This window comes from Salminus brasiliensis, chromosome 3 (genome assembly GCF_030463535.1).
Source record: "Salminus brasiliensis chromosome 3, fSalBra1.hap2, whole genome shotgun sequence".
NCBI classification, from domain to species: domain Eukaryota; kingdom Metazoa; phylum Chordata; class Actinopteri; order Characiformes; family Bryconidae; genus Salminus; species Salminus brasiliensis.
In genome coordinates this window covers 36,897,536-37,185,893 of record NC_132880.1, presented here as the reverse complement: position 1 = coordinate 37,185,893, position 288,358 = coordinate 36,897,536, and the positions used below count along the sequence as shown (strand labels likewise).

At 40.8% G+C, this 288,358-nt stretch overlaps 7 protein-coding genes across 10 annotated transcripts; 5 read left to right on the top strand and 2 right to left on the bottom strand.

The window, feature by feature from the left end:
- The first annotated feature begins 42,100 nt into the window (after nucleotides 1-42,100).
- Nucleotides 42,101-42,901, top strand: gjb9b (gap junction protein beta 9b). Its single transcript, XM_072674825.1, has one exon. The coding sequence runs from the start codon at nucleotides 42,101-42,103 to the stop codon at nucleotides 42,899-42,901; it is 801 nt and encodes a 266-aa protein (XP_072530926.1).
- Nucleotides 42,902-44,399: 1,498 nt separating this feature from the next.
- pef1 (penta-EF-hand domain containing 1) lies at nucleotides 44,400-48,853 on the top strand. 2 transcript variants are annotated; one of them, XM_072674824.1, is made up of 5 exons: nucleotides 44,400-44,460; nucleotides 44,985-45,311; nucleotides 46,252-46,402; nucleotides 46,575-46,718; nucleotides 47,914-48,853. In XM_072674824.1, the coding sequence occupies exons 1-5, from the start codon at nucleotides 44,443-44,445 to the stop codon at nucleotides 48,141-48,143; spliced, it is 870 nt and encodes a 289-aa protein (XP_072530925.1). In that variant the 5' UTR covers nucleotides 44,400-44,442; the 3' UTR covers nucleotides 48,144-48,853. The 2 variants fall into 2 exon arrangements, with proteins under 2 accessions (XP_072530925.1, XP_072530924.1); XM_072674823.1 differs by having other exon boundaries at nucleotides 44,401-44,460; nucleotides 44,985-45,306; nucleotides 46,247-46,402.
- A 1,158-nt stretch (nucleotides 48,854-50,011) lies between these two features.
- On the top strand, nucleotides 50,012-51,403 carry smim12 (small integral membrane protein 12). Of its 2 annotated transcripts, none has more exons than XM_072674821.1 (2): nucleotides 50,012-50,096; nucleotides 50,537-51,403. In XM_072674821.1, exon 2 carries the CDS (start codon nucleotides 50,573-50,575, stop codon nucleotides 50,846-50,848), a length of 276 nt encoding a protein of 91 aa, XP_072530922.1. In that variant the 5' UTR covers nucleotides 50,012-50,096; nucleotides 50,537-50,572; the 3' UTR covers nucleotides 50,849-51,403. The 2 variants fall into 2 exon arrangements, with proteins under 2 accessions (XP_072530922.1, XP_072530923.1); XM_072674822.1 differs by having other exon boundaries at nucleotides 50,021-50,100.
- A 9,246-nt stretch (nucleotides 51,404-60,649) lies between these two features.
- gja4 (gap junction protein alpha 4) lies at nucleotides 60,650-68,122 on the bottom strand. Of its 2 annotated transcripts, XM_072674820.1 has the most exons (3): nucleotides 68,013-68,122; nucleotides 64,047-64,553; nucleotides 60,650-60,707 (listed from the first exon to the last, which is right to left on the bottom strand). In XM_072674820.1, the coding sequence occupies exons 2-3, from the start codon at nucleotides 64,542-64,544 to the stop codon at nucleotides 60,666-60,668; spliced, it is 540 nt and encodes a 179-aa protein (XP_072530921.1). In that variant the 5' UTR covers nucleotides 64,545-64,553; nucleotides 68,013-68,122; the 3' UTR covers nucleotides 60,650-60,665. The 2 variants fall into 2 exon arrangements, with proteins under 2 accessions (XP_072530921.1, XP_072530920.1); XM_072674819.1 differs by lacking the exon at nucleotides 60,650-60,707 and having other exon boundaries at nucleotides 62,414-64,553; nucleotides 68,013-68,120.
- Nucleotides 68,123-77,866: 9,744 nt separating this feature from the next.
- dlgap3 (discs, large (Drosophila) homolog-associated protein 3) lies at nucleotides 77,867-269,580 on the top strand. The gene is made up of 13 exons (XM_072676046.1): nucleotides 77,867-78,027; nucleotides 153,966-154,067; nucleotides 195,057-195,175; nucleotides 242,849-243,984; nucleotides 250,564-250,781; nucleotides 251,626-251,728; nucleotides 253,259-253,475; nucleotides 256,339-256,844; nucleotides 258,077-258,171; nucleotides 260,051-260,529; nucleotides 263,203-263,294; nucleotides 263,452-263,598; nucleotides 264,826-269,580. Exons 4-13 carry the CDS (start codon nucleotides 242,980-242,982, stop codon nucleotides 265,123-265,125), a joined length of 3,162 nt encoding a protein of 1,053 aa, XP_072532147.1. The 5' UTR covers nucleotides 77,867-78,027; nucleotides 153,966-154,067; nucleotides 195,057-195,175; nucleotides 242,849-242,979; the 3' UTR covers nucleotides 265,126-269,580.
- ilf2 (interleukin enhancer binding factor 2) lies at nucleotides 269,399-274,256 on the bottom strand. The gene is made up of 15 exons (XM_072676047.1): nucleotides 274,145-274,256; nucleotides 273,428-273,487; nucleotides 272,954-272,996; nucleotides 272,518-272,622; nucleotides 272,225-272,302; nucleotides 272,024-272,126; nucleotides 271,853-271,918; nucleotides 271,660-271,776; nucleotides 271,488-271,566; nucleotides 271,139-271,226; nucleotides 270,827-270,888; nucleotides 270,598-270,712; nucleotides 270,077-270,167; nucleotides 269,804-269,966; nucleotides 269,399-269,672 (listed from the first exon to the last, which is right to left on the bottom strand). Exons 1-14 carry the CDS (start codon nucleotides 274,147-274,149, stop codon nucleotides 269,815-269,817), a joined length of 1,164 nt encoding a protein of 387 aa, XP_072532148.1. The 5' UTR covers nucleotides 274,150-274,256; the 3' UTR covers nucleotides 269,399-269,672; nucleotides 269,804-269,814.
- A 3,027-nt stretch (nucleotides 274,257-277,283) lies between these two features.
- Nucleotides 277,284-281,059, top strand: LOC140551092 (testis-specific serine/threonine-protein kinase 6-like). Its single transcript, XM_072674460.1, has 5 exons — nucleotides 277,284-278,104; nucleotides 278,199-278,313; nucleotides 278,489-278,571; nucleotides 278,944-279,136; nucleotides 280,889-281,059. Exons 1-5 carry the CDS (start codon nucleotides 277,284-277,286, stop codon nucleotides 281,057-281,059), a joined length of 1,383 nt encoding a protein of 460 aa, XP_072530561.1.
- The last annotated feature ends 7,299 nt before the right edge of the window (nucleotides 281,060-288,358 follow it).

Below are 288,358 nucleotides of genomic sequence, written 5' to 3'. Positions count from 1 at the left end.
GAGCACATTAAATAAAATTTAATGACTGCATGCACAGGAATTGGCGGCAAAAGCTATGTAGGGATGCTGGTGTTGTGCAGGTGTTAATATTGCTTTACGATAGTCAGCTACTGATAAATAAAAAAAGGAAATCAATAGCCAGACACCATTTTTGTCAGAACATCATTTCTAAAGTTATTGTGTGGGCAGATGGCCTTAGAGTGTCTTTTGGTTGTAAAGGCCAAAAAAAAATAATCTTAATCAATAGTAGGATAGCATTTTAGTCAGTGTGAAATTCATAAGATGAACCAGTGGAGCCAACGGCCCCACAGTGTCTTTTGAATGGTCATTACTTTGAGGCCTTTACTACATTGGAGCCTTCATTATTTTACTCAACAGGTGTTTCCAAAGCAACCATCAAGTTGTTTTCCTCAAGTTCTAGAGCTTTGTGTCAGGGATTGATTAACACACACATCACATCTCCTTTACGCAACACTGACAGCACAAGGTGAAAATATTCATACAAGAAAAAAAAGAAACATGGGTGAAAGAGGGAGAAAATACTGACAGATATGGAGTTGGTGAAGGCCAGCTGAGCTGACCAGCATACCAACACCAAAATGCCTGAGAGTGTCTGGGTCTGATCTACTACTCTCTATTCCAACACCTCCACCCCCACCGCCTCTCGTATTTGCCCTCTCTCTATATCCCAGGCAGAGTGGCATGTTAATGCTTCACAAACACATGTCAGCCATGCTAAATGCTCACTGATGAAGACCTGAGAGGACAGCAAGGCTGTGGGTGGAAAACGAGTACAAGGCTGAAACAAAGCAAGAGCTTATAACAAAGACCTTTTAACATCTCAACAGTGGTAGAAATGTGTGTGTGTAGTGGACATAGGTGCACAGTGGAAGGGTGTATGTGTCAGTGCTGGAGTCTCTATTAAACACTCAGATAAAGCTAAATGGATGACTTTCCATCATGCTAATGTAATACACATGACAAAAATCCAATATTACAGAACAGAAATTTGAGATATCATTAGACAGGCAGAAGTACCAGATGCACTGATAAAAAAATGGAACTTTATAGTGTCTAAATGCATTGATTTACACTTGTATTATATATATATATATATATATATATATATATATATATATATATATACAGTGGGGAGAACAAGTATTTGATACACTGCTGATTTTTCAGGTTTTCCCACTTGCAAAGCATGTAGAAGACTGTAATTTTTATCATAGGTACTCTTCAACTGTGAGTGATGGAATCTAAAACAAAAATCCAGAAAAATACATTGTATGATTTTTAAATAATTAATTTCCATTTTATTGTGGGAAATAAGTATTTGATACACCAGAAAAAGAAACTTAATATTTGGTACAGAAACCTTTGTTTGCAATTACAGAGATGAGACGTCTCCTGTAGTTCTTGACAAGGTTTGCACACACTGCAGCAGGGATTTTGGCCCACTCCTCCATACAGATCTCCTCCAGAGCCTTCAGGTTTCGTGGCTGTCGCTGGGCCACACGGACTTTAAGCTCCCTCCAAAGATTTTCTATTGGATTCAGGTCTGGAGACTGGCTAGGCCACTCCAGGACCTTAAGATGTTTCCTACGGAGCCACTCTTTAGTTGCCCTGGCTGTGTGTTTTGGGTCGATATCATGCTGGAAGACCCAGCCACGACCCATCTTCAGTGCTCTTACTGAGGGAAGGAGGTTGTTGGCCAAAATCTCACGATACATGGCCCCATCCATCCTTCCCACAATATGGTGCAGTCGTCCTCTCCCCTTTGCAGAAAAGCATCCCCAAAGAATGATGTTTCCACCGCCATGCTTCACGGTTGGGATGGTGTTCTTGGGGTTGTACTCATCATTCTTCTTCCTCCAAACATGACGAGTGGAGTTTAAACCAAAAAGTCCTATTTTTGTCTCATCAGACCACATGACCTTCTCCCATTCCTCCTCTGGATCATTCAGATGGTCATTTGCAAACTTCAGACGGGCTTTGACATGCGTTGGCTTGAGGAAGGGCACCTTGCGTGCACTGCAGGATTTTAATCCTTGACGGCGTAGAGTGTTACTGATTGTTTTCTTTGAGACTGTGGTCCCAGCTCTATTCAGGTCATTGACCAGGTCCTGCCGTGTAATTCTGGGCTCATTCCTCACCTTCCTCAAGATCATTGATGCTCCACGAGGTGAGATCTTGCATGGCGCCCCAGACCGAGGGAGATTATCCGTTATTTTGCATTTCTTCCATTTTCTAATAATTGCACCAACAGTTGTTGCCTTCTCACCAAGCTGCTTGCCTATTGTCCTGTAGCCCATCCCAGCCTTGTGCAGGTCTACAATTTTATCCCTGATGTCCTTACAAAGCTCTCTGGTCTTGGGCATTGTGGAGATGCTGGAGTCTGACTGATTGAGTGTGTGGACAGGTGTCTTTTATACAGGTAACGAGTTCAAACAGGTGCAGTTAATACAGGTAATGAGTGGAGAACAGGAGGGCTTCTTAAAGAAGAAGTAACATGTCTGTGAGAGCCAAAATTCTTACTGGTTGATAGATGATCAAATACTTATTTCCCACAATAAAATGGAAATTAATTATTTAAAAATCATACAATGTATTTTTCTGGATTTTTGTTTTAGATTCCATCACTCACAGTTGAAGAGTACCTATGATAAAAATTACAGTCTTCTACATGCTTTGCAAGTGGGAAAACCTGAAAAATCAGCAGTGTATCAAATACTTGTTCTCCCCACTGTATATATATATATATATATATATATATATATATATACACACAATATATATTATCATGAAACGTAACAATGTTAATAAAAGTAAAAGTAGATCCAAAAAAACACATCCTCTAGTGGTTAAGTAACATGTTCACTTCAGATACTTCTTGGTATAGCAATTGCATTTGGCCATCCAACTATGTGTCTGAGTGGCGTGATGGTGTTAACATTTGATATGTGGTGTTGTGAACTACAAAAACTAGCTTCTTTATAATTATAGAAAATAGACCTATAAACCCAAATAATTCAGCTTGTATTGCTTTGGTACTGTGAGGATAGGTAAATGTATTCATGTCCAGTAGTTCTTTGTAATAACCTCCTATTAGTTTATCAGTCACTACCTGTGTTAGACCACCAGTATTACATATAATTCTCTGAAGGAGGTTCACCCAAAGCTTTACTTTACTCCACTTTCTAAGATGTTTTCTACTTGATTTGTTATGGAAAGCCTGTCTCTGAAACATCCATGTTTCTCTAGCCATATAGACAAAAAAATCAAGGTGGAGTAATGAGGTGGTACGGGAGATTTGGGGTGCAGGGATAGGGTGTTGAACAGTGTCTTATAAAGTGATTGACAGAACATGACTGACAGAATCCAGTTTGGGGCACAGTTTAAAAAAAATTCTCAGGCATCTAATACACATGTGCTGAAGCTATTGCTAAAATATTTTTTAGTATTGTGTTCTACATGGCACTGCAGATAGTGCATGTGTCACAAAGCTCAAGGGGGCTGGGGTCGTGGGTTCAAACCTCACTCCAGTCGATGTCTGTGAGGAGTTTATTGTGCCCACGTAGGTTTCCTCCAGGTACTCCAGTTCAGCCTCTGAAAAATACACATAGTAGATGAATTGGCCATGCTAAAATGCCCCTAGGTGTGAGTGTGTGAATGACTGGTTGTGTGTGGCTCCCTGCAATGGACTAGCAGCCTGTCCAGTGGGTATTCCTGCCTGCTAATGATTCCAGGTTGGCTCCAGATCTACTACGAACCTTCTCTTGGATGAAGCGGATAAGAAGATGAATAGATGAATATTCTATATCTTTTACAGTTTTGAATGAGAAAATTTCCATCATCTAATGCTTCTTTAAGATCTTTAGAAGTAGCCTAATGTCAATCAGACTTTGGTGAGTACATACTATGTTAACATACCAGAATTATCAAAATTATAGTATATAGTGTTTACTGTAAGTATATAGAAATGAGCTTAACTCCTATTTTTTTATTAGATTATAATATTAGTTGATATCAGTCAGACCAAGGTTGAATATGCTTTCCTTTATCAAGTGGACGCACAATGCTGGGATAAACAACCCTGCATGGCTGTTAGATGGTAGATCCCAATTTGAATTTACATTCAAAACTCTGTGGAGATTAACAAACAAAATTGTCAAAAACATTGTCCCAGAGATGCCTTTGACCACATGTAGAGGAAACGCTCATACATTGATTTATCTTTATGAGCCAACTGCTCCCCACACATGTTATTTAAGTGTTGAGCAAAACTCTCAGTTTTTAGTTTGTTGTGTTTGTTTAATGTTGTTTTTGATCTTTAAGAATATCATGGCCATGAAAATACCAACAATAGGATGGTTAAAAAATAAACACTGGTTTCTTTCAACAGATCTTTGTTTATTCATTTTTTAAGAACTTGTTTAAGTAGATTTTGTGAATCAGTGTCAAAACATTGTTAAGGCTTAAAGAACCCATAATGTTCTAAACCGGCTGTGCTTCGGGATATACACCCTAAGACAGTTAAAATCTAAATCTAGCTCTAATGTTCAGTTGCTGTTATCACAGTTGAAACACAATGTACTCACAGGTAGTCCTAGTGTCCTACTGAGGATAACTAAGAACCTCCAAAATGTTGTGTTCCCACCAGTGGCATTGGCAATACTGCATGGGTGAAGGGAAGAATAAATTCCACAAATATCAGCAAATCCTGACTGCAAATGTCAAACCATCTGCCTGAATAGCTTTTGCAACAGGATAACGATCTTGAGATATACCTCAAAATCCACCATGGACTACCTGAAGAAACACAAGCTAAAGATTTTGGGATGGCCCTCACAATCCCCTGGCCTAATCATCAGTGGAAATTTGTGGCTAGACTTTATGCAAGTAGTGCATCCAACATGACCCAAGAATATCTCCAGGCTTTCTGCAAAGAAAAGCATAAAATACTTTTTCAACTACAAGAACTGAAAGACAAGAGTTTATGACAGCATATATATATATATATATATATATATATATATATATATATATATATATATATATATATATATATGCTGTCATAAACTCTTATGCCATGTTTCCCCTGTCTGTGATTTAATTTAGAAATATTTCCTTCTATATGGTTGCAATGTTCATGGTTGAGTAAACATATTTAAAGCATCCGCTGTATTATATTTCCAACCATGATTTTCTACACTACTTGGTTGGTGCTGCGGTAGTTTTCTTTATTAATTAAAGATGTAGGCATGTAAGCCTAAATGAATGGTTAATCAAGCTGTATTCAATTCATTAGAGCTGTTAATGTATGTAAACTCAGCATGCAAGCACTTAATTCTAGCGCTCCTGCTCCATTTCAATAGTTAGTTAACAGTGAAGTCTTGGGTATGGTGTGCTACGATGGCATGGAGTCATCCATTAACTAACAATTAAGTTTAAGCAGTCATGTTTTTTTTTTCATATTTTTTATGATTATTAGCATTATTATATGTTAGATGGCTATGTGACTAGTTAGTACTATTACTATATTTGATCTAAGGGTTGTCTTGATCAGGCAGTGTACCTTATTTGAAATTTCCTCAAAGAAATGCTGTGCATATGCTGTGAAAGTATCTCTTTCAGTCCGTGACATTAGAATGTGACCGGAGATTGTTCAGGCGTACGGGTATATTTCTTTGCTCGTAAATTAAGGTGACCCTGTGAATGAAATGGCTAGTAAATCCTTTAATGCTTATGATTCGACTATTAATTTATTAGGGTGACCAAATGTTGATTATTAGACCTTTTGATTGTGTCATTTCCTTGGAATGATGATTTGTACTTTCATACTACATCAGCTGCCATCTGTCTCAGCTGCTGAAACTGGACTTGTACAAGGCAATAAATAGTCCTTAATGTTCTCTGACTTTTAAAGTTGAAAGTAATGTGCATAGTCTATAGGGGGTGCTAGAGTGCAACAATGTACTGCATGCTCAACCTCATTGTTGCTTCAAAATGCATATTACCCTTCAGACATGTGATAAATGAAAGACAAAGTCTGAAGAAATTAGTTGAGAACCATAATGAGTGCATATGCTTCCAGGCAGGTGTAGTAAATTATACAATTAAGCAGAGGACATGCTTCCATGATCTGTAACAAGTAATCTGTACATCTGTATTAATATCTATAAGGAAAACATCCATAAATAGGACTGGAAATTGTGGTCAAAAATGCATGTGTGGTATAGACCAAGGGAACAATGCAGGCATGAATGCTTGACCCTTTCAGTGAGGGGGTTCAGAGACTGGCATGGTTGGGGTCTACATACTTTGGGTCCTATTAGAGGTCAGGGTCATTGTCCACTGTGCCACAAAACAATGTGAACTTATTTGGACTGATCACCTCTATCCTACGATGAGGCATTTCTGTCCTAATGGGAATGGACTCTTCCAGGACAGCAATGTCTTCCTTCACAGGGCACAGAGAGGTCACTGAATGGTTTGATGATTATGAAAATGATGTAAATTATATGCCGTGGCCTTTACAATCATTAGATCTTAATTAGGTTGAAATCTTGGGTGAGATTATGGACTTGATCTTAGATAGTGTTCTCCATCACCAACATCATTAAAACACCAATTGAGACAATATCCTCTGGCTGAATGGTGCTCTGTCCATCCAGTACATTTAAAACACTTTGTAGAATCTATGCTAAGATGCATTGAAGCTGTTATGGCAGCTTGTGGTGTCCCAATACTTTACTAAGACTAAGACTCTTTATATTGTGGACTTTTGTTCATTTATAACCTGACAGGTCCTTAGATGATGCATTCAAAAGCCAGGACAGTTCCCTCGTGCTGTTAGCTCACGAGTACCAGGTATGCTATAGTCTGTAGCTGAATCCTCCTATGCGATCATTTAAATAAGCCTGAGCTTGTCCTTTAGTGTGGAGGGCTGCGATTAAAGGGAAAATAAACAAGTAAGGTATATTAAATTCTAGCATATTTCAGAATAGTCACACCTTGTAAGATGCGACTAACTGTCAGACATGCCCCGTTACCTCCCTCCAAGCTTCCATGCTCAGCATTGCCAAACTATTAATCACCGGTTGCGCCTTCTCTCACACACCTGCACCTAATCATTTGTTTCTTGTAAAGACTCTCACTGGCAGTAAGTCTTTCGTCTTGTCTCTCTCCTGAGTCATGTAATACTGCTGCTGAACCTGTGTGCTTGGTTCTGTAACGGTTCTTGTTCCTTCTCTGATTCTGTCTCTGCCCTTCTGGATGTAGTTTGCCAAAGATCTGACCTCGGACTGTTGTTTTGTGAATGTACACTTATTTGGACTGATCACCTCTATCCTACGATAAAACATTTCTGTCCTAATGGGAATTAACTCTTTACGGACAGCAATGCCTTCATTCACAGGGCACAGAGAGGTCACTGAATGGTTTGATGAATATGAAAATTATGTAAATCATATGATGTGGCCTTCACAATCATTACATCTTAATCAGGTTGAAATCTTGGGTGAGATTATAGACAGTGTTCTCCATCACCATCATCATCAAAACACCAATTGAGACAATATCCTCTGGCTGAATGGTGCTCTATCCAACCTGTACATTTAAAACACTTTGTAGAATCTATGCTAAGATGCATTGAAGCTGTTATGACAGCTTGTGGTGTCCCAATACTTAACTAAGACTAAGACTCTTTATATTGTGGACTTTTGTTCATTTATAACCTGACAGGTCCTTAAATGATGCATTCAAAAGCCTGGACAGTTTCCTCGTGCTGTTAGCTTACAAGTACCAGGTATGGTGTAGTCTGCAGATGAATCCTCATATGTGGTCATTTAAATAAGCCTGAGCTTGTCCTTTGTGAGCCTGAGTGGAGGGCTGTGATAAAAAGGCAAAAAAAAAAAAAAAACAAGTAAGGTATATTAAATTCTTGCATATTTCAGAATACTCACTCAGTGCACACCTTGTAAGATGACTGCTTTTATTCAGATTTGCGACTAACTGTCAGACATGCCCCTTTACCTCCCTCCAAGCTCCCATGTTCGACATTGCCAAACTATTAATCACCGGTTGCGCCTTCTCTCACACACCTGCACCTAATCATTTGTTTCTTGTAAAGACTCTCACTGCCTCGTCTCTCTCCTGAGTCATGTAATACTGCTACTAAACCTGTGTGCTTGGTTCTGTAACAGTTCTTGTTCCTTCTCTGATTCTGTTTCTGCCCGGATGTAGTTTGCCAATGACTCGACCTCTGACTGTTATTCTGACTCAGATTTTTGACTCATAGCTCCTAGTAAAGCAGCCTGCATTTACATCCAATCTCCTTTCTCATTGTTACACTAACATAGCTATGACTAATGTGACTAAAACACAACACATAAATAATATTTGCGAGAATGAAGATATTTTAAATATAGAATTATGCATTATATTTTTAGTCTGCCGAAGGCAATGTAACTTTTTAAAGCAAACAAATGGGGATGATTCTGTGTCCCTTCTTGTCTAAAACTTAATCAGAAGTCACCATATAAAGTCAACTGAACATAAACCAACAACATCCCTTCCATTCATTTTTATTATTAAATGTGAAAACATAATTATAACATTTCAATCTGCCCTCAAACTAAGCCTGTCCTGTTAAGTCATCATGGAAAGGAACAATTGGACATCTTTGTGCCATCACTCAACAACTCTGCTCAATTGCTCAATTTCTCAGCACATTCCAGTGCTCCAGTCATCCTGCCATTACTACAGTATGTTAAAGTCACATTGAGACCAAAGAAAGCTATAGTGAATAATGCGTGGTTTAAAAAATATACACAGAGATTTAAACAGGCTAAAGGCAATCTAACTTTAGTATCCTGGCCTTTTTTACTTCAAAGCTTCAGAAAAGGTAGCAAGCTCAAAACAAACATGAGAAATAAGTGTCAGCTTAAAAGTGACATTTATCTGCACTTTAATCCCAACGGATTCTGCACTATGCTACATGATGCTAAACAGCATTGTACAATGCTACATGGAGTACAGTGGGTTTAATGGAGAGTTGAGTTACATTGATTTGTACACCCTTAAACGTTACTGATATTCAATAACGATAGAAAAAAAACTAAGGTTTCTAATTATTGATACTTCAGACAGATGCACTCGGCTGATCTCAACATCAATTTCTGAGTCCACCTCATCCAGGGACCAAGGCAAGGCCGAGTTCAAAAAAAGTGGAGAACAAGACAAGACCAAGCCCACTCATTTATAGTACTACAACCCTAGATCATGGTGATTTTGATGTATGTTGTGGTTTATTATTGTGTTGTAGAAGCCAGTCATGGCTTGGGCATTGGGGATTGCCCCAGTGAGCCAGTCTTGTGAGAGCTGGTAGTCTTACCCAACAGTAACATTATCTAGCTTATATTCATACAGATATTCAATAGGTCATCTAAGCTGTATCTTAGTAACACAGTTGGTGAAATCCACAACAGTAAGTAGCAGTTGCCATCACAACTGAAAGTATATAGCTCTCAGGCAGTTAGTATTTTGCCAGGAGTTGTTAAAAGTATGGACAGTCAGGTCAGGTCAAGTTCAGGTCAACAAAAGGTTTGTATGTTGTTTATCTGTGTACCAGAACAGAGTGGAGCGAAATGATGTTCCGAGAGGTGTATGGTGCAACATAGAGCAGCACAACACAATGCAAGACTTCATAAAGCAGATGTGTGAACATTCATGCTAACATAGAGCAATGGATAGGAAGGAAACTGTGTGCTAAGATAATTTATTTATTTTAACAGTCTGCAAGTGATGGTGAGGACAACACCACACACCATCCCTAATGTTTGACAGCAAATTCCCAGGCTGATTTTTGTTGTCAATACACCCTTGATAGACGCTATCCTAAGAGACACAATGAGACTCAGGACAACATTTCTGAAAGACAGTAAAGGGAGATCTGTTATAAATGTAGCACACAAGTCAACACTGCCCACCAAAATGAAGAGCCAAATTGCTTAAGGGGTGGCAGAAACAGGTGAGGTTGCATCGAAGTTTGAATTGAATAGAACAGAAGGTGTCCCAATACTTTTGTCCATTTAGTTTATATTGACATAGAGGGTCTGCAGTGATTACTTTCAGTCAGTGGAACCAGACTGAATCCCAACATCTAAGTGTGCCATGCAATGAACAGCAATACAATCAATGACTGATGTCTGACATTGATCTCCCAGAGCTCTCAGTATGATCAGGCCCCTGTCAGCAGCTGCCAGTTTGGGGAAAATCTTCTAATTACTGTGGCAAGTGGAGCAACACGCTTAGCCAGGTCATCTGATCAGAATCCTCAGCATGTCTGCAGTCTCCCAGGTCCAACTGTCAGACTAATCAGTGGCGGTCAAGTGTGTGTGTGTGTGTGTGTGTGTGTGTGTGTGTGTGTGTGTTTCATAGTTTTAGCTTTTTTCTCTCTTCTTTAGATGTTACCATGCACATCATCACTGCTAAAAATGTTGTGCGTGTGTGTGCACATAAAGATTTCTGTCCCCTGCTAGCACTGCCCTCTAACATATTGCTACTCTCACTTGTGTGTGTGTGTGTGTGTGTGTGTGTGTGTGTGTGTGTGTGTGTGTATACCAATAGTACCAATACCAATACCAGAATACCAATGGTCCCCCACCACTTACTTCCATTTCATTTGCAGGGGGCTATCACACTTTGCCCTCTCCTGGCATTACTTGCTCTCAGTGTTTTTCAAAGTATTGATACTTTCCTATAAATATACAAGATATGCTAATAGACTCTTGCAGGAAGATTCTCCTTTAGGAGGTGGTTCTATCGATCCAATCACACACTATTAATCAGATTCTTAAGTACTGCAAAGAAACACACCAAGGCGGATCCATTAAAGTGGCCGAAGTTGGTGCTGAGGGTCAAGCTCATTTATCTGGTTGTTAACCATTAGTCTGCACAAGAAACTTGGATGCCTGCATTCAATTTAGTTTAGTTTAGTTTAAAATTGTGCTTTGATTATCAGTTATGTATTCATGTGTTTGTGTGACTGAAAGGACATAAATTAAAAATTGTTGTCTATATATTGTTCCATAATTAGTTATCTTGTGCCTCTACTATCTGCCTCTAATATCTACTATCTTTACCAGGGATGTAATGGTACACTGCAGTTTGATCGTCATAGTCTGAACAAAACCAAACCCCAAAGGCATGAGGCTAATTTACAGACACAGATCACATCCCCAGCCAATGTATTGCACGGAGAGGTGTTTCGCCTGTAATGGGAGGGGTCTTGGTTGTTGAAGATGGATATCTACACTACTACAGTGTGGCTCAGACACGTCTCAGACCACCTTTCAACTTACAACCACTTTTTCTTTGTAAAAAGAAGTACCATACTCAACCCTATTCAGCATTGACAACCAAATAACAAATCAACTACAAGCTTTAGTGGGTGGGGGCATCTGTGGTGGCACATCACACTTCTGTGGAGGCTGCTTCAGCCCAGGCACATCACTGACCAGCTGTACTTTACATTGTGTGAATATCGTGACAAATGGACCAATAGAAGTGATCCGAAATGACTTCATAGCTCTTTCTAGCCGAATTTGCATTACTAAAGAGGTCACAGCCTTAGGTTCTCTGTCAGGTGATTATTAAGGCGTGAGTGAAGAGACAGAGTGTTTTGTCTCTCTACCACATTTATCCTGCCCTGCAGTCAATGTCAGGGCTAGAAACAACTGAGTTACAATCATTGTGTGTTTTCTAGAATGGCTTTGATGTGGCCTCCTCTAAAGCAGCCTTTGATGGGACAGAGGTGGGGAGGGAATTGAATTAGCCTTACTCAGTGAAGGAGAGTAGCACCTCAGAGCTTTGCTATTCAGTAAAGTGGCCTAATTTACTCCCCTCCTTATCTCTCATTCTTACACTCACCTTTTTTACTTTCTCTCTGCATGTGAGAGGGGAGAAACGAGGAAGGAGAAGTACAGATGATAGCAGATAAAAGGCCTGCCTGCATCATGGACTAGGTTAAGAATATGGTGGATTTCTGTTCATCATTATTAGATAGTAGTAATGTCATCGCTTCAATCAGCTGCCCTAAGTTCTGTTTCACTTTATTATGGAATTCCAGTCCATGTGTGCTTGCAGGGAGACTGCTGGGAAAATCATATTCTATTGCTCCTCTGGTAATACATCATGTCGTGGCTTATATCTTTAAGGCAAGGTCTTGTTGCTAGGGGTCTAGTGTGCTAAAGAAGTGCTGAAAGAAAAAAAATGAATGTAGTAATCCACACAGTCATGTACCACTAAGCAAGACGCATGAGTATGAATATATATTTTTATTATTATTTTGAAAGTCACCTTGCCAGCCCAGCATGGTAAAGGAACAATGCGTTTTGCTTGAGATGTGTTGAGGTGACAAAAATGAGACACTCGTACTCCAAAGCTCATTGTTTGCATACGTTCAGTACACATTCAGAATATTGTTATCTGTAGAATAAACAAGATTTTGAGCTTCAGTGGTTAGACTTTCTTTTGGAATGAGAGCAATGTCCACTGTTGTAATGAACACTTTGAGTGAACTCTAATATAAGATAAAAGCAGTAGCCATACCGTTGCTGGACGGTGTCTTGCCTGGCCAGGTTTAGAGATGGGCAGCCCCGGTCCTGCGAAGGTAATGAAGATCAATAGAACAGAGGATGAGAGCAGGCTGTGATCCAGGAACTGTCTCACAGTCATAGGCCAAGGCGCTATCGATCCCACCTGCACTACCACCATCTGATAAAGGGAATTTCTGGCTCCTGCCACCAGAATCAAGAGAGGATGGTAGCTAACCTGAGCCATGGATCTTTTCCCCATTTTCTCTCGATAGAAGAAATGATCATTTTGTTCAGTAGACTAAAATTTTATAGATGCTAAAAGTTTTCTTCAATATTTATTTGAGGTTTAAGAACTTACAAAATGACAAATATACCACAAGTATGTATTCATTGCTTTTAAGTTATCTGTCACAATAATTCTACATGTGAATGGTTTGGTAACTTCCTTCTCAGTGTTGTGCTGCTTTATCATTGATTACGGAATCACTTACATATTTGATCTTCATTCAAAATATATCTAGAATATATTTCTAGACTTCATACAATTAATAAACATTTAATTAAAATCATATATGTGTTCACTGCAAATGTTTAGACACCCTAACCATTGCAAAGGCTCAGATTTTCAAGGTCTCAGACCTTGATTAGCAAATCTGGCCTGAGGCATGATATCAGCTGTAATTACAAACTGTCAGCTTAATGACATTTCCAAGCTTTTTAAATGATCTGACTATTTAAACCTTGTACTAACACTCATCAAGCAGGAGCTCCTCTAACCAATTGTCTAAAGAGTTGAAAACAAAAGTCACCAATGCCCATAAGGCAAAAGGAGCCCAGGTTTTTCTGCTTGCAGTTCCTACTGTGTTGAATGCTATTAAGAAATGGCAGTTCAGGGGAACAGTGGAGATCGAGATGAGATCTGGAAGACCAACAAAACTTTTAGACAGAGCTGATAGTATGCTCATGAGATGTCAAGAATCTGTGGACTCACAAACTCTTTGCTCACAGTCAGGTCTGGCTGGGGAAGAAACAGAACTGCATTTCATGAAAATCACACCAGCTGTAAGGAATGAGTGAAATCTATCATGCTTCTAGGTTTTGTAGCTGGAAGTGGCATGGATTGCATGGATGGAGGGAAGAATAGATTCCACAAAATAGCAGCAAATCCTGGATGTAAATATATAACCATCTGTAAAAAGGCTTAAACTTAAGAAAGTGACTTCTGCAAGATGTCAATGATCCAAACACACACTGGTATTCTCACATTAACATGTGAGTTAATAATTTAATCCAACTATGGGATTAAACATTAAACACATCCTAAAACTGTATATAAAAATGTGTTTAAATGTTTCATCCCATAGTGCAATGTTAATGTGAGTTACTGTATAATACTGTTAGGCTAACTCACTGAGCCAGACGTGCAGACGAGACTAATATAGTGTTACATGCACTTAGTTCAATACTATCTTCTGACATTCATATCAATAAATGAGAGAAGCCAGAGTAAAAAAGGCTGAGTAGGCTGTTGTGGATGGCTGTGTGGATAAATTGGCTTGGATAGGAGCCTGTGGTTTGCCTGGTTAGACATCTTCTCCATGGCTGGAGGGATGAAGAAGCAGATGAGTGGAAGTGGCACATCCTCAAAGCTGCTGGGTTTAGGGAGAATGCGTGAGGGTGTTTTGGTAGAGATTGTTCTTTTAGAAGGGGCTAGCAGCCCTAAACAACAAGCCAACTCTGCACTGCGCAAAGCAAGCAGACTTTACTTTAGAGTACACTTACATAAATGTGAAACCTTCTCTATGCCCTTTCCAACTGTTTGTCCTCTTAAGTCATTAGAGGGGCAAAGCTATAATGCAGAAAAATGGAAAGAAAGGTCCATCAGTCACCAAATGTCCTTCATTTCATTCAAACCACATACATGCTTCAATATTTCAGTGTTGCACTGACTCTCCCACACTTCATCCTTCTGCTCTTCCTGACCTTTCTGCATCCACAATGAGGGGTTAATGAGGCTACTGCTATGCGTAGGTTTCTGTCTGTTTGAGGAAAGAAGGCATAATGCGATCATTTAGGGCCATTCTAACTTGTGCATTGGAGTCTGCACCACTATAAGCAAAATTACAATTGAAAAGGTTTGTGTAAAAACACTGGCATAGTGACAGTGATATTTGTTTTTATATATGGGAACACACACACTAATCAATCTAAGATTTTGAAAAATGGTTAGCATCTTTTAAATTTAGGATGCTGTCAGTATTACTGGCTGTCTGTTACACATTATGCTATTTGGAATATGTATGTTAATACGTGTGTTAATTCACTTAAAGTAACTTCATGTACCAACTGTACCTTATACTAACAGCTATAAATCATTGTGGTGATCCACTGATTCGTAATTGGGAGAATTCTTTCGCTATCCTTGTATTTCCAGTGTCTAACTCCGGTAAAGTGGGTAGGACACCGCTTGTGAGAACTGCATAAAGCATATTTGTGTAAAATCCTGCAATATCACTCTACCATGTCAGTTCACATGCTTCTTTCGCGTCAGTTGACAATCTGTATCTCTCTGCTTGTCAACAAATGCACATGTAGAGTGTGCCATTCAGTGGTAGATCAAAGTACAAATTACACTTCTTGACTCTAGGGGGACATAGACAAAACTAAGGAGATGGTTGTAGACTTCAGGAGAAAGTGAGGTGATCACACCCCCACTTTTGACATCAACATGTCTCCAGTGTGGAAATTATCAGGAGGAGACTCATAAAAGCTCATCTTCCCTCTCACATCCTCACTATGTTCTATAGAGGGACTGTGGAGAGCATCCTGACCAGCTGCATCACTGTCTGGTTTGGAAATTGCAAAATCTCTGACCACAAGACCCTACAGCGATTAGTGAAGACAGTTGAGAAGATCATCCGAGTCTCTCTCCCCTTCATTATGGACACCACACACTGTGTCCACAAAGCCACCATCATTGTGGACAACCCTCACCCACCCCTCACACAGACGCTTTTCACTACTGCCATCTTGCCAAAGGTACCGGAGCATCCAAGCCATCACTCTGGCACCTTCACAGGTCTTCTGACCATATCTAAACATATCTACAAACTGGAATATAAATATGACTGAGGCAATGGCAGATAGCAATGGTTGCTTAGCAGTGATTAAAGGCCTAATAATATAAAGTGCTGCTTGACTTATTCTACCTCACACATTCAGAAAAAGTGCAAAAGATGGGACTTGAACTTATGGACTCTTATGTCTCTCAACAAGCACTTAGGCACTTAGACAGTTGTAGAAAGTTGTAGACACTCTAGATCTGTTAAGCCTTGTACATTTCTGTGCCCAAATAAAAAAAGGAAGGGTGCACTTACTCAGTAACTGTATTTTTATGTAGCATAATTTCACTGAAATTACACACAGAGTGGTACAACGCTCTGACTGACTGCTCCTCAAGTGTGAGGTGATCATAAGTTCAAATCCCAGCAAGGGCTCAGAGCTCCACTGTCAAAACTTTCCAGTTGGGTGACATTATGCAATAACTTCTAACCTGCAGATGGGAATACACAGTAAACAGATTAAGAGGGAGAAACACAGACTAAACATCTTACAAAACATTTGAGCAATTTCAGCTGCAGCTCATTTACTAATGGTTTTCAGTTTGCTTGACACAATATTTGCTGTTGATCAAACTGAGATGCAGAACTTACAAAATATGAGCTTAGAGAACCTTGAGCTAAACTAAGTTGCGTTAACTGATAAAAACTATATAAAAAGTTGGCCTGCCTATTTTGCAGGGAGCATCTGTAATTAAAATAGCTTAATTTCAAGATATTGAATTGTTTAAATAATGTAAATGACCAAAGTCTGTGTATAGTTTAAGGACTAAGTCCACCCATGCCCTCCTCTGTAACCAGACCTATGTGAATATAGTGTAGTCTGCAAAGGCTAAAAGTCACTGCTAAGTTACACTACTTTAAATCAAGTCTGAACTGGAATTAATGGCCGTTTGGTATTAGCACTACAGTAATAGAATGTGAGCTCCACCAAATGCTTGTAAGTACTGCCCATCCCTGTGATTAATTGGTGTAATTAGAGCAGTGGCAAACTCAGGACTGCTTTCAGGCAGGGGTGATGTTGCTCACTGTTGGCTTGTGTTTGTAGACAGAGAGGGTGAAGGAGGAGGAGGGGTGTCCCTGCAGGGCAGAGTTAGCACTGTTAGCTGCTGTGGTAGGGTATTAGCTGCACATGGCACATTCCTCCCACTAATTCTCTTTGAGAGGAGGAACAGACCAAGAGCTTTTGGCCACAGTCACTGTCTTTCTATTCTTTCTTTATCTCTTTCTCTCAACATCTCCTTCAGGGCTAGAGAGAGTTAGTTCAATGAGGACAGAGAAGGCATTTAACATGACAGGCTATCTGGCATCATGAGTACAATTGACTCCCACCATAACTATATGTGACTCATTTGTTCCGAAGCTCAATTTCTTAATTCTGTTCTGCAATTTAGCTAGTACGTAAGCAACCATGCAGCCTTAAAAGTGGGTGGGGGTATTTGTGAACTATACTTTTTAAAGGTGTTAAGTTAACTTTGGTGCATAAATAATAAGTATGCAACTTTGGTTGGGCTACAGAATGCTTAGACGCTATGTTCCAAGCCTATTTTCAACCCTGTTATGTTCAGAATGAATCAGACAGGACTGCCAACTCTCCCACATTGGCCAGGAGACTCCTGCAGTTCTGTCCCATCTCCCGCAAATCTATCCAAATACATTAAGTTCATTGCTGGATCCAAGTATTCAAACTTACAGTGAGCAGGGGATTGATTGGTTAGAAGGTAGTTTGTGTAGCTTATAAAAGCCTTGCTTATTGCAGTAAGCCTTGCTTAACTTAGCCAAACTGTTCACTTTGGGCTCATTGTGTTCCACTACAGATTCAGGAATCGAGGCTTATGCATGTTAACATAGTTACAGATGTCTGTACTCAATGTAAAAAAACATAGCACACATATTTCTTACTTTACAGTGAATAGTGAGTGAGTACAATACTTTACTTTCATTAATAACTAAATAAAAGTTGAATTTTAAATTTACATTAAAACATGTAAAATCAATTAGGCTAAATCTATTTGAACAGCAGTAATTCATTTTTGAAAACTGATCCATTATTCCATTGAAATGTATTTCTCTCAGGGGCTGTGAAATCAGAACACATCTTATACAAACACTGAATGGGTGCATTTCCCATTGTTTTTAACAAATATGTGAAATTGAGAAATAAACTCATTCATTCACATTCATTCTAGAGAGTGGATCACTGTCCTCCACTGCTCAGCTCTCAGTCCCATCATCCGCTTTGACTTTGCTTCAGAAGAAAAACGTTACTAACCCCTCAGAGAAGGCCAGAAAAATGTACATGCACAAAGTGTTACAGTTACATTTACACAGGCAACAGTAACCAGTAAAGTCCAGAAACACCTGATTTAAATCACCATCATGCAGGTAGTATTAAGATTCATATATTTTGTCAATATTGCTTTTTAATGACATTTCGCCTTCATATCTTGGGTCATTCTAAATTACACACATATTTTTATTTTTTTTATTTTTATTTTATTTTATTATTTATGTTCATAAATCAATTATTGTATCCCTAACATATCTTACTAGTCTTACTAATGTAATATATTTCTAGTACACAGTATATTCATCAGAAAAATATAATCTGCTTATAATATGCTCTGTCTACAGCTGTTTGGTAAACATATTATTTCCCCCTGCGAGCCAATAGAATTGTTCAGGCTTCGCTAAGACTCAACTTTAGCTAGGTTTGCCCCAATTCAAATTTTGCGGAATAGCTCCACCAGTTTATATGAAAGTCGCTGTAGCTGCTGAATAGTATGTCTTGGTGTGTAATAAGCCTTGTTCCATTAAAGGGTAAAGACTAGGTTGGTGTGGCGCAACAGATAACACCAGTACCATTGTGCTATTACACCCTGTGGGAGACTGGGGTTAACATTCAAAACATAATCATGTTTTACTGGAAGGTCTGGGAGTTACATTCAGCTTAGTTCAATTGCAATTAACAGATCTTCAGTTGAATGTCAGATGAGCATTTACGAGGCATCTACAAGTACCTATTTTTTAATTAAAGGGACTAGTGATTGACAAACTGCATTTTCCTGGGCATAGTTGAATAATGATAGTTTGGTAAATGGAAGTGACATACCATGTGCCCCAAGAAACTGATCAGTTGAATGCAAGCTGAATGTTACATGAGTATCTTTGAGGCAAAGTAATGTGATACCATATACAGTGTGTGCAGAATTATTAGGCAAGTTGTATTTGAGAGGATTCTTTTTATTATTGAACAACAACTATGTTCTCAATCAGCCCAAAAGACTCATAAATATCAAAGCTTAATATTTTTGGAAGTTGGAGTGGGTTTTTTAGATTTGGCTATCTTAGCATATCTGTTTGTGCAGGCAACTAATACTGTGCAGAATTATTAGGCAACTTAATAAAAAAACAAATATATACCCATCTCACTTGTTTATCTTCACCAGGTAAACCAATATAACAACACAAAATTTAGAAATAAACAATTCTGACATTCAAAAACAAAACCAAAAACAAATCAGTGACCAATATAGCCACCTTTCTTTACGATGACACTCAAAAGCCTTCCATCCATAGATTCTGTCAGTTGCTTGATCTGTTTACGATCAACATTGCGTGCAGCAGACACCACAGCCTCCCAGACACTGTTCAGAGAGGTGTACTGTTTTCCCTCCCTGTAGATCTCACATTTTATGAGGGACCACATGTTCTCTATGGGGTTCAGATCAGGTGAACAAGGGGGCCATGTCATCATTTTTTCTTCTTTTAGACCCTTACTGGCCAGCCACGCTGTGGAGTATTTGGATGCATGTGATGGAGCATTGTCCTGCATGAAAATCATGTTTTTCTTGATACCGACTTCTCTCTGTACCACTGCTTGAAGAAGGTGTCTTCCAGAAACTGGCAGTAGGTCTGGGAGTTGAGCTTCACTCCATCCTCAATCCAAAAAGGTCCCACAAGTTCATCTTTGATGATACCAGCCCATACCAGTACCCCACCTCCACCTTGCTGGCGTCTGAGTCGGAGTGGAGCTCTCTGCCCTTTACTGATCCAGCCTTGGGCCCATCCATCTGGCCCATCAAGAGTCACTCGCATTTCATCAGTCCATAAAACCTTAATCTTAATCTTAAGATATTTCTTGGCCCAGTCTTGACGTTTTATCTTATGTTTCTTGTTCAAAGGTGGTCGTTTTTCAGCCTTCCTTACCTTGGCCATGTCCCTGAGTATCGTACACCTTGTGCTTTTTGATACTGCAGTAATGTTGCAGCTCTGAAATATGGCAAAACTGGTGGCAACTGGCATCTTGGCAGCTTCACGCTTGATTTTTCTCAATTCATGGGCAGTTATTTTGCACCTTTTTTTTTCAACACGTTTCTTGCGACCCTGTTGGCTATTTGCCATGAAACGCTTAATTGTTAGGTGATCACGCTTCAAAAGTTTGGCAATTTCAAGACTGCAGCATCCCTCTGCAAGACATCTCAAAAGTTTTGACTTTTCAGAGTCAAATCTCTCTTCTGACCCATTTTGCCAAAGGAAAGGAAGTTGCCTAATAATTAAGCACACCTTATATAGGGTGTTGATGTCATTAGACCACACCCCTTCTCATTACAGAGATGCACATCACCTGATTTACTTGATTGGTAGTTGGCTTTCAAGCCTATAGAGCTTGAAGTAGGACAACATGTATAAAAAGGATGATGTGATCAAAATACTCATTTGCCTAATAATTCTGCACACAGTGTATGATATGATACACACGTGGACAAAATTGTTGGTACCCCTCGGTTAATGAAAAAAAAAAAAAAAACACAGTGGTCACAGAAATAACTTGAATCTGACAAAAGTAATAATAAATAAAAATGCTATGAAACGTAACCAATGAAAGTCAGACTTTGCTTTTCAACCATGCTTCAACAGAATTATTCTAAAAAATATACTCATGAAACAGGCCTGAACAGGCCTGTGTGTGCTTGTGTGTGTGTGTGTGTGTGTATATATATATATATATATATATATATATATATAATGTTATAATGTTATATAATGTTAATCAAAATTGTGTGAATCCTTCGTTCTATTCATGTGGGAATGGTGTATCAGTTTGAATCACATTAATTTAATGTGCTTTTCTCATTGTATTGAAGTGCCACAGGTTCTCACAGTTAACTCCAGGTTACCATGACTCCTATGACATAAGCCTTACTACTTCTTTTTGTCCCTCAGTAGAATACATTGAATCTTAGCAGGGCAAGGCAGTGTGCTTTTTTTTGCTCCACCTTGGCACCACTCTAAATGGGGGTGTCACGGGTGTTGGGCTCTGTAACCTTTCGCTGTATTGTTTCAGTGCCTGAAAATGGGTTTTATTCTGGGCTGAAGATGAGATAAGCCAGTGTCAAGAATGCAGAAGTTTCACCTGCTGAGATTCAGCGTGAGGGTTATTGAAATAGAAGAGATTCACATTCCCTTGCCTCCCGCCTTCTCCTCCATGCAAGACCTTCCCCATCTTTCTCATCTGCTCTGCACGCCACCTCTCCTTCTCAGCTTTACTACCTTTAACAACATATCTCTACTTTTTGCAATTTTCATGTTTCACAAAAGCTTATTGCATTTTTGCCTTTGTTTCTCTCCCCATCCCTCTTCTACTATCTCAATGGCCAAAATGTCCCTACCTCCTCTCTCTCTTTCTGTACAAGTACCTTAGTCCCATTCCAGCTTTATGAAGGCTGTTGTCGGGAGGGTGAAGGATGAGCATCTTTGTGAAGAGGTTCTTCTCCTTTCTCATTTGCTACAGGATCTGCATCATCTGCACCAGAATTGCTCAACCTGGACGTTCCAGAGCAGAATAGTTATCTTGCGAACATCCTGTGGTTTCATCCATGACCCTGAATGCTTTTAGAACCTCATACAATGTGAACGAAATAAAAAAAAGTCACAAACAACACATTTTTGAAATGCTTATCTTGTTTATTCATGGACCAAAGCTATGCAACATAAATTACCCATGTGAAAATGGAATTGGCCCAATAAAATGAATAACTTCTTCAGCAGCAATAACTGCAATCATGTGGCATTAGCCTTTCACATTGTTGTGGAGCAATTTGAACCCACTTCTTTTTGCAGGAACTGTAGCAATTTTGGTAGGATTTTAAGCAAGAACTGCTTGTTTGAAGTCATGGCATCTCTATTGGGTTGAAGTCAGGATATGGACTAGGCAATTCCAAAACATTCATTATAGTTCTTTATTTTTGCCTATATTCTTTATTTTCTATCACTTTCTGAAGATCCGTCTGCATTACATTTCAGATTTCGCTCAGAGACAGATGAAAAGTCTACCTAAGAATTTCTGGTTCCTTCAATAACTCTTATTACCTGGTTTGAATGTTGGTATGGTGTTTTTACTGCAAAATGCAGTACTTGCTTTCTACCAGATATAAAGAAATCTCTCTTGTCCGACAACTTATACTTTGGACTGCTTAAAGATTGTCTGATATTCTTTAAAATGTCAGACAAGCACTGATGTTCCTTTTGTTTAGGTGTTTTCTGCCTTACTGCCCTCCCTTGAATGCCACTTTTGTACTTTGCCTTTCTTACTGCAGAGTTATGAATGCTGACCTTCACCAGGTCTTGAGGTCTGCAGTTCTTAGGATATTCCTCTGGTGCCTTTAGGTCCTGTTTACACCTGGCATTAACATGCCTTTTTGGTGATCGGATCCTGTTCGGATTTCACCTGACCACAAGAAAAGCCAGATGTAAAGATCCCTGAGACACATTTTGATTATGATCGGATCACTCAAACGACATTTGAAATGTGAATGGATTCAGTCAGGCAAGCAGTAATACATCTGTCAAAACAATAACTGTAGACTCTCACTGCTGTTCAGTGATGCTCATATGTTTACTTAAGTTTCCAGACTGAAATAAATCAACATCCAAATTGATTTGGTTCATGAGTCAAACATTTGGTTGGGGGACAATAACATTTTTATACATAGACCTGACACATAGACAATTAACTCTATAACTCTGTTCTTAGACCCAATAAGTTGACAATTAAAATAGTTGTAAAAAATAATTTATACTGAGGGTTTTTTATATCAAATTGGGTGTAACCTGAAAACATTTTCTGTGATTAATATGCAACACGGGATGTTGACATGCTTGCAGACAGTGAAAAAACCTTTGTGCAGGTTGGATAGCCAGGCTTTTTTTGTGAATTACGTTTTATTGACTGGGAGGTGTGGTGGCTCAGCAGGTAGTGTGTATGCTGCACAGCTCCTGAGGCTATGGGGTTGCTCCTTGTTCTGCAAAAGGTTTGGTGTATTCCTCCTTTGTCAGCGTGGGCTTCCTCTGGGTATTCTGGTTCCCTCTCAAAAACACATGGTAGTTGAACTTGGCATTCCAAACTGCCCCTTAGGTGCGTGTGGTGAAATAATTCACGATAGGCTCTGGACTAGGACTGCACCTTGAAAGTTGACAAGTTGAATTATCAGTCAGAGACCCATCAGTCGACTGAGATTTTTTACGAGTTGGGCATTCAAGAACATACAAAATTATCCAAGAATTATAAATAATGGGAATGATAAATATAAAGTTAATATTTTAGCGAGCTATCTGGAGTGCTTGCTAAAAGATAATCTATATGAAAACATGCACTGGTGGTTCACTGTTAAGGCAAGCTGAAGCTGAGAGGTGGAGGGGATGTAAAGTTAGGCTAGCAATAAGGATGCTTCAGAAAAGGTCTGAAGTATGAAAGCATTTTGAACTTTTGAATGAGAATTCTAACAAACATGTGTGCAGGAATTCTCTTTTCATTCAACAACACTGAACATGGCAAACCACTTGAAACTGGTAAGTTTCTGTAGACGGCCATTGTCCAGTTATCTGGGCAGATTTAAGGAAGGCTATAAGTCTATTTACAGGCAAAATATGTTGTATGTTATATACAGCGGGTGAAATAAATATTGAGTATGTCACCAATTTTCTAAGTATATATATTGCTCACCACGCAAGGTCAAAATGGTAAAAAAAAACACCATACCTGTAGGATTTTAAGAGTGTTTGTGTGAAAGAATGGGCCAAAACCACACCTGAGCAAGCATGCGACTAGTTTCTCCATGCAGGAGGAGTCTGGAAGCTGTCACCAACAAAGGCTTTTGTACTGAGTACTCAATAAATTTCAAGCATGTTTTATCATACTTGTTTTCCTGTAATTTCTCATTATTCCACATAACTTAATTTATGAACATCTATAGTTTGATTTCTTTGCATGTGTGGATTGGATGGGTTGTTACCGGGGTAATTTCATATCAATAGCACCTTTAGAAATGTATTTACTTAGAAAATTGGTGATGTGTTCAATACTTATTTCATCCACTGTATATCTCTGCTGGGTTCATCATAACACAGAAAAACATGTGATTTATATAAGGCAGGCCTATCTTTTTATCAGGCTAATTCTTTTTATATTAGCTATTTCTTATACAGGGAAAAAGGGACAAATACTTTATAGGATTTTTATGTTTAAAGAGAAATAATAAAGGAGATCAAGACTAATCCTATTGAAAAAAGTAGTTTTGATAAAAACTGACAAAACAAAAAAGTAGGCTAAAAGAGCTTATTTAAAACTTAAATTCATGCTGTCTGTCTGAATATTCTACAGCATTCTTATCCACAATATATGTCTTTCATCATATGCATTGTCCCTGATACTGATGTTCAAATGCTCAAAATATGTTCCCATATGGAAAAACTTATGAATGAATAATCAAATCCTTGTATTGAACGGCCAAATTGGGTACAACCATACTCTGGACTTACCATGACCCTAACTAAAAAAGAATCAAATAACAAGTTTAATACTTTTACTGAGATTTAATAAACCAAAACATTGCATATTTGGTAAACAGCAACAAATAAATATTTATTTATTTGCATAATAACAACAAACAAATTTCTGAAGTTAAATATTAAAGGGGACAAAGAGAAAAAGGACAAAAAAGGAAATATTAAAACCCTTTAAATTATGATTTTTCACAAACCATACAGCAGAACAGTTATCAACAGAACTTAAAGTGTATGATATACTTTAGCAGTGGAATGTATAAGAATTACAGTATCCAAAAAGGACTGCAGTCAGGTTTTCTCCAGGTCAATATCAGGCTCAACATTTTGTTTCAGAATTCTTTTTTAGAAATGTTGCGCAATGGAATAATATGAATAATGAAAAAATACTTTATGTGGTAAAACGTAATTGAACTGGGTTTATTCAACTAAACTCAACTGTGAATTAACCAGTATTTGATGAAGTATTTACTTCAATTAAATAAACCCAATTCAAAGTTTTTAGGTTGAATGGACAAGCCCCCTTTCACAGTGTGGATATATTGGTTATTTATTACATAGTACCAAAACTGTACTACTCCAGGGCATTTCCAAAACAATTGGACATTACCATTCTTGTCATGACTACATTTCAGATTCTTTAATTACCTTCTTTAAAGGTAATTGTGTTAAGTCTAGAACTGTATATGCTTAGTGTATACAGCAAGCCAAACAGGCAAAAAATAACGTAAAAACATAAAAAAAAATGTTTATTCTATTAATTGAATGTAATGCTGTTGTATGCATTGCTGCACTGGACACTGGATAAAGCTTTTTCTTTACCTCAGTCCATATGATAGTAGTTACACAACAGCTTCTATAGTGTGTTTCATAGTTTAATACCCCACTCATACCAATGATACAATACACGTTCTGTACAATCTGCAGACTATAGGGTTATACTATTACACTGACAGGTGCTATCGGCACTATCAGACTCATTTCATTCCATGGCCTGTCTTCTTCCCTCTTCATCTCAATTCTCTGGGGTCAGAGGCCCATGGCCATAAATATTGCTTGGATAAATATGGTCACAGCTGTTAAGCAGCACTGACACTTCACCTCCAAGTGCCCCCAACACCATACCGGACTCCCATAAATTCACAGCACCCCAAGAGCAGTGGGTCGGCTTGATAAGAGGCAGGGAGCATGTAATTGCACAGCAGCAGGGCCTTATTGGGATTCCTCCCATTCCTTTCTCCTGTCTCTCTTCCATCTTAATTGGTGCTCCTCACAAATCTATAACACCCCCCCCCACACACACACACACACCCAACACTCTGGACTTGTGCTTTTCCCTGATCTTTACTTATTATCAGTCAGTCATGTTAGGGATGGTATGTCAAAGTAATGCAAGGTAATGTTGTTTAAATGTTGTCATTTCGAAAGGCTGCCAAACGTGAAACTAACCAGTGCTTCTGTGGATACCGAACACATTTGAGATGAGATTTCCTTTCTGTTATGCACCATTTCAGTCAGACTATTGTAAAGGTATCCTTCAAAGGGATGGAGGCCTTTGTTTGAATCCCATTTCACAATAAAAAGAAAGGCAGAGAACTGGAAATTCTTTTTTTCTGAAAAATTATGACTTTTGGCTCTGACTTCAAGGTAGGACTGCTCAATTACAGATATCCATGTGGTGTAAACATTCGGCAGCTATGTGAAATTAGTGTAAGATCATAATAAAAGCTCCTCTGTTTCATTCTTCAACCAACATCTAAGTGAAATCCCTAGAAGTGCACCGGGGCAAAAGTGTCATTGTTTTAATTAGCTTCACAGCGTTCCCCAAAACGAATTAATCATCTACCCTTTTAAGAACAGCCCTGTTAATTATGTGGCAGGGAAATGGTTTCTATTATGATATAAATGATGTCCCATTTTATAATTCACTCCAAGAGACATGATTCAACTTTAAGAGTAGCACAGGGTGTACGAAACTGTAGTTGTAGTAGAATTAAATGTTGATATAGAATTCCTGCCTGGATACCTTGATTACACATGTTGTGTAAAACATCAGCATCCTTTTTCCCACTCTTTTCAGGGAGAGTTCATTTTTTCTGAGTTTTAATACTGAATGTTCAGTGGGCTGGCAGGGCAATTCAGGGCTTTACTCTTACAGATTCACACCTCTTCCCCACATCATAATTCCATCAGCACTGCTCCAGAAAAAGAAAACAGTCTCTGACCAGTACTATAACAGAGCCAGGCTCAAATACATGAGTATGTTTATGCTTTAAATGTGCACTAGAATGGAAAACTGTAATTTCTTTGGCATAACTGACTAATGAGAGTTTGGTACATTGAAATGTGTACCAAACTCTCAAACACTCTTCGTTGAACAGAAAATCCGGCATAAGCAAAACACAGCTGTTAAACGGGAATTCCGTTGATAGTTTTTTACACCTCAAAAATGTACATACACCCAGTCCAATACAGAAAGCCCTCTAGCCCTCCTAGGAAACTAGGCTAGCCACTTCAGGAGAGTATGGTGTCTTTGTCACATGCTTGTGCCAGTGCAAGCAAAAAAGTAGCCCAATTCAGTGAGCCAAGCAGCTAAACCTGAATAAGCTAGAGGTTCCTAGACCAGAAGCTAACCTTAGCTTGAGAAGACACCATTCAAAAAAGCCTAGCTGATAGCTGGGAAGGGTAACATTCAGTGATGCACAGCCAACAGCCCTGGAAGGAGGCTCATCAGAGAAGGGCCACAGGTATCGGCTAAAAGCTAAACCCTGGCTGAGCAGGTCATCTCTCACAATACAGAGAGGACCAAACCCAATCGGGTAAAAACTAAATATTTGCAATCTGCCTCGTTCACAGATATCTTCCTACAAATTCTCTTAAATATGTTCTTGAGAAAAATCCCAACAAAAATTCTTCATCAGCCTCATGATGTATTTTCCTTTTTTTATTTGTTTGTCAATTTTTTTCCTCAAATTGGTACTGCCAATTAACCAACCCCTTTGTAACTCACCCAGCATTTGCACTGCTCCAGACACTAGGAGAGTAAGGACCTAACACATGTCTCCTCTGGTACATAAGAAGCCAACCACCACCTTCAAACTTTCAAACTGCCGTCGATGAAACATCGCTAAACAGCGCACAAAGGAAAGCACTGGGTCCCCAGTCACCGGCCACACCAACTAACAAACAGCTGTGTTGGCTAACCTTGCTTAAGAGTGATGAGGAGAGAGAGCGGCATCTACCTACCTGCAGAGAGCATGGCCAGTTGTGCTCTCTCGGAATCCAGAGCACCCTGGCTTGGGATTCGATCTTAAAACCCCCAGGCCATAGTGGTAATGCATTAGACCACTGATTTTTTAAACTGAAGGAATTGTTTACATGCTCTTATAATGGTGTTCTAATGGCCCCATTATCCATGTGAATCGGACAAATCCCAAGTAAGAAAACGTCTTAGGAAAGGTGGATAAATGAGGTCCAATGTACTTGTTAGAAATCTGAATACAATGCTAGGCTAGGCTACGGCAAAATATCAGGGTTGTAAATAGGCTTCTAAATCCAGATCTGAGCACCTGATTAAAGGTCACATGCTTACTATGTCTACATCAAAGTATAACTTAAAATATTCAATAAATGCATGTCTCGTACTACACAAATAAAAAAACAACCAGAAATATGAAACACAAAAGAAAATACCAGTAAAATACACAAGACCAGTAAAAGCACTGAGCTTCAGCTCAGCTTTAAAGATTAAAGAAAGCATGGTCTTTTTCTGGCCAGTGGAAACATGTCTACATCTCTCAATGTCCATTGTCCAATACTGATTTCATGCTGTGAAAGGCCATTGCTGGCCAACAGAGAAGAGCCTTGGGTGCACTCTTGGGAAGCTGCTGGGGTGTTTAGGCCATGCTCTTAAAAGGAGATGCCAGGGTGTCATCTTGAATCTGTGTCCTGCCTGTGAATCTTCTCATCAGAGCGACTGGGGCAAATGCACTGCTAATGGACTGAGTTCTGGGAAACAATGTGCTGCTGAGAGGAGAGCAACTCTAACAGCATGTGTCCATCAGGCAGCTGTGACCAGAGCTTTCTGAGCTAAGATGAATTAGGTGTTGCAGTTTGTGGACACACAGCCGCACATCACTTGGGCGGACGCAATTTGAGGTTACCTTGCTTTAACACTGATATGAAAATGTGATTACAAGATTTCAAATAAAATCTCACGCTGTTTTCAACAGGGATGTAGAAAGTGTGGCCTTTCCTTGACACCTAACAGCTTCCCTCTCTTCTCCATCTGCCTCTGTTGCCATGATACAATGCCTCCTGAATAGAGCTCACCCTTGCTCCAGGAACATTCAGCACCTCAGCTTTTTATTTTTTTTCCTATCTTTACTTTTTATTTCTATTCATATTTCATATTCATTAGCGGCTCTTCCTCTAGTAATACTGAATGTGAATTTTTACTGTTCTTAACTGTTTGTATGAATTTGAAGTAAACAATGTTATTCTGATGTCATGAAATTTGAGAAACTACATTTGAACAAACAAATAATATCTGAAATTGCAGATGTTTTATAAAAGCTATAACTTCTAGGTTATGCAGAATATCTGAAGGAGGTGGTTACTGCCAGTCAGAGAGAACATTTAAAGAATCATTAGTCTGGATTCAAGAAGCATGACCTCTAGTTCGTAAGAGAAAGTGAACACAAAAACACTAGGCCATTTTTCTGCCTTTCTACCCCTAAACACACTCTTGTCCAGAGATACTTATTGTCTAATCATGCTCTACACATATACTACAGATTCGTACAGATCTTCACTATAGTGTTTGGCCAGAGCGGACATCAAACTCCCGTTTCTGGGGGGCATGCTGGTTTGGGGCATTTTACCTTGATATGTTGTGTTGCCCACTACAATTCTTGGTAGTGGGATTATAAACCTATAAAACCTTGCAATTCGGCTCTTAACAATTTGCTACTGTGAGGAATGTCAAATGTGTTCACTCTCTGATAGTTCTCTATAATGAGTTCCCATGAGTTTATCGGTCACTACTTGTGTTAGCAATTAGCAATGTTAGCTGAGACTGACCAGTATTATATACATTTCTTTAAAGGAGATGCACCCAAAGATTAACTTTTTATTATTTATCTACTTTTGCTATATACTTATATTTGCTATATAAAATCTGCATTGTGCATTGTACAGATTTCAGAGTGTACATACCTATAAAGTTGCTAATCCTGCATCCAACAACACCCCCTTCACTTGTAATAATTCTCTCCATTTTGGAAAAGCACTTTTAATGTCTTCAAACTGTTTAGCATGTTTCTTGTTGTGAGCTTCACCACAGCATTATTTTTTGCCCACAGCAATAAAGGGCACTGAACAACTTTCTCCATGTTTGTATTAGCCAAAAAGATGGTGATGGGGGTGGAGCACTGGATTGCTGAGCAGTGTTTAATACAGACTGACAGGAGATCAGTGTAAACTAAATTAAGGAGCCTATTTGGGGCCCTGTTTTTTTAAACCAGTTGTCTCAGCCACCTAATACACATGTAATAATGCCATTTAGTTATTAACAGTTATTCTAAATAGTTACTTTTTTATATTCTATATATTTCACAGTTCTGGGAGAGCAAATCAACGAATGCTCCTCTAAGGTGTAAATAGTAAATACAGTAAGTAAATGTGTCTGCTTTCACAAAGCTATTCCACAAGAACATAAACATCAGGGCAATATTCACATTAAAGTTAATTCAAAGTAGGAATCTGAGTGTGTGTGTTTGTGTGTGTGTGTGTGTGTGTGTGTGTTAATGTCTTGCAGTGTGCTGATGTGCAAACTTGCCCATTAAGCGACTGAAAGGCTACTGCTGCTATCAGTGGGTGGGTAGAGGAGGCCATTCCCCTCTGTAAGTCACACAAGCCCTGCAATAACAAGTGGAGGTTGCTCAACATGGCGTGAAATGACTTTATTGCATTTTCACATTAAAAGCATTGATAGAGTACGTTTCTAATAAAGGTCTGTGGTGCCGGAGGGAGAATGGTTCAGAGGCTGCTAGTCAAGCACAAGGGAAACAACACTGTATGCTATCAAAAAAGGCAGAAGGATCAGTGAGTGGAACAGGGTGCCCTCACCTGCCTTATTTAGAAAGGCACATTTGGTCAACGTCATGGCATCAGGCGTAATAGATTGGCAGTAGTAGTCACCAGAAACACGCTAACTTAGCAAAGAATTGCCTGGTTTGGCTCGGAAACTAAACCAGCAAATAGAAATGAATCTCACCAACTGAATGGATGAGTCAGTACTCTCAGATGGACAGCCAATCGTTAGTCTGGTCTGTCTTCAAAGGTCTGTCTTATGCAGGCCAATAATAGCTGGCTATTGCCTGTTCAGCAGGGAACTGTCAAAATCATCTGTACAGCTTATTGTATTTTGATACTTGTTGTTTTGGAACAAAAGACACGTGTTCACAGTTGAATAAATAATTGAACTGAGTAGTCCTCTGAAAATATGAAATGTTCCTGGTGTTTGGTGTTTCTACATCTCTGGAGGCTAAACAGTGCAGAAAAATCATAACCATAGCTGACAGTTAATGACAGATGACAGCATGGGTATTTAAACATTCGAAACTACTGAAAACCCAGACACAGGTGGGCAGAAGCTCCAATGTCATCTTTTGTCAGCAGATTTACTTGCATACACAGTGACAGTACAAAGTCATTCTCCATTAACCATCTACAGAGCTTTCTCCCAGCCCTTATAGCAGATCACATGCATAATTAAAATTGTTCAGTTCAAGTCTCCTGCCACAGATTTCGCTCTATGCAGTTGTTCAACTACATAATAGAAATGGTCTCACTGCAGAGATGCAAAAATCCCCACCAATGTCTGGAAAATGTAGTTCATCTGCAGATATGATTTGCTAATGGAGAGCAGCTGCAAACCAGCAGAGTCCTCATAGAGCTCTAATCAGATGTGTTTTGGTTAAATGTGGAATCAAGCCTGATGGTCTGGGCCATTGGTTCTCAGTCCTGAGCCTAATTTACCACTTCTCATAATTCACTGTAAAAAGTGGTTTATAAAACCTTTATTACTTCATGTGGGAACAAGGAGCTGAATGAGGTTTATTCCACTCAAATAAATACTTTCAATAAAATAATGTCTCATTCAAAGTATTTTTGAGTTGAATAATCTCAGTTCAGTTGCTTGTTAAAACATGAAGTAATTTTCTAGGTTAATGGACAAATCCCTTTTTGCAGTTTCTTATTTTTTTGTACTCTTAACAGTTCCCCACAGGACGGTCTTGTCTATTTTCTAATGAACGGAATCAGGTTTGAATGTAGGGAACATGAGCGGAGACGTGGGTAGTAAATAATAATACTATGTTTCATGAAATACTATTTTGATATTAATCTTTGTAAAAGTAAAATAAATACTTATAATTTGTTCAGTGGCATTTAATTATAATTTCCTTTAAAGTGTGTGATTTTATTTCATGTGCCACAGGTGACAGCGTCTGCTTTGCGACTGGTCACACAAGTTTTGAGGGCTACTGTTTTCTTTCAGATTAAAAATGCATCAAAAAGTGAAACATCAGTTCCTATGCTGATAGATGCTGGCTGTACTTAGAAGCTCAGTTCACTTCAGTTCAGTAGGTAGTATATATATATATATTTATTTTTTAGCTGAGATGTTAGTTCTTTAGTCCAAAGAAAAAGTACTTCTGCACTCTTAAAAAAAGTTTTTAGGCTAAAATTTTAGGCTATTTAGAAATTCAACCATGACAAGTCAAATAACATTTGAATGCTGTATTTGTTCTTTGTTCTTTATCAAAATAATAAATGGTTCTACAAAAGAATGCTTTTCCAGTACTATATAGTGTTCTTATTGATTTTACTGTCCCTGAGCAGTTATTTCCCAGGATTAAGAACAAATAGTCTAAATGATTCAACTGTATATGAGCTGTGCATTCTGTCAAAAAGTGGGTGAGGCTGTCGATAGTTGCTGAATTACAATGTGGCAAACATCCTGAGGACAGACATCCTAAACAACATTAGCTCAAATATTGAATCAAATATAGCCATGCCTTCTTTCTCATCTTAGTCTAATGGCAAAGAATGAGAGGCATTCACCTCCTCAGACCTAGGCAAATGTGTCCAAAGGTCACTGCTTTCGACATGCTATCACAAGCTTCCTTAGGCCACAATACCCCGGCTCTACTTCCCTCCACCCCTACTGTCCCTAATTAGGAGAATACAGAATGTGGGGGTTAGAGGAGAGAGAATAAGGATTCTGGATTCTTCTGTCTTTTATTTCATTAAGTGTGTCACTGCCACCTTTCTTAGACTACCCTACCCAGGATCATTAGATGGTATTTTCTTCCCAGAAAGGTAGACCTAAGGCAGAGCTAATTTAATGTGTGCAAGAGGTCTAGCCGTGAATTAGATTTGCTGCTAATTGGCACTGGACAGCTTCCATCCCTGAAGAACTCACCAGAGTGGAGATGTAGGATTTCATTGTGTTTATAATGCAACTGACTGCCCTTATTTCACATTTCTTAGGTGAACTGAGACCTGGTGCAATGATAAACTGATGACCTCCCAGAGCTGCATTTGAGTCTCAAAAGGTCTCCACTGCTTCAAACCTGACACTGTGCACACAGTAGTAGTCATATAAAATATGACATGTATTTGTTCAAAAACCAGTTGAAACTTATTCAAGCTTTTCCACCATTTTCTCCTTCCTCCACTTGCTTTTCAGGGCACACTGTGGGGCTGCCCCCTAGTGGACTACATTAAATCTACACGTGGGAGTTGAGCATTTGGTTGTAGTGTTCATTTGCATACATACGTTCATGTGGCTGTGCAGGTTTGCAAAATGACAAAACCCACTTTACCAGCATACCTGGTTAAGACTCTCGACCCTGAAGCCGATGAATACAAGATCCCTGTCTAAAGCAACAAAGGCACAGTTGCCTGGCAACCTACCGAGTCTAGTTATTCCCTAAATGCTAGTAATGTATTGACTGGTGAGCATCAGGTCTTGTGTAAGGACTGGATAAAAGCACCATCATGTGATGTGATTGCAGACAATGCAGGTTATACTTTTAAAAATAATAAAGATTCCTGAATGGCTCTTGGCCTGGATTGTAGGGTAAAAGAAACACCAGCTACAATATGTGGAGGTCCTTGAAACTTTAAGATGGTTCTTCAGATGTTCCTCAAAGAGCAATCCACTGAAAGATAGTTCAGCATTGCTTCTAAGAGTGTTCTGCATTGTAATATACAAGTAAGAAATTTCAAGAAATGATTCACAAGACACTGTTTAAAAGATGTGTCGACGCATCACTTTACACAACCCAATTAGGCTTTGGAAAGGGGGAGAGGCTTTAGAATTGGCCCTTGTTATTGTCTTAATGCAGCTAATCATAAACATCTGCACTGCTCTCTGATGGATGAGATTGACTGCATAGCTTAATTATCGAGGGTTAATGGACCTCTGTGTTGTATGTGTGTGTGTTTGTGTGTGTGTGTGTGTGTGTGTGTGTGCGTGCAAGTGCGTGAGTGTGCATGCATTGCACTTTCCAAATCACAAGCCTGATGCTTTACGGGTTATTATGTTGCCACTTACAGCATCTTATCCAATCAGCCCCCCGTAATTCAGTTAAAACAATCAAGACTCTTTGTGAAACCCTACAACTGGCTGCTGTAATAGAATAATGCAATGTAAAAGCAGAACACTAAATAATAAATCACATACACAATATGTCCAAATGTTTGTGGACACTCCTTTTAATATATTCATTCAGCTACGTTGCACCTATTGGTGGTACAGATGTGCAAATGCACAAACATACAGCCTGTCTAGTCTCTGTAGAAAAGTATTGCCAATAGAATAACAGCATTCTGGAGCAGATTGACATGAGCCTATTGGCAGCATATCTAACGGCAGGCGTAGGCTAGAGGGGTAAAAGCCCACCAGCATTAAGCTGTGGAGCGGTGGAACTGTGTTCTCTGTAATGATGGTGCTCCGTTCAGTACTTTTGGGACAGTTTGGGAGTTGGTGATGAGGTGGAGTGGTGATCATCCAACATCCAGACCTCACCAATGCTCTTTTTATTGAATATAATCAAATTCTTACAGCAGTGCTCCAGAATCTTGCAGAAAGCCTTTTCTGGACAGTAGAGAAAGGTACTCCAACAAAAGCAGGATTAGCTCTTTTTAATGCCCTTGATTTCTGAATGAAACAATGAATGTGCCTTTGCCCCAATACTTTTGTCTGTATAGTGTATATGCTACTGTGGACCTCCAGATAACATATTCAGTGTCTTTTAGTAATTATAGTAATCTATTCTATCTGCACACTTGTCCTGTACGTCTTCATAACTTGCCTTTAACTTGAAAAGATATGGTCTCTACAAGACCTTTGGTTCTCTGACTGTGCAGTTGATCTTACAGTCCCCATGAATTTAACACAGTCCCTCTTGGAAGGCATACTCGACCATCCATTAGAAATGTTATGTTTTTTTTTTTGTTGTTGTTGTTTTTTGCAGAACTTTGCAAAACATTCTTGATCAGGCTTCATCCATATAGACGAATTGATGTTATCAAATGATTACTTATTGTGAACAACTTTATTGTGAGGGTGCTTCCTCTGTCAGAGTTACACCCAAAATCAGCATTTGTGTTGAATAGATGGAGGAACAATCTAAAATCCTAGCAAATGAAGTCATGATGTGACATCACATTTAATCTGTGAATCCTACAGTATGTAAGAGAATGAATCATTGTACTGGGAATTTGCTAGTTTTTTATCCCTAATTGTTTATTCACACAGAAGACACACTGGGAGTGAAACACTGGGAGAGAATCTGGCGTCTCGGTGCAGGGTGAGCCTCCATGTAGAACCCCTGGAGCAATCTGGGGTTCAAACAAAACGCAACAGCAGGAAAACAACTCAGCAATGCCAGTAGCCCTCCGGCTTCTGGCTCACACACCTTGGATGGTTCCCACACCAGTCATATGATTAGAAGATTTAAGGAGGAGGAAATGTCATTTACAAGCAGGAGAAATAAGAACAGACCAATTGAGGATTGTTATGAATCATGCAAACTAGATTATATCTAGTATATATAGGTTCATGCAAACGATCTGCTCCTAGTCAATGATCCAGCGATGCCTTTGGATATTTTATGAACTTAGAATGCTGCCAACTCGAGATTTGTATTTCAAGCCTTCCTCCTCACTGTGTGTGAGCGCAAAATACACAGTTCTTTTGTCAGACTGTAGATGTTTTAAAGTTCTAAATTATTGCAATAACTCAGGTTCGAAGCTCTTTTCATTGCCATTGCTTGATTTATGAAGGTCAACAACATTTCCTTTGGGTATTCTCTGATCTTTTCTGTGCTGATGAATATCTCTGAGTGTTTGGCATTTGAATCACCTTATGTTTATACCCCAGTGAAACAGAGCACTTATGAACAACCATTTAAAAGCCCCCGAACACACTGTGTGCATACAGTATGTTAATTAGATTGTTCATAATGTTTAGGAGAGCAATCCTTTTCAAAAGGTTTTGAAAAAATTGAAGAATGTTATCAGGTGAATGGTTAGACTAAGGTTATACTGTAAGATCAACCTGAACAAGAAATCCATTTTTCATTTCTACAATAAGTGCCAGGAATCCTGGAGGGCTTTAAACTATACTATAAATGAACTATATGTGGTTATCAACCATCAAGGAATGTGACTTGTTAGAATACTTAGACAAAGAGTCAGAATTGAGCTCTGAACAACTTTATTGGAGGTCATCCACACAGCAGATCCAACATCCAACAACAGCAATAGAGTCCCACCTATTGTTCACTGTTCCTGTACTCAATGCCAGTATGCAATCATATTGCAACACACACACACACACACAGACTCAGACACTCAAACACTCAAACACACAAGCAATTTATTCTGATGGAGGAGACAGAACCTCCCACAAAAGAAAGGTAGAGACTTTGTCAGAAGAATTTGGGACCCTCACCGTTGCTGACATTCGGTTGCCAGGTCTGACATCTGGAACTCAACTCTGGCTTCTGACTCATCTGCCAGGCAGGACACATTTGCACTCCCAAGCAGCCAGGCAGATACACTAGCTGACAACTCTCCTTTTCTTTCTCCCTTGATACAGCCCCGAATCTTCCCCTGGCATTGAAGGAGCACAAGCCTTGACTGCTAAGTCTTTCCCTCAACCTTTTGGTTAGACTCCCCAGGCCAGAGCAAGTTTTCTGGAGACGTTAAATCCCCATCACTCACTCTTGCACACTATTCTAAGAACAGCCATCTCGAATCCGCTTCTTAGATCTGCCTGGTGCAGCCTCTGGTTCATTCATTTTGCATGAGGTGTGTTGGGTCTTTTTTTTTTTTCCTTCCCTTCCTCACTTGTCTCAGGTGCTGCAAGTTGGTAATGCTGACCTCAGGGAATGATGTCTTTCAAGGGAGAATCGATTGTGCCTTATAAAAGGAAGCATTACAGAATGCGCTACCTCATCACAGCTTGCTTATACGGTAATGGTTCGAGTTATTCAGCAGAGGAGTTTTACCCCCTGGAGAAGATTCCAGATTGGCGTTACGCTGCAGTTTCCATCGGCCACAGCTGCAGCAGTGGCCAGTTCTCTTCGGAAACGAGACCAAAGGGAACTGAATGGAGCTCCAGCCCACTCTAGTGGAGCCCTAGTGCCATGAACCAAGATGCGTGACTGGATTTTTCTTAGTTTCTCGGTGCAGACGCTATCATCCCTCATAATGACACAGCTGAAGGCATGTTTAATAGCGATATGCCCTTCAGAATCTTAATTCTAATTGCACTTCTGTGTGAAACTTTTGAGGCCAAAAGAATAAGAGTCAGAGACTACGAGGACAGACAAAAGACACTGAGCCACTGAGCTGCTGCGTCATTTATTATCAATAAAGAAAAGTAAAAATGTATGGGATGTAAATTTCCGTAGCTGGAATGTGTATTTACATATTGTTACTGTCTGTGAAAAAAACTACTATCTCCATGGTGTGTGTATGTTTAATTTCCAGAAGTTTAAAGCACGTCCGTCAGTTCCAGTGCTACACTGCTTGACGGCACTGGTTCACAGTGTTAATGCTACTATAAGTCGTGATATATTGTTGGGACTTATTTTATTAGCTACATTTTAATAATTTAGTTCGTTATAGGGGTTTATAGGATGTCTAGGTCGTTTCCTAAAGGGTTTATTTGACTTAAGTCATGAGTATTGGAAGGAACTAACAATGCAAGGCGATGTGGTACTGTACTAACTAATCCAACAGAAAGAAGGCCAGCTCAGCATCCATCTTACATCCTCTTACTCTTACATCCTTTTTACATCTATTTTACCTCTCACTAACGAGTAAAGGTGTGTGTTATTTACTCTTGTCTGCTCTCTGTCTCTGTCACGCTCTCTTTTTTTCTTCCTCTCTTCCTTCGACATCTTCAGTCTCTTCACAGCCTCTGCCATGATGGCCATACTGTGAATACCGAGCTAGCTTCTTCTAATAGCTAGCTGAAAACCCATAGTTATTGGTGTGTGATGTGTGCTGTAAAGCATTGCACAGTTCTTGAGAGAGCTAAAATTGCAATGTAATGTTCCTTAAAGTGCAATGAGAGGATATATGTATCTACAAGCATCATCTCTATATAAACATGTATTGTGACACAGATTGGTAGCAAGTAGAAGAAGTTGACAGAGTGGAGCGGTAAACTTTAAAGGAGCAGCTCCTTGTGACAGCGAGGTGAGAATGCACCCAATTATTCCCCAAAAGGCTCTCTGGAACAGTCTGACAATAATCCCATACATATCCACCCACAGCACACTGCGCTGTAGCCATGGCACCACCAGCCTCAGTTAGAAAGAAGTGATGCAGCGTAAACACAAATCACACTGTCCTCTCACCTGCTATGTCCTTACCCTCATGGCCTGCAGTGATATTGTGCTTAGTACTCTTTGAAGTCTGACTCATGTCTCTGGGCCGCCCTCTCTCTCTCTCTCTCTCTCTCTCTCTCTCTCTCTCTCTCTCTCTCTCTTTCTCTCTCTCTGTATTCTTTCTCTGTCTTATTCCTGCTGTGGGCAAGCAGGGATGTTTACGGGAAGCAAATCTCAATGGTTCAGGTTTCACCTCTAGACTCAATCTTTGACCTTTTGTGTTCCTTATTTGGAAATGAAATGATAGTGAAGTTCTCTTTCATTCTCTCTTTCATTCAGTGCAAACACTGTACCAAGTAAGACACACCCACTCGTGCACACACACATGCGCACACACACACATTTACAATCAAATTTAATAATTTGCATCTCTTTCAGTGTGACTAATACTATGTAACCCAACTACCTGCATCTTATAGCAATATTGGAGTATTGAAAATTGTGTTTAAACAAAATGTGAAAAAACACACACATATAAAGGCATTCATATTTTATTATTATTATTATTATTATTATTATTATTATGGATGTGGCTGACTATTTTACAAAAAAAGGCTGAGAGTCTAGAGCCTAACAGTCTATTATAAACCTATAAGATATAGGCAGTGACCGAAATGGCTAACTATTTACGCTTCACTAATTAGTATCGCAGACATTTTGTCCCATAGCAATTTGAGCGTGATTTTGAGGTGCTACAATCTCCCACAATGCACTTGTAATAGACAACACTACATAAGCTGAATCTGGACCAAAATGCATTCCGAGTCACGTTACTGAACAGTGGACGAACAGTGAACGTTCGTTCACTGTTCGTCCAAACAACGTTTGCTCATATAAGCTAGTGATAGTTTCAAGCCATGCTGAACGCCATGAATTTCAGACATTTTCCCATGTAGTTCAATAACGGGGGCTGATATTCCAGTTTAAACACAGCTCAACCCCTCACGTGCTAACGCATGTTGATGATGAGCAAGTGTTCTAATTCATTGTGTTTCTAGCACTACTCAGTGAACTAAATAGTCTCTCCCTATATAGTACAGTACTAACGCGGGAGTAAGGATCCACTGAGGTTACAGCCATGGCCTTTTCTGTGAAATGATCTGACAGGCACAAACAGTTTCAGTACCTTAAAGAAAACAAATGCATACCTATGATTAGAAGACACATCTGTGAGACAGATAACAAACAATGAAAACATTAGGTGCTTTTACTTTTACTTTTGCAAAGGCACACAACAAACAATGAATGAGCAGGTGTCCAAATACTTTTTGTTTTCTATATATAGCATATATGTATGAGCCCAGTTCCAACATGAATATGTTTTTTTTTTAACTTTCTATTTACACACAATTTGGGCTTGGTTTCATTTTGACTCCAAATCCGATCTTGCCGTTGACAAGTTTTTTTTTTTTTTTTTACCAGGTTGTCAAACAGGCTGTGGGAGCGTCCACCCACCTGTCCCGTTCAGGAAGCTTTGATAGATCTAGTTAGCCTGCGTCAAGAACAAAAGCAAGAGATTTGTGGATGTGTCCTCATCATGTTCTCTTTCAGAAAGTAATGAAGGTAAGATTTTCATATTTCAAGATTTGTAAAATGAGTAGAATTTCAAATGCCTTGTTTTTAGGTGTGCTAGGTGATATAGTGTTAACCTGTTGGACTTGCTGCTGTAGTGTGATACGTTGAGCGTGAGAGGAGAAGACTGTTAACAGCCCCCTAGCCTCTGAAGGACTCATGTTGAGATGCTATTGAGAAGAAGGAGCAGTTAAAGGACAAAAAGTACATTTTTTTAAATGTTGTTTTTTAGTAATGTGACTGAGAACACCACTCAGAACCGAATAGGTGGAGTCTCGACTTGAGATGAGCAATAGAGATTAAATGACAAGATCATTAAGAAAACATTTTCTTTGTCTGAAGCAGCGTCAAAACAAGGCCTCTCAGCTTGCAAGTCCAGACTGGCATTTGCGCTTCGCACAGAATGCCACACTCGTCTCCGCCGGCATTCTAAGAAGGTGTTTTTCTCCCCCTGCTTTCAGACACTGTGAGGTAAATACCACTTTAAATAGTTACCCAAAGTTACTTCACTGGAAATTGCTGAGCACATAATGTCCTGCCGCACGCTAATAGACGCTCAAATGGAGACAGAGTCACCCTTGTGAATACTGAGCGTAGACCTGTTGTCAGGCACAAACAAGGCACAAACAAGGAGAAACCGATCCTCCCTTCCATCCATCCTTTCTGGTAAAGCAGAGCCAGCTCCATCCCAGCCTCTGGGAAATCATCTGACAATGCGAGGCAGAGACAGCGAAACAGAAATCTAGAAGATTCGGAACTTGAGATGCAGCCCACTTCGACTTTGAGAAACATTTTAATTGGATCCAGTATCCTTGATGTGTGTCATGAAAAATAAATAAATAAAAACAAAATAAAAGGAAGAAATGCTAGTGTCCTTAAAAAACAGAAAGGCAGAGGAGTAACACTTTTATTTTTATTTTACCTGAACCAGTTTTTAGCATGGCTTTTTAGCATTGTTGACATACAATCATAAGACATTAAGTCAACAACAACATATTATAACATTATAAATATATATTTCACTCTATTTCTCTACATGGACTACATAATAAATAAATAAATAAATAAATAAATAAATACATTAGTTACAAATTAACTAATGAGCTAATGAGATTCAGCTGATTGAACAAAATCAGGATTGAATGCAGCCTTGTTTAATGTCCTCACTCACTCATATTACCTGTTTACTCATTTTACTCAGTTTACCATTAAAGCGATGTCGTTTTTAGACCTACATTATGCCATGATCAAAAGAAAAGGCTGAGAAAAGCAGTTGAAAGGGTTAAAAAAAAAAATTTTATGCTTAAGGAGCTTCAGCAAACTGTAGAACCATGTACAACATGAGAACCCACAGCATTGCAGCTAGTTAGCTAGATAGATGAACATTATGTCCTAATATTTGTGAACATTCATTCAGCTACCTTAAGTTGCAGACACAGCTGTGCAAATGCACACAAACAGCTTGTCTAGTTCCTGTAGAGAAGTACAGCCAAAAGAATAGGACTCTCTGAATCAGATAAGCATGAACTACTGGCATGAACATACTTAATGCCAGGCATGGGCTACAGGGGGTATGAAGTCCTCAGGATTTCTCAGGAATAATGGTGCTCCATCCAATAACACAGAATGAGCAGGTGTACCTATACTTTTAACCATATATTGTAGCTAGATAGATAGGTAGGTTTTGTTAAGTAAATATACACAAATGCTGTGTGTGGACAGAAGAGAAAGACATAAAAAATAAATGCAGAGGAAAATGACTTATTTTTTTCTTTTTTAAATAATGAGAAAAAGGTCATAGGATATCTAAAAATTACTGTGGTTAACTTTCAACTCCCCAGGATTAAAACAAATGATTCATAGTTTTAGTGTCATTCACAGAATTGTCAGACAAGTTTATCATGAAATAATTATCATAATAACATTGTGTAATGCAATTACATTTAGGCTAACTGTGATCTTGCCTTCTGTAGGAGCTGCCAAAATGAATTGGACAAGCCTGGAGGTCCTGCTCGGGGGAGTGAGCCAATACTCTACCGTTTTTGGCCGCGTCTGGCTCTCTGTGGTCTTCGTCTTCCGTTTTCTGGTGTTTGTGGTGGCTGCGCAGCCAGTGTGGGGGGACGAGGCAAAAGACTTTCTGTGCAACACGGCCCAACCAGGCTGCACAACCGTGTGCTACGATAAAATTTTCCCCATCTCCCATGTCCGACTTTGGGCCCTGCAGCTTATCTTGGTAACCTGCCCGTCTCTCCTGGTGGTGGCCCATGTGAAGTTTAGAGAACAGAAGAATGAAAAGTACCTTGCCTTACATAAAGAGGGCAAGTCCCTGTATGCCCACCCTGGCAGGAAGCGTGGGGGTCTTTGGTACACCTACGTGATCAGTCTGATATTTAAGGCAGCATTTGACAGTGCCTTCCTCTATATACTCTACTACATTTACGGATATGACATGCCCAGGCTGTCAAAGTGCAGTCTAGCTCCTTGTCCCAATACGGTGGACTGCTACATCTCCCGTCCGACTGAAAAGAAGATCTTCACTATCTTTATGGTGGTGACCTCTTCTTTGTGCATTCTCATGTGTTTGTTTGAGATGATCTACTTGGTGTGCAAGCGTGGACACAAGATCTACCGTCAGCACACGGAGCGAGAGCGCATTTATTCTGCTGGGCAGCATGAGATGAATGTTATTCCTCCTTCTAGATATATTAGAGTGGACCCCACTGCTTCATCCACTCAGAACCTCAACAACTTCAAGAAAGAGGAGGCCGCTACTGAAATAAAGTAGTGTCACTGATGACATCTGAATCTTCTGATCCTTTTTACCATGACAGACAATTAAGAATTAAGAATTATGAAGTGAATTAAAGACAATGCTTTCCAGGTGTATGAAGTAGTACACATATAATGCAAAGAAGGCCTCATTACAGGTTTGTGTGACTGTCTCTCAAGGGATTTCTCTGATTAAGGAATCACCGCATGTTGGCTAGAACCCCTGTAGTAGTCTCTGCTGTGCTGTTATGTAAATGTATTCTATACATAAAAAAGAGCTTCATCATTTTTTTTGTTACATAAAATCTTCCATGTAGCCGACCTCAGAATGTGAGCTAATGGAGCCTGCCTTGTGCTAAAGGTAGCTACTGCCCCCTGGTGCACACACTTTTTTTTTTTTTTTCAGAAGCTTGGAATACCCTTGGATCTGGGCTGGGTTTTTACAAAGTCAGATTTCCCTGCTTAGCCAGGTAACCTAAGTCTGAAGTTCGGTCTGTGCAATAGGAACGGACACGGTCAGACCAATCAAAGTCCCTTAAAGATGCATAAAACAAAACTTCTGTGACATTTTTTATGATCATGTTTTATGTCCTCATCCAGACTATGATCGATGGCTGTATATAGAGTTTTATACCGCTGCTGTCCAATCAAAAGAATCTTCATTTTTATTTTTTTTCTATTGTTTGAACCCTGTAGCTGCACGTTGCGTAAATAACTCTGGATGAATAGACCAATATAAATGCTCAAAATTACTTGAAATAAACATTTTTGCCTACTCCTGTAAAATTACCATTTTTTATTTATATAATAGATATATATTTCAGAACTGTATTTCTGTGCATGTATATTAAAAATGTTTTTGCTCATTATTTTTGTGTGATGTCACCTTATTGAGAATGCCTACCCTATACTTAGTCTTATGCTACAGTAATACTCCAGTAATCTTTCAGTAAATTGGAATAATTTGGCTGTTATACTTTTTACAGTAGGTTACTCCAGGAATGCAGTATGGAGGTGTAGATTTTTAGAGAAGTGTTTATTTTATATTATATCACTGTTCTTAATCACATTTATTTTAAATCCCTGTAATTATTTATATTATATTATAAAAAGGAATAAACAAACATATATGTCCAAATACGAACATCACATTTACTATCTTCTAAACCTTTATTCCCTACTCAATTTTACACAATTTTAGTGTTTACCCTGCTTCCAACACATCTGAGCCAGCTAAGCAGCTAATTAACAAGCCAATCCTGAGTTGACGGTGGGTTTTTTTAATTGCAGGAAATCCTAACGTTTGCAGGACAGGGGTGGTCTTCCTGGAGCAGGGTTGGGAACCCCTGCGCTAAACTGATGAATACAGTCTCTGCTTGTCTAGTGAGCATGACTCACGGTGTAGAACGTCAGCAACTTTCCATTATTTTAACCAATCAGAGGAGAGAAGTGCGGTGCAGTGCTTGACAAACAGTGAAACCGACCAATCCGGAGGGAGAGAGGGACGGGCTGAAGCCACTCAGTCGAAGGCACGCTGGCCGAAGTTCTCCCAACGATATGAGTTTCTACGGACAGGTAGATGGGTTCCGGGTTGTTTATATGGTTGTTTATGATTTCTTTAGTAGTTTTACGGCCTGTTTACGTTTACTTTTCATTCCACCAGAGACAGATAAACGCATGTATAACGAGAACGTTGTGCGGAGACCTAAACTAAACTTAAGCCAGGCAGTTTAGACAGTTAGCACTAGCTAGCTAGCGTGTGCTAATGTAGCAAGACATGCCCTGAAATGTAAGGAAACGATAGACTGTGTTATTTATGCCACTCTGATGATGTCGTGTTTAAAAACCAGTGTATAATGATGTTCATTTTTCTTCAAACATTAGTCTGCTTGATTATTGCTGCTTTTTCCCCCTTACATCAGTTTATATAGCAGCAACTAACGTAGCTCACCCTGCCCATAACCCTGTTTACATTTGAGAGGGAAAGCCAGCTTAAGACTTCCTGCTGCTTAGACCACGCATTTCTGTCTAATTGGTGATGGTGTTTTGTAAGCCACATGTACACGACACTACATGATTTTCTCTCTTCGTATTGCCAGAGATATCCAGGACCAGGGAGTAACCCTCCCCATCAACATCCAGGAGCCCCATATGGAGGTGGTGTACCTCCAGGTGGTCCTGCTGGAGGGCCCTATGGAGGTCCACCTGCAGGGTCCCGGTATGGTGGGGGCCCAGGTGGACAGTATGGCGGTGCCCCAGGAGCACCCTATGGAGCATATGGCCCACCTGGTTCGGGTGGACATTTTGGGCCAGGAGCCGGTGGTGCGCCTGGAGCACCTTATGGAGGGGGGCAGGCCCCAGGTGGTCCCTACGGAGGTTATGGACAGCCTCATGGAGGACCATATGGCCAGCAGATTCCAGGCAAGCTTTTTAGCTGTTGAGAGAAATCGCAATTGTGTTGAAGCTTAGTTCCCATGTAACAGAAATTCACCCGAGTCATAAATCGGGTATTCAGGGTTGTGTATTGGCATGTCATGTTTTATTTTTCTGAACATAAAGTCACATTTTCTCACTCTGCCGTTATGATCACACCGTTCTGGTCCTTGATCTGTCTTCCAATTTTTTCCCCACTTGTTAACCGCCATGGCAGACAGCAGATCCAGTCTGATCTGGCTGATGATGTCTGTGTGCGCGTCAAGGTTATGGGCACAAAATAACGCTCGCTGCCGCAGCCTCTCCATCATGTTTGCAGTGGCCGAGGGATGCGCACAAAACGCGGAAAACAGGAATTTATGAAGGTGCTGCAGACAAGGTCCTTCATCCCCCTTTACTGCAGCTGTGTCATCTGCCCCTCACTGAATGACTGATGACTGACTGCAGTCCAGAATCCTGGCAGCTGCAGCGTATAAAGATCTGGTTCAGGTTGTGCCTGTAGCGGAATTAGAGTGATGGGCATGATAATGCTGTGTGACTGCGTGCGAGAGAGTGTTTTTTTTTTTTTGTACAGTGCGGAGTGTGTAATATTGTGTCCTATGGGGCTTGAGTCACAGGATGGCTCTTAAACACAATCATTATCCTTTCCCAGGGGGACACAGCCCATCTGGGTTCGTCCAAAACTGACACGTCTGAGTCCCTCTTGGGGCCAGAATATGACATGGGCACAGACCATCACTTCACTGACAACTGAGTGTTTCATTTTGTTTAGCACCGCCACACACTCTTATTAGTCTAACCAGGTGTTGCTCTCAGAGTGTCTGCAATGTTTTAGAATATAAAGAAAATATATAAGGAATCTGCTGTGGTACTGTTAGAGTTTTTAGAGCTGTATGAAATTTCATCCAGAATGATTTCGGCTTTCCAGGTAACATCCCACCAGGAGTTAACCCGGAGGCCTTTCAGTGGTTTCAGACCGTTGACTCAGACCACAGTGGCTACATCAACCTTAAGGAACTGAAGCAGGCCCTTCTCAACTCCAACAACTCTGCCTTCAATGATGAGACCTGCCTGATGATGCTCAGTCAGTAGTTCGCCTATTATTTGTCCACAGTCAAATTCTCATTCTCGCTCTCTGACAGAGCATTTCCATTACTGAATTGATGCATTTATAGGCAGATAAGCGACTCATGTCTATTTTGAATGTAAAATTCTGGGTGTGGGAAAGTCATTAATTCTAAATCATTTTTCTACAGATATGTTTGACAAGACCAAGTCTGGCCGCATGGATGTATTTGGCTTCTCGGCTCTCTGGATGTTCTTGCAGCAGTGGCGAGCACTATTCAACCAGTTTGACAGAGACCGTTCAGGTTCCATCAACAGCAATGAGATGCACCAAGGTGAAGATTTTCCTAATTTTTCTCAAAATTTAATCATTGATAATTCCCACCCACCATCAAAAGGTTGCATGGTAGATTTAAGATGTCTTAAGATTTAAGACCATTTTTAATATACATAATTTCTTCTCTTGTGCATCCCCTTGGTTTAGTAACAGTGTCAATCATGCCAAGTAAGGTTTACACCAGTTACTTGAGATGTTATTGACCATGTAAGCCCACTTTTCTATGACCTGGGTGTACATTTCTGCTGAGGACAGTGTTTCAGATATGCACAGTAGCCCAGAACTATTACCCAGAAAAGCTTTGTTTGAACACAGATGTACTTGACTTTATTCTTCTACCCCCTAGTACAGAGTCTAGGTAATGCCTGTGTAAGCCTATGTCTGAAAAGAGCAGGTAATTTTCCGGAGAATTCACAGTGGATCATGCCGTGCTATTGCACGTGCTGCAGAGGTGTCGCCCCTTGCCTAAAACGCATGGAACATGAAAAATCTCAGACTGCACGCTGCATGTGTGAAAGGGCAACTCTGGATAATGTCTGGACCTGATTCTCTGGAGTTCATATGTGAAAAACAGCATAAATCAGCACTTTACTTGTTTTCTAAGTGTCCAAATGTTTCATCTCGTCAGTTGAACCAGTTCCACACAAATTTGGATATGTGCATCCTACAGTTGTCATTTCAGAATAGTTAATAGTGTTCTTTATCGATATGCAGCACAAAATTAGGGAAAGACTGGACTAAAAAGGACAGGAATTTGTTACTTCTGACTAATTCTGGTGCAGTCGTTAAGTCAAGGGGACACAGAACCGTGCATTATAAAAGAAATGATGCATGTGATGAAATTTGTCCAGGGAGTTTATGTTGTCTGGGAATATAGGCCCTCTTTCAACCCAGATCTACACTCTCTTTTTGCTGCTGTTTAAAGCCCTAATAAGGCAAGGGTAATGAGAGCAATAGCTCTTATCGAATACATCAGGGGTGCTCTGATTGTTTTCCTGGAGAGTTTAGATCAAAAGAGATCGGCTGTAATATAATATCATCTTGGATTCCCTCCTGCATTATCTGGATCATAAACTTTGTTGGGTGGTAGCACCCCATGGCTATGTTTCTGATTTTATTTTACTTTATTCAGCATTTATTGTTCAGCTACTATGGCCATTATCCCATAATCTGTCAATCTCTCTTTTTTATAGCACTCTCTCAGTTGGGTTATAACCTGAGCCCTCAGTTCATTCAGAGCCTGTTGAGTCGCTTCTGTGTCCGTGGCATGAATAATGCCCTCCAGCTCGATCGCTTCATCCAGGTGTGCACCCAGCTGCAAAGCATGACCCAAGCATTCCGTGAGAAGGACACCGCCATGACTGGCAACATACGCATGAACTACGAGGACTTCCTGTCCAGTGCAGTCACACGGCTCATGTAAAGATTTGCATTAGAATCTCATTTGCATGAGAATCTCTGAGATCAGTGGAAGAGGACCACTGACTGTTGATGCCAAAGGCCCAATTGGCACTGCAGTTGCCACTGTCTAACCCTGTTAACAGTGCCTTCCACTGTTACTTACCTCACTTACCGCACGTGTCTTGTATATTTGCACTGGCCTTAGGTCTAGACAGGTCCGCAGTTATTCGCTTTAAACTGTCTGATTGAACTAATGTAAAGCGCAAGCTACAGAAACAGGCTAACAAATTGCATTTAGCTGTGTAATTAAACTGGGGATGTGCCATAGGTTTATTCTATTAGAATGGTACATGTGGTACCATTTCTTTGGGGTGAAATTGCATTATTTAGTCTCTTGCCATAGTAGAACACCTTTTTATTAACCGCATTATTTTAACTGCACTGGGAAATTACTCTGCTTATAAACTGCTTATATGTAAAACACTTGTGCTAAATTAACCCAGTAATTGTTTGTGGGCAGGGTGCTTATGCATGACCCTGGGCTATTGCAACATTTGCTGATGTCTAAGCAATTTGATGATGGTGTTATTTCTTTTCTATTATTCTTTCATGTCATTGTGAAACCTTTCATCTGTAATGTACGGACCAATATTTTTTTTCTGCTTTGTGCCAAAATATTTATGAAAATGAAGTTTACTTTTTGTCAAATAAAGTTGAGTGCTGATTGGTTTACAGGAGAGGTGGTTCATTTTTTCTGGGTTAATATAATGTATAATATATGTACTCTGGCATTTCTTATGCTGGTTCTTAAACATGGATCCTAATGCAAAATCTGTGAGGATTTTGCTACAGAAGATTATTACGGAGTTGTTCATGTTTTAACTGCAAATTCATTTGTAAGTGTAAGACCTTTTAGACCAGGACTCTTAGTTCTGGTTCTGGAGCACTTCTGCCCTGCACAAACCCAGAGTCAGTATTAATGACATTGTGCTCTGAACATTGTTAAGTATTAGTATTAGTAAATGAGTTGATTTGGGAGTTCTAGATAAGAGAAAGCACAAATGTGTATAGTAGGTTGGGGCCCCCCAGCACTGGGATCTGTTGTTTTTTTTGTTTTGTTTTTTTAAGTTATTGCACCCAACCAAATGTTATGATTAAGATTAAGCACAAAATGAAGAGTTACCACCATTGCAGAATGCAACCTCTGCATTTAACCTGTGACGGTGAACACACACACACAGTGATTAGAGCAGTGAGGACATGCTGGGGAACAGCTAGGGTCTTGTTTAAGGGTGCCTCAGCTGTGGATGCCAGTCCTGGACATCAAACCAGCAACGTTCTGGTCCCAAGCCTTCTTATCTGCGTTTTGGCACAGTGGCCCCCATTTTATTATTATTATTATTATTATTATTATTATGTTAGGAACACACCTGATTCAATAAATAAACTAATTAACAGGCCCTTTCTGAGATAAACTGGGTCTATTGGGATAGGACGTTGGGAATTGGGATTGAGCCAGTGACCTTCTAGTCTCAAGCCTGCTTCTGTGACCTTGAGGCCATGGTTGCATGTATTTATTTATTTATTTATTTATTTATTTTTGTTTTTTGGATAAACTCATACCTGATCTAATAAACAAACTAATCAACAGGCTCTTCCTGAAGTAACCTAGATCTCTTGCACAGTAGAGCTCCACTTCAAGTCTCTACACACCTTTGAACTTCAGTGGGCGCTGTGGTGTTACTGTGGCCTGCTGTACATGCGAAGGACGGGTGTCGTCAGTGCCAACGTCATCGGTGCTGTGGACTGACAGTTGTTTGGACGAATGAGAGAGCGAGACGTTGGAGCGTCACGGGGTTGCGCCAATCAGCGTGGAGAAGGCGGGGCGTGTGAGGAGGAAGGGATTTGAGTGTATGTAATGTAATGTTGCCTGAATGCGGCGTGATGAGAGAGTTATAAACTCCAGCGGCTCCCAGTAGGTAAAAGAGGCAGAGTCCAGTAGAGTAGTGCTTAAAGATATATGGGAAAGCACACGGGCTTAATAATGGCGTTATAGGGTTGTGTTTTTAATGCGTGTGTTTATTGACACTGCTGTCCTTACTGATACAGCGGAGCGAGCAGGTTAGCAACGTGCTATCGTCTCAGTCTACTGAGGCTCGTTTCACATGTTTGCTTACAGACAGGGTCATTTTTAAAGCGAACGAAGGGACGGTGTGTACATGTATAATAAGTCATAATAAATCATGTAACATTTATAATAACGTGCTACTTAAATGCATATAGACAATACTACCTATCTATCTAGCTAACTTGTGAATGCGACCACCTGACTTGTGTATGTCATATTAAAGGAACAGGGGACAGTTAGCTAACTGTTGGCCATAATAATGAATTCTCACCTTTTTCTTTTTTTAGGGCATATTTGAGTTTTTTGGGGTTCAGTGTGCAGCCATGTGGCCGGTGTTGTGGACTGCCATGCGCACCTATGCGCCCTACGTGACCTTCCCTGTGGCCTTCGTGGTGGGTGCAGTGGGATATCACCTGGAGTGGTTCATCCGAGGAACCCCCAAAGCCCCCGGAGAAGAGAGAGGCATCGCAGAGCTGCGAGAGGACAGAAAATTGGAGGAACTGGTTGGCCGGGACAGCACACAAGTGCTTAGTCTTAAGGACAAACTGGAGTTCACCCCCAGGGCAGCATTGGAAAGGAACAGACCAGAAAAAAGCTAGCCGAACCACTCCCACCATGTCACATCCTCCTGGCTAATGGTAGGAATGTATGACATCTAAGGGCAAATCCTTGGACATAAACTAGAATGCCCCTGGTTCTACATCACATTTCCACCCACTAGATGGAGACACCCTGTGCTGTAATATTCTTCCCCTTCAGCTGCGGGCACTTGAGTCTTGTGAAAGTGTTTGAAACCTTTTAATTCTTTGTGGTTTAATGTTCAGCCCTATTCCTCAGGCACACGAGCACATGACTCTTTAGCCCAGTTTGAAGAAAACCATCAATGGCTTCTGTATCTACTCTTCCATATATTCTCACAAGACTTGAGTCCAGAAGAAAGGCCTCTTTTGTTTAATCTGTGACATGGGTGAATGTACGAGTGCCCATGGAAGAGAAACGGACCGTGAACAGGATTAGAAAATGGTTGAGGTGACTGGGGTGGGTAAAGAGGTCCAGGAAACTTGAAAAGTGTCTTCATTGTGAACACGCAATGAAAATAGTTATTGAATAAAATTCTATGTCATTGTTCATCACTTCTGCCCAAACTGGGACAAGTCTCACCGGCTCGTTGTTTTGACTTCACATGCATCATTTATCTGTGTATTCTGATGTGTTCACACTGCAGAGACTACGTTCTTGCTGGTTTCATTACTTCCAAAGTGTCTTTTTAAAGCCTAAATGTATTCGTATAGAATATGGATCATATTTGCACAATGTCGTTTTGACAAGAATGCTTGACATATTGTTGTCTTCAGCTGTAGTGGTCCAGGTCATTTATTTTAAATGGATCTAGATTGGGAATGTTAATGTGAACACATTCATCACATCTCTAGCACTGCTCTGGAATATTCTGAGAATTAATGAAGTGACTTTAGAACTATGTACTGTTGGTATTGTTTCCAGGAATTACACTATGCTCAAGGCCAAGAAAAGAAGGGAATAACACAGATGTTAGTAATAAATTCCTAGATTTTTGTTCTACTAATCAGTCATGTTCCACTGTTCAGCATCTTGTCCAAAAATCAGTGCCCCTCCAACAATTGTGTTTTTATTCAGATAAAAATACACACTTCACACATGTGTGCAGCTTTTTATTTACACATGTACACTGAAATATTCATAATCAGAAACTTGAACTGTTTTAGTCTCTTATTGCAAGTTAGGTTTATTGGCAAAATGTACACACTTTCAGCTGTTTTCAGCAATAAACCCATTAACCTAGATCAATTTAAATAGCCCAACACAGCTACTGTAACAAGTGCTTTCTCCAAATTTGACATGCAATATCACTTTTAATGACGACTGCAGTCCCAGAATTATTCATCATGTTCAGGACAAGCTTTTTTGGCACTTAATAGAGCATTTATTTGCTGTTATGACCTGCTGCAAACATGATGCGTAGCCAGACACCAGCTTTGGCCGCATTCCTGAGGAATTGTAGCCTATTCCTGATGGGCCTCCAGTTCACTAATATTTGGCAACCGCTTTCTTGTTGAGAAAGATTTTCTACAGGCAACTGTGGTGGGCACTCCAGAGCTTCTGAAACCAAGCCTTGGTGGAATTTGAGGCATTTTTGGGAGCACCAATAATGCCCAAGCTTCATCTTCCTCACAGAAGGAATGATGTTTTCTCTTACGATTTTCTGATACTTGACTGAATCCATCTTGCCCTATATACGCTGCCGGTTTCCAGTGCCGGAGGAAGCAAATCAGCCCCAGAGTATAACAGAGCCACCGTCATGCTTTACTTTATGCATTCTTCCTTTTCTAGACATACTTTTTATCCATAGACCCAAAAGTTCCAATGTTGTTCCTGAACCATCTGTGGAACGATGAAACAAAACTGAAACCTTTCGTGCCTATGAGTCACCTATGACTCCTATGGTTGAATAATGCTGAAACTGCAGACATCGTTAGTGGTGTTTAGTGTTGATTGTGGAGAAAGCACCTGTACTGCTACTGTATATGAGAACATTTGACTGCTTGCTTTTACTAATTTATCCAAGGTTGTCTATACATCTGTCCTCTGTGTTTCACTTGTAGAGATTCTCAATTCAACTGAAAGCCTCTTGAGCTGGAGTTCAGCATGTTAAGAGGCATGCTTGGTCTTAGTCATTAATAGTAGTGGCCAAATAGAACTTATTTTATGCTTTGTTTATGATGGAGAAAATCCATGTTTTTTATTACTGTAATAACATTCTGAATTAACATTCCGTGTGTTGTCAGTATGTATTTATTGCTGTAGCACTTAGTCTAATGAACAGGACGTAGAAAAGCTATTTCTTTCTAGCCCCAAGTGGAGAAATAATGGAGGAAACATTTGCCTTTCGCCAATGTTTTGCTCCACTGCTGCTGAGAGGTCAGTTTTTAAATGTGTGAGGCCTTGTTTTATGTTGGTGCATAAATGTAGGTATCCATCACCATCTGGTTTTCTCCTCAGTGCCGTCCAACAAGGAACTTATTGAAAAATTTGGTAAGTGTTTCAAGCTTTTATTGGTTTGTTAGTTTTTTTTTGTTTTGTTAATGGTAATCACTCACTATAAGTTCATGAGGTAAGCAATATATGTACCAAACTGTATAAATTTTTCTCCCACTCAGGGTGGTTATTAACCCCTTAATACAGCAAGGCTCATTACACGCTAAGGCGTATTATTCAGTAACTACAGGGACATCTGTACAAACTGGTGGGGCTGTTCTCTGGTAATAGAATAGTTTGTAATAACACTTTAAGCCCGGCAGTGGTCCATAGGCTTTGTAAGGGGTTAAGCAAAGTAATGTTTTTCAGCCTGCTCTAGCTATATATGGCCATCCATGGAAAGGAAAAAAGAGCTCACAATCAGGCCCTGGATAGAGGTGGACCCTGTTCCGAAACTTGTCCAGATAAAAGATGCAATGATGTCCGCTGTCCATTCATTAGGAGAAATGTAAAAAGCCCGAAATAGAAAAGACTCTCAAAACATCCTGATTACGGCTTTAAAAACAACATTCTCATCATTTCCGCCTTGTGGTTCAGAACGATTTTAAAGGCTCTCAGTAATCAATTAGAACTTACGCATACTTTTAGTTAGTTCCAGTTAGCCAGACTCTGGAGTAACCGCACTTTCACTTGAGGTGGCTCTTACAGTGTGCTCTTCACTGCACTTGTGCAACAAGAAGAGTGAAGTGCGGAAAGGACTGAGCGAGCAGGAACAACCTCTGCTCGAGTCTTGTGATGTTGCGGCCTGGTCTTCTGGCTAGTAGTTGCTGTACATGTGTGTGCGCTGTGCCGCAGCTGCACATGAATGGATGGGGAGGGAATGGGAAGGGTGTGTGTATGTGTTTGAGTAAGAGAGAACAGGTATTAATGTACACCGGGAGCTTGGCACTGGAAAGCATGAGTACGGCTCTATTGTTCCTGCACAACGGGAAGAGGGAGCGACGCCACCGGCCGCCGCTGACTTCTTCAGCCAGGATGTGTACAGGCCTGCTGCACAATGCCGGCATGATTATTCACTAGCAAATTCCCATCGACCGCAGAAACAATGGGACGGCGCTCAAAATCCTCCTCTTTCCCAGGAGCCACGCAGTTCAGTTCCCACAACTTGCAGCCACTGTCCTGCTTTGAACTCTGTGACTTCCATTTCTCTTAGGACAACCCACCTTTGACCCACTTGAGTGAGGGATTGGGAATTCTAGGCAGAAATAAGAGTTCACGGGGGTCTGGAGGAATATTTCCATAGTCAATGGTGTCTAAAGGTGGGCGATATGGCAAAAATGTCAACATGACATCAGGATATATTAATCAGTAGTGGCACATTTATGATAATCAAAATACTATCAAAAATGTGCAATGTAGTGATTAAATGAAACGGAACATTAAACAGGAAATCGGACTAATTATACTGTTTGTAATTAAATATAGTTGATGTGTGATATCCACAATATGTTCAGAAAAGCATATTGTGGTATAATTTATGACCATAACAATAATATATGATCATATTGCCGACCCCTCATGGTGTCTATAGATTTTAGGTTTCTTAAATGGGTTTGGATTTTTTGAGTGTCTTTGGCAACTGATAATGGGGTGGGATTTTACACTGGAGTTTTAGTGTTGAGCCAGTAACTACTGAATCTTTTTTGCATGTCATGTGAAAGTGTAGCTTGTAGGGATGTCTGATCCAGGCATATGATCCTGGATCGGGTATCGGCTATTTTAATCCCAATCCAGTTCTGAGTCCTTGTTTTAACCTCAGTGTTCAGAGTGCCATCTGGTGTCCTTAAGGTGCCATTAACAGACATTATTGCCAAACCGGCAGCCCTGTAGAGCGAAGGTATGGAAAAGATTTGGAGCAAGTAAACTGTGAAAAAAATGTGATTGTACTGCAGGAGCTCAATGGTCAGGGGGGTAAATCAAACTGGATTAGAATTTCATTATTTTATTATATTTTATTTTATATTATGTTAATTAATATAAAATAGTTTCAGAAAGATCTCTTAGTCCAGAATGTCTCATCACAGAAACTGCTACTAAAAAAGAAAGTGATTTTAGTTCAGTATTTATCTGCAGCTTATCTTATCTTTACTGTGTGGCTGTATTATTTATGCAAACACAAATATCTGATCAAATCGGGATCCGCTCATACTCAGCATTAGGAGACGGATCGGACTGCAACATAACCTGATTGGGACATCCTTAGTAGATTGTATTATGTTTAAAGAATGGCACATCCCTCTGCTCCTTATACTGTAAGACCTGAGAAATGACATGAATATGACTTTTGTTACTCCACAAAATGCAGAACAATGTGCTTATTGGATAGTATCATGCAGATCTTCTTGCGAAAAGTCAGAGTATCAAAACCAGAAAGCTAAATTATCATATTTCTTTATCATAACTTATTTGCATTTTGCTTTTTATCCTCTTTTCTCACAGCCTCATTCATCAAAGCCCTTTGATGAAGTGGCCATGACATTTGGCCAGCACTGCGCTATGGTGGACTTCACCATAAACAATGCAACAATGCCCACCGCTAATCCATTGTCAGGGTGAACAATCCTCCAGGCCAATCCCTGGAGAGAGCAGCAGTGGAATCAGGAAGCAGATACAAACCCTTTTCCTACTGGCTGTCTAAATTAAGGACTCAGCCAAGTACTTCTGTCAATCACAGACAAATGGGAATGGCCCATGAACTGAGAGCTCATGTATTTGATATAGATGCTGTCGTTATTGTACTGTGGCCATCTTCAGCAAACAATGAGAGGATTGTGTTCTGCCTAACTCACTCATGACCTGCTTTGCTTGTCAGGAAACCTTTCTCTAGGAACAATATCTTGATGATCTTCTCGGCCTAACATGAGTATTTCGTTTTGGGATCATCTGGGGGTTAAGATAGCAAAAAGGCTTGTTTATGTCTCCTAAAGCCTCCCTAGGAGCTAATAAAACATTCTGAAATGTATTTAAGTCACACCTAAAGTGAAAGAGGAGGTCATAGTCCAGACTCTATTTAGATCACTTTTAAGAGAATGCAATAGGATCACACTGAAATTAACATGGAGCCAATGTGCTGGCAGGTTTTATTTAATCTCTCATTCCCGCTCACAAAGTGAGTAGGACTGCAAAATAACAAATTAACAGGTAATAATGGGAATTCATGGGAATTAAATGGGAATATTTTAACCTAAAGGTGAGAAACTAACATATAGTTAGTAAAAAATATACTGAAGCATAATCTTGGCTAAAATAATTTGATATGATACCAAAGCAGTTCACATGTACAGCATATGTCCAGATGATTTCTAGAAACCTGGCACTCACCACTACTGACTGCACACATTTGGACTAAAGGACTACCTAAAGTCAGCTTATATTTTGACAAGCTTCATATTTGTATTAATAGTAATAACATTGAAACAGTTAAACAACTTTTGAATTAAAGTGTAATCTCACAGTTGCTCACTATCTGGTAAATCAGTAAAGCTCTATGAGCAATTTAATTTCAGACTAGTTTACCAAGGCTAGGAGGCTAGCAAGAGGTTAGCTCTCCAAGGCCAGCGTAGGCTTGCTACCTATAGTTTATTTAATGTAACCGAGTATGAATACTTATTAATATATTTATTTTTAGATTTTGTATATTTTTGATTGTTCAATGAAATAATTAAGCATTTATAAAATTCTGCTGGCAACTATGTGGCATAGTTATTACTTGTATTGTTACCTTCATGTCTGCTGTTGTCAATATAGCTCCTTTAAATTGTCAATTAATTTCCTATTAATTCCAATAAATTCCCATACTTCCCAAAATCTCCATGTAAAGTTTACATTTTGGAATATTTCGAAAGATCCCAAGCTAATGTTCCCATGAAAAGATACCTGTAATCAACTGGAAATTTATCAAAAAATGTCCACCCCTTTGCAACTCTGAAAGTGAGAAAAAATAGAGGTTTTGAGATCTAGGATATTGATCAGTAGCATCGGGATGTGTCGTCATTTCTCAGGGGGTTTAAAGTAACTGTGTGGAAAGCTCTAAATCTCCATTTGGTGTTAAAACCTGCCCTGTTTTCTCTACGGAAACATAGAAAAGCTTGGATTTTGCTTTCCCATATTCAGTAAATATTGACTGGATGCTGGCATGATTGGGGAACATCTGATCAGATAAAATCGGCTCACTGATTAAACATCACAGCATGTGCACGTTCATTTAAAAGGACAAACTTTCACATTATTTTTAGGTCTCGGCCTAAAATGTGCGCATGCCATGGTGGCATTGTGTGTTATCTTCCTTGTTATGGCTATAGCTGGGGAAAGAGATGTTTTCATCTCATCAGCTGGCAGGAAGTGTGAGCTTTCTGCCCTGTACACATCGTACCTCTGCCACAAATGGCCGTCTCATTCTTAAAAATAAAGGTGCCCAGAGTCATGAAGAGCTCCACGTATGAGTCATATCAGCGGCCCGACATATGAGTCATGTAGAAATCTTTGTTTTTAAGAATGCTCTAGAGCTCTGGTGACCAGAGGGTTGGTGTTTCCACCAAAATCACCCAAAGGGATTAGGATCATCATCCGATCAGATCCAAGATACAGTCCAGAACACAACCCAGCAATTTCTTTAATAAAACATTCAATGAACATAGTTCATTGGTTTTAATCTCCTAACTGGATGTCTATATGATTGTGCATTCGCTGGCAGAAAGGAAATGCATCAGCATTCAGTAGAAGAAAGTCAGGATACAGGAAATGACATGACACAGAGGCAGCTCACTCTCTCTCTCTCTCTTTGCTGTGATTGTATGAACCTGCACATACAAAGAACCACCCATGCTTTCCTTTAAAGTTTCATAATTTCTGAACTGGACGGCCTCTAGCCCAGCTGCCACCAATGTTCACAGACGTTGTTATCTGGTTTAACGTAGGTCGTGTCATCGGGAGACCAAAATTCAATATCAGGACAATGTCTAACAGCGACAGTGTAATGCTGTATAGTGACAACAGCTGACATATTTCGTTGGTTTTAAGTTGCGATGTTACCAAAACCTAATGTCTCCCAAACATGAGTTTTGGGGACCACAAACCAACATCTATTGATCTGTAGATCTGTACTGCATCATTCCAGTGAAGGATGAATTCCACAGTAAAAATATTTGATCCTGTAAATCACAATACTTCATTTTGTCAATACTTCATTTTGAGCAGGACTTGTTTTCAGCAGTATGAACAATAATATGTCTTTGTTAATGGTACATTTCCTGTCATTTGCAGTTTAGATACTTGTTTTATTGTTACGCCGACAGAAGGACAGCTTCATGTTCTCTATAGCTGTTTATAAACATAGTAATCTACAGTGAGTTGCATGGCATGTAGCTGAAATGTACACAGAGAAAGGTAGCCAGTCATTTAGATAAACAGACATTTGCTAGTGGTCTGTTACCTCAGCTTGCTAACGTCGCTAGCCAAGCCTTCAGCATCTTTCAGCTGGTAAACAGTCAGTCTGTGAAGATGTAGTAAACTGATACCAAGTGTGAAAAGTGGCGCTGAAAGCTTGATTTCCTTCAATTTATACCAGTAGAGAGTAACAAGGAACTTGAACTCCACACTCCCTGCAGCCATTCTATGGTACATAACGCTAGCTACACTGCACTGAGAGAAAGAGATCCTGTCTAATGTTGTATCAACAATGAATCAATCGATGTTGTTTTTGTTTCGTTTTTTGTTTTTTTACAGATACTTTGATTTTCAGGCAAAATTCAACATCAACCAGATTTTCATTTTCAACTAAACCTTCCAACGTACAACCCAAAAGTTATGAAATTGTAAAAATGAAATCTTTAAGGTAAGGTGCTCTGGTCAGATGAAACCAAAAACGAACTTTTTGGCCACAATGGAAAACATTATGTTTGGCGTAAAAGCAACACAGCTCATCACCCTGAACATACCATCATGGTTTGGGCCTGCTTTTCTTCAGTAGGGACAGGGAAGATGGTTAAAATTGATGGGAAGATGGATGGAGCCAAATACAGGACCATTCTGGAAGAAAACCTGTTGGAGTCTGCAAAAGACCTGCGACTGGGACGAAGATTTATCTTCCAACAAGACAATGATCCAAAACATAAAGCAAAATCTACAATGGAATGGTTCACAAATAAACGTATCCAGGTGTTAGAATGGCCAAGTCAAAGTCCAGACCTGAATCCAATCGAGAATCTGTGGAAAGAGCTGAAAACTGCTGTTCACAAACGCTCTCCATCCAACTTCACTGAGTTTGAGCTGTTTTGCAAAGAAGAATGGGCAAAAATTTCAGTCTCTCGATGTGCAAAACTGATAGAGACATATCCCAAGCGACTTGCAGCTGTTATCGCAGCAAAAGGTGGCGCTACAAAGTATTAACGCAAGGGGGCTGAATAATATTGCACGCCCCACTTTTCAGGTTTAAAAAAAAAAAAAACGTTTAAAGTATCCAATAAATTTCATTCCACTTCACGATTGTGTCCCACTTGTTGTTGATTCTTCACAAAAAATTACAATTTCATTTCTTTATGTTTGAAGCCAGAAATGTGGCAAAAGGTGTGAAAAGTTCAAGAGGGCCGAATACTTTTGCAGGGCACTGTATTTCTGACGTCTAATTGATGTCCAGTGCTTTCTAGGTAAAGTATTCCGAACTGACTTGACTCTTTCATGCATTTCTGAAATCCCCTTGTCGTTTAATACAATCTTCTATGGACTTCATACTGAGGAAGGGTAATGGCTTGTTTTGTGAAAACAAAAAGGAAGAGCTTCAGATTGTGATGCCTTTTCTGAAACAGAGCGCAGGACATTGGGAGAGCAGGCAGCTCTCTGAGGCACTGTCCATCTCTTTGTTTGGCAGCCGGGGGAAGCTAAAAGGGTCGACTCTCACCAGCTGCTCGCTGACCTGCACATCTTGTGGGCCACCTCTGAGGCTCTGCTTTTGGCCCGAGATGACAGGCTGAACTCAGCACCAGGCCGACTGCTGCAGAGTGCCGCACGCGCTGGGCAAAGACTCCAGGTTATGCTTGGCAGCATCACAGCGCTCAGCTCATTAATCTCTCAAAGAGGGGAACCCAGCAGTGCTGGTTACTCCCCCTAATAAAACACATGTTCTGCTTGCCAGCTAAATACATACCTTTCAAGAGAAAAAAGAAGCCTTTTGTCGAAGGCACCCTGCTGAAAGACGTCAATGTCCTGTTCTCTTCGCCGTTTAGTGTTTTGATCTGATTCTGTTGGTCAGAATCTAAAAAATACAAGGAACTGTAAGTTCAGAAGAAGCTGTCCCACCTAGTAGATAACACACCATTTCCATTTCCTGCCACAGATAACAGCTTATCACTGGAGAGACAGTTCAGTAAATTGCTGGAAATGACGACACTGAAAACACAGAGAACAGAGATTAAGGGATATGGTAAGTTCTAGGGTTTGTTGGAATAAGGGGGCATATATTAGTCCCACAATGAGTTTGTGCAGAGTATTTTGTACATTTTAGCACGTTTGCAGCCTCCCTCACCATACTTTCCCCATTTCAACTTATCTGATTCATGTGTTTAGACGCTATTAGCATGTCTTTTACTGAAATGGCTGGTTGGCCAGATTTCCACTGTATATGTCTGGGTGGAGAAGGTTAAATAAGCTAAGTAAGCTTTTTATTTTTAGTTTATCTGATTTGCATGTTTGGATTTTTGCTTCTGAGACCTAAAGTCTGAGATATAATCTTTTTTTTTTTTTTCTCAGTTTAGACTGGGCAAATTTGGTTAAAATATAGGGACACTGTGTGTGTTTGGGGGGGGGGGGGTGGATAGGAGTTGTGGGACCAGTGTAATTCCCAAATTCCCTGGCAGTACCCCTGGTTGGTGGTATTGGATATGGGTGATATTTTGGTATGGTTGTAGCAATGTTTTTGCACCAAAATAATAAAGCAATGCATTCATTTATGTAATACCTCTTTTTACTTGAGCAGACTACTTCTGTTCTATTTTAAATAGCTATTTATGGAAAGGCATTTATTTCTAAATCATGATCTGCTGATGAAAATTATTGTATGCAAGAAGGAGACATGTTTTCTATTAGCTGGCTACTTGCAATCATCAGTAAAACGCATTACAGTCTGATTGAAAACAATCTCTCTGTAAAATTAAACAGTAAGGTAATTATGTACGCTTCTTGAGCATATGAGGAGAAGGCTTTTGTAAGAACCACAGCCAGCCACAGCATTTTCCACTTACAATATCACAGAATATCAATTTCTAGCAATTACAGAAAAATGTGAAGCAGTGTGATGTTCAAGAACAACAGGAAATCTCTGTATTTTGGTTGTCTTTAACATCTATTATTAACCATTATTAACAGCTTCAAACAAAAAGCATGCGATCAACAGGTATCAGCTGTAAACCACTCTCTATGAACTGAAGCAACTTTTTAAACACCTCAGTGTCACTGCTGGACTGAGGATAGTCCCCCAACCAGAAATATCCAGCCAACAGCGTCCTGTGAAGGACTAGAGGATGACAAACACAAACTGTGCAGCAACAGACAAGCTTCTGTCTCTGACTTTGCATCTACTAGGTGGACAAAGAGGTCAGAGTGTCTAAAAGAAAATTGACAAAAGTGTTTAAAAACTCCAGCAGCACTGCTGTCTCTGATCCACTCAGACCAGCGCAACACAAACTACTAACACACCACCACCATGTCAGGGCCACTGCAGTGCCGAGAACGACCCACCACCCAAATGATATCTGCTCTGTGGTGGTCCTGTGGTTTCCTGACCATTGAAGAACAGGGTGAAAAGAGGGTTAGCAACGTATGTAGAGAAACAGATGGATACAGCCTGGCATTATAGAACTACAGAATGCTTGTATATGTTAAGGGAAGCTGATATTGGGGTGGTAATAGTATTCTGATATGACTGTGTATGTTTACAGCTGGGTAATCAAACCCTAGTTTGTCATTAGCCACTTTGCAACACCAGGACCCTGCACACTGTAGTTAGTATTTGTGTGTGAACATACATTAAAGACTACAGTGAGAAGGTGTGTGAGAAATAAGGACTCTGAACATAACAAAACATGTAACAACAGACATGAAACTAAATAAAAGTTTATTAGAGCAGAATAAATATGAAATTCAGTATAAAATTAAAAAATATTAATTGTTAAATACATCTTTGCATTCACATATTTGGATGGTACATACACTATATGGACAAAAGTATCAGGACACCTGCTCATTCACGTTTCTTACAAAATCAAGAATATTTAAACAGAGATTATCCTGCTTTTGTTGGAGTAACTGGCTCTTCTGTGCAGGGAAGACTTTCTACTACATTTTGGAGCACTGCTGTGAAGATTTGATTGCATTCAGCAACCAGAAAGTTTAGAGGATGTTGGATTATCACCCCCCCCCCCCCCAACTTATCCCAAACTCCCCACCATCATTCCAGACAACACAGTTCCACTGCTCTGGCACTGGAACGCAATGCTAGCCCACAGCTTCAGAGAGCCCTATTGTTTTGACAGTTCATCTCTACAAGCTGTATGTGTGCATTTCCACATCTGTGTCAGCAATTGGTGCAATTTAAAGAAGCTGAATGCATTCATTAGAAGGGGTGTCCACACACATTTGGACATACAGTATAGTTTAAAATAATTCACTCTAAAGAAATGAAACAGTGTGAAAAAACTGTGAATTGTTTAGGTTCCTGAGACAACTAATAAACAGATCTGAAGTACTGATCATTGAATAGACTGTATAGACAGAGGCGTGCACTCTGATGGACATTCATTGAATTACTACTATTTGCTGTACCTTAATATCAGATCTCAGACTGCATGTTGGCTTTGTTTTTTCTAGAACCACATAAAGTTCCTTTATCTCTTTTGGTTGATTATCAGCATTGCTGAAGTAGAGTCCTTAATGATGTTTGGCTGGCTACCACCGAACGCCCTACCACCTTTAAATGCCTTTGGAGGAGGACAGTTCTGCCTGGAGTACAGTTAATTCCAAACAAGGGAAACAGTGTCTGCCTCACAGTTATGTGCTGAGACCAAAGCAGGAGAGTTTCATCCCTCGCTCTGATGTTCCAAAACAGGATCCATTAAACTGGACCAAGCTAATGTTTTTAATTTGTCCATTCCGGTCTCATACATAATGTTTGTCTGTCGAGTGCTTCCCTTTATGGACAGTTTTACTGGGTTTTTTGGAGTGTGTGGGTTTTTTGGAGTGATGTCTGTAATTGTTGTTTCTAATACAGTTCGAGTAGGTTGGAAGCATATCTGCTGTTAGGTAGGGCTCACTCTCAGTCCAGTTGCGGCCAGACTGCCCATAACTGTCATTTCCCACAGGAAGAAAAAGATTGCCCTTCTCCTCATATGATGGAGCCTGGACTTCTGTGAGCTCCAGTTCAGTGGGAGTCCGTTCAATCTTTCTATGTGACCCTAGCTCCTGGTACCGGTATCTCTTCTCCAACCAGTGTGTGATGGCCAACTGAAGGAGGTGGAACAACTCCAGAATGTTCAGGAGAACAGAAATGAAAGCAATGACTTGAGTGTAGATAGTGAAAATGGTCTTCTCAGTTGGCCGAGAGACAAAACAGTCCACAGTGTGGGGGCAGGGAGCTCGCTGGCACTCATATTTAGCTGGAATTACAAATCCATAGAGCAACCAAAGACCAACGATGAAGCCAACCTCAAGCACAACCTTCAGGGCTATACTTACAGCATATGCACCAAGCATTCTGCCTTTCAGCTTAGGAGGCTCTTCCTGCTTCTTCTTCTTTGTTCCCACTTGTTTCTCCTCTTCCTCATCCTCTTCTTTTATCACTTCAAGCTTACTCTGCTTGGATTTTCCATCACTTTGTCTTCTGCGCTGCTCTTCCACATTCTCCTCTGCTGGCTTCTGGTCCTTGCCCGCCTTCAGAGCCACATAGCCAAAATAAAAAATGGTAGGTGTGGAGACGAAGATGACCTGGAGAACGAAGTAGCGGAAGTGCGAGACAGGAAAAGCCTTGTCATAGCAGACAGCCTCGCAGCCAGGCTGTTCGGTGTTGCAGACGAAGTCGGACTGCTCGTCATCCCAGGCAGACTCGGCTGCCGTGCCCAAGACGAGCATACGGAAGAGAAAGAGCACAGTGAGCCACACCCGTCCCACGTTTGTCGAGTACTCCTGACCTTCCACTAGCAGGCGCTCCAGAAAACCCCAGTCACCTCTGCTCATCCTCTGCACCTGCAAATGCACATACAAGTACATTAAGGCCTGCATGGTTTTGACAAAATACCATATTTGGATTACACTGGTACTTAGGTATGTAACAGTACAGTGTATTGAATCATTACAACGAACACATGACGTTTAACAACACAGACTTAACATGGTTGATTAAGAGGTACTGTACCATTTCTGGACTTCAAGGCTGGCAAATTAGTTCTATATGTATAAGTCTCTGTAGAAAGTAAACCTTATTTGCAGCCTCCAAAATGTACACATTCACTTATACCAGTATTGTACAATTCCAACATAGAAGTCGAGGTGATTTTCTTTACTGTGACAGAGTCTTCTGCTAATCTAACTAATCTAATTTACTAGATTAGTTTACTAAGTATTAATATTATGAGCTGATATGGTGGCATGGTGGTGGCTTGTTAGTGTGTGTTGTGCTGAGAATCAGTGTCAGATCAGTGCTGAGAATGACCCACCACCCAAGTAATACCAGTTCTGTGGTGGTCCTGTGGGGTCTTGACCATTAAACAGGGTGAAAGGAGGTTAACAAAGTACGCAAAGAGACAGATGGACTACAGTCTGTAATTATAGAACCACAAAGTGCTCCTATATGATAAGTGGATCTATAATGGACATTGAGTATAGAAACTATTAAGGTTATGGCTGATCTGTGTATATATGGCGTCTATACCATCTGCAACAATATATCAACAATATACAGTATATAGTAATACTAGAGTTATTTATTACTAGAGTTAATAATAGAGTTAATATCTAGAGCGAATGCTTTCAGGCACTCTTCATGTTCAGCTTATCAAATCTGATTACACATTTTGTAAATCGCTAAACCCCTGATTCCCCATGTGATACTTCTTACACTGTATTAAAACCACATTGATGTAACAAAGTTAAAAATCAGTCTTAGATCAAGATTACTTAACATTTTTGGATCATTTGAGTCCCTTGACTAATTCAAACACCCACAAAGGCACATCTGAAACATCTGACATTGTTCAGCATGCCCACAGCAGCACACAATAATCATTTGTTTGGCAGTCTCATTTGCATATCGTATTCTTTTGCAAAAATCTCAAATTGAGATAATCATAAACAGATAATATTTTGTGCAACTCTGGGGTACAGAGACACATTCTGGTTATTTTTATAGTGAGAGCTTTGAAGACTCAAAGAGTCTGATAAGTCTTAAAATGTACATGGTGATTCTTCTTCCCAGTCTAAAACACAGGTTCTCAATCATGGTCCTGCACTTTTTGAAGATTTATCTGCTCCTAACTCATGTGATCTAACTAATGAACTAAATGCAAGCCTTTTCTCAGGTGATCTAAGTGTGTTAGAGCAAGAGACACACTACAGTATGCTAGGTCGTGGTGGGGCAGGACCAGAACTGAAACACACTATTCAGGAAATCCATTTTTGAGGGCAAAACTAATCTTGGACTAATTCTTATCATCAGTGGAGATTCCTCTCCAAGCCAAATGTAATCTTTGATAGGAAATCTAGCTTTGATATTTCACACTTTCATGTTTTTAACCTATGGAACAAGCATGTGGCAACTTCAGAGCCACAAACTGAAATTACGGCGAGCCCTTTACACACACATACACACACACACACACACACACAGGAAATGAGAATCTACAATCTCGTCAGCACAAACAAACAGCTGGCAAATGTCAAGCCTGTGACATTATGACATTTTGGTGAAAGGCTTAAATAAATAGTGTACTCTCCTCTCATTTGTATGGCCCCCCACAATATGTGTAGAACAGCTGTGGCTGACTCACAAAGACACTTGCTATGTTGAATTATCAAGAGAAAGGGTCTTTAGGACCTTTACTCATTTGCAGTAAATCCCTGAAGCCTCAGATTCCCCAGATGTCTCAGTAAGATTCCCACACTTCTTTAATAGTTTGTTTGTTTGTTTGTTTTTCTCTGATGCCGCTTTATGAGCCTTCTCCCCATTTCTTCAGCCACATTAACCTTCAGGTTGAGATTTTCCACAACTTGGAGCCTGTGTGAGGCCTGGATTTGTTTAACTGTCTAATCGCCACAGACTAGAAGTTTTATTTACTGACACTCTGTGACTGTGTGGATTTGCTAAGTTTGAGATGACCAAATTAGGCAGATATTGTACGACTGCTACTGCCCTTTGGAAAAATAATGATGACTCTAATTGCTATGGTTTACAAACATGCATGGCCGTTTTGAGCTTGTCGCAGAATTTCCGGCACTGTCACTGCTTTTCTTTCAGCTCGGTCCCCAGATGACAAACTGCTCGACATGTGGGTAAACATCCTCTGCTCTGAGTTCTTACCCCTCTGCCCTCCTCTGGATAGATAGGGCTCTTTTTTCCTCTGTGTGGCCAGAGGGACTTTGTTGTTTACGCAAAACCGCACGCAACTCTAAAGCCAACTACATCAGACACCAGTGTGTGACCACCCCAAAAAACAAATATATACATAATCTCTCTCTCTCTCTATCTCTCTCTCTCTCTCTCTCTCTCTCTCCTCACACACACACTTTATACATTATATGTATGCCAAAAAACAGATAGATATTAGTGTACATATTAGTGTATTAACAATTAACAATAAAGAAGTTAAGTACACACACACACATATAAATAAAATAAAATAAATATAAAAAACATGTTCATCATCCTTCAGAAATACATATCTTCCGACCTCAGGCATAACATCCTTATTCATTTCATAGATTTTTTTTCTAATATTTGGACCATTTTAACACCCCGTCGTAGGTATTATGTGCTCAATTTGAGTGACATGAAAATAATTTTAAAATCTAATGTTTTCCTTCTAGTAAACTGTTTTTTAGAAGCATTATTTTCCTTTTTAGATTCTTATTATTTAAGTGTCAAATCGTCGACATCTCAGCGGCCTCATTGTTTTTACAAAAATACATGTTATATTTATATGATTAGTATTTACTCCTAAAACTTTTTAAAAAGGTATATATATATATATATATATATATATATATATATATATATATATATATATATATACACATAACATAAATAAATAAATAAACCAAAAAAATACCATATATATATATATATATATATATATATATATATATATATATATATATATATATATATATATATAATTTTATACGTGTGTAACAACATATTTGCACATAAATATATGGTATATTTTTTGTTTATTTATTCAAAGTCCAACTAGGGCCATGATAAATCCTAAAAAAATCAGTTAATAATGTCGGTTACAACAGTTTGCCTCTTTCTGTTTAACCTCACTCTAGAAATATAAAAAATAAAGACTCATAAGATTTGCTGAGAGTCTGACTGAAATGCTGTGTCTCGCTCTACTTCACTAGTGTTCAAACAGCACAGTCTGCTAACACCACTGCCTCAGCACTGTCCACTACAGTCCACTAAACACCGGGTGACATGACTCTTACCTGTCTCTAAATAGGTGTGTCTTCTAGTGCCTGTCTGAAGAGTTTCTCCTGCCGAGGTTCTCCTCTGTCTGTCCTGTCTGAGCGGCGAGCTGTTATGGAGAAAAGTCATCGGGAGGAGAGGAACTTTCCCATGCTGTTCCAGTGACCCTCCCACAGGAACCTGGTCCAGGAAAAGGGCCGGACACACTCAAAAATAGTTTTTCCAAGTTCTGCCTTTGGATAGGCTCGTTTCGTCATGGAGAGTTTTAACCCAAATGTATCAGTCTTGCTCTGGGATCCACTCAGCCCTATGTAGCTCACTGGACTCTCGTCTGATCCAGCTTAAATGCACTGAAGGGAAAGTGTAATCAGCGATGCAATGAGATGTGTGTATATATATATATATATATATATATATATATATATATATATATATATATATATATATATATATATACCCAAAATAATATCATTAATAACTGAATCACTGAATCGTCACCGAGAAAAAGGTGTGTTTCCGCCCTCCACCACCAGGTGTCAGTCGCGGGTTGCAGAGATCTCCCAGTCCGCACACAGTACACAGAGAGGTTGGCTTACTGCTCATGTGTTTATTATAGACAACGATCATATTATAATATATTAATAATGAGAGAATGTGTATTTCAGTAACTCAGAGCTATAAGCCAAACCAATGTTTGGGTACAAGACTGGATCCTTCAAGAGAGGAATCAATTCATATTGTAGACATACTGTAGTGCTCTAGTCTACAAACTAGGCTGCAGTTCTTCTGTCAATAAAAGGACATTTGCAGGCTGATTTAAGACCTAAGTACAAATATAAAACCTAATAACAGGATTGGCCTACTGCAAATTAAATACCTAACTTTTAGAAATTGTCCTGCGTTTAATAATGTACACAGGCTATGACCTAGATTTCAGAAAGAGGCAGAATGTTCAATCCAAACAGACATTTCTAAAAGCAAACCATTCAAGTGTGATTTCTTATATAGATAACTTATATTTAGTACATGTCATAGATTATCACTGGTCAACATGTCTATAACTGAAAATCAGTTCAATCATGCATTAAAAGTGCACAGTAGCAGTGAGTTCAACAGCTATGCAGTACAAAACGTTTTTAGTCTACTCTTACTTTAACACTGAGATAAATAACTGATCAGCACTGTGATTTATCAGTCTACTCAGGCTTTAGTAGAGCTCAGTAACACTGAGATAAATAATTGATCAGCACAGGGATTTATCAGTCTACTCAGGCTTTAGCAGAGTTCAGTAATGCTGAGATAATTAACTGATCAGAAAAGGGATTTATCAGTCTACTCAGGCTTTAGTAGAGCTCAGTAACACTGATATACTAAATAACTGATCAGTACCGTGATTTATCAGTCTACTCAGGCTTTAGCAGAACTCAGTAACACTGAGATAAATAACTGATCAGCATAGTGATTTATCAGTCTACTCAGGCTTTAATAGAGTTCAGTAACACTGAGATAAATAACTGATCAGCACAGGGATTTATCAGTCTACTCATGTTTTAGCAGTGTCGGGGAGTGTAGTTAGGGAGGCAGCTGCTGAAAAAAAGCAGTCAGTTCAATTGACAGTGAATCACTTTGATAAATAGGTCCCTGTCTCTAAATTCTAATCATTAAACTGCATTAAATGAAGGGAGTTAAGGACTGAACAGAGTGGTATTCCGTGGAAATTAAAATTCCTTGTTGACTTGATGCCACTGTCAATTCACCTGCATAAATTATTGCCAAATCTGAGTGTACATTTTGGGGTGGAGTAGAACAGATGTGTTGTAATGCTAGGGCTCCCTGTTTTATTTTTTCTTCAGTTACCATTAAAATCCTCTTGTGGTCTCCCAGCCACAAGGCTGCTCTTGGGAGAGACAGGCCATGATCGTGCACTAAATTCAGTCCTGACCTTTAACTGTGATTGAACAAAACCCTCCAAGGGGTGTCATTTTTTTCATTTTCAGTTATGAAACTGAGAAAATGGTCTCTACTGTTGATTTTTCAGCCATATGGTCTTCTGGTGGTGAATGGACTGTGTGTAGAAATAGGGCAGTTAGAGGTTCAACCTAACACTTTTGGTTCTTGCTTATGAATTTTGAAAGTACGCTATATGTCCAAATGTTTGTGGACACACAGCTTGTCTAGTCCCTATAGAGTTTTGCCAATAGAATACAACTCTCTGGAGCAGAACAACATGAACCTAGTTGCACCATTCCTAATGCCAGGCATGGGTTAGAGGGGCATAAAGCCCCTCAGCATTGAGCTTCATCCAATACTTTTGGGATGAGTTGGGGAGTTGAGGATGAGGTGGGGTGGGGATCGTCCAACATCCTGACTTCCCTAACGCTCTTGTCCCTGAATGCAGTCAGATCCTCACAACAATAGCCAGAATCTAGTAGAGAGCCTTCCCTGGACAATAGAGACAGTTACTCCAACAATAGAAGGGTAAACTTTTAACTTTTATTATCCTTGATGTTCTGAAGAAACAGTGAATGAGCAGGTATCCTAGTACTTCCATCTCCATATAGTGTATTTGTGCAAGATGCAAGCTTAGTTGTAGCACTGCTTTCAGACATGACCTTGTGAAGGCAGTACATTAGCTTGGCTAGCTCTCACTCTGTGCTATTTATATGCTTTAAATGGTGTTATGCTACAGCAACCAAGAAGGTTATTCTATAATATATGAGTGAATTCTGGGCCTTTTAGACATAACCCAGTAATGAGAAATGCTTATGAGTGAATCTGGCTCTTCCTGCAGTGATCATCATATTTTATTATCTTTTCTCAATAAGCTTGTCATCATTCAACTGCCACTAAAGAATTTCCATTAACACTGGCCGACTCTATTGGCCATGGGGCATCTGTCCAGGAAAACATTTCTCTTGTCACTGACCTTAAACTTCAGTTCTGAAAAGAGTGTTCCTTTCCACAGTGCTTCTGGCCAAAGGTGAGCGTTTTAGAAGACACAGGGTGCTGCTTCTAGTGCTGTTCTGTCTATACACCTTTCATGTACTCTCAGCCAGGTTTAATCATATACCCAAGAAAGGCATTCTTTAAATGCTTGTCTATTAAATGACTATGTTGGAGGAACATCTACTGTATCAGAAGAGTGCACACCATACACACTGGAGTATCTGAACTGGAGATATGGTTAGCACTGCTGACTTGGTTATCATGGCTTCATGCACTTCTACACTGTGGCACAAGCAGGTTGTAGGCCAGGAGTGGTTGGATACATGTGAAGAAAACCTTTGGATGAGATATTGAACAAGGAGCAGGTGATAATTAGCAGGTGGTTTTAGGATGGAGCTACAAGCTTGTATGGACCAACAAGGTGAAGAAGAGTGAGTGTGTGGTCTCCGATAGGATGGACACTTACAGTATATTTGTAGTCATCTTGAATGATCTTTCATGTTGCTGCTGTTGCTGATCCATTGTATTCAACTGTATTTTATTTAAAATAAAAAAAAAAATATTCAGCCAGTTCAACTTCATCATACTATAAGAACATATTGAAGGCTACAAGGAATCATTGCAGGAAGGGACATCATGGAAATACTCAAATGGTGGATGTATTATGAAAAGTCTAATAAGGAATGACACACTGTGAGAGCATTTACCATCAGTAATTCCTCCAGATTGCAATGATTACTCACTGTACTGTACACAGCTCAGACTTGCTAATCTAGATTTTAATTATTGTCCATATTGTCCAGCTTTGACAGAATGCTCCCTGACAAAATCACAGGAAAGACAGTACTAAGCAACGTAATGCAAATCAGCAGCAGCAAAAAGGTCACAGAAGGACATTTTGTTTTCATTACAGACAAAACATTTGTAAATAAATACATTTGTATGCCTACCCAATTTATCTTCAAAGTCATGCAGTCAGAAAATAAATCATATGAAATATCCTTTTATTATTTCTTGTTTTTGTTTTTTTTACTTATACTGTACGTCAGCTGTTTCTTCCATTTTAGTGCAAAGCTGTTGTGTATATAACTGTAAATAATGACCACATAAATAGCATACATTATTTATAACAAATGAACCAATAAATTGCATTTCAGCACAAATACTCTACTGTCTCAAAGTTACAAATAAATGCTTTGAATTTGAAAAACAAATTGTATTTGTTTTCATATTATTGTAGCACTCTTCAATTACACTTTACTAAGTCATGCTATGCTATGTTAGCATGACCACTTTTTTTCCAGGCATGTCCTCTTTTTGAGATGTGAAAAATACATCCTTCCACAATTTCTACATTGTGTAAAGAGTCTAGGATTTCGCATTGACGTCACACCAGTGTTTGTTTCTACAATTGCAATTCTACAATTTTAAACGCATAACAAACCGAAGTTAAAAGGTTGACCTGATTCGGTAACAGCACAGGTAACTGTAAAGAGTCTTAGGCCGTAAGGCCATAAGACTGTTCTCTTGGCTTTAGCTTTACTCCTTTCTTCCTCAGCTTCCTCACAGTCTGAGGTGAGCATCTGCGAGTCCCTCTTCTAAACTATTCCCTATCTCTCATAAGGTTAGCCCCACCCCTGCATCACTAGATTAAAACAAGCATAAATAAAATCATAATCATAAGACCTTAATCTATAATATTACTGGTATAATGTTTTGAATAGCCCTCTCATTAGCTAGCCTTTAGCCCTCTGGCATGCTCATCAGTGAGCTCTGTTTGCTCTGCCTCCCTTTTGCTAAACCTACTAGGACACAGACAAAAGGTGAGCATTACAGGTAAGTATCCAGATAAGGATTGCAAACACACACATACATAGTCCTCAGGTGATGGGCAACAGATTTGCCTCATCACAAGGTCGCCATTAGGGTTAAGCTCGCACATTTCATTCTAAGGCCAAAGCAATGTCTGTATATTTTTTGTAAAACCACATCTGGGCATGTCCACCCCACCCAAAGCCATATAGCTTCTAATTAGACATCAAAGACTTTAAGTTAAAAACTAAATGAACATGCTCTATAGTCTTCACACACATCTAATAGTCAGATACAAAAGATGTGTAGCCTTATAATATCCCTGATCAGTTTCACCTCTAGGAAAGACATTTCCTGAATCTCAGTTTTAAGAACCTTGCTGACAGATTGAATTGAGCTTGAGAGAAAAAGATCAGGTTCAAAACCCTGGCAGTGCACTGATTAGCATTTAAACAGTAAGTTGTCAAAATCCTGCAATCTATAGATTTCATTCAACATGTCACCGAGTCAGCCTGCAAGTAGCTATTATCTGCCTTCTGTCACTTCATGGTGGTTGAAAATAGATGCGGATCGTATGTGATTACCATTACTTTGTGTCTTTGTCACAGAAATGAAAGCTTAATCTCCCAGTAAAGTGTTATTTTAATGTGTCCTCTGCTGATGTGTTTACTAATTTCTTACATAATGAACTTATTTGCAGTGGATCATCAATAATACATGACAAGGTTAATAGCTTTAACTCCAAGCGATGAGCTTCCATTAGTTTGAATAAAAACAGCTCTGAAATTCTGGGCCAAACTAAAGCTCAGGAAAAAATGAGAGAACACATTTCTTCAAAAGAGATTCTTGTAAAATTGAACAGATTACAGGAAAGGCCTGCCTGTTGAGGTACATTGACAGCTTTAACAAAACAAAACGATGAGTGACAACAGCATTCGTCTAAAAGCAATGGAAACAACCTCAAGCACAGACTGACTCAGACAGACACAGACAGTCTGTTTTGATAAAAAAAATCAACATTGTTTGTTCTGCTATAGCTAGAGAACTTCCTGGCACTGAATCAGATCCTGTAGTTGCCGGCTCATGGAATACCACAAAGCCCATTTTGCAAAATAAATGGGCTGTAACTTCTCAAAACAGCATCCCACTTAAAATCCTCCACCTGCTCCCTGGCTTCAGTCCCTGGGTTTTTGACGGCTTTATTTTGAATGTGAACCTTTCACAGTTTACATAAGCCTTATGTGGGTTTAACCCCTACTGAAACAATCTATACACATCTCTGTTTTGAGCATCTCCTGACCCCAGTTTAAAAAACATAACTATATAAATAAGTATTTATATGAATAAGTATTTAACTTCATTGCAGTTTAAGATTATCATCCTAGAGGATAGTAATCAATTGCACTGCAGTTGGTAGCATTTTTATAATTACTAATGCTTAGAAGTATGGAAAGCCATTTTAGCTTTTTACTCACATTTCAGATATTAGCTATGAAATGTTTACTAATACCAATACCAGATCTAGACATCTATAATGACAATCCGACTAGTTACCTAACTAGGACAACATGTCCTTAATGTTCACTAGTTACAGATATTTACAATGATTTTTCACTAGTAAAACGTGTAATTCCAGAACCCTACTGTAATTCTGATAATAGTCCAGGACATGTCAGTAAATTAATTCTGACTAATACAAATACTAAATCAAAATATCTCTAATTTACTTCTGATGATATGCATTCAAGATATGTGCAGTTTTACATCTCTGAAATATAATCAGTTTTTCAGTTACGAAACCTGGAATTAAACTTTCCACTAGTTAAAAACACATTGTAGATATCTGTAACCAGAGTTTTCATTTGTAAAAATGCAAATATAGATAAGAAAGAATAAAATTAAATAAATTAAAATACATTCAATGTAAATCAATATAACAGTCTAAATTACATACATATCTCATCCTGAAAGTTTGACGAGTCAGAGTGACTTTAAATATCTGGAGATCTGGTATTATTACTAGTCAACATTTTATAGTGTATATAAAATGAGAGTTTCTACTAGGAAAAACTACATTACAGGGATCTTGAATTTGAGTTTTACTAGTAATGGCGCTGATGTCATTTATGGCTTAAACAGCTTGCCATACTGAAGAACATTTCAGCTGTTGTATTTGCTAATATGGCTTTCTTTAACTTCTGTGGCACATTGTTTACATTATGAAAACAATTCTTACACATTTCATCTTATCCAAATTAGAGCATCAAGAGTTGTTGGAAGCATGTTGTTTCAGGTTGTTAACACTAGTCATTAGATCAATGAGATCAAGCTCTGGTAATGCTTTTTTCTGGATGTGAGCTCCTCATTTAAAGAAATGCAGATAAAATGAATTGTTTTGTTAGTATATTTAATGTTGTTTGGTTTTAAAATGCAGAAGTGGCTGTAACTGTGATCTATTTTAATGCAGAACACAGCCACCAGCTGCTGTTTGATCCGTCACGTTGTATTTGGTCGCTGACCGAGGTGCTGAATCTAACACCAGGATTTTTTCTGCGTATCAGATTCTTTTGGAAACTTGCTTTTGTATGCCATGTGACCCTGAACTGCAGTGAAAAGAAACATGTTTTCCACCTCAGTCAGTTTTCTCATGCCGATGTGTGTGCAAAGTTTGCTAACTTGCAGTGCATTAATTTGCACAAGATCTGAGAAATTGGCACCGGAGGTGGTGAAATGGTGCCTGTGAAAATCGGCTTACAGCTTGGTGGAAAAAAAAAGGAACTACTTTAGCCGTTATTTTTGTTTCAGTTGTGCTTGATATGTTTTCCAGTCTACAATCAGCAGTAAAGTGGTCTTCCATTGTGTTGCTTTAGCACTGCTAGTCATTCAAGAATCTTTGACTGATTTTGACTGAAGTATACTTTTTAAAATAATGGTCTCTGCTAGAGATAAACCACTGTTGGAGCCCCCCCATAAGACATTTCAGAGGATGGTTCTACATAGAAACACTATTAAAATAGTATATATATTAAATGGCATACACAATGGCATAGACACAGCACTGATGTTTATATATATATACACATAAACATCAGTGCTGTGTCTATGCCATTGTGTCTTTATACCAATGTTTTCCAAATCCTAGTCATACAACCTCTATATTCTGCATATTTTTGAATGTTCTGTATAGAATTGTGACTTGCTCTAACAAGATTCTTGAATTCTTTTAAAGATGCCATAGGACAGAACACTGTTTTTACCTTGGCATAGTTGAGTTTGGAAAAAGAAACTGTCTGAGACTTTTTCATACCAATGAAAGTCACATGCTAACTATTTATTCATCAAATAACATCTTAAAAACTCATTAAATTCATTCTGTGGAGTCTTTAATAAGGTAGTCTATTGGGTCTTCAGGACAGGGGTAGGAAGCCATGGCTCTGAGCCTCGTTTGCAGTTGCAGTCCAAGACTAGGCTTTAGTGGTCTTGTAATCTTGGATGGAGTCTTTTGACTCATTTGAGTGAAAACTGTGCCGTGAACCTTATCACTTATTGAATTCCAGCGGTTAATTTAATAGCTGAGAATATGCCCGGGAAGTAGATCGCCCATTGTGTGAGAAGATACTGGGGGGCTGGCGGGATGTCTCAGGAGGAAGTCGTCAAACCCAAATTAGGTTACAGCCTGCAGGAAGAACAGAGTACAGAGCACAAAAAAATCATATTCGTCTGACAAGCCTCGTTTTACTGTGCCATGCATGTGCTGAAGTGAGTATGGATAGTGGTCATATGAAACTGTGGGTTGATGGTGAGGAATTGAACCCTCTTCACGCTGTGAGCATCGTTACCACGTTCGATAGGAGGACATGATGGCGAAGCTTATTGGTTAGTTGGCGGGGGTGCATACAGTTGCTCGCCGTGCCCTGAACTGTTATTACACAACCCCTCATGTGAAATGAAAACGGCAGGCTGACTGGAGTCCAACTCGGAGACTCTTCTCGTACCGATGAGCCTGAATATAACTCGCCAGATGCTCCTTTATCCAATGTCTCTCACACCACACTGCCTAACCATCCAGAGGGAGAGAGAGAGAGAGAGAGAGAGGGACAAGATTTTCATGACTTAGACCATATTTGGCCCTTTTAGTCTTATTTCTAATTTATTTTTAACCGTATAATTCATGTGAATGTGTTTCGGATGATCTGTACATTGAAAAAAACTGCGTTACATGACTCTATTTAATCTATGAAAAAACTATAATATATATATATATATATATATATATATATATATATATATATATATATAGGGTTATTATTACAAAAAAGATGTAAACTGAAAGACAGCAAATCCGTTGATGTGAATGTACCATTTTACTTACATTTTACTATCTATCTATCTATCTATCTATCTATCTATCTATCCATCTATCTATCTATATGTCTATCTGTCTATCTATCTATCTATATGCCTATCTATCTGTATATATGTCTATCTATCTATATGTCTATATGTCTGTCTGTCTGTCTATCTGTCTGTCTATCTATCTATCTATCTATCTATCTATCTATCTATCTATCTATCTATATGTCTATCTGTCTATCTATCTATCTATATGCCTATCTGTCTATCTATCTGTCTATCTATCTATCTATCTATCTATCTATCTATCTATCTATCTATCTGTATATATGTCTATCTGTCTATCTATACGTCTATCTATCTATCTATCTATCTATCTATCTGTCTATCTGTATATATGTCTATCTGTCTATCTATACGTCTATCTATCTATCTATCTATCTATCTATCTATCTATCTATCTATACGTCTATCTATCTATCTATCTATCTATCTATCTATATGTCTATATGTCTGTCTGTCTGTCTATCTGTCTGTCTATCTGTCTATCTGTCTATCTATATGTCTATCTGTCTGTCTGTCTATCTGATTCTCTGTCCCCTCAGTTTGAAAGGTACACTTAAACAGGCATATAAACCAACGCACAGACACTGAAACTCACATGAGCTAAACGATAAAAATAACGGGAGTGTGTGTAACACACTCTTCACTGTGGGGTTGTGTGTGATGCTCTGCTGGCCCCTCCCGTTCAGCTCCCGGCTGGAGGGGAATCCTGAGCTCAGACTCTGAGCAGCGGGAGCAGCAGCACCGTCCGCGCCAAATGCCGGAGCCTCCGCGAACCGGACCGGACTGTCCAGAGGAATTACTGCCCACTTCCAGCGAGGTGATGAGCCTGTGAGTGAGGATCTGCTGCTTCTCGGTCAGGTAAGCCAGATCTTGCGCTGTGTGTGTACACAAGGATCGTCTTCCTTATGATAGTTCTAATCAGGGCTCATTACTGAGGAGTTCTGATGGGATCCAGAGTTCAGAACTGTCCGCTTGATGGGTCTTGTCATGTTTATGCATATATCCGAGAATCCGGCCGGTTTCATTCGCTGAGCGCTCAGATTTCGTCGCCGGCGCTGCAAACCTGGGGAAGTTTGGTCCGGGCCAGCCGTGCACGGGACCCTCAGTGCTGGAGCAGCATCTCGGATCGGGCTGCTTGAACCGGGCTCAGCAAGCCGGACAGACATACGGGGCTTTTCCTTCACTTGGAGACAGGGGCTCAGAACACGTTTAAGAGCCTCGAAATGAAGACAAGAGAGACACGAAGAGACACGAAAGAGGGAAATGAAGCACACATCTGTCCTCGCAGTGGCCATCCCTGGGGGGCAACGATGCGCTCCAGCCCCTCTGCGCGGAGCAGTTTCACCAAATATGAGGGAATACATGCTGCTTATCAAAAACGTTACAGTTCATCACATTACAGTAATACGTCATCTTCAGGATATAGGGGAGCACAGTGGCGCAGCGTGGACTCGTAAAGAGGCTTGGAGTGTTATAAAGGTCTTGACATCACAGTAAACACTAGAGCACTGTAGACGTGACAACATTTCCCATGCCTTTTAAGATCAATTGTTTCTGTACACACACACACACACACACACACACACACACACACATATATATATATATATATATATATATATATATATATATATATATATTTATATATATATATATATATGGGATACGCACAAAAAATGAGCTACTTCTGGTTCTATGAAGAAGCTCACACGAGGCTCTTTGTGTGACCAGGAGTGGTTCTTCAATGGCATCTGTCAACGAACCATTTTAAGCACCTTTATTTTTAAGAGTAGGTAGTGTGGGAGAGTCATAGGCCATGAATGATTCCATTTCCAATGACTTCTTAGCACCAACTGGAACTATATATATATATATATATATATATATATATATATATATATATATATATATATATATATAGCCACTCACCCACCACTACTATTAGTCCAAGCCCCGCCTTCTTGGCTGACAGGCATTCTTCTCCTGTGCCTTCCATCACCTGCGCTAGGATTGGCTAGTACCATGACAACTAACTGTGTAGTATTTGTTCCAAGCATAATTACACACACAATAATATCTTGCACTAGGGGGGATGTAACAAATATAAAGTGATTACTAGCAATTCTGAGGGTTCAAGCACATTTTGCCTCAGAGTCACTGTTTTAGTGTCCTCTATTTTCTATTTATTGTTTGGTGTAGACTAGTCTTTTTCAGGATGTTGCAGTGGACAACAGTTTTACATTTGGCGATGGCCAAACCCTCCCTTACTGAGTTTATGCTGCTGTGGTGGTCAGTCAGTCAGTAAATCAAAATGTCAGATTAAAAAAAATATATATTGTAAAATCTATTGGGAATCGTTGCCATAATTTGATTCATCAGGGATATCAGTATTCTTTTATAGTGTCTTTATTTTTAACATTTAGAGTTATTATAATTAGAACATTATAACATGCCCTACAAATAGCAGCTTATTTGAAGGTACAATGACTGCAAATGACAGGATAAAGTAGGCTCACTTACTGTCTTTCTGATCCACAGCTTCCATTGAGTAAAAGAAGCATTTCATTGCTGTGCTGGCACTGAGATATATGTTTGGTGGCTGAGAGAAAAGCAGATATGCCTATAAGTGCTGAGAAAAGGATTAGAGTTAATTGCTAGAGACTCATCTGCTTGGTTCTTTATGCCCCTGCAAATCCGTTTTAATTCTTTTCATTGCCGCATAAAGACAAAAATAACGGGGGAGCACTGATGTGTGCATGATTGAAGCAGCTGGGTTTGTGTTTAAGTTCAGCTGTCCACCCGAATACAGAGCAGGAAACAACAAATAACATCACGAGGGTGTTGTTTGTCCACCTGTATTCGGACAAATCCCTATGCTGTAGTAGGAGATGAGATGCTAATAGCTAATCCTAGCACTGCTGGCCAAGAAGCAGAATATCTCCTCATCCAGAAGCCACAGGATCTTATCAATGTAAGGCAGATATGAAGAGGCCTGAAGTACTAAGTGTGTTGTCTCTTGAGTTCCTCAAAGACAAATTTACAGTGGAAGTGAGTGGAGTTGAGGTGAGTGGAGCTAAATTTGCTTTTCCAATCAAACCCGCTTGACTGACAGGACTAAAATCAAGCAAAGTGTCAGTTAGGTTGCTGCTACTCCTCTACAGAGATGATTGTGACCAAACTCTGAGAAGTACTTTTGAAAGCCAATTTCTGTAGAATTGCTCAAAAGAACCTATTTTGCTGCCTTTTATGTTTAAGAGTCTGGAGGTGCTGGACACCTTAAAACTTACCCGTGTTGAAATGCCTGTATGCTCCTATATCTGCTCCTCTCCACCGCTTTCACTCGCTGACTGTCTATTATGTGGTGTTCATATTCATAGCCGAGCTATTACTAAGATTAACTCCCCACATGGGCTTAACGCACTGCAGTCTCAGGCCTGATTCTGTCCCAGCAGTCAGAATGGGGCTGTCTCATCCTGACAGGGAAGATCAGTGAGCCTCCCTCAGACGATACTATGGATTTACACGCTGCGTTTGAGAGGAATCACCCATCCTTACCACGCCACATAAAGCTGCTCTCCCACCGACACTCGATAAACCACACTGAGCATCCAGCCATAAAAGGCCCATTTTGCATATTGCATATCAATAAAGGCGGTCTGTTGAGTGCTGTGTTTTACCAGGCTTGAGGAGGGGTGGGGATTTTCTATACTATATTGAGTCAGTGTGTTTTCCATGGCTTATGGATAGGGTGTTAACATTCATGCTTGATAGGATTGCATATTAGCTGGAACGATGCCACCGCAAGCCTGGTGCTACACTTTCATTTGTTATATGATGGGGGCATATCATTAAGCACTGGTTGGAATGGGTTTGCCAAAGGCTAAGTGCATCTTGTTGAAACATCAGCAGTTGGCAGGCTTATTTTGAGTAGCAAGTGCTAATGATAATCACTTTTGGTGGCCTGTTGTGTGTTGTGAGAGAGAACACAATTGGCCTAAAAGGCAAAAATTCTTCTTAACTTTTAATGGAAGTCAATGTAAAAAGATTTTATTTTGGAGCATTTCTCTTGCTCCAAAATAAATGAATGAATGAATGAATGAATAAATGAATATTTATTGGTACTATACCTATGCTAGACGTGGGCTAGAGGTGTATATAAAGCTGTGGAACTGTGCTCTCTGGAATGATGATGATGCTTCATCCAGTACTTTTGGGATGAGTTGGAGAGTTGGGTGATGAGGTGGGGTGGTGGTCATTCATCATCCTGTCCTCACTAACACTCTTGTCACTAAATGCAATCAAATCCTCATTGCGGTGCTCCAAAATCTAGTAGAAAGCCTTCCCTGGACAGTAGAGACAGATACTCCAAAAACAGGATATATTCTTTTTTAATACCCTTGCTTTTTGAAGAAACAATGAATGAGCAGGTGTCCCAATATTTTTGTCCATACAGTGTAGTAACCAATAACTACTGTTGCTGTACAGTGGTGGAATTGCTTAAAATGGTGTATTCTGATGAAATCTCTTGTATTGATAGATGACATCTTTAGCAACAAAAAAAAACTTTTTTTTTTTTTTTTTTTTTTAAATGGGAGGGGGGTAAAAGACCCTGGAAACATGAGCCTAATATAAAGACATAGGGGAGAGAATGATGTAATTCACTGAAAGATCTAAGTAACGTCCCAGAATTTCTGAACATCTCTCAACTTAGTCAACATTTCCCTTACATTGTCTCAAAAGACCGAAGGTCTAACTGACAGACCTGGAATGAAGCTTTGTGTGATTGATTGGATTGGGAGCCTTAAGTGACGGGGTTGTAATTGACTGAATGGGCAGAGAATAATCCCCTTCAACTCTCCCTACCCTTGCCACGTGCAGAGACTTGGTTGATAACAGCGGAGAGCTGCAGTGTTTCAGCAGCAGGCACTTCAGGGAGGGGTTGGTGGTGGTGGTGGTAGGGAGGGGGGGTACATGAGAGCAAAGTGAATAGAGAAAGAGTGCAGTGTGGAGTGAGGCTAACAAGCTCATCACTGTGGCTGTGCGGAGATGAATTAGGAGAAAATATGGCATGATGAAAGACAAAGAGTGGAAAGAGGGAGAGAGGGCATGAATGTGGCAGTAGCAGTCGAGGCACAAGTGTTGGTTGCACTAAACAGATTAGCATACGTTAATTTACTTATTAATGAAGTGGCGCAGTGTGCATGTGTGTGTGTGTGTGTGTGTGTGTGTGCGTCTGTGTGCACTCACATACCTTTTATCTTCTGCCTTTGTAAAGTGCTCTGACACATCTCATGCATTAAATCACACACGGCTAGGCTTACTTGCTGCTACATTCGGCAGCTTAATTTCATTACGATAATGAACACCCATATTAAGATCCACATCAAACCTCAAGTGATAAATATGTTTATCTTATCCTCAAGACACGACTATCCTCCAATCCACCCCACTTGCTCTTGTAGCTTGCAGTGTGAACAAACCCCTGCAGGCGTGTTTGTCATGGAGCATTGTTTCCAATCCCTCTGATGTGTTGAAGTATGGTAGCCAGAGTGGACATCTTCATCTGTGCAGCTTTTCCCCAGCTGTTGCCAAGGATGAGGATGACTGGTGAAAAGAGATGAGTGAGAGAACAATGGGGAAAGGGAGAAAGAGAGAAGGGGGGTTAGGGTTGGCAAGAGATGGAGATGGAAAGGAAGAGCGATTGCATCAGGGACTCAGAATGAAGGGATGACATGCTGGGGCTGATGAACGTCTGATTGAGGAGAACAGGTGAGGAGGGCATGGAGGACAGATGGAAAAAGTGATAAAAAGGATCGGACACAAACTGGCCTTGCAACAATCTCTCTGTACATTTAATTTCCTGCTTTTTTCCCCCCCCTGGCCTGCCGGCCTGCCTGCTCGTCTGCTTAACCAGGCCACGACAGTACCACATGCAGGTTTTGGGATGGGTTTCTGTGGATTTAAATAGATAATAGCAGGCCTACGGTTGTTGGATGCTGAATTATTCAACAAAACCTCAAGGCAGAGTTGCAAGGCATCAATAGTGACATTTGCCAAGTTTTGCATTTGCAATATTGATATCTAGCAAGATTCTTGCCTTTTGGTGCATGCAGCAGCACTCCAGCATTGTGCAGCAGTACCAGTTTTGAGAGTAGCCTATCGTAGCCTACTGTAGTCCACAGTATGGGAATGTAACTGATGCTGCAGGAAAGATCTTGTGATTTTAAGTGATCCAGAGGTGGTGATTTTTGCAGTGTTTCTGTAAGCAGTTAGCACAAATGGACTGAAAACAACTACTGGATGAAGAATCAGTAGGCACCAAAGGTACTAAATCGCACAGCTATGGACCTACATCTAGGACATTAAAACCTAAAGACCTAAAGAAAGAAAATGTTATGGCTTTTTCCATTCATTACCATAGAACCAAAATGGATTTTCCAGCATTACTTCATAAATCATCATCAGAAATTCTGTCCTGTAGTCTTAATGAGAAATACAGATCACGGCCTCATTGACACCTGGTGCTAGATGGTCCAATCATAAGTGGCCAGCACAAGGGGGCAGATGTGAACAGGACACAATGTGTCTTGAGGACGCATTCTTATCCAATCACTCAAACCACATTCGGAGGTGGACAGAGACGCATATGACCACATAATTTAACAAAACAAAAAAAAAATTGTCCAAAGCGTCTTGGTGCTCCACCGACAGCAAAGCGAGACATCTATGTCCACTGTCCATTTGAGTTAGCTGAGCATGCTACAATAACAAACGAACTAATGGACAAAAGCGATACTCATGGCTTTTGCACAAGCGAAAGTGGGTGCCTCATCTTGATGAATTAATTATTAATTTGCCCCTCCTTCACCAGAAATGATGTAAGAAATGCGATCACCACTGGTCATAGGAGACTAATATAAAATGCCAGCTGTGAACGGCAATGCACTTTAGTAGTAATTTTTTATTGAATCATTTGAGATGCATATTTATACCAGGTGTGAACTGGGCCTATGATGCTTAAGACTGGACTATTCTTCATATCATGCTTTATATTAATGACTGTTTAAACAGGAAAAGCCTTATGACCCTATTAACATCCATTCACTTCATATCTGGATAAGGGTATGTCACATAAAAATGTAAGTGTAAACGCACTCAAGACGCATTTAAACCCAATACAAATTTGATCACTTAATCCACTTCAGGAGCTGGTCTGATACGCATTTGCCATACGCCACATTTTATTGCATTTGACAAAGTACAGCTCCTAGTACAGCTGAAATACCAGTAATAATTGCTGTGCAACAAGCACATTTGCATATTTCGTCCCACACAGCAATCGGATATCCAGATACTAGTCATATGAAATGACCAGGTTTTTCCCAAGCTGGAAAATTTCAGTTCTCACCCCAAACAGCTCAGAATGATCCTGAAGAGCTGGCTGATTCCAGTGTATGTTTGTGGTTTTCCAAAAATGCCTGTAACTGAGATCTTTCAGGGCAGTAAAGGGTGATAAGACCAAGGATGATTTTCTGTAGGATCCCTGACCTGACTGGTTCAAGCCTTTTCATACTTTTCTCTACCCATAACACATAGCATGGCAAAATAGGAGTAGACCGTTTCCCCTGTTTGTTTCATTTTTATGGATATTGAGGGTGTATCAAACAATGTCTTGCTGCATTGTAATGTAGGCCAAGATGACAAGATGACATAGCCGCTAAAAGTTACATGTTGAACTACCTACTTTAACCCAGGTGTCTGTTTGTGTCCCTTTACCCCATTGCAGTGTAAGAGATTTGGCTGGAGCGTCTTGTTTGCTGGGTAGTGTGTACAGTCCCTGAACAGCTGCTAGACGGTGAGGTAAAATAGCCTGATCTCATACCTTTTGCTTCAGCTGCAACTGTAATGGGAATGCAGAAGTTACAATAAGAGGCAGCACTGCCCGCACATGCCCTCATAAGGCTTCCAAGGCCACATTGGAAACACAACAACTAAAAGCCAACTTGACCTCAGTGCCCTGGGCAAAGGGCCTGTCACTCTCAATATGGGCTACCATAGCCCTGTATGTCAGCCAGCAGAGTGGAGCTGTGTGCCCACAAGAGGAGCTAGTAAGGGCCTTATTGGAGCCTTGTTTTTCAGTAAAGCAAGAAAACCAAGCCATCTTCTCTGGCGAGAGAGGGAGAAGAGAGAGATGGAGATGTTTATGTATGTTTTATTCAAGAGAGTAAAAATTAACCTTCTTGGATCTTTGCTTTGTCCAGTTAAAAAACAGGATTCCTGGAACTGATCCAATCACTCCTGCTTAAGGGGTTTGGGAAACAGGTATTTTGCTTTGTGATGCTATCACGCCTCTCCTTTACTCCTTTGCTTGTTACTTTTCTCCTTCAGACTTTTTTTTTTAAAAAGGCTCTTGGGGCCACTTTTCCTTGTTTGTGTGCTGCTGGGCTTTTCTGTCAGGCAGATTGCAGTGAGTGATGAGAAGCGGTCCTTTGTGTGTGTGTGCTTAGATTAAAAGGATGCTGAGTTACAGTGGAAGAACAGTCGTGGGATGTTCATTCACTACTGAACACAACGAGTTATATATGTATTTCGAGGTATGCTGTGTTTCTTCATACAGTCAATGCCAGTCATTCAGTTACATACATATATATATAGAAATTTCACATCCCACATTTCCACAATAGTAACAATGATACTGCAAATTAAATAAAAAGTGAAAGGAACTGAAAAGTAAAAAAATAAATCACTAACAATAAATAAAACAAATCAAGCAGGAATGAAGATCAAGACATCATCAGGAAAAAATAAGAATTAGAGCAGAATGTATCCATACCCATAGACAGCAAAAGATCCAGACACATCCAGCAATTTAATTGGGCAATTGGCTAGGTACTTTTTAAAATATTCTTAAATATTTTAATTATCCACACTCCTAGGCAACACATAGCTGAGCATCTAAATATGCAACATATTTGCAACTTCTGTGAGCCACATTGAGCTCCACTGTGGGCGTAGTGTCCATAACCTTAAAATGATCTTCTTGGCAATTATCTCAAAATATTTTGGCTGAATGGCTAAACATATGGACATATGTTGCTCATTTTTAACACTTTTAAAAAAGGTAGTATAAGCAGGGGCACTGTAGGGAGGGACGATTTAAGGGCCAGTGACTAAAGATGTGTTAGATTAGTATTTTGGCAAAATTATGAGCGTCTATGGCCCAGTGTAATGTCTTTTCATGGGACCCAAAGTCCTTGGCAGCACCCCTGAATATAACTAAAACTGAAGAAATGTCTTTTTTTGTAAAATGTAATAAATATAAATTCAATATACTTATACTCATATTACTTATTAGAACATTTGAATGAGGTGCAGCACATCAGCTGCAATAAGTAATGTGTTTTTAACTGACATAACTGACATAAGTGACCAGTTTAAAACACAGTTTTACTGCTTGATTTAGGTGTTGATAAAAACAACACTTAAGCAACATTCATTTGATAAAACTTGCACTTAGCAACTGCCGGATGAAGCCAGTGCAACGCACTCCTCAGCAGCTGCACCGTTTTGACAGTGCCCCCATTGTCAGTTGTACCAGCAACAAGCTTCTTTTCATCTAGCATCTTGCAGGGCTTCAGGTATGTACCCCCCAGTATTTTTCCTATTTTTTTCAGAGAAATAGCTTGTTTTAATATCCAAATCTTCAATTAAATGACCAGTCTCAAATATAAACCCAATTTGGTCATAGTCTAAAGATCTGCGAAATCACAGCCATGGTTTAAAGTAAAAAGCTAAAAAAATGCAACATCTCTGTCTCAAGGCTGTGTACATTGACATAGCAAAGAAATGTTGTTTAGAGGGCTGTCTGATCTCAGAGTCTGATCTCAGAGAAATTTCACATAACACCTAAGTTTAGTATTATCCAAAAAATTCAATATGTCAGAATGTATTCCCAGGGGCTTTAAATCTGAAGCTTCCAGTGTACTGAAAGTATGCTCTTTGTCAGTCAGTGATCTCCATGAGAATCAGACTCATGCTAGCATGATGATCTGCTGGTTAAACTACAGGCAAAATTTCATTTTAGTAACTTTAGTTATGATGAACTTAAAAAAAAAAGAAACCTTCATAGTCACACACAGTTTCTCCGCCTGGGAAAATCCTTCACAAAGACTGAGTGTTCTCTGCAGACTGTCATTGTCTTGCACAATTCAAGGGTAGTCTGTTCTGCCAAACTGCTTCTTAGTGCTCTATTCTGAGGGCAGGTTATACCTCTATTTTCTATCATTGCTTTTCAATCCTCAGGCGACTATGATCACAGGGTATCACAGTCTGTCTGCTACACATTAGTTCATGATCTAAGGATTTTGTTCCTTGTTAGCAAGCAATGATCTCTTTTTGAAGACAAACTTGGAATCTGGAATCAATAAGCTGGAGATATTTATGTTCTTTGCAAGGCCTTCATTTTTTTGCTGTTGTGAACTGCAGTTATTCTAGAATGAGGATCAAAGAGTCACCATTAATCAACCGTTAAGCAGTTAAGTCTCATCTTTAAAGATAAACATGGTTGAGAAATCTTCGACCTTCACACATATAACGTCAGGCATCATAAATGCAACATTTGATGTAAAACACATGATGTAAAAAGGGGTCCTAAACACCTAAACTCTTGCTGCGTATCAGCTACTAATATATCAAGGATATGGAATTTGAAATATTTTCAAGGAGTGGTATAGGCAAGCAGGGGTGCTGCCAGGCAATTTGGGCCCCATGAAAAGATATTACACTGGGCCCCACAACACATAACACATTTTTAGAGCCCCTGTTAGTCACAGGCCCTTAAAATCATCCTAACTTTACCCCACATACGGCACCATTGGAGGCAAGTGTAAGTTGCTGGGTGCACTAGTTTTCTCAAAGAATGAAATAGTTTGTGTGTCAAGCTGGATAACGTAAAAACTGCTCTCCATTCACCACCACCAACTGTCATCCTGATATAGACACACACACCTGACCTCTCTGCTCTAGTGCTGCTCTCTTCCTTGCCCTTATTCATGGCTGTTTGAAAGAACACTGTTTTGCTGAGATTTGGAGGTGAGGGAGCTGTAGCATTAGATAATAAAAATAAATGCACACAGTTGGCAAACTACAGTAGGTGGGCCACCAGTAAAAATGTATTGTGCTAGTTAGTTACATTTTACCTGTAAAATTCATTCATACTGAACTGTTCAACTCAGTGTTGATGTACTATTGTACCACTCTCCTTACAAATCCTACAGGATCTGTTTACCCATATGGAAATCTGATATATGGCAATGTATATTTCAAATATTTGACATACAGGTTATTAGAATACACAGAATTCCTTTACATACAACATATGAAATATATGTGACATGAACCAATCAGCAATAACAATAACACCACCTGCCTAATATTAAGTAAGTCCCCCTTGTGAGCCATGGACTCAAGATTCTGGCATCAAGACACTAGCAGCAGAACGCATCGATGAGCCTTAAGGTGCCCATGACCCTGCCTGAGATCTACCTGATGTTTTGGAGATGCTCTGACCCAGTCGTCTAGCCATCACTCTGGCTCAGATTCTTATGCTTGCCCATTTTTCCTGCTTTTAATACATGACCTTCAATTATTGTCTGTTCACTTGCTGCCTAATATATTCAACCCTTGACAGATGCATTAATGTCAAGGCTGAGCATTGTATATGTATTATTCAAAGTGGGCCATTTTCAAATATGAGACATATATTTCTGCCATACTTCAACATATATATTTATCAATAAATAACACGTGACCTCACAATAGCAACTTTTCAGATGAAGGAAAACCCATCAGATTTAAGTTTATATATACACAGTGGGGAAAAAAAGTATTTAGTCAGTCACCAATTGTGAAAGTTCGCCCACTTAAAAAAATGAGAGAGGCCTGTAATTGACATTATAGGTAGACCTCAACTTGAAATACAAAATAAGAAAAGAAATTATGAAAATCACATTGTCTGATTTTTTTATAATTTATTTGCAAATAATGGTGGAAAATAAGTATTTGGTCACCTACAAACAAGCAAGATTTCTGGCTGTCACAGACCTGTAACTTCTTCTTTAAGAGGCTTCTCTGTCCTCCACTCATTACCTGTATTAATGGCACCTGTTTGAACTCGTTAAGAGTATAAAAGACACCTGCCCTCAACCTCAAACAGTCACACTCCAAACTCCACTATGGTGAAGACCAAACAGCTGTCGAAGGACACCAGAAACAAAATTGTAAACCTGCACCAGGCTGGGAAGACTGAATCTGCAATAGGCAAGCAGCTTGGTGTGAAGAAATCTACTGTGGGAGCAATAATCAGAAAATGGGAGACTTACAAGACCACTGCTAATCTCCCTCGATCAGGGGCTCCACGCAAGATCTCAGCCCGTGGGGTCAAAATGATCACAAGAACGGTGAGCAAAAATCCCAGAACCACTCGGGGGGACCTAGTGAATGACCTGCAGAAAGCTGGGACCAACGTTACAAAGGCTACCGTCAGTAACACACTACGTCGCCAGGGACTCAGATCTTGCAGTGCCAGACATGTTCCCCTGCTTAAGCCAGTACATATCCGGGCGAGTCTGAAGTTTACTAGAGAGCATTTGGATGTTCCGGAAGAGTATTGGGAGAATGTCTTATGGTCAGATGAAACCAAAGTAGAACTGTTTGGTACAAACACAACTCGTTGTGTTTGGAGGCGAGTGAATGCTGAGTTGCATCCAAAGAACACCATACCAACTGTGAAGCATGGGGGTGGCAACATCATGCTTTGGGGTTGTTTCTCTGCAAAGGCACTAGGACGACTGGTCCGTGTACATGAAAGAATAAATGGGGCCATGCATTGTGAGATGTTGAGTGCAAACCTCCTTCCATCAGCAAGGGAATTGAAGATGAAATGTGGCTGGGTCTTTCAGCATGACAATGACCCCAAGCACACTACCAGGGCCACAAAGGAGTGGCTTCGTAAGAAGCATTTCAAGGTCCTGGAGTGGCCTTGCCAGTCTACCCCATAGAAAACTTTTGGAGGGAGTTGAAAGTCTGTGTTGCCCGCTGACAGCCCCAAAACATCACTGCTCTAGAGGAGATCTGCATGGAGGAATGGGCCAACATACCAGCAACGGTGTGTGCCAACTTTGTGAAGACTCACAGAAAATGTTTGACCTCTGTCATTGCCTACAAAGGATGTATAACAAAGTATTGAGATGAACTTTTGTTATTGACCAAATACTTATTTTCCACCATTATTTGCAAATAAATTCTTTAAAAATCAGACAATATGATTTTCTGAAATTTGTCTCTCATAGTTGAGGTCTACCTATGATGACAATTACAGGCCTCTCTCATCTTTTTAAGTGGGAGAACTTGCACAATTGGTGACTGACTAATCTCCATTCATGAGATTTCTGGATGGATATGTAGCTTATCTGGGACTCTGCCTGCACCTCAGATAGCCCATGCCCTGTGTTAGCAATTTAATGTTTGGTGTTTATTTCTGAAGACGGCAGGGGCAGCTAAGGTTAACTGATGCATATTAGGGCCCAGCAGTCTCTTCACACCTGCAACATCAAGTCAGCATTTTCTCACTGACACCAGTACATTTCTATCTCAGAGAAATGTTTTTCACTTTGCATTCAGACCAAAGGACATGCATAAATCTTGGATCTCACAACGATTTGAGGAGGACGTAAACGTCAGAGAGTGGAATATAGGTAATAAAATGCACACAAGCTTCAATAGCTTCAAGATTTATCAGGCTGTTATAGTCAATTACAAACAATTCCAAGAATCCACAATAAATGCAATTGAACTGTCACCTCATGTCAATGCATTTAGTCACCCTAACATTCATGGTGTTTTTGTGCTGAGCAATATTTGTTTGTCATGCCATGATGCTGAATGTTTTAAGCAGATAAAAGCCCCCTTCTTGCTACTTTAGTGCACAGTGGGTTAAACAGCAGCACAGTCTGGGCACGTGTTCCGCCCGCAGTGGTGCATGGTAGCTTAGCTCTGCTGCTGAGGGGGGAAGCGGCTTGAGGCCGGATCAGCAGCTCGGAGCATTTCTGAGGCCTGGCAAGGAGCGGGGAGAGGAGAAGCCAGGCAGGCTTGTAGGGAGGCACCAGGCTCCAAGCAGGCTCCTTTCCCCAGCCTCCACCGTGACAGCGAATTACATTGACTGGCCATATCACCCCAGGCTCCAGTGCTCAGTGCATTAGCAGCAGCGCTCAGGCAGTAGCCTTGCCCCTCTGACTCGGCCTAATGGAATGTTTTCAGAGTCGTGCACGCAGAGACTGGCGTTGGCTTTGACTGAGTGTGTGACTGTGCTGTTGCTGTGTGTGACCACACACTTAAAGGTGCCAAAGAATGTGTTTACTGAGTGTTTTAAGGAGTTCTTTGACATATAAATAGTAAGTATGTGACTTTGATTGGGGCAGAAAGTGCTCAGATGTTGTTGACGACCCTATTTACCACCCTGTTATTTTGCTCAAGAATGCTGATTTTCCTGTTAAGGTGGGCTTGTGAAAAATAAATGATAAGCTTTGGTTTTATTGACTTATCAAAAACACTGTAGTTCATGTAAGTCATCACGGAAATGACTCACAGAAGCCGCATAGTATAGCAGTCTGTACACTGTATCGAAAATACTGTAATTATTCCAGAGTCTTACTGAATTGTGTTGCTGTCCTCTCTTCCTCAGTGTGCTGTTAGCAAGCAGAAGAGATTGTAGCCGGTTAGCTTTTAGCCTTGCCCTCACTCACTTCCCCTTGTCAGACCTTACCTTCTGAAAAGTAGATAGCTCCAGTTTGGTTGTCGAAGGAGCAGATGATGGAAAGAAAAGATGGTAAAAGTATTTTTAGCTTAGGACTGATCTCCATTTGCTCCCTCTGGCTTTCGCTTTGTCGCATGAGGAGTTTGAGCTTCTCTTGCAAAGGAAAGGCTGCTGTCACAAGGCCTGGTTCACATAGCAAACAGCATTCCCATAACTAGCAGAGTATGAAGATGGTGTGCTGCTCTCCAGTCTAAGCAAACATACAACCATATTCTCACAAAGTCGCCATCATGTTTTACATTTTTGACCAGATTTGGCCCGGGCCTTCACTAGGGGGCAAGCTTAATGTACATTTTGAGGGTGTAAATATAACAAATTAAGACTGTGATGTTTAAGGGATTTTGGAATTGTCCTGTTATCAGCTCTGTTTTGATCATGCTGGATTTTCTTTTGAAGGAGGGCACAGCAGTGAGATTCATGGTAAGTCACCCACATGTATCGTACTCTCATTATTCAACTAAGCCAGTTTGACATTTCAGAGGCCCTTTAAACACTTGTACACCCCCCTCATACACGCACATGGTGAAGCATGAAGACTCTGCATGCATGCCCTCGCAGATACAGTATCCATCCAGTCAGTCTTACTTACAGAGGCTTACAGACATAAATAATAAACAATGCCATTTATAGATAGATGAGTCCTCTCATGCATGGGGAAAGTGCATTTTACATTTATTTATGATATGCACTGACGTTGTAAAAGAATTTCCGCCCTGGTTTCCACACTCTGTGTGTCTGCATAATTGAAGTAGCCATCAAGTCCAAGCTCACATTAACTTTGTATCAGCCCACACACACACACACATACACACACACACTGACCCCTTGACCTGCACATATGTATAAATATGAGACCCTCAGTGTAAAACACAGGGAATAAAGCATAATCTGTTGAGCAGAAATGACCTAATTTGTGGGAAGCATTTAATTGGTTGCTCATTAATACTGCCCTTTCAGCCTCCCACTTCATCTCCGTTAACACAGACACCTCCCACTCTGTTCTCAGCTCTGACACAGGCTTGTTGAATCCAGCTTTGTGGTGTACAGCATTAGATGAAAGATGAAAGATGGAGATAAAATCAGTGTTGTCAAAAATGTCAAATGAATTAATAAATAAATAAATGTATAAAATCACAGTTTAATTTCCTTTTCGGCTGTTCTTTACATTCATCCACATGTTTAAAATAATTAACCTATTAAAAAAGCTGGGAGGGTGAAGGCTGTAATAAACAGTTATGGTTAAACATTTTAGGGTGACCAGACGTCCTCTTTTTCCTGGACACGACCTCTCTAAAAATGCATGTAGCTGTGCATAGTGTAAAATGTAAAAGGGAATTTACTTCTAATAATGAACATTTATTCGATGTATGGATAACACTTTAACTCTCCACCAGCTATATAAAATAACTGCTCTATATAAAATAACTGGTCTATATAAAATAACTGCTCTATATAAAATAACTGGTCTATACATGTACCTGCATCTACACAACCAACTCAAACTGCTTGAGAGAGAAAGAGACTGACTACAGCCTAAACAAAATGCCTAAGCATCTACGTAAATCATCACTGTTATGCAAAAACATCGTTCCTTTAAAGTGAAAATCAATACAACATGATTTCATTGGAGCATTTCTACTGGCACATTCATTCTGAACATCTACCACAACATAAAGAACAAATGCTAGATCCAAATGATGTCAAAAAGTTTTAGGACAGTGACAACATACACAAATCAGTCCTAGAAGCAAGTCGGCCAAATATCCTGAAACATCCCGATCACTAATCAGATCAAGGTAACACACAGATAAAGCCTACTGCAAAGACCAGGGGGACTGAAAAGTGTGTGGGTCTTTCTGCCTTCAGTTTTGTCTTTAGGTGAAAAGCATGCTCAAATGGGTTCACCATTCAATGTATTTGCCTTCACTGTATGATTGGATCACTTTCACTGTATGATTTGGGTCATAATCCATCTGTACTGTAAAGCACCATCCTATCAGTTTTGCAGCATTGTACTGAAACTCCATTCTACTGGCACTCACGCATGCTCATGTCAAGTAGTGAAGTAGTGAAGTAATCCTCTGTATTTAAATTGATGAAGGTGTCTCTTGACTGTGATAGGTTTACCTCCTTTAGAGCGTTCTTGACTTGACTAGATGTTGTGATGGGTTTTTCAGTCTAATGATGGCTTTCTTCACCTGCATCAAAACTGTGTATTGGACCACATATTGATCGTTGTTCCCATAAATGACAACCAAATACACGTCCAACACTTGGAATCAACTCCAGACCCATTTATGTTCTTTAAATTAAAACAACTAGGAAATGGTCCATATCTTGCCTTTTATTTGCTGTCAAAATTGGAGACTGACAAATAGTACTTATTCCTAAAAGGTTACTGGTTAAACCTTTTAAACTGGTTAAAGTCTGAAATGCAAAAATGGTGTGACTGTCCAAATACTTTCTTTATAAATCCATATAAAATATCCGTAATATGGCCAGCAATTCCAAACACTGGCACAGGCGTGTAGGTGTGCGAGTAGCTGAGCTGTGCTGAGGCTCCAGGTACTGCAGGCTAGCCTGCTGAGCTGTGGCTGTGCTGACTGACAGGGCAGGGTAATGGAGGACACGCTCTGAGCCGTGACCGTGCTGGTATCAAGCCAACTCAACCTCCTCTCCGACGTCCCAAACCACTCCCCCTCACCTCCTTCACACACCTACATTATCTGCCTTCCTCTGACGCTGTCACAGGTGACACATGACCAATTTATCTGTGTGCCTGTGGCTTTGATTGTGTGGACCCTGCCGTGCGTGAGCAGACAGCATGAGAGTGCTGAGTTAAACTCAGCCGCCCAAACAGCTGTGAAGCATCCATCACCATATCACAGGTGGAAATACACAGGGTTTCATTACTTGGATAGCGGTGCTGTTAAAAAAAAAAAAAAAAACGTATTTGTTTTGTTGTTTGAAAAATGATCAAACGAACTGGGATTGCTTTTACTGCATAAATGTGGCTCCATTAGCAAATGCGTTAAAATGTTCGGAATGCTTTTCTTTACTTTACTTTGACATTTTAATTAATTTAACAGGGAAAATTCACACTAATCAACATTATTGATTTATCATGTAAGTATACCAGATTTCGCCAAACGGCTGATTTTCCTTTACTGCCCCTGAGAAGGTTCATTTTGAACTAGAAAAGTACATTTCCTGAAGGAAACAGAATGCTTGCATGTCTTAAGTGGCTCCCACTTCCAGGCAGTTGCTAGGATGTTGCTATGTGATTGCTATAGTGTTGCTAGGTGGTTGCTATGGTGTTGCTAGGAGCTAGGTGGTTGTTATGGTGTTACATTTACATTTACATTTGTGGCATTTAGCTGACGCTCTTATCCAGAGCGACTTACAAGGTTACCTGTATTACAGAGGTGGGTCAGTGTAGTGTTAGGAGTCTTGCCCAAGGACTCTTATTGGTGTAGCGCAGCATTGTCACCCAGACTGGGAATAGAACCCCAGTCTCCCACATGGTGTGGTAGCTCAGTGACAGGTAGTGTGTTATCTGTTGTGCCACACCATGGTGTTGTTAAGTGTTTGATAGATGGTTACTATGGTATATCAAAGTGATTGCTATAGTGTTGCTACTATTTCAGGCAGTTGATATGGTGTTGTTTAGTGGTTGTTAGGGTGTTGCTAGACATTTGCTGTAGTATCCCAAGTTGTTGCTATGGTGTCTCATGTGGCTGCTCAAGTGTGGCCAAGTGGTTGCTCTATTTGACCAACCCTAAGTGTTTGATTGGGTGTTCATAGTGTATTACTGGCACCTAAGAAGGGTGCACAAACTTTGCACCCAATTTATTACAATCATAAAATATAAATTCCACAAATTGCACATGAAAATGTCTATGTCCAATTAAAAAGCTGAATACAATCAGACCAAACAATTTTTAATGGTGTTGATATCTCGGAAACTGTGAGACAACTTACACAGCAAAAATCCAGGAAAAAAAGAAGAAGAAAGAGTAACAATATTGTGTTTCAGCACTATAAACATATGAAATATTAATACTTTGTATAAAAGCCATTCAGCCTGGACTGTTGCCACATAGCAAGTTGGGTCAATGAATTCTGCTAAATTGGTCAAATTCTGACCCTGCCATCTGTGCATCAGCAGAAATTGAGATTTATCAGACCAGGCTACATTCTTCCAGTCTTCAACTGTCCAGTTATGATCAGCCTGTGCCCACTGCAGCCTCAGTTTTCAGTTCTTGTCTGACAGAAGTGGAACCCAATGTGCTGACCCCAGTTGAGGGATTATCTGAGTTACAGAAGCCTCTCTGTCAGCTGCTGTACAGCAGCCTTTTACCACACCATTCTGAAGAAACTGTAGAGATTGTTGTGGTGAGAATCCCAGAATGCTCAAAAACAGTGAGATCACATTTCCCCCCATTGTTTAATGTGAACATTACTTGAAGCTCCCACAAAGTTACTGGTCCTACCTCTGTGTTCGGTAGGTCCCCCCTCCCAGGGCACCTGGCTCTACCTAACACTACATCTTTGCTTCATCTTCCTTCGCCAATAAAAATAGCTTAACCTATAGATCACATAATGAACGGCATGTAGCTGTGTGCTCCACATCCCCCCATTTACAGTTCCTATTTACGCTACCATGACAACAACTCGTCCCTCTGTTGAGCTTAGTTGCTAGACAGAGGAGCACACATAAATCTCGATGATGTCATTTCTGTAGCGTAGATGTTATTGGTGTAAGTGTGCGGCTGGTATGGAATTGAGAACATGACATGATTCTCTCTGTCTCACTGATTTTTCTCCCATCCTGCCACTTCAGTGCTCAGGCCTCATCCATCATAAGCACAGTCCAGTGAGGCGTAGGCCAGAGAGGGGAGAGTAGAACAGTTTGTCTTCAGCTGCCCACGCAGATGCTGAGGTCATAGCACTGCTAGCCACACAGACAGGTGTCCAGCTGCAATTCATTTTTGTCCAGTTAAAAGTGATGAGGGGTATAAAAAAAAAGAAAAGATAATAACTGGGATATTATATCCGAAAGCCATGTTAGGATCATCGCCACGCCCGTAATGATTGTCATTGAGCTTGACGGAGGTCACTTTTATTAAGTCCCCTCAAGTTGTGCGCTCTCCTTGATCAATTCGATTGTGATTCTGAATTCAGTCTCATGGAAAAGGAGTCACTTTTAATTACTGCGGCTGAATTGGAATTGGCGTTTCAATTTTGACGTGGCACTGCTGAAAATCAGGTTCGCCCACACAAGGCGACACAGCTTGGCCCGGCACTACCGATTGAGCTTATTATGGCTAAAGTGTTTACCTCAGTGCTCCAGAGCTAGAGATGGTGGCCATGGCTCAGTATGTGAGAGATGAAGGAGCTTCGGCTCTGTCTCCATGCAAATAAACTGCAGAAGATTAAAGAGCATGCGCTGCCTTTGAGGTTAGATTGTATAGATGTTATTGCGTCTTGATACAGATTGCCTTAGAACACGAGAGCATATTAATTGTTGTAGAGCGCCTGAATGGAACTGCCGTGCATGACGAGTTGTGATATTATTTAACACTGAATGAGGAGGGGGGGGGGTCCATTTTCTCATGTATATGAGCTCAGAAGGGGAAGGGAAAGCAAAATTGATTATCTCACCACTTCTACAGTATTTCCTCTGCTCTGTTCGCAAGAATACTAACATGAAGGTCCATAATATATTCAGCACCTGGGATGTAGTTGTTTAAAATGGCTAGGGTTGAGAAAGAGAAATAGGGGCCATAAACAACTTCTCAAGAGAGCTGGAACTCCTACCAATATCTCTGGGATAAGTTTCAGTGACATTTTTTATCTATAACTAATTATCCATTGTCAGTACTGGACCCCACTAATGCTGTAATGCCCAAATTTTCCAAAATCTAGTGTAAGGCCTTTGCAGAAAAGTAAATAATGTTGAAACTGCAGCAAAGGGAAAACAACTCACTATTATTACTCTTGATTTCAACTGCAACTCTGGGGAAGCTGATCTATAAAGCTTTGGACATAAAGTAAATCAGCTGCACTGACTAAAATAAGTGAGGATAATCAAGAGCTTCTAATGTCAATGTTGAGTGATAATTACTAAATTAGGTGTCAGTGTGGTAAAATGGTCGCCTGCACCTGTCCCAATGGCAGCTCAGATACGCCAGCTTTGCTGCCCTGATCATCATATTCCATTGTTGGAATTGTTCTGATATAACCCACCCAAATAAGCCATTATGAATCTGTAAACACTTCTAAATTAAAGAGGATGACTGAGGCGTGTAAAACTGTTGACACTCAATTATGCATGTTCCATAGGGCACTGCAGAAGAGCGCGAGCAGCAGCTAAGATAGGCAGTTCATCTCTCTATCTGAAAATAGCACTGCACTGGCAGACACAAAACCAGGCAATGGAAATAAATTGCTATTTAATGTCCCTGCCATGTTAGATAGCTGCTCACCTGCCTGTGCTCTGGCACTGCAATAGATTCCCAGCTCTCTCTGACATTGTGTCAGGCACTTGACCTTGGATCAGACAGAAGAGTAAAAGTAAGATTATCCTCTTTTATACTACATCTCTCTCTCTCTCGCTCTCTCTTTCTCTCTCTCTCTTTATTTCTCTCTCTTTCTCTTTCTCTCTCTCTAGCTCACTGTCGGCCCTCTCTCAGTTCACTTTTTGGGTTGTATCATTTCTCCATAATGTTGAGTGTCTTCCAGTCAAGCCAACTAAAGTACCTAAGTACTTTAGCAATTGGGGGATTTTCTTACCACCTCAGACAGTTTTATATCAGATGCTTAATTATTTTGTTACAAATAATTCAAATAAAATCACCTCTCAGTCCCATAGAACAACATTCAAGGGCAAAATACAGACTACACACATTGTACGCACACTCCTCGGCTGACTCAGACACAAATGTTCCCCATAATGACTCTGTCAGCACCCTTGATTATTAAAGACATTCCAGTAGCCAAAAGTGTCTATGTCATAACTATCTCTTTATGCTAAAATCATACACATGTATTTATCCGCTGTGTTGGAAGTAGTCATATTGCAACAAGATCTTAAACAGTTCCTACAGATACCTCTAAAGTACACCCCAAGAACTTCCAAACATTTGCACAAAGACATGCATACCGATGTTACGCTTTACAAGGAGCTTTCGTTCACTGGTGGTGCTGTTTTACACACTGACTGTCATGAACCCAAAGACGAACAGAGGGGTGGCGTTCTGCTTTCCTCCATTATGGAGCTTCTAAGACTGGAATAAATAGACAGAAGCTTCTGCAGAAACAGGGAGGACTTTACATTGTACTAATAAGTAAGGTAGGAGTTAGGGTAAGAGTTAGGGTTTCCATTCTCTGTTCAAACTGTTTGATTTCTGCTTCTCTGGGTTGCGTAAGTAATGTGTTTATATCATCACTGTCCAATAAAAAAATATGTATCTCCAAAATGGTGACTTTACAGGAGAAGCCAAAACTGGTCTTAACATTGAATGTAAGTTAATGTAAAATAAGAGTTTATTTCAGGTTGTTTAAAACATTTCTATTGGTCTATTCATTCAGAATTTGTACACAGTGTACAGAGCAGCTACAGGGTTCAAACGAAAAAATCTAGATACATGATTTTCCATTGGACAGCAGCGATTAACACAAGGGTCAAACTATATTTAGTGCACATTGTACGAAACAGACCCTGAAATGGTATTTTAGTCACATCTGTATGATTTCCTCTTGATATCAGACTGCATTTATTTCTGGATTTGAGCTTAGCTTGCAAAAAACACAAATTCTGAGCTCAGTCAACATTCTAAATGGTAGCAAACTGAAATAAGGCTAATTTAGATAAAGATTACTTCATTACTCAATGAGTATAATGATAATAACAACAAAACAGCATGCTCTGGGTGCTGCATTGCCTTTAGCCGCAATTCGCACAAATCTCCTGGGTGACTGTGTATTTCCAAAGTCAATACCTGATTTTCAATTGCTCTTGTCTGTACTTGTGTTCTTGTGGACCTCTGAAATGTCATCAGTCTCAGCCCAAATACTTTTTCATTCAAAAGTCCTCATCTAGCCAAGTGTAGTCCAAATGGCCAGATGTGCTTAGGCTTGGGAGTCCATACTGCAAAGTATGCTAGTCAGAATTTAAAGTACTTTGTATTGAGAATCTCTCTGTAACAGCTCATCTCATATTGCTAACAAGCTAACCACCTACAGCTGTACTAAAGCTTTTCTTAAACCATTTAAAAAACCTAAAGCATACTGGCTCTCTTCAGCACCACAAACTATGAACCTAGAAGATGAGTCTGAACCGATTAATGCTGGGATCAAATAGACCTTTTTGTTTTTTACTTATGTTATGAAAAGTTATGTTTTTTAGTGACTCAGTTAACATACATAAAGAAATAAATCCACTATTATACAGAGTATTATATCCTTCGCAAAACAATCACTTATGAAGACAAAATACCCCTTAAATATTTTAATAGCATAAATTTACAAATAAACTAGATGTGGTGCATCTAGAAACTGCCCATAATATATTATCACTGGAGATCAGGCATGATTTTTAACATCCCCTTTAAACTCTATATAGCTAATATAACTGATATGTATATACCTTCTGACTTTTTGACATTCTTTTTAAATCTGTTAGCTGTTCTTTACGTTGAGTCAGAATTTAATGATGAATGGACCAATCGAAATGTTCCACAGTGACTTGGAATAAACTCTTCTCATTTACATTTACATTTACATTTACATTTAAGCCATTTAGCAGACGCTCTTTTCCAGAGCGACTTACAAAAGTGCTTTGCTATTTACCCAAGAAAAACCTCAGCTAGTTTGAATAGGCTAAAAATTCAAAGATACCTCTAAGTTTAGACACTACTAAAGTCAGTAAGGAGAATCTGATAAATCTGATGCGGGCAGCAGCTACAGGAAGCCAGTGAAGAGAACGCAGCAGTGGAGTGACATGGCTGAATTTAGGAACATTGAAGACGATCCGTGCCGCTGCGTTCTGGATAAGTTGCAGGGAGCTGATGGTGCGCAGAGGGAAACCAGCCAGAAGAGAGTTGCAGTAGTCATGTCTCGAAGTGACAAGAGACTGAACAAGCACCTGGGCGGCCTCTCTAGAGAGGATGGTTTGAATTCTCCGGATGTTGTACGTTTTGATCGTCCATGACTACACCAAGGCTTCGAGCTTCTGTAGAAGGAGTGACCAGTGAGTTCTCAAAGGAAATGGCAAGATCGTTTTTAGGTCCAGCAGTTCCTGGTTCCTTATATTGATATCCATTAAAAGTTACAGTGTTTTGTCTGCTGTCTGAGATTTTTTGAGGTTTCTGCGTAACGACTGTATTTACATTCGTAATTTTTTTTTTTTTTTTTTGAGACACAAGGGATCATCCTGTTCTGCTGCTTCAACACTTTTGTTCGCATGACAGGGAACAGTTCTTACATGATGAATGTTTACATCTGTGCTTCATATTACTTAACTGATGGTGAAGGGAAGGCACAGAAGACAGCAGAGCAGCTGAGGCTGAGCCAGCTGCACCCTGCAGGCTCTTGCAAACAATCATAACCAACAGATCAGTCTGCTCAACTGAGTGAAATCCCCATATTCAACAATTCTCCCAACATTCTAGCAGCCCACAACTCTGCAATGCTTACACTGTACAGTTTCAAAGAGTAAAGTCAATTACCACGTCAGGTTTGCACAGCAGTAAAGGAAATCTAACGGAGTGCCCTGCTGTGGCTGGCTGCCCATGCACGTCCCTGCTATGAACAAACGAACGGACAAACGTGTTACACCCAGTAATTCCCCTGTGATTAGCCTCGACTCTGGGCTGTGGTGTACATGAGGGTTCAGCTGTAAGTGAAGTGAGTGGGTGTTGAATTATTGAAGACCCATAGAGAAAGAAAACATGTTTAACTAACTATGAGGTTATGAAGTTGGAGTAGAGAGCATTCGGCGATGGCGTCATCCTGGTCTAATCCTATGGGTTATTTACTTATTGATATGGAGAGCGAGACATCAAAGCCGTGGAGCAGCCTCTCAGAGCTTATTTAGCTAGCTGTGTAGGAGCACATCATGCTCATGGAAATTATTACTTAAGAAAAAAAAACACAAACGTACCTCATGCTAATGAGGAATAAGCGAGAGAGGGCAGATGATTCAACATGCAGAATGTGTGTATTGGTTCTAAAACGAGGGAAGTGTTACGGGTCTGTTAAGCTTTGATATTTCTGGCTGTTGTTTCAGTGTTGGCTAGCGTTGGCTCTGTGTGAGTGGGCCTGCTTGCTTGTGATTGAGGAACTTATCTTGCAGCTGTGCTTTGCGGCTGTCCATGTCGATGACTTGGCGGCTGAAATGCTGAAACCTCTGTGCCAGTGTTCACAGTGGCAACAGCTGGTCCTGGAAAATAGGAAGTGGTCCCTCTTGGAGAAGCTACTTTTATATTTGATGGTGAGAAAACGTCTAATCACACCCCACGGCAAAGTCTGTCATTAGTGTCAGTAAATCAGTAACGAATCATGTTGAGGACACTGGCTTTAAAATTGTAACCACATCTGGATTTGTATGAAATATTATTTTAGTATGTTTAGAATGTTTAGTAACAATGCTAATCTCGAAATGTGTTTCCTTAAGTGGTTTCCACTTTCAGACAGTTGCTAGGTTCCTACGTGGTCAATAGGGTGAAACTGTGGTTACTATTGTATTCCAGGTGGTTTCTATGGTGTTTCTCACTGGTTGCTGCAGTGTTGCTTAGTTGTTGATTGGGTGTTGCTAGACATTTGCTATGGTATCCTAGATGGTTGCTATGGTGTTGCTAATTAGTTGCCACATGATTGCTGTAGTGTTGCAAGTAGGTGTGGTCGATATATAAATAATAATATATCACAATATATTATTAAATAGAAGAAACATTTTCTTGTATTAAATATAAGAAAAATGATTATACATATAAGTAAATAATATATCACAATATTTTACGAAAGACATTTTCATGACATACAAAATGTATTGTGATACATGTGATTGCAGACAAAATGCATCAGTAGCAGATTCTTAGATTCTTAGTGATTTTTATTCAAAAACCTCCAGTTAAACCAGACGATATTCTCAATATGCTTAGAACGATAGCAAAATTAATTACGACACGATAAAATATTGCCATATTACCCACAATCTAGTTGCTATAGTATTTCATGTGGTTGCAATAGTATTGCTTAGTTGTTACTATGGCGTTGCTAGGCAGTTGCTTTGCAATGCGCAACCATAATTAAAGACTACCATTTCCACTGGAGGATGGCTGTAATAAATCTTTTACATATCTCCTTCATAATAAAACTCACGCAGGACAAGTGAGATTCCAGTGGCTTGTATGTTTGTATCACAGGTGATCATACAGTGACAGAAAATGACCTTTTGATTATACTGTAAATATAAAGTAAGTCTTTGTGTTTGTAGTTGACATTATAATTGCCTCATCAATTCACTGCTTCCTGGCCCTGGTCCTGAAGGACTACCTGCTCTGCACATTTTAGTGGTTTCCTGCTCTAACACACCAGCTTCATCTCAGGAAGGGCTTGTTAATTAGATGATTAGCCAGATCAGGTGTGTTGGGAGCAAGGTAAACACTGAAATGTGCAAGGCAGCATTTCCTCCATGATCAGGTTTGGGAACTGGTGCCTCAACCAATCTGTGCAACCTCGCTTTTCTGATTTCTCTGCTTCGGATAATGCAAAGTAAGGAGTTGGTTAGTCTGTGGTTTGAAATGCAAGTACAGTTGCATAATAGCTGATCACATTATACACAATACTCTAGGCTGTGAGGTTAAAGGAATGAGATTTGTATATCTGTAGCACATTTCACATTGATTTTACTTCATTTCTTCTTCTGCTAAGCAGAGTTCTATACACCACACAAAGCCAATGCATTTATGACTTTTCTTATACGTCCATTATTTCTCAACTTAGGACGTGTTCAATATAACTAGGGGACTAAATACAGCGGGTTCTACCTGTAATGTACTCTGAGTGAGAAATACATCAGCATGGCCATGTTTTATCTCCTGCCCCTTATTATCATCTCCACCTGTGTTTTACTTAAAACCCCTCATAAGCGTTGCCTGAGGTTGTGTTTCTTCAGGGTTCTGAGTATATATAAGCCAGTGCCTCAAAGTCAAATATGCAGCTAAAGATAACACCATTTCTTGGCCTTTAAGTTTCATATGATTCAAATGTAATGTCTGAATCAAGCAAGAAAGTGATGCATTATTACATTTTAGTCCTGTGTTGCTTTGCATTCATTCTGACATGTTTAGCAGTCAAACCAAAAGGGGCAAAAAGATGATGTATTACACATGTATGACGATAGGCTACAAGTAGAGGACTGCACAAGGTGGATATGTCCATGGGTCCTGCATGATCCATGCAATAACTAAAGGGAAAAAAAATCTAACCTCAGAATCAATTAACCTGTCGAATTAAATCACATTGTCTTGATATTAGTGTTAAAGCACATTTTTAAAAATATATGTGTGTTCATTTGTTTATGGACCGGCATATGTTAAAGCTGCAAAATTCACAGTTACAGAGACATTAATGAATGCAGTTCTAATGGTGAGTGGTTTTGAAACAGTGTGTTGTGTGGTAATGTGTGGTTTGGGACACAGCCCCGCTAAACTGAAGTGTCAAACAAATGAAGTGAAAGCACAGAAATGTGAGTAGATTCACCCATGATGAAGCAGGGAGATGAGGATGGCATGACATTGGTGGAGCGAGCGGGCAGGGTTGATAGTAGATTTTGCACAACTCTGAGTTCTCTCTAGTTCAATTAGATGCCTTTAAATTGCATTGTGTTGAGTTCGTTTAGAAACGGACCGAAACCCACCTGCTTAGGTGGTCTCTGTCTGCTTGTTCGAAGCACACCAAAGTTCAAAAGGCCTCATTCTCATACTCTAACAAACTGAACTAACAGAGCAAACGCACCAGGATTCATTTTAGTCAAATCAACGCTGAGAAGTATAAACACACCCTAAGATGCAGCCTGGACCGCATCCTAGGTAAAACCAAAAGAGACCAAAACCACGTAGTAAATGGCATGTCAAAAACACTGCACCACCATTAGTAGTGCATTCATTAGTACAGTATTTGTAGGATAGAGGTTTGTGGCTTTGGGCGCAGCCCTTGTTCCCTGTGTGGTATTGTTGTTAACGTCCACAGTTTGTTCCTGGTTTTTGTTTTGCTCTGTTATTCTTCCTTTTTTCTCAGGGTTTGCATCCTATGTCAAGACTTCACAGTTTTGCTTTCCGTTTGTTTGTTTTCCCATGGATACTGTCCTCATATCTTCTTGCTCATTTTCTCCCACTGCTGAATTGTACAAAAAGTCCAGTTCACTTCCGTCCACCCTCTACCGCAAATCAAAGCCAGGGAAACCATTTAGGAACTCTAGTTGTGCAGCAGTGTATGGGTGTCTCTGTTATGAGAGAAATCCTTCAACTACCTAGAAAATGAATGGAGAGAGAGAGCGAGAGAGAGAGAGAGAGAGAGAGAGAGAGAGAGAGAGAGAGAGAGAGAGTGAAAGAGATGCATGGAGGTATAGGCTAGCGCTAGAAGCCCAAAGCTTGAGCATAGCTGAGGATGGCTCGGGCAGTCACCATGGCAACCCCATAAAGACCAGTCCCAGATGCAATTAGAGGCGCTTTGGGTCTGTGGTTTAATGGCCGAGGTTGAGAAATAATGAGAGGAAGGAGCAGAATAAAAAAGATATAAAGAAAAACAAAAGGAGGCTGAATAAGCACCAGCGTTAACCTGCACCTTTAATAACTGGGATGAAACAGGATGTCAGACAATTATGAGAGTTTAGGAGGGGGTGGGTTAAGAAAGGCATGGATTGGCCAAGGGGGCTGCAGGGGTCTAATGGGAAATGGCTGAGCAATGCAAACAGTCTATGTAAGCAGTAGTCAACATCCCACTGCAGTGTGGCACAGCTCGGGACGGCAGAGGAGATCAATATTGAAAAGCAGGTCATTACATTTGATTCGGACCAGTGCCGAGGGATGAAGGCTAAGCCAAGGAGCAATTAGAATTGCAATTAGAACATGCCGGGAGACGCAGGTTAACACAACAGCAGAGTTCAGGCTTGACAGCCATTTCAGAAGGGAAGGAGGGAGAGAGAGGGAGGAGGGCATGCAGCTGGCTATGCCGGAGGCATGAGTGGTCCAAGCTCTGGTTTCTACATTCCGTTCCATTGATTTTTCAGTTTTTAATAGTACAAAGTGGTGGTAAGTACTACCAAAACCACTTCATTAAATACCTGCACACTTGATAGAGAAGAGGAGGCAAGTACAGATTACAAAGGGTCCAATTATCGTTGGGCATCTACCACTGAATATGTCCTTTTCCAGTAAAGTAATTACTGTTTAATAAAGTGTATTGTTGAACATAGTGATTCATTAGTAACTATCTGTTCTCTTGCCCTTGTGGTACACAGAATGTGACCACACATAGTGCTTACAACCATACTTAGTATTATGACCTGTTTTAAGTTGGTATTTTTAATAGGTGTGGAGAGATGATCAAAAATTGTGCATTACAGTGTTTTTTATGGTATTATAATGGTCTTTTAATTTATTTATATATGCATTGCAAAGACTGGGGCATTATATATGTTCATAGCTTATTCTATTTACAAACATTTTCAATTCCATCACTTGTATGTATTTGACGCAGTCTGTAAAGGAATCCGTGTGAGTAAGCACAGTTTTAACAGTGTTTATTTGTTATATTTACTGATTTACTGACCATAATCAAGAGTTTACTGAGTAGCGAGCGGGTTTATTATGTTTAAAAAGGCAGATGCGAAAACCGGCAGCAATACATGGTGCTGTTTGTGCTGTTTGTAATGCGGCTTTTTGTTGTATAACAGGATTACAGTATGTAAAAACACTGTAAAAACACATTGTTTTTATTGTATACCAAATGACTAAAATATAATATAAGCTTTATTACAAAGCCTAGGCTCCAGCCTCGGTAGAGGGGGTCCTCGGTAGGACTGCCCTATAAACAAACCCTTCTTAGTCACTTACAGGCTGTGCGGTGACATCACCAGAAAGATCTCGCCTCTTGCAATTATGGCACAAAGCTTTTGAAAAAGAATTAAAATGACAAAAACTAACATTTAAAACAAACTCTGCTCTGCTTCTTTTCCACCGTTTTTATGGTCATGTTTTTTCCTGTTTTTCCAACGTTGCAATTGGAACTGTGGGTAACCGAGGGCCGCAAAGGTTGCATCCTCCAAATCGCTCCAAACGCATTTCTAGGCTGTATACTACAGGTCCTTTCCTGCATTCTATGATGTAGTGCCAAGAATTGTAGCCTACGTTAGCTTTGGAACGCAGCTATAGATGCTGAAACACAAAAACAGAACCCGGTAGTATAAATTAAAATAATATTTTATTGTACAACAAATGTACAACAAGTGAAAGAACACTTGGAGAATACTTTCTTAAATACACAGTAGTTTGACTAAGGATCCAAAAACCTAGTTTTGTTAAAGCTGTGCAGTAGGAGGACTGTCTGTTGAGGATACTGCTTAAGCTTGCGTTACCCAAAATGAATACCTTTTCAGTTTACACTAAAATGAGAGAGATATAGTTCAATACATTAGTCATTGTTGGTTATTGGAATGTTATGGGGTCATAATCAGCCTAATTAGAAACAATAGTGCATTCTGGTTTTGGTGTGGCTTTAGGGACTTTGCTCCAAGATGCCTGTATGTCTCTAGCTTTAGCAGATGTTAAGCATTCAGTGCCCCTAAACTAAGTGTCATTCCAGGCCATTCATGCTCTTTTCTGAGTCACCCTTCTGTAGGCATATCATGAGCTTCACTTACTCTTGCCCGTGGTGCAATAATCGGGCACAGTTTAGACCAGCTTGAACAGGGCCTTGATCTCTTACTGAGGACAGTGCCTCACCCTCCTTCACTTCTCCCTGTGCAATCATAATGCTGTGTGACGTCTTTTGCCTGGATAGCCTCCGCTGGCATATCTCACATTTCTACTGTTGTCCTATCACCTCCACTCACACCTCTTCTTTCTCTCTCACACACACGTTTGAGAGCTGTAAATCCAGGAGATCTCTCAGTTTTAAGCTTATCCTTCAGCTTTTCGGTACCTTAGCCCTGAGAAACCCATATCATATCCAATCCTAAGCTGATTGCAGTGGCTCTCTTTGCCTCTCTCTCTTTTTCTCTCTACCTCTCATTTTATTTCTTTGCACATTCTACATTTAATTTGATTTCAGAGTTATTGGATTACTTTAAATAATTTTCGCGGACAGATGACTCCTCTTCCCTCAGCAATTAAAATGTCCCATTCATGAGCAATTACATTCATTGCTTTGCTTTTGAAATGTACAGCAGCTAATAACAACTTTTGCCCTAAACCTAATGGAATCACTTGAATGCTTTTAGCCATATTTGTATTTCATTTTATTTTATTGTATTGCACTGTATCTATAACACTGCTGGCACCACTGCACTGAATAATGATGCCACAACAACCTCAAGAAATGGTCTCTGAACTTCAGGCAGGGTCTATCGCACACAGCAACTTGTTAAGCCCTATCTAGTCCTTCAGTAACACATCATTAGCTTTGAAAAATATCAAATGGAACAGCAGCAGTAGCCTGTAGGTAAAGGGATCAGAGGGTTTCATGGTGTCCTGTGCCCTCAGTCCAGGGTTCTCTGTTGTGAAACCTGGGGTGACCCATGGCTGAGGAACTGCCTGCGTCTGCCCAGCGTGTGTTTGGATTAGGCATGTTATGGAGGGATTGCAGCTGGAGAAGGAAAACTGTGTAAAAAAGCCACTCACTAAAGTTATCTTAAATACCAGAGACAACTGCAATGAAAAGAACAAGCTGAAATATTCAGTTTCACCATTTGAGCAGAAGTTGTAAGTTAGTTGTAGGTAACTCACTATAATCTGGAGTCAAAAAACTACACTACGCTAAGGACAGAAATATTGGGACACCTGCTTCCAAAATCAAGGGTATTAAAAAAAAGAATGTTTCACGCTTTTGTTGGAGTAACTGCTTATACTGTGCATGGAAGGCTTTCTAACAGATCTCGTAGCATTGCTGTAAGGATTTGATTGTGTTCAGCCGCAAGAGCTTTATTGAGGTCAGGATGTTGGATGATCACCACTCCAACTCATCCCAAAAAAGTATTAGATGGAGCCCCATCATTATAGAGAACACAGTTCCACTTCTCAACAGATTAATGCTGTTTTTTTTTTTATCCCTCTAGCCCACTCCTGGAATAAGGCATGGTGACAATAATTGTTTATCTGTTGCTTTGGAGAGTCCTATTCTATTGACAATATGTATCTACATAAACTAGACAAGCTGTATATATATACATATGTGTGTGTGTGTGTGTGTGTGTGTGTGTGTGTGTGTGTGCATTTGAACATCTGTGTCAGCAATGGGTGGAACTTAAAGTCGCTGAATGCATCCATTCAAACATTTGGACATACTGGGCCAATTGCCCAGACAGGTATTAAGCCTAGTCATGGACTACAGAGCTTGAACTACTGAATGGTGATTCTTCATTGGAAGGAAAATGTAGTCTAGAACTAAGTCTAATCCCTTTCTGGGAAACGTGCCCATAGTGTATGTCAGAGGCCTATTCATGTATAACATAAATTAACATAAACTACAGGTTTGTTTGTTAGGATAAATGGTTGTTTCATTGTCATTACAGAGTCAGTAATCCAACAGAAATTGCTTGAATTACTTGAATCAGATTAAGAAGACAGAGCATAATTGGATTAAACTAGACTTTCAGATGACTGTCTTTTTATCCTTGCTCCATCTTTAGCTCTAACCCATAACAATCCCAACCTCTGTCCTCAGGGGTGCTATTCACTACATGATGAATCCCAAGGCTCCACTTCCGCAATATGTGAACTGTAGGTTGTTAAGCAAGCGTTATAATGGCAGCATCAGTGGCTGACCTTAATGGCAAGTATGTGGTGTTCCAGCTCCTTACTGGAACAAATTGGTCATTATAGGCATTTGCATTTGCATGCTTGATGAGGAGGGCGTCTTGTTAATTACTAATGCTGTAACCCAGGCTGCCAAACTCTAGGCCAAATTTATTCTCTTATGTTGACAGAGAAATCTTCAGAGAAACTTGCTATGGTTAGCATTCTGCTGAGCCGTTCGTTTTTTGGACTTCTTTAAAAATGTACGAGTTTGTTGTCTGCGTGGAATGTGGCATTTTTCATAGTCCCTCTCTGTTTTGCCTTTTTTATTTCTTTTTTTTTTTTTGCACTCACTTTTAGATCAAAACGATGCAACTTTAATGGAACGTAAAAGAAAAGAGAACGACCGTAGGCATTTTTCTGAACTCACAGTCTTCATGAGGAACAGCAAGCTTCTTTTTTTAAGCCTTACTTACATCACTGAACCATAGAGCTCCATGTGCACCCTACTGACCCAGCCACAATAGGTGGTATAGCTGTGACACTGCAATAATGACTGCTTTAAATAGCCATCATTAGAGGATCATAGCAATGTGGTCATGTCGACAATAAACTGGACTGCATTCGACTCCAGCGAGCGACCCAGCGAGAGTTCAGAGACTGCTGTGCTCTAGTCTTTGTGGAATCGTGGCTCAGCGACAGTATTCCAGACAGCGCCATTCAGCTAGACGGGCTAGCCTCGTTCAGAGCGGACAGGAGCGCGGCTCTGTCCGGGAAGACCCGCAGTGGAGGCGTGTGTGTTTACATCAACACGGAATGGTGTAACAACGCTGTGACTGTCGCCAAGCACTGCTCTCCGCTGGTGGAGTTCATCATAGTCAAGTGCAGACCTTTTTATTTAGTACGGGAATTCTCCGCCGTGCTGATAGCCGCCGTGTACATACCGCCTAGCGCTAGCGCTAATGCTAATGCTAAGGAGGCACTGTGGGAACTGCACGGGGGCATCAGCGATCTGCAGACCAAACATCCAGACGGACTGTTCATTGTCGCCGGAGATTTCAACCATGCAAATCTCCAGTCAGTCCTCCCTAAATTCCATCAGCATGTGGACTTTGCCACGAGAGGAGCGAACGCGCTGGACCTGGTTTACACAAACATCCCCAGCGCGTACCGGGCGGAGCCCCGCCCCCACCTTGCGTTCTCGGACCACATGTCTGTGTATCTGACTCCAGCTTACACACCCCTCATCAGACGCTCCAGACCAGTTCAGAAGCAGGTGAAAACCTGGCCGGCAGGAGCCATCTCTGCCCTTCAGGACTGTTTTGAGTGCACTGCATGGGACATGTTTAGGGAGGCTGCGACTGAAGGCGACTCTGTTAACTTGGAGGAGTACACAGCATCAGTCACTGGCTACATCAGCAAGTGTATTGATGATGTCACTGTCTCCAAGACCATCACCACACGCCCAAATCAGAAGCCGTGGATGACTCCTGAGGTGCGTGCGCTACTGAGGACCCGCGACTCGGCCTTCAGAGTGGGTGACAAGGCGGCCCTAAGGAAAGCAAGAGCCAAATTGTCACGAGCCATCCGAGAGGCAAAGCGCGCACACGCCCAGAGAATCCACAACCACTTTAAGGACACCGGTGACACACGGCGCATGTGGCAGGGCATCCAGGAAATCACAAACTACAGGACAATGCCACCATCCTGTGACAGTGATGCCTTCCTCCCTGATGCCCTGAACGACTTTTATGCACGGTTTGAGGCACAGAACAACACGTTGGTGAGAAAGACCACACCCAAGCCGGACGAGCAGGTGTTGTGCCTGACTGCAGTGGATGTGAGGAAAACTCTGCGCAGAGTCAACCCACGGAAAGCTGCAGGACCAGACAACATCCCCGGCAGAGTGCTCAGAGAGTGTGCAGACCAGTTGACAGATGTTCTCACGGACATCTTCAACGTCTCCCTGCACAGCTCCACTGTCCCAACGTGCCTCAAGACCACCACCATCGTCCCCGTGCCGAAGAAGTCCACGGTGTCCTGCCTCAATGACTACCGTCCCGTAGCTCTCACGCCCATCATCATGAAGTGCTTCAAGAGGTTAGTCATGAGGAACATCAAGAACCAACTGCCCTCTTCATTGGACCCCCTGCAATTTGCATATCGTCCCAACCGCTCCACGGACGATGCCATCACCACCACCCTTCATCTCTCCCTTACCCACCTGGAGAAGAAGGACACCTATGTCAGAATGCTGTTCATAGACTTCAGTTCAGCATTCAACACCATCATCCCACAGAACCTCACCAGGAAGTTAAGCCTGCTGGGCCTCAACACCCCCCTCTGCAACTGGATCCTGGACTTCCTGACAGGAAGGCCCCAGTTAGTCTGGTTCGGGGACAGCAGCTCCAGCACCATCACCATGAACACTGGGGCACCCCAGGGCAGTGTACTGAGTCCTCTGTTGTTCAGAACTGTGCGAAACACAGTTCTAACAGCATCATAAAGTTCGCCGATGATACAACTGTGCTGAGTCTCATCAGCAAAGGCGACGAGTCAGCATACAGAGAGGAGGTGCAGCAGCTGACAGACTGGTGTACAGTCAACAACCTTCACTGGAATGTAGAGAAGACCAAGGAAATGGTTGTTGACTTCAGGAAATCAAGACCGGACCACTCTCCGCTTAACATCAACGGCTCCTCTGTGGAGATCGTTAAGAGCACCAAGTTCCTTGGTGTCCACCTAGCGGAGAACCTCACCTGGTCCCTGAACACCAGCTCTACAGCCAAGAAAGCCCAACAGCGTCTCTACTTCCTCCGGAAGCTGAGAAAGGCCCGTCTCCCTCCACCCATCCTCACCCTCTTCTATAGGGGAACCATAGAGAGCATCCTAAGCAGCTGCATCACTGCCTGGTTTGGGACCTGCACAGCCTCTGACCGCAAGTCCCTCCAACGCATTGTGAGGACAGCTGAGAAGATCTTAGGAGTCTCTCTCCCCTCCGTCATGGACATTTACACCACCCGCTGCATCCGCAAAGCAACCAGCATTGTGGATGACTCCACCCACCCTTCACACAGACTGTTCTCCCTCCTGCCATCAGGAAGAAGGTACCGCAGCATCCGGTCCAACACGACCAGACTCTGCAACAGCTTCTTCCCCCAAGCCATCAGACTCCTCAACACAACTCAACTTCTGAACTGATATCTTTCTGGTACATGTACACTCTCCCTCTCTCTCTCTCTTTCCAACCATTTACCCCAGATAACATGGGAAGCATTTTTTGCACAAGCATTTGCACTAATAACTTTACTACCTCACTGGACTCTATTTATTGCACATTGCACAACTTGCACACTACTGTCATTATTTATTATTCTCTGGTCTGTACTGTGTTGTGTTGTCTGTCCGCACTTGTTTGTTTGTGTTGCACTTGTGTTCTGTATGCACTGTCTATGTTGCACCATGGTCCTGGAGGAATGTTGTTTCGTTTCACTGTGTATTCTGTATGTAGTTAAAATGACAATAAACCCACTTGACTTGACTTGACTTGACTTGATGTCGATAAAGTTACCAAAAAGATCTTCTGAACATCAAATCTGTTCTAAATAAAGGAGTCAGATGTCCACCTAAGCCTCTAACCTGTGATGACCAAACCATGATGATGTTTGTATGCCTGCGACCAAGTAAAGCACTGCTGATTCTGTTTATGAAATCTTTCCAAAGCCTCAGGCAGCTAGCAGTGAAACCTGAAAAATGACTCTTTGCATGCTTTGTTGTCACAATATCTTCACTGTCTGATGCTGCAACATAAAAGCCTTTCCCATACTAGAGTTAATTGCCTGCATCTTGTGTTGTTTCTTATGTGGTAAACAAAAGAAGCACATTGGATCTTCAGTGAGATGGTACATTTACATTAATGGCATTTAGCAGACAGTCTTATCCATAGCAACTGACTGAAGTGCTCAGTTGTCCTCTCAGAAAATATGCCTAGCTAGTTGGAATAGGCTAGAATCCAGAGATACCTTAAAGTAGAGTCTTTACATCTAGACCTTGGATCCAGTTTCCAGTCCTGGACTTTGTGATGCTACGTGGCCAATCAGTTACATTAACTTTTCTCTTAGATTCCAGCAAAAACTAAATCCAGGACTAGACACTGGATTTAAGGTCTAGATTTACATTTACATTTACATTTACGGCATTTAGCAGACGCTCTTATCCAGAGCGACTTACAAAGTGCTTTGCTATTTACCCAAGAAGAGCCTTAGCTAGTTAGAATAGACTAATAATTCAAAAGATACCTCTAAGCTTTAGACATTGCTAAACACAATACAATAAGGCGACCATAGAACTATTCGTCCAAGTACTTTCTGAAAAGGTGGGTCTTCAGTTTGCGTTTGAAGACAGCGAGCGACTCGGCCGTTCGGACACCCAGGGGCAGCTCGTTCCACCACTTTGGTGCCAGGACAGAAAAAAGCCTGGACGCTTGTCTTCCACGGATTTTAAGGGATGGCGGGTCGAGCCAAGCCGTACTTGATGCTCGAAGGGCTCTTGGTGCAGACCGGCTTTTGACCATTGCCATCAGATACGGAGGGGCTGGTTCGTTCTTGGCTTTGTAGGCCAGCGTCAGGGTTTTCAATCTGATGCGGGCAGATTTGTAGGCCTGGGCCTTAAAGCGTAGAGACTGCCAAATACAAAAGTCTGTATAAATACATAGATGCAGAAGAGACACAATACTAATGTTCAGAAGACTTTATCCCTCAAACCCTAGGTTTATTACTCTACTACTGAATAATCGGTAACTGTTTAGTATATCTTGTGGAGTTCCACAGGGTTCTATTTTGGGGACTGTGAAACTGGTGTTGAATATGCAAGTAATATAGTTATGATAGTTAAGAACTGAAGGGTGGGCTTACATATCGGGTCTAACAGCTTAATATGTGCAAGGTTGTTGTTGGATTAAGCTTCTTGGCAAGCTAGGCAGTTTGGCTATTCAGAAATCCTGTGCAAGTTCCTCCACCTTGGTGCCAGGACAAAAAAAGTAGCCCGAAGGGAATTGGGATTGTAACCGTTGTCATTAAGTTGGGAGGATCTGGTAGTTTCAGCTTCAGATGATGAACTGCCATCCATTACAAGATGGAGAGATACGAATAAAAACCTGGATGTGAAAAGCTGGAAAGAAAAGGATGGGTTAAGCATCATCAGCAGTGTTTGGAAAACCCATGAGACGCTATTATTGCACAAAGAGAACAAGTATGGAGTAAAAAAAAAAACAGAAGAGGATCTAGCACAGAGCCTTGAGAGACACCAGTGAAGAGTCTGCCTGAAGTAGATGTAGATGTTTCCTGGTAAAAGTGTAGGACCAGCAGGTAGGAGCCATGCAGAGCAGATGAATTCAGAACTGTCAAGGACGGACAGGAGGATCTTGTGGCCGGCCATATCAAAGGCTGCCGAGAGATCAAGAAGTGTGTGGGCATATTGGATGTGTGTGTGTGTGTGTGTGTGTGTGTGTGTGTGTATGAATGTGTGTGTTTCTGTAGCTGTGTGAGGCAGAGACGCGCATCTCATTGAAAAGCCATTAGGAACTGGATCTCATTAGTGTAGGTATGGCTTATTCAGCAGAGTGGAGCGACGTGTTCCCTGCTACCTTTTACGCTTTAATTGCAGCATGTGTTAGCACTTGGAATGCTAACAAGCTGTAAGGCAAAGCTGCTGCTCTTCAGAAGTGTTTTACCTGATTCTTTTTCAACTAGTACAACTTTTCTTTAAAGCAGCCATTCACATATGCACTCTACAGTATTGCAGCTTGTGTACACCTAACCATACAATGTTTCTGCGATACATAAAGGGTATTTAAAAGGACTCACCCCTCCACTCCCCCCTCCATTCTTTCTTGTTCTGCTAGATTGTAGACATTGCTATTAAGGATTTGACAGCAGTTAGCTAGCAGGAGTATTAGTGCATTTAGATACTGGTGTGAGTTAGACAATTACCTGTGGATTATAACCGTCACTCCAACTCATCCCAAAAGTCTCCATCAGACTTTTGAGAATGCAGTTTCCACTGCTCCACATCCCAATGCTGGGGGGTTTTAATACCAACTATGGCAGATGCCCCCCTGAGCATTTGGACACCTGTGTTATCAACAGGTGCACATTAATGTAATTGGATCCACTAACAAAGAGTAGTATTCACACACTTTGGACATGCAGTGTGTCAGACCTATGGAGAGCTCTCCAGTAGAAACGTAAGCAGTATCAGTTTAAAATGGGCTGTTATTGATTTGAGAATGATTACAGTCATTGATTATACAGTCAGGTTACACTGGGCCTCCAAAAAGCCTTTTGGCCTAAATGCAATCATCTTTCTAAGTAGTAACAAGACAACATCTTTCCTTTTTTGCATAAAAAGCCTTTTGTAAATATTAGGGGTTGTAAATCATCTGCATTTGAAAGCAGTAGGGTGGTGTACATAAGGATACACACACACACATACACACACATTATCATTTTTGCTTCAGTGTTGCGCGGCCGAGTCTGCTGAGGGTATCATTTGTTGTGTCAGAGCGAAGCGGGGTGGGAATTTAGATAAATATAATCAGGTCGGCTGCTCCTAGTGCGGCATTGGTAATACCCGGGCCAAAGCATGCATGATCTGTTTGTGTGTGGAGAAAGCACTCTGCTCTTTAATCTCCATGTCATTACTGCAGGGCCTGTAGTGAGCTGTGTGTGTGTGTGTGTGTGTGAGAGAGAGAGACAGAAAAAGAGAAAAAGAGGGAGAGGCCAGGGCGCGAAGGAAGAGTTCGCATTTAACCCACACAAAAGCACGAGTGACAGGGCCATCCCGTTCACCTTCACCTGCAAAACCGTCGCCTCCCGTGGAGCAGCCCCCAAGGGGCCCCACACCCACTGACAATAGGATCTGTCATTCCTGGTTCTGATAGTAATTCAGAGTGAGTCTCCCTGTGTGAAGTGTTTTCAGGTAACATCTGACATGTGCTGCAAGTGGAGGCTGAGTGTGAGTTATTCAAAAAGCTGATTCAGGTGACACGGATCCTAACTCGGCCCAGCTCTATTATGAAAGCAGGAAAGATGGCACTTGAAAAATTGATGTTTGGGAAGCCCAAAATTTCTGTTGATTACAGAAATTCCAATAATGTTTAGGTTAGGGGACTTATGTTAGAGAACCATGCCAAAAACCTTCAGATTGCACCTTCTAAGGTAGCTAGGATTTTGATTTTTAGGATCATAAACCAGCTATAAAAAACCTTTTTTTCATCATTGCCCTTTTTCTTCCACAAAGGTCATATTTGTGCAGGGATTGCTGCACAGTAGAACAGTGCACCCAAATTGTATTAAAGGTCTAAATCATATCAAAGGTCTTTTTTTGTCAAATTGGGAGGGGGAGGGTTCTGATTTGCCTTTTTGGCAACCATATGATCAAATCCATTGGGATGTTTTTACCTTGACCTCAATATAAAAGTATAAGTATATTTTGAGCTTTTTATCAAAAGCATGCACTTGTGTTGTTTTCAGTGTAGGCGTGTCTGACAGGGCACAGTTTGTGTGATGTATGAGTGCTTACTGTCCGCGTGTGTGTGTAATCATCAGGCTCAGCGCCTCTGCTGTCCAATTAAAGTTGAGGCATTGTTGAGTTTATTTAGGGGGAGGGAGAGTGTGTGAGAGAGAAGCATGGCCCCCTCTGTGAGCATAGCTTTATTACTGTAAAGTCCTGCCTGCCCCTGGAGGCCCTCTGACTCCTAATACGTACATACACCTAACCACACACACACATACACTCATGCACATAAATACACCTTACTTTTATTAGCTCCTGTCTGCGCTGCAGTATCACAGCAATCACACTGCTGTGCATGGTTTGTGTTTTAATGGTGACTGTTTTTTAAAACTTGTGAATTAATGGAGCAAAAGTGGAGTAGAAGGCATTTTTAATGCATATCTTGTATAACACACACAGACAGATGACACATGTATGCCTCTGTCACGTCTTTACTTGTTTTGGTGCTGCATATGGATTATTGAGGAAACTCTGTGGAAAAGGATTTCAGTACAACAGAGGCACGGGATCAAATAACACTAATTTACAAAGTGGCGAATGCAGCAATGTCAATATGCCTTAGGAGAAGGATAATGAGGAGGGATAATGGCTTTGCATTTACGCTCATTATGATATTATGCTGTGTGTTTTCCAATAAGACCAGGATGAAAATAATTGGGACAGTTCTGCTTTTTTGTAGACACTTAAAACACCTTTCAATTAAACAGCAAATCAGGTCCTGTTTCATGTCGGGGAGGCCTAATGTAGCCACATATGGTCTATGTCTTTTCATCTTCCATGAGAATGTCCTCCAGGGACCTTGGGAGAAGATCTATCAGGCGTTCTCAGTGTTCTGCAAGGACGGGACGGGCTAGCTTTCATTTTCTTCCTAGCCAATGTTGCTGTGTCTCCTGAAGGCAAAGCAAAGCTCTGTTCCACACACTTACAATGACTGACAGCTGCACATCCCCAAGATATCCTTCGTTTTTGTGATTCATTTTTAATGGCGTGCCTCTTTAGCACACAGTGCCGGCTTCCACCTGATGAATCGGTGTAGCAACAAAGTGCCAGAGTTCTGCTGAGGACTTTTAAAAAGGTGTTTAGTGCCGGGGGTTCATGCTGAACATGAATATTAACAGGAGAACATCTGAACACACATGCTGTGACATCATGCTGTATTTGATGAGCTGTATTTGGTGCTGATATTAAGGTGAACACCCAAGTGTAAAATTGGGGCGCAGCAGTTATTGCCTTAATTTAGTTCCCTAAAACACAAACACACACTCTCGCTCTTTCTCATTGTTGTGGGTTTGCGGTAGAAGAGGGAAGTGCACATCTACGCACAGCCCCACACACGATAAGGCCGTAATTTACGTATCTCTGGGCATCCATGACTAATTGCTCTTATCTCATTAAGCACTTTGGGTTTAACACATCTCCCTCAAAAGAACGCTGGCCTAGGGTAATTGGTGAAATATGTCAAGCGAAGACAATTAGAGGCGCTCCTCTAGGGGAGAAAGAAGGGAACGAGAAGGGAGAAAATAAAGCAGCAAGACGTTAACAAGAAGGAGAGACGGACTGTGGAGAGACTGGGGTTGAAAAATGGAGGCTGACGAGTACGGATGCCTGCACCGTAAGGAGGACAGGAACTATAGGAATAGGAATGTGAACTGAAAGAGAGCAGGCCTTTCTTGACGGCCCACAGATAACGTTTTAAATTGGCCCTTTCTCATGGCTCATAATTCTCGTTTCTCTGAGATGAAATTGAATTCCACGTTTGGGATCGGTTAAAAATGCTGCTATCTTCCAGCATCACTTTCACATTTTGCTTTCCACAAAAAAAAAATAATAAAAAGAAGTTTAAACCCGCTTTGCTGTGTAATGGCATGCTGCCAGTGAAACATGGCCTTTCATCAAGCCCCTGGTCTTGGTGCCTCTTCATGCGTGCCGCGCTGTGAATGGATTGGAGGCTTCTCCAGAGACTGTCCTTTAAGCTATGCAGTAAAGTGAGCAGGAGGCGGCTTTCATTCAAGCTTTAGGAGGGAATTGATTTTCACTGCTCTAGCTTACCGGAATGCTTGACCCCTGTTCAGTGGCAATGCACTGAGCCCAACAGCACTAAACAATATAATACACTTCAATGTTCAGTGAATCTGTCTCGTCTCGGTGGACAGAAGCTACATAGTCAGAGCATTGTTTGAGAAGAAGCGGGAGCAGAGGGCTGTTGTTTGGGTTGTAGGATGAGGATGATGTGATTTATATGAAAAAATACAAGACAGTTAAACAGAAATGTCAGTGCCATTACTCTACCTAGGAGGTAACCTCAGCATTAGTTGTTACCAGGGTGAAAAACACTCAAAGAGGATATATTAGGCAGCAAGGAAACACTTAAACAATCAGTTAAGATGTGTTGAAAGCATGAAAATGGACAAGCTTAAAAAACTGAGCCACTTTGACAAAGGACAAACTGTGATGACCAGAAAACTGGGTCAGAACATCTTTAAAGCAGCAGGAGGTGTGTTGTGGTATGCAGTGGTCAGTACATTCAAGTGTACTAATGGTCAAAGAAAGGACTACTGAGTCCATGACCAGATGGGTCAGATCTGTTTTAAGGAACGGGGGAGACCTACACAATATTAGGCATGCGGTCAAGTCAAGTCAAGTCAAGTGGGTTTTATTGTCATTTCAACTACATACAGAGTACACAGTGAAACGAAACAACGTTCCTCCAGGACAATGGTGCAACATAGAAAGTGCATACAAGACACAAGTGCAACACAAACAAACAAGTGCGGACAGACAACACAACACAGTACAGACCAGAGAATAATAAATAATTGACGGTAGTGTGCAAATTGTGCAATGTGTAATAAATAGAGTCCAGTGAGGTAGTAAAGTTATTAGTGCAAATGCTTGTGCAAAAAATGCTTCCCATGTTATCTGGGGTAAAATGGTTGGAGAGAGAGAGAGAGGGAGAGTGTACATGTACCAGAAAGATATTAGTTCAGAAGTTGAGTTGTGTTGAGGAGTCTGATGGCTTGGGGGAAGAAGCTGTTGCAGAGTCTGGTCGTGTTGGACCGGATGCTGCGGTACCTTCTTCCTGATGGCAGGAGGGAGAACAGTCTGTGTGAAGGGTGGGTGGAGTCATCCACAATGCTGGTTGCTTTGCGGATGCAGCGGGTGGTGTAAATGTCCATGACGGAGGGGAGAGAGACTCCGATGATCCTCTCAGCTGTCCTCACAATGCGTTGGAGGGACTTGCGGTCAGAGGCTGTGCAGGTCCCAAACCAGGCAGTGATGCAGCTGCTTAGGATGCTCTCTATGGTTCCCCTATAGAAGAGGGTGAGGATGGGTGGAGAGAGACGGGCCTTTCTCAGCTTAGACGGGCCTTTCTCAGCTTTTTATGTTAATGTTATTTATGTTATTTATGTTATTTATGTTAATGTTATGGCTGATTGGTGTATGGTTTAGGGTAAATAAAGTTTCCTTCTAAATGGCTTTAGAATTGCTATATAACCTTTACCATCTACAGAATTTCTTTAACCTTTAAAGGGTTCATTTAATTTAAAGGACCATCCATTGAAAGGTTCTTCTGGAAACCTGAAGTGGTTCTTCTATGGAAGTGGTGGGGAACCGAGGGCCAGAATCCTGCAGAATCTACTGGTTTGTGATTTCCATTCTCTAAGACACCTAATAAACCTGAAAATGAATGGTTGAGTGTTTTTAGAAGGAACAGCAAAAAAAACTATGCATGAATTTGTTCCTCACCCCTATACTATGCCATTGTCCCACAAAATCCTTTAAATTACCTTTGTTTAAAAGAACATAGTAGTAGCCACCCTTGCACTGCATTTATTTATTTATTAACAGAAAGAGAGGAGTTTCTGAGGCAAGGAAGGACTGGGTTTTTTGCCCTGGAGGTAGAGGAGTGTGAAAGGTGCAAGCCCCTCAGGCAAAAGAATCACCACGGAGGAAGTGGAGAGCGGATTAGCATGGCAGAGGTTTATTCCCTCGAGGCAGAATCAAACGTCAGCTCAGATCGAGGGATTGAGAACGACAGGGAGCTGGCCCAGTCAGAGAATCGTGATCGGTGCAGACCTAGCATTTCCTCCGGCTCCCTCCCTAACGACCAACAAAGGAGTCAACAACAGTTGCCAAACTCTTGATGACGTTATGATGATATGCCACTGTTAGTTCAGACCTTGCAGTGCGATTGGCTGGCGGGAATTCCAGAATCTCTTTAAGTATGACTGTGCTTTTAATTGCCTTTAACCTGGCAATGGCCACCAGCTGTTTAAAAGTATAACAAGTCTTAAAAGGGCAAATAACAAGCCTGCCGAACAGACGGAGAATGAATAATACCTTGACTCAACAGCAAGCGATGTAAGAGTGTGAAAACAAGAAAACCAAAACAATCCTACTACAATCAGTGAAACAGTGCTCACCAGCCGGTGACAAATTTGCAAATACTTAAAGTCTTGCAGGGTCGCTATTTGCAAAACTGCAACTAGATTTCTTTGGTAATTATTTCCCATCATAATCCTGGTGGAACATTACAAAAAGAGAAACTATTGAAAACTGGAGCATAAACTGAAGCAGCTTTTGGCCACAGCTGCCCTTGTGTGTACAGTAGTTAAAAAAAAAAATAAAAAAAAAGAAGAATGTGGACAGGACCCTGGTTAAATGATCAAGGACAGGAAGGTGCTTTCACTTTGGTGCTGGAGAGCTCACCTACTGGTTATTCACAATGTCCACTTTACAATTTGCCAAGACTAAAAGCCTGTGATAGCACGGTAAAAGTTAAGACAGCTCTCCTGACAACTATACACCAAACACACAAGATGACTGGACATCATGTGCAAGACTCACATGATTTTATCTTGACACTGAATATTTGTCTATGATCGCTTGAAAAGTCATTTGCTGTAAAGCCATCATTAGCTACCTTAGCAAGTAACTCTTGATGCTTTATATGATGGGATATTATCCGATGCAATTATGTGAATTATACCCAAAAAAAAACATCTTCCCTTCAGATTTTCTTCCCAAATGTTTCCTAATTTAGTCATTTAAAATTTCCACCATTATTTCAATGCTACAAGTGCCAGGATGGTGAAGGCTAGCATGTGCTTTCTCCAAATCATATGAAGCCAAACAAGCACATGTCCTCTTCAATCTGCTGCTAATGCAACTTCATTAAACAGCAAAACACACTTGGAGGAGAACACTAACTACCAGATCTGTTCATTAGCTAACAGATGTACGCACTGGTTACCGTTGTGTCAAGTATTGGCCCAGTGCTTAAATGGCAGCATCATTCTGCAACCCCCTCTGTCAACAGTTCTGTATGAAACCAGATATTTCCATTATTATGTAACAGTGTAATGGATTCAGAGAAGAGAAGGGTAGCCGTTGTTGTTCTTCCTGACCAGTGGTCGAGTTTATTATCTTATTGTCATAACAGAGGGCACTTACCTCTGGCAATAATACATTCAAACTCAAGCTATACTGTATGGACAAACATATTGTGATACCTGTTAAAGTATTGGTGTATCTGATATGTGATGTATTTTTAAAAGAGTTAATCCTGCTTTTATTGCAGTAACTGCCTCTAATGTCCATGGAAAGATTTCTACTAGATTTTGGAGCACCGTTGTGAGAATTTGATTGCATCCAGCAACAAGAACACTGGTGATGTCAGGATGTTGGATGATCACCACCCCACCTCATCATATCATTCCAGAAAACATGGTTCTACTGCTTCACAGCTCAATGCTGGGGGCTTTATACCCCTCTAGGCCTTGCCTGGCTTCAGGCATGGTTCCAATAAGTTCATGTTTACCTGCTCCAGAGAGTCCTATTCTATTGGCAATAGGATTCTGCTGTTTTTAGCCATATAGAGTTTATTGGCATTAGTGTGGCATTCTGTTCATTTATTATTGTGTATTTCTGCATGTTATGGTATAGCACTCCCTCTCATGTAGCGGCCATTGCTTAATCATGTTATGATATGAGTATCTGAGCAAAGGTTTTGATTATATTCAATATTAGCACCACAGAAACATTATGGTAATAACACGGCATGTTGGGTGTTAAGAGCATTTAGTGAGAAATGGATGTGTTTCTCAGGGTTAAGTTGGTCTAATTAGTGAGAGTGACTGGGGGATTTAGGTGAAGTCTGGACTAGCAGACTGTCACAGTGGTGTGAAAAAGAAATACAATGGAAGAAAACTGGAAGAAAGTGATTTCAGTACCAGCATACCACATGACACTGTATGTGTGGTGGTGGGGTGGGTGCTTGGGGAGTTATTAGAAAGAAAGCAGTGGTCATGGTAAAGATTTTGGCACTTCATAAGGGGTGTAAGAAAATATCACTACACATGAGTATTGCGATATTATGTTTTGTATCGATATATATTGTATATTGTATTGATTTTTAATTAATAGCTTACATGCAAAGATTTATGGTAAATAGTGGTTCATTTTGTGTTTTAACCCCCACCCATGAGAAGGCAGTGTTGTTATTAGCCATTAGCCATCTTTTGCCATTTGACCTTCACTGTAATGTAAGGATGTCAACTCAGACAGAAAGTAACATTAGCATTCTCCAACCTAGCTGACTAGTAATGTTACAACTAATGGCTGAATCCAAGACTTGCCTCCTGTTGTACAGACGTGAAGTGTGGGCTCATTTTGGCTTCCACAAAAAATAAGGCACTTAGGAGATCAATAAGAACCATGACGTTTCTAAAAAAGTACAAAAGTAAAATACTCGAGGAACACAGAAAATATGAGAGCACACTTTTTGATGTATAGCTTAAGTTCCCACACTGACTTCAACTCATGCTACCAATATTACTCAGTCAGTGCCTCATATTTATGGCATCTATTTGTGCTAACACACATGCGCAAATGCACACACAGCTTGTCTAGACCATGTAAAGATTTGCCAACAGAATAGGACTCTGAAGTAGATAAACATGAACCTACTGGCACCATGCCTAATGGCAGGCATGGCCTAGAGGGGTATAAAGCCCCCCAGCGTTGAGCTGTGGAGCAGTGGAACTCTGTAACACTCTGTGTTCTCTGGAATGATGGTGCTCCAACAAGTTGGGGTGTTGGGGATGTGGTGGGGTGGTGATCATCCAACATCCTGACCTCATTAACACTTTTGTTGCTAAATGCAATCAAAGCTTCACAGCAATTCTCCTGCACCATAACCAAATATGCTCTTTTTAATACCCCTGATTTCAGAAGAGCTGATGTCCCAATACTTTTGTCCATGTAGTGTATGTTGAATACAATGGAGCCTTGTTATGCCATTGCCTTCCAACAAACCATCACGGACATGTTAATTGCTTCTCTCCGACACAGCCCTAGATCTACAGCATCTAGCTTAGCACAGCTCCTTTTGGCACAGTCCGCCTGAATATAGCATAGCATGCTACATCCTCATTAAGATATAATGGCTGCTGATGGCTTGTAGTGCACAGGTTTGCCCACAGCTTCATTCTTCAATCAGATCATTTCTAAATCTCCAGCCTTGCTCTTCATATTTCCCCTCACATGCTCTTCATCTTCCATTTATGTTTCTTTTATATTCAGTCCCTTCCACCACCTTCTTTTCATCTTCTCCTTGCTTCTCCTTGCTTCTCCTTGCTTCTGCCTTTGCTCCAAATGCCCCTTAGCTCTCTTTTTCTCTCACTCCTCCTTCTTTTTCTCCCTCTTAGACCCAACTCTGTCTCGCCCTTCCTCCGCTTCGACTGCATTGCTTACTAGTTGTCCCCCACATTCCCTTTCATCCTCTTCTCTAGCTCTGAACTCGCTCCTTCCCCTCCATCTTGTTCTTTTGCTGTTTTTTTTGTGGAGGGGGGTAGTAGACTGTCACCAGTGTTTGAGATTCGCAGAGGGTCCTCATTAATCTTGAAGGCAGGCATGCTGAGTAACTGAAAGGCATGTGGCTGGCAGGATTCAGGCGGCCGTGGAAATATCGGGTCCGCGCTACGGCCGGACACCAGAGCGTGCCAGTTTTCTGCACTCTTTCTGTTCTCTCTTTCTCTGTCTTCTTTACTCAGTGTCCTTTCTCTCTTTATTTCTCTCTCTTCTGCCGTCTTTGACCCTCACTATGCCTCTCTTGCTCTTGGCCTCACTTCCTCCCTCTTTTTCTCTCTCCCTCTATCTCTATTTCTGCTATATTTTATCTCTCTCTCTCTCTCTCTCTCTCTCTCTCTCTCTCTCTCGGGAGAGCAGACTAAGACTAGTAGGAAATAGAGAGAAAAGAGGAGCAGGGAAACAGCAGGAGTCACACCTTCAAACCTGTTCCTGCTTTCATGTATGGCTGGGTTTGAGGCAGTCATTGATGTTTGGGATGGAGATATGGAGAAAGAGAAAGGGGGGGGGGCAAGGCATCGAGGGAAGGTAAAGCAGTATTTGTGAAGGATTTGGTATTGTGCATTATGGTGAGTGGAAGCTTGCAGACGAATCTCAAAAGCACACCATAGGTGTGGGCTGAGATGTTCTGAAAGACTCCTGAGAAAGAAGCGAAAACAGACAAGCAGAGCGAACAAACCCCCAGCATTCAGATCATGAGTAATTCAGAAACCAACCCTTAAGCCCTATTTGGATTGGATTAGTTCATCTGGGGAATATTGGTAATAGAAAACTGACACGTTTCCGCAGAGATAAAACACATCCGGACAGCAATACAGTTACCACAGGAGCAGCGAGGGTAGTAGTGAATGTTTGCATTCGTTTGCATGGTCACATGACTGCACTCCATTCATAACATGCACTTCAAACAGCCAAGGAACACACTGGAGTGAAGAAGAGACACAGGCGCTTAGGGTAAGGGTCCACTGAAAGCAAATTCATCATCTAAAAGTTTGCCCTTGTGCTGGGCGATATGACTACAAATCAATATCATGATTAATTAAACATTTGACCTTGATTTTGATTAATGAACGATTATATAAGCAGCCTAAGTTGCTCAGTTGGATCGATGCATGTTGCTTTAGTGTTGCAGACTGTATGGGGTGGAGTCGCGGGACAACATATGCAGTAGTACTTTTGTTTGTTTTTTTGTTTTATTATTTTCTTTTTTTTATGATTTTTACCCATTTCCCCCCCAATTTACATTACAATTATACAATACAATACAATTACCCAATCCGTGCAAAGATTCAATAATTGACCTGAGCAAGATTACATCGATTGCAGCGGTTCTGGATATCAGTTTTGATTGATTTTCAAATTCATTGCCCAGCCCTATGTCACTCCCATTATTTTTAGGGGGTAGTTGCGAAAAAATGCTGGATTGTGGGATAGCAGATGGCGCAAACATGACATTGTGGTAAGAAGTCTTCTATTTTATGCAAATTATATTCTACAACTGTGCAGTGCCACGCTGACCAATCAGACAAAAGCAACATTTTGTTGTCAGTGAAAAACCAGTGTGTGCCTACTTAGTTATGTCTTCATGGACGAAAAGCTAATAACGCTGTGTCTGGGTTCCCTGTTCTGGATGATGCTAAATTGCAAGAATGCACTGACAGAGGTAAAGAAACACAGCATGGAGGAACTTCTCTGAGATGGTCAGTGTTCCTGATGAGTTACAGTCTGAGATACAGTAATGGATCATGATAATGGCAGGCTAATAGAGATCATTTTCATTCTAAAGCGGCCTTTTTTAGAACCAAGTTTACGAGAGCAGTCAAGATCATTCATCACTGACAAGTTCCTTTGCGTCCGGCATTGTAAACAGACATGCCCCTCCAGTGTTGAGGCATTGGTGAAGGCAGTGGACAGAGAATTCCACGTCGTGTGCAATGGACATGTACCATTACTTTAGTTTAGAGGGCGAAGCCACAGTTCTAACGACAATCTAGCTAAGAATCTCTAACAGATGCGCACTCAGAGAGGGCTTTATACTCTAGCCCACATTTGGATTGAGCATAGTGCCAATAGGTTCATGTTTATCTGCTCCAGAGAATCTTATTCTATTGGCAGTACTTCTCTACAGGAACACATACACACAGTACATCTGTGTCAGCAATGGGTGCATCTTAACATAGCTGAATGCATTTATTAGAAGGGGTGTCCACAGACCTTTGGACATATAGTGTCCAAAGGTCTGTGGACATATGCTCAATGCAAGCTTGGCATTGGCCAGTGGCTGTCTATGAAGTTCATCTTGAAAAAGCTAAAAACAGAACATCAAGAAGCTCATAGCCATTCCTGCTAGCGTAGCAGAGAGCCCTGCAGGGCACGTTGGTCTCTGACCGTAAAATTGAGTAAAAGGTGTTTCCTTAGTATCCAATTACAATCAGACTCTAGGCTGTTTTAAATTAGTGGCCTCTGTGAGTGCGTAGATCCTACAGTTTTGAATAAGTGGCCAAAAATGTCAGAAGTGCAGAAAAAGGCCAAACTAATATAGAAAAGAATAATTTAATGCAATACTTCTGTTTCCATGATTAAAGCATGATGCAAAACAGAGTAAATTCTGCAACACACAACTTCAAATGGATTACTGCTTTTTATAAAACAGCCATAAACTAGAATACAAATATAACAACGTTCAAAGCATAATGAAATGTCTTGTTTTTCCAACAAGCAATACAAGTGTAATACTGTTTAATAATTAATAATGCAGAATTCAACAGATGTGTGTTGAATGTATATCAAACATTATAAAATTGGGTTTAAATCTGACTGTTTAAGATTTGAATAAAGCTAATGTAAAATACACATGTCTATGGCCAACTTGCAACAGCTGGATATGCTATTACCGCACCACGTCATTGAAACTATTGTGCTGTTAATGGACTCTTATGCTGCTCACCGTTGAGTGTCTTGATAAAGTGAGACCATTAATTTGAAAGCACTAAGATGTGCTATATGAACAAAAGTATTGGGACACATGCTTATTAATAGTTTCTTCCGAAATCAAGAGTAGATCTACTGTTCAGGAAATGATTTATATTAGATTTTGGAGTATTGCTGTAAGGATTTGATTGCATTCAGTGACAAGAGTTATAGCAAGGTCAGGATGTTAGATGATCACCATCAGACCTCATCCCTGACTCCCCAACTCATCCCAAAGAAAGTATTGGATGAAGCGCCATCATTCCGGGTTAACACAGTTCCTCTGCTCCACAGCTCAATGCTAGGGTGCTTGATAGTCCTCTTGCCCAAGCTCAGCATTAGGTATGGTGTCAATATGGTCACCTTTATCTGTTCAAGAGAGTCCTATTCTGTTGCCAGCATTTCTCTACAAGGACTAGACAAGCTGTGTGTGTGTGTGTGCATTTGGACATCTGTGTCAGCAATTGGTGCAACTTAACGTAGCTAAATGCATTAATTAGAAGGAGAAACATTTGTACAAATAGTGTATGTTGTGCACTATATAGGGAGTAGGAAGCAATTAGAGATTATGATGCATTGTGAAAAAAGGAATGCATGAGACAAACACTTCTGCATATAGGCGCTAATGAATATTAGCATTATAATTGCTGAGGTCATTTTATAATTGCTGAGGTCATTTGGTGAGAAAGTGCTGATATATAAGACGAAGGTTTCTCTGTAAAACACTAATTATGATATTCTTTATAATTTTACCAAATACAAATACTGGCCTAATATCTGACTATTATTGTTTCACTGGCTACTAATATGGATTCAGGTCAGCCCTAAAAAATATTCAACTTATTATATAAATTTCTCCATTTTTGCAGTTTTTCACAAATAATTTTAATCTGGCAGTTGTTTTTTTTCCAATAGAAATGCTCCACAATGACTTGGAGTAATCTTTTTTACTTTGACTTCCATTAAAAGTTAAGTTTTTTTTTCTTTTTCCATGAAATAGCCATTTTGGAGATATAAGGTTTTTGACAGTAACAATATATGTTATGTTATTGCATCATATTTCCTAGCTGCAGTGCAGTGTCTGCACAGTATATAGTAAAGGCATCTCAGGCTAATTGAATGGTAACCTGCTCAAATGATAACTTCAAATGGGAACTCGTTCTAAAGTGAATTGTTTTCTGGTTCTTTCATTTGTGCTGTATGTGATGGTTCTGCTGCGCTCACAACCTCCTGCAGTCCTTTGCTGCCTTTCTCTCTCTGAAACCATGTGAGCTTTAAGGCTGTTCCACAGTGATAAGATGGATGCTCAGAGATGACAGAGGAGACAGCTTAGAAATGTGTGTGTATGGGGAGGGGGGGTTACTGGTTGTTGTTATCTTCCGAATGCCTCCCATCACCAAAAGAAGACAAGAAAGCAGAAGTAGAAGGGGGAGAATGAGGAAGGAGCGAACGTCCAGGGAGGGGCTGTGGTCTCGACAAAGAGAATGGTTGTCAGTGCACTGTCACTCAATTAAATGCTGCAGGCAGAGTTTACCGGTTTAATGTTGCTCGCTCTCATTTGAAGGTGACTTTATTCAACTGTCAAAGTTTTCACAGTCTAATTAATAGCCATTTGTACTTCTTTAATAATAAACTTGCTTTCCCCTTGGCTTGCTTCCATATGCTCAAATCGTGGGGAATAAATAGGAAAATCTCTTAAGTATCTTAAGGGATTGTCAACAGAAAAAAACAGCAAAGAAAGGAAAGACTTTGAGGGAATAAGGGATGGGTAAACCAGCATCTCAGTGTACAGAAAGCTCTGGATGGAGCCTTACTGTGTATCTGCCTTACACAGCTGGGGGAGTATATCCATAAAAACAGAGAAAATAAGAGTTTAGTAATGTACTTCTGACTAGGACATGTATTACCATATTGCTACAGTATGTATTAGCACTAAGAAGAACCAGGCCCATCTCAAGAACTGTTAAAGAATGACTGGAGTTTACTGAGTTGAGAACACTTAGTTGGAGGTAGTTCTTTTTAGCACTACTTGTAATAGGGAATCCATTGCATTAAACACAAACAGACTGGAAGCAATCCAGTGAAGCTACAGAGTACTCGATACACTATATGTCATGTATATGTATAGAAATTTATACTGCGTGCAAAATAGCTGTTCAAAATGTTTCTAATTGGTAAAACAAATTACAAACCAGCCATGTTACCTCATACATGCATGTATGTTTGACATTAGTTTGGAAAACAAAACTGCTGCTGGCACTTCAGTGCATATGTCCAGGTGTAATGCTCACTCTGGCAGGAGTTGTAAGAGCTCTGTTGAGGCGATAGTCAGCAGACCAGCATCCCCTGAAAGCACAGTTCTGTTCTGGGAGAGAGTCTGTTGATATTAGTACTGCAAATCACGGCAGCCGCAGTGCTGAGGCCAGCACATCACGGCTGTGTGAAGGTGGATCAGAGCACGGCAGTCAGAGGCATTCAGAGGCCTCCCGTGGTTCATGCTCTCTGAATTACTGTTATTGTAGCTTTAGGAGATCTGTTTTACATTAGTGCTGCAGAAGGCCCAGTCACTGATGGATACTCTCTGGAACAAAAGTGGTGCCGTAGTGAAACCAAAAAGGGTTCCTGCAGCAGTGCCATAGAAGATCCAAATCTTGATTACGCAAGACAACTTGGAAATTACAGATTATCAAATGTAATAACTTGTATTTCTTGGTATTATTAACATAACAAGTGATCCCAGTCTTTTGAATGGTGATCTTACTCCAACTCCCTGTTTTCTGATAGAGATAATGAAGTATGGAGTGTGTTGGGAATGTGGGCATATGATTGTGTACAGGTGGGAGAGGGATTGGGAGTAGGCAAGAAAAGCAAGGTTCATGTAATTGCTTTGTGTAGGTATGTGTGTCTGTATGCGCCATGAGAAAGAGCCCTGTCTGTGTGTTCTGTGGCCCTGGTGTTTTGTAAATAAATGATGTGTGTGGATTGCCCTTGTCCATTATTAGTTGCCCTGGGCTGTGTGCTGTTTTGCTGCCTCCCTCCAGAAGGGGTTAGATACTGGCAGCTGCTCCACTCTACCATATTGAACCTATACAGGCTGTGCTGTGCTGTGCTTATCGCACTGAGAGAGGAATCGAGAATGACATTGTGGTTTCCGAGGACATTAGTGGTTAAGAATGCGTTTCAGGCCTCTTTGTGTGAGGCTCATTTAGTAATGAGCACAGTGACAGGGAATTATTACTACAAGGCAGTGAACACAAGTTCAGCACTTAAACACTGGACAGCTCCACTCTATCCACCACCTATACTTTTATATATACATATAGTTTTTACATCTTAACCAACAAATCTGTAAAAGCTGAGTGATATTTATGGTACATTTACCGTGTAAATTCTGAAACTTGTCATGCCACCTAATCATAGCTACCACCTAAAAAAGAATGGGGCTAAAATGGTTGATTGAGAGATGCCATAGGAGAACCCCCTTTGATTCCATAATGAACCCTGTTTGTAATGTTTGTGTGAGTGTGGAGAACCTTTTAAAGCTCTAAAGAATCATCAGTTGATGTAAGGGTTCTTTACAAGCTTAAAGGTTCTTCACGCTTACACACCTCTGTTACAAACATTGTGCTTTATAGAATCAGAAATTGTATTTTTATGACATTCATAGCAAATCCTGGTTATGAAAAAGAAAAATCCATGCATAGTAAGTTATTACCAAGCAGCATTGTGCAGACAAATGAATTTTATACACCTTATGAACCTCAATGCCTCAACATCATTAAAAGAAGGCTACTGACACCAGCTTTGGAGCTGAATGAGCAAGCAGTACAGATTTAAGGTGAAGGAAGCTGCATGTGACTGGGAGAGAGAATAGCCTGATCAGGTGTGTATCTGGCACTCCAGGATGTTAGCAGCAGAACCTTTAAGTCTTGTAAGTTGCAAGGTGGGACCCCCATGGATCACATAAGTGAGCTTTGGGCACCCATTACCCTGTGATCAGTTCACCAGTTGTGATTCCTTTGGGCACTTTTGTTGAGTACTGACCACTGCATACCAGAAAAAAAAAAAAACACGAGATCTGCTGAGGTTTTGGAGATTATCTGATCCAGTTATTCAGCCATCATATTTTAGCTCTCAGTTCAGACCCTTACGTTTGACTATTCTTCCTGCCTTTAACACAACACCTTTAGAAACAGACTGTCCACTTGCTGCCTGATATATGCCGCCCCCTGACAGATGCCGCTGTAACAAAATAATCAATATTATTTGCTTGGAATTATGGCTGATCAATGTATATTATCAGTGGCATATTGCAGCATCCTATGTTTTCTTTAAAGTACGTAATAGCAAGTAATGTAGCTGCAGTTCACTACAGTCTTGTTAACTAACGACCGTACCATGTTGGCGGACCAAGGAACTTTTTGGGTTGAAGTTCCATTTAGGTAAAAGTCTAACTCCTCACTTCATTTTACATGTCACATATTCTCCTCCTTGTGTTAAAATTGTTTGGTTCTTGGCTGCATTGAGCAATAAAAGCCACCATCAGACACTCTCACAGTCGTCAGAAGATTTGCTTAAGAGAGCTGGCATCCTTTGGTCTAAATGATAGTGCCCACCCAGATGGCTGTGGAAAGAAAAGTGACATCGTTCAGATTTCATTAATATTTTCTATCCCTGCCTCACAACTGTGCTCGGTCGTCGGCCGTGCAGGAGGAGGGATATGAGATCACCCGAGGAGTCTTGACGAGAGCGAGGGAGAGGAAAAGAGATGGAGGGGAAAAAGAGAGCAGGAAATAGATCAGACCTTTAAAAGGCAAGGTGAGGTTACTGAACTGAGTGAAACAGGAAATAGAGAAGAGTGTGTCTGTTTCGGGGGGGGGGGGGGGGGGGGTTGGTGGTGTATGCTTAAGTCTCAGTCTTGGTATGCAAGAGAGGTTTGTCATGCTTTGTTGGACTGCTGAAAACACACTGGGAACACACTTTTAACATGTAGTTCTGTAACTACCTGTGCATTAAACCACAACAAGGAAACGTGTGTGTAAATAATTACTGTGTGAACTAATGGTTAATTGTTGTTTTGTTCTTATTGTCTTTCGAATGATAATTTATGCCTTTTTTTTTACAATTGTTTTTGTATTGTGTTTTTGACCTTTGTGTACTGTGTGTGTGTTTGTGTGTGTGTGTGTGTGTGTGTGTGTGTGTGATGGTTAGCTTAGGCAGGGTTGAAAGAGATCTCAGCCAGCTTTAGTGTTCTGATCCTTACAGCTCAGGAGGAGGAGAGGTCTAGGGTTTGGCATACTAGCATACTAACATAGACCACTCCATCTGCCCCTTTAGCTGCTTTTCCTTTTAACAGTGGCTTCTCATTCCTAACTGACTTACTTGTTTCTCTCTCTCTCTCTCTCTCTCTCTCTCTCTCTCTCTCTCTCCTCATCTTGTCCCTTTATCTCTCTTCATCTGATGTTTCTTTCCTCTCTCTTCCTTTCTTTTCTTCCATTTTTTGTTTTTTTCTCTCTTGCCGCTCCTCTTTATATTTGGGGTCTTTCTCCCTGTCTTTCTGTCTCTATTTTTAATTTGTTTGTGTGTGTGTGTGTGTGTGTGTGTGTGTGTGTATTTCTCTCTCGCTCTTCCTACTGCCTGGTCTTGCAAGGCATTTGTACATGTGTGGCTAAAAGACCATTTCAGGATTTGAACAATGTGCACTAATTATGGTTCAACCCTCGTGCATATGCACAAATTACTGACACAACCCAGACACAAAGAAATCAAACAGATTGAAAATGTTTGAACAGAGATCGTTACAAAGCAACTTACCACCTCATCCTAAACCTAACCTAATACTTACCCTTAACCATAGCCTAAACTTAAACTAACTCTTACCCTGACTCTAAACATAACCATAGTAGAATGTAAGGTTCTTACTGTTTATGTTTATGTCCATTTATTCCTGTTTCAGAAGCTTCATAACAGAGAAAAGCTGGAGATGGAATCCAATGCAAGGGGGTTTATTTAAAAAAGCAAACACATAAAGCAAGTATACGAAAAACATGAGCAGCAATTAGAGGCCAAAACCATGAACTAAACCGAAACGTGAGCACACAAATGGCGAACATAACAAACCTGGGACTGGGAGGAGTTGGCAGCTGAGCGAGCACTAGAGCAGCGCTCAATACATAGACAAGGAGAGCTGGGGAACCTGCAGCTAGACCAAACGGCAAGGCTGACCTAACCTGAAACAGCAGCGCGCTGCTATGAGCATGGGTCGCCTTGCTGGGGTGTGGGTGACTTGAGTATCCAGACTTAAAGTGAGTGAGCCTTGCTAGATGCAGCAAGACCTGCTCCTGAACGTGGGTGTAGCACCGGAGCTGACCTAACCACACTGGTAACCTAACACATGAACCAAATAAACATGAATCAATACAAATGAACGTGAATCAACAGAAACTAACAGGAAGTCCTTATTTGGGCCTGTGGGCGGTGGCTTGGAATCGCCCCGGGGGAGGGCGCGATACCGAGTGCCTGACAACGCCGCTGTTTTCTCATAATTCTTCTTCGAGTACATGACAGGCTTGGTTGTGTGTATTTGGCAAAACAGCGCAACCAGTGGATGAAAATCATAAAATATGTATGAAATTTCAGATGAAGGTTTGTGCAGATGATACACATTTTGGGGTGCACTTTAGAGTTATATGTATGAATTCCTTGCCCCCCTACCTTTTTTATCTTTCTCTAGTTTTCCATTTTTTTCTTTCTTTCACCTGCCTCTCTCTATATATATATATCATTTCTTCTCAATTTTTGATTCTTTTTCTCTCTCTTATTCTCTCTCTCTTATTCTCTCTCTCTCTCTCTCTCTCTCTCTCTCTCTCTCTCTCTCTCTCTCTCTCCATGGCATCAGTATTATTATAACCATTCAGTTCTCACTTGCTGCCTGCCTCACTCTCCTTATTACTCCATCATTACTGCTCATTCTCATGCTTTTACTCCTTCTCAGATATCTCTCCTTATCTCTGAGCTGTAAATCATACTCCTACCCCCTCACTGATCCCCCTCTATTCTCTCTTCACCATGGCATTATTGTCTCTTTCTCTCTTTCTCCCTCTCTCTGAAATGTTCATTTCCTTCCTCTGCCTCTCAGTCGCCTTCAGTTACAGTGTGAGTTTCGTGCTGCAGGTCTGAGGAGGACCTCAGGTAATTGTAGTTCAAATAAATGAAAGTTCTCCTATTATTCCTGCATTCGAGTTTTCCTGTCCTACAGCCTACTGCCTGCTTTGGTGCACTCCACAGTGAGCTGAATCAGTAATGCTGAAGCTGCTCTCCTATTGGTGCTCTTTCACCCTGCTGGGTTGACTCTACATACACACACACATACACACAGGCATCTGGATTGGTTACAGGACGCTGTAGCACCATTGATTTTACCATCCACTAGAATCATTTGCTGAGCTGGACTGCAAAAATAGAACTCAGAGCCTCTAACCGTTTAGTGTGTATGAAGAATGTGCATTTCCTGATCTTTATGAGGTCTTTTCTTTGCGTGTGCATGTAGTAAGTATGTATGTATGTATGTATGTATGTATGTATATATGTATGTATGTATGTATGTATGCATGTGTGTGGGAGAGAGAGTGAGAGAGTTTGTATGCATGTTTGCAGTTCCTGTACATGTTGTGGCCCTCTAGCTCATTTTATTGATGGGTGGCAGATTGCCTCATCCTGTCCACTCTCATTATTCGTTATTACACATGGAGAATAACCACAGTGTGCCGTAATCAGTGTTAGAGACATGCTGGGCCATTCACTGAAACCACTTAGCATGGAAATCTCTCACTATCTCTTTCACACACAAATACACAGTGTTTTTATATACTTGCCATTGTCATGCAAAAACCTTGTATCTTCAAAATGTCATGATGAATGGACCAATAGAAAAAAAGCATCCTATGGTATTTAGCACCAAGACTTTATAGAAGATCCTGTAAGTTGTGAAGTGGAGCTTCCATGGATCACATAAAAGAGCTTTGGGTGCCCATGACCATGTCACCAGCTCACTGTTTGTTCACATTTGGTAGGTACTGACCACTGAATACCAGGAACACCAAACAGTTCTGACAGAGTCATGATTTGGTGATGGACATCATGATTTGGCCCAGATCTTAATACAGGCTCATTTTCCTGCTTTTAAAGCATCACCTTCAAGAACACTTAACGCTTGCTGACTAAATGTGTACATCAGCCATTACATCAGCCAACACCACTGATCATCATCATCATCATCATCATGTTAAGGACTGGGATATATTAGGCAGCAGGTGAACTGTCAATTCCTGAATGTGAGCCAAATTGTGAGATGACTGGATCAGACCATTTCCCAAACATCAGGAATCCCTTGTGGGGTGCTGCTGGTATGCAATATGGTATGCAATAGAAGATTTAGTAGAAAGGGGTTTATTAAAGGAAGCACAAGTGAACCAGCAACAAGGTCATGCTCATCTAAGGCTCATTAATGTGATCCTTGGAGGCCCCACTTGACAACTTACCATACTTAAAGTATCTGCTGGACACCTTCAGGACACCTTCAGATAATAGGCAGCTATCGTTCTTAATAATAGGCAGCTGGTATTAATGTTATGGCAAATCAGTGTATACCCCACCATCTCTCTCCAAAATGGCAACTTTATAGGAAAAGGAAACTAAACTGAACTAAACTGACAGAACTCTTTAAAAAGCCTCTGGGAACAGAGAGTAAAGAGAAGAGGTACGAACCAAACCCAGTGATAAGAAGGGGTGGAGCTTTGGCAGAACAGGGAGCAGACTGTATGATCACTCCTCTTCAGTGCTCAGCCATGCAGAATTGAGGTGGCCCTAGTAGGCGGCGCCGATGCATTTTGGCTTACTGGTAGCACTGGTGTACCCAATATTATCACTCTTTATATTAATGATTGTGCATAAAGGATTGTGGGCTATAAGGATAAATGAGCTGACCAGGAAATTTGTAATATACCACTCTGTTGTTGTATTGACACTGAAAGTTGCCATGTGTTTCTGGTTTCACACAAAATCAAAACATTTCTATCCTGCAAACACACAGGTGCATACACTCACACAAACACACACACACACACACACTCATGTCTATTCTTTTTCATCTATACCATCCGGTCACCATTCTCATCTGTTTGATTTCTCCTCTAAACATCATATAAACATCCTGCTCTCCTCTTCCTTTTCCTCTGGCTCTTTTCTTTTCCTCTCACCTGCTCTCAGTCCCCTCCAGAGAGCTCCTATCTCTTTCCTGCACAGCTGACCACCATGCATTGTCCCAGCTCTGACACTGGGTATGAGGTCAGATCATGCATTAACTCCAGTGATGTCTTTTGATCACTATTTAATCAGATTTACATGAAACACAGTCCCCCTTATATATTATATATATAGTACACTACCTGTACACTCCTTTTAATGAGTGCGTTCGGCTTTTTTATGGTCTACCCTTTACTGACACAGGCATTTAGTTGCATAGCTTGTTTGACTGCCATAGAAAAGCACTGCCAATATAATGGGATGCTCTGGAGCAGACATAAGTGCCATAGCCAGTGCCATCCGGTAGCTAGAGGGGTACAGCAATGTTCCAAAATAATGTGTAAGGCAAAGAGTAAAGACAAAAGCTATGGAGGAGTTCCCTGACCTTTATTAACTTGTTTGGAGTTATGGCTTTTCACAATCATCATTAGGAATGGGCAGCTGTAAATTTCTGAGCTTTGTAAATTACTCCTTTACTCCTTAACACGTATCTCAACAATCATCAACCAGGGGCTCCTCTAAGCAGCTAACACTCTAAAATGGTGCTGCCTAGCACTCTGAAAATTAAAAGGATTATTGCCAAATGGTGGTGTTACTACCCTAATTTAGCTGGTAGCTGGTTTCAGATGGTCTGAGATGGTCTTTGATGCTCAAGGTGGTTGAAAAGCTTGTCATCCAAGTGAAAACATACCCTTTGCAGGTCAGTTTGATCATGCTGGTCAACCAGCTTGGTCATAATGGTTGACTAACTGGTATACCAGCTAAACCAACATATGCAGGCCAGGCTGTTGGGTTTCTTTTTTTCTCTTTTTCTTTATGAAAGAGAAAAAGTACTCTAAGTACTGCAGGGTACTGCAGGGTACCCATACTTTAGCTTCAAAATAAGTAATGAATTACTTTTACCCAAAATATTAGATAAATGTATCTTATGTAATATTATGTCTTTTGGAAATTAAGGATTTCTTAACTTTTAGAATATTAACTTGAACAGATATTTTGACCAGGGTTGCTCAAACTTTTGCATTTCACTTTACCACCTTTCATATTATTAGTCTCAGTTATTGCTGGAATAGTCTTCTATCACATAAGACTATATTTTTTCAATATACTGGATATGGATCTAGTCAACTGTAGAAACCAGTGCTAAATGTTTCAAGCTTAAAAATTAGCTTTTTATAGGAATGTAAATGTAATAAATCTAGGTATATTTGTCTTCAATTAGTAATCATATTTTTTGTGAATTTCGTTTGCAATGTGGATTTAATTAAAATTAATTTCCCCTATTCCCTTATTGTGAATAGACTCAGTGTAATAGTAGGAACAAGGTGGAGCACAAAAGCAGAAAGGAAAAGGACAGGGTGAGGAAAAGAAAATTAAAGCCGTGCCTATCTGTCTCCTCACTATTTGCTTGGCATTCTTCCCCTTTCATTTCATAATTGAATTCACGCTCTTAGCATGCCATGCTGTTTCTATGGTGTGTGTGTGTGTGTGTATGTGTGTGTGTGTGTTCATACACAGTCTCTCTCTCTTGAACACAATTGCTGGTTTCTCACTCTGGTCACGTTGGGCAGCTTGAACCTCCAGACCTTATTAACTGTACAGTATGCTCTTATTGAATTAGCCCTGCCTATTTAGAGGTGGTTTGTCCTGCAGATATTTCCCTCTGAGCGTTTGCCTCATTTGATCCCTTTCATGTCTTTTCTCTTTTCTCACTAAATCACAATTCACAGACAGTGCACCAGCAATCAAAGCTCATAAGAAGGTGGGCCCAAAAGGATGATAGGTCTCTGTGGCAGACGTGAGGGCCTAAAGGTTAGACAAGCGGGCTTGATCCCCTGTACTGAAAGTGGGGGTTGGGCTGTGGAGGGGGCTTTTCCCATCACTGAGATACCCTTGAGCTATAGGCACCGAACCCCCCCAGTTACTCCCTGGGCACTAAGGACTGAGGTGGCTACCTACCGCTCTGGATGTTCTCACTGGATGTTCTGGATGTTCTTATTCGTATTACCTTGTGTGACTGTGTGTGTGTGTGTTTTAAAGCCATGGATAGGTTACATTTGGAGGTTGACTTCCGTCATGTGCAATGGCTGTAAGGTTTGTTTCTAATTCTGATTCTAATCTCATTGAACTACACATGGTCAGTTAATGAATGATCAGGGTACAGGAGCAGGTCATCATATACCATGCAGCAGTGCTTCAGGCCTGTGGAAATGTCAGGTTTAGTTTTACGGCTAATCATTCAATCCGTCGTAAAGGGATAGAGAGAGTACACTCCATTTTGGTATTGATTGGCCTAAGTGGTCATTTATTTCAATCAGCTAATGAATTGCATGGGTTGGAATGGGGACCAGTGTAGGTCGCCCTCGCTGTCTATGGGGGGTTTTGTTGCATGTGCAGTAATAAGAAAATGGGATCAAATCCACTATTAGTTTTATGCTGGTCCTTCTTCCCTCCTCTCTACTGATTGCTAAAACAACTTTATAGCTTCTAATCATTTGATTGACGTATTAAATTGTGTTGCATTAAGATACATAAATTGAAGGGGAGGTAATTATACGTTCTTCCATAGGTATCTGTGGAATACATCAACCATAATTGCACATTACCTGTTTTTTTATACTCTTAAAAGGAAAGCCCAAAAACTTGGTAAAAGAACATGTGAATGAATCTGTACTTTTATAAACAATAGACAATAGGTAAACAATAAATAGCAATGCACAAATTCCTGAGGAGGATGGGATGAACTTGTGCAATGTAGCACAAGTCAGGAGCCCTGCTTACAGTTCTTCGCGTATACAGTGGAGGGTTCTGAACCTTTATTAGCCATTTTTAGACCATCTTTGACATTCCTCTGTCAGCTGTATATGGCTGGTAGCTTTAACAGTTCAGATATGGCAGGTGGGGCAGGAGGAGGCCCATTTAATGCGCGCTGCAGTCGCCCACCAAACCCCTGTGAATGCCATTGTATCCTGAATAGATGTAGAACCAAACAAATGACTTATTCCTGTTACACCATCATGTTTCATATTGTTCCATCTCGTTTTTTTAATTTCTCTTTAAATTTTTCATTTTATACACCTCATCTAAGCGTAAAAACATGGTGCCAAACAGCACATGCAGGAAATGTAAGTATTTAAAAATATTATAATAATATAATTATGCTAGCTAGTTTTTTGTTTTGTTTTTTGGCCATTTACCAGTAGCTTACACTAACATCTGAGATCGCTAATATATTAGATGCCATTTTCTTAAACTTGAACATATACACTAGTAGTTTGTTAGTTAAATGTTTGACTGGCTGCAGTTGGACTAGTGCCGTGAAAATAGTACAGTGGGTCTTGTTGTTATTAGTATTAGCATCAGCTTTCTAAGCTAATGTAAAAAAATAATCTGTTGTGGAGGCCACAGCAACCTGATGTCTTTTAATGGAGGGTTGCTTCCGCTTACTGATTCTGATTTTAATTTCAGTTCACTGAAGTTGTAAATATGGAAAATTCTATTTGCCTTAACAAGCTCTTGGGCTGCTTCCAGTCGCACATAGGGACATTTTTGATAGTGTTTGATGCACTCTTTGTATATGTTGGATTTTGTGTGTTTTTTTTATGACAAACACCATTATGTCGATAAGGTCCTAGGCCCTCTAGTCCATTCTTTCTTCTTAATAATCTAGCAAACAGTTCATCATGACCCATGCAATGTTCTTTGGTTCTCATGTTGAGAAACGGTAGCAACATGCAGATTCTATCACTATCGACTCTATCACTATTGTGCATGAACTAACGATGTAATGGCACAGCTGGCCAAGAAACAACCAAGAAGCCATTTGTCCAATTACTTATGGTCCCTTGAAATGGCAGGAATATGTAAAATAACATCTGGGCTTCCCATATGGGTTTAGCTAGCATGGATGAACTATCTTCAAATGAAAGCTGACGCTCTGCACTTTAACCTCATAGTCATTGTTTCATTTCAAATCCAAAGTGATGGACTACAGAACCAAAAGACCAGGAACTGCATTAGTGTCCATTTGTTGGACAAGTGTGTCCATGTAGCTGCCGTGCAGGCTGTACGTGGCTTTGCCCCTTTCTGACAGGTAATCTTGGTTGTTTGCCATACCACAGAGGAATTTGAAACGATGACCTTGTGGTTATGGCTGTGAGTCACTTTACAACCCCGTCACTGTCACGGCTCGTGACAGAGTCCAGATTTCTTTAAATGGTGTTTGCTTCGAGTGAGCGAAAGAGTGTGACTGTTTGTACACCCATCAGGCATGGTTTGTTTTCCCCTGCACAACAGATACATTCGTAATTCTCCAGTTTCATCACAGTTGCACAATTTGATTGATAGAGAAACACAAGTATGACCTTATTCACTGAGCTTAGCTTACACAACCCTGTCACGTGTGAACCTTGTGGATCGATTGTTTAATTCGGTAGTGGGGGAGAGGAGCTGTGGGGCTGTGGGTGATGGCTGTAACCTCTGCTTTCCCCTTGTGGATATTTGTGTCCTGCTTGATTGAGTGTCTCTAGGGGTCTGTAGTTTGCTTGTTTAGTTTTACACAGGAGCTACAAGGGCAAGGTAGATAACACATAATGGAAGCTTATGGCTACCTGCTAGCATGGTGTAAACTGCATGCCTGAATTATCACTAACTTGCCTAAAAGCACTTGGTCATTAAATGATCTTGAATAGACTTATATGATATGTCCAAATGTTTGTGGACTCCCCTTCTAATGAATGCATTCAAGTAGTTTAAGTTGTACCCATTGCTAAAACAGATGTGCAAATGTACATACAGCTTGTTTAGTCCCTGAAGAGAAGTACTGTCAATAGAGTTGGACTTAACCTATTGGCATCATGCCTAATGTCAGGTAAGGCATTAAGCTAGAGGGGTATAAAGACCCCCAGCACTGAGCTGTGGAGCAGTGGAAATGTTACCTAGAATGATGGTGCTCCATCCACTACTTTGGGATGAGTTAGATGGTGATAATCTAACATTGATTTTGATGCTTTATTAGCCATCTTAAAGCCTGTATTCTTTGTATATCTACTTTTATAAATACCATAATGTCATACAGTGAACAGAAACCACTTGAACAAGTCCTTTATGTAACAACTAAACATAGTGTTACCCGGGAGCTATGCCAAACAGTAGCTATGAGCATATCACAAAAACACTTTGGCAAGTTGTGTCATCAGATTCATGATGAATGATGCAAGGTTTTTGCGTCACATCAACAATATTAGGCTTGGGCAGTATAAAAATTATACATGGCCAAATAAGTTCATTCAAGAGAGCCACAGAGTGGGGCTCTGTGTTCAGTTCTAAGTTTGACTGGAAGACAGGCCAATGATGAACCAGTCTGGTGAAAACAGCTGAAAACACTCCTACGACCATTCACTGGAACACTCGGATATGAGGTGTTACTCTCTAAGCGTGTGTGATTTGAGCCTGAATTAGCTAGAATCCGTTCTGTACTGTGGTTTTTAGCCTGTTTGGTAAATTATCTAAGCCTCGATGACCAGCTGCCAGTCCAAGTATGGCAGTTACTCCCAACAGCAGTCGCTCAACTTCGCTCTCTCTGATGCAAGTTTTTATCCTTAACACTTGTGTCTGTTTCTCAGCAGTTAGTCAACAGCGGCTGCACTGAGCTGTCTGATACTCAGTGGAGCTGTAGTTGGACCAGTTAGGCAGTCACTTGATCATTAGTTCACCAGTCACTCGAGTCAATAAAGTTTATTAGTAAGGTTTCAGTCAGCCAGACTTGAATTTGTTCTGTAGTGAGTAGACTGTTATGCTGCTAACTAAGCTAATGGTATAACTAACCGGTATAACAGTATGAAAAAAGTAGATACTGCCCAACCCCTATGCCCAATATACAGCATTAATAGTTACGTAGACTATGTTAGCCCTGTAGCTCTACTTTTTCTGACACAAACCATGTCTTGGCTGATACAACACACCTATAAGTACTACAGTATTTTTGGCCAAAGAATTGCTTTAAGAACAGTATCCCCAGTATTTCCTGTTCTATAAATAAGACATAAAAGTCTGGATCTTCTGGATAGGTGCTTGTGCAGGCTCATTGCTTAACACAGTTTTGATTGGACTGTACACTCCACTTAATTTATCAGTTCAGCATTAAGGAGTTGTCAGATTCTGCACTGCTGGCTCAGACAGCGTGGTGAGCAGATGAATATACCCACTGAGCTTTTCTTGTCATTAGTGCGGCAACATGTCATCTCTGAAACAGACAACTCGCCGTGTTGTAAATTCTTTATTATGGTTCATAAAGGAGAAAATAGGAGGAAAGAACATTATACCCTTACAGGAGTACAAAAACACAAAGGAATTAGGTGAGGGGGGCATAGAGGTCTATTCTTATTCTTTTTCATCCTGATATAAAAAGATGGCGTGTGTTGGTTCATGCAGGTGCATCATAGTGACATTGTTTGGACATAAGAAATTCATAGAGCTGCTGGGAATGAACTCGCAGACAGTTCTAGTTTTTGACTGCACAGCATCCTACACTACCTGCCACATTGATCGGCCAAGTGTCATGCTGCACTAACCGAGGCAGAAGCAAAAACTCTGAGGAGAACAAGACAAGAGGAGCAGCGTGGCAAGGCAGTGCACTCAGGAGCAGCACACCCAGCAAGAGGAGTAAATACAGCACAGTAACAGGCTCAAAACTTAACAGACTGTGGAGAGCAGATGGTCTCTGCGCTCCTGCCTAAAGCAGCCCTGTACTCTTCAAGGGGGAGAAACGAGTGAGAAACATAGAGATGGAAAAGAGACACATTTAACAAGGCTCAAAAAAGAGCTGACAGATAGAGGAAAGGCTGAGCAAAATGTGCAGTGCCTCAGAGAAAGCTGGTTGTTTGGGCTGTTTTTGATGATTCATAGACTATCGAGGCTGAAGGGAAGCAGGATTTTCAGAGGCACTCCTAAAAATATAGGTCCCTAAATTAGTCAACTCTAGTCTACTTTAGTCAGAGATGCTTTGGTCATATCTGAAGTGGTAGTGCACTGCTCTACTGTGCAGTTATACCTGCACAAATCAGTCTGTCAGACATGTTTTCAAAAGAGCTTTAAAACAAGCCTGATGCACTTTGGAAGCAGGTCCTGTGGATGGATGAAGCTAAAGTAGAACTTTTGGCCACAATGAGCAAAGCTGTTTTAAAAAATGTGGTAGAATGTAGTATAAAAAGCACCTCTCCAGCTACAAGGGCAGGGATCGGTAAATGCTTTGCATCAGAAAGTTTAAGAAGCAAATATCACATTTACCTATATCTATAACTGTATACTTTTTGGAAATCAGTGCATATTTACTTGCTTAACTATTTCCATAACAGAAACTTTGACCAGGGCTGCCCAAATGTATTGCAACTGTATGTATGTGAAAAATCAGTATATCAACTTCGGCCCCCAATCCTCAGATCAGAGTTATTCTTTAGGGAGCCAAAAGTGGATCATGTATCACATCATTCCAATCTTTTTGATACCTGATGATCCCTTCAAATATCACTGCTCCTAATTGCAATTGTTGAAAGGTCTGTCTACACTGTATGCCTGACCAGTTTACGGCTAGGAGCCACAGTCCGTCTGAAGGCTTTCTTTCTTTTTTAGCTCTGTGAATGAAGTGCCCTGTGTCAAGTGATTATGTCATGTGGGAACTAGGTTCATTTTCTGGAGGGCTTCGCAAATTGCTTGGCGACCAGCGGCGTGGCGCGGCACGGCTGAGTTGTGTGTGGTATGGATTTTTCCTCCAGCTGAGTTGTGTTGGGCTGAGTACATTTTTCTCCTCGCCCCTGATCCACTCAGCCTCTGATACCGGACTTGGGCCAAACATACGACTGGCGGCCTATCCCCTTTTTACAGGATCATGGACTGAATTCTGAATGGAAGAAAATGGATCTTTCCATTAGAAAGTTCCTGCAGAGTGAAGAGTTAGCATCATATAGACACTGTTTGCTAAAAACACAGTGCACACAGAGCAGATATGAGGCTTGAGAAACTCAGCTCTCTCAGGATCTAAGTGTTGATGTTTATCTCAGAGTCTTCCAAAAGTGATTGTGCCAGCAAGGGCTTGTAGCTCCAATCTCTTAGAAATGTTATGGTTACGCTCTCTTGGCTTTTGGCCAACGCTATCTGTATCCAAATTGCTTGGCAACAGGATTGACAGCGATCAGCATCTTCCTTTATCACATCAGCTGACACCTATGGTTTAACTGCCAATGATCAGCTCAGCGAACCATAACGACTGTGTGAAAATCTCTGGAAGTGTGTGGCGAGATGCTGTTGTTTGCTTGACATCTTGGCCTGTGGTTGTAGCCCATATACACTTGTCGTGCTCAAAGGACAAGCCTGTGCCAGCACACATTTTTTTCTCCTCTTTATCATCCCTTCAGTATTGAGCCACCACATGTGCAGTGGAGAGCAGAAGAGTATAAATGGATGGAGCGATTGAGGGAGCATAAGGTTGGAATTTGATGAAGAAAAGGAATGATTGAGAGAGAGAAGCAGAAGGTTCAGGATAGGGTCAGGGGCATGGATGAGTCAGTTCTCAAGGATGAAGAGAGATGGAGGGAAAAGGTCACAAATGAGGTCATGGAAAAATTGGAGAGATCAATACCCTCTGGGCATGGAGAGGGAAAAAAAATAGGAGGATAGCAAAGGATAACTAGAGACTGGGCTGAGAGTAAATGTGTTTAAAGCTACAAGGGCAGTAGGAGGTGTAGGTGGCCCCTGTCCTTTTTGCAATCGTCTCCTAACTAGCCTAGTTTGCCCACATGGCTCGTGTCAATTATGGTGTTTCATTGGTGTTCTGTTGGCCAGGGTCTAGGACCTCTTCTGATTAAATAAACATCAAACCCCCCCTCCTTTCTTCATCTCTTCCTTTTTTGCTCTCTTCATCTCCCTCAGTCTGCCGCAGTCTCTCAAACAAGCAATTAAAATCGATTCGCTGCCGTTTCAGAGGCTCTGATCTCTCTTACTGTGATACAAAACTGCCACAACTAGAGTTTGCAGTCTGAAGAGAAACATTGCTGCCTCACCAACCCATCTGACGCAACGGCCCTGCTAATAACTTCGCCGTTGCGATATTACGCTCCCCCACAGCGCTCATTTTTCCGCAACCAAAATACATCCCGCAGCAGGATGTCCTGTGATCATTACTGCCTCCATTAAAGAGCTGGACCCCTGGCACATGCCAGTTTAGCTGGCAGCAGAAAATATACCCCTTAAAACCCTTTGCCACCTAATGAGTGGAATTAATATGCAGAGCGGCAGACAGGGGTGAGAATGAAGAGATTGCCTAATTGAATGGGAAATGTGGTTTTGGGTTTTTTTTGCTTTCTCAGTAGTTTAGAAGTTCAAGAGGTCAAACTTGAGCTAAGGGTAACAAAAATAAAATCTCAGGCATCCAAAAGTAGGAGCTTTCTACAGCAGCGGTCACCAACACTTTTCCTGGATCTGAGTAAGGTCTCCTGAAGTGATCAATATGGTGGCTCAAGTAAAGAAAGTGAATGTTTAAGCTAAATTCTACAAGACAGTGGATCTCCAGATGAAGGGTTGGTGACCAACTTGAAGTTTTTTTTTACCTTAAGTCTTCAAAATCCCTGAGAAATGAACTTTTAATAGAGTTAATAAATGTATACCTGTATACCTAAGAGAAGGTAGCCTTAGAGGAACAATTACACACTGACAGTAAGTGGTAAGGAAAGACAAGCCTAGTATGGAAATATATAGTCAATCAATGGAAAAGGTGTAATGGAAAAGGTATAAGAATATTACTAAAGCAGCACAACTCACTCAGTTACTGGACTTGCTGAGAAACATCAATTTGCGGCTTTTTTAGGCTTGCACGGACCAATCACTTTCCATTTGCCACTGACGTCAGTCATTACAAGTTGATGCAACTCAAAGATCTGGAAAATGACCACAAATATTCACCTCAAAATATACCAACCAACATAACCAACTCAAAATAGTTCAGTGATATATTGCATATTAAGGTTTATGTACAGCAGATTGAGTTTATTTTAAAGCAATTTATGGGATGACAGTGTACAGAAAGTGTAAACCATAGATAGAATTCCCTTGTAATGTATAGCAATATCGTATTATTATTATATTGTATATGTGGAGTAGTTCTGTTGAAGTATTTACTTTTTCACCTCCATAGCAAAATGATGCACTTACCTTCAGGGCTTCTGAATCGATTTTCTTCCCTCCATCTGTGTTGAAGAGCCTTAGCCCATTTGAAATCTGAGCCCAGCTTTTGTGCGCTATACTGGCAGAGAGAGAGAGGTGTGGATAGAGTTTGGTTCTCCTGAGGTCTAGAGGTAATGTAAGGAAACTGTGGTGGTCCCCGGTATGATCCTGTATTACCATACCTTCCTGAGCCTTTGATACTTGCTGGTTGTGGAAACTGGTGTGTGATTAGCATTAAGCTCAAACAAGATTCCAGTTCCACTTCTCCCCCAGTCAGGAGTCGAGTGATTTAGTGTGAAAGACAAGGTAGACTAGGATACAGAGACTTTATCTCTCTCTGTATCTGGAAGAGCTGCAGTGATGGATGTTGTGTTCCTAGACTGACAGCTTGTGCTTTGTTAAAGAAATGTGTTAAATTTGTTGTTAAAAAAAGTTTTGAATGAATGTCCAGGTTTCTTCAGTTTTTTTTACCATATTTGACACAATGCTATTATTTGTAGAAAGCACCACTAACTGGATACCTCTCTTAGGAGTACATCACTTAACCCAGTACAGTGAGTATCACAACACAGCAGATCTTGCAAATCCCACTAACAGCACACAGTACAGTTCTGTGTGGGTCTCTCTCAGCCACATTTTAAATGTGGTTGATTACAAAAAACCATTAGCTTGAATCCAAAATTTTGGACAATTTGCATTTGAATGACGACAGTGTTTGAAGCTTACGATATGTCAGTTTCAAGAATCATCATCAAGTCAAGATAAGATAAATAAATATGTAAACAGTCATATTCCTATGGCTGGTCTTTAAAGCTTATAACACTTAACATCAATGACTAAATACTTAATATCGTGAATGGAGAGTATTAAAATGGCTACATCAGCAGTGTTGTATAATTAACATTTGTTCAGCTCCGATGAACATTAAGGGCTCCAATCTGACTGCTCCAACAGCTTGAAGAGGAGCACAACAGGTTCTTATCTCAAGTCACTGTGTTCTTCTCTGGGCGCGATTATTCCCCATATGTCAAACAATCTTTAAGAGTCTTAAAGTCTCTGAAAACGTAGCTGAGAGGAAATGGATAGAAGGAAAAATAGTCTTCTGGCCTGTATGTGATGTTCTGCCATGTAGAACAGGCGTGTGTAGGCCATACTGAGGACAGGGTACAAACACATCCCTCAGGCAGCTCGTTGTACTGCAGTTCATACTCTTGCACCCTGAGCTCATCTTCAGTTTGAGTTCTGCCCACCACATCAAAAGTGCCTTTAGCAGAATCTCATCTCAGTTGACCAAAAAACAAAAACATCATTCTTCAAACAATCTAAAAGGCCTGACAAGTCATTGTGACACAGCTAAAGAGATTATATATTGCAGTAAATTATAAAGTAATAACTTAAGGTGATTTAGAAGAGTTTCCGTTTGTAACACAGGCAACAATAAGAGTGCTCTCCTTGATTGCCTGTTTTTTTAGTGTCAATGCATTTTGTGTGTGGTGTGATGCCACCTCTAAATGGTGTGGGGCATTTGTGGTTGGTGTGGCACAACAGATAAAACCACTAGCTGCCAGTGAGCTATTACACCATGTGGGAGACCAGGGTTCGATTCCCAGTCTGGGTGACTATGCTGTGCTACACCAATAAGAGTCCCTGGGCAAGACTCCTAACACTACATTGGCCCACCTCTGTAATACGAGTTACCTTGTAAGTCGCTCTGGATAAGAGCGTCAGCTAAATGCCGTAAATGTAAATGTAAATGTCCATTCTAGCTTGCCAGAAATATTTCGAAAAATGAATACTGTGATACATACGGTCCTGTGAAGAAATAGGACAATTCATGAAAACATTGTGTCTCTTTTTACATAGGACTAAACACATAAAACTGAAGGAATAACCTTCCAAAATATTTTACAAAAATTGCTAATAGACTTTATCACTCATAAAAATGCCTGCAATTAGTATCAGGTACACCACAACAGCTGCAAATACTTACAACATGGTTAGGGAGCATTTTGGAGGAGCCTGTATTTTGGAGAAACCTCAGACATTTAGTTTGGTTTATTCTTGATTGGTAACATGAGTGTACCATGGTGTGATCAATAATACTAAGTTATGAGTCCATCAGGAATAGGTATGTAGATGCATATGAGTCTGGGAAGGGATTTTTAAAAAGATCAGTTACAAATCAGCTGTTCCACTGTCTGCTAAATTATCCACAGGTGCAAAAACTGCCAACATGGCCAGGTCAGACCGCCCTAGAAAGCTAAACTTAAGAGCAGACCACAGAATGTGTAAAAACGCCTCCAATGATCCTAAAAAGTCATCACGGGACCTACAGTTGATATCAAACTATAGCATCAACCATCAGAAAGAGACCAAGTTTGAAAAATTTTTTATGGGAGGTGTGAAAAACATCAGGACAAGACTCACAATTCATCTGTCCAAAGGACATTGTTCCAGATGTCCTCTGGTCTTTGTCTAGGTGTTCTCTGGCAAGTTTTAGTCTTGTCCTGATGACCATATGTTTAAATATGCAAAAAAGACAAAAGGTTTAACTGGCTGCCGTTATTTTTTCTCATGACAGTGTATAGCGATGTTATTTTTTCAGTCATATCGGCCACCCATAGCATGTACCTACATTCTCTTTATTTGTCTTCCTTCTCTGTGTGCTGAAATCTGATTGTGTGGGCTTTTGATGAAGACTCATTGGCTCGCTTGGCTGCAGGTGGGCTAGCGAGGGCGAGGTTGTGGATGTGTGTGCCGTTTTCTGCATGTGTGGCCAGCGCAGCGGGCGTCAACAGGCATACAGCTGTGTCTGCTTGTGCCAGCTCTTATAACTCTTGTCCCCATTCTGTCTGGGCCTCATCTGTCAACACAACTGTTAGAAAGGAAAAAGCCTTTTATCGTCAACCAATAGGGTCTGCACTGCCATGATGAGTTCACACCTATTGTTTGCCCTGGTTGCTGAGTGTGTGTACAGTTCTTGTGTGAACAATGTATGTGTGCGTGTGTTTTCTAAGCAGAAATTGATAGTGGGATTTTAACGCTGATTTCTGTTGAAGGTCAAGTGCATTCAGAATGAAGAGCACTTTGGTGACCCAAATAAGCCTATTTCCTCTAATTTACTGGGTGGCAAATGAATGATCTGTGCATTTGAGTGAGTGCTTGTGGGGGAGGGGTGGCATTTGTCAGTGTGTGTGAGAGAGAGAGGGAGTCATTTGAGAAAAGGTAGCATCTGTGGTCCATTAAAAAGTGACCGCTCTGAGATCTCAGACCCATATCTGTTCCTCTCACTCTTGTCTCTCACACTCACATTCATCCTCGATCTGTCCATAACGCACCCCCCACCCTCACCCCAGCAACATGCTTGTACTGGCGTATGTGTGAATGTCAGAAGAGTGTGAACATCCTCACCCATCCGCCAGCTCTGTACAAACCTGTCCCTTTGAGCCTTTCTCTCTCTCTCTCTCTCTCTCTCTCTCTCTCTCTCTCACACACACACACACACACACACACACACACACACACATACATACATATACACCTGGTAAGGTTTTAGCCACATACATTTACACTTTATTGTCATTTACACTCGAGTGTCTCCAGTTAGACTAAAATCCGATTACTGGTGTTTTGCTTGTACTGGGCAGGCTTTTGGTTGCTGAATGCGTACCTTTGCTCACTGCAGGCAAAATGTTCTGTTTTAGCTTCTGTTGAAAATGTCTGATGCTGAATTTTGTGGTGAAGACCCAGAAAATGTTTTCTTTTGATAACTCAGAAAACCATGAAAACCAAAGTTGTGCAAGCAGTGCTAAACAGTAGAACAGTGCATCACCCCTCCAGAGTCTGTTAAATCTTCCTGAAAGCCTTTCCTGCAATCCTTCAAGCAGTTCTTTCAGAAGGTTTCTTGGTCTTCAAAGTTCAAGGTTTTTTGGCCTCAACTTGACCTCCATGGTTCCTGTTAACTGCCACTTATTCATGACATTACACACTGAGAAAATCTGAACTGAGATTACCTGAAAATGCCCAAACACTCCATTGCACAATAATTTATGTTTACTAGGATTTGGGGATTTTACAAACTATACATGGAAAATACTAGGAATGATCTAAATCTGACACTAGGATCAAATAATGATCAAATACTATCAAAATGCGCTGGATCAGGTATTGAATAATTAGGCTCCTGAGTGGGGTGTATGGTTAATTAATTCAACAATAATAATGGATTGTTAATGGATTGTATTGACTATCGGCAAAAAGTTGTATGTATCAGAACAGAACATGTCTGATCTGTGCATCCTTAACAGATACTGTAATATAATTATGATAATGTTATAAATACAGTAGTATCATATCAGGCATTACATTATTATTATTATTATTATTATTATTATTATTATTAAAGCAGTGTTACAAGGAAGTGTTACAGTCAGATGTATGAATTTCATTGTCCAAAACAAAGCACTTGAGAAGTTCTTGCGATCAGGTTGGGCTAAAAGTGAGCAGGTTATTTAAACAGGTCATTAAATTTGCATGACTTTAGTGAAGGAACACTGCAACGCTGCTTCTGTAGTCAGCTCAAATTACAAATCTCTCTCTCACTCCCACTTTCGCAAGGAAGCGTTCTCCTCGAATCGCTCCAAAAATGGCCCGGAGGCGAGACAGGAGAGAGACAGGATGAAACGCCCGAGCCACTCCCTGAGATTACAGAGTCTGTCCGACAATGAAAGGAGAGGAGAATTATTAAGAGAGAAGCAGAGGGTGAGTGAGAGAAAGAGAAAGAAAAGGGAACGAAATGATGGCTCTGATCGGGGGGCAGTAACCATGGCTGGCGGGTAGCTCTGTGGCTCCTCTGGAAAGCTCACGTCTCGCTCTGAAAAGACAATTAATAATTACATGCCGTCTCATTAGAAGCACAGGGAACAGGCGGTGACCCACTTCTGACGTGGGATAAGAGGCTTGATGTGAGTGATGTTTGCCCCGAACAGCAAGAGGCCATCTCCATCTTCTGATTTGTCTCATGCGGAGTGTCGGCTCTTTAATGGGAAGTGTGGAAGGAGTTCTCGGTGGAGGACAGGGATTAACCAAATAGGAATACATTATTCAGAATTAACAGATAAGAATACAGATAAGACGAGGTCAGACTGCTCTGCAGGTTCTGTAAGAAACAGCTTCTAACATACATGCTTGCTGGAACCACACCCTAACACAGATTGCATAACCCCCACCCCACCCCAAAGGGAAAAAATCAGGCTTATTTTCCTCCAGAATAATCCCACAATTAGAAAATTCACTTTGTTGATTTTATAGGAAAGAGCAGTCCATGTAGTCACTCTTCTCTTATTTGACCAAACAACTGAACAGTGTTGAATTTATAAGCTACATGCACAAAACTGAATTAGCCAAACTGCTCGCTTGATCTGATTTACTGAGCTTCTTGCTGATAGAAGCATGCTTTTATTCACAGGTTTATGGACTCTAATACAATTTCATCGTTTATCCCTTTGTTGATAAGACATCTCAGCTGGCATTTCGTTTAACCCGCACAGAACATTTCCGCTCTAAAAGCATACGTACACGTGCACTGTGTTTACGAATGTTTGTAGACACCCCTTCTAAGAAATGCATTCAGCTACTTTAAGTTGCACCATTGCTGACACAGATGTGCAAATGCACACACTCACACACAGCTTATCTAGTCCCTGCAGAGAACTACTGCAAATAGAATAGGGGACTCAGAAAGGAGCAGAAAAACATAGACCTCTTGGCACCATGCCTAATGCCAGGCATGAGCTAAAGGGGTATAAACCCCCCCCCCCCCCAGCATTCATTGGACAGTAGAGACAGTTACTCCAACAAAAACAGGATAAACTCTTTTTAATATCCTTGATTTTAGACGAAACAGTGAATAAGCAAATTTCCCAATACTTTTGTCCAGATCTCAGTGTCATTGTCTTTTGCTTGTGTTTTAGGAACTTGCTGGATGTTGTGGAAAGACTAATCAGTGGACGGATTTGGTGAACCCAGGACCAGCCACAGCAAATCCTACCAGAGGAAGCATACTTCATAAAAGGGTAAGTAGGGCTATAGCAATCCAAACAATGTTACTATACAAAACAGAAAATAACCCCTCTCACTCTCAACTACATTTATATTGGATTCCTGGAAATGAATGTCCTTGAATAAGACCTAATAATAACCTAGGTCAGGGTGGACATGGACAAAACGTTAAAAACATATTGCATATCGCTTCATTCTGCTGCTGTTTGACTGTGCAAGTGCATTGTGCTGAAAACTATCATATGAGTGTCTGGAAGTGTTCTTATCAGCCAGTTAGGTTAAAAAGTTTGAGGTGGCACCTAAGCTATCCAACCACATTGCAGTGGTAGCTTGTGCCACCCAGCTATCCCATTGCATGTGTGATTGTGAGTGTGTGTGTGTGTGTGTTCTCTGTGGCTAGTGTCTCTAATCTGTCAAATCGTATAGATCTCAGGCTTAACAAATCTGAAGCATATGCTGAAAGCAGATGTAGGCCTGTTCTGGTTATGCTACTGTGTATATCTCTCTCCTTCTCTCTTTCTCTGTCTCTCTATCACTTTCTTTCTGACACACATCCATGTGTCTCACACACACACCTACCCCATACCTCATTAGGTCATGTGACATAGGCTCGGCTATCAGTGGCTAATGAGCATGAGTGGGGTTGTGATGAGAGGTCAGCTCTTTGGAAAATGGCTTCAGTCTGACCTCCAATTATCCCTGGGTGTGTGTGTTGAGTGTGTGTGCCTTAGCCTCAGCAGACTGGTCTTAACTCTGACAGCTCACTCTACAGCTCTGCGCTTTAAACGAAGCCCACAGATGAGCCGAACAGTCCTCTTTCAGCTAGCCTGTTCCCTCACATGTGCTGAAGATGAGGAACTGACCTGGTTTATCGTAAAAGCTCATGCTCATCAGGCTAATCATTGTGCTCTTGGTTATCTTCAGTACATTGCATGTTTTTTCTTCAGACAGCTCGTTTACACCTTGCATTAACGTGTGTTTTGTGTTAGGATTATATATGAATGTACTCCATACATTCCCTGTTTCACCCCCCCCCCCCTAATGCTCCACCTAATTTAGTCATTTCCAGTACCCATACAGTAGCTAGGACGAGCTCTGGGAGCATGAAGGCCAATTGTCAATTGTCAATTCACTATTCCATTTTTGTTTCTCATATTTCTATCCAATTGAGTCATTTCTAGTTCCCACACAGTAGCTGCAACCCTCACCATCCCATGACACTTTTAGATCAGAACCACTTCTTTCAGAACTGACACTAATGCAATATCATTGGGCAGCTAAACACATTTGGAGGAGAGCGCTGATGGCCAGTTCCATTATGTAAGCTAACAGACACCTGTGCAAGCTAGCATTGTGCTGAGCGTGCAAGGTCAAGTGAACAAGGTCAATTGTACCCTCTGGGACTTGGGGATGTCTGGCAATAGATTGCTGTGGTATCACTGGGGATCGAACCTGCAATCCACTGATGAAAGAGTTAATATACAGCTGTGCCTCTTGGAGACCTTCCATTACAGTATGTTCCCAGTGTGGAGGGGTGAGATAAGTTTTAAGGTTGCATGTTACCACAGTTTCTTCCCTTCCTTGGGAAAGACTAAATTCACCTACCTGTGTAGCATGATTCAAATGTAAGTCACTCTGAACAAGAACGTCAATCAAATGGCATAAATGCAGTGGTGGTTTTAGGTAGGGGGCAATATGGGCAGCCACTCAGGGTGGCATCTTACAGCGGCTCTGGCCCTGGGGCCGCCACGGGGTGCCCACATATAAAATTGTGATATTTGGATGTCGCGTCAAGAGTATTATCTCGCTACCGTGTGGTTCAATTAACCTTGTCAGAGTGAACATCCTAATTAGGTCTATTACTGAGATGTAGGAAATGGGGAAAGGTGTCAGCAATAGCCCCGCCTTACCCTTGTGTCTGCAATTGTGTCTGCAGTATTCCATTCTCCTTATTGGATCTAGCCCTGCCCCCATTGTTATCATTGCCAGGTGTTCATTGTTCTGATTCTGTAGCCTTTTGTTTTCACTCAGTCCTTGTCGTGTCTAATGTGTGTACCATATTCCCATGTTATCACAGATGTGTTTATTGTCATGTCTGTTTGTTAGCTTGTTATTTGGGATGAGAGGGGCTTTGCCCAGGGTGCCATACAAGCTAGAACTGCTATTGTGTGAATGTAAATTCACAGAGAAATCATTTCAGTGACATTTTGTTACATATGGTCAAGATGTGGTTTGCATGCATCCTGGGTGTGTTTACACCTGGCTCTTCATTGTGGTCCAGTTTGATCACAAAAAAAATGATGCAAAATGTAAATAGCCTAAAACTGTCTATCCAGTTGCCATCCAAATGTATCCTTATTCATTAATCTACACAGACACAGGCCTTTCTGTCTCTCTCTTTCTCTTTCTTTCTCTCTCTCTCTCCCTCTCTCCCCAACACATTCAGTGCAGGTAGACTTCATACAGCTTTATTAAAGCCTAGGGGACACTTGAGTTCAAACCTCAATAAAGAATATTGCCACTCAGAGTGTGTTTATGGGTGAGAGAGAGAGAGTGAGCGAGAGAGTGAGAGGTTTAGGAAAGGAGGAAAATCAGCTACATTTCAATTCAGCCCATGCACAGCTATCTGCATCTCATTTTGATATTCTGTACAGCGAAGGCAGTCCTGGTGCAAACAAAATGGTGCAGTGGTGCAGGATATCAGAACTGTAAACTAATGCATCATTGTCGTCCTGAGAGAAAGTCAATACACAAAATAAATGATTCCTTTCTTTTTCACTACAGTTCATATCATTTTTTATGTGAAGCCTACTTACAGTCGGACATGTTGCTTCTAAGATCCACAGGAGCTTTTTCACATGAGCATTTTCAGTGTCCTTTTTTCTCCAGTTTTGTCACAGCCAGTGAAGCAGAATCCTTAGTGTATTCACTGGCCATTTCCCCTAGAACACTACCTAGCTGGAGTACGTTTAGAGACTGTAGGCCAATCTGTTGTCATGCACATTTTGTGTTAGTCATCCCCTAGTTCTTCATCAATGACCAGACAGGCACTCTTGGCTGGAAATTTTGTGCAGCAGACCATTCTCAACTAAGCAGTGACTCAGACGTGTGTAAAAACAACACTGCGGTCACACTAGACCCCCACACTCACAGTAACAAGCTACTATTGTGTCAGTGTCGCTGATATGTTGAGGGTGGCCTACCACTTAAATCATAATCTGACCTATGACGAATAGGGTGGTGGATGGATAACAAATAGTACATGCCAACAAATAGGACACAGGGGTACTGCATATCTACTGTGATATCTCTAATTAGGTAAGTGGGCCTCACTAAATGCCCCCTGAGTGCAGGTCTTAGGGAAAATAGAGAGTGAGCATGTATTGTACATAGTCATAGTCAAAAGTTACATTGAATGTATTCAGTGTTTTATTTGATGCATAATCAGAAGCTGCAAAAATCAGACTTTGTTTGGAGTAAAAATGCCTAAATGTGGTTTTGCCCACTCTTTTACAACCCTGTTATTTTGCTTCAGAATAAAACACACTGGTTCTTCTTGTATGGTGGGTGAAAGAATAATTTGACGAGCTCCGCTCTGATTGGCTGCTTTATGGCAATGTGACAGCCCACACAGAAGCCATGTGGCATAGCATGGCTAGTGTAGCTTTGTTTTAGCACTTTAGCAAGAACTACCAAAGTTTTACCAGATAGAGTTGCTATCCTCCTAGCACGGAGACCCTAGCACGCTGCTTTTGAGCTCCCCGTCTGAGGACACTGGCAAAGGGAAAGCCACGGTCACAAGGCCTGGTTCATGTAGCAACCCATTTTCCAAAGACTAGCAGAGTCTTGTGGTAATGTGCTGCTCTCCAGTGTTACTGAAGCATATCCTGGGTAAAGGCCGTCTCAGGAAATGGACTACAAGTATAAAAAACACCATATTCTCCATTGTGAGCATTGTGTTTTACGGGAGTCACAGCTTTAGTTGTGGATAGGCTTTCTCTAGTGGGCCGGATGTGTGTAAATTTGGGGGGCTGTAAATATAATTAGTCAAGACTGTTACATAACCTCTGCTCCCCGGGCACTGGAGTTGGCTGCCCACCGCTCTGGGTGTGTGTGTGTACTCACTGCCCCTAACACACAGGTGTGTGTGTGTGTGTGTTCACTACCAGATGGGTTAAATGCGGAGGACACATTTGGCTATACAGTGACAAATACGTGCACCTTTACCTTTAACAGTTTTGGAGTTTGGGATTTTGCCTGTTTTCCAGCTCTGTTTTGGTTTTGCAAGATTGTCTTTTTAATGAAGAAACAACAGTGTTGGAGGTTCACAGTAAGTCACTTCCATGTACTACTACTTCTACTACCATGAACTCTCCTTATTCAAATATGCTCAGATAAATAGTTTTCCATTCTAGGGCATTGTTGATCTGTAAAAGGCACACATTAAAGCCTTAAAAAGTTACACAATGACTTGCATATGTTACATTACTAGTCAAAACACAGATGGCTGAGTGCCACACAGTCATTTCTTATCAATGCACTTCACTTGCTGAACATATTTACAGCTCTCATACATTTTTAATGTCCCATTTGTCTTGCCAAGGTTTCCAGAGGTTAAGGTAGTACTTACTGTTGCATATGCATAGAAAACCTCTGACTCTCCATTGGAAGATCGTGACCCCAATTCCTGCAGGGCAGCAGAATGCATCTTGACCCCTAGCTGGCTGGAAAGGACACACGATCACCAGTTAAGGAGGACATTGAGGCTGTTTGGGGTGCTGTAAATAAACACAGTACCTCTGCATCTCATGATTATTTCAATAAGTGATTCATTTGCTAAATCTCATTCAATTACTTGACTAATTAAACATTAAGCCTTCTGCTGTTTCCTCTCACTTTGCGTCTGTCACAGTGCCACCATAATTCCAAGGTCTGTGGGATAAGCGTTTTTCATGGTGCAATAAAACAATAGAATCATATATTTCCCAATACTCCCTGTACTATATTGCCAAATCAACATAAATAAAAAATAACTGCATGTGTCATATGAGCACAACAACATATTCAATGCAGTATGTAATTACAAAAGTTGAAATGGACATTCGGCAGCAGATTAAAACTGAATTAGGCCTGTCATAAATTCCTCTTATATACTGTATTGTGGCATTAATACTGTATATGAGTCATTCTACAATATCTACAGATGATTTTTCCAATTTTTCATCAAGAGCAAACACCTTTTTGAAAGATATGTTAATCCCTCAATATATCTTTCAAGTAAAACATTGTTGTGTGACTGGATGGTGAAATGCTTACCTTTGCCCCTCTAAAAATACATGTCGTCTTTTGTAAATATCATCAAGCAACATATTTGTAACAGTTTGGTACAGTTTTGGTAATACTGTTTTGTGATTTAGTTTGAGAAGTATCCAACTCTTCAGGCATCTTGTTCCTATAACCAGCATTGTGAATAACTTTGACAGTTGTGGCTTGAACGGACCAATTTGCATCAAACCACTCTTAATGACTTTGTTCACATCTTAAACAACGTATTCTACAGAAATGAAGAAATATTTCATTGAGCAATGAATCTCTCTCCCTTTAGTCTGCCATTCCCATCTCATCTCATTTTGTTTCTCCTTCACCTTTCATCAATATCAGCTTTCAGTCATCTTTTTCACATTTATTTTACTCTGCTGTTTGTTTTGGCCTTCCGTCTTTGTTTCCCTGACATAATCCATAATCTCTCTCTTATTATTGCCATCTTTCCTCAGGTCGTCTTGTGTGGTTGCTCTGTTTTCTCTGGCTGTGCATGCAGATCTTTAAGGCTTCAACAGCCTCCCTTAGGACCCTTCAAGCTGCTTTCTCTGCAGCCTCTAGCCGTCCTGCTGCTTTTCTGACTGCAGAGTGATTTACATCACATGAGTTCTACACACTTCAACCCAAAAACCTTGCTGTGCTCTCCTCAAGCTGCTACTCCATCCTCACATGAAATCAAATGTTCTTTGTGGATCCTCACATTGCATTTACATTACAGTAGAGCGAAGTGTTTTACCTTTCATTGAATGCTATGGAGACAGGTGGCAGTCTTGCACAGAGGCATGTGGAAGCAGCTGTTACAGTAAAGCAGGCAAAGCGAGCTGTAAAGACTTGAGAATTTCTGAACTTTATGCAAATGAAGAATGGCTTTAACCAGCTGGTTAACGGCCAGACAAATGTTCAAATGATCATATATACCATGATCATAAGATATTTATATAATTCTATTAATATATCAGTTATAATAGTTGAGAAACCCATGCACTCAAATTAAAACTGCATTAGGCCTGTTATATATTCTGCATATATACTGTATTGTGGCATTAATAATAAGTCATTCTACAATATCTACAGGTGATTTTTGAAGTTTTGATCATTAGCAATTTTCCATCTTTTTTGAAAGACATGTTCATTAATTTTATTATTATTGTTGTGTGACTGGGTGGTGAATTTTATCCTATAATGGCTAAAGTTGTGTAGTATCTGACTTACACACATACCAGTCAATTTGAAATATAATTTTCTTTGCCAGTTTTCCATATGCATTTTGCATGACAGGATAAAAGAGTAACCAATAAACAAAATAAAAGAACATCAAAACTTTTGTCCCTGGCTCAAATTGTCCAAAGGCTCAAATGATGTCACTTCCTCTTTGTGATGCCATTTGAAGCAGCAGTGCATTATTAATGGACAAAACAAGTTACTGTGACAGGGTGGTAAGTCAAACTGAGGGGAGCACACATTAAATTTATGTAAACAGAAACACAAATATAATTCTGAAAAGGTTTAATAAATAAAACATCAGTAAATCAAAAAAGTGTTTATTTGGTGATATTTCAGGTGCAAATATCATGTTTTTCACAATGCAAACATATAAATGGCAATGAAGAAAGAATGATTTATATTAGGATGTTATTCTTTAAGAAATAGTCTTGTGTCATATATCATGTTAATTAAAAGCTTTAAGGTTTGGAAATTGGCTACTATATTACGATATTAGTTACGATATTAGGGTTGTGGGTTCAATACCTGCCACTATTGGGCCCTTGAGCAGGACCCTTAACCCTCTGATGGGTTTGTTGTCACTGTATTTCATTAAAACTAGTATGCCCCTGCATGTACACTTTACTTTAGATTTTTTTCCTTGATTTTACTGAAGGCAGCTAACAGTTTTGAGGGAAGCGATTAATTCACTGTAATGTAAAAAGCTGCCAAAATCTGTTCTGTACACAAATGCAAATAAACATCCAGAGTGGTCCAGAGGATGATCTGCACACTGAGCCATTCGCTTGCTAATTCCCATGCACCTGAGTGTTACTGGCTGAGCGTTGAGGAATTAAGCTCTTTGTATTTGTACTCTGTGACAGACACAGTCCGTGGCGACTCAGTGATCATTGAGAAACACGGCTATGCCATTTGTGATGGGGTATATAATTTGAGAGCCAACATTCAGAGACAGCTTCATGAAATATGGATGCAGCTGGCACTGAGCGCCTCTCTTAGCATTTTTGAGTAAAGTCATGAGAAGTAGCAGGAAAGAGGAGGAGGAGACAAGCAGAGAGACTGAGATTAATAGAGCCTCTGGAGATTAGCATGGCATTAGACTGTGGGCAACTTAATTGCTTCATGTTTGTCTGAAATAGAGGATGCCTTCACATAGGCAGTGTGCTAGAATTCTGTTACTGGACATTCTGACAAATGTGTTGTCAGTTCTATGCCAATGGAACACTAGAGTGTATGTTGACTGACCTGCTCTTGCTATTACATGCATAACAGTAAAACACCCATTATATATATTTTGAATTATTGTTTTCCTAATGTTCCAGTTCCACTGGCAGCAAAGCAGTCCCAGAGCATGAAACTACCAGCACCATGTTTAACAGCTATGGTATTCTTGGGGTTGAATGCCTCACCTTTACTCCTCCAAAAATACCTCTTGTCATTGTGAATAAAACAGCTCATGCTATGTCTATATTTTTACCAAGTTTGAATAATTTTGAATTCCTTATTGGACAACATTAGTGACTCACTTAAGGCAAAAATTATATTTCTCAGATCTGCACTGAGCTTCTTGGAATTTCCCATTGTGTGTTGGTCAGTCTAATGAGCTCTATTAAACAAACTATTTTTAATGTGGGCAGCGGTAGTCAATCATGCAGTAGTCAATCATGATCACTAGCAGGAAGCTAAGAGGCCTTGGCTGAAGCACTTTAAGATACATTTTGGATCTTTCAGCACCACTGGATTAATCATCTAAGTCAGAGCATGTATTTTATTTCTTTCTTTTTTTTACAGAAAACCCCCAAAAGTTTAAACCTAGCATTAAATTCTCCATTGAAAGCCCAAAATATCCATGGCATTCATGTCCATTATGTGTGTATGTAAATGTCCGACCACAGCTGTAGATAGTTGCACGCATATAATTAATTTGGGACAGACAGCATGTGCATATGACCCCATGGCCTGAAATGATATGAAATCTAAACCTGGACCTACATGTGCTTGTACATACGCCTGGCTGATCGTGTGACAGAGCAGAGGAGATGGCAGGCAGCGGGGTGTCAGGCTGTGATTGGAGGAAACTGTTCGCAGGCCAATGTGGTAGGAAGAGTTTGTTCTTCTCACTTTTAATTAGGCCTGACAGGAATTAAGAGCAGTTGAGAAGGAGCTAATGAGAGCAGGAAGGAGTGAAGAAGTTAGGCTACATCTCTCTTTTTACAAAGCACTACCATTCAAGCAACATCCACACTTCCAAGCCCCTTCATTAGCTAGCAGCTTCCTTGCTGAGTTTCTCACAGCCTGTCACACACAGATGGAAATAAACCTGCACTTTTGCTCTCGTGTGCACTTTTTTGATGTCCTCTTTGGTTTGCTGAGTCATTCTGACTCAAGCACAAGCCCTTCTACGCAGTGTGTTCCAAACGAGCCACTGTTGATCACACGCATTCAGACTTAGAAAACTAACGTAATCCAAAGCCTTCAACACTTCCTTCTTCAGTCTGCTGCCTGTGTGTATTCTCACTGAGACAACAGCTTGGGCCTCCACTCACTGTCCACTTCACAAGGTCCACAGGGAGAACACAGGAAGCTGTTTTGAGTTTGAGGTGCTGAAATTTTAACCAATGTTAAACATTAAACATTATGAAGGTGTTCTGTGGTATCTGGCACCAAAACGTAAGCAGCAGATTCTTAAAGTCCCATAAGTTGCAAGGTGGAGCTGCTGCAAATGGCACACATACCTAGCTGTCCATGTAAAAGAAAATGAGACTAGTCCTCCATGGTCCAGTTTTGATGCCTCTATGTCTATTCTAATAATAATAATAATAATAATAATAATAATAATACTATGATAATCACAATAGGTGTTTTATTTAATGCCTTTCATACATGAGTCAGCCATATCATTAATACCACATGTCTAATATTGAGTAGGCCCCCCTTGAGTAGATGCTGCCACAACAGATCTGATCATTTGAGGCATGAACTCCACAAGACCTCTGAAGTTTTGTGGTATCTGGGACCAGGATGTTAGCTGTTACCTGGTTGTCCTTTTTGGAGCAATTTGGGTTGGTACTGGGCACTGCATACTAGAATAAACCCTCAAAGCTTGCCTGATGCTCTGACCCAGTACATCTAGCCATCACATTTTGGCTCAGATTCCTATGCTTGCCCTTTTATCCTGCTTGAAACACATCACCTTCAAGAACTGACTGTTCACTCGCTGCCTATTATATCGCACCCCTTGACAGACCCCTTGTAGATAATCAAAGTTTTTTTTACTTGATAATATTATGGCTGATCAGTGTAAGTTCAGTTAACAGTAACAGTAATAATACATTTTTAAAATGTGATTAGTAATTAGTAAAAAGTAAAAAAAAAAAAAAAAAAGTAAATAAAAAACTAAATAAAAAATCAGTATATTTAAGCTCATACATGTTTTTTCCAAGTGGTAAAGCGAGCATCAAACTAAAACATTTCTCTACCGGTTGAATAGATCTTAACACTAAAATGCGTTGGGAATATGGACCCTGAGCTAAAACCAATGAGCTCAGCGTCAACCAAACAAATCATTTAATATGTGGCGCTTGTGTAGCGCTTGACAAAAATCAATATACAGGATTCAGACTGCACCGTGAAAGTGTCATAACTCAAGCTAACCCATGTGGAGCTGAACAGATCAGTCAAGTCACGGCAAGCATTGCATGAGCTGCGCTCTGTGTGAGCACATCTACACTGTTAAAATAATGGTGCTTCCAAAGGTTCTTGCAGAGATACCATGGAAAAACAACAATTTAGCTTTCCTTAAGAACCACTTTTGTAATAGAGATGTGAGAGTGAAGAACCTTTTAAAGGTCTGAAGAACCTTCACTTGATTAGAAGATTCTTTCCAACTAGGGGCTTTATTCACTAACCAAGGGCAGGGAACAATATATTAGCATCCTCCAAATCATTCCAAACGTAGGCTGCATTTCTGGGCTGTGTACAAAGTGTTCTTTGTTCTGGAACAGCCTTTAAGGCTTTGAAGCACTGTTTTTTTGGGTATTCTTCAAGCACAAGGCAGAACGTGGATGGGTGGAAACATCTGGTCATACTTTTGGAGTGGAACAATCAACGGTGGACCTATGGACGTTTTTATGTGAGATCATGTTGTTATAAGAGCATAGCTCTTCTATGGTTTAAAAAACACACCACGGATCTGATGTAGATTTTCTGCTGAAAAGTCTCAGGACAAAATTGGTGAATGAGGCCCATGGTTCTTTACAAAACCATGTGGTTCTTCTATTGCATGGCCCAAAGAACCATTTAAAGCACCTTTATTTGCGTGAGTATATTTACTTACTTCAAGTGCATTCAACCTAAAAACAAGACATCAGGAGAAAATACATGAACACATGCTTTCACAAGCACTTCCTTAATCTCCATAGTAATTTGGCTATTGATTGTTTACGTCTATTATCACCTTTTAAATGCTAAGCAAAATGTTGACTTTGAGGATGCTATCTCACAGCAGTGGTGTTTGGATGAAGATCAGCTGGCTTTCTACCTCTTCTGTCCATACATACAGTCTGTGTTTGGGTGTGTATGTGTACACACGCCATGGCTGTAAATCCTTGCTCTCCACTGTGAGTTTGCTCGCTGCTTCAACTATCAGAATCTCCTTTTTCATCTCTGCCTGGCTGTGTGCCAGTCAAGCGCTGGGTCATGAACGCTCACTCGCCGGTGTTATTGCACACATCAGTACTGCAGCTTTGCTGGGAGAACAAGACAGGTTCTACAACCCCTATTACACACATCCTTCCGTTACTCAACGGAGGAGGAATCCTATTGGACGACCAAGCTCAGAAACTGACCTCTCCTCTCCTTATGGCTTCTCACTTCATGTTTTCCTCCTACCTCCAGCCTCTTTCACCTCGCTGTTGCTAGGAGAATTTATGGCTGTACGTCTTCGTGTGATATGGCATATTAATGACCCTGGGCGCAGCGGTCCATCATTTTTTCCTGACTCCTTCTCTCTCTCATACTGTAAGATGAGACTGTGCAATATTGACGAGATACTAGTAGTGTAATTAGATTGCTAGATATCTCAGTTGCAGTATGTTACAATATCATTGATGTCACACAAAAAACCTTGTATCTCCACAATTTTATAGAAGGAAAAAAAGCTTATTTATTGTAAATGGAATTAAAAAAGTCATTTTGGAGCATTTTGACTGGTCTATTCATGATTTCGACACATTTCTATAGGTTCATAGGATATTTTCACTCATTTCTATTGATACATTTATAATTTTGACAGATATATATATTGGTCCATTCAGAATTTTGAATCATTTCTATTGGTGCATTCAGAATTTTTACTCATTTCTATTGATCCTTTTGTCATATTGACACATTTATTTTGGTCTTTTTAGACATTTGACTTATTTCTTTTGGTCCATTCAGAATTTCCACATAATGTAAATGACAGTTCAAAACTGCAAAAAAATGTGTTCATCCATGACATCAACAATATACAGTGTGCTTTATGTATTTTATTCAATAATGCATAAAATACAGTATTCTGTAGTCTGTATGGATGCTTTCACTCCCAGGAACTCTAGAACTGTGACTGGTCAAGATGCTCACAGCACCCCGTAAACAACATTGTAATTGGTTAGAGAGCTTATTTGCAAGTTTCGGCCTTTTGCAATATCAGTGTTATAAAGGCCAGTGTCATGATGACAATTTAGAATACTGTGCATTATGCAGCACCGATCCTCCAGGTTCTTACTATTCTTCTCCTCTGCCCATTCATTGCAGTTTTTAAGAGGTGTTAGTGGGATGTGGGCAGATATGAAAGGCCCCATGGAGACATAGTGAGAATAACTGTTGCTCCTCTTGGAAAGTGCTTTGTTCTACTGCTGGAACTCATCCCCAAGGTGTTAAAGATATGCCTGACTGACATGCCCACCGCTGTTGTTGTGATATACCGTGTTGTTGCCTATGACAACCAGACAGATGTCACCAATGCTAGCAAGAGTGACTGATAGTACAAGTAGTGTAGTGAAATACATTGAAGAATTGTGCCCCCCTTTTCTCATCTGCCAGTGCTAATTAAATGCAAATGCACATACTGTTACACACCTAATTGGTAGTGTTCCTTTGTGATGACAGAATAACAAAAACAAATGGAGGCCAGGAAAGGACGTAGATTCAAACACTCAAGGTTATTTTTACAGTCAATCAAGCAAGGAATATGTTATACTTTGTGGTTTTTTAAGATTTAACATACTCAATTAACTTTATTTAGGGCTTATTGATGAGGACTTGAGTTCAGTCTGGTGTGTTGAAACCGGGAAAAAAAAATTAATTGTCCAAAGCAAGAGAACTCCAGCCAAACTGGGAAACTTGACTTGAAATTGTAATGCATGTTGTTGCTGTCACTCAAAAACTTTGGATGTTCATTTTTCAAATTTTGAAGTTTTTTACAATACTTATATTTAAATAAATACATTAATCTTTTCAAAATTTCATGATGAATAGATCAGTAGAAATGCTGCAAAATGACTTTCAATGAAAGTTAAAACTCGCTTTTGAATCTTTCTTTTTCTTTACATTGAAACAAATCATGTGCAGACTCAATCCTACCACTGTTTAATGTAAATAACTGTGTAATTATGTATAACTATGTAATGTCATTATGTAATTATCTTTAATAGTAAGTACACATTCTATAGGTTATATAATCTATATATGATTCCAAGCAATAATATTTAGCTGTAGGAAACTACACTATTAAAAATAAAGGTCCTTTTGCTTCAGATGCAATTTCAGAAGTCTTTGCCCTGTATATTTTGGGAATGGGGCGAATAATTGTTTTGATACTGATGACTGAATTTTTTTGTTTGTTTCTAACGCTTTCAATTCTAGCAGAAAAGTGCATCCTAATTCAATTTGCCACCCTCTCTCCACCATCTACTGCAGTTTTTCTCAAGATGCAACTTTGCTTCCTTTGGAAAAATGTTATGAAGGAATGCCATAGAAGAGCCACTTTTGGTTCTATAAAGAACCATGTTTGTAATAGAGACATCTGAATGTGAAGAAACTTTAAATTGATAAAGCACATCAAGGTTCTTTAGACCTCTAAAAAGCTTTGCACAGTTATTTTTGAGGGAAAACATTTCAAATCATGGCTCAAACAAAACAAAAACTCTTTTCAGATATCTCTCACATTGTACTGTAATTAGACTATAAGACCTCATCAGACTGTTTAATAAACTAGGCTCCTTCTGGGCCACAGCTCTGCAAAGTTTACTATTCCTTCTCATTTAGCACACTTGATTCAATCTTAATTCAGCTCAGTTGCATCAGGTTGAACTTGATGAAGTGTTAGATGAGGTAAAATGCTGAGCTTTGCAGAGCTGTGGCCTGGAACGCACCCACTTTAACACCTTTGATAGAAACTGAAGTATAAAACCTGACTGTAACTTTCTTGGTTTGGATATGGATGGAATTGAAATATCTACAGACATTTTCAAAGGAGGATGAGCTGCATTAAAGAACCAAGCTTGGTTCCAGATTTTTCCTGGACACCCTTAGCCAGAGTGTGGGTTTGCTCAATTCTATCAACACCCCCCCCCCTCAATTAAACACTGATTTACCAAACCAGGTGTTGGATTATATCTGTAAATACTATTAGATTCTTATGAGGAGAGATTTGTTGATGTTTTATTGAACACACTGACATAAATTCACTACTTTTAAATGAATGCTATTGATGAATTGTATTTATTATAATATCAGTGTTTTACTTATTGCCCAGATAAGGAGCTTTTTCATTCTGTCATTCTCACAGGTATCTTAAACCTTGTATATATATATATATATATATATATATATATATGTATATATATATATATATATATATATATATATATATATATATATGGTCTGCCAATTTTTGAGAATCTAGGCTATGCCTACAACAAAGGAATTTCAGAGGAAGTTACCCAAAGTATTAGCCAACTGTGGTGCCCGACCACACAGTTCAGTGAACTGTGGCGTGTCATTCCAGTACCAGCTCATTCTATTTGTGAAAGTGATTACTGCGCTTGCTTTCGGTGCACGGGTCGTGAGCTTCAGGAGAAGAGAGGATGGTCATCTCGCGCTAACAATGTCACGACTGCAGTGAGGTTAGCCCGGTCCTCCTGTAAACAGCCATAACCATGTACTGGAGATTCTCTAACAGAGTTTTAATTAATGAGGAAAGTAAGAAGCCAGGTCAAGCCATGGCATTTCCCTCCGTCAAAGCTCACCAATGAGGGTCCTTCACTCCTCTGTGCTAATTAACTCTCACGGACACATTTTTTTCAGGTTTCATAGCTCTATTTTATGGCTTTATATTTTTCCTGAAGCCTATAATATCAGGTATGCAGCCATTACCAGCATTTTCTTCCTTGACCAAGTTTGTTGTTGTGCCAGTGTGATTATTTTAGCTGCTGACTCAACAGTTACCAGTTTTCTTCAAGTCTGAGTGTCTCTTTAAGAGAAAGAATTTCAAACTCAAGTCATTAGATGACTCATGAGCATACTTTTAAAAGGGGGCTAAAGTACATAAATTGGAAAGTTTTGCCACAAAATTCTAAATTGGAAAGTTTTTCTTCATACTTGCAGTTTCTTAAACTTTCACTCAGTTTCTTCAAAACATAGCATTGCTGTTGTGGGTTTTGTAGATACATTCCTAACAAAAAGTTTTAAGAAGAACCTTTATTTTACATAAAACCTCTATGTGAAGGGGAAGATGCTTTTAATAATAATTTTGTACATTGTTTTTTTTATTATGCTTATCCCTTATGATTCTTCTAAACCTCTCATAATCCCTTAGAATTGAACAGGTTGTTCTAGCTTAAAAACTCATATACTGTATGTAAATCCACAGCTGGTTCTACCTAATAAGCAGCATAAGCAGCCGTTTAGGGCCCATGGCCACTAGCCCCCCTAACAACTTTGGATTATTACTGAACCAATATGTTGTTTAAAGATGCTCAAGTGAGTGGGAAAAAGAGACCTACACCACATGTACAGGGTCATTTGTATATGTTACATTTACATATACTTCTACACGTGTTTTGTTGTTGATAGCCAATCAGAGGATTGAATATGCCCATTTAATTAAAGCAGAACTTTGCCAGAACCTTTAGAGAATTACTCACATCACTAGTAAATTTCAGTATTCAGTATTTTTTAGGCTTTGTACAGTGTCGTCGACACACAAAAACCTTGTGTCCAATACTATTGGGATGAGTTGGGGTGGTGTTCATCAAACATCCTGACCTCCCTAACACTCTTGTCGCTAGATGCAATCAAATCCTCACAGCAATGACCATCTAGTAGAATGTCTTTCCTGGACAGTAGAGACAGTTACTTCAATAAAAGCAGGATGCACCTTTTTTTGCATACCCTTGATTTAAGAAGAAACAGTGAATGAGCCAAAGAGTGAGTGTCCTAATACATTTGTCCATATAGAGTATGTAATTGTGTTGCTTTATATGATATCACATGTTTAGATGCCCTTTTAAATTTGTATCAACAATCTTAACACTTGTTATTTACTAAAATCATTTGAAGAACCAACCACCCACCAACAGTGTAGATAGCTTGGGTATTAGTCTAGCTCTTCGCGCCTGGTCACCTCAGCTTTCTTTTTCTTAATCTGGCTTTTCAGATGAGGGTCTGAGGCGACATGGCCCTGAGGGGGCTAATCTTTCGCGAGTGTCCACCTTGCTGTGCTTATCAGCCCTATTGATGACGCTCCAAGTCTCCTAGCGTATACCCTGCTGACATCCAATAAGCAGCATGGGTACAGTCAATAACAGCAGGATCCTTTCCGAGAGAGCTCAAGAAGCTTGTGCCAATATCCTCCCTGAGGAGACCGGGAGAGAACCCAAAGCTTTTGTAGAAATGATGATTTCACAGAACAGAGTTATATGTGCCAAGAAATTTGGGGACTTTGAAGCTAAACTTCAGTTAAAGGACCAGAAGGTGTTATTTTTGTAAAGCTTTGGAGCTGGTTTATAACATTACAGTTAGCCTGCTTCAGTGTATGTTTGCACCTGCACTGGGGCTCTTGAGGTGTGGCGTAGTGGGTGACCACACTGTTTCTGTGACTGTGACCACAATATTTCTTGTAAAAGACTCGGATTTGCTTCCCTGGCTGGACAAACACACCATGAAATGCTATGTTGGGATATCTGTGTAAAAGCGTCAGTCAAATGACATAAATGTACCCAGATTAGTTATTGTACACATAACGTTATTATCACAGACAGGTGAAGTGAAAAATATTAATCATCTTCATCTACAGTGGCATCATCTACATCAACATCTGTCATGGGATGGGCTGTATTACACAGTAAGTTAGCTGGTTCTTAAAGGCGATGTGTTAAAAGCAGGGAAAATGGTCAAGCATAATGATCTGTGAAGTGCAATGGCTAGATGACTGGGTCAGAGCATCTTTAGAACATCAGGCAGGTCTTGTGGGGTTTTCTGGGGTGGGGTTTTCTGTTACGCAGTAGATAGAACCTACCAAAAGTGGTTAGAGAATGGAACCACTTGTGAACCAGCGACAGGGTCATGGGCACCTAAGGCTCACTCATGTGATCCATAAAGGCTCCACCTCACAACTTACAGGACGTAAAGTATCTCCTGTAACAACTTGGTGTCAGATACCACAGGACTTCTTCAGAGGTTTTGTAGAGTCTAAGCCTTGAATGCTCAGATCTGTTGTGGTAGTACAAGGGGGACTTACTTAATATTAGGTAAAGTTATTGCTGATCTGTGTATGTTTGAATGGCATTTTACAAAAAACTATTGTGATGATGATGATGATTATTATTATTATTATTATTATTATTATTATTATTAGTGTTGTTTATTAGAATAGACACAGAGGCATCAAAATCAGACCCTGGAGCTCCATTCCAATTTTCAAGGGGAGCATACTCAATATTAGGCTGTTAGTGTTAATATTATGGCTGATCAGAATAAAAGAATAAAGTTTCCATTCCACCGCATTATGATCCCCTTTAGAGCTTGTAGTGAACATGGAAAGCTCTCTATAATATCATGCACACTTAACAATAAAGGGCCTTAACCTCTGAATTTATACCAATAAGGCCCATATACACACGTTTTTTGTGTTTTTTTTGTTTTGTTTTTTTGAACACAGTTACAGAGTTACAACTACTCCTGAGCCTGAGTACCCTCTTTCCAGACCAGCTACTCATGCTCCTAGCAGGACGATAGAATGTTATCTGGTCTGACCTTCTTCTAAACTCAAGTACCAGAGCATGCAATTAGTTGCTGAAAGAACAAACATGGCTACAGATTCAGCTCTGAGTTCTTTGGCAGGCTTTGTTGAGTGTTGAAGTATTTGGCAGCGCACTCTATTTGCTTGGACTAAAATACCAGCAAGAACACCTGATTTTATCCTGTGTGCTTTTTTCAGCTCTGGCCTAAGAGCAGGAGAGAGAGCAGGCTTCTAAGTGACTGCTTACTGTAAATAACTCTAAAATATTTAATCAGGCAATCCATTCCGAGGCACCTTAATCTGTAATTAGTCCCGCAAACATATGCAAATATACAAATCAGAGAGTAGCAGGCTGGGCGGCCCTCAGCCGAGCGTGACGGATTTTCAGGCGGCGCTCCCTTCGTGTAGCAGGGGACAGATGCAGCAGGGTGAGCGGGCACGCTAGCAGGGTTTAGATAAATAAACTTTCCTATCGCTGCTCTGTAATTACCTATTAATTGAAAATAAGGGCTGTTGCAGGTGATGTTGGATTTTGGTGGCAGGATTCCAGCATAGCTTTTATTAAAAAAAAAAAAGAAGATGAGCCATTTCTGGGTGTTTGCTAATGTTCCATAAGCTCCCCTAAATGAATGCCACATGTCAGCTTTTTTCTCTCTTTGTTTCTCTTTGGAAAAAACTTCTCGGGCTTAGCTAAGCTATTGTTGGACGGCTCCTGCGGGGACAGTTTGCATTCCACCTGGATAAAGAAACTTACGAAGTATCCGCACCTCAGTGATGCTACAACTGGGCGGTTGTCTTTTCAAAGTTCATATGTGATATTCAGGTCTTCCCAAGGAGTAAAAGCCTAGTTTAACAAAACTCATTTTAAAGGAACGTTCACACTCTCTGTGACCCTAAAATAACCTGGACAGAGATGGACTCTGCTGATAGCTCCTCCATCTCAGAATCTATTCCTGACTTCACATGTGAAAAATTAGACAGGCTGAGGAAATGCTGTGAAATGAGATGTAATTTTCTGCTCCTTTTGAGTCAACCCATTAACCCCTTTTCAGAGAGGTGAGGCAAAGCTCTCAGCAGCTTTGAGCATATGTGTCAGGTTTCCAATACCCCTCCGACATCTGCCACTAATGCACACACAATCAATTTATCTAGAAACCACCCAGCCTTCACTGCCAGTCAAGTTACCTAATACTGGAGTTGTGTTTGAAATAGGATACTGTGTACTGTATACTGCATATTGTACCAGTATACTGACACTATCATGCAAAAAACATGGCTCTTTAAACCTTGCATGTCCGGCAGCTCCACCTGGCAGTTGTTCTTTACATTGTTTAAAAATGTCATGATAATTGGAGCAATAAAAATGATCTACAATTTTTGGGAATAAAATCTTTTTTCCTTGTCCTGTTAAGATGCACATTTTGTTCCGTGGCAGTAAGGTGCATGCTGCTCCTCATATTATAATGCAGTTTAATATACAGTAGCCGAAAAGTACCATGTTGTTTCCTAGAGCCTGGCATTAACATGCATTTTTGGTGATTGGATCACATTTGGATTTCACGTGCACATTGTAATCAGACCACATTCTGAGGTGATCAGACACGGATCTTGTCCACATTTAATTCATTCAGGCAAGCGGGAATGTGTCTGTTGAAAAAAAAAAAAAAACAATATTAATACAAGTAATAATAACTGTGGATCTTAATTTCTCTCTCGCTGTATGTGTGTGTTTGTGTGTGTGCTCTTGCACTAATGCTTACCAGTAGATGAGGACAGTATTGCAGAGTTTGTTCCTTTGTGGTTTAAATAGTCCCTTACATTTTCCTTTGCGAGAACCATCTATTGGTCCAACACACCCCCACCATATTTTGATGAGAAACTATTGTGTACAGGAAGTAAAATGGTAATTATATACACACTGGTGTGTTCTTTTTACACAGGAAAGGAAAATCAGATATCATCTGTTCACACCAGCGACACATTTTAATTATATATGTAAACAGAATTTGGTTAAAGTATATCCAGCTACTGTTCAGATACAAAGCACATGTTAATGCCAGGTGTAAACAGGCCTCTGGACTCTTAGACCATCTAGACTCCACCAACATCACGGACTAATCCCAGGACCTGCCTCATTACTTTGCATTCTACTGATTTGCAGACGCTGCTAGACACTTTTCAGCTCTACAGCAGTGCACCAACTTTAGTATTGTTTTACTGAAATATGTTAGAAAAACAATCAAGAACAGCTGGAATGAGGCTTCAGTGCTACACTAAGAGCAGGAGCATTTGAATATTTTATTTATTTTCTTTTGCCCTCATTAATGTAACCATATTCAGGCATTTTGAATATACAGTCAGATCAGTATATGGACAGTGACACAATTTGTGTAATTTGCACACTGGACAACACCTTAATAGATTTGAAATGAAGAACTCAAGATGGTTGTGGTGGAGATTTTATATTGTACTTCAAATTTACATTAAGTAAACCAAGCCTTTTTTACACAGTCCCTCTGTTTTCACAGGCTTAAAAGCAGTTGGACAAACTTACAAAATTATTAATATAAGGAGTATTTTTAATACTTGGATGGAAATCCTTTGCAGTTAATGACTGCCAGAAGTCTGGAACCCATGGACGTCACCAACTGTTTAGTTTTCTCACTCAAGACACATTGCAAAGCCTGTACTTGTTCGGTCTGTCTGCCTTCAGTTTTGTCTTCAGAGAAAGCATGCTCAGTGGGGTTTATAGGACTGACTTGGCATTTAAACATTGTGCTTGCCTTGACTGTATGTTTTCTTCTGTACTGTGATGCCCCATCCTATCTGTTTTATAGCACTTGCCTGGATCTGAGCAGAGCAAGTATAACTCTATACACTTTAGAACTCATCCTGCTATTTCTATCAACAGTCAAATCATCATTTAACATCAGTGACTCTGTGACAGCCATATATGCCCATGCCATACCACTGCCTCCGCCATGTTTGCCAGATGATTCAGATCATAAACCTGTCCCCTCCTTCTTTTTTTAGATGCTTTAGATGCTCGTCAGTGCATTCTTTTTTAAAAGGTAGGAAAGTGTGCATTTGGACTCCTAAAGTGCTTCTTCTGCTGTCTCTCTAATAGTTTCGCTTGTTTTTTCGCTTAACGATGGTCTCTTTCACTTGCATTCACCCCTTTTTGGGCCACATATAAAGAGTTCTATTGAACAGCTGCCAAATGCAAATTCAGCATTTGGAAACAGTTCCAGACTTCTTATCACCTTAATGTGTCATGCGATAATGAGGGAACAGGTAACACGTCTTCCTTCACACTTCAGTAAGTTGTTCAAGTACTTTTGGCCCAGTGAAATGAAAGACTATGTAACACAAACAAACAAATGGATGTAATTCCTAAATTGTTAATGTAATTTATGTGTTTTATTACAGTTTAGGCTGAACAGAGGCAAATGTACAACAACCATGTCACTGTTCAAATATGTATGGATGCGACTGTGCATATGTATTAATCCCAGAAAAAAGGTCAGGGGATATTAAAGAACCCCCAACTACGATCACGCCTTAGTCCATACAGCAATATATGGAAACCCAGCTGCAAAAATAATCATATCAGCAGTTTACCTACTGCTTATGTCCCATGTGGTTATGTTCATGGTTAAATCTAACTGAGTTGTATTATAGGTTGCTGTACATTATCAAGATAGGACTGACTACATATTGGAATATCTAGACAGAGTAGTATATCATTCCCATATCTTTGGCATAGAGGAGAAATTCATATTTGTCACATATCGCATTTTACTTACTGCTGCTGGGTTCAGTCAGTACGTGAGCTGTTTATATACTGCCATGATTAAATCTACTTATTACCTCATTTGCCACATTAAATGCTTTCTGATCTTAAGCTTTAGCATATATATATATATGACACGATGGAGAAGAAGCTCTGGCTGAAAAGAAACTTATGATTTTATACTGTTTACAGTCATTTACACTGCTGCCCCTTTGATCTTTCATGTAGTAATTAAATCAGTTTTATTCATTGTACTTTTATTATACATTTTTACACATTTTACAATTATTATTTTATATATATACAAATATTATATTTCATCATATATTTTGACAAATATAACATAAAAAATGTATAGCCTAAATGTTTGTTAATTATATTATATTGTTATTATATCAAACTAAGATAATGTAACTTTTGGAAGCAATAATGGTGATGATTCAGCGTATCTTCTTCTCTAACACCACATGAAGTCAACTGAATTTAAAACAACAACATTCTTCCATTTTCAGTACTGTCACCTTCTACGTCCTCCCTCTGCCTCCATCGAGTCCAATCAATTTCCCATACTCCTACACTCTCTAATACCACGGTTACAGGTCACCAGCCCTCCAATCAGAGACAGCTTCCCAGATATTTGTCACCAGACTGCTAAACACACACACACACCTGCTTACAATCTAATCCGGACTATAGAAACCTGTTTGTTTATCTCATTGTGAAAGAGCTGCCTATCCTATTCTCTGATTTTGCCTACCTTGTTGTTGACCCTTGTGTTAGCTTCTTCTGGTTCTCGACTCTTGCCTGTTTTTTTTGGAGGGGGGGGGGTTTATCCCAACACTCATATCTGGGACAGTCATTATTCTGTTTTGTCTCTTCTTCTCCTCTTCTCACTTCTCAGACCCTTAGAAATGGCTAAGTAACCCTTTTAAGATATGGAGACATTCTACAATAGCTTTCTTTCTCATCCCTTCTAGAATTTGATCTTTTGACTTGCACATAGTGTGCTGCTTGATGAGGCCTGTCAGCCTATTTCCTACTGCTCCTAGAAATGTGGGTGTGTCTGGTTTAATTAATCCCAATATTTGACTATGTTTGACTAATTGCTTGATTAATTGACTAAGGGAGGCAATTCCCATTTAAAAGCCTGTCTTTGTTTTATTGAAATTTTTATTTGAAAATCTGAAACAACTGAATGTGATAAATATTCCAAAATGGAACGTTTTCACAGCATCGTGGTAGGCCTTGTTCCAAACAGAGCCTAAAACACCAGCTTTGGAGTGATGTCTAACTAAATATTTGAGAGACGTTTCTGATAAATAGCTACTACTAATAGCTTCTGTTCTGATTCACGCCTTGTCCCCCACACACACACACTCGAACACACACTCAGAAACTCAGCCTGGTGATGAATGAAGTCATTTTCTTCTAATCTTTGTACTGATATGTAGTTTTGTCTTTCTGGTGTTCTGAAATGCAACTTGCGATGCTGAGATTTGATTTCTGCCGCAGGGCTGCAAGCAGGTAACTCATTTTGGGAGCAAATTCTGTGTGCCGCTTTGCATTCCTGTCTGCGGCTGGAAATTGAATTCTTGGGAAGAAATGTAAAGCTTTCTGACTAAGTATACTGCACCAGGGCGGGAGTGTATTCAGCAGAGGGGAAGAGAAATTAATAAATCAAAGCTTTGTCATTCCTGGATTTGCCTGCTTGAGTTTTCGAAGCGGCGGGAGGCAATTTTGACAGAAGGAGAACAGAGAGCTCCAGGAGTTACTCAGTCAATTTGTGTTTTTTTTTTGCTTTTTTGTCTTACTTTTTACCATGCCTGTCCCTCCACTCCTGTGAGCTTTCTTGTATTCATCCTGGAAGCAGGAATGCGAACAGGAAATTTGGGAAAATTGCAGTGGGAGAAAATGCAGCGTGATTCAGCTGCTTTGAGCTGTGATGGAAAGCAGGTCAAGGAGAGTCTTTCTCTGACTCCCTGTCTCTCATCACTTTTCTCTCTCTCTCTCTCTCTCTCTCTCTCTCTCACACACACACACACACACACACACACAAACACACACTCACACATATACAGACATGCATATGTAATAATTCCTGAAGTCTGCAGCTGTGCATACTCTTGACACTACAAATTTTAGCATGCCTGAATGTTTCACACCACGAGACAAATGTACACACAGACACACACACACACACACACACACAACACACTATGCTATGAACACAGTTCCTTTGTGTAGCTCTACCAATGAGATTCACTCACAATGTCAGTGCTTTGTGTAGAAGTGGTACACTGCATATACAGCTCTGATTTGCAGAAATTGCAGCGTTATTCAGCTGTCCCCATGTGTCCTTAGCCAGTAATTCTGTCCCTTACTCTCTCTCTATCTATCTCTCTCTCTCTCTCTCTCTCTCTCTCTCTGACTGAATATCATTATGCTGACTGGTTTCAGCTTGTAGAGGTTTTTCCTCAATAAGACAGGAAAATGTTGTGCATGTGTGTACAGACATGCCAACCTGCAAAAGTAAATTTCAGGGCGATAGCATAGCCACCGCTATTTATATATGTTTGGAATTAACCACTTACCATGGAATTGACGCACTTTGTAGTTCTATAAATCCAGACTGTAGTCCATCTGTATCTCTGCATACTTTGTTAGTCTCTTTTTACCCCGTTCTACAATGGTCAAGACCCCACAGGACCACCACAGAGCAGGTGTTTATTGGCTGGTGGGTCATTCTCAGCACTGCAGTGACACTGACATGGTGGTGGTGTGTTAGTGTGTGTTGTGCTGGTGTGCATGGAGCAGCACAGCTAGCTAGCTAGTATATAACATAACATTAACATTGATAGCTATTACGTCTTTTCCAGGTATTTAACCCCCATGGGCAATAGAAATGCTACTGTTGTAAACAGAGCCGCAGCACTGATTATTGTGACCCTACAGGCAGTAGTGTTGAACACTTGGAGCTGCCATGGAGCTGCTGGACACTAAACTGAACTGAAGCACAGTGAATGAGAGTGGCAGACCATAAATCTCACACACAGAGAACACCGATAGGACAGCAAAAAGAAAGACCAATCAGGATGCTCTCTGTGTCACTCTGTCTCTCTGCTTCTGTCACTCACCCGATCCGTCTTACTCACTTGTCCGCTTTTTGGGCCAATTTACAGAATTCCGAGTTCGGGGATATTGCATGTAATTTGTGGGCGTCAGAGAGCTGCTGTCAATATGCTTGAGAATCCTGAGAGGTGGGCTGTCTGAGATGCTGTCACTCAGTGCTGTTTTTTCTTATATGGGAACTACACAAGTAGTAGAGCTATTTTTGCCTTCTGGTGATGTAAAATGCATTATTAGTGGTGTAAAATGTGATGCTAATGTTACTCTAATGTTAATTAACTACTATTAAATGATTGACAGGTTTCAAAAGTTTACAAGCTGTATGGTGCCTTGTGCTTGCAGGCGGTCGTCATAAATGTTCAGTTAGCTAAGTTCATCATTAGCATTAATCATGATGTTTTCTGTGAGCCTTAATATGTTTGATGAAATCATTGACAACTAATTTATTCGTTTTCTAATAATAATTTATTTCAGTAAGTAAAAATAACAGGAGACCTACTGGGTGAGCATGATGGCTAACAGTCAATAATTATTAGCGGATTACCCTAATGACCTTAATTTGGTAGAAGATTTATGTGAGGGGGTCCACAAGTCAGGTTTTACTTGGGGGCTCAGGAATGCTTGGACCAGCCTTGCTGTCAGTAACTTGACCTAATTAAATGATCCAAATAAGTTTAAGTAGAAGTAAAAGTACTGCAATTTGAAAATGCTTGCAAAAATACAAATAGTAAGGCATTGAAGTTTGACTTGAGCACACATGTTATGACCCCCAACTAAAAGCCCCAGCTAAAGGGTTTTAGAGGTAATGTGTCTCGTTGTCCACTCTACATATTGACTTGGTGGCATCTTATAGCTTAGTTCCTTCTGCTCATGTTTTTCCTTCTGATTGCAAAAACAGTACACAAAACAAGACCCATAACAACGTGGTGGTATCCTAAAGCTGAAGCTCCACCCCTTCTGCTAATGTTGTTCTCTCTGATTGGCTATGCAAGTGGAACCAATGTTTCCAAGATGCGGAATTGCAACAGACATTGCAAAACCATACAAAGGACATTCTTCCCCCGCTTGGCCAACTGGAATTGATGCCACCAAGAGTCAGAATTGCAAAAAACACAAAGAAAAACAAAACAAGACACACAACATGGTTAAAGGCTTAAAGTTCCACCCTTACTGTTGACGTTGTTCCTCCTGATTGGTTGCCCAAGTGAAATTGACGCCACCAAGAGTTAGAACTGCAACACACAGCAAAACTGTACAATAAACAAGGTACATAAAAGCATGTTTGCATGTGCATGTGGCATCTTTCTTCTAAACTCCACCCCTACTGCTAATATTGTTACTGATGCTGCTACTACCTACCTCTCTTTAGCGTCTGAGGGGTCCACTGATGGAGAGGATGGACAAAAACAGAGAGACACAGACCTGTCACGTACTGCCTGGAGCCATGTTTAATGAGAGCTTGGGGATCTGTACAAAAGGCGTGAGAGGGTGAGAGAGAGAGAAGTTGAGTTTTAAAAGCCCAGCAATGAGTCTGAATTGAATCATCAGGTGCTGAAAAGCAGAGATGAAAAGAAAGTTGGAAAGGTGGTGTAAAGTGAGAGGGAAAGTGATGGAATGAGAAAAGAGCGTGCACATGTGGTAGATGTGTGTGTTGGGTATGAAATATTAATCCCCCCCTCAGCTCAGGCAGGGCTGCCTGTCTCCATGAAAACACATCAAACACTTGAGCCGTGCTGCTCATATGGGTGAGCGAATGCACTTTGGTGTTCCATATAGACACCAAACGCACATTCGTGCTGCCTCCACACACACACTGTGAGCTCCACGTGTTTCACGTGTGCTTAATAAAGTCTCTGATTATGCTCCTGTCTCCAGCGAGATACAACGGGACATGCTCTTCACCGCACGTCTGTGCATGTTCCCTGATCTGTGTTTAATGACAAATGCTGTGCAAACATACTTTCCTCTTTTGCCTACTCAATTTAGCACAGCATCTTCCCTTTTCAATAATGCATGACCTCTTAGAGGGAGAAAGAGGCAGAAGCGAGTGACTGAGAGAGAAGGAGAGAGAGAAAGATGAATCCCAAGGGACTGCTAAGCCTAAACATACTGCTCTCTGCTCAGCTCCGACTAAAAAGCGGTGTGTGACAGGAACAGGAAGCTGTCCTGGCAGAGTTTGAGTGTGTGGAGACACATACACACACACACACACACACGCTGCTTCCTAATGCAACACTGACACACTCATGCAGAAGCTAATGAGAGGCCTGGGACAAGACAGGCCATTCAGCCTCTACCGAGAACAGCCAAACTCGAGAGCTGTTTTGGGCTTTCCAGAAGAGCCAAGTTCTCGGTAATGCAAAATCATGACTTAGTAGAGTGCTCTTAGTTAGCATGGGGCAGGATGTTGATTAGCAGCCTGATCATGAATCAGTTCAGTGCTACTGCTGTTTCAAGGCTCTCAGGAATAGTTGTAAATCATCATAGTCATATTAAAGGTGCCAAAGGATGCATTTAAAGAGTACTTTAAGGGGTTTAACACTACATTGGCCCACATCTATAATACGAGTAACTTTGTAAGTCATTCTGGATAAGAGTGTCAGCTAAATGCCATAAATGTAAATGTATAAATAGTAAGTGTGTCTTTGTTTTGGGAAAAAAAAGGCCTGGATGTGGTTTTATGAATGAAACATGCTGGTTTTCCTTTTATGTTTAAATCATGGAAATAAATAAATACTGCTTTTATTGGCTGGTTTACATCAGCGTTTTAGCCAGCTGAAGAGGTCATAGTGGTGCCTAGTATTTTGTATAGTATAGTATACCTTTTATTTTAGCACCCAGCTAGCACACACCCAATGCCAAGGAAAAACTCCCTGGGGTTGAGGGGAAGAAATCTTGAGTGAAACCCATCCTCTAAATGTTGCGTCAAGCCATACAATATCTGCCTCCTGGCCAGGGAGAGAGAGCTGTGTGAGCTTCGCTCTGGTCAGCCATTTTCCAAACAGTGCTTTACCCAGTTGACCAAGACCCCTTGAGCTGAACTCATACTACCTGCAGTGACACTGTGCTGTCTCTTCTGATATCAAGGGTATTTACAAAAAGAGTTTAACCATGTGGAGTAACTGTCTCTACTGTCCAGAAAGCATTGCTGTGAGGTCAGGATGTTGAATGATCAAGACCCCACCTCATCCCCAACTCATTCCAAAAGTATTGGATGGAGCACCATCATTCCAGAGATCACAGTCCCCCTCTTGCCCACGCCTGGCATTGAGCTTGGTGCCGATAGGTCCATGTCTATCTGTTCCAGAGAGGTGTCAGCAATAGATGCAACTTAAAGTAGCTGAATGCATTCATTGGAAGGGATGTCCACAATCATTTGCATGTATAGTGTATTTCCATGTTGCATCAGTTGTTTTGGTGTTTTATCAGCTGCCCTCTACATTGGGTGCATTTTACAATGAATGGACCAAAAAATGGTCTAAAATTATTTGGAATAAAGTCTCTTTCCATTACGTTACTCTAAACATTGAGATTATGTTTGCCCTGTGTAGTAGAGATATGTGGTTTCTTATGAACAACAATGGAATGAGTTCTTATGAGCATGCAACACAGACAAAATCATGCAGTGCTAGATCTACTAATGCACTGAATTCTTTCAATCTCTTTGCACAGAAGACTGTTTGCAAGTAGTTTTGGTAATATTGCACCATGGCCTCATCTGCTATTTAAAACACTATAGTAGGCAATGAAAAATGTGACCTTGTTCAGCTGAATAGTCAAAAAATCACATGACCTTACTCTTATACTCTGACAACTCTATTGCTAATGCAATAAATAAATTGCCTAAACAAATTGTGTAGTGAGCAGGTGCAGGACTTTGATCATCCTAGCAAAACAATTAGCATATATCAATCCCATGCTGCTTCTACATCTAAACAAGATGCAGTTGCAAATGGTAAGCTACAACAACAGGCCTTCAAGCAGTGAAAAATGTGAAAAATGAATTGCTAGCTAACACAGTTCTGTGTAGCACAGTGTAAATAATTAAACTAGTAGTAATGAGCATGATTGATTGACATCCCTCATCCAAAACTCCCAGTTTTCACAACAACTAACCAGTGCAAGTTGGGAGAAGAAGAGAAACACACTCTATATGTGCATGTTAATCGTATATATCTATATTTTGCCCACCACAAAATGTAGGTTCTGTATAGTAAAATTATATAAAACTTCAAACACTTTTTAAAAAATTGTCTGATAATGATTAGCAACAGTGAAAAAAGTCAAGTAAATTCACATTATAATGTGCTCCCATGATTCTCAGTCACTACCTGTGTTACTGGGTAGCATTGTTAGCTGAAACTGACCAGTGTTACAACGGTTTCTACGAAGGACGTTCGCCCAAAGCCTTACTTTAGTCAAGGATTTATCTACTCAATTCTTAATGTGTAAAGTCAGTCACTCACAGATCAGTGCATTAACACCTTGTTATGACAATTTATGTTCTACATATTTTGCAGTTTTGAATTTGTAGTAAAAAGTGACTAATGCTCCTTTAAATGATTTTGCTGTGTCTGTTGCCTGTGTGTTTTGTGCCGAAGGGTTGGAGCATGGAGCTCTTGCATTATAGAAATGATCAGGCTCCTCCAGGCCTTCTATTATCATAAGACTTATGTTTTATTTACACACATGTGCATAGAGGGTCATGCAGATCATGGAGAAAAAATTTATTGGTTAGATTGTGTGTGTGTGTGTGTGTGTGTGTGTGTGTGCATGGATCTGTGTTTATGAGAGGAAGACAGATGAGGTGTATATAAGTAGTAATACTGTAATAGCACGTATGAACCTATCCCAAATAGCACCATCTTCCAAGTCAGCTCTTATGTGACAATATGGGATTCTATTGACCAACAGTTCAGTCTACATTCAAATTGTTCATCTATGTTACCTGGTAAAACTATCAGTAATACTAAGTTTGGCTAAAAATTGCAAAATAGTAATAAATATAGTAATGATACCACTTCCATATCCATTTATAACAGGGGTCCTTGATTCTGTTTCTGTTGGTGGTATTGTTTCTAAAGCATAGTTGTGTGATATTCCTAGTCATCCACCAGTGAAACCTGGTAATTATCAGATCAGTCGAACACGATATGCTTGAGCAGATAAACCATCAAACAGCTTACTGTTATTTTACTACACTCTGTAACACTGGTGAAGCAGGCAGAACAAAATGTTTGCTAGAACTGCGTAACAAAGTGTTAACAGAGTCATATTTGTGTAAAATCCTGTAGTAGTACTCTACTAAAGGAATACTATATCACTCAGAAGTCCAGAAATGCATGTAAGCATGTTCCTCCTTAAGGAATGGCTTAAAGCCAAAAACCCACTTTATAAACCAGAAGTGAAAACTTCTTGCATAATGCTGCTTTAAACTAAATTCCATTGTAGTTTTTAGCCATACATTCATCTTTTTATCTGCTTCTTCCTGGTCAGGTTCGCAATGAATCCAGAACCTACCCAGAATCATTGAGTGCAAGGCAGAGTGTACAAAACAACACAGTTTTAGTCAGAGCATGGATTGATCAATCAGGGGCTTAAATGTGCAGTATAATGTAATTTACTGCCTTCTGCTCTGCAGGCCAGGGTGTGGGTGAGGACCTTTGGGTCATCTCTTTAACAGAGCGTGTGGTCAGCCAGCCATGGGCTATACTGGCGTCAGCACTCCTCCATTCCCCTCAGACAGCCTGTGCTAGCCAATGCTCGGCCTTATGGGAAATCCCTGTAGCATAGCTGCCCCCTTAATTAGCAGGCCTGCAGTCTCTGATTAGAGCTCTTTCACCCTGTGAAAAAGAAAGAGAGGAAAAGGGAGTAGAAAGAGCAGTGCTATTGATCACATTAGCATAAAAAGCCGCAGTGCATTCATGACCACGTTTACCTCCCTGACCCTGCAGTTAAAGTTGGAACTAGCAAAAGCATGCTGTGTTTTGTTGTTTTTTGTTTTTTTTTTATCCCAAAATTATTTATATCCAATTCAAACCCAGTAGCTGGGACTCCCCCATCACACAATGCTACCACTACCAGCATTGGGAGAGTGGAAGCTATCATGTGCCTCCTCCAGGTCAAATGAAGCAAGCCACTGCTAATGCTAGTGTAATTGGACAACCGCTAACTACCAGTTCTGTTACATCAGCTAAATTAAAAAACAACATGCCTGCATTGACTAGCATCATGCTGGGTGATAGAGATTTTCAGCCATGGATACAACATACGATAAGGGCAACACATAAATGGCTGCATTGCTCTTCAGAGTTAACGACTGTCCACTTGCCCAGCCTGACACTGATGGAGGACTGTCCGTCGTCTGTCTCCTGCTACTTACCCAAGACCAATTGCTTACCTTCTATTCCCGGCATCTGCAACACTCCACACCTTCAGACTACATCTCTGTGACATCCTGATGTACCAGCACCTAGATGCATAATGACACTGATTCCACATGACTACTGCTGAGCATTTCAATGATTTTATAAGTAAACCTGTGCATAACAATGGACATATGTGGTGTTAAGGGGACCATTTGTTAGTCCTTTTTTCCCAGCTCACTTGAGGCTTTCTGTTTTGTTGTTTAATTTCTTTTTGTCTTATTTCTAGATTTCTACAAAGCTGCTTTGACACAAAATCAGGTTGTAAAAGGGCTATGCAAATAAATTTGCCATGACTTTACTCTAAAGCATGTTTAGGGGCTACATTGCACCTGTCTCCCCTTACCTTGTCGCACCTTTGCCATCTGCCCACTGCCCTGACCAGTGGGTGCTGATAATACTGCATTATGCTAAGAGCTGAAGTGGCAGTGGGGTTAGTTCTCACACTGGGAGGACAATTTGATTTTTCTCTTTCATGTGTGTAGAGGGGCATATTTAAATGCACTGACTCACCCCTTCAGCATACAGCATTTCAGAGAGCAGGAGAGAAAGTGGTTACACCACTCCTTCCAGTTCAAAGCAAATGATATACACTACTGATGTACAAAAGTCTGGAATCCCTTGTCATATTCATTCCTGTTTGGATTCTATACATAATATTGACTTACGGTATAATATAATATGACAGATATATTAAAAACACCCTCCAAAATGTATTTTCAAATTTAGTTTAAAAAATCTCTTGCTCAATTTAGATTTGCAATTTATATTGCAGATATTGTTGTCTTTCCAGCACACATACACTGGGCCCCATCAGCCATAACATTAGTAACTATAGTTTCTATACTCATTGTCCATTTTATCAGCTCCACTTACCATATAGGAGCACATTGTAGTTCTATAATTACAGACTATGCATACATTGTTAACCTCCTTTCACTCTGTTCTTCAAAGGTCAGGACCCCACATGACCACCAAATTAAGACCAAAGCATTCAGAGAAACAATTATAGAACTACAAACTGCTGCTACATGGTAAATAGAGCTAATAAATGGGCAATGTGTATAGAAACAAGCAGGTGGTGTTACTGTTATGGCTGATTGATGCATACACCCACAAAGGGGAAGTCAGATGGTTTCTACAATGCCCTATCTTGTTCTGTATAAGGTGGTGCCCCGAGCCCGTGGTCCTCGCTGCTATTTGCTCACAGAGATAGCAGCTCTGAGCTTCACTCAGGGGCTTTTTGTGCTAGCTCATATAAATTCCACCCAGCACACTGTCTACATGAGATGGAGTTAACCTTTTATACTGCTGGATAGCGATTCAGTTATTGACCTTAAGACGACTTATTCATTACTATATAGTATTTGATAACCAATATAACACAGATATGTAAGATTTGATAAGAAAACAGACTGAAGGCAAATCTCCATTGTGTCGTTCTGAAGTCTATGAAAATTATACTTAGGATGTTGAGTGTTCTAATTAAATGAAATCAAAACATTAACATAGCCAGACACAAATTATTGCATTTGTTACACCCGAATATAGAGATGTGTGTGTGAAAGTTTGGACACCTAAATGAGAAACACACACATTATACATATACATAAAAACATAATCATAATCAAAACATAACCCACAATGGATATACCACTTCTGTCGCTTTCTGTTAGCGTCTATTTACAGCCAAGCACATGCTAAGATCTAAATGGATCCATGCAATCGGTAGGGTAGTGGGTCCCAATTTTGCAAGTAAATGAGCTCTGCTCATGTTTTCATTTGTTTTCCATGATAATTCAGTTTTTCCTTGGTGCATTATACAATCCTAGCTTACTGTTATTATTTGCCTGAATGTTACAGTGTACATGTTGAATCAGATTAAATAAACAATGTCTTATCACCTCAATTACCTTCTCTTTACCCTCTTATACAGTGACTTAGACTATCCAAATATCCTGCCTATTCTTCTGCTGGGACTTTTTCTCTTATGGTGCTTTTAGCATATCTGAATACCCTAGCTGCTGTTTCATTAAGGCTCTACCTATAAATATACACTACAGTAGCACAACCAGCGTTCATGTCTCCAGACATCATTTTGCAGAGAGCGATGTCTTTAAGACTATTTTAGGGCGATTCATGCTTGGAGGTGGTGCTGTATCCTACCAGTTCTCGTTTTTGCTATTAGAATTGTGCCATCCTGATTTTATCCAAGTGGAACAATTTGAATGCAATTTAATGGTTTCTGAAGATGCTATCTAATATGCTATTTGATACTGAATTTCATGCTTGATGTATGATTAACCTTGGAAATTCAGATATTCAAAAGAAATTCTGGCTTGTTTGTATTGAAAAGCTGCAGCAACACTGCCTTACAGACTGCAGTACTAGCTCGCAAGCAGTTTTTCATTCATTTGTTCATCTTCTTATTCACTTCTTATTCATCAGGGTCAGGCCTACCCAAAATCAGTGGACGCAAGGCCAAGCACTGTTTGTAGTTTTTGTGAAAGTCTTTCAGTTCTTACAGTTTTGGGGGGGATCTTTGTTCTTTGTTTATTTATTTTTTTTGTTGTTCTTTATTGCAGAAATCTCTAGTTCTGAGCTATTCTTGGGCAGAGGTAGGAAGTAATGAGGTATGACTACTTTGTTACTGCACATAAGTAGTTCTCTAAAGTGTCTGTACTTTACTTGAATATTTCTGTCACTTAATACTTTTTACATATACTCCTGATGTTATACAGGAGAAATCTGTACTTTTTAGTTTACTACATTTTCAAAACTCATAAGTTGTTTTTAATTGTTTCTAATCAGGCAGCAAATTGTGTGCTGCTGTTAGTGACCCTGAATATCCAAAAGCTTCAGTTTGTGTGCAAAACAATCTGAGCTGAGCTTCAGTTCTGCAATCCGAAATGATCTTTGTGAATTTGTTTAACTATTAATGCGATTGACCGCAACGACAATCTCTTGACACACTCGGAATGCGGAATATGAAACTATACTCAACATTTTAATTATGTTTGTTTAAATTATTATTATTATTATTTCATTATGTATATTTTTCTGTTCAACAAAGCAGAGAATATTATTTGTATGATTTTGCAGATGATGCTGCAGTTCTCTAATAGCTTTACCATTATTTACACTCACTGTCATGGTTGTGTTCATCTATAACTAAAAAACAAAACATTTCAAGAAATAATTAGATGCCCTTTTTAGAAAATACTTTTAGTGTTTTACTTTAAATAGATTTCTACTATTACTACTGTTACTATTACTATTGCTAAGTACTTGTTTAATCATGATTCAGCTTTTACTGAATATTTGTACTTTTACTGAATTACTGTGGAAGTTGTGGACTTCTACCACCTCTGTTCTTGGGTCAGTTTGCAGGCACTGTTTTCAAATCTACAAATCGTGTATGATATTTAGGTTAGGATGTTGTGAGGCCTATTCCAAAAGCTTCAGTTTATGTCTCGTTAGCTACATGACTGTCATCAAAGTTATTGAAGCCATCCTCCTTTTAGCTTCAGCTCTTTGATATTTGTATTCAGGATTTTCTGGTATTTTGGGGGATCTATTTTTCCTTTATATACATTGCCAATGCCACTGGCTACAGCACAACCCCAAAGCATGATAGATACACCATGAACAGTTGGCAAGGTAATTGCCTTTTTTCTTCATATGTACCTTTGCTGATTGTGCCCTATTTGAGTTCTATTTGACTCTTTGAGAGAGGTTTCATTTTTGCAAACAGTGCTGCATAATGCAATGCTGTACCAACACTGTTGGCTCCTGAGCAAAACCTTCCTGTGGGTCCCTGGCAGTGATACAGGGGCTTTATTTTGACTTTCTTACCCGCATACAAGCTGTTCTCTTCAAGAGTTTTTTTGTTTTGTTTTTTTAAGATAAGATTTGACCATCACTGTTATCTTTAAAACGATAAAGGTGTTGAAACATTAGCCAACAACATTATATACTGTGACACGATGACAGTATTTGTATCTCTTACTATTTCGTTCTCTATTGAGTAAATATTTGAATCTGTTTTTGGATGTGAACTGGAACTGCATGTGACCAAAATCTGATTTAATTTACATCAAATGTGTCATTGGCCCTTTAAGCAGCATATTACTTCTGTTTTACTTCTGTATCATTTAATAATAATGAAGAACTATGAAAAACATGTTCAGGTTTGTATATTGTATAATACATAGCTCATATGTTTAAAACATGTTTATTTATTTATTGGATACCACAGCAGACATCTGCTGCCCTGTGCACAGCTCTGAGTCTGCATGAAATATATACTGGCTCTGCAGGGAAGTGATGGGGGGATGCTTTAAGAAGTAAACGTTTTATTTTATTTTATTTAATATGAGAATATGAGCTTGTTGTTGTCTTTTGTATTTTGGGATCCATTTGTATAGAAATGTATTTTTTTTATTTGGAGTTAAGTGAGGTAGAGTTTAGGTCAGGCTAGTGAAGCGAAGCGATGGCCAGCTGCGTCCAAATACATCATTCGCGAAACAGCTTTTCCTAAAATTTGGCTGATCTGGTGGCCTTGAGGTTCCAGCTAGTCAACCATGCCAGTATATTTACTGAGGTTATAGGCTACACATCAGGAAGAATCAAGAAAAGCTGCAGGTTGTTTCCTACTGATTGTATTTACTCAATTAGGAACACCGCTTTATCAGAAACTTCTGTACATCCAGTAAATAGTGTGGCAGCAGATATGGCCCAATAGCTCAAGGTAATATTCACATTAACTACTAGAATGGGGGAAATGTGATCTTAGTTATTTTGAGCATGGCATGGTTGGTCTGAGCATTTCTAGAACTGCTGCTCTTGTGGGATTTTTAATTTTTAGTGTTCACTCAACTCAAGAAAATGCTTTGCTGACAGGGAGGTCAATGGAGAGTGGTCAGTCAATCTGACAAAATGCTACAGTATCTCAGATAATTACTGTACAATTGTGGTGAGCAGAAGCATTTCAGCATGTACAACAAGTCCGACCCTGGATGGAGGTGCATGGTCTGCAACAGCCAGAAGAAGCAGAAAGAGCCAAGAGCAGAAAGCTGAGGCTGCAGTTGGCACAGGCTCACCAAAAATGGACAGTTGAAGGCAGAAAATCTAGCTTGGTCTGATGAAACTTGATTTTGGCTGAGACACACAGATTATGAGGTTTGGCATGAACAGCTTGAACCCATGGACCTAACCTACCTTGTCTCTACAGTCCAGGCACACAATCAATACCAATCAATCATTACTTGAGTAGCACAAGACAGGACAACACAACCATATTCATCTTTTGTGTTAGACACACATTAAATTTGGGCTTTGCGTTTAACCCATCTATGCAGTAAACACATACCTGCACTTTAATGAGCTCGATGGCCACAATTTACCAATCTTTTACTTCCAGCATGAGAAACTAGAACATGACAATAAACAATCGAAACGAAGATTGTTCTTTGGTGGCATTCCCAGTTACCAATAGGAGAAAATTATGGCATGAAAGTCCTTCTGCAATATGTGAATGAATTGTGTGCCAAAATCATGTCAGCATGGACCAGAATCTCCTAGGAATGTCTCTCTCTGACATCTTGTGGAAAGGGAGCTGTTCCTAATACAGTGCTCCACGAGTGTATATTCCTCTATATTGAACGAATATTTGACATTTAATTTGCAAGCCATGGCAGGTTGGGACAGCAAAGGTCAGCAATCCTCAGCTCCACACCAGCAGCAACTTAAAATGAAGAGGAACGATGAGCGAGAAAACAATGTGGTCTTATCTCAGGATGCTGGTCAAGACGTTCAGTCTGAAAGGGTGACAGAGAACCAACATGAACTCTCGCAGTTAGAGGTCAGCAAGGAGGAGGGCATGGAGGAATTGCACTTTGTTGCACTACTCACACTTTTGTTTTCCTAACGGTTTGAACTGAGGCTGCAGACTGTGACAAATGCTGCACCCAATGTCAAAGGCAATCAGTGTCATAGCCCGGAAAAATACAGAGACTAGGAAATTAATGCAATATTAATGGTACAAAGTCTTGGCACAGGCAGAGGACACACACACACACACACTGGCTCACTGACGTATTTAAAACCTGACATATCTGTACAGCATCAATGATTGGCCACATACGCACACGTACACATGCACAAACACTCACAGACAACCATGAATTGTTAATTCTGTTCCTGGAGTCTGAGTTTATAATCAGTTTTGGAATGAACTTGGTGGAAGCTCTGAATGCATTTGTGTAGCGTGACCTATATTCTCATATTTCTGTTGCCTTTCTGCCCGGTGGGAACAATAGCAAAGTTGTGTTCTAATTATTCTAGCTCCAGTTGCAGTCTAAAAATCAATGTGAACCTAGAACTCTGTTATCTAACGTTTCATTGTTACAGAAATGAGCACAGTCGATAAGAGCTTGCTTCACTTCGATCAACACAGCAATATCTTTCCTTGCAATATCTGGCAGGCCTTCTCTCTGCGTAATTCTCATTTTCAGCACAACATTAGCAGAGCCTTCGGTTTTGCACTCCATCTCCAGCTCCAGCTGCAGCTCCAGCTCGAGTAGAGTGTGCTGATGGGGATGTGGCAGTAAAAACGAACGGCACTGACAAATGCAAATGCCGAGATTTCTGAGTGTAGGCTTGCCTAAATGGGTCCATGGTGATTAGAGACAGTGGTTCCTGTGTTGTGTGTCGGAACTGCCTCGTGTCGTCCATAAAGCAAGCCAGTGTCCCACAGTTCTAAATGATTTCACACATCCTCCTACCTTCAGGGGGTAACTGAAAGCTGTGCAAAGTCAATTAGGCCTCTACTCTAGCATCTTTAGTCATTCCAGTTACTCTCAGTGCTTAATCGCTCGCTTTCCCACTCTCTCCCCTTGGAAAAGAGTTGTAGTATGTATGCACTGTTCAGTAATATGCTCAAACGTTCTGTCTTAACAACCAGTGTATTTACATACACCAATCAGCCATAACATTAAAACCACCTGCCTAATATTGTGTCGGCCCACCAGTTCTGACTTGGGCACCCATGACCCTGTTGCCGGTTTACCGGTTGTCTATACTTGGAGAACTTTTGGTACAGTGAGGAAAATAAGTATTTGAACACCCTGCGACTTTGCAAGTTCTCCCACTTATAAATCATGGAGGGGTCTGAATTTTTTATCTTAGGTGCATGTCCACTGTGAAAGACATAATCTAAAAACAAAAATCCGGAAATCACAATGTATGATTTTTTTATAATTTATTTGTGTGTTACTGCTGCAAATAAGTATTTGAACACCTGTGAAAATCAATGTTAATATTTGGTACAGTAGCCTTTGTTTGCAATTACAGAGGTCAAATGTTTCCTGTAGTTTTTCACCAGGTTTGCACACACTGCAGCAGGGATTTTGGCCTATTCCTCCACACAGATCTTCTCCAGATCAGCCAGGTTTCTGGGCTGTCACTGAGAAACACAGAGTTTGAGCTCCCTCCAAAGATTTTCTATAGGGTTTAGGTCTGGAGACTGGCTAGGCCACTCCAGAACCTTGATATGCTTCTTACGGAGCCACTCCATGGTTATCCTGGCTGTGTGCTTTGGGTCATTGTCATGTTGTCATTGTCAGTGCTCTAACTGAGGGAAGGAGGTTGTTCCTCAAAACCTCGCAATACATGGCCCCGGTCATCCTCTCCTTAATACAGTGCAGTTGTCCTGTCCCATGTGCAGAAAAACACCCCCAAAGCATGATGCTTCCACCCCCATGCTTCACAGTAGGGATGGTGTTTTTGGGATGGTACTCATCATTCTTCGTCCTCCAAACACAGCAAGTGGAATTAAGACCAAAAAGTTCTATTTTGGTCTCATCTGACCACAGAACTTTCTCCCATGACTCCTCTGGATCATCCAAATGCGTGTGCTGATTTAAGCAGGGGAATCTTCCGTGCCATGCATGATTTTAAACTATGACGTCTTAATGTATTACCCACAGTAACCTTGGAAACAGTGGTGCCAGCTCTCTTCAGGTCATTGACCAGCTCCTCCCGTGTAGTTCTGGGCTGATTCCTCACCTTTCTTATGATCATTGATACGCCACCAGGTGAGATCTTGCATGGAGCCCCAGTCCGAGGGAGATTGCTCCAACAGTTGATCTTTTTTCACCAAGCTGCTTGGCAATTGCCCCGTAGCCCTTTCCAGCCTTGTGGAGGTCTACAATTTTGTCTCTGGTGTCTTTGGACAGCTCTTTGGTCTTAGCCATGTTAGTAGTTGGAGTCCTACTGATTGTGTGGGGTGGACAGGTGTCTGTATGCAGCTAACGTCCTCAAACAGGTGCTTCAAATTTAGAATAATAAGTGGAGTGGAGGTGGACTTTTTAGAGGCGGACTAACAGGTCTTTGAGGGCCAGAATTTTTGCTGATTGGCAGGTGTTCAAATACTTATTTGCAGCAGTAACACACAAATAAATTATTAAAAAATCACACATTGTGATTTCTGGATTTTTTTTTAATTATGTCTCTCACCTCTGCACCTAAGATGACAATTTCAGACCCCGTCATGCACTGAGCACTGCATAGCAGGAACACCCCTCAAGACCTGAAAGTGGCTCAGACCCTTACGCTTGACCATTTTCACTGCTTTTAACACATCACAATCACTGACAGTTCACTTGCTGCCTAATATATCCCACCCCCTTACAGGTGCCACTGTAAGTAGATAATTTAATTTAATGTTATGGCTGATCAGTGTGTCTAATGTTATCTAATCTAAGGTGAGGGCCTATTGCCCTTAAAACAGTTTAGCCTCACCCATTGATACTGAAATATCAATATTCCCAATCCTCACATTTGTTTCTTAGAATAGGTTAGGTGCAGTTACATTCAATGGACAACCATTTACACTTAACTTAAGGGTTCAGTTGCATTGAATATGCAGTTGAACATTAGTAGAATGTCAGATGAGCATCTACAAGGCATCTACAATGGACCATCTAAGTAAAATGTTACTGAAAGTCTTCCCCAGACAGTAGAGGCAGTTTCACCATACAATAGCAAGATAAAATGTTTTTTCTGTTTTATTAATACCTTTGGTGTCTAAAGAAACAATAAAAGAGGAGGTGTCCCAATATGTTTGTCTATATGCTGAATGCTAATGCATATTATTAAGGAATCCCTACAAGAAAACATTATATTAATTAGTTTTAGATATCGACCAAACCTATTCCTGCTTGACGTCTGTTTGCCATATCTGTAGGACATGATCTGTTACCACAATTTCTCTGTAATTATGAAAGAACAGAAAATAAATTGACTGAAAACACTTCCATTACGAATGTGGTTGGAAGGAATGGATTTCCTGTTCGTTTAAGGACAAGGAAACATGGTTGTGTCTGTGGTAATCTTCTCTATCTACAGATGCAGCAGATAGAGAGAGTGCTGAAAACACTGGGGTACTCCTTTAAGGATCAGAAACACACTCACACACACATTTTTCCAAAGTATGACACCGGAACAGACCTTTTTCCCCTGACAGTGGGGAAGGGAAACAAGAGAAGAAGATAAAGTATCAGTATTTTTATATCATTATCTCTCTCTCATGTGAGAACTCCCTTTCGTGCTTTTGTTCTTGCACTCACTCTCGCGTGTTTTTCACTACGGCTGCATTGTAACGGGTTACATTATTGCCACAGTAAATAATATTACATATAAATTGGATAAATACAGATTGAATATATGGATAAACTTCTTTATGAACTTTTAAGAATTATTTACAACAGTATTGTCAACATTGTCTTTCCCTCTCTCTTCCCCTCTCTCCATTTCTCTCTTTCTGTTCCAGGTTCTTGAGTGGTGAGAAGAGTGTGCGTGTGCCAGCTGCAGGAGTATTGGTGGGTGTCCAGTGAAGAGCCTCTGTCCCCCGCTGCTGATAATGGAGCACCGTTTGCACATGAGGAGGCAGTGAGTAACCTTCTCTCTCCGGCTGCCGCTGCGTTCGCGCTCAGAGGCGCTAATCTCCTCGGCCCTCTGCGCTGTGCGTCTTTGAAAGCTGTCCCTCCTCTGAGAGCTGTTCCCAATTATAACCTTCTCTCAAGTACCTGGCTGGGATTATTATTGCGCGTCAGCTCAACACCTTCAAAAGCCCGCCGCCAGGGTTGCTGATTCTTTTTTTTATTCTGCTACTTTAGAGGTGTTTCTTTACTGCTCCATGCATCCTAGAGCAGATGAAGGCCCACTAGAAGGTAGACCAGAGAAGTAGTTCAGCGGAGCTGCTTGCTGAAAGTACCTGGCGCAGCACGGCAGGGTGGGTAGATGCGCTAGCGTGGCTGACGTGGTTTTGCGGTTGTCCATCAGGGAAAGGTGCTTAACAATGTATGCTGCATTGTTTAACTCCGGCCTGTCAATTATGCAGGACAACATAAGGCCAACAGGGATAACTGCTCCTGTGTACTCAACCCTGTCTTTGAACCTTCACTGTAAGACTACAGATAGCCTAGGTTTTCAGGACCACCAGGCCAGCTCAAGGCCTCTGCTTTGTTGGTGTACAAAGGATGTTTTTTGGTTGTTTTAAGGCATTAGCACAAGTATACTGCAGAGTGGAACACATATATGTAGAATTGGACCTAAACTTTGTGTACACATCCTGCATATCCAGTGTATACTATATGGATAATAGCATTGGGACACAGCTCTTAATCATTGAATCCAGGTGCTTTATTCAGTCCTATTGCAGCATTAGAATAAAATAAAGCACCTTGCCATGCAGTCTGCCTTTCGACACATTAGTGAAGGATGGTTCACTAAGGATGGTAGGAAGGGTGGATAGATATTCCTAGATATACTCCTAGATATTCCATCATCAACTGTGAGTGGTATTACTGAAAAGTGGAAATGTTAAGGAACCACAGCCATGTTAGCAACCCAGCCATGAAGTGGCAGACCATGTAAAGTTACAGAGCGAGGCGTGGCAAGAGAGTGGAGTCCATGAGGAGTAAAGAAATCAATACAAAAACTCATGACAACAAGGGCCTAAACAGCGGAGGAAACCAAGACTGTAAAAATGAGTCTGTGCAACCCTCCACCACCATGTCTCCTCCCTTTTAACCCTGTCATCGATCATTACTGGTTCCACTTATCAGAGGGGGGCTTTAGAGTGGCTTCCTGTCACAAGCAGAGGCCACCTGAACTCCAGCTGAGTCTACCCATTAGGGGCATGAATGTCATGGCAATATTGAGCAGAATGACTACAACGCACAGAAAAAAAAAACAAGCTGAAATTTGGTGTACAAGATGGAGGCACATTTTGGAGAGGGTTCATCAACAAGGGGTCACAATTATACATACAGGCTTAGACACAAACAACACACCTCATATTAAATCATTTACCTCAGTTAAATGCAAGTTGTAACATGTACATACTTAAAACAATTGTGCACATAAACTGGTCAGTCCACATATTTTAGATAGGACTGAGGTCAGGACTTTGGGAAGGCCATTCCAAAAGCTTATTGTTGGCCTGCTTTATAATTATAATTATAATTATTATAATCATTTAGCTGATGGTTTGAGATGATGCTGATGAATTCTGTGGTAGTCCTGCATTGTGCAGTTCAAAGACATCATTATAAGTCCAGTATTGCCATGAGATGACTTTCATAATGTTCGTAATGAATGTATGTAAACTTAAGGCATGATCAGTTTAGAGTCAGTGTGGCAGTAAAACTTAGGAAATTATTAAATTAGGAACTTTATGAGAGAAGAACATAAATAATGGGCCTCATTCACCAACAGTGTATTGTATCAAATTTTTCCTTCCAGTTAATCCACCCGTTTATAACTCCCCTAGCACTAGCAATGCTCCCGACACTTGGAGGGTAGGGACTTAACATATGTCTCCTCTGGTACATACGAAGCCAACCAGCACGTCTTTTCATACTGCTGCCATTGCGGCATTGCCAGGCAGCCAACACGCTCTGAGGAAAACGTCAGGTGCCCAGCTCCATTGCACAACATCGCACAATGCAAGGTTTCACAGCTCCATTATTTGTTTTTAATAAAAGTCCTTATAAAAGGTCGCTGTCAAATCGTGTTTTTTAAACTGCATGTTCTTATAAAGATGAATCTAATTGTCTTCATAAATTGATCAAATCCCAAATACAAAAACACTGAATCTTTGTAAAAGCAGCTTAACTGGACTTTAACTCCTTAAACATCCTATAGCCCCAGCAGGCCAAAAGTGTCATTAAAAACTTCTATTACCAAACATTAGCCCCACAAGTCCCTGTAGTTACTACATTATATACCTTAGAGAGTAATAAGCCTTTTTGCATTAAGGGGTTGAGAAGAAATGTCTTCTTAAGAATGGTCGGTGAGTGAGTCTCCATGTTCTTAACTATAATGGACATTAATGCAACAACATTTATGGACCATTTCCGTTGGTCTATTGGTCTACAAGTTTCTAATATAGCAGCAACATAAGGTACAGAATTCCTTTGAGATGCCTTTGCTTCCCAACTTCACTGCCAAGCACTCGACAGCTGGAATCCAGACTGCTGTGAATGGGATACAGTGCGTTTTGTTTGTGCTACACAGTTCCCTGGTGTACAGGCAGTGTTATATGGTTTGAGGAGCTGTCAGTCAGCTGCTATGAAAGCGTGGTGTAGTTGAGCTCGTTAGAGCGGTTGGAGCTTGGAATGGGTTAGTGTGATAGCAAATCCACACTGGCCCCTTTAAGTCAGGATAAGCCTCTGTGTGTTATCTCTTAAACGCTTCAGTGCTGACTAATGTGCAAGACTGAATTTTTAGGAAGATGTCTTTTATCAGCAAAGTCAAAGAGACACTCAACCTACTTCACATCCTCCACTTCCCCTTCTCAACACTCTACAAGCCTATTTTTCCTCTCTCTCACTATTTCATTCTCTCTTTCACACACACACACACACACCACATATGCACACACTCTGTCTTTAAATTGCCTCACTGCAATCGAACCTTTCCGCAATCAAACCTTTCTCTTCAGTGGCTCTTCATCAGTGGCAACTCTGCTTGATATCTAGTGTTACGATAGCAGGTCTATCTCTCCCTCTGTTCTGCCTGTGCGACTCGCCCTGCACAGAGACTATGAGTGCTGATCTCTCAGCAGCTGCTCTCTGGGTCAAACAAAATATAGTGCAAGCAGGCCAATGGGCGAGGCAGCCCTCCGGTTATGTTGCTATTCTTAACTCTGTCTCACTTTCTCCATTGTAATTAACTGGCTACTCTTCCTAGTATATCACCATCCGTCCATTCCTCCATCCAACTGTCTATCTATCTATCTATCTATCTATCTATCTATCTATCCATTTGTCCTTCTATTAACTTCTCCAACCATTCACTTATCTTTGTATCATCCCTCCACCCATCCATGTCTCTGACCATTCCTTCGTCCATCTACACGCCTCATCCATTCTCTATGTACAGTATTTATTTACACCTCAGTCTGATTGGATAAGTGAATGGTTGGAGAAGTTAATAGAAGGACAAATCATTTCTTCATTTATCTATACCTATTCATCTATTCATACCTCCTCCACCCCTTGATGCATTCATTCCATTCATTCATCCATCGATATACCTCCATTCATTCTCCATCTATCCATACCTCTATGTAGCTGTTAATCTCTTTCACTCCTTTATCCATTTAATCTATTAATTAATCCCTCCTCACATCCTTACATCCATTCATTTTCACACCCATTTGTACCTGCATACATTCCATTTATTCATTCATCTACCCATCGATACCTCCATCTATGCTTCCATCTGTCAGCTGATGCCACCATCTATCTATACATACCTCCATCCACCTATATATCTAGTTATATATCCATCCATTCTCCCCTCCAACCATTCATTCATCTGTCCATCATACCTCTATCCATTCTCCATGTATATCCATACCTCCAATTATCCCTACATCCATCTCTTCATCCCTCTCTTCATCCTTTATCACCCATATTTATTTATCTTTCATTCAACCATCCCTTCTTGCATTTATCTAACAATACTTAATTCTATTCATCCATCCATACATACACTTATCTTTGCTCTTCTCATTAGTTGGTAAGTCTAAGAGGATGATCAATGGAGAAGTCCTGCTGAGTCATAATGGCTACATCCCAGTGTCCAGCTGAGCAGATAGATTTCAATAGATGTTAAATGATGTCATACTGAGTCACTACACTCACGTCAATCTATTAGCCTTCACTTAACTGAAGGTGACCTTTTCATATGACAAGCCTGTAATATTCACTGACACTGTAAAGAGTTCCTGGAACAACCTGAGGAACAGGATAGGTCCACTGTGGATCTGCTCTGATCACCTCGTTTTCTTTCAGCAGTGCACTAACTTGATTCCCACAGTGGTAAAATACAGGGGTACTTTGTAGCGCTTTGCATATGTTTATCTTTTTCTTCTAACATGTATATTTATTTCATAGGCTTTCATGCTCTGTCGGATTGCTGAGTTTTATTTCACTTACATTTTCCCCTCTTTTGAAGTTTGGCACACTTTTGAGAGAGAGAGAGAGAGAGAGAGAGAGAGAGAGAGAGAGAGAGAGAGAGAGCGCAACAGCAATAGCAAAATAACTATAATTAACTGCAATTTGGAAGCAGTCTGCTGCCCGCATGTGTACGTACCTTACCAGAGTATTTGGGCTAAATTGCGTTATGTTTACATAATTTCTTCGAAGCAATGCCAGCATATTAAGAAAGTAAAGTCAACAGTGAAGAACATATGATTTTGAGTTTGTTATAAAACACATTCCTCAAAGAAACAGCTCTGACTAGATGACTAGAAAGAAGTTGCTTTCAGCAAGGCATTAGGAAGCAGTGTCAGTGTGAAAGAACCTTTGATATTTTTATTAACATTAGATAGTATTAGATCCTTATTAAGTCATTACAGTTTTACAAAAACTTACAAGAGGAGGCATTAACTTACTTTACACTTGAAATACACTCTTGTCTACACTGTGAGTCGATTAAGGATATAGTTCACATGCATTTAGATAAACTGCATGTGAACTATAACTGACCTATATATAAATCACATGACAGGTGTAGTGAATAAGAAATGACCCCTTTCAGTGTATCAAGTCTCTCTGTTCAGGACTCAGGACTGGGTGTGTGAGTCCTCAGTTAACATTGGTCAGTTATAGTTTTTAAATTAGGTTGTATCACACTCTGCAAGCCTTTTCTTAGCTAGTAACAACTAACTAATACATACAAAGGCTAAACATCATAGCTCTGATGTGATCAAAACTGAGGTAGCACCTGTTGGTATGCAGAAACTGGCTCAGCTGTCTAATGCACTGCCGCTATGTCCCAGGGTTTGTGAGTTTAAATCCTGAGCCATGCTGCTTTGCCATCAGTGACCAGAGTCAGAAAAAGCACAATTGCTTGTCGTTTCTCCCGGTGGGTAGATGGTGCTCACTCTCCTCATTATTCTAAAAGTGATGTTGGCCAGCACAGATGTCTGTTAGTTGGTGTGGCGGAGCTGAGCACCTGGTGCTTTTCTCCAAGTGTGTCGGCTGCTTGGTGATGCCGCATCAGAGGCAGTATTAAAAGGCGGTGACTGGCTTCTTTATGGTCAGTGTTCTCTGGTCTGCCCTTTGGTGGAACATCTGTAGTACATAGGCAAGTATGTTAATAAAAACAAATATCTCTGTTATAAACATGGTTCTTCATGGAAACAAAAGTGGTTCTTCTATTGCATGGCTCAAAGAGTGGCTTTTTAAGAGTGTACACCTGCTCTGGACAACATCACTTTTTAAGCTCTATGTAAAATCTAGTTTCTGAACTTTGCAAACACTTATATTATTAGAACTAGCTTACATTTGAACTTCAGTTGCAGGCAGTGCAACCAACCCTCGTGTCAGATGATATTTATGATAATATGGTCAGAAATTCTAATCAGAGATGAGTAGATAAAAATAATGTAATGTCATATTCTTCACACAGAATTCTTATTTGGGGGAGGTTTGGTCCAGACATTTTCGCCTTAGCAATAAAGATAAATGGACAACTGATTATACTGAGTGGTTGTAAATGAATAAGTATCATCTGTCATTTATGAAATTTCTTCCTGAGAGCTAAGAGCGTGAGCTGTCTCTGAAGTCAGGGGTGTGAGAAATCCCCCACAACAGTGCATAATTCCTGACATTTGCCTTCATTGGCTCATTGACACTCTGAATCATTATTCATTTATTTATCTTCCTACAGACACCTCACTCTCTGTCTCTCTTCCTTCTTCTTGGCTTATGTCATCCCCTCGCCAACGTCATTGTGCTGCGTCCAAGTACGAGACAGCTTGAGGTGTGACAGATCGCCTTAGCAACCAAGAAAAATGTCACTGGCTAGAGGAGAAGTAGTAAAGCAACAACGAACCCTGGGACAGGAGATGGCTCTCAGTGGACAAAAGGGGCATGTGAAATTGACATGCACTATGTGGACAAAAGTATTGGGACACACCCCTTAATCAGTGAATTTAGGTGTTTTATTCAGTCCTATTGCCACAGGTGTATGAAATCAAGCACCTAGACATGCAGTCTGCCTTTACACAAATTAGTGAAGGATGGGTGGTTCTAAAGAGCTCACTGAATTCCAGCTTGGTACTGTAACAGGATGTCACAGTGAATAAGTCAGAGTGGTATTATTGAACAGTGGAAGCTTTTAGGAACCACAGCAACTCAGCCATGAAGTGGCAGGCCACGTAAAATTACAGAGTTGAGTACTCTGACTCAATGACTACAGAGATTCAAACCTGCTGGGTTTAGAACAGAATGTCATAAATGCTCCTGTAGATGTAATGTGTCCTAATACTTTTGTCCATATAGTGTATTTACTATGGATGTTGGTATTGTTGAATATTCGTCATGAACAGATCTTATGCATTGCTTTTGCTCAGAAGCAATGTTTCAGATTTGCTTACGTGTGCCTAAAACCTCGGACTCCTCACTGCAGTGAAAGGCTTCTATTCTGCTTTGGATGGAAGGCATTTCTTTGAAATGGATTTGTAACTGTTCAGCACAAAAGAACCGAATGACGTATTGTGAGAGACTGCTGTGAGAGACTCATTGAGAGCTGTTCTATTACACTACAGGCTAACATTCAGTACAGAGGCAGTCAAACTAGCAGCTTATCTACTGGAGTTAACAGCATTAAAAAAGGCTTTCATTCAAAAGTCTTACATTTTTTACATTTTGAGGGAGCAATAGTTTCCATCATGTACCATCATAATCACTGACAAGGTACATATCAGAGTGCCCAGAGGCAGCACAATAGCCAATTGTTTGTGAGATTCTGGGATACATCACAAAACTGGTCAGAGTGAGGATTGACCAACAGAAACACTTACCAACAGAAACACAGACTTTGACTATGGCCAGTGAAGTGAAGGGAATTCCATATATTTAATTATATGACACGATATATTTAAAATCTATATATTACCATATGTCAGATTGGGAAAGTTGTCATAGCAAAACAATGGCCAATGTTTTCTTATTGGGATTTGATTGATTTATGAAGACAGACGCATCCAAGAGCATAGTTGGGAACACATTTTGTTAGGACCTTCCCTAGAGCAAATTATGAGAAGTCTTAGGAAGTTATTGGTAAATGAGGCCCAATGTTCAATACAAAGAATGATGAGAAAATTGAAGATTTCCTTCATTCATCCTAGAATCTACTCTATAGTAGCCAGAAAGCACAGCCATTTTTAGTGTTTCATGTATTATCTACTTGGGGAAATTAGTGCATAAGTGAGCTTTATGTTCTTTTATACATCTTATACATCTGCACCTGGTGTGTGTATGTGTGAGTCTGTGCACTTGTTTAACATAAATGTGCACCTGTGTGTATGTAAGTACCTAAACAGCCTTTAGCAACTTCAGTTTCCTGATTTCAGGCCTCGGATTTATATCACAGAGCAATAATATCACATTTGTATTTATGGCATGATGCCCCACACAGATTGGGAGAATGTAGTGTTAGAAATCTTGCCTAAAGACTTATTGGTGTAGGGTGATGTGCTTGCCCAGTCAGGGAATCAAACTTAAGCCTGCCACAGGGAAGTCAGTGTTGTAATCCACAACACTACATCAGCCTACTATGACCAGGCTGGAAGCAGCTTTGCCCTACAGTCAAAGAGAGGAAATAGTCCATGTCCATTTCCTTAGCAATTAGCATGACACTTGACACTTGGCATGGACTTTGCTTATGTTTGTGGATTCAGTGGCAATAACAGGACACTTATTATTGTTATATTAAGCCTGCACCATCAAATAATTTACAGAAGATTCTTATTCTTTAAAACTGGAATGTACATTTGATCTCCTGAACAATTATGTAAGCAAAATAAAATAAAATTTTGCCTAAATTACTTATTTTGTATACAAATTGCACTTGTATTGCTCATAGTGGCAACTAATTATATTTATGTAATTTATTATTATTGACAGGAGTGGGTTTTTTTTATTATTTACAGCTCTGGAAAAAATTAAGAGACCACTTAATTATTTTTTCTTAAATTTGCATCTCTACGCGTATGGCAACCATTTTATTCCAGGCATTTCATCAAACAAAGCGGTGTTACCTGAATTTACAGACTATGAATGGCATAAAGTCAGCAATAGCAATGTGAAAGACTAGTAGAGAGCCTGCTAAGACATGAAAGCTGTTATTGGCAGTCAAGGTTATTTCACCATAGTGATTTCTGAATGCTCTCAAAATTATAATATTAGTACTGTCTTTGCATTATTTGAGCAGTTGTCATTTTTGCAAATAAATACTTTATTTGGTATTCAGGGGAAATGTTGTCCATGGTTTATGAAATACAACGTGAATGTTAATTTCCCTAAACACATTGCCTATAAATAGTTAACCAGAGAAACAGATAATGTAGGGTTTCTTATTTTTTTCTGGAGCTGTATATATTATTTAATCAATAGTATAGGATCATTCATAACTTAATGATCACACTGATGTTGCAGAGGTCTCAAAAATTTTGCATTAAAAATAATACACCTGACTTACATGGGTGACTTTAAAATGGGTGTTTCTATGTGTGTGTGTGTGTGTGTGTTTTTGCATGAGTGTATGCATAAACATTGATCATTGGTGTTTTGAATCATTTAAAACAACAAAGAAATCACAGCAGGTAAACATAAGCCACCAGGAGGTGGTCTCAGCTGGTGCTGATGATGGAAAAGCAAGCTTTTGGCCATTGGATTAGTGGCTTCCATTTCTTTTCTGGAGATATTCTCAGAGGCTATGGTCAGGGTGTTCTTTCTTAGCCAATCACTTTACCAGGACAGCTGCGTGATGTATAGAGCCAGACAGTTCTTCATCTGTCCATCCATCTTCTTATCTGCTTCTTCCTCATCAGGGTCATGGTGGGTCTGGAGCCCACCTGGAATCATTAGGCACAAGGTAGGACAGGGCTTTATTCCACAGCAGGGTACCAGACACACCTAGGGGCATGACCAATGCACCTCCAATGTGTGTTTTGAGAGTACCCAGAGGAACCAGAATACTCAGAGAAAACCCACAGGACATTGGGAGAACCCCATGCATTTCTTATAATTGTGTAAAACCCATGTAAAACAATCTGTTAGCAGCCATGAAAGAACATGCACACTATCTGACCACATGTTTGTGGATACCACTTCTGATGAATGCATTCAGCTACTTTAAGTTGCACTGTCCTGTCACTGTAGAGAAGAATCGCCAAAAGAATAGGACTCTCTGGAGCAGATAAATATGAATCTATTGGCTTCATGCCTAATGCCAGGCTAGAGGGGTATAAAGCCCCCAGCATTGAGCTGTGGAGCAGTAGAACTGTGTTCTCTGGAATGATGGTGCGGTGGAGTGGTGATTATGTTTCTATGTCATGTGATCTCCTGTCCTTAAACTGATTACTGATTCTGTAAATTTGCTTTGTGATAATGGCAGTTGTAAAAAGCACTACTACAAATAAAATTCCTCACTAACGCTCTCTTCACTAAATGCAGTCATATCCTCACGCCAATGCTCCAGATTCTAGAAAAATGCCATTTATTGAACAGTAGAGACAGTTACTTCAACAAAAGCTCTTTTCTCTACCCATTGAATTTCGGAAAAAAAAAAAAAACTAAATGAATGAGCAGGTGTCCCAGTACTTTTGTCCATGTAGTTTTATTTACTAGCCATAGTGCTAAATGTTTCAGAGACAACTTGTGATGCTTGTGATCTTCACAAGTTTTTTCAGACTCCTTTTATCTTATTTTTATTGTTGACAGTACAGAGTGGACAGCTCTGAAAGTGTGTGTCTTATTGGGCTGATAAATGCCAGTGGATGGACAGCAATTGCGTATAGAGATAAATAAGCGTGGCTGGTCAAATAAAAGGTATTTCAACCATAAGCAATTTAAGTATATGAGGCTGAGACTAATCTGGAGGCATCTAGTTTTTTGGTTCTACAGGTTCTGCAGAAGATTTTGTGCGTCTCATAAAATCAGAAAAGAAGTATTAGGCTAGTACTGTGTTTCAAATCTCCCAGGATATATTATTGCCATTTCATTGCCTCTGTGTTGGGGAATGCTACATTTCTACTACATTTCTATGATTGGAGTAGTCATTGTTGTTACAGAAAGGTGTTGTCAGTGAGGTGCTTTCATCCATGCAGTGCCTAGAGCAAATCACATTCATTCAGTTTCACTGTGAAACGCTATCAAGTGCTGACATTACGTTTTACTGCGGAACCGACAGCTGACACTGAGACTACTTCACCTCCAATTTTTCAGTTCTAAACCGTTCTAAACACACACACACATAACACACATCATGAATACACACAGAAGCATGTGCATCTACATGGAGGGTAAAGATGTGGAGGTAGATAAAGTGTCTGCTGTCTGTTTTTCAAAGGGCACCCTCTGAGCCTGCACTACGTTAATGGGCTCATTTGTAACTGTAATGAGTAAATGCTAGGCAGTTAGCTACATTGTACCTGCTTAACCATAGAAAAAGCTGTCTGGGGAGCCATCTCTTTCTCACAACTCCTTTTTCAACCCCACTTCCTCGCTCTCTCTCTCTCTCTCTCTGACATACAAACAGTGCCCTCTAAGTTGGAAGACAATGGGGGAGAGTGGAAATGGATGAAGCAGCCGGGAGAACAGAACAGAGAGATTTGCTGAGCCATGACGGCTCTATTCAAACAGAGGTGGCTGAGTGTGGGGAAGGAGAAGAAAGGGAAGTGAAGATGAGAGTGGAGGGACAGGTATTGATTGTGTTTCCTGATTATCAGCCCTGCGGCTCGAGCTTATCTTTGACAAGCAAATTCGCTTTTTTTTGCGCAGCCCCTGCATTACTTATTCCTTTCAGCTCCTCCTTATTCGTACCTTTTCTTCTCCGCTTTCGAGCACTAAGCCTTCAATTTCTTCTTTAACTTCTCCTTTTTATTTCCTCACTCTCTCGTGATTGATGCCTATCTCTTGCGTTTGACACATCTCTTCAGCATCTGTCTTGGCGGTGATTCAGTCCACTCCAGCAGACCGTGAATGTTTGATCTTCTGGACCATCGTCAGTTGTGTTTGTGTGCGTTATGAGAATTTGTTAAGGGCCACTCAGAATGAAAGATTTGTAGGAGTCGCTGCTTTTTGGAGCTCTAATAAGAGCGATCCATCATTGCAGAGTTAAGAGGCTGAAGCAGTCTCCAGCTTTTCTGCTAATGGGAACATTTCGACTCCCTGAGCTCTACCACCCAAGAAATCTGTTTTTGATTAGTGAGTTTTTTAATAGATCGTGGCCAGCAAAGGTGGGAGCTTTGCCAAATGATGGTCTGATGAATCCTCTTAAAGGGCTCATATTCTACATTTGTTTTGTTTTCCCTTTGAGATCCACCTATGATGTGTGTATGTGTGTGTGGAGGTTTATGTATGAAAAATAGTCAACAGTTATTTGTTGTGACCATTTTCCAAAATCTCTTTATTTCTAATAACAGTGTAAACTCCCTTCGTATTTATTATTGTACCTTTAAAGCCTCTGTTCTGATTGGCTAGCTTCTACTGTGCCCTCTTTAAAGAGCAGTCAAAGCTAAAACACTCCCTATAGCTGCATGAATGGGCAGGGCTGAACTGCTACAGGCTTATTAGGCAGATACACTATATGGACAAAAGTATTGGGACACCTACACATTATATCTACAGGTGCTTTCATGACATCCCATTCTCAGTCCATAGCCATTAATAAGGAGTTAATCCCCCTTTGCAGCTTAAACAGCAGGTTTGGAGCTCTGTGGTTATTGAGTCAGCAGAGTGTTGGTGACTTTCTGCTCAATGTGCCTCGACACTCAGCGAATATTTAGGAGGGAAGAAATTTCACCAACTGACTTGTTGCAATGGTGGCATCCTATTACACTACCAGTGACCTCTTTAGAACCACCCATTCTTTCACAAGGCAGATTTTATACACCTGTGGCAGTGGGACAGAATGAATCACCTGAATTCAATTATTAGGAGGTGTGTCCCAATACATTTGCCCACATAGTGTATATGTAACTGCGTTGGCTTTTGTGTCATCACAAATATAAACAAACAAACAAACACTGAATTAAAAATGGGATGTTTAATGGCTTACTTTTCATGTATGGTGGCATGCAAACGTTTGGGTACCCCTGGTAAAATTTCTTACTAAGCAAATTTCTTTACAGCGAACGCAAAGTGAGTAAAAGATGACCCATTTTTATTTTATGTGAAATATGACACATTTCTTTAATATTTTAAGCAAGATTACTTTTGTATTTTCCATTTTACAGTTTAATGAAAAGGGCCCAAAGCAAAAGTTTAGCACCCGGCCCACCCTGTTATTTTCATTAAATTCTGAGCCTTTTATCCCCCAAAAAATCTTTGCTCATTTCTCAATTACTCATTTCATCATCTGATGCTGAAGTTTGTGTTAAGGCCGCATGACAGGTTTCCTTCTGGTGACTCTTCCATTAGGTCATATTTGTGCAGTTGTCACTGCACAGTAGAACAGTGCACCACCACTCAAAGAATACATTTATATGGTACTTGGTCTGATTAACTCATTCTACCAAATGAAGTCTCTTGTATTTACTCTATGTAGCACTATATAAAAGGGATATATGCATATTTAATAAAATAATAAGCATAAAAAATTAGCATAAAACTGTTTTTAATGGTTCTTTAGTGAAGTACATAATTTCCCGGGTGTACTAATAAATGTATTCAGTGGATTCACTGTGGAAAACAAGCAAAAATTGATCACTAAGCCCAGACTAAACTCCTTGAAAAAACACATCTGGCTCATGCTTTCCAGGAAAAGCTTTCTCCCTCCATCTTGCTATCATTTCTCACTGAAATATGGAGAAGGAATTTATGAATTGTCTCCTCTTGAGCTTTTTGGTATAGTTATTAATCTGACTGATGAAATTACTGAAGTGGAGACTGCAGTGAAAACAATAATCAGAGAGTATATTCATCAGACCCTCACTCTGCCAGAGCTCAATCACAGCCGTTGGAGTCATTAGATGCTGGAATAACCTACTAACGAATAAACGAGAGCTGGCCATTATTGTGCATCTGTGTCGTAATTGCAAATTGCATCAGACAATCAAGAGGGGGATAATGTCAGGTTAATAAATGTCCGAAGGACAGGACTTGAATGATGATGGATAATTGATGGGTCTGATTGCAATTCAGACTTGTATGCAGCTTTTTATTCGGATCTACAGTTGCCATATAGCAACAGATTTGTTTAAAGAAACCCACCTCTAACACCCACCCAACTACATAGGGAACCACAGCAAGCACCTGGGCTATCATAGCAACTGCCTAGCAAACACCTAGCAATCCTCTGGCACCAAATGACGCAACACTATAGCAACCACTTAGCATCACTGTAGCAGCCACCTAGCAACACATAGTAACCACCTTGCAACTACTTAGCAACCCCACAGAAACCATCTAGAAAACCCAGTTTCATCCAGGTGACCAAATAGCAAGAGCCTGGCATCCCTCCTGTCATTTTCTAGTTCTAGTTTATTCTCCCCCGCAAGTCATCAGTTTTACACAGGAAGGTAAATTAGGAGCATTAGATATCTTGCCCCAAAGACTCCTTTTGGTGTAGCATAGTGAGCTTGCCTGGACGGAGAATCAACCCCCCCTAGTCTGCCATGAGTCAAGCAGTGCTGTTATCCGCTACACCAACCCATCAAAGGTCAATTCATGTCAATGCTCCATAGAACTCTTCCTGACACTTTACTTTTGTAGGTGTGTATATCTCTAATCTACAACACTGCAGCACAGGCACTCAATACGCACAAGGAATCAATACGTCACTGTGAACAACAGTCCTGAGAAGAATGTGCTCCAAACAACGTTCCAGACAGTTTTAATGAGAGGAAATTCTTCACAAAAGTTGCTCTGAATAAGAATGAGTCAAAGACTAATTATGTCTTTTGCAGTCAGGCAGCAGTAATGGAGTCTGCAGCCAATGATTTGGCATAATCTGTTGTATGTTATTTACTCAGGCAGTTATGCATTTCACTTCCACTCGGTGCACATGAATGAGTGTGTTCTCTTCCCGAGTGTGTGTGCGCGCGCCTGTGTATTTCCACTTGAGTGGGTGTCGGCCCTGTGGGACGCAGATGCTGGCACAGTCTCGGCACCGTGCACACTGATTCCCCCATAGTGACCAACAGTGCCAGCTGATACTATACGTACACACACATGCACACTCTCTCTCTCACACACACACACACATACACCCCATTGGCCTCATCCATGTGCATCCACAAGTCCACACTCGTCCCTTTTATGCACCCTCAGCATGCACTGGGAGCTGTAAAAATGGGCCGCCTCCACATGTGAAACTGCATGGACTGATCATGAAGTGTTTCTGAATCCTTAGTTTTACAAAAACAATCTAAGCAAACTGCAAAATTCTTTATAGTTCTAAGTAAGGAGTTATTTGACCCTTACTTTTCTGATGCCATTTTAAAGGTACATCTATACAGTATCATCTACAGCAGTTTTCCTTGATTATGAAGAACCAGGCAGAGATTCATTAAAACATCTAAATTCTTTACGTTGCTGTGGTCCTATATAGAACTACACTGTAAGGGTAGATTAAGTGTAGTTATGTGTAGTTTCCCTACTTCTAGGGACTCTACTTCTAAGGACTCTCTAGAGCAGATAAACATGAACCTATTGGCACCATGCCTAATGTTAGATGTCGGCTAGAGGGGTATAAAGCCCCCTGCATTGAACTGTGGAGCAGTGGAACTGTGTTCTTTGGGATGATGATGCTTCATCCAATACTTTTGGGATGTGTTGGGGAGATGGGAATGAGGTGGGGTGGTGATCATCCGACATTTTGACCTCACTAACGCTCTTGTTGCTGAATGCAATCAAAGTCTCATAGCAATGCACTCAAACCCCTTCATGGACAGTAGAGACAGTTACTCCAACAAAAGCAGGATAAACTCATTTTACTTGGTTTTGATTGAGCAGTTGCCGCAACACTGTTGTCCAAATAGTAACTCATTTGTTACTTGCGATACTAATGTATTTCTAAATAAACAACATACTTACATGCAAGGCACTTGGCTCCCCCTACAGTTGGGGAGTGTAATTCTGCTTTAGGATACAGAACTGGCAAAGGCAACACTGGAAGTAAAAGAACCATGTAAAAAAGTATCATGCCAATACTATATTCTGCTAACACCTGACATTAGCATAGAAACATGCTGGGAGGTGGTAACATACAAAGAAAAGCTAGTCCAAAGCTAGCAATAATAATAATAATAATAAAAACCTTAGATTTCTCTGACACAAAGTAAAACCTGATGGCAAGCTATACAGAACCTGATGCAAGAGTGCTTATTTCCATTACCAATGTCTGAGTGTGTTATCTAGCAAGTGTGCTGACTTCACAGCAATACATCTAGCTACTGGCTAAACCTCTGTGGAAATTGGTTGGTTGTCTTCATGAGCTTATGACTAAAAAAACAGCAAGTAAACTTTGCTAACACAGACAAATGTCAAGTAAGAAATGCTGGGAAATTCATTCTTATTTTCGAGCTGTATACAACAGCATAGTCAAGCTCTACTGCATAGCGTAGCCTTATGTAATGAATCTTAATTCCAGCCTGCATTTAATGGGTGGATCTTAGTCCGGAAATCTGTAAAGCTTGTCCAGTCCTGCAACAGAACGCATTTTGTTAGTGTGGGTCTCTAAGGGACTCTGTCATGTCCGTGTCAGTGGAATCCAAAAATACTCTGAGAATGGTGTGAATTATGCATGACTCCTCCCCCTCTGTCTGTGCCTGTACTGCTCCAGCGCATCACCAAACACACACACACACGTACACACAAACAAATAGCCTATGCACACAAAGCATGAAGGGAGACAGCCTGAAAACTCTCTCTCTCTCTCAGTTTGTGCCTCGTCTATTCTCTCTTGGCCTGCTGGTTTCTCCGGTGCCCCCCTGTTGGTTGACGAGTGTATACCAGTTTGAATCCCACTGATTTGCAATGTAGTTGCAGTTAGTTACAGTAGCTACGTTTTCATCAACTTTATGCAAAATATACAAGCAATGCAATGAAAATACGTTAAAAAGTAGTGCTTTCTTTGCCCAACAGCTGTTGCAAAATTCTTTACCTTTGGCTTTCTTTACATCTCCATAATCTACTGTTTAGGACAATTTTTAACAAAGCTGTTAGGCAAGAGATCAAATTTATTGGAGCTGCTTTTGAACAAGTACAGTTTTTTCTGGGCCCCTCTCTCTCTCTCACGCTCTTCTTTGTAAGAGCAGACAAGTGGCATGCATTCCTTTTAAAAACATCCACTCTCCTTTGTGCTGGTTGTGTTTGTTGTCCGCCTTCCAAACTGCACACTTCTACATTTGTCCTAAAAGTCTTTTAGATAGAAACACATCTATAGATTAAATCCATAGGAAAGCCCCAAAGTACCAGGCATCGGCTCATGATAAATGAGTGCTGCGAATGTTGGGAAGTGCTTGAATGGATCGCTATCTATGCCTCTATTGCCTTTTTCCTTTAACAGATTTTTAACAGCTTAGTTCAGTGAGAGTGTGTGTAGTGTTCAGATGTAGTGTGAGTCTAAACCAGCATGGTATAGCCAGTGAGAACTCTCTCTCTCTCTCTCTCTCTCTCTCTCTCTCTCGACCACCCTCTGGGCTACAAACCTGAAGGTCCCATATTTGCCTTTATGAGTAAACCATGAAATCCTGAAGAATGAGTGGACTTTAATGGTAATCCACCTCTATCTCCCCTCCTCACTGTCTAATCCTCCGCTTTTCTCCCTTCCATTCTGTGTGGTGCTCTCCTCTCCTGCCTCTTTCTCTTGCTCTCTTTATCTCTTGCTGCCCTGCTGTCCTGAGTGTGCCCCTACAGCCAAAAGCTGTGCTTTCCTCATTAACTCCTTTTATGAAAGTGGAGATGACAATAATTAGTTTGAAAATATGAGACAATGGGGTACAAGGATTATTCTGAGCTCATACTGCCCTCCGAGTCCAAGAGTGCTCTACTGCCTCCATTCACTGCCTCTCTCTCTCTCTCTCTCTCTCTCTCTCTCTCTCTCTCTCTCTCTCATTCAGTCTCTTCAATTTTAAAACTCATCTTCTTCTGGCCTCCTGTCCCATCTTTCTTCTTATGAATGCATCTAGCTTTTGGGTCTTTCAGTCATGCAAAATTAGATAAATACAGTATAAATGAAATATACTGCAAATAGAGACAGTGCAGAGAAGTGCATTTCCTGAAGAACACAGAATTACACAGGTTGGTTCCGATTTCCAGGCAATCACTAGTCTGTTGTCACGTGGTCACTTTTTTCTGTGTTGGTGTTGCCAGGTGGTTGATATGGTTTTGCTAGGTGGTTGGGTTGCTGTGCATTTGCTTAGCAGTTGCTACATTGTTGCTAGGTGGCCAGGTGGTTGCTATTGGGTTTGCTATGGTGTTTCTAAATGCTTGCTATACTGTTATTAGATGGTTGCTATGGTGTTGCTAGGTGGTTATTGTAGAGTTGATTACTCCTTGTAAGGGTATTGCTTTGTGGTTGCCAGGCAGTTGCTATGTTTATCAAGTGGTTTCTAAAGGGTTGCTATGGTGTTGCTTGGTGGTTGCCATGGTACTGCTAGGAGGTTGCTGTGGAGTTTCTTAGAGATTTGCTATGTTGTTATTATGTCATTGCCAGGTGGCTGCTGTAAAGTTGTTTACTGGTACTAGGGTATTGCTATTGCATACCACATGATTGCTGAGGGGTTGCTATGATATGGTATATTACTTTGATGTACCAAGTAGTTGCTGTTTTGCTGGTTGGTTACTAGTATATTGCTAGGTGGTTACTATGGTATCTCATAAATCTGACCTGTCATTCAGTCCTCAATCTTACGGTTTATGGCATCAAAAATATCTGAAATGTGTTTAGCATTGCATACAACATCCGTAGAGATGGAAGATCAATGAACCACTACTGGAGTGTTACATGAAATGTCACAGTGACCCCAAAAAGAAAACACGGTGGACTACTGTGTTCTACTGACCATTGGAACATGTGGGTCACAAACATCACTCCACCTCATCCCACGTGTTTTAAATGGAGGTCCATCATTACTGAGCACACAGTTCCACTGCTCCACAGCCCAGTGTTGAAGGGCTTTTTACCCCTTAAGTCAACACTTGCCATTAGGCATGAAGACCTTGGGCTAATGCATTGTTTTTCTATGGGAATTAAACATGCCTTGTGTGCACAGTTAAAGTATCTGAAACGGTGTCAGCAAACCTTTGGACATGTAGTATAGATAGTGGCCTACTGACATTGTACAGTACTCTTAAAGGGCCCCCATCCTTCTGGGCCCAAGAGATGGTAATCCCTCATAAAGGGTTTAGTCCGGTTGTAATCCCACTGAATGGATTAGGACTAGGATGATAGGTTGATTCACACACGAGATTACCCTGCCAATTATACCGGGATTTAGCCGTAAACCTCTTCACTTCAGCGAGATTTGGTCTGCTTGAACTGCTTGAGTCACACGGCCGTACACTGGAGATGTTCCATCATGGATGATTCTGCTCCGCGGATCATATGGTGTGGAAATGACATTCGTGCTCAGTGTGAATCAGAGTGTAGAAGTGCGTGTGTATGGTGCTACATTGGCGTGGTGATTCACTCGTGAGATTACGTAATGTGTGAAGTGATTAAGTGTTGCAGAAAATAGGATTCGAATTTGGAATGATTCAAAGATGAGGCACAGGGACGGTGCAGAGCAGCAGTTAAGTTACTCACGGTATCTGAACTCAGGATCTACACTTGGAAATTAACATTCAGTCCAAGAGCTTGTGAGCACAAGAGGGCATGTGAGTGTTTGTGAAAGCGTTTAAAGATTTAAAATAACTGCAGCAAAAAAACAGCGTCTTCTTTAGAGGGTGTAAATGATGGAGATGTTGGATTTGCAGGATAAATAAAACAGTTTGATAGGATCTTCAGAACAAATTGCATGGATTCTCCCTTGGCTCTCCCTCCATTTTTTTCTCATTATGTTTTTGAACCTTGATTTGGGGTGTTATACTCAGATATCCTCTCTTACTGAACACATTTAGTCTCATGGGGACTGAGGCTGAACCACTTTTCCTTCAATGTCAGTCCTAATCTGACTCTTTCGTTTCCTGTCTTCTTACCTTTGCTCCTGTTTTCCCATGTGACTGCATCTGAGCACAGTGATTGATGCTTTAAATCATTAGCACTATGTTTGTTCATTGGCACTGCACTTAATATTCTTTAATTCACTTCAAAGCCTGCTGTGTTCGTCCTGGGGAAGTGGGTGACCTCAGCATAAATGAATCAATAGCTGTGTGTGTGTGTGTGCGTGTTTGTTTTCGTATATTTTCAGGGTATCCAATAAATTCTTACTATTGAAAACCAGAAAATACAGGACTGGCCTACAGTGTCAGAACAGACAAACTGGTCCTGACGTTAAGTGTTGTATCTTTTTGTAAAAGATAAACATTTAAAAGGAACCCTGCCTGTCAGTGCAACGGTTCAGGCTTAGAGTCAGGATACATCAGTATCAGGGGTCAGAACTCCACAGGCAGGGGTCAAAATACAAGCAGGCAGCATCAATGTAGGCAAATCCATAACCCAAAACTTGAAAAAAACAGCCAAGGTCAAAAGCACAGTAAACACAAGACAGAAGAAAGCACAGCTCAGATCTTCTAAGTACTGAAGGAACAGGGATTTTGCAGACACAAACTACAGTATACAGTATACACTATATGGACAAAAGTAATGGGACATCTGCTCATTTATTGTTTTAAAACAGTTCATCCTGCTTTTGTTGGAGCAAATGTCTCTACTGTCCAGGGAAGGCTTTTTACTTGATTTTGGAGCACTGCTGTGAGGATTTGATTGTATTCAGCAACAAAAGTATTACTGAGGTCAGGATGTTGGATGATCACCACCCCACCTCATCCCCAACTCTTTAACTCATCACCATCATTCCAGAGAACACTGTTCCACTGCTCCACAGCTCAATGCTGGGGTCTTTAGACCCCTCTAGACTACATCTGGCATTAGGCATGATGCCAATAGGTTAATGTTTAGCCCGGATTAGCATGGAGAAATGTGGCTCAGTGTAATTCCATCAGATTCCGATACCACTGTGTATCCCAGGATACTTGTGCATTGTCCCTCTCTTGTATGGCAATTTGATATGCTGTTGGAAGAGAAGCTCCACTGTGGTTTGGACCTTTACCTTCAGTACTTCTGTGCATGCTGATACAAACAAGAGGAAGCTACTAAGCTGTAATCCATCCCATAATGCCAGCAGACTCATTCTGCCTCCACCCATTTTGTATCCAAAAGAATTCTGGGATGTGAACAGATAGTGGAGGCAATTCCAAGATTGGACATTAATAATGAAGGGATCCCATATGCCCACACACATAAAACTAGATCACCAACTGTAGATATGAGCATGCCTGGAGCTGCCCCAAAGCCTCATGGGTAAGGGGTGGACCATACTGTTAGTGCACTCTCCCAAGGCCTTTTTGGAATGTACCGTGTGTGTGTGTGTGGCTGTGCAATGTGCATTATATTTCTGAGCACATATGTGTGTGTGTGTGTGTGTGTGTGTGAAGGATAAAATGGCTGTTTTTTTCTACTCTGTCAGCCATTGGCTGGCTGTGTATGAAAAGTAGATGAGAGGCTTTATGATAAAAGCTGAAGTGAATAAATATCCTGGTAGATTGATCTCGTGGGACAGGTCTGGCTTATGTAGGCTGTTTCCACACCTTCTGAATCTATAAAAAAAAATAGTTCTCATTTCAGTGTACACAGAGTCTAATTATTACTGGGATGGCAGTGCAGAAGAAGAGTTGAAGTTACCTATAGATGAAACCACCACAGATATGCGCCCATTTCAGAACCTATTCAGCTTATCTCAAATGCGCAGTTGGCTAGAATACTTTGAAGAAGAAGTGATGACTAAATACTTACTACAATTTACTAAATGTCTTCAGTTCTGTACTGTTGATACATATTACAGTACATTCAGGTAAAGTGAAAAACATTGATTATCTTCATCTACAGTGGCATCAGTCAAAGAGTGGAATATATATTAGGCAGCTAGTGAACAGTCAGTTTATGAAGCTGATGGGCAAGCACAAGAACCTGAGCCACTTTGACAAGAGTCAAATTGTGATGACTAGACGACTGGGTCAGAACATCCCCAAAACCTCAGGCCGGTCTTGTGGGGTTTTCTGAGGTACAGTGGTCAGTACCTACTAAATGTTTATTGAATGTAAAACTGTCAACCTCCTCGGTCTATAGCGTGTTTTACATGCTGTGTGCTGATTATGAAATCATTCATTAATAAGCATTGATATCCTTTTTTTAGAACTGTAAAAAGGAAACTTTTCACTGATATAATTTTCAATATATAACATGGTTTGATTACTAACTTCAGTGATGACAGCATCGCAAAACATGTAGTCAGTTCAACCAAGCTTGAAGACATTTAGTAGATGGGTTATAAAACTGTGAAGGCAATCGAGTCAGTGGAAAAAAAACATTATATAAAATACCAGTAGCAAGAAAGTTGCAGAACTGTGATCTATGTTCACTACCACTGGTGTGTGTGTGTGTGTGTGTGTGTGTGTCTTTATAGCAGATATTGTGGTCAATGTTCTTACAGCTGCTTGTCCTGCAAGCTTTTTGCTCGTTCTCTTTGTATGTCTTTTCAGTTAGGACACGCGAGTGTGACTTTTCTCTCATTGAAATGTCACATTAGAGGAAATTGGTTCAGTGTATCCAGGCCTTAAGGTGAACTTGTGCAGTGTTAAATGGAATAAGAGACGATGAGGTTATATAACGGTATTTGCTGCAAGAGCTACTGGCTGAATTGACCCACTTGCTGTGCAAGTATGATGTTACACTTTCCAATCAGACCATACAAACACAAAACACACAAAACGTGATGCCACTAGTGTAATTTAAATCCGGTCAAGCCTGTCCAATTCACCTGGTTGAGTTCAGTTCATTTTCTTTAGTGTGTGTGTGTTGGTGTGTATGTGTGTGCTTGTGAGCATGCTTAACCATGCATTTCCTGCACATTGGTAAGGGTTGGTGCATTTACTATTTGACCTTTTCAAAAACTCCCTTCTGTTGCCTTGAAGAGTCTTTTTTTTAGTTTCAGACCTTTTTTTAACCTTTCCAATATGCCAGCATTTCAATCATACACTATATGGACAAAAGTATTTGGACACCTGGTTGTTCATTGTTTATTCTGAAATTAACAGTATTAAAAAAAAGTCATAGAATGTCATTCTGCGTTCTCTACTGTCCAGGGAAGGCGTTCTACCAGATTTTGAAGCATTGCTGTAAGGATTTATTTAGCATTCAGTGCCAAGAGCATTAGTGAGGTCAGGATTTTGATTGATCACCATCCACCTCCTCCTTAATTCTTTAACTCATTCCAAAAGTCTCAGGTATTATATCAGAGACTGCAGTTCCACTGCTCCACAGCTCAGTACTGGGGGGCTTCATACCCTTGTAGCCCATGTCTGGCATTAGACATAGTGTCAATAGCTTCATGTTTATTGTGTTCCAGAGATCATAAACATATTCTGATAAGAAATTCATATCCTTATCATTAATTTTGTCTAAAAACTGTCATTGACCTCTTGCTGATCTTTACATGGGGTGCTTCTTGTTTGATGATTGCTGCACCACAATCTAAGATTGGACTTTTGAGCAGTCATCTGATTTTGATCACATGCCATCACAGCTTGTGTTAACCCATTTTCTTTTTTTTTGACTTTCATTTATCTGAGAAAGACTTACCTCAAATAGAGTGTAGGTGTTCCACATTAGGGCAATTCACACTACTATATAATATAATACATTTTTAAATAATAATTAAATAATCTTGGTTCTTGCGGTCTCATTCCAGTGTTATAGCGCAGATTTGCTCAGTTAGCATTCCTTCTATAGAGGAATTTCATCACTGGTCTCATTGTGCTGTAATGTATGGCTACAATAAAATGTTCTTTTAAATTCTGTTCAGCATTATTGTAACACTGACTGGCCTCTATCAGAGTCCAATTACTGTCATAATTAAATAGATTTGAGTCCTTTGAAAGGCTTTATGTTGTCACAATGGACAGGGTTTGTCAGAGTGACCCTGTCTGAAGAAATGGCTTTGTGAATCTTCGGGTGGCCTCATTGTAAGAACGTACGGTATCCGCTCCAGCGGCATAATACACAGGCTGATAAAGTGAGAGGAGCGCTTCACATTGCAGTGCCACCAGTGAACATGGCGTCAGGACAGACTGGGCCACATTAATTTCTGATCTGATAGCTTTGGCACATCATGTCCTGTGCGAGTTGAACTGAGGTACAGTCAGAACCAGACCAGAGTGAGAAGAGTTTTCTGGGACTGCAGTTAACAGTGATTTCTACAATTGGTTAACCTACTATTATTCAGTCAATCGGCTAATCTAACCATTGAGCTTTGTTTAGTTCTATTACCTTTTTAGCCAACATCATTAAAAGCTTTTCAGATTCATTCTTTTATGGTATAAAGAGACAATAGAAGTCCATGACTTGTCCTGTAGTGTATTGCAATCTGTTATACCATGTTAACACTGTAGAGCATTGCAGAGTGTTGAGATGTGATACAGTCAATTTCAGAATGGCTCCTGGAATCCACAAAAATTACATATAGTATTTATTTCCACTCTCACTTCAATTCACAGTTCCCATTACGGCTTGCAGCCCAATTACCTCCCCAAATGGGTTTAGTGCACCTTGCAGGGCAATTTGGAGAGTTAATGCATGGTAATATTAGACTCATATCTATATACAATCAATCAGCTCTCATTTTTAAACCAAAAGCTTCCACTGCAGTTATGAGTCAAATAACCATTTTGCCTCATGCCACAAACAGAGCTCTGACCCATCAAGATATAGACTCCATAAGACCTCTGAAGGTGTTCTGTGGTGTCTGGCAGCAAAATGTTAGCAGCATGCCCTTTAAATCCTGTGCGTTGCAAGGTGAGGCCTCCGGAGATTGAATCAATAAGACTTAGGCGCCCACAACCCTGTTGCCGGCTCACAGTTATACTCTCTTGGAGCACTTTTGATTGGTACTAGCCACTGCATACAGGGAACACCCCACCTGACCTGTTGTTTTGGAAATGCTCTGATCCAGTCACCTAGCCATCCCATTTTTGTCACAGTGGCTCTTACAGACAAAATGCTTGACCATTATTCACATACTGCTTAATATGTATATCCTACTCCATGACAGGTACCAGATAATCAATGTAATTCACTTCACCTGTCAGTGGTGTATTGGTATATGGAACCCTTTGGCTTTCCAGGAATCCCAGCTGCCTAGAATTAAGAAATTGTGTTTCTTTTGGCTGCAAGCCATACCACAGGTTTACAATAAACCATGTCATCATCCTAAACCTTTCCCTGGTATGCCCTACGTGCTTTACTTCACTCACTCTTGTCACTGTGCTGTAACATAGTCTTCATCTTAGTCATGGTTTTAAGATGAAAGTGTACCTGACTTGATGGGTTCATGAGTCCACATCTCCTCAGCTTTGGGGATTAGAGGCAGGACTGCTTGACAGTCTAAATAACAGCGCTAACGGCTGTAACGTTGGCAGGTCCGCCCTAGGCACCGTCCCACCGACAAGGAGACAGCACCGAATTTATGTGTCGCATGAATGCTGAGGCTTCCTCTCACATCAAGAACTTCAAAGAGCAAACCAGGATGAGAGGCCGCTGTGATCCTCATGCAACTTAAGCAAGGTGCTCTTCAATCACTCTCTTTCACTCCATGGCCTCCTGCTTTATTCCGGCTCTTTCATGATGTTCCTCCTCCTTTTTATCCTGCTTTTGCATGCTTCCAATCTTGGACTGTCAATCACAAGGAAAACAGAGGTGAGAGATTATCGTACTTCCATCCAGTTGGGATTGTAGACTGTTTCAGCTACATGGAGCAACGATTGCTATGTTTTAGGGACAGTTACATTACAGGTACAGTTGTTTATTTGTGATTGCAAACTGCTGCTGCGGTTCTACTCTTTGACACCAAACTATCTCCAGAATGTTCAGTCTGATGGGGGCTTCCCATTACAATTACATTTATGGCATTTTAGCTGACGCTCTTATCCAGAGCGTGGCCACAGAGGTGGGCAACTAGTTAACACCACCTTACCACCCATCTAACAGCCACATTAGGAATATGCTAGTAATAATCTGGGATAACATATCAACCAGCAAGCAACTTCTTATCAATCACAAGCGATCACATAGCAATTCTCGAGAAACTACCTGAGACACCATTGCTGCGGCCAAGCAACCACTTAACAATGCCATATAAACACCCTAGCAACCAGCTGGGACACCAATGCAACCACCTAGCACTACCCCCCGCAATTCCCTAGCAACATCTTAGAAACTACCTGAGACAGCATAGGAATTGCCAATCAACCGCTTACCAGCTGACATGCTTTAGTAACCACTTGGCAAGACCCTAGAAACCACTTTGACCTGCATAGCAACTGCCTAGCACCCCAATAGAAACCACCTAGCAACACCCAGCTACCTGTGAATAAGTAGTGTAGTGTTATGGTTATTACATTATTATATGTACATATTATTTGCATATTATTATTATTACATTATTTTTACAGGAGGCAGCTGACCTCACTGGGTCTATGCCACAGGGGCTCAGGCTCCCCTTGGACCCCACAACAACTGCCATCAGATCTCCATGCTTTAGCCCTCAGTTAGAGGGTTAAATTGAGAGCGAACCCATCACGGCCAGTCACTCCGAATAACACGGAAACGCTGGAGACGCACCATGACGCCCTGACACCGATGCTCTCCTGAGTGTTTGTGCCCGTGCAATCAGAGAGGCTAATGTCATTATTATTTTGATTGCCATTAATTGGATTATTATGAATGTGCAGTGACAAGCTGTTTGGTCTGATTAGAAATCACTTCCCCATGAAAGGCAGAACTAACAGCTCCCTAATCCGAGACTGCGCCTTTTCCAAATTTACCTCTCTCCTTCACTCTCACTCTCTCTGTCTTTCTAGCTCCTCAGTCCTCCCTCCTGCACCTTTCCTGCGTCCTCCGCATTAACATTCAGCACAGCCTGCGGCAGCTGCTGGAGGGTGCTACATCTTGTTGACCCAAAGCAATCTCCCATAATTTGGCCAGTCTCTGATCAATGTGATCATTGCTTTTTAAATAGAGCTTCTGTCTCGCCGTGCTGATGCGCTGCACCTCAGTGACAAAGACAGAGACTGAAGAAAGACACATTCATAATAAACTGTTTGATTTGGCAGCGCTCCAATATGCTTATTGTTTTGGTGTTGCAGGAGATGGTGTCTCTATCTCTCTTTCTTTCTCTCTCTCTCTCTCTCTTGCTCTTACTCCCTCTCTGAGTAGATGATTGACAGTTCCCCTCCTGCTCAGCTACACAGATCTATAAGGCACAAGAGGCAGAAACACTGACATTAAACACAGTACAGCCTGCAGCACCAGCACACTTCACAGTCACATACACAAGCGCACAGACAAACACATACACACATATACTGTACATATACTGTACATATGAGGCCACCCTCTTTTATTCATGTATGTGAGCCTAGATACTTCACTCCAAGCTACAAAAATTGTGTAGCAGTTTATGCAAATTGGACAGCTGAACACCACACTGTCACTTTCACCAAGGCACTGTATAATCCTGAAGGTTCAGTTGTGTATCTTAAAAGAATGTAAAGTGACATGTTAGCTTAACCAGTTAAAGTATGTGTTCGTTACTTTTTTTTACAAAGTAACTAAAAACAATAATAGAATTATTAAATATAACAAGCCTGAACTAAAGGTATATGCCATTAATTCAACTGAAACCTGCTACTGAATAGATTTGCAAGAAAGAGTGAAGTCAACCATTTGGATTTATGTGGATTTTAATAAAATGCGAATAAAACACAATTTTTTCAAGACTCTGACTGGGCCATTCCAAAACATACATCTTCATCTTTTTTAGTTGATGTACTTGTGTGTTTTGGCATTACTAAGCATCTCTATAGCTTGAAGTCTCCTGTAAAAGGTTTTAATACACCATTGAATTTGGACTTTGGACTTTGTTCCCTCAATGATTGCAAGGCAGCGAAGCAGCCCAACCCATGATGCTCTCCCCACCATGCTTCACAGTTAGGATGAGGTTTGTATTTGGAGGAAAAAGATCACTGCAAACCAAAACCAAATGTGTATTTGAGATAAAAAAAAAAAAAAACTTTTGTCTGACCATGGAACATTTTCCCAGGAGCTGACTTGTAATTTCATCATATTTACAGAGGTATAAAGCTTTAGGAGTCTTGCTTAAGGACACATATAACATTGAATGATTTATTGGCCTGGATGGTGAATTGAGTAAAACCCCAGTCTGCCATCTGGAGGTCAAAGGTGCTGTATACTACACTTCATCAGCCACCACACTGATCAGCCACAGTGTTCAGATATGCCATACTATTCAGGTGCTCATAATTCAGCATCTAGGACCAGAACATATGCCATAAAAACCTTCCCACTGCCATCACACACTGCCACCATGTTGGACCACCAACCAGTCTGACTCCATAGACTCACTCATATTGCATCTGCCAATTTCTGGCAACTAACCAGAAGATTATTGATTGATTCATTAGTCTACATTTTAAGGGATTAATGCAGCTTTTCTTGTCTCTTTCATTGTCCTAATCATCCCCTGCTTATGCATAAGCTCATGTCACCGAGTGCTGCCATCACACACTTATAATGCAATTAACGTTCGTCCCTTATTGTGCACAGCGAATGTTCCTGCGCATTCAGACAGAGCTCTTCAGTAGGTGAGTTGAAGCTGAGCTTCGTGCCTCTGCAGTAATGAGAAGTCTCCGGGGCGCTCTCGTGTTTCATCATTAAACTCATTACAGCTCAGGCACAATATCATGTAGCTGCTGATTAGGCCAAGAAATGAGAAAATGGGGAGTGGCTGAAATGCTGCAGGTTCCACTGTTTTTCTTTTATGGCCACCAGTGAACAAAAGCATCTCAGCCTGCACACTTCTCCTTGAATGTCCTTTTCCTATTCCTCCACCAGACATGCACCCCCCCCCCCCCCTCCATGCTCCAGGCCCAGCTGATTAATAGTTAGACTAGCCCTTTCATTTCTTTCTCTATTTTTCTCCTCTCTTTGAAGAATGGACTGTGAGAGAAAGAGCCATCAGGATAGGCCCGTCTTACAGAAGCACTGCGATTCCCCACCAGAGAGAAGCGGCAGCTCCTATTTATTCATGATTGCATTGATCCAGTTGTGCTTCCTGCACACGACATTGTAATCTTTCAAATGCAATAGGAATGGGCCCTGTGTAAATGCTTCTGGCCACTACAGAGAGATTTTATTGCATGTTTGTGTGACTCAGAGAAGGTAAATTATCACGTGGAGATGGAGGGGGGAACGGAGAAGAGAGGAAAAGTGGAGCATGTGGAGCCATTACACGCAAATTCATGGTTGAGTGTGACAGAGGAGCTGTGACCTAGTTCTTAAACGATGGGGATGTATGTGACTGCATGCATGCATAAGTGTGCATGCCTGCGTGTGAGTGTATGTTTGAATTAATGGCAGACTAGTTTCACAGAGTCATCCTTTTGATCACGTCATCAGTTTGTTAAAACTGAATGCAAAAAGCAGCACTTGCTTTAAAAAGCTAGTCACAAACTGTCTGCAATTGGAAATCATTTGGAGCTAAACTATTCTCGCTATGTGATTTAACAACACGCATGGAATAAGCAATGAAATGAGCTTCGGAAAGCTCAAGGCACGAACTTGGATGCAAGCTATGATTGACCCTTTCACAAGTGAGTTGTTGCATTGAGTTGTTTGCTTCGAGTCATGGTTTAAACTAGCCATTTTTTTTTTAGATTAGCAGATATATCTGTCACAGGCTGCAAAAATCAGGCTACACTTTTATTTAATTGGGCAAATCACCTGTGAAACCAATCCTTAATCTCATTTTAATTGAGATTCCTTTTGCCAATTAGTACTTGGAAAAGTCAGAACTACAGAAGTTCACTTACTTTTTCTGTCCTGCATTGTGGATATTTACTGAATGTGCTCAATAAAAGACTGATTTTTTTTGTTTGTGCATCATCCTTTTGATCATGTCATGACTTTGTTAAAACTGAATGCTAAATGCAGCATTACCTTTAAATGGATAGTCACAAATCATTTCAAGTATGTCGCTATGTTATTTAGCAACACGAATGGCATAAACAATGGAATGAGCTTCAGAAAACTCAAGGCATGAAGGCCACACAGCTACAGCTGACGGCATTTGTTTTGTTTTTTTACTTATAAACACAGCACATTACTATGGAGTTGAGATGACTGTTCCGTTAACTAGAAGAGAATGTGAATACATTATGCTTTGCTAATTAGAGTCTCAATTAAATTTAAAATGCAAATAGGGCAAACATCCATCTGATTAAAATGTGAATAAAAGAAGTTGAGGAAACATTTCCAGAGTTCAGAATGGTCCTGTAATTGCTATTCTCTGTGTTATAGTCAGAAACACTGTGCGGTTCAGTATTATAGGAAACAGAGTTCTTGATTTGAGGTTTGATCAGGTTTCTCCCACATTCTCTTACATGGCTCACTGCATTGTGGGTATTTGTTGTCCACTAGGGTACATCATTTGTGCACTATCGATTGCAGTGCTTTGTGGGATTGTACAATTTTCATTGAATACTGTGTGTTCTCTGACCCCATTGAAAAAGTAGCAGCCTCAGACTTGGAACAGTAACTGTAACCAGGGTCACGAACAAATTAACAGCCCCATGTATCCCCTTCACCTAACTCAGGTGTCTGTTAACTGACTGCAGAAAAGATGGTGTTTTGACAGGTTGGGATATGTCCATCGTCACAAGATATACTTTCTTTGGGTAGTAATGAAATGCTCTGTGTGTTTATATGTGTGCTGTGGAGAGTATGTTTCCAGCTTCTGCACTGGCTTTGGGTTTAGTATTTTTTTTTTTGTGCATTTGTAGAACATATATATTAATATTAAACAATAAAGCAGTATTTATCTCTGAGGAAAACAAATGCTCTACCAGACAGTGTGTGCTGTATTTGTGATATAGAGAGTATGCTTACATGCCCCACTCGCCCAGTGGGAGAAAAAAGGGCATTAGCCTACAAGCTACACTACATTTACTTTTTCCCTATTTTACTCTAGTCAATAAAATGTTTTCCTTCCAGCACTTTCTGTTTGAATGACTGAATGTCAGTGCAGTACTTCATGATGAAAACTCCCTGAAGTCAACCTTCTACTGGCATTGCAATAGTCATCAGGGACCAGCAAAAGCCAGCCAATAGAAGTAGTCAATGTAGAAAAAACACCATATTAAAATTAGTACACCTTTCCTATATAGCAAATAGGGCACAGTTTTAGACATTGACGTTACAAAGCATGGCTATATAACACAATTGGCAATCAAACCTCTTTATAACAAGCAAGTCACACCTCGTTCTTTTAATGCCAGTGCGAGAATCAGGCCAGAGTCTTTGAGTGACTTTTGACACTCGTCTGACAGATCCAATTCTTGTTGATTTCAAGCTGCTGTGACATTGTATTATATATGCACAGTATGTGGAAGATGCTCTTTGCCCCCCTATTATCGGTTTCACAGCTTGGATTAATAGCTGTTGGACTAAAGACACGTCCTCGCTGGCTTGCTTTGCTCCAGATCGTACACCTTCGTGTAGAAGTCAATGAGGATGTGGAACGACTCCTAATGCACCTAACCGAGTGTGAAGGATGGCTTGCTCCTGCTTATAGTGCTGGGGCGCTGCCCCTCCCTCCCTCCTTCCTTCCCTCTCCCCATAAAGGAGTGCAACACGGATTAATGAAGCAGCATGATTGCAAAGGTCATTTGTAACCCAGGCCGTTAGCTAATTCAGCTAATTGTCACAATTTATTTTTATTTCAATAGCATGGCTTTACAGCCACTCATAATGAGCCAAAAGAGCCATTTGTCGGGTTGTTGTTTTAATGAAATTGTAGGATATTATACACTTAAGGCTCCATCTGTGCGGTCATTGTATGTGTTCGTGAGGCAAGAGGGTGTGTGTATAAACCTCTGCAACAGTAGCTGCGCAGTATGCTTTCACACACTTACGGCCTTGCCCTATTGTGCGGTGAGTATTAGGACTATTAGTTCACATTACAAGCAAAATTGCTCAATTATAATTTTTTGCTTTGATGATTTACACTTATGTCTATTAGTGACCCATATCTGTCATCGGTGTGAGCCCTGAAATAACCATCATCCACACATTATAAGAGTATCTCCAGTTACTTCTTTGCATCCTAACAGTAACAAAATACAAAGAGAGAGGAATTGGTGGTAAATGCATTTGCCGAAACGAGATGTTCTTGCTCGCTCGGTTGTCACTTCAAGGCTACATCGGTTGCTGATGACTAGCTGGGCAGCTGATTCACCTGTCAGTCGACTTCTCGACTTAACGGATGTGTCTATACACAGCAATGCACTATTAAACACTTAATTCATGTCAGTGTGATTATTACAATGGCATGCAAAAGGTTTGGGCACCCCTGGTCAATATGTTGGTTATTGTGGATAGGTAAGTGACTATAAGATGAACTGATCTCCAAAAGATTGGAGATCTTTTGAAACAATATTAGTGTATTAATAGAATGGACAAAAGGGAAAGAGCACCATGCTGCAATGGTTTGGGCACTGTATGAGATTTGATAAAGCTCTAGGACTTGCCTCTAGCTTGGCGAATAAGGACTAGCATACATGTTAATGCTCTTACATACACACACTCTCATGCTTACACACATGCTTCCAGTCCCATTGAGCACACAGTTCATGCCGTCCTCATGGTTTGTCCCTCCAATGGATGCTACTGTAGCTCTACGTGATATCTAAGCAGCAGCACAGGGCTAGCACCCAGCTGTGCTGGACAGATGTTGTTGGTTGTTGCCAGTGACATTGCCACAGCACTGACCAGCGAAATCCAGACAAATCCAAATGACAGTCTGGCGAATAATTAAATTAATGTCAAATAAAGTTGATTATGTGATTTCTGACACTGTAGTAAGAGCCATCATGAAGCCTGAATTTGAACTGTACTTTTGTCCCTTTTTTTATTAGATAACAGGATGTCATTCAGAGGAACCTCATAAGCACGTCTTTCATTTAAATGTTGCTTTTCTCTAATATTTAACTTTGAAAAGGCAACATAAAATGCCCTGAGGATGTGACTTTGGTTGTAGTGAAAAATGCCCAGATGCAGTTTGATAAGCCTGTTTGCCAATCTATTATTTCACCAAAAAATGAAAAGCACTTTTTCATGTAGGCCTTGTAAAAATATATACATATATCTTGTCTGGTTTACAACACTGGAACTCTCAAACATAATAAAATAGCCTAGTCTAGCAAAGCATAGCTTTTAGCACTGTAAAAAGAACATTGTAATTATTTATTATAATTATACCTGAATCTTACCTGATAGCGTTGTCCTCTCTGTGTCCTTTTGGCACAGTGTGTGGTAAGCTAGCTGAAGAGATTGTAGCCTTTTGGCCTCATCCCCACATGCCCCCAAAGTTGTCATTCAGTATGGCCTCAGAAGGTTTTCACTATTTTCTCTACTATGGAGGTGTAAATATATTTAGTTACAGCTCTGTTTTGGTAACATAAGATTTACTTTTGAAAGAGACGGAATCAGTAGCTGTTGGTTCCATGTACTGAACTCACATTATTCAACTATACCAAGATATGCCAAAATAGTTTTTCGTTCTAGGGCACCTTAAAGACAAGTGTTTTATGTTACGTGAATAAACTTAGTTTATGTTGTAATTAAACATTACATAATACCACTTTTTCTACCCACACTGATACTAACACATATCTCATTTTCAGTACTGGTAGGATGTGTGTGTGGTTAGATTAGTACATTAAAAAGTAGTAAGCTTTAAAACAACTGTTTTTCTCATTGCAACACTTCAGTTAAGATTAAAGATTAAAGACATTAACATACAACATCTTTGGTCACAATTCACCTTTTAGAGTAATAACTGTGGTCATGAATCGTATAGATCGTGTAATGGGAAGATATGGTCCATTGAGAATTCTGAAGAAGAAACCCTCTCCAGCAGCAGTCTGAGCATGATAAAGATGGTTTAATTTTGACATATGTTGTCTTTTTCAATAGCTCTGGAATCATTAGAGAAAAAATGACATTTTTGCAATTAATCATTATTTGTAATTAAGCCATCTATAGAGTTTTGTGTGAAATGAATGCCTTTCAAATCCCTTGCATTGTATAATAGGTAGCATTGTACATGTTCGGACCATGCCATCACCATATAATTATGTGGGATGAGACTGTAAGTGGAAGGGAACTTTGGGCTAGAAGGCCAGATCCCTCTCTGATAAGTGGAGCTAGGATCAAGAATATTTGTCCAAATGTTTGTACACACACCTTCCATTTAAATGCATTCAGCTACTTTAGGTCCCATTGTTTGCTGACACTGATGTGCAAATGCACACACAGGTGATCTGGTCATCATCCAATGTCCTGATGTCACTACTGCTCTTGTTGCTGAGTGCAGTCAAATACTCACAGCAATGCTCCAAAGTCTAGTAGAAAGCCTTTTCTGGACAGTAGACAGTTACTCTAACAAAAGCAGGTACATAAAGTAAGTATATAAGGGCAGGAGACGGAGTGGCAGTGTGGTGTTGAGGACTTAAAAAGTATAGATTGAATTTATGGGGCTTTAGATAGGGAGGGGGAGGGGCTTCAGGCACGTTCCTCCTTCGAAACATCAGGTATTTCATAACTTCACTTTTAATCAGGTAATCAGTAATATGTACCGTACATTTTTAAAGTAACACATTTAACTGTGTGTGTGTGTGTGTGTGTGTGTGTGTGTGTGTAATGCATACTACTTGAACATAAGCGGTACTTAGCTTTTTGAAAGTACAGAGTGGTCCGACCCCCGCACTGGAGAGCTGGAGGAGCTGCAGTGTTGGCTATAGCTCTGTAGAGCTAAATGCATGTTTGCTGTGGAAAGCACACAGCAAACAGTGAAGAGAGCGCCCTGCTTGACTCCCTCTCAGCTCTCTGGCTCTCTGTAAAAGCACACAGCTACAGCACTAGCACTGAGCATAGCATCTATTAACACTAGAGCACCTGCACATATTGTGCTTTCAGGCTGTGTGTGTGAGAGAGAGAGAGTAAAAGAGAGAGAGAGAGTTTATGAATATTCAGCAGACTTTATCAGCCAGGCTCTAGAGAAAAGCAGGGAATGTAGAGTAAAGGATGAGAATTCCGTTGACTACACAGTATGAGCGTGTGACTCGATCCGCAGGATCACACATACAGTGTATGTGAGAGCGTGACTGTAAATGCAAATGACGGTGGAACTAACTGTGCTAACTGTTTGTGTGTGTGTGTGTTGTACGGGTTTCAAGGCTTCAATGTAGCATATCAGTCAAAGGTTTGAGTTCTACCAGAAGACTCCAGAGGCAAACATGCAAGAAAATCTTGACAAAAAGGAATTTCATAATATTTGATAAATAATCAAACAACAGTTGTAAGGGAAAAAGTCTTTGGTATAGGCCCTGTCAACGACCCAGGTCTTCTAACATCTGGACCTTCGCAGATCCTGCCATACATAGATAACAGGTGCAGAGCCTATCCCCCTGGGCAACCGGGCTGGACCAAACTAATGGCAAAGAAGGAGCAGCATCTGAATGCTGCCAAGTAGGCATGTGAGTAGAGGTATTTTAAAGTCAGGTGGAAGCTGGTGATTAGTCATGGTAAGGTTAATGAAGCTTGTATTACACCTGGTAGAAATTATTCAGAATTGTTTAAGAAAATGGTCCACATTTGGGCATCCTGCATGGTCAGTACTTAGTAATACCTCCTTTGGCAAGTACCACAGCTTGTAAACTAGTCTGTTTAGGTGATTTGCGTTGCATTGCAACTACATTGCTGTTTTGGGGTCTATTCCCTTTTTTTTTTTTTAGATATTTAGGTTGGGGGACTGTGAGGGCCATGGCAAAGCCTTCAGCTTGCCTCTCTTGAGATAGTCCATTGTGGATTTTAGGGTGTGTTTAGGATCGTTATTCAGATGTAGATTTTCAGCTTCTTTTGTAAACAGATGACAGGATGTTTGCTTCCAGAATTTGCTGGCATTTCATTAAATCAATTTACCCCTCTGCCAGTAAAATGTTCCCTCTTTCACTGGCTGCAACACAAGCCATGAACAGTCCACCACATGTTTAACAGTTGGCAATGTGTTCTTTTCATGAAAAATGCCCCTATCCCCTATCCCTTTGCTCATTAAGTCCAAAACGTTTTGTCTTAACTTGATCCTCAGGACTTGTTTTCAAAATGTATCAGGTTTGTTTAGATGCTCTTCTGAAATCACCTGATGCTGTATTTTGTGGCAAGGTTCCAGAAAAGAGCAGAGACGTTATAAATGAGGAGACTGGACACTAATTGAAATATGAATGGGAGTTCTCATAATGCTCAACATGGCATCTGTTTACTGTATCTGTTAAAGTCTCACCCTTTATCAGAATCAGCATGATAGTTACTCTGTGGAGTGGAGTACAGCAAGAACGCAGTAGCCAGAACAAGCTGAAAAATCAACATTTTGGGCCAAACACTGTAAACTTATGATTTGACAGATTTTGTCAGTGATATTAAATATGTTTTTGAAACAGCAATTTTACCTTCAGTTTCGCATATTTTGATCTCTCCCAATTCTTAGAGATAGAGACTTCTCAGCAGTGTTTTAAAGATGGCTGCTGGGTGAACAGACTTGCCTATATGGACTTTGGAAAGGTTTTCTTCAGAGGACATTTCCATTGAGGTTATATCTGTGCAGGTATCGATGCACAGTAGAACAGTGCACCACCACTCCAGAGATGGTACATTTTTCCAGTTTTACACTAACAGGGTTTTGTCTTTTCTATGAGTAATCCTTGTAGCTGCCCGGGTTTCTGCAGTACTACCTAACAAGACTGGCGGGGTAAAACTGTACCCCTTGCCATGTAACTATATGATTACACATGTGTTGAACGTGGTCGAGATCCATCTCTGGCCACCTTCAAATGACCACCAGGTGGTTGGATGAAATCTGAACGTGCTCTGATCACTGACATTAACTCAGTTTGTCAGCCCTCTTACTTGATGATGGTACTATATTTTACTCCTCCATTACTCCATTCTCTTCTCACCTCACTCCATCACATACTCTCTCTCTCTCTCTCTCTCTCTCTCTCTCTGTTCTCCTCCCATTCTCTGTTTATTGAGCAAGTGATAAATCTCTTCAGGGGCGCTATGCATGCTGAATGGCTGGAAGAAGGGACAGAGAGGGATGGAGAGAAGGGGAGGACGATGACATAGCTGGTGTGTTTATAGATCTCTTTTGTAATTAAAGTTAAGAAAACCACTGCGTGGTGTTTTTCCCAGTGCTGGGATTTTTGCCTTGTTTGCGATTGACGCTGCCCACGAATTGAAAGTCGTTTACGCCAAAACTGTTTACTCTTGCATGTGTATAAACATGCCCTTAAAAGCATGAAATATTATTGGTGCTTACAGTCATCCTTTACATGCATGACTGCACTGAAATTGTTCTCTGGAGGAACACTGCTCGGTTCGCTTGCTTTCACATCCCAAACATTATGTGTCCAAGATATCCTTATACTCTCTGGGGGTAGGGGGTCACAACAGTATATCTCCTCAACCCCTCCCCCGACCCCATACCCTTTAAAAAAACAACAAAATGAAACAGAAACTATTCCCGCCTCGACTTTGGAGCCAAGAGAGCCAAGGGATGGAGTTCAAATTGCCCCATAGAGAGGCGAGAGAGAAGAAAGAGGCAGAGAAGATCAGGAGAGAGAAAGCTGTTCTCTAGGGTCCATCCTTGCCTTTATCTGTTATTATTCATCTCCCTCTCTGCTTGCTGTGAGGGCTTAGGGCAGCCATAGAAAGAGGCGTGGGAAGAGGCCAGGGCTTATCTTTTCTCTGAGCTCGGAGAGGAATCACATCACACCTTTCACCTGCGATGAGGGCATTTAATACGGGACGCTGGAGCATATGGTGCAGTGGTTGTGCATATGTGTGTGTAGGAATACATATGGCAGACGGATGTTTACACAATCGTCACATTTGCCACAACGGATAGTGGATTTAAAAGTGTTTGCAACAATCACAGTTTTTCCATTCGGACGACGCCTCATGCTGTTATTACACTGGGATTGGAGCATCCTGTGGGAAATCACCTTACATACTCCCCTGCAGTATCACACCCTTCACACACACACTCTCCAGTAGGCTGCATGAATACAAACAATGAGGATCCATCATTGTCGCATCTATTTTCCATCCTCCATTACAGTCTTTCTCATGACATTGCCGCATGTGTTTTATCTAGATTTAGAAACCATGTTTTTCCATAATATTACATTCCCAATGGATGTGACAGGTATATATGCCCATATGGTGTTTCAGATAGTAGGGGGAAGAGCCCTACATCTTAAAAGGCCCGAGCCATTATAGCTGTCTCCTCATTTGCTCCACTCAGGGACATGCTATGACTAGGTTTCAGTCTAATAGACATGCATTTTTCATTCCACTGCTGTCCTTTCTCACCTTGAATTGAAGCTCTAGGATTGTGTATCGCACCTCCATAGAGTTTTAATCATTCACATCAAGTAAATGAAGCAAATCCATCATCATCCATTGATCATTTGTCCATATTTAGCAGTTAGCCTTGCTGTTCTGTGTAATAGCAGAACCAGGTCTGCAATTTTTGCGGACAGACAAGCACATTCTACTCTTTATAACTTCAGTGTAGGTAAGCTGGTTCATTACTGTACTCTGACCTAGCACTTGGATCAGCAGCCATTGCTGACATAGATGTGCAAATGCACACACACAGCTTGTCTAGTCCCTGTAGAGAAGTACTGCCAATAGAATAGGACTTTCTGGAGCACACAAACATAAACTTATTGGCACCATGTCTAAGGACAGGTGTGGGCAAGAGGGGTTTAAAGCTTCCAGCTTTGAGCTGTGGAGCAGTGGAACTGTGCACTATGGAATGGTGATGCTCCATGTAATACTTTTAGGATGGGTTGTGGGTGAGATGGGGTGGTGATCCCCTAACATCCTGAGCTCAGTAACATTTGTCACAGAATGCAATCAAATTCTAACCACAGTGCTCCATAATCTAGTAGAAAACTATGTAACTATGACAGTAGAGGCAGTTCCCCCAACAGTTAGATGTTAAGATTCTCTTTAAACTAAGATGCTTTTGGGCAGCTGGGCCCAGATCAAGCTGAGATCATGGAGATGATGTGGTTTGGAGATGAGTAACTAGTGGATTATCAACCACATCTTAACATCACCTCTCCACCATGAGTAATCAAACTGAGTGATCATCATCATTAGTCCTGGAAAAAAAAACAGCTCACTTATGATAGTTTGCTCACTTTCTGGCTGAGTAATACTTACTGACAATGAGTACGTCCTCATGTGTGTGTCTGCCTTACACTGACTTGCACTATGCTGACAACACAGGCTTAAAAGAGACAGCGTTTAAAGAAGTGAATTGTATGCCCATTCTTTATTTTAGGGGACAGCAGGATAATTGCTTGCTGAATAGGGCCATGCTTAGGAGCAGCCTCACGTAAGGTTATGGAGAGTAAGATAAGATTCTCGTGGTAAAAGGCTGGGATGTATCTGCTCGACAGTATGGCGGAGTTCGATTCAGCTGTGGCTCCTGTTGGAGAAGCACAATGGCTGTGGTGATTATGTGGCCACTGTCTGCTCTCTAAGCTGGCTTTTTTTCTCTGCCATTGTCTCTGCTGCATTGTGTATTGCTGAAAGACACAGAAATTAGTGCCTTAAACTGCTCTGTGTCATCCTAAAGCGATTTACAGCACTGTTTGCTGCTGCTCCTGCCAGCATCTTCCGAATGATGTCCTGACTATAGAGTTATTCACCGTGACACATTCATAGTCACAAACATTAGATATTGCCCAGTTGTATGAATTATGTCTTGACTAGACCTATTGACTAAGACATATTCTTAGTTACAGGCATTAGGTCATGTACGAATGCTGGTGTACACACACACAAACACACACACACACACACATTCACTGCAAGTACTGCAACCTTCAGCAAATAAGGTTAATTGGAGGAATATTATGCAACAGCAGGAGAACAAAATACGTCTATTAAAATTTGAGTCATTTCTCTGTAAACAACCTTTCTGGGAATTCTATAACCAATACTAGGAATTTAGTTGGTTGGAAACAGAGGGGTGTGAAGGATGTTGGTTGTACATTGTTCTGTTCATACCTTTTGAGGACAAAAATGTCTTGACTTTCTAGGAAAACCTGAGAAACACAGGCCCATCTGCGAATGTTTGCATATACAGTATAATACAAGTATAATACAAGTCAGTTTTCCAAACCCAGAAGCCTAAGCCTAGCCTAAAATGTATTTTCAGTGGTAATTTAACATTGGCACTGCCATTTGGTCTCAGTCTAGGCTTAATCTATGTCCAGGAAACTGTTCAAACATTTTTAGACACCTCATCCAATGTTTCTTTAAAAATGACAAATATTAATAATTAGTTTTACCCGAACCAAGGAGAAAGCAAACAACAAGTTAAACAAACCCATCAACTGATTTTGACCAGAGCAACTATAGGTGTGAATGCCTTTTGGAGTCTGAGCCCAATTACCCACTCCTCTAACATTGATTTTTACTGAATTTAGCCGACATCTGGCATTGGGTATGGTGACTTTATGCTACACTGACATGTTGACTTGCCAGAAGATTTTCTCCAGCAGAGTTTCTATAAATTCCTCCAGCTACACATCAGCACAACAACAACGCTTTAGTGAGCAGCTGGGATGCCGATTGATGTTAAATTCCTTAAGAAGCAGTATATCGGCTAAAACAGACCTAAGTATAATGCAAATCAGAAGCACATAGTTTTAAACACCTCAGCATCACTGCCGGACTGAGAATAGTGCACCAACCAGAAATATCCAGCCAACAGCGTCCTGTGGGCAGTGTCAGTGTGATGAAGGACTGGAGGATAACCGACACAAACTGTGTAGAAACAACTCCAACTTTACCTCCACAAGATAATGTAAGATAATCATTTAGTCCCAAAGCGGTGGAAATTCACAAGATAGACCAACTAGGTAGGAGTGTCCAATATAATGGACAGTGGTTGTGTTTAAAAACTCCAGCAGCACTTGAAAGTCACTTGAAAGGATGTGCACAACACAGATGAAAAAGCTATGGTTTAAAAAAAAATCCTAAGTGTGGGTTTTGTTGTCCACAAACAGTGAACTCCAAGGCAGACTGGGGTTCAATTCACTGGCCAGACAAGCACACCACAGTGTTCCAATAAGAATCAGCCTGTCTGTAACTTGATTCAAATATCAGTTACTCTGAATACAATTGTCAGCCAAATGCCATAAATGTAATTGAGTGGTTATGGCTGGACTTCTACTACAAGCATTCAGACAGAAAGGCAGAGGAATATCAACATGCCAGCATCAGAGAGACAACGTGAAGAAGAGTAGAGAAAAAGAGAGCGAGACATACTGCTAATCAGACAGACAGGTGCTGCAATAGACAGACGTTCAGGCTGCCTTCTAAACTAGAGTGAAAGAAGTAGGTCACAGGCAAGGATCCAGAGAGAGCGAGGGAGGCACAGAAGGAGTAAAAGAGAGAGAGAGAGAGAGAGAGAGAGAGAGAGAGAGACTGCTGGAAGACGTTTGAGAGGTGTCTCTGAGCTGGAGGAGAAAAACAGGAGGGGGGATGGGCGATCGCTTTTGATGCCTCTGCCTCTTCCACTCCTCTCTTCTCACTAATCTCCATTTTCATCGTTGCCTGCGAGTGACTGAGGTGTGATGCTGTGTGACAGCGAGAGGTGCAGACGAGTGGCACTTGAAGGAATGCTGAGAGACAATGACTGACAGCAGCCTCTTCTAAATTACATACACATCAGACACTGTGTTATTCAAGCCATGAGGTGTGACAGCACTGCTCAACTTCCTGTGCCTCTTTCCCTCCCTCTTGCACACACACACACACACACACACACACACACACACACACACACACACACACATATACTAAGTACTTAATAATGGGGAAAAGGCACACCTCTGTTACTGGGAGCTTTGAGATGTCAGGCTTTGCATGATGGAGTGGTCCCTGTGCTCCGGATGCTGGCTAGCAGTGCTCACTAACAGGCTGTGCTCTATTTACTGATCCCCTATGCTTCTGTCAGCAATCATCCAGCCCTCTTGAGCCAGCCACTCTGAAAAGAGCAGTGATAATCACCATTAGTTATGAAACATGATGAAATAAGAAGGATGGTGGAAGGCCTCGCTCGAAACCCCTCTTGCCTGCTATCTAATATCCTGTGTACACTGCTGAGGTGCCAGGTTTAGTAGGTACTTTTGAGGCATTCTCAGGAATGAGTGCCCTTTGTAAAGACGAAAAAGTGACAAGCAGTCAACTCTGTAACAACCCTTCAGTGTGACAGGGTTGATGATTTTGGGCTAAAAAAAACCTATTGCCTTTCTATACTAGCTAACGCTATTGTACAGAATGGAAAAGAACCATTGTGGTTCCATGAAGAACTAGTATTCTGTGTAATAGTCCTTCTAAATTGGTTTACATTTACATTCGTTTATTTTACCAAAACAATTTATGGAACCAAAAACGGTTCTTTTACAGCATCTCTCAGAGAACCCTTTGTAGCACTTTTATTTATTTATATATACGAGTGTATGTCAAGTTATTCCTGTTTGAAGCATGCAGACAAAAGGCTTTGATGATGTCATTTCCTCAAAATGATGTCAGAAGGATCAAACCATTATTTTTAACAGGGAGAGAAATTACAGTGTTGCTGGGTTGAGTGAGGGACTGAGGGACAACAGAGAATCCTGCAATATTCATATAAAACATAGATCATTTTAGAAAAATAAACATACACTACATTTGTCCAAATGTTTATGGACACCCCTTTTACTGAATATATTCAGCTACTTGCAACCATTGCTGACGCAGATGTGCAAATGCACACACACAGCTTGTCTAGTCCCTGTATGGAAGTGCTGCCGATAGAATAGGAGCAGACTAATGTCATGACTAATGTCAGGTGTGGGCTAGAGGGATATGAAGTTGGGGATGGGGTGGGGTGTTGACCATCCAACATCCTGACTTCACTAACGTTCTTGTGGCTAAATGCAATCAAATCCTCACAACAATGATTCAAAATCTAGCCTGGACAGTAGAGACAGTTACTCCAACAAAAGCATGATTAACGGTTTTGTAATACCCTTAATTTTGGGCCAAATACTTATATATAGTGTATTTTTTATAAAAATAAGTTTATGCTAATAAATGTTTTGTAGTTTTTTGAACTTTTAATAGTCTACTCAAATGTAATGTCAGTCAATGGGGCCAATTTTTTTAAAATATTTTTTCTACATTTGATTTAGAATCACATGAAAAAGAACATTACATAGTGTGAGTCAGTTCCTTTTAAGAGATTTTTAATTTAACTGTTTGTTTTGGCACTAAATCCTAAAAATCACTCTTTTATTAGGGCTTTATTTTAGGTTGTGCGAGGGGACATCATAGAAATGGGCTTCCATATTTATGGCATTTGACTGATATTCCTATCCAAGGGCTCTTATTGGTGTTGCATGGTGTGAGTACCTGCCAGGGAATTAAACTCTAGTGTGCCACAGGGAGGGCGGTGTTGTAACCCAATATGCTACACCAGCTGCTAGTAATTGTGTACCTGTGAAATGAGCCTTTATTGTAGGTGTTCCAGATATTACAATGATAAGTGAGCATACTTACAAAGTGCAGTAGGTGTGCCTTATAAAATGGCAACGGTATCTCCATCTCTCAAGAAACATGATGTTTAGTTTACACACCTCATCTTCTCCTCCCTGCTGAGTTTGTAAACTTTATAACTAGTGAAATTACATGACATTAATAAATATAGCAGGCAGGTGAACAACATATTTTTTCCCAGTTGAGATGCATCAGTCATGATATTTTATTTACCACCTTTGTTTTAAGGAGAAGCTCATGCTGCCTACACTAAATGAATAAATACATTAGCACATTAGCACATTTACAGAACTTTCTGTTAGCCTTGTTATATAGGGCTGCTTGTTTGAAGTAAAAATGGCCTGATTCTGACTGTGCATCTGTAATTCTGTGAGGAAAACAAGATTTACAAGCATGGTTATTAATTCACATTCGCATCTTTTAGCTGATTCATGCCTATCTGCACTATGTTTAATCATTCTGCTGGTCACTACATCAAGTGTTAATGAATTTTTCAGTGTATTTTATTTTAAACATACCATTTCCTCTGTTCTGGCATGCCAGTCTATCTGTTACTATTGCAAGAGTGACAGTTATGCACATAGCAGACACATTGTACGTATACTTATTTCTTGCCCTTTACAAGAGACCTGCTTGCACGGGGCAAGCCTACATTTGTCCAGAGACCTGCATATTCTTCCACCACACACGTGTCCTCACAAGATTTATATAGATAATATGAATTGACCCTTCGCTAAGCCCTACCGCCCTTTGATTAATGTTGCTACGTCTGACAAGCTCGACCTTTTAAGCGCTGCCGCTGAGGAGGACTACATTGAAACATAGCTCATGTCATGTATGAATGTTGCCCTCTGTAGTTTTTAGCTGAGAACCGATGCCACTACCATGAGCAGCAATGTAATGGACTTTTGAATGTGTTGCTATCACTATTGACACTTTTGCTATTTGTAGCTAATTGCTACATACAATTAATGGACAAAAATATTGGGACACCTGCTCATTCACTGTTTCTTCTGAGATAATAATAAATATAGAAAAAAAGTTTATCCTACTTTTGTTGGAGTAACTGCCTCTAGTACTGTCCAGGGAAGGCTTTCTACTAGATTTCGGAGATTGCTGTGAGGGTTTAAATGTATTCAGGGACAAAAGCATTAGTGAGGTTAGGATGTTGGATGATCACCACTCCACCTCATCCCCAACTCCCCAGCTCATATCAAACGTATTGGTTGGAGCACCATCATTCCACAGTTCCACAGCTCAATGCTGGGGTCTTTATACTCCTTTAGCCTTTAAGCCTTAAGCATGGTGCCAATAGGTTCATGTTGGTCTGCTCCAGAGAGTGCTATTGTATTTGTCGAACAGGGACTGGACAAGCTGTGTGTGTGCATTTGCACATCAGTGTCATACTTAAAGTATGAAAGCTAAATGCATTTATTAGAAGGGGTGTCCGCAAACATTTGGACATATAATGTATAGTGTAACCAAACATGGGTGATTTCTAATGTTTACAACAAAACATTTGGCGCTAGTAAGTAAATACAAGTTGCTCCCCTTAGAAACGTTTTTGTTAAATATGTTTTGATGTTAGTTTGCAAGGAATATTGTCACATTGATCCCAATTTAGGAACTAGAACAATTCTTGTTCATTAAGAAATTATATTATATATTATTTTAATTTCTTTATATACATGATATGGGTTATAGATAGTATTAGACTGGAGCTGTTTTATGTACTCTACATTTAAAGCCCTAAAGATTAGTTTTACATGAGGAGGTGGGGTAATATATATATATATATATATATATATATATATATATATATATATATATATATATATATATATATATATATATATATATGAAGTTTCTCAGTGGTTTTCGTCATGTCTGAATGTGCCAAGTCAATGTGCTCCAGCGTCAGTAAAGATTTTGGTGCCTTTTACCTTTTGTAAAATGAGCCGTAATGTAAAGTATTACTATAAGTGGATTATGTGATTGTTTATCATCCTCTAATACTCTAACAGCACACTTTTTTGGAGATGATGGCAGGTCGTACATCAAGTAGCGACTCCCATCTCGTTTATGCAGAGCTTTCTTACCCTGTGCGCACCAATCAAAAAGTCAAAGACTTTGAACCTCTCAACCTTATATTTCAAGGTTGGTGTCTTCCAATGTAAATCAGAAGCAACCCAGAACTCAATTTAGTCCATTCGTCCACTATCCTACAATTTCTCCACTTGCTCTACACCATATATTCTCCACAACATGTGGCCTGCAATTGAAAAGTACAATTCACCATTCTCCTTCATTTTAGTGTTTAGCGTTTGTTTTTGGACCAGAAGCAAAAGCGGTTGCAGGACAGTTGGCAGAGTTGGGCATGATGGACATGAAACAGGCTATGGGCAGAATTAGTGGAACGGCATGCTCTGCTGTCCTAAATGAGTTAGTGTCAGTTGATAGAGGTAGTGGGATGACTCACTCCAGCAGATGAATGAGTGCAGCTCAGGCATGCTGAGATGAAGGCCGTACTTGCAGAGTGCAAGCCTATCTGTAGTCAGCTGCGCTCAGGGTCAACTGCTACTCTACACAAATAAAAGTGTGATTCGCTCTCCTCTCTCAACAAGGCTTTGTAATGTAAATCACGTTGTAGGCCGTCATGTGTTTTACTCTGCTGTTAAAATGTGTTATGTAACATATTCGTAAGAAATGAACTGTCTGGAAGGCCTGTTAACCAAGACTGTCATCAATTTTGTGCAGTGCACTTCAATGCCTTACAATTTGTCTAAATTCTATGAAAAATATGAGTGTTATGTGAACTTGAAAACACCCACACAAAAGCCTGCACACAGGTGCTTTTTCTTTGGGAAATATGAATCCAGTGAGGGGAGCAGGTAGAAACTCGGTGACAGGTGGATTTGTTTACAGTAGCGAGTGTTTGTGCTCGCAGGAAGAGTCATGTTTTGGAGAGAAATGTTAGCACAGTAATTCTTGGTTCACATCAGGCCTGCCTTGTCTCATTAGAGATTCTGGGCTCCAACTCCTAGTTCCATTTCTTTTTCTTGTTGACTTCACCCTCCTGAATTTTGCCTCTAGATAAATCTGCATAATAAAAGGTACTTATAGTACCTAGTAACAAGAGACCAATCTAAATTTAACAACTACATTTATTTTAGAATCAGTGGAGTTTACCAAAACTAGCAGCAATCAGCATCGTAAAATGATCACATGTGGCTATTTCAGGTTAGCTGAAAGTATATTGGTATGGTTGATGGGGCTGTCCATATGTATCTCAGAAGGTAGAATAAGTAATCACTATTATATATCAGTAATTGTATGTAAATCATAAGCAAACCGTTCTAAGTACAGCCTGCTACACTCTGAGATGTATGCTTTTCATGGAATGTCTGAAGCAAACAGATTAGAGAAGCTTAGGGAATCACTAGAACAGCTGAGTAAGAGTGTAGGGAAGCCGAGTGGGTTTGATTATTACTCATATAGACACTATGGACTTATAGATAGTATTTTCTGGTGGTCGGGGTGGGGGGGTGGGGAGGGGGTGTGGGGCTTGTGCTGTTGTCATTGTGGAACCCACACAGACAAATCTGGTGCATGGCCATTCTGAAGTGTGACCCGCTATGCTATGGCATGAAATCTGTGCTCTTTGGAGAGGCACTGATGGTACTTTAGACAGATTTTGCTGTGTTTGTCTTCTGAGCTTGAGAGTCTAGGTATGGTGTACAGACACAATATGCTACTGCCTGCAGTAGATCATGTTTTACTCGCAGTACTTGCACTAAAAAAGGCACTACCTGAAGTCTACATTTTTGTAGATTGTCTCCAAGGAATCTGATGTGGGGTGTAGGAAGCTCTTGGTAGATATTACTCTTTTTTACTCTTTTGAAATCTGGAAATGGCAGAAATGCCTCAAGGGCAAGTGTGGAGTGGAAGTCTAGGAGTGGTGGATCTTTCATTTACAGAATCGGAATGCAATGCAAGCTTGCAGATCTAGTCTAATACTGTCTAACTAACCATGTATTTTTTTTCTTTCTTTCTGTCTAGCTGACTCCGGCGCAGCCCTGTCGCGCCCACAGCGCCCCCTCTCGGCCCGGGCGGCCCACCATGGCCCGGGCACGAAGAGTTACCAGGTCAGTCGCAGCCTGTCTCAGCACTCCTCTGGGCCATGCCACTGCATGCCCGAGGACTGCGATGCTGCAATGCGTGACTACATGCACCACCCAGATCATTATCAGGGGCACAATGACCACCCCTACTATCCTCCTGGCGGGCCACCGGAGCCTCTGGCGCTGCCCCCCTCTGGTGGAGGCACCTTCCCACGCTCGCATGCACCTCAGCAACAACAGCCCTATGACTCGTGCGAGGAGTGCCTGTCCTCGGCCGGCCATGGACACGGGCACCCCAAGATGCACCGTATCCCACCCAGCCTTCTGGACCAGTTTGAGAAGCAGTTGCCCTTCCACCCAGATGGTTTCCACACGCTGCAGTACCAGCGCACAGCCAGCGGGGAGCAACGCAGCGAGAGCCCCAGCCGTATCCGTCATCTAGTGAACTCTGTGCAGCGCCTCTTTGCCAAGTCCCACTCGCTCGAAGCACCATCCAAGCGGGAGTTCAATGGGACACGTGGAGGAGGGGGGGAGTACCGTGATCGGGACAGGGGTCATCGCAGCGGCGGTGAGGAGGGTGGTGGGCACCACCACCCGGGCACGCACCAGTCCCGCTCAGCCCGTCGCAATAAGAGCAGGGAGCGCAGCAAGAGTGGAGACTCGCGGCATGAGTCCCGGCACAGCTCACGCCACCGCAGCAAGACAGCTGGCTGGTGGAGCTCCGATGACAACCTGGACAGCGACAGCAGCTTCTTAGTCCCAGGGGGTCGAGGAGGACGAGGATACCCCGCAGGCCATGAGACCCTGGATGCAGCCATTCAGGAGCTGACCCTGAAGAAGGCCAAAGGGCCACCTCCTGGAGAGTGCCTTGCTTGCACAACCATGGCCAGGGCAGGAGATGGGGGTCACTCTTTAAAGAGGAGCACCTGGTCAGCCATGACGGTCAGCCAGGCCAGAGAAGTGTATCCTGCCTCTTCTCGGAGTGGAGGAGCTGGGACTGGAGTGACCGGTTACGAGAAGGCCCTGGTTCCTTTGGATAACAAGCTGAAGGAGCGCAACCTCCACTACCTACAGGCAAGTTTCTGCATGTGTGCTTGAGTGAGAGTGTAAGAAAGGTAGACACCCCTCTACAATTTTTACAACCATCTTTACATTGTGCTGACAAGACCCTTAGTCAAAACAGTAACCCCAGCTCAGCTTTGGCAATCTGAATATTCATGTGGAGGCCAATGCACATGCACCCTGCTGCTCTCACTGACTTGCAGATTCGCTTTCCTGACAAAAAGCATTAATCTGTATTCAGAAACAGGCTCTCTGAGCAGCTCTGAGTGACAGTTTCTCATTGCAGAAGGAAGACTTGATGATTATTTTTGTTATCGCTTGTTTCTCAGAGGAATCGAAGTCAGATGCCTTTTTTAAACCTCTTTCAGTCCTGTATGACAAACAGTACCAGGAGAGACAAGACAAACAACAATGAACCTGTGGCCTTTTCACCCCGTAATGAGTGCTAAACATACATACATCTGTCTATCAGAACTTTATCAGAACTTACACACACACAACCGCACTGAGATCTAACTTCCCTGTAGGCCATTTTTAGATTTCAGATTTCAATATGAAACTGTGGAGGGATCTCTTAATGTGCTCTGAGGAACCTTCATGGAACCTTTTTCTTCTAAAAACGTTTCTTCTAAAGTTGAAGAGGCTCCAAAAGTTCCTCAAGGATTAGGAATACTTTTAACAGTGCAGTTTGCTGCTTGTACTGGGGCCCTTACACAATTATAGTGGTCTTGCCAATTGTAGAGGTCAAACAGTCTGCATAAAACAAATAATAATTAAAAGCTGCCAAACCAATCACAATTAAAAGTTTTGCAGGAGCAGCTGTCTCCTCGAATGTGTACTATTAAAGTTGTAATAACCTTTAACAACAAACAATAAACTAGTCACTTAATTTCTAATTAAGTCATTTTTAAATAATTTTAAATAATTAATAAAAGCTTATTCCTCAAAATGGCACCAAACACCGACTACAAACCTTGTTCTTCTAAAAACCTTTTTCTTGGAGGTTCCTTAAAGCACTTTAACTTTTTGTATCTTTTAACTTTTAACAGCGATGGGTGTTTATACTTGTAGTTCGGTTCCCTTGGTCCAGTCGAAGCAAGAAAATTATACATGGTAACCCTTGCGTCCTGCTTTCATGCACAACTCTGCGTTTGGTCCTTTTAGATGAATGGTATTGTGTTCATACTTCAAACGAACCTCACTGTTTAGTAATGGACCAAGACCCACCTGCTCAGGCAGTCTTGGTCCATATGAAAGGCAGTGTTCACACCTTCCCTAACAAACCGAACTAACAGAGCAACCCACCAGGGTTTGTTTGGAATCACACACTATATGGACAAAAGTATTGGGACACTTGCTCCTTCATTGTTTTTCCCAAAAACAGAAAAAGGGTTTATCCTTCTTTTGTTGAAGTAACATTTAAATTTAAGGCATTTAGCTGACGCTTTTATCCAGAGCGACTTAAGTTACTCATATTACAGAGGTGGGCCAATATAGTGTTAGGAGTCTTACCCAAGGATTCTTATTGGTGTAGCGCAGCACCCAGACCGGGAATCAAACCCCAGTCTCCCAAGTGGTGTGGTAGCTCACTTGCAGGAAGTGGTGTTATCTGTTGCGCCACACCAACTGTCCCCACTGTCCAATAAAAAGCTTCTTATAGATTTGATGCATTGCGTGAGAAATTGATTGCATTCCAGACCATTAAAGAGATCAGAATGTTGGATGATCATCACCCCACCTCATCCCCAACTCTCCAGCTCATCAATAAGTAATAGACTGAGCACCATCATTCCAGAGAACACAGTTCCTCCTCTATATGATGAACCTATACAAGCACCAACACACACATACAGTGTATACCCCCGCACCAGCATGCATCAGTTTGGCTGTCCCGAAGCCAAGCTAAATGAGAAGTGCTTAGTTTCTCTGAGCCCCTTCCCCCTCTCATAACCGCCATCCCCATTACTAACAGATGCCCTGCATAGGGGTTGCGTTTCTACGGCAACAGCATGTAACCCCTACACATCTACCTCCTGTACTCCTCCATCCATGAGCTGTAGCTGAGGTCTTTCTGAACGAACACAGATGCACTAAAGGCACAGAACTGCAACAAGAGTGTGTGTGTGTGTGTGTGTGCATTAGTGTGAAAGAATGTGCATTGACACATCCATTCATTTTAATTAATCTTGACCTTGGCAGTTCTACAGAAACAGTATCCCAGATAAACAGCATTCTAAATCTTGAAAGCAAACATAAATAGAGAAATCCAGGCCAGAAGATATGAATGTCTGTGATGTCATATTCTCTTTTAAATGAATAGGAAAGTTAACATATTTTATATGTCTTTTATATATTCATACTTTTGAACAGAGCATTGTGCTTGTTTCATTATGTTACATCATTATGCTACATCAAAATGCAGTGCAATGAAAGTCAATGTAAGAAAAAATATAAATACTTTTTAATGAAGTAGAGCCATAAGGAATAAATAAATAAATAAGTACAGCAGTGAAATGCATGGACTTCAGTCGATGACAACTGGTAATTTTAGAGATGCTCAGTACAAGCTCTAGTCAGGGCTTGATGTAGACAAAATCAGTAATAAACCTGTTTGTAAAACTACCTTTCCATCCCTTTAAGATTAAAGTTATAAATATTCAAATTTCCCCCCAAAAGCTCAAATTGCTTCCCAAATGATTCAAATGACACCTATCATATAGACGTATACACAAACATATCAGAATATTATGACCACCCCTGGTTTGGAATGATCTTGGCCCATTTTAGCAGCTCCATGTAGTTTTATAATAACAGGCTGTAGTCCATCTGTTTCTCTGCATACTTTGTTAGCCTCCTTTTGTCCTGTTCCTCAATGATCAGCACCCCACAGGACTGACCACCACAGAGCAGGTAGTATTTGGGTGGTGGACCTTTCAGTGACAGTGTCACAGCTGGACTGAGAACCAGTCTGTCACAGCTGGACTGAGAACTTGTTACTGTCTAACCAGTAACCAGAAATATTCAGCCAACAGTGTCTTGTGATACTGACACATGGACTACAGTATGTAATTATAAAACTACAAAGTGCACCTATATGGTAAGAGGTGGTCATAAAATGAACACATTTACAGTTTACAGATTTGCTGTAGTGTCCAATGTGGTTTCCCATTTTATTCAAGATCCATATCAGATGGTTACTTGTTATCATGTGTTTTGTGATGAAAAAAAAATGGCCTTGTATTTAACAGCTCTTATGGCCTCGTGCAGTTTTTCTAAATCCTGCTCTTGTCAAGCCACCAAGCTGCACAGTTTCAAGTGTTCCTTCCTCAACACACCTGCTCCATCTCATTAGGGCTCAATAGTCACTTGACGAGCTGGATTAGGTGTGTACTGAGCAGTGCTACGGGCCACCAAGGGTGGGATTAAGAAACCCTGGTCTAATAGGTGGCTAGTGTACCTCCATAGGATTAACACCACCTGCCTAATATTGAGTAGGTCCCACTTGTGCCGCCACAACAGATCTTACCGTTCGAGGCATGGACCACACAAGAGCTCTGAAGGCGTTCTGTGGTGTTTGGCACAGAGGTGTTAGTAGCAGATCCTTTATGTAAGTTGTTAAATGGGGCCTTCATGGATCACATGGATCAATTAGGTGCTCATGCCCTGTCGCCAGTTCACCGGTTGTCCTTTCTTGTAGCAATTTTGGTAGATACTGAGCTCTGCATAGCAGAAACCTCTGAGGCTCTGACCCAGTCAGTCATCTAGTCGACACAATTTGACCCTTGTCAAAGTTGTTCAGATTTTTTCGCTTGCCCATTTTTCCTGCTTTTAGTGTTTTCTCCTTTACCTGTCAGTGGTGCTAAAGTTATGGTTATCTGTGTGTACACTTCTTAATTTAGAAGTTCCCCAAGATCCAGTGTGCCAATGTGAAAATCTGCTTTGTCTCCAGGAATCCGAGATAAGTCCTATTTTTCTTTTTGTAAGTCATTAAAATCCTGTGCTCTCCTCTCAGTTCATTTCCAGCACTCCCTGCAGCACCATAAGGAGCATCAGGGTATGACAGGGCCTAGCAAGTTCTGTTTTCAGTGACAGTTCCTGACAGAGCAGCAGGTTCTGAAATGAGGGGCTCAGCAGATATTTGCTCCCACTTAGGGCCAACTCAGCTCCCCTGAGAGAGAGAGAGAGAGAGAGAGAGAGAGAGAGAGAGAGAGACATGGGGTCTTGTTGTGGGACAGTAGTGCTTTGATCTGATCTGAGAACAGGCCAAAATGAGGCAGCAGCAGTGCCTGGCACAAAGTCAAACAGCAAGAGTCGCAATTAGCAGAGGCAGGGGAGGAGATGAAATGCATCAAGATGATAAGAATGGCTTTAAAGCAGCAGTAAGAGAACAGTGTGGTAATGGAAGAGATGGAGCTGGAAGGATGTAGAAGTTAAGTGGGGAAGGACAGAGTGATAGAAATTAGTCATAAAAGTATCTAGAAACTTCTAGAAATGAACTCCTGTTTTGCTAATGGAAGAAAGCAGCAATGGACAGGACTGAAGAACTGAAGACAGTAAAGCGAGGTGGAGCTTTTTGAGAGCCTATTTTTTCTGAGCAGCGGCGTAGGGGGCATGAATAGAGAGATCAAGCTGAATCATCTCTTGAAAGCGATGACCTTTAAGTGCCCCATGACTGGTCAGTCACAGAAATAGTGTGTGTGTGTACTTGTAACTCTGCTTTGTCTCCTCTCTGACAGTTACAAGTCACTAAAGAAGGAATGCAATCTCTCTGAGCTCATAGTGGAGGAAAAGAGGCAATGGCCTAGTGCCTTTTTGATGTGTTTATCTTATATATCTTTACTGTCACTCTTTTTTGCACGTTTCACTTTTTGGCTTAATATAAATATGTCAGTTGTTCTTTACATTGTTTAAATTTACTTACCAAACATTTTTTCCTTCTCTTGTAAAGGATACATAAATTACTGTACCATTTCAGCCACACAGTGTTGTGCTCAGACAGTGAAGATATGAAGTAGACCTGGACTTTAACCCACAATTTCTCAATATCTAACCTGGATTAGACATGCTCCCTCTTCCCTTCTCTCACTTTAATTGTTTCATGATGAAAACAATTAAGAAACTGCGTCAATGAAACAGTTTAGGGCCCCACAGCTTCGGCGTGAAACATCTCGCAGCTCTGTGCGTCAGCTCAGCCGAGGCTTAGCTCTTCAATACGATAGGAGCTGTGAGTGTACAGCAGGGACCATTACGTCACAGCAAGCAATCAAGGCTCACATTATTGAGCTATGAAGATCCAGCCTGCTTCCGTTTTCCTGCCTTAGTACGGCCCTGTTGGGTCTTACTGGCCCCACTGCTGTGAGTCCAATAAGCCACAACTTTAATAAAAGATTGCATTGGCCTCTAAGGCCTGTGCTTGTGATTCTACACAGTTGGGTGTAATTCACTGACCTCACAAGTACAGTGTGATGATTCCTCAAAAAAGAAATTGATGCATAATGAATTCTCTAATTTTACTCCAGGTTAGCGATTGTCAAACAATGCACAGTTATGTTTTGTAAATACATGATTCTTTAGTTGTGGGCTCTTTTTTATCGTTACAAATTTTCATTTAAACCAGTGAAAATGTGTTTTAGGAAGTAATGCATTTACCTTTCATTTTCAAGCAGTTAAAAAGATACTGGTGGTGAAATTGAAAACCTGTCTTTACCATCACCAGGTGTCATTACCATCACAACCAGTTTGGTGTTGGTAAAAAGGGCTCTACGTTTTTTTTAGGTACATTTTTGGGGAAAATTTTGTTTAAAAAAAAAAAGACATTTCCAGTGTGTGAACCTTTTAAACGGTCAGATGATGATGATAAAAAAAAAAAAAATGATAGAAACGAGGTTGATGTACCATGGAAGCATGAGGCATACAGTGATCATTAAACACTTGGATACCATGCTTCACACATTATGTTGCATATTGGTATCAGACTGACAAATGTTTATTATAATAATGATGGATCATTTGTTCAGTTCATTTGTTTTATTCCCATTAGTCATACACCATTAATACACTGTTGCCACCTACTGGGTATATTTTAAAGTGCAGTAATGAATCTGCTATAATGTATGGTTAATTCAATTCATCCGTATCTGTTTTTATCTTCCTGGTCAGGGTTGCGACAGGTCCAGAGCCCATCTGAAATCACTGGGCACAAGCCAGAAATACTCCATGGACAGAATATGGTTCATTATGAGATGTAAATATTAATGTTTTGTAGTAGAATTTGGTAACTTGTTCGCAAATACTATCACATCATTAAGGCCTTTAAAATGCTAAAGACTAAAGTGGTCATTTACATTGCAGTGGTGTATATTATTATTATTCAGTTCCACTATACAAATCTCAAACCAATGATGCTGTTGAAGCACTACCTCCAGATTGAAGCGCCACAATACGCTAATGCAGTTTTGTACCTCTACTACAGTGCATAGTAACCTCCATGCTGCTGTCAGGTTTAGTGTGTAAGCTATTGACTGTGTCCTTATCAGTGCTGTTTTGACAGGACAGTTCACTGACCATTGCTGATCTGTGCATCTCTGGCAGGTTCCTTCAGATGACTGGGGTGGAGGGGGGGTGTCAGACAGCGGAGGGGAAATCCCGTGCAGACGGATGCGCAGCGGCAGCTACATTAAGGCCATGGGGGACGACGACAGTGCAGACTCGGATACCAGCCCTAAGACGTCCCCCAAACGTTCCCTCATCGCTCAGAGAGAAGCATTCCGCCGCTCCGTCAGCATGGACCAGCGCTCCTCTACCACCAAGTGTGTGACACTCTCTGGGTCTTAATAACATTTGAGTCATATTACACAGGTAGGAGAATGTAGAACTAGGAGTCAAGCCCAAAGACTCTTATTGGTGTTGAGTGGTGTGGTTGCCCAGCTGACAAATCGAAACCTAGTCTGCCACAGGGAGGACAGAGCTGTTGAGGCCAGAGTGCAATAAGAGCACAGTTGGCCGTGATCTCCCCAAGTGGGTAGATGGCGCTTTCTACCCTCATCACTCTTAAAGCATTGTTGCCTGGCACAGGGGCCTGTTAGGTGGAGCAACAGAGCTGGGGACCCCAGCGCTTTGCTCTGAGAGTGTCAGCTCATTGGCATCGCTGGGTGTGTTAAGGACTTTCCTCATGCTGGGAGCATTGCTAGTTCTGGGTGGGTTAATTGGCAGCACCAAAATATTGGAAATATTTACGAAACATATATATATATATATATATATATATATATATATATATATAGTTTGACCATAGTTAAACTCTTTTTGGTGCTGTATAAAATCCATTATTTCAAAGGTTCTATAAAGATCCATCCACACCAGTGTAAAGAACTCTTTAACCAAGCAAAGAACCAATTAAGAATCCAAATGGTTCTGTGATTTGTCGTAACTCGCCATAAAATCATTGCCTATTTTAAAGAAGCAATGAAAAATAATTTTTAAGCGTGCACCTGTCAGCTAATTTAGCTCTTAACTGAAAAACAGAAGGAAATGTGTGTAAAGTTGATTTATTGCCAAGCTACCGCTTCAAATCTTGTCCCTTGTGGTGAGATTTGCGTAATTCATGTAGTCTAAAAGCTTATTGACTTGTTTATCACTCTGTCACCTCTGCAGGTACTCTTGTAAACAGTGCACAGATTCCTACTCCAACAGCCGTACCACACCAAAAGGACACACTCGCTCTCGCAGCTACACACGCTCCCTGACCAGCTCACAGGTAACACACAATGCTATTCTAGTCAGTAACGTTCCACCTTGGCCCAAGAACAATACAATTCTCATTAGTGCAGTTTCATTATCCATGTCCGCTGGGGCTTAACATAATGTGCCACTAGAAGAGTTCCTCTAATACAAAGGCCAAGCTCTGATTCTCTGATGTCATTTCTCTTCTGCTTCCAGTGTATAACTTCATGGTCATTCATTATTTGTGAAAAGCATGACAAATGATCTCTGCTTCTGTCCTCTGGCCAGCTGATCAAAGCCAGAAGAGTGTGCCTTTGTTTTCCTTTAGTCTATTATATTCTCTTTTATCAGATTCCAGAAATACATCATAATATATTTTCTAAGACAGAAATTTGAAACCAACATATGCCCCATTTTAGCATTTTGCTAGTGACTTCTTAATACTTAGCCCTGAACAGTCAATTATTGAGCAGTCTTGTGTGTTTTTGAACAGGTTCTGTTTCTATTCTCACAATGTCAGATGTTTTATTGAGTAAATGACATTGTATTGACATAAAGGGTCTTACATTTAAGTGGCAGCTATTTGGTCAATTTATATGTTTATGTTTAAGAATCAGTGTATCTGTTTATGTTATTAAATGAATTATTGTAATACTCTATAAGTAGTCATATACTGTACCATGTTATTTCAATGAAATGTCACCTCAGTAACATTTACATGAAAGCATGTATAACTCAAGACCTTTAATAGAACTGATATATGATGTTCTTAACTTGCATTACTTGGGAATGATTCTTTATCACTATACATGTGTTATAAATGGAACAAATGTCCATCACTTCACTTTAAGGGCTGCTATATCAGTACAGTATCATTTACTTAATTCAACAGGTTTTTGGTCAAATTGCAGCTACACTCATAACAAACAATAAACATACATCAGTCATAACATTAAAACCACTGACAGGTGAACTGAATAACATTGTTTATTGGAAAAATGGGACACTTTGACATGGGCCAAGTTGTAATGGCTAGACGACCCAGTCAGAGCATCACCAAAACATCAGGTTTTGTGGGGTGTATGCAGTATGCACCAAAAGTGCTACAAGGATGGGCAACTGGTGAACCAGCGATGGGGGCCCAAGCCCTATTAATGGGATCAATTAAGGCCCCATCTTTGAATTTACAGGACTGCTGTTAACATCTTTGTGCCGGATGCCACAGGACACCTTCAGAAATCTTGTGGAGTCCATGCCTCAATAGGTCAGAGCAGTTTTGCTGGCATGAGGGGGAGACCTACACGATATTAGGCTGGTAGTTTTAATGGCGTGTGTAATGTCGATCCCTACCCAGAGGATCCTGTATAAATGACTGTAGGCAGGTTATAGAGACTTCCAGAAGTGAAGAAACTGAATAAGAGGAATCCGACAAAAGCACTGCTTTCTTCCACACTTTTGGCTAGTAGTGTATCTACACATGTCTACATGAAGCTGCCCTGACTTAATCTCTACCACACTATGTGTGTGTGTGTGTGTGTGTGTGTGTGTGTGTGCACTTTTGCAGCTGGGGGACACACTGAACCGTCAGTTTGAGTCGGTGTGTGAGACCATGTTTGGAGAGATGGAGTCTCAGGCTGTGGAGGCTCTGGACCTGCCGGGCTGCTTCCGCACACGCAGCCATAGCTATGTGCGGGCCATCCAAGCAGGCTGTTCCCAAGACGACGACTGCCTGTCTGTTTTCTCCATGTCCGGCCCCCAGGGGAGCATGAAGGGCGGAGCAGGTGAGGGATTGTCTCTGCAGGTGTTTGTCTGCATGTCTGTAATGGTATCTCTACTCTCTGCTCTCTTCCCTCCACCCTATCTCGGCAGTAACAGGGATTACTGGAGTATCTTAATGAGTTTCTGGATCTGCCACCCATACACTGCCCAGAAAACACGTCTCAGCTGAAGACTTTAGATATCAAAAATAAAGTCCCTCTCTGTCCCTCTCTGTCACTCTCTCTCTCTCTCTTTCTCTCTCTATTGCTATAACTCACTCTCTCTAACACATTGGTGTCTCTGTTTCCCTAGCTTGTGTGTGTGTGTGTGTGTGTGTGTGTGTGTGTGTGTGTGTGTGGATGGCCTTGTGTGCTCTTCTATTCTAGCTTAAAGTAGAAAATCTCACTGCAGATTTATTAAAGCCCCTGTGAAGTGTCAAATGCATCCATCTCTATACCCCCTAGACACACTCACACACAGACACACACACATGCACACACTAGAGGATGTCTATAAACCCAATGTCTGAAAATGGGATTTGAAACCCCATGGAAAACACACACACACATACACTGGGCCCTGTGTTTGTGTCACAGCCCTCTTGAATTTTGACTGTGTGAATTTAGGATTTTGTTGATTTTTAGGTGTATCGGTACATGTGTGTGTGTGTGTGTGTGTGTGTGTGTGTTTGTGTGTTTATTTGATGTGACAGGTTCATGTGAACAGGCTCTGGTGGCTCTGCACTCTGGCAGGCAGTGTGATGTAGTAAAGCAGTTTCAGCCCGGCTATCTGAGATGAAGCAGGTGGAGAGAAGCAGTTCTGCTCTTCCAGAAGGCTGAGAGCTTCCAGAGTTGTTTTTAACTGCCGCTCCCTTCCAAGAAACGAATAATTTATCACCTTTAAGAGAGACTGCAGTTAACTTCTTCCGTTTCCACTTATTCCTCCTTTCCGTGGTTTAAGAGTTTAGCACAAAGTGTTCTATTTGGAACTAGAGGACATTTTTAGAGACTCTGAAATGAATAATGGTAAAGAGAGATATATGTAGGTAGGTAGATAGGTAGGGAGGTAAATGGCTTTCTACTAGATTTTAAAGCATTGCTGTGAGGATATAATCGCATTTAGTAACAAGAGCATTAGTCAGGTCAGTGAGGCCCAACTCCCCACCTCATCCCAAAAGTATTGGATAGAACACCATCATTCCAGGTTTTGTTGCTAAATAGAATAATATCATATTGGCAATACTTCTTTACATGAACTAGACAATGGGTGCAACTTTAGGTAGCTAAATGCATTTATTAGAAGGGTGTCCACAAACATTAGGACATATAGTGTAAGTGGGGAGAAAAGTCTTTAATGGTGTCACTGAGCTGTTTAATTACAGTTTTACTAAAGTGTAGGGTGCAGAGGGAGTTTGTATGAGGTGATGGTGTAGTGTGGTCCATGGATATTTTAGTGTGATCATTGAAGTGAGATGTGTGTGTGGTGGGCTACAGAGTGATACACTGTGCTACTGGCTATTCAGCAGCCTGATGGCCTGGGGAGAAAGCTGGCTGGTTCTGGACATTATGCTGCTGTACCTCCTGCTGCTTGGCTCAGAGTGGGTGGAGTCCTTAACAACCCTAGGATTTCTCAGGCAGGGGCTAGTGAATAATGCCAAGAGGTTTGGAAGACATATGGATAGGTGCTATAAAATTCACAGGCTTAAAAGAGACAAAACACCATAGATTTACAGCGCTGTGCTTGAATGCCAGTGCATATTTACTGCTGTAATAATCATAAGCATTTCTCAACCTAAGTGCTTCCTAGCTATCAGCTGTCAATCAGCATGGGAAAGATTCCAGAGTTACACAAAGTTAATATCGTATATATAATATATAAATATTGTTGTCTATTCAGTGCAGAAAACATTTGGAGTCAGTTGTCTAGATCCTGATTAGGGCTAAGCCTAAACTAAAATATTTTCCAGTGGTGATTCAGCACTGCAGCTCAGTACAGCAATGTCTAGGAAACTGACGCTTGATGTTCATTGGTATAGTTTGGTATCAAGAATTGTGAAAAGACCCTTGGTATTGGTGTTGAATAGGGGTGTAATGGTACATAAAAACAGATACACACACATCCCTACAACTGTCCAACACACCATCATTGTCCGACCCACCCTGATTTCAAGAGTTCATGAGAAATGGGATGGGAAAAGGTCAGAATATGTATGAAGTAGTTTATTATCAGTCGTTTCACAGCAAACAGAGCAGTGAGTGATAAAGGCTAAAGAAAATCCACTACATTTTCCACAATGCCATGCAAATCCAAACTTTATTTGCTCACAGCTTACAGCTCAAGGTTTCCAAGAGCTTTAAAAATTTTGCATTAGGTTGGTCAAACTTCTTCCATTGTGTGAAAGCTTTGTTCATAGCTTACTGCGTAACGTGTATTCTCTGTACAACTGCATGCACTGAACCGTGACATCCGTACTGTGGCAGTTTCGCCTGAGTACATGCACTGTTACACCAGTAGTATTAAAATTAAAGTTCTGCTGTCATGGCAACCCTATTCATTTTCATTTCAATCTTAACTTCAGTTTAGCAATTAGCATTGGCCACTTTTATGTGTGTTAAATTGTAAATGTAAGGTTTTTTCTGTTTGTTTCAAAGCACATGCAAATTAAGGTATAAATGGTAACCGTAAGATGTGGCAGAAATGTGGCATATTTCTTTAATGAGGTGTTTTTATTAATGTATATGCTGCATTATGTACATATATGAATGGTTATGTGTGAGATAATGAGCAGAATAACAGGTAATTGCAGAGTTATTATAACCCAAAGTCTGTGAGTAGCAATGTACTGTCATAGCGCTCCTATTCCTCATATCTATGACATTTTTCCAGTGTTTCCATACAGAAAAGGCCCACCTCCCCTTCCGCCTCGCATGTCAAAACCTATGATCTCTGTGACGGCCCAGAGCAGCACCGAGTCCACCCAGGATGCGTACTTCCAGAACACCGGTCAGCCTGCAATGGGACGATCCAAGCAGCACAGCAATTCTGTAGACCTGACCGAGAGCAGTGGCCGCACCTCCAGGGGAGGCTACTATCCGGCTGGGGGTCCGGCACGGCTCAGGCAGAACAGCAACTCCGCGGAAAGTGTGGACGGACGGATGTTGAGAGACACCAGTTACCCCACAGGGTCTGGGCCCATGAGGCCCAAACACAGCACCTCCGCAGACAGCCTGCTGGAAGGGCCCCGCACACCAAGAGAGCGGGCTGGAGGAAGCTTGGGCAAGTCTGCCTCATTGCCCCAGAACAGCATGACCTTGAGCAAGACAGGACAGAGCATGGAGGATCACAGGCAAGACGGAAAGGGGCGCAAGTGGAGACCCTCCATAGCAGTCCAGGTGAGGAAGCAATGAGGGGTGTGTTTTTTGATAATTGCTGAAGAATATTGTTGAATTAAATCTTATTTTATCCTATTTTATTTTCAAATTTCCAACATAAAATTATTTGTTGTTATTTCAACGTTTCATATACATATAATATAATATAATAACATTATGTTACATATACAACTGCATAATTGACCAGATGGGGATGGATGGGTTACCTTTTGTGGGAATAAGGAACTAAAATAAAATAAAATAAATACTAAACAGAACAGTAAATAAAAAGCGGGTCTTTCTAGTACCCAACAAGATGCTACCCTGGGTCGGCCATACCTGAATCTATCACTGTATGAATATATATGGTATAAGCAAGGTCTAAGAAATCATTATTTGTGTTTGCTATTATTTTGTTACAGTTATGCAAAGGTGCATTTATGGTACTTTATGGACCATTTTTGGACCATATATGGCACCTATATGAGTAGACCTGTGGGTGTCAGTAAGGGGATGTAAAGTTCTGTTTAAACTGTTAGTGGTCCACTCTGGTTAATAAGGGCCACAACTCTGGAAGAAAAAGCCATTAGCATGTCTAGTTGTGCTGGCTTTCTGCCAGAGAGAAGTGGTTGGAAGTGATGACGTCTGAGTGAGAGGGGTCAGCAATAATCTTGTCAGCATGTTTCCTGACCCTGCCATTAGATATGACCTGAACCATACGGCCAATGATCTTCTCTGCTGTCTTGATTAAAGCCCTGGAGTTTGGCCCATTCTTGAGAGATGGACACTCCAAACCAGATGGTTATGGATGACATAAGGACGGACTCTAAAGGAATATAATATAAAGGCTTGTATTTAAAGACTTTTAAGACAAATAATAATCAAATTAATGTGTTTTTGTACCCAGATAATCAAGTTAATGTCTTCTAGCTTGTTAGAAAACAAGAGACTAATAAGGCTCCTCATGAAGATGACTCAAATAAATGTAGTCTGTAAACCTGCACCAAGGCAAACTTTAAAGAATCGAACATATGGAGGTGTTTTGGATATTGTAGTAATATATGACTGTTTTGATCATTGCATAGTTTCATGTTTCATTGGTTTATTATTTTATTTCTGTTCTAAAATATTGAGGAAAAAGCTCTGAGACTCTCTGTGAAGCTGTTCTACGAAGGTGGGCCCAAACACCAGGCCAGTGCTCTATGCATTCTCTTCCAAGTTGGACTCAAATCTGTGTGTGTTTGTCTGTGTAGGTGGACAGCTCTGAGACGCTGTCAGACTCAGATACAGAGGGAAAAGCACTGAGAGAGGTGCACTCCATTGGAGTCCAAGTGGAGGATGACAAAAGGTATTGGCTCTCATTGTCCTTTCTTTTCTCTTTCTTGTCTCCTTCTTCAGTTCTCTCCTTGAAATTCTGTCTCACTCCCCCAGCAAGTGTGTAATCAGAGGTGATTGGATCGACAATTTATGGGGCTGGATGGAGTGTAAATCACAGTGTGGGCCGAGCTGTGCGGTGCGGGGGGGGGTAGAGCACACACATGCACTCTCACCATCTCAGAGGGTGTATGTGTTAGGTGCACAGCGTACGGTGAGAGGATATAATTAGGCCCTGCGCAATACGCCAAAAAGTGTGAAATGATGTCAGAGTCATCCAGGCAGAGCTGATGAGCTCATTAGCATGTGCAGCATGTGACAGGATCATTACCCTCGTCAACCACACGGACATGAGGTCACTACTGGTCACAGGTGTTTCGTTCTTCTTCAAAAAAAGAAGACAGTGTCTGGCTAGTCATTTTTAATTCCATTGCAAAATATGATATTAGGGGTCATACACTATATGCCCGAAAATACTGGGACACCTGCTTATCTATTGTTTTTTCAGAAATCAAGAGTATTAAAAAGAGTTTGTCCTGCTTTTGTTGGAGTAACTGTCTCTACTATTCAGGGAATGCTTTCTACTACATCTTGGAACATTGCTGTGAGGATTTTATTGCACTGACAAGAGCATTAATAAGGTCAGGATGTTGGATCCCCACCTCTCCTCATCCCAAAAGTATTGGATGAAGCACCATCATTCCAAAGAATGCTCATTGCTGGAGGCTTTATACCCCTCTAGCTGACACCTGGTGTTAGACATGGCCCCAGAACCACCAAAGCACAGGCCTGTCATGAACTGGAAACTGCTGGAACACCTGGGCTACTGCTCCAGAATTAGCATATCTGAAGTTTGCAGCTGACCACAAGGACAAAGAAAAGAAAAGCCTTCTACAGGAAGGTTTTATGGTCAGATAGGACAAGATTTGGCCACAATGATGCATTTAACCCCAATAATAATGTACTATCTAAAAATAGTGCTGGTAGCAGTGTGCTCTGGGGCTGTTTTGTTGCCAGAGGAATTGGTACATACAAGTGGATGGAATAACGAAGAAGAAGGAATAACTCAAACGCACCTCAAACCATCAGCTTGACAGTTACAACACAGGACAGTAACCCCCAACACATTTCAGTGATAGCAGTGATGGTGGAATGGATAAAGCCGACTAACATTAAGCTTCTGAAAAGTCTTTCTAACCTCAACCCTATATAAAAAATGTCAACTGTATATAAAAGTCAAGTTTGTGCCAGAAAACCCAACAAATTTAATCACTTTTTACCAGTCTCTGCCAAAATGACTGGTCAAATATCCAACCTGAACTCTTGCTAACTAAAGCTTCTGGTCAAGCTGAAATTTTCTAAGGGACATTTAACCAAAATAGTTCTGTATGTGCATTTCAGAAACTCCCTATTTTTTTTATATGACTGTCATATCAGCACCGTTCCCATTCCAATACTGATGTCTTGTGAGAGGAAATTCTCATTTCATGGAAGAGTGAAGAGTGGAGTCCGATTAGGATTTGTCAGTAGAAAAGTCATAGCAAGTGATGTTAACCTTACTTAAGATGTGTACTTTTCAATAGATTTCCATGTTGCTTGGATATAAAAAAATTAGGGATTCCAATCATTTATTCATTGGAAGCATTTAGTAAACAGCATGAATCCTGTTTAAATTATGGACCAAAGTCCATAAGGAGAAGGTCTGGTTTTACAGTCATGGCTGTGCCTGGCCTGTGATCCTACTTTACAACCAAAACATTCGTATTTGTCTAGTAACTGTGACGATAAAACAGTAAAGTGTACAGTCTTCCATTAGTGTTCTGACTCTCGCGTGTCATCTTGTACGTTTCCAGGCGAGCCCGTTTTAAGCGTTCCAACAGCGTGACAGCGAGTGTGCAGGCTGATCTGGAGACTGAGGGCTTCGGGGCTCTAAGTGTTCCCACCCAGGACAAGGGGCTACAGTTCGGCTGCTCCTTTCAACGCCACTCTTCAGAGCCAGAGTCAGCCGGTCAGTTGGTGGAGTACCGCACCGTCCATACACAGGGCCAGTGGGCGTACCGTGAGGACTACCACAGCGGCTACTCCACTGAGCCTTGTCCGCTGGAGCTCAGGGCCCTGCCCCACTCCCACGGGCCCCTACCTCTGGCCTCAGAGAGGGGCGGGCCAGGCTGGCATGAGGGTCCACGCAGCCTGCCGGACTCAGGCCGGGCCTCACCCTGCCTCCGGGATGGGGAGTTCTTCCTCCGGTTGCTGCAGACTGAGGTGGAGAGGATGGAAGGCTGGTGCCAGAACATGGAGAGAGAGGCAGAGGAGAATGAGCTGCCCGATGAGGGTGAGTTACAGCCTTTGCAATTTTCTGTTCTGTCGATTTCTTTTTGAGAATGAATCCGCACGTGAAAATACCGCTGCTGAAAAAAAGTGCTGCATGGAATTTAGTTGACTCAAATGTGCACATCATTTCCAAATGAATAAAACATGTTTATTCATGTGTAAATTATGTTTCAGTCAAGTAAATTCAATGCATGTTCAATGTGCCAGGTGTTTTCTTTAACTGCAGTCAGAATGTGTATCCTTTTTGAAACTGAATGTTGGTTCGATGGTGAGAGAAGTGAAAAATAGTTTGGAAAAGTGAAATTTCCACATACAAGTGCAGTCCTTCAAAGTTCAAACCAGATATAATGAATGCTCAAATGTAATGGAAGACCATTTGGAGTTCACTCCACTGAACAGATTAAACTTTGGCAGTGTTTTCCTGATACAAAGACATTCAGATGTCCATGTTTACTCATTTTCGCTGTAGAAAGCACATGGAATTCCTTCTTTTTACAGACACTATCAGTATCTATATTGGTATTGAGAGACTCATCTTAGTATTACTTAGTAACAGCTTAAAAAAGACGTCAGTACGCCCATGCACACAGCATGCATACAGCATGCAACAATTCTAAAGGAACATCTGCTACCATATGATGGCTCACACATTTTTATATCAAACTTGATTGATCAATAATTGTGTTTTTCCCAAATGTCTTTAAAACTAAGACTATGAAACAGATAAATGGTGAAATATCAAAACAAAAATGGCGCTGAAAGTCTAAATGGGTTGGGAAGTGACTGAATACTGTGGGAATCCACAGTCTGAGGTGCACTGTAAAAAGGCAGTATTGAAAACGAGCTATACACCTACTCGTTCATGCAAGATCTAATCAGCCAGTCATGTGTGAGCAGCAGATATGCAGATAACATTTACATTCAGATTCAGATAACATTCACATCATCCTGTCAGAATAGTGGGGGGGGGCATGATATGGCATGATTGTTGGTGCAAGACAGGCTGGTTTCTATAAAGATTTCTTTAAATCTTCTGGGATTTTTGTCAGTATCTAGAGTCTCTGGACTTGGTAGGTCATTTTTGGTAGGTGTGACACTGCATGGCCAACCATTTACATTAACTGTTCCCTTAACTTCCAGCAAGAACAAAATCCAGGACTAAGAACTAGATTTAGGATCCATCATTGGAGACCTGGGCTCTAGGGTTTACTCAGAACAGTGTAATAAAACATACCCAGTGAACAGATACAAATGCCTTGTTGATTAGAGAAGTCAGAAGAGAATGGGCAGACTGGCTTAAGCTGACAAGAAAGCTATGGTAACACAGATGACCTCTCTGTACAATTGTGCTGAGCAGAAACGCATCACAGAATACACAACATGGTCAATCTTAAGGCAGATGGGCTACAACAGCACATGACATTGTCAGGTTTGACTGGTCAACCAAGAACAGAAAGCTGAGGCTGCAGCGGGCACAGGGTCATTAAAACTAATTGAAAACTTATTTATGATTAATGTTCTAAATGCATTTGAGATACGCTAGTAACATAATAAGTAACATAATACAGAAAGATGACGAATCCTTTACCTAACAATGAGGGTTACACATTCCCTTCACCTGTACTGTACTCTACTCACACAGTACATCTCAGCTCCATCACGTAGGCACCTTACTTTCTACGTTGCTGTGGCTGTTTATGATCCGATTAACAGTATATGCCAGTGAAAACATGTAGGGAAGTGTATTCAGTCATCAGCCATCACTACTTTTTAAGTGTATTCTGCACAACTCTGCTGACAGAATGGCTGCTGATAGTGTTTGTCTTAAGCATGAAGACTTGTACACAACAAAACCCTGAAATCAATGTGCACTAAAAAGTAGTATTTGGTAGTGACTTGCTGAATAACAATCCAAGTAGAGGGCCTTTTTTTCATCACTCTCCTTTTTTTAATGTTGTATGTCTTTTCAAAATCTGGTCGGCCCAATTATGATGCTTTGTCTTCTGCTCACTGGAACTGCTATGACTCTCCATTTTGCACAGATCTGTTAAGTAAAAGGACTGTTTCTTTCTCCAAAAAGGGCTGCTGTTTTTGCAAATGGTGGATATCTTTGTATATCAAATTGTGCAGATTTTTTATCCTCTGTTAAATCATTTTGCACCCGATTGTGTGCAAAGGACTTTAAGATGGAAGGACGGACAGTGGGGGGTGTCCAAACAAGCTGTACCGGTCCTGACTACCATTACGCCATTCTATCAATGTTACTAACTGACTTTTCATGTTTCTCAGCATGTAGTTGTGAGGAGAGCCTGCAGTTAGAGGCACCACTGCATGGACATTTGATCTTCGTTCTTTGCTCAGATCTGATCTTTCTGCCTTTGCCAGTTCATGTTTGTAGTTTCTATCTTTTAGTGTGAATATACCTCTGTCCTGAAAGGGCTCAACATGTGCACATTTCATCAAGTTAGCTGCTGCTGACACACTAACTTGTCAGCAATGATCATAACAGTGATATGTGCAGAAGCAAGGAAAGCAATGGCCATGTTTCAAATGGAAATCAAATTTAAAACCATATAACTTTTAAAAGATAGTCTATTTTCTAACCACTATCTGAAAGCAGCCATAATCTGAGTTGGTGAGGGCCATGTTGTAACTTTTCTCTTCTGCCCTGCAGTGCTGGAGCTGATCAGAACAGCGGTAGGCAGCGCACAGATGCTAATGTCCCAGAAGGTGCAGCAGTTCTTCCGCATGTGCCAGCAGAGCGTGGTAAGCAGCAGGCCTTTCCTCTCACACACTGGCCTGACACCTCTCACTAGGGAGCTACTGATTAATTTCATGACAATTTCATTACAATTTGGTTATAATATGTACAGAGTTAAAAATCGTGGGCATTCAGATGATTATTTTTATTTTTTTACCTCAGGACCCATCAGCGTACCCTCAGCCCACCACTCAGGACCTGGCCAGCTTCTGGGAGCTGCTGCAGCTGGCCATTGAGGACGTGCGAGTGAAGTTTCAGGACCTGCAACGAATAAAGGACTCAGGCTGGAGGCTGCCTCCAGAGAAGAAGGTGAGAGGCGAGCCCCGGCCTGAGCCAGTGTGGGCCCAGACCCTCCGCACAGACTGACCAGTAGTGTGCAGTGGAGCTACCGATATGATGGACCACCACAACCCACAACTAGCAAGCTAGCATAACAACAGAGCGGTGGGAACTAAGCTATAGAAACACTGCTGGAATGAGCAACAACTGAGCCACTAATGTATTCTGTTCATTCTGACATATTTAACCCATACTATTACTACTACTACTACTACTACTACTACTACTACTTTTACGACTGTCTAATCCAGAGGCACCCAACTCTGACCTTGAGGAAACACAATTTAGCACAGTTTGATGATTTACCTGTTCAAACACAGCTAGTGTGTACAGTGTGCTCCATTGCAGCTGGATTAGTTTTACCAGGAACAGATATACACCATTTGACAGGCTGATCTGTACAGGATATGTGTACTCCCCAAATTAACACCCATCTTGGACTTCATAGTCATATCATGGCCTGGATGTACGCATCAGTAAAACCTAACAATTGCCACACTCAGTCATACCTTTATGTCAATACCCAAAGTTCCTGATCATAGAGGGTGGGATGTAGATCTACTGGTAAATGAAGAGCTATGCTTTATATATGCTTTTAACTGCCACTGCAGTTCGGTATAGTGTTTGCTTTACTGCAGCTTATTTACCTAACGCACAGTCGAATTCTTCTTCCCTTCACTTGGGAACACAATCTTGAGTTACTTAAACTCTGCGGTTCACGCTTGGTTGGCTAGTGACGTTGCACTGGCGGTGGTTAAGAAACAGAGGCGCTGGCTGGCTGTGCATGTGTCAGAGGAGGCGTCTGTTGGTCTTCACCCCCACCCAGTGTGATAGAGGGAGCACCGCATGTGAATAAGACCTGACTACATTATTAGGGTGGGCATTAAAACAGGACAAACACCAAACTGTGCTAGACAACAGCCTTCTAGGGCCAAAGTGAAGTGACCCTGATCTAACCTGTCAGCAAATAACTAATCTGTGTCCTTTCTCTCTTTTTCATTCCATTATTTTAACAATGTCCCATTAAAACATCTTAATCCACCTGCATTGCAACATCACCGTCCACCTTCTTTTTCCGTGCCCACATTTCACTTCTTTCCCTTGCGTGTGTGTCTGTGTGCACTATATTCCACACCTCCGTGTCCGTCACTGTCCCAATCACCCCTTCTAACCCAACGCTGCCCACGTCCATCTCAGGAGGAGAAGAAGCTTCCTCCTCCGTTACCAAAGAAGCCGGCGGGTGGTGTGAGTGGGAGTCTGCGGGCCGAAAGCTTGGCCGAGGCAGGTGGCAGCAGTGGCATGCTGGTGGTCTCCCACGGGCGTGGCGTACCCATTCGGGATAAATCCCTGGACCTGGGCGAGCGTCAGAGGCAGGAGGCCAGGCGGAGGCTGCTTCAAGCAGGCCCCAAGCGGGCTGCTTCCTTCCGGCAGAACTCGGCCACGGAGAGTGCGGACAGCATCGAAATCTATATCCCCGAGGCTCAGACCAGACTGTGAGCTGGTCACTTCTGCCCATCAAACAACCATAACAAGTCCCTGCTGGCTGCCTGCACACGCACTCCGTACTTACGGGCGAGCTGGGAGGATGAATGGCAGCAAAACCTCTCACAGAGTGTGTGTTTAAAAGGAAGATGACATGGGTACTTTCTGGATGTGAGCTCACTCACTTGTTTGTGTTGAACCAGTGTTAATCCTCACAGGAAACAAAAAAAGGGCTCCCACCAGCACAACCAAGTGGTATAACATCGAGGGGTTCGCTTTCAGAAAAATATACTTGTATAATATCCTGAAACCTTAGGACTGTTTTAATAAATTGCCTGCGCGAATACGGGTGCAAAATCATCTTGGTGAGAGGAGCTTAGATTTTAGTTACAAATAGCAGACACTCTTTTGATATAGTCATGATATCTAAACTGTGCATTTAGTTTTTTCCTAGTGTTGTGATAGTAGTTCCTCTCACTGTGAAACAGCAGCACACTCTAGTGGCCAGGGCAGGTAAGTGCACCCCTAAAACTCAGGCCAGACAATACAAATTTTGGCTCCATCCCTGATTTGAACTACAAAAAAAAAAAATGACATAGGCGTAATTTACTACCTACACCCTTTTTTGTCTTCATTCTTTCTGGCTAATAATCAGTGTCCAGCAGGGATGTGCTTGCAGTCTGTCAAGTTACCTTGTGGCTTACCCTATTAAATGTGGAGAATATGACAGATTCTCCAAATGGGAGTTCTTTAAGCGGTCAAGCCTGAGGTTTGGACCACAGATGCTTCAACTAAAGCTGCACAAGGGCGCAGGAGACAATCCTCCAGTGTCACACATCCATCCTAGTCAGAGATCATCCTTTCAGGAAGGAAAGCCCACAAGTCTGCCAATCCACCATAAACATCTGTGTGTAAATGCCAGAAAAGAGTGAAATTTACTGAAGAGTGAAATTGTTGCCCTTAGGCAAACATCCTAGCATCTCGTCACTGGAAGAAGAGTGAGGATTCATTCAAAAGTAGCCATCTGGAACAAGTTGTTCAGGGTGTGTGATTTTAAAAGGAAGCAGTGTGACGTGAGGATTTGTTAGTATTGTTTTATATGTCACCTTCTTGGCATTTATGGACAGGCAAATTTCTATTTGGGTTTGTTTAATTATTTATTTCTTTTTCACCCTTGAATTTATCATCTCCCATTTCCCCCTTACACTAAAATAAGTGGTTATTATCTCCTAATCGTGGCCTGGTTGTGCTCTGATTTCTCTCTTTTTCTCTTCGTGAGTGTGCGAGATGGTGGGTAAACATAGGCTTTGGCTGATTTGTGTTCACATGTTGGATTTCATGAAATAATGCAAGGTCATGGCTGGCCTTGTATAACACTGGTGCCAAAACCTTTGCTCTTACTCCTACTGCTCCCCTTTGTTAATATTTTAAAGTGAGAATGTTTCTTTTTTTTCAACTCTGGAAGGATGTGAAAAGTATTTTATAGGAAGATGTATATTTTATAAATGACATTTTTAGACTCTAATATGAAAATCCCAGAGAAGACCCTATCAAAAGTGAAAAATCAGTTGATGTAAGTGAATTTAATACAGCCCTAGAGGAGGATGGGGTAGCTCTGTGGTCTTGCATATCTGGATTCTTGATGCAGCTTACCTCTTATTTTGAATAGAATCCTCTGGAGCCTTTTCGTCTCGCTCCAAACCTCAATCCTGACAGGACGGGCTTGTGGCCTGGAGTTCTAATAAAAGAAGACAGCCAAGAGCCACTTAACAGTCCTTGTCCTCTTGTATCGACTACGTGTGCCTCAGCAGCACTATGCGTGGCTTTTTAAGCTGACTACAATATTGTATTCAAGATGAAATATGTTATTCATATGGCTTAGCCTATGTATTGTTCTGGTAATCCTGGCGATTTGTAACACTATATTGGAAACTTTCATCAGCTAATAACTACACCCTAATCTGGATGTTTCTATGTAATATGCATGCCTTTTAATACATCCATGTAGACCTTTTTCTATGCTCTGTCAACCTCTATGGATCTTTATGCTTTTCACTCACAGTTGTCACCCACAGTTTTACTGCTTTTCCACAGAATTCTTTGCTTTTCCGCCTTTTGTGTGCGATGTTTTAGCATTGCTCTTACCAAAACTTTCTGTCTGGTCCATGGATAAGCTAGGCTAGTTTCTCTTCGACCCACATGCAAACTAAAACAACAACAAGGAGATGAAGAACGATGAAGGCCAACTCCTTTGTCATCCATCCCTCTATATACACACAACGTCTTCATTATCTACTTTCAATTTGCATCTAAATTGCATATATTATTAATAACTGTCCGAATTACCAGAGGATAGAAAAGCACAACAGACTATTATTCCCCTTTTTCCACTGTGAACGACACACTGGACTGAGAAAAACTAACAAAAAAAAGAAGAGTGAAATTGCTCCTGATTTTAATGTTTACCAAAAGGACATCCTGGATATTTCTAATTCTCTCCGATTTCAGAGGATACCAACTGATATTGTCCACTTTTTTGGCCTGAATCTGTTTTTAAAAAGCGTCCTTTGAGTTTTTAGATGGACTCTTTAGCTGTTCGGATTATACAGGAAATCAGCCCCACATCTAATCCACATCAGACCATGGACGTTCCCTCAGAAACACTGCAGTTTGACCTCTGCTGTAGATCTGGATCTTCTCTTCAAGCAAAACTCACATACTACTGTTCTCTGTACCTCCTTGCCATACACTGGCAGGATACAGGGAACACTACAATGAAAAATGGCACCTTCCCCCTTCTCAGTGCCACAAGCCTTGAGTTGACGAAACCCAGACAGTATGAACTTGGTCGCATCTCTGTTCTTCTAATAGCCTTCGCTGAAGACATTGAGTTTCTAGTGCAAAAAAAAAAAACTAAAAAAAAGAAAAAACAGGATGTAGCCGGTGTATTTGCCGTAAAACTCTGAATTAGCTAGTGTGAGTGATAACTGTGTCCTGGTAGCACAGAGGAGCTTTGTAGCAGCGTGTGTTCAAGGCACTGTGATGTTGTCTTTATCTGCTCCCTAACAAGTCACTGCAGTAACGTTACTTCAAAAAACAAACAAACAAAAATAATCACTGGAAATGAACATGGGTCATAGAGCTCTGAGCAATTACTGTGTAATTAAATATACCTTCTCAATCTCCGTTTTATGATGTAAATATATCTGTTGCATTGGAAGTTGTTACTAATACTCTATGGATTGTTATCATGACTATTATTACTATTATCACATTATACTGAGAAATTGTTCTTTAAATTCTGACTATGAGAAATATATTGTGTATTCTCAAAAGGTGTGTTTATAATGCATAGAGAACTACCCTATTTAGAGGACTTTTATATTGCTGCTAAAGTAGAAGGTGGACTGGATTAAAGCCACATATATTTGAACATATTAGTAAAAAAAGGGAAAAAAAGAAGAAATTACTATCCTGCTAGCCCAGGGCAGCTCCTGTGGCTGCTGCATGCAAGACTACAGATGAGGTCTTAAAAATGGGAGTGTCAGGTTGTTCATAGCTCTCGGATAATTCTTTGTATTCAAACTGGATACAAAGCGCATAATGAGGACAGTCGGTTTTCTTGTTTCAAGGAAAATGTGGGCATTCTGTGATGTAGCAATTTATTTGTTCCTCCTCCATTCACTGAAGTTTATTTAGGAGTCAAGTCTACTGACAGCACTGTAGTCTACATTCTGTTCTGCTTAACTGAACACATTTTACTACATTATTTCTTTTCTAAATAAGTGTAATACAGTGCCAAGATATTACCTGTCCTTTTTTGTTTTGTACTTTTTACTTCATGCCTCTTTTTACTGGCCAGATCAAACAGCAATAGCTTCCTACTTCAACTTTTTGAGGCTTCAACAGAACATGGTTACAAGAAAGAGTTGCAGCTGACCACTGAAGAGTACATGGGTCGGTCATGCGTTTTAGTTCAAGTCAGTCATCGTTCTCTTGCCATAGACGTGTACAGCTAAATGTCTGCTAGCGCTAAATCAAGAGAGAAGGCACACTGTGACGTGGTAAACCTAACACAGAATGTAACATTGTTGATGGTTGTAAACTTTTTTTTAATGATTATAAAGCTATTTTAGCGAGTTAACTCATTGTTGTCCGGTTGGTTTTCTGTGCATCTCTTTATTACTTCACAACAGAAAATGTGAAATAGCTGCCACAGCTTGAATGTACAACATAAATGTCAAAATGAAGGATTAATATACATTTTAAAAATGACTCCAACTTGTAATAAAAGGAAATAAAAACTTTAATTTATCAGTTACGGATACAAAAACAAAACCAAAAAAAACCTGCACATTAGAAAATCGATAAGAGACTCGACTCAATTCCCCCTCCCCTAGTAAAACAGAAGCCACAGGTTGAGGAGACATACAGCAGAAAGATGGTTCACGCAGCTGGTGTCTTTTGGTCCATATTGTCTGCTGCCAAAGGCTATATTCAAAAAAGGGGAGAGGATGACCAGGCCTCAGGGACAGGGGGAGGGGGGTGTCAAATGGAAAACGCTAGAGTAAGGGGAAAGAAGGAAAAAAGAAAGAAATTAGGGGTGATGTTAAGCTTTTTAGCATGAATTAAATACATTTCACCTTTATGTTTGGCTCATAATAAAAGGCAGGTAATAAAAGGTCTAGCTTACTTTTTCAAACTTCACTCCTGTGTCTCCATGCTTTCTTCATCTCCTTCTCCACCCTCTTCCAAAGCTTCATCCTCTTCTTCCTTGCGCTCTGGAGGCTTCTCATAGGCTTTCTCAGATGGAGTGACAATCACTCCGTCCCAGGTGGACATCTCAGAGGCCAGATCTATGCAAAACCATTGACCGCATTAGCCATTTCAGAAGTATAAGGGATGAAAGATGAAAATGTGGGGTTGTGGATAAACAAGGAATTTTAGTTAGTAGTGGAGGACTCACAGCTGGCATCTCCCTCAAGACCCAATATCTTCCTGTAGCCACCGTGAGAAAGGACCCTCACCAGTGTCTGTGCTGTAAAACACACCATGTCCTGCAGATACACACAACACATATGTATTAAAACCACTTTATTGCTTCTATAAGATCACTGGTAATGTTTAAGGGGGGGTCAAATTAACTAAAAGCACTTTCTAAACATGTTATAAAGCCCCTTAAATGCGAGTCTTAAGGAGATCATAAGGTTATTCGTTTCAAAAAACAAAAATACTGTGAACCCTGAGGATTGGAAGTGATTATACCAAGACACAGCTTGGGAGACAAGGAATCTAAATAACTATAGCAATGTTTTTCAAAATACTGGAACCCAAACTTCTGCATACATTTCACTCCAGGTCATTTTGGAGTGTCTTGATTGGTCCATCTTGACAGGCCACATTCACATAACATAACTGGCAGCAAGGGTGCATGACAGCAAACATTCACATGTTTCTTCCCAAAGCTGTAAAACTGTGGTACATTACCTGCTGCTCTAAGGTCATTACAGTGTGCACACGGAAGTTTCCGCTTTCGCAAGGATCTGTGATTCCTACAGACCCTGGCAAGAAAAGTCCAGCTGCTAGCATCTGCAGACAACGTCTGTCAACATACAATTAGAGCATTTTAATGAACAAAGAGGGCAGCCATGATCAGAAAAGTTAAAGTATAAAACAGAGTTTACACAGAAATATAAAATAATGGCTATTGGCTTACCTGTAGGCAACATTGAGTGAAAGGGGCTGTCTGGAGGGGTTATTCATGACAGCTGAGTGTCCCTAAGAAAACAGGCATGATGGTCACAGATTAGGGCACATCAAGACCACAATTTGTACTGATCATAGCAGATTTCTTATTAACTGAATCCTGAAGTAAGCTACTGACAGATCATTTCTGAAAATGGTACGCAATGTGGGTCAGACCAAATCCTATTCAAATTGAACGTCTTGTGTGTGGACTTTCTAGGAAAACAGGAATGCATCACAACTGTGAGGTACATGTGACTGTGTCTTTAGCACCATGACTTACCAGGAGATCCAAAATCCAGGGGGTAAGAGGCTCAAAGCCAGGAAACCGCACTCGCAGGTCTTTCAGCAGGCGGATCAAAACCTTCACCCTAAGCAAGATGCACACAAACAGGCCATTTGATTTACAGAAACTTCCAGGAATTTCAAGCTGGAACACCAAAATATCCAACCCTTGGATAAAAGGGAAGATCAGAGATAAGGCAAGCTCAATATTTCTATAAACAGTAACTTAGACAGAAGGAATGAACAGTTGGGTTTAACAGACGGGTAGTAAAAGACTGAAACAGCTTTGAAAGAATGAGGCTCTGTGGAGCAAAAAATAAGCTTTTATGAACAGTAGGATTTCTTACGTTGACTGAGAGGCATTCTCCTCAAACCAGCGAGCATGTCGAATGGCAGCAAGAGCACTCTGCAGCACCTTGATGTCAACTTCAAAGAAACCAGAAAAAAAACATTGCCCAGGTCAAATGCTTATCACACCTACAATAAAAACAAGCATGAACACTTAATTTGAGGGCTTACGATGGAGCTCTGGGTCAAGCTTGCGCAGATTGGGAGGGACCGTTGTGATGAGGATTTTCACTGTAGCGTCAGCAGAACTGATCTCAAAGCCAGTCTCGTTGGTCAGCATAGACAGCACTGAAACAGAAAGACAGTTACACAGTGCACCCCTATAAGCTCTGAACAGGGCTTTCGGACTAAATCATGTACTCACCCTCTGCTGGGTCCTGGGTGCGGAAAGTCTCCACTACTTTGTTTCCTAAGGCTACAACTGCCTCCACTGCAACGAACAAAAAGGATTTTAGTTAAGTATACCCTCACAGCCCAAGCTAAGGAATATTCTTACAGTAAAAAAAAATATATATATATATATATAAATACTTACAAGTTGGAAGAATCTTCAGGATAACCACAAGATCAGCTACGTTGTGCCCTGTTGTCATAGTACCCTTTTTGTAAGAGCCCACTTGCCGCACCTCCTCAATTTGCTATGGAAGGTCATCACACAAACAGTATTAGCATTCCACTGGTCAAATGATTCAGTGCGGTGAAGATCTGGTTTATAATTCTAAAAAAAGGAACTCACCACTTCGAAATTTCCAGGAGCCACGATCAAATTATCAATGACGTTGTTGATCTTAGTCACCAAGGACAAAATGGAAGACTGAAAACAAAGTGCAGGAAGAGCCATCAGTTTTGGTCCACCATAGACCCTCATTTTGGCATTAGGAAGTTGTGCTTTACTAAATAGGTGTAAAAATTTGTCATGCAATTTTGCGGTCAATTTGTGCCCATAATATAAGAGGCTGCTGCTGCTGCTCCGGGTCAGGTGGCCTAGAGCAAGGATACAAGTGTAGCGCAAAGACTGATGTTAGGTACCTGCTCAGCGGGTGTAGGACTGAGGTCTTGGTTGCGCTTCAGCAGAGCCTCACTAAACGAAGTCTCATCAGGTGCTGGCTTCACCCGTGGAAAAGCCATCTCACACTGAAACATGTACATTTATGGGTTAAAGAGTGCCACTGTACTAGCTACATGATAATCAATCTATAGCCAATACAGTATAATGGTATTCCACAGAAATACAAAAAAAAGGTATTGCAAAAAAATACTGGCACAAAGCCACACAGAAACCAATAACTATTTTACAGCTGTCGATATTCTTAGTACAAATAATCTAATGCACACAATCGAGCCTACAGCTGGCTTAAAGAACTGCATTAGGCCCTATTGTGAACATTTAATAATAATCTGCACACTCTTTACAATGAATCATTACAATGTGATATGGAGTTGAGCGTAGGAATAAGTCACTTACAACGTAAAAGTCAAACGGTATGTGTGGGACAAAAGGCCGGTACCTAAAAGTAAAGAAAAGTCATGAATCACGACAAAGTAGCACTGAAACAATCCTTGAAACGAAATGCTTGTATTTTGGACGATGGACTGCACTTTAGCTTTTGAGGATAAAGGGAAGACTCTGAGGGAGATTCCTGCACAGCTGTGCAATTCCCCTGCTTAAACAGACCGGACTCAATTTAGCAGCAAACCGCCAGGTTGAGTTGTGTGTGAGCAGAGAAGTTAGCCATCTATGATGAACTGCTGAACTGAGGCTCTCCAAACGGACCCCAGGTACCCTCAGAGGGCCCAGATTTTTGTTCACAACACAGGACAAAAACATGAACCGTATGGTTTCCCTGAGGACCGGTTGGAGATCCACCGCTTTAAGACACTACCTACTACTTGCGTTAAACCGAACACAAAACAAAGCCCTTCATTCACAGCAGCTTACCCCTGAACTAGACCTCCACGGGAGCCGAAGCGACCACCACGGCCCCTTCCCCGATCGCCTCTGTTGAAGAGAAAGAGAGCCATGTTACTCCAGGCAGCTCCTAAACGAGCTCACAGCTGATGCTATTGTTGGAGGCGTAGTCTGATACAGGTCTAGCCTAAAGCTACGCCAGTGCACAGCATCGCTGCTATTAGGTTAACATTAGCTAGATTAGCAAAAAACTATGAAAATCGATGAAGGAAATACAACACTGGTATTATCGAATTACAACTTCTCCCCCATAATACACATGGATCTTTTTTTTTAGATAACCAACGTTATTATTAGCAGCTTACTGCACTCAGCCAGCCATGTTTCATTCATTTAGCTACAAACATCGCGAGCACGCTTAATTCAACAACCCCTTTTTTCCTCAGTAACAAACACCATCAACAAAGTCAGAAAAGCAGAAGTCAGTTATTATTATTGTTCATTACATAACATCACATAGACTATGACTGTATGCTAAGATCAATACACGTATTAAACCCAGCTAACGCTAATGCTAGCTGCTAATGCTAACTAGCTAGCTAGCTACCCCCGCAGGCCGTTTCAGCGACAGTAAGAGGCTAAACGCCACGACAAACTCAGACAAATTTACATTAATACAGTTAATAACGTGCATTCCCCCGCAAAGCGATAAAATCCCTTACATAAATGCACAAATAAATAACTCACCTCATTGCGTAAGACGTTTTGGCAGCTTTATAAAACAGTGAAGAGATGAAAATGGGTCACCGGCACCCGGTGCTGCTGGAGCGGAGCTGAGCTAAAGCTAAAAGAGTGGAGAGGAAACGGACAAAGGAAAGAAGGACCCCAAAATAAAAGTCTCACAGTACCACACTTCCTTCAGTGTCTGAAAAATGCCAAAATAAAAGACTTTAAAAAGATTTTGGGTAAAACAACACAAAAAATTAACCACAAAAAAAATAACAGGAAAAAACAACATAAAAAACTTGAGTGTGATAATTAGGAATTTCAAAAATCTGTTCTGAGGGTTTATAACATTTAAAATGGAGGGTAGTTTGTATACTGATTTTATTACATGCAATTCTTCCACAAACAAATATGTTTTATGAACAATATTTTAAATGTTTTCTGAATTTAATTAAATAATTAAAAAAAAAACTTAACAATTCAGTAGCCCCAGCCATATGACCAAAAATCAAGATTTACAGTGAAGATAATGATAAGAACAAAAAGGGTTGGCTAATGTTTTGATTAAGCATTTTGATTAAAATTCTTAAAGATCAGAGAATACACACATACACAGAACATTTTATATGTTTTTTGATTTTATATGTTTTAGTTTATTGTTTTTAGATCTACATGTGAATTTCCACAAATAAAACATCACTAAACAAATGTAGCACATCAATAAATTCAATTAATCTCTGCAAATTACACAATCCATTACATTGTATGGGGCGGAAGATGATGGGGGGTTGGTGTTAAGGGGGCCCTCAAGGGAAAAGGTGCATGTATTTGTCACTGTACAGCAAAATGTGTCCTCTGCGTTTAACCCATCAGGTAGTGAACACACACTCACACAATGTTAGGGGCAGTGAGCACACACACACACAGCGGTGGGCAGCCAACTCCAGCACCCGGGGAGCAGAGAGGGTAAAGGGCCTTGCTCAAGGGCCCAACAGTGGCAGCTTGCCGAGCCCAGAAATCGAACCCACAACCCTGTTATTGATATCCCAGCGCTCTAACCACTGAGCCACCACTGCCCCAGGGGTAGGTTTGTAGTTTACTTACTTACTTTATTTAGGAGGGAGGGGTAGGTTTGTAGTTTACTTACTTACTTTATTTATTTATTAAAAAAAAAAAAAAAAAAAAAAAAAAAAAAAAATATATATATATATATATATATATATATATATATATATATTATTTATTCCACTCCCCTCTTCAGAGGACGGTGTAGACTTTTTATTATTTATTTATTTACAGTAAAAACTGAATTTATGTCCAATTTATGACCAATGACTGTAGGATACATGTACATAGGTATATGTGGAAGGCTCTACATACACTTACCACAAAAAGGAAAAAGGACATTTGTGTTTGGCAGATTATTTATTTGTTGTAACAATGCTTCTTGGCAATAAATCCAAAGTTAGAACACCTGTTAATTTACCTTTTAAATGGTGCCACATTTGTAAAGAACATGCATTTGTGGGATGGGAGTATGTGGGTTGCGCCCATGAATAATCTCCGCCACTGCCAAACAGCTTATTTTACTGTTACTATTGATACTTGTTTTGAACTTCTGGTCTTCTATAGATTTGCAGTCAAAATTTGCAGGACGATATGGTTGACGGCTCTCTGCCCAGACAATCCAGAACAGAGTGCATGCAGCCAATCTCCGGTCTCATTGGGCATGATTCTTACAAATGTGGCACCTGTGAGCCAGATTAGGGGTAAATTCATTTGTACTAGCAATTTAGTTAAAAAGGTTAAATATAGTGAAGATAATTTAATGATATATATATACTAATTAGAGAGGTAGCTCTATGAGGGGGGTCCAACATGGGTTTTTCCATTGATATAAAGTCCATTAGTAGATTTTTCCAGAGAGGTTACCCTAACACTAATAGAACATTTTGATTGAAGATCAAATTCACTGAAAAATGCACTAACAGAAGCATTCCATAGGGGCAAATACCTTTTCACAGAACTGTCAAACAGCAGACTAAATACTTATTCACAGAACTGTCAAATAGCAGATTAAAATGTTTTTTATAGATCATTTAGCGTGGCATTTGATAGGCCTACTACTGTCCAATATTAAGCAGGTTTTGGCTTTGATAAAGTTTACTTTAATTAAAATAGAGAAGAAGAATTTATTGGCAAACATGCAATAACAAACACTCCAGAGGGGACACATACTTTTCCACAGCACTTTGGGTACACACAGTCATACACAGTGAGTGAAGGAACTGACCCTAGAGACCCCAGAGTCTACCTTGCCATTGTGACATCATGCTGATTGTGACATCACAGCGGCTGTCCTATAAAAAGGCAGGTTCTCCCTCATTGGTTCAGTTAGAATTCAGCAGATCGCGAGAGAGGTTCTACGTTCACATCGTTGTTGATGTAATTTAGCTCACGTTCTAATCTAGAAACCCCTACATGAGAACCAGAGATGGGTTCAAAATCAGAATTCCATTTTACACAGGACAAGGTAAGCACCATTTATTGATCACTGATCACAACACTGAGCCACAGGGAATTGCTGTGGCACCTGGAGGCTTTGCTCAAGGGCCCAAGAGCGGCAGCTTGCCAGGTATCGAACCCCCACAACCCTGTCATCAATAGCCTGGTGCTCTAAGCGCTAAGCCACCACTGCCCTAGTATAATGTAATTATTTTAGAACATTATTAGAAATCACTCACTAATCTTAACGAAAGCACATACAGATAGAAGACTGAACACTGCAGCATTCTACCTTTTTATACATTCAGTGCTACATCTGTTTTGGACTCTAAATCTGTTTTTATGATCTTAAAAGAGATTTGGCCTCTGGGGGGCACTGTTTATAAGAAACACATATATCTTGTACATATTTTCAGTAATGGACAGAACATTGGATTAATAAGATGTTAGTTATTACAGTTATTACTAGTGTTTCTAAAAAAAACTCAAAACCAGCTGTAATAATTTCAACAGTTGAATGACTGTTAAATGTTGATGTTTTGGTAAACTGTGCAAAATATGATACAAAACAGAATTAGAAACACTCTTCATCAACACAAACTGAACTGCTAACTTTCTAACGTTCTGCTCCATCTTCCATCTACAGGGACAGACAATGGACAGCAACCCAATCCTGAGAAGTTTGGGCTATGAGGTGGTGAAAAGCCTAGGTGAAGGGACTTTCGGAAAGGTTAAGCTTGCCACATCAGAAAGACACCCCAACCAGGTGGCCATTAAGATAATGCAGCGCACTGAAAAAAGACCTAATTTCACCTTTAAATTTCTACCCCGGGAACTCGCCATCCTAAGACGTGTAAGGCACCCTCACATTGTTCGGGTGCATGAAATTATTGAGATGCCCAATGGACAAGTGTACATTGTAATGGAGGCTCTCGCAACAGACCTTCTCAGAAAGATCACGGAACTCTTCGTCATTCCCAGTGAACAGGCCAAAATATGGTTCTCCCAGTTGCTCAGTGCTGTGGGTTATCTACACAAGCAGAACATTGCTCACCGAGACATCAAATGTGAAAATGTTCTGCTGACCAGTGATAATCAAGTCAAACTGACCGACTTTGGCTTTGGCTGCTTTTCGAGAGGCTTCCCTCACCTATGTTGGACGTATTGTTGCACTCCTACCTTCGCTGCACCTGAAGTGCTATTGGATCTGCCTTATGATCCAAAGAAGAGTGACGTGTGGAGCCTGGGAGTGATTCTCTACGCCATGATCACCGGGTGTTTACCCTTCAGAGACCCTACAAACAACTGGAGCAATCTCCCACGTCTCCAGTGTAAACCTGTGGGGTATCCTAGCTGGGTCAGTGTGGAGGAGCCCTGTCGTGATCTTATCTCTCATATCCTGCGCTTCAATCCACTCGCCCGGCCTTCTGTGACGAAGGTGGCGCAGCACCCTTGGCTGCAGACGAACCAAGAGCAGTAAGTATACCATTGTGCTGGAACTCGAGTATCAAGTTTTGTCTTTGTTGTTTTGTTTTTTAAATTCAGTTTTAAATGCTTTTGTTTGTTTTAGGTTGCTGCTCAGCTCCAGAAGCATGGGCTTGAGGGTTCAGCCCATGCCTCCACCTCTGTCTGTGAAGAGTTTGGAATGTGCTTCTCGTTTCCATATGCGACAGAAGAGGAACACTGTAAGTCTTAGAGCACATCACACAACACACCCAACTTACTTGAAGTCAAAGCATTTAAGTTCCTTTTAAATCAGGTGCAATAATTGTCATCAGAATTAGTTAAAAACCAAGGTTTAATCAGTAAACATTAAATGTCTGTATTTGTTCTATAATGACCTTCTCCTTTACACGTCAGGATCAGGAAGAGGCGGGTCCAAGCAGAGCACCACACTTCTCCAGCAGTGGAGATACTCCCACACCTCGTCCCCCTGCAGCACGGTAAGATTCAGGATTACGATTTACTATTACGTTTTGTAGTATTTTTTTAGTCAAATATGTAGTATGTGACGTTAGTAGCAAACTGAGTGTGCCTCAGAAAACACTGAACTGTAATCTGTAAACATTTAATCCTCTGCAATATCAGGCCTGTGTCGCAGAATTTAAATATATATGCATTTAATTAGTCTTGTTTGCTCTACCATGGCTCCCTCCATTAAAAAAGTTTGACACTATATTGTAGATATTATACCCAGATAAAGGTCACTTAAAGAAAAATAAAATCTTCATTTTTTATAAATTGGCAACGTAAAGTATCCGTTTACAAACAATACATACATTTCCACATTGCACCATGTTTTCTTCAATCAACAGAGTTGTAGGCAGGTTTGTTGTGGAACCTGTTGAAGATGAAGATGTCGAAAGAAGCAGCGGTAGCGGTAGCCCAGTCCAGCCAGTTGAGGAAGACAGGGCACCATCTCCTACCTCTGAAGATGGGCTGGTGGTCTTCAGCGCACAACAGTCAATAGAGGAAGAGTATCAGTCTTCTTCCTCTTTGAGTAGAGAGGTAAACAGGACATCATCTTCCATCTCTGAAGATGGGCTGGTGCTCTCCAGTGCACAACAGTCCTTAGAATCCTTAGAGTTTCAGTCTCCCTCTTTGAGCAAAAAGGTAAACTCGCTCTTATCTGAAGGCACCGGAGGTAAGTATTTGATGCCTGAGCCAAAAGACGGCAACAGTAGAGCTGATGCAAGTGTAGCTTGCCAAAATGTAGAGGTTGTGGGGGAGGAGTTTGGCTGTTTCAGCTGTTCACCACTTTGTGCTGCAGTTAAAAGGGCAGCTAATACTTATGTTGTTGCACCAGTTCTGAAAGCCTCCCGCTCACTTCGTAAGAGGATGAAGAGGTTTTTCAGAGTAAACACTCTGGTGCACAACTCCCGCTCTGCTTCCCAGCAGGGTGCTTCTCATTCTGCTTCCTCTACAGAAGCTCCTGCTTGTTCGTGTACTGAGGAGAGACATGAAGATGCAATTCCTAACATCTCACTCCACGCGCCGGTGGTCAGCCCACAGCCAGCAGTAAAGCAAGAAAACAGAAGGATGAGATTCCCCAAGTTTAAGGTATGCTTGAGTAATTGTGACAAACCCAGATTTTATACTACAAAATTACTTTAAATAATAGTCAGAAAAGTTTCAGAAGGTCAATCTTTGCCATTTTGTTCTTACAACAGATCCTGAAGAAGACGAAGAAAGGTTAAACCATCCATCTGACCTTCAACATAAAAATGTACTCCATACACATATTCAGTTACTCATGGTACATTTAATATTAGTGCAAGAATATTTCTCCAGCATCATGTTTAAGAAGTATACATACAGTGCTGCTATTTGATTACATTTGCAATAGTGCCACCTTCAGGTGAACTGTTAAGGTTTTTCCCCTCATACAGTTATACAGGCAATAATGTGGGTACACCATCTAAACTACACATTTTGTATTTCATTTCATTTCTAAATAACAATGATCATGATGTAAAAAGTCTGGGAGTTTAAGAGGTTAAGTAAAAGCTCGCAATCATCTACATGACATAAATGCCTTTAACAACAGGAGCTCTGTCTAATACACACTTTTACATGTTTTTACTTCTGCAGCAAAGTGTGTCAACCCCTAAGAAGGAGAATCCCATTCGGCAGTCCTTCAGTTCCAGACTGCATCTGACCATTGATTCTGCTGCTTTAATTTTTTTTGTTGTGGGATCCGGTGTCGACCAGAGGAGGATGGGTTCTTCTTTTGAGTCTTGGTTCCTCTCAAGGTTTCTTCTTGTTAATATGTGGGAGTTTTTCCTTGCCACTGTCGCCACTGGCTTGCTCAAAAGAGGCTCGGACACGGATCTCTATTAAGCTGCTTTGTGCCAACATCTGTTGTGACAAGAGCTTAATATATTGCATTCGATTTCAGTTCAATTTATTTAACTTTAACTGCGCCCAACAGCAGTTCCAAGTATTCAGCCTTCATGGAGAAAGAATTTGGAATTTTGGAAAGAATCCCATACACTGACTCCATTGGTGGGGACAACTGCCAGACAGACTTGGTAGTTCCAAATGAGCAGTAAGGGTCTAAAGGCTGGAAATGAGAAATTAGTTCAACTCAGACCTTTGAAAAGGCTTCTTACATGTTCTGGAGGATGTTGGGGGCATGGAGTCAAAATAGACCCTGTTCAAGGCATCCATTGTGCTTGCTGCTGTACATAGATGCTACCAAAAGCTTGTCGATTGCTTGGTATGGAAGAGGGAGGCTTTCTCGGGGTTTGGTTGTTTCAGGGTACTCCCAACTCTATTGATGGGTATCGGCAGGCAAAAAAGGTAGCAGCTTTGGCACTGGCAGAAGCAAAATCCAGGGCATGGGAGGAGTCTGGAGAAGCCATGGAGAATAACTTCCGGATAGCCTCAAGGAGGTTCTGGAAACGCTTTGACAACTCAGAAGACGAATGAGCCACTGTCCAAACTGTGCTCAGTAGGGGTAGTGAATGTCTCAACTCAGCTGAGGATATTGTTGGGTGCTGGAAGGAACACTTTAAGGAACTCCTTAACCTGAGGACAAGGCCTCATGTCCTCTGATTATGGAAAGGAGAATCTATCCGATAGTTGAACCTCAGATGCAGGAATTCCTACCTCCAAGTCTGAGGCCATGGTGGTATCCCAGAAAAGAATGGCATGTTCACTCCAGGTAGGTGGTGTGAACCTCTCCCAAATGGTGTTAAAGTGTCTCTGGGTCTTGTTCACGAGTGAGTGGAAGAAGGGATTGTGGGATCGATTGTAGATTAGGTGCAGCGGCTTCAGTAATGCAGTGGCTGTACCGGATTGCAGTGGTGAAGAAAAAGCTGAGCAATAAAGCAAAGCTTTCAATTTACCAAATGATCCATGTTCCTATCCTCACCTATGGTCAGGAAGTCTGTGTACTGACCGAAAGAATGAGATCACAGATACAAGGGACCAAAATGAGTCTTTTCTGTTAGGAAACTGGTCTCGCTCTTGATCAGGGTCGAAGTAGAGCCACTGCTCCTTCGCCTGCTGAGAGGAGCCAGCTAAGGTAGTTCGGGCATCTGACAAGAAGCCCCCCAGTCGCCTCTCTTTGAAGGTGTACCGGGCAAGTCTAACTGACCTTAGACCATGAAGATGTCTCCTGGCTCACCTGGGAGCACCTGTTCATCCCCTAGCATTAGTTGGTAGAATGCTTGGGCTTCTGTGCTTATCTTATGGCCACCAACATTTCTGAACTGATATTGCTAAAAAATAAAATTTTGTTAAGCAGCTTTATCACCCTGAGACGTTTAATCATTTCAATGTTAAAAATATTTCAAATGTACTGGAAAATGTCTGGAATATTCATGTCTAAAAAAGAAAACATAACTATTGCACGTTAAGAGAATTTTCTGTTTATTTTTTATTTTCAAAACAAAAACAGCTATCATTTACTATTAGCTAGTCATCATAAAGCATAATTCTGTCACACACAAATACACACAGACACACCAGAGACTTGAAAAATATAATGGGTTGAGAAGAAAGCAGAACTTTTCTATGTGTGGATTTGATAGACGGATAGATCTATCTGATGCTTTTTCTGATCCTTAGTATTGTTAAGATAAGATAAGATAAGATAAGATACGATAAGAAAATCCTTTATTAGTTCCACAGTGGGGAAATTCTCAGTGTCACAGCAGAAAGGGATATCAAGACACTCTGGTACAAAAACGTAGATAAATAAATTACACTATATACACAATATAAATAAGAAGTAAAAAAAAACCCAACAATATTATTTACAGGTTATTGCAAATGACTCTTAATTGCACATGTGGGAGGGGGGCATTGCACATAGTATTTTTACATTGAGTCAAATGTCAAGTCAAGTGGGTTTTTATTGTCATTTCAACTATATACAGAGTTCACAGTGAAACGAAACAACGTTCCTCCAGGACCATGGTGCAACATAGACACAGTGCATACAGAACACAAGTGCAACACAGTACAAATGCAGACAGACAATACAACACAATACAGACAAAGAATAATAAATAATTTAGGGGTAGTGTGCAAATTATGCAGTGTGCAATAAATATTGAGTCCAGTGAGGTAGTAAAGTTATTTGTGCAAAATGCTTCCCATGTTGAGAGTGTGGTCGTTTTGGACCGGATGCTGCGGTACCTTCTTCCTGATGGCAGGAGGGAGAACAGTCTGTGTGAAGGGTGGGTGGAGTCCATGCTGGTTGCTTTGCGGATGCAGCGGGCAGTGTAAATGTCCATGACAGAGGGGAGAGAGACTCCGATGATCCTCTCAGCTGTCCTCACAATACATTGGAGGCTCTTGCGGTCAGAGGCTGCAGGCAGTGATGCAGCTGCTCAGGATGCTCTCTATGGTCCCTCTATAGAAGAGGGTGAGGATGGGTGGAGGGAGACGGGCCTTTCTCAGCTTCCGGAGGAAGTAGAGACGTTGCTGGGCTTTCTTGGCTGTACAGCTGGTGTTCAGGGACCAGGTGAGGTTCTCCGCTAAGTGGACACCATGGAACTTGGTGCTCTTAACAGTCTCCACAAAGGAGCCGTTGATGCTGAGCGGAGAGTGGTCGTGTCTTGTTTACCTAAAGTCAACAACCATTTCCTTGGTCTTGTCTACATTCAAGTGAAGGTTGTTGACTGTACACCAGTCGGTCAGCTGCTGCACCTCCTCTCTGTATGCTGACTCGTCGCCTTTGCTGATGAGACCCAGCACAGTTGTATCATCGGCGAACTTTATGATGCTGTTAGAACTGTGTTTCGCAGCACAGTCATGAGTCAGCAGGGTGAACAGCAGAGGACTCAAAACACTGCCCTGGGGTGCCCAGTGTTCAGTGTGATGGTGCTAGAGATGCTGTCCCCAGACCTGACTAACTGGGGCCTCTCCGTCAGGAAGTCCAGGATCCAGTTGCAGAGGGGGGTGTTGAGGCCCAGCAAGCTTAACTTCCTGATGAGATTCTGTGGGATGATGGTGTTGAATGCTGAACTGAAGTCTATGAACATGGCTATGAGGGACCTCTGTTCCCTGAACATGTGTATGTTTAAGTTTAAGTGTGCGTGTATGTGGTCTGCTGGGAGCAGTGCTGGTTGTGGAGTCTGACAGCAGCAGGAAGGAAGGACCTGCGATACCGCTCCTTCTCACACTTGGGGTGAAGCAGCCGGTCACTAAAGGAGCTGCCCAGTGCTGCCAGAGTCTCTTGCATGAGGTGGGAGCTGTTCTCCAGCATGGATGCCAGCTTGGCTGTCATCCTCCTGTCTCCCACCACCTGCACTGGGTCTAAGAAGCATCCCAGGGCAGAGCCTGCCCTCCTTATGAGTTTGTTCATTCTCTTCTTGTCTGCCGTTGAGATGCTACTGCCCCAGCAGACCACTCCATAAAAGATGGCAGATGCCACCACTGTGTCGAAGAAAGTCCTCAGGACTGCTCCCTGCACTCCAAAGGACCTAAATTTCCTCAATAGTTGAGTGCAGCAGTGTTGACTGACCAGTCCAGTTTGTTGTTCAGATGAACACCCAGGAGTCCACACTCTCAATGTTCACACTCTCATACCCTGGATGTTCACTGATGGAGGGGGGTGTCTGCACCTGCGGAAATCCACCACCAGTTCTTTGGTCTTTCCTGCGTTTATCTGAAGGTGGTTCTGTAGACACCAGTCCACAAAGTCCTGAATAAGTTCTCTGTATTCGCTGTCCTCCTCATTGGTTATGAGGCAGACAGTAGCTGAGTCATCAGAGAACTTCTGGAGGTGACAGGTCGGTGAGCTGTACATGAAGTCAGCAGTGTACAGGGTGAAGAGGAACAGTGCCAAGACCGTTCCTTGAGGGGCTCCTGTGCTGCTGACCACCATATCAGAGACACAGTCCCGTACCCTCACATACTGTGGTCGGTTGGTGAGGTAGTCCAGTATCCAGTTCGACAGGTGACTGTCAAGTCAAGTCTAGTCAATTCAGATTTATTTGTATAGCGCTTTTTTCAACTGTTGTCATCACAAAGCAGCTTTACATAATTAGTAATTAAGCATCAAAGACCCCCAGTAATCAAGCCAACGGCGACAGTGGCAAGGAAAAACTCCCTCAGAGCAGGAGGAAAAAACCTTGGGAGCAACCAAGACTCACAAGGGAGACCCATCCTTCTCTGGTCAGAACTATTTAAACATTATTGACAAAAATGACGAAACCAGATACAACCAGTTAATAGTGGTGATATTAATAGTGGCAGATAGTTACGAGTCCATTTAGGTTTTAACATGGTCATTAAACAGGAGCAGTGGTAGGCGGGTGTGCCGCTGGTCTGCTATGGGTGGTGGTGGGAGGGGGGCCTGCTGGTTGGACCGGTAGGTGGCAGCTGGTTTGACGCAGGTAGAGGGGACCTCGGCGGGCAATCTTCCAGCAGACACAGGAGCACCCTGAAAACGCCAGCATCCATCTGCTCCACCGTCAACAAACCTGAGTGATCGCACGTAAGCAGCGAGACGACAGCTTCAGCATCTCAGTGTACTACAATTCCTGTAACCTTTATCTAAGGGGAAACATTAATTACCAAAAGCTAAACTAAACAAATGAGTTTTCAGCTTAGATTTAAAGATTGAGACTGTGTCTGAGTCCCAAACATTATCTGGAAGGTTATTTCAGAGTGGGGGACTTTATAAGAAAAGGTTCTTCCCCCTGCTAAGGTTTTCTGAATTTTGAGAACGAGTAAGAGACCAGCACCCTGAGATCCAAGTAGTCTTGATGGTTCGTAATATGTAATAAGATCCCGCAGGTACTCAGGAGCGAGGCCATGTGGGGCTTTATATGTTAATAGAAGAATTTTGTATTCAATATGGAATTTAAGTGGGAGCCAATGAAGTGCTGATAGAACTGGACTGATATGCAGCATTTTGCACAAGCTGACTGGACTGTCCACTCCACAATGTCCCAGCTTGTCCTTTAGGAGCCCTGGCTGTATGGTGTTAAAAGCACTGGAGAAATCAAAGAAGGTGATTCTCACAGTGCTGCTGGGCTTCTCCAGGTGAGAAAGAGCTCTGTGTAGAAGATAGACAACAGCATCATCCACTCGGACACCAGACTGGTAGGCAGACTTGTTGTAGCACAGCGTCCTCTAGGTGCCATTAACAGAAATCTTCCTGAGGAGAAATCTTCCTGAGGAGCTTGAAAACTACCCTAAACATAGAAAATGTTGTTCATTTGTAACCTAACTTCAGTGAACAAAACAAAAGAGCTCAGTGCAGTGAGTTTAGTTAGCAGCCAAATTTGGCTTTATCAGGCTTTATTTGTCTTACTCAAAATTTAGTTGTCTTACTTGAGCCTAGATTTGGCTGCTAACTGCTAACATCACCATGTTTATCAGTTAAAATGTGGCTCTTTTTCCTTTGTTTACTAAAATAAGGTTTAGGGTAGTTTTCAAAAAAGAGCAACAGGCGGAAAGGTATACAGAAAGTTCGGGAAAGACTTCAGCTTAGCTTACCTCAGAGCCTTGTTGCAACGTGACACAGCAACAAGAAACTGAACTCAGAACATTGGTTAGTTAAGCGTTTTTTAGGTGAAGAAATCAACTTTACATGAGAAATCAACAACCAGCAACAGGTATCAATTTTAAGTGTGGACCACTATACACACACACACACACACACACACATACACACAAAGTAAAGTAAAAGAGTCGAGATGCATTTATCTGCAGAGCTGGAAAACCAGCCACAGTTCTAGACCAGTAGTTAATGCTATAGTTTTAGACATGCGCCACCTAGTGGTGTGCAATTTGAAGGCATTGCTGTGGTTCCAGGTTGAAGACGCTGGAGCAGCAGCAAGTCTGTAGCCATAAATTGAACGGGGGGGGGGGGCAATCTACCTTTGCAGTCTCTTTAAAATATTGTATTGGAAATTGTCTAAAAGCGTAATTATCAGAACTAATTGATTTGGGTTATCCAGGCACATTCCCTAAGAATAAATCCCCAAAATGGTTTAATAAAGGCATCCTTTATATTAACCTGCTGCAGTAATTTAATTTAAGGTGGAATGGAAAACTCAAAAAAAATTGAACTTGCATAGTACCATACATTAAGTCCACAGGCCTCTTAGGTGGGTAATTCAGTAGGCTTTAGTGGGAGTAAAACAATGTGTGGTCAACCAACAAACTTTACCTTCTCTAAAACTAGGCTACCCCTTAGAAGTGCTGATCTGAAACTGCTGGTCTAGAACTGCAGCTGGCTCCCCAGCTCTGCAGATGGATGATGTTGCTACCAAACAAAATAAATAAGTTCAAAAAGTCCCCTTATATAAACTGACTCCTATAAATACAGTGATTTTAATAGTGTTAATTAACAGCACGTATTTAAGTTGTGGGGCTGTATTATTTGTAGAAACACTGAAATAGGGTTCTATGCTCAGTAGGTAAAGAAATATTATTTTAAAAGTCTATCCTGCTGTCTTTGTTGTCCAGGGAAGGCTTTCTACTAGATTTTGGAGAATTGCTGTGACAATTTGATTGCATTCAGCGACAATTGCATTAGTGAGGTCAGGATGTTGGATGATCATCACCCCACCTCATCCTGAAAGTAAAGGATTAAGCACCATCATTTCAGAGAACACAGTTCCACCGCGACATGGTGCCGATAAACATAAATCAGCTTCAAAAATTCTACTAGCAATACTTCTCTACAGGGGCTAGGCAAGGAAAAAACTTATCTCAATATATATATATAGAGAGAGAGTTATATAAATATAGTTTTTTGACTTTTGAAGTTTTTCTTTATATTGTATCAAAATTTCAGGATGAATGGTGCTAAATAAATGCTACAAAATCACTTAAAAATAAAATCAAATAAAATCTTTAATTGAAAGTTAAGAAGGCTTTTTCTTCTCCTGTAAAATTGTTATTTTGAAGATGCAGCTTTTTTTGCATGACAGCAGCTACATGTGTGTTATCTATAGAGGATCAGTGTTCTTTTGTTCACTCAAAATCAATAGCACAGGGGTGTCCAAACTTTTGCATTTGACTAACATTATAAAATGCTCTGAAAGTGGAAGATGTGCAGTATGATCAGCAGATGGCAGCAGACAGCACACTATTGGTCAGTGTTTGTCTGAAAGGTTTTACAGGCATAAACTGTCTGGGGTCAGTCTTACCTTTCAATATGGGGTTAGTCTTACCTTTCAGTAGTGTCTGTGAACATGACTAGATTTCACTGAAAAAAAGGTTAGTATGGAGTACTGCACTGTGAATGTGATACAAAAGCCAACAGGAGGGAAGATAAAACAGATGGACAAAAGTATTGGGACACCTGCTTATTCATTTATTCTTTCAAACCATATTAAAAAGAGTTTACCATGTTTTTGTTGGAGTAACTGTCTCTCCTGTGCAGGGAAGGCGTTCTACTAGATGTTGGAGCATTGTTGTGTTGATTGCACTACATAAAGTGTAGGTCAGGATGTTGGATGATCACTGAGCTTATCCAACTCTTCCCAAAAGTACTGAATGGAGCACCAACCATCATTCCAGTGAACACAGTTATACATTAGGCATGCCATCAATAGGTTAATTTCTATCTGCTCCAGAGTGTCCTATTCTATTGGCAATAGCTTCTGTACAGGGATTAGACAAGCTGTGTGCGATCTCTGTCAACAATGGGTGCAACGGAAAGTAGCTGAATGCATTCATTAGAAGCATATAGTGTATATAATTGCACTACCTGTTATAGATACACAGAAGTCCATAAATAAAGACCAACAGGTGAAA

What these genes read in the sequence shown, in the direction of transcription:
- gja4 (XM_072674819.1), bottom strand. Translation starts at nt 64,544, where the DNA reads ATGAGCAGAGGTGACTGGGGTTTTCTGGAGCGCCTGCTAGTGGAAGGT.
- pef1 (XM_072674824.1), top strand. An exon ending in GACCTGCCTGATGATGCTCA is followed by an intron (nt 46,403 to 46,574) that starts GTCAGTAGTTCG and finishes ATTTTTCTACAG; the next exon opens with ATATGTTTGACAAGACCAAG. An exon ending in CAGCAATGAGATGCACCAAG is followed by an intron (nt 46,719 to 47,913) that starts GTGAAGATTTTC and finishes TCTTTTTTATAG; the next exon opens with CACTCTCTCAGTTGGGTTAT.
- dlgap3 (XM_072676046.1), top strand. Translation starts at nt 242,980, where the DNA reads ATGCCCGAGGACTGCGATGCTGCAATGCGTGACTACATGCACCACCCA. An exon ending in GCTCCCTGACCAGCTCACAG is followed by an intron (nt 251,729 to 253,258) that starts GTAACACACAAT and finishes GCACTTTTGCAG; the next exon opens with CTGGGGGACACACTGAACCG. An exon ending in GAGCATGAAGGGCGGAGCAG is followed by an intron (nt 253,476 to 256,338) that starts GTGAGGGATTGT and finishes ACATTTTTCCAG; the next exon opens with TGTTTCCATACAGAAAAGGC.
- smim12 (XM_072674821.1), top strand. Translation starts at nt 50,573, where the DNA reads ATGTGGCCGGTGTTGTGGACTGCCATGCGCACCTATGCGCCCTACGTG.
- gjb9b (XM_072674825.1), top strand. Translation starts at nt 42,101, where the DNA reads ATGAATTGGACAAGCCTGGAGGTCCTGCTCGGGGGAGTGAGCCAATAC.
- LOC140551092 (XM_072674460.1), top strand. Translation starts at nt 277,284, where the DNA reads ATGGACAGCAACCCAATCCTGAGAAGTTTGGGCTATGAGGTGGTGAAA. An exon ending in CTGCAGACGAACCAAGAGCA is followed by an intron (nt 278,105 to 278,198) that starts GTAAGTATACCA and finishes TGTTTGTTTTAG; the next exon opens with GTTGCTGCTCAGCTCCAGAA. An exon ending in CCTCGTCCCCCTGCAGCACG is followed by an intron (nt 278,572 to 278,943) that starts GTAAGATTCAGG and finishes TTCAATCAACAG; the next exon opens with AGTTGTAGGCAGGTTTGTTG.
- ilf2 (XM_072676047.1), bottom strand. An exon ending in CACCCAGGACCCAGCAGAGG is followed by an intron (nt 271,777 to 271,852) that starts GTGAGTACATGA and finishes TTTCTGTTTCAG; the next exon opens with TGCTGTCTATGCTGACCAAC. An exon ending in CCTGGATTTTGGATCTCCTG is followed by an intron (nt 270,889 to 271,138) that starts GTAAGTCATGGT and finishes CTGTTTTCTTAG; the next exon opens with GGACACTCAGCTGTCATGAA.